The sequence below is a fragment of the Salvelinus alpinus genome, chromosome 18 (genome assembly GCF_045679555.1).
Source record: "Salvelinus alpinus chromosome 18, SLU_Salpinus.1, whole genome shotgun sequence".
Lineage (NCBI taxonomy): Eukaryota > Metazoa > Chordata > Actinopteri > Salmoniformes > Salmonidae > Salvelinus > Salvelinus alpinus.
Genome location: NC_092103.1, coordinates 2,009,127 through 2,221,584, shown reverse-complemented (window position 1 = coordinate 2,221,584; position 212,458 = coordinate 2,009,127). Strand labels below are relative to the sequence as shown.

At 42.0% G+C, this 212,458-nt stretch overlaps 2 protein-coding genes across 11 annotated transcripts; one reads left to right on the top strand and one right to left on the bottom strand.

Moving 5' to 3' along the window:
* Positions 1–21,421: 21,421 nt before the first annotated feature.
* LOC139543497 (kelch-like protein 8) lies at positions 21,422–44,603 on the bottom strand. Its single transcript, XM_071349609.1, has 10 exons — positions 44,499–44,603; positions 34,180–34,408; positions 33,264–33,812; positions 32,819–33,005; positions 32,414–32,557; positions 26,605–26,716; positions 26,299–26,467; positions 23,620–23,779; positions 22,346–22,547; positions 21,422–22,101 (listed from the first exon to the last, which is right to left on the bottom strand). The coding sequence occupies exons 2-10, from the start codon at positions 34,384–34,386 to the stop codon at positions 21,978–21,980; spliced, it is 1,854 nt and encodes a 617-aa protein (XP_071205710.1). The 5' UTR covers positions 34,387–34,408; positions 44,499–44,603; the 3' UTR covers positions 21,422–21,977.
* Positions 44,604–84,849: 40,246 nt separating this feature from the next.
* LOC139544473 (mitogen-activated protein kinase 10-like) lies at positions 84,850–193,630 on the top strand. 10 transcript variants are annotated; one of them, XR_011668880.1, is made up of 15 exons: positions 84,850–85,107; positions 103,118–103,189; positions 115,584–115,753; positions 142,601–142,730; positions 143,266–143,324; positions 145,516–145,654; positions 146,061–146,226; positions 147,512–147,583; positions 155,284–155,466; positions 174,561–174,685; positions 178,991–179,017; positions 180,175–180,238; positions 180,670–180,747; positions 181,878–182,039; positions 188,938–189,077. XR_011668880.1 is itself a non-coding variant. In XM_071351600.1 (14 exons), the coding sequence occupies exons 1-14, from the start codon at positions 85,105–85,107 to the stop codon at positions 189,078–189,080; spliced, it is 1,431 nt and encodes a 476-aa protein (XP_071207701.1). In that variant the 5' UTR covers positions 84,850–85,104; the 3' UTR covers positions 189,081–193,630. The 10 variants fall into 10 exon arrangements, 8 of the variants coding, with proteins under 8 accessions (XP_071207701.1, XP_071207700.1, XP_071207707.1 ...); XR_011668879.1 differs by having other exon boundaries at positions 180,670–180,776; XM_071351600.1 differs by lacking the exons at positions 147,512–147,583; positions 181,878–182,039 and adding an exon at positions 151,449–151,520 and having other exon boundaries at positions 188,938–193,630.
* Positions 193,631–212,458: the final 18,828 nt, after the last annotated feature.

The following is a 212,458-nucleotide window of genomic DNA, read 5'->3' as shown; positions in this document are numbered from 1 at the left end:
ATCAAATAAAATAAAATGTATTGGTCACATACACATTGTTAGCAGATGTTATTGCGAGTGTATCAAAATGCTTGTGCTTCTAGTTCCGACAGTGCAGCAATATCCAACAAGTAATATCTAAGGATTCCACAACAAATACCTAATACACACAAATCTAAGTAAAGGAATATATAGATTTTTATTTTATCAGTTGACTGAAAACATTCTCATTTACAGCAATAACCTGGGGAATAGTTACAGGGGAGATGGATGAGCCAATTGTAAACTAGGGATGATTAGGTGACCATGTTGGTATGAGGGACAGTTTGGGAACTTAGCCAGAACACCAATGTTAACATCCCTACTCTTACGATAAGTGCCATGGGATCGTTAGTGACCACAGTGAGAGGCATTACACCCGTTGAACAACCCATCCAAAAGGCAACACCCTACACAGGGAAATGGGATATTTTTTCTAGACCAGAGGGAAGCATGCCTCCTACTGGCCCTCCAACAGCACTTCCAGCAGTATCTGGTCTCCCATCCAGGAACAAACCTGCTTAGCTTCAGAAGCAAGCCAGCAGTGGGATGCAGAGTGGTGTGCTGCTGGGAATGGATGAAGAATTTCAGAGCGCATAGGCTAAGATGTAATAGATAGTGTAGAATACAGTATATACACAGGAGATGAGTAACGCAATATATGTCAACATTATTAAAGTGGCGTTATTAAAGTGACTAGTGTTCCATTTATTAAAGTGGCCAATTATTTCAAGTCTGTATGTAGGCAGCAGCCTCTCTGTGCTAGTGATGGCTGTTGAACAGTCTGATGGCCTTGAGATAGAAGCTGTTTTTCAGTCTCTCGGTCCCAGCTTTGATGCACCTGTACTGACCTCACCTTCTGGATAGTAGCGGGGTGAACGGGTAGTGGCTCGGGTGGTTGTTGTCGTTGATGATATTTTTGGCCTTCCTGTGACATCGGGTGGTGTAGGTGTCCTGGAGGGTAGGTAGTTTGCCCCCGGTGATGCATTGTTCAGACCGCACCAGCCTCTGGAGAGCCCTGCGTTTGTGGGCGGTGCAGCTGCTGTACCAGGCAGTGATACAGCCCAACAGGATGCTCTCAATTGTGAATCTGTAAAAGTTTGTGAGGGTTTTAGTTGACAAGCCAAATTTCTTCAGCCTCCTGAGGTTGAAGAGGCCCTGTTGCGCCTTCTTCACCACACTGTCTGTGTGGGTGGACCATTTCAGTTTGTCAGTGATGAGTACGCCGAGGAACTTAAAACTTTCCACCTTCTCCACTGCTGTTCCGTCGATGTGATCCCTTTGCTGTTTCCCAAAGTACACAATCATCTCCTTTGTTTTGTTGATGTTGAGTGAGAGGTTATTTGCCTGACACCACGTCACCTCCTCCCTGTAGGCTGTTTCGTCATTGTTGGTAATCAAGCCTACTACTGTTGTGTCATCTGCAAACTTGATGATTGAGTTGGAGGCATGCATGGCCACGCAGTCATGGGTGAACAGGGAGTACAGGAGGGGGCTGAGCATGCACCTTTGTGGGGCCCCAGTGTTGAGGATCAGCGAAGTGGAGATTTTGTTTCCTAACTTCACCACCTGGGGGCTGCCGTCAGGAAGTTTAGGACCCAGTTGCACAGGGCGGGGTTGAGACCCAGGGCCTCAAGCTTAATGATGAGCTTGCAGGGTACTATGGTTTTGAATGCTGAGCTATAGGCAATGAACAGCATTCTTACATAGGTATTTCTCTTATCCAGATGGGATAGGGCAGTGTGCAGTATGGATGGTGATTGCATCGTCTGTGGATCTATTGGGGCGGTAAGCAAATTGAAGTGGGTCTAGGGTGTCAGGTAAGGTAGAGGTGATGTGATCCTTGACTAGTCTCTCAAAGCACTTCAAATCAAATCAAATCAACTTTTATTGGTCACATGCACATGGTTAGTAGATGTTAATGCGAGAGAAGTGAAATGCTAGTGCTTCTAGTTCCTACCGTGCAGTAATATCTAACAAGTAACCTAACAATTTCACAACAACTACCTTATACACACAAGTGTAAAGGAATGACTAAGAATACGTACATATAAATATATGGATGAGCGATGGTCGTGTGGCATAGGCAAGATGCAGTAGATGGTATAGAGTACAGTATATACATATGAGATGAGTAATGTAGGGTACGTAAACATTATATAAAGTGGCATTGTTTAAAGTGACTAGTGAAACATTTATTACATCCAATTTTTTATTATTAAAGTGGCTAGAGATTTTAGTCAGTATGCTGGCAGCAGCCACTCTATGTTAGTGATGGCTGTTGAACAGTCTGATGGCCTTGAGATAGAAGCTGTTTTTCAGTCTCTCAGTCCCAGCTTTGATGCACCTGTACTGTAAGGCTCCCTGCAAACAAACATTGTGACTGAGTAGGACCCAACCACTGAAATTGTAATTCAACTAAGGGGAAGGTCAGGCGCGTCAATCGGGAGAGAAGGAGAGAGGCAGGGACAACGAGAGCGAGATTAATGAGAATCCTCGCTGGGGAAACGCTTGGACCTTTAAATTAGGGCTATTTTCTGGGAATTGTTGGTCGAGGTAAAACTGTTGCCAACAACGCAGGAGACTCGGGTTCATATCTCAGCCTATGCACCGATAGACAAAAATTCATTATGATTGTAATTCAACTACTGATAGGTTTTGCCCGGAAAGATACGGTTGTTAGTGTTTGTTTAAGAGTTTTGTGATAGTTTCCGGTTAATGGTTATTGGTTTGATGGTTTAGGTAACACCAGTGAAATTGAACAGGAAGTTAAGGTATACTATGATTATAATCTGTTTCCATTACATGGAACCATGTTAGGTCGGTAAAGGGGATTGCAGTTTGGGTTAATTTTATTTTGCAAAACAAGCTTGGAGTGCACATTCATTAAGTATAATGAACCATTGAGGAAATTTAAAACTAATGATTGGAGGGAGTACAATGGAATTATCATTATTATTAGGTTTTGTTTGTAGTCAACGTTTGGATTTCTAAATCCGGGTAGTCTGACAAAGTGGTTTTTCTGGGAAAAGGAGTGCTTCATTGTCTTGTCTTTCTTTGGAAATGTTTTCCGGGGCTTGAGGAGATTTCCATTTTCCTAGAGACACGATATCTTAACTTCTCTAGGGTATGTGGGACGGTAGCGTCCCACCTCGTCAACAGCCAGTGAAACTGCAGGGCGCCAAATTCAAAACAACAGAAATCCCTTAATTTAAATTCCTCAAACATACAAGTATTTTACACCATTTTAAAGATACACTTGTTGTAAATCCAGCCAAAGTGTCCGATTTCAAAAAGGTTTTACGACGAAAGCACACCAAACAATTCTGTTAGGTATGAGCCAAGTCACAGAAAAAGACAGCCACTTTTCCAGCCAAAGAGAGCAGTAACAAAAAGCAGAAATAGAGATAAAATTAATCACTAACCTTTGATGATCTTCATCAGATGACACGCATAGGACTTCAGGTTACACAATACATGTATGTTTTGTTCGGTAAAGTTCATATTTATATCCAAAAATCTGAGTTTAGGCGGGACGCTACTGTCTCACTTGGCAAAAAGCCTGAGAAAATGCAGAGCGCCAAATTCTATGAAAATTACTATAAAATCAAACTTTCATTAAATCACACATGAAAGATACCAAATTAAAGCTACACCGGTTGTGAATCCAGCCAATATGTCAGAATTCAAATAGGCTTTTCGGCGAAAGCATACAATGCTATTATCTGAGGATAGCACCATTGTAAACAAAGAGAGATAAGCATATTTCAACCCTGCAGGCGCGACACAAAACGTAGAAATAAAAATATAATTAATACCTTACCTTTGACGAGCTTCTGTTGTTGGCACTCCAATATGTCCCATAAACATCACAAATTGTCACGCCCTGGCCTTAGTTATCTTTGTGGGGGATGTTTGTGTGTTTTTGTCTCGTCTAGGGTGTTTGTATTATCTAGGGGGTGTTTGAAGAGTTCATGGGGTTGTGTTCATTGTAGGTGTTTAAGTAAGTCTATGGTTCTCAATTAGAGACAGCTGTCTATCGTTGTCTCTGATTGGGAGCCATATTTAGGCAGCCATAGTCATTAGGTAGGTTGTGGGTATTTGTCTATGTGTAAGTTGCCAGTGTCTGCACTTATTGTTTGTATAGCTTCACATTCGTCTGTTTGTTGTTTTGATTAGTTTGTATAGTTTTCGTTTTCGTCTTCATTAAAGAAGAATGTATTGTTATCACGCTGCGCCTTGGTCCTCCTCACTTAAATGTTACGACGAACGTGACAGAATCACCCACAAAACTCGGACCAAGCAGCGTGGTAAGCGGCAGCAGCAGCAGGAGCAGCGATCGCAGGACTTATGGAATTGGGAGGAAATTCTGGACAGCGGAGGACCCTGGACACAACCGGGAGAATATCGCTGCCCTCGTGAAGAGCTGGAGGCAGCTAAAGCCGAGAGGCGGTGGTATGAGGAGGCAGCACGGAAGCGAGGCTGGGGGGGGTTAAAAGGGAGTGTGGCGAAGTCAGGTAGGAGACCTGCGCCAACTCCCCGTGCTTACCGTGGAGAGCGAGAGTACGGGCAGACACTGTGTTATGCGGAAGAGCGCACAGTGTCTCCTGTACGTGTGCTTAGCCCGGTGCGGTACATTCCAGCTCCACGTATCGGCCGGGCTAGAATGGGCATCGAGCCAGGTGCCATGAAGCCGGCTCAACGTATCTGGCCTCCAGTACGTCTCCTCGGGCCGGTGTACATGGCAACAGCCTTACGCATGGTGTCCCCGGTTCGCCAGCACAGCCCACAGCCAGGCTATTCCACCTCGCCGCATTGGCCTGGCTACGGGGAGCATTAAACCAGGTAAGGTTGGGCAGGCTCGGTGCTTAAGAGATCCTGTACGCCTTCACGGTCCGGTATATCCGGCGCCACCTCCTCGCCCCAGCCCAGTACCACCAGTGCCTACACCACGCACCAGGCTTCCAGTGCGTCTCCAGAGCCATGTTCCTCCTCCACGCACTCGCCCTGTGGTGCGTGACTCCAGCCCGGTACCACCAGTTCCGGCACCACGCACCAAGCCTCCTTTGCGTCTCCAGAGCCCTGTGCGCCCTGTTGCTGATCCCCGCACTAGCCTTGAGGTGCGTGTCCTTAGCCCGGTACCACCAGTTCCGGCACCAGGCACCAGGCCTACTGTGCGCCTCAGCAGGCCAGAGTCTGCCGTCTGCCCAGCGCCGTCTGCGCTGTCCGTCTGCCCAGCGCCGTTTGAGCTGCCTGCCTGCCCAGCATCATCTGAGCTGGCCGTCTGCCCAGCGCCATCTGAGCTGCCCGTCTGCCCAACACCATCTGAGCTGCCCGTCTGCCCAGCGCCATCTGAGCTGCCCGCCTGCCCAGCGCCATCTGAGCCGCCCGCCTGCCCAGCGCCATCTGAGCCGTCCGTCTGTCCCGAGCCGCCCATCTGTCCCGAGCCGTCAGAGCCGTCCGTCAGTCAGGAGCCGCTAGAGCCGCCCGTCAGTCAGGAGCCGCTAGAGCCGCCCGTCAGTCAGGAGCCGCCAGAGCCGCCAGTCAGTCAGGAGCTGCCAGAGCCGCCCGCCAGTCAGGAGCCGCCAGAGCCGCCCGCCAGTCAGGAGCCGCCAGAGCGGCCGCCAGTCAGGAGCCGCCAGAGCCGCCCGCCAGTCAGGAGCCGCCAGAGCCGGCCGCCAGTCAGGAGCCGCCAGAGCCGCCCGCCAGTCAGGAGCCGCCCGCCAGTCAGGAGCCGCCGGAGCCGACCGCCAGTCAGGAGCTGCCAGAGCCGCCCGCCAGTCATGAGCTGCCCTCCAATCATGAGCTGCCCTCCAGTCATGAGCTGCCCTCCAGTCATGAGCTGCCCTCCAGTCATGAGCTGCCCTCCAGTCCGGAGCTGCCCTCCAGTCCGGAGCTGCCCTCCAGTCCGGAGCTGCCCTCCAGTCCGGAGCTGCCCTTCAGTCCGGAGCTGCCCTTCAGTCCGGAGCTGCCCTTCAGTCCGGAGCTGCCCCTCAGTCCGGAGCTGCCCCTCAGTCCGGAGTTGCCCCTCAGTCCGGAGTTGCCCCTCAGTCCGGAGTTGCCCCTCAGTCCGGAGCTACCACTCAGTCCGGAGCTGCCCCTCCGTCCAGTGGCGCCCTCTACGATGGTCTTCAGTCCGGGACTCGCTGCAAGGGTCCTCGTTCCTGGGAGGCCACCTAAGCGGGTATTGACTATGGTGGAGTGGGGTCCACGTCCCGCACCCGAGCCACCGCCGTAGGAAGGCCCACCCGGACCCTCCCCTTCTGTGTCAGGTTTTGCGGCCGGAGTCCACACCTTTGGGGGGGGGGTACTGTCACGCCCTGGCCTTAGTTATCTTTGTTTTCTTTATTATTTTAGTTAGATCAGGGTGTGACATGGGGGATGTTTGTGTGTTTTTGTCTCGTCTAGGGTGTTTGTATTGTCTAGGGGGTGTTTGTAGAGTTCATGGGGTTGTGTTCATTGTAGATGTTTATGTAAGTCTATGGTTGCCTAGATTGGTTCTCAATTAGAGACAGCTGTCTATCGTTGTCTCTGATTGGGAGCCATATTTAGGCAGCCATAGTCATTAGGTAGGTTGTGGGTGATTGTCTATGTGTAAGTTGCCAGTGTCTGCACTTATTGTTTGTATAGCTTCACGTTCGGCTGTTTGTTGTTTTGATTAGTTTGTATAGTGTTCGTTTCGTTTTCGTCTTCATTAAAGAAGAATGTATTGTTATCACGCTGCGCCTTGGTCCTCCTCACTTAAATGTTACGACGAACGTGACACAAATGGTCCTTTTGTTCGATTAATTCCGTCGATATATATCCAAAATGTCCATTTATTTGGCGCGTTTGATCCTTTTTGGAGGCAGGCCACTCGATTTTGTCTCTGCGTTATATTGGCATCGAACATGTCACCCTCCCTAGGAGAGGGGGTGACCTTGATAATTTATTGTTAAAATGAGAGGCTACGTTGGTAAATTAAATATTTTTGCATCTGAGCTCCTAGAGTGTGCGGCTCTCCTTTATTTTTAAGTTTTCTACTCCGCTAGCCAGCACCTCGCCTAAAAAGGTGTGCGTTTCTTTTTCTTCTAGACGGAGCAGTTGCTGTACCAGGCGGTGATACAGACCGACAGGATGATCTCGATTATGCCTCTGTAAAGGTTTGTGAGGGTTTTCGGTGACAAGCCAAATTTCTTCAGCCTCCTGTGGTTGAAGAGGCGCTGTTGCACCTTCTTCACCACGCTGTCTGTGTGGGTGGACCATTTCAGTTTGTCCGTGATGTGTACGCAGAGGAACTTAAAACTTTCCACATTCTCCACTACTGTCCCGTCAATGTGGATAGGGGGGTGTTTATTCGAAGTTTATTTCGTTCCATCCGTCAAGAGATGATGGACAAAGTTGCTAATTCGACAGAAGAAATGGACATTCTAAAACCAAACAACGATTTATTCTGGACCTGGACTCCTTGCACAACATTCTGATGGAAGATCAGCAAAAGTAAGACAAAATGTATGATGTTATTTCGTATTTCTGTGTAATATGTTGACTCCAACACGGCGGAGAATAGGTGAGCGCTGTCTCACAATAATGTATGTTGTGGTAAAGTTATTTTTAAAAATCTAACACAGCGGTTGCATTAGGAACCAGTGTATCTTTCATTTGCCATACAACAAGTATTTTATGTAAAGTTTATGATGAGTTCTTTGGTTAGATTAGGTGAGTGTCCAAAATATCTCCGGACATTCTGGTGAATTGTTGCTACGTATTCACAATGTATAACCACGATTTGCAGCTCTAAATATGCACATTTTCGAACAAAACAAAAATGTATTGTATAACATGATGTTATAAGACTGTCATCTGATGAAGTTGTTCAAGGTTAGTGATTAATTTTATATCTATTGCTGGTTTTTGCGAAAGCTATGTTGGCGGTGAATAAATGCCTTTGTGTGTTTGGCTATTGTGGTAAGCTAATATAATTCTATATTGTGTTTTCGCTGTAAAACACTTTAAAAAATCAGGAAATATTGGATGGATTCACAAGATGTTTATCTTTCATTTGCTGTACACCATGTATTTTTCATAAATGTTTTATGATGAGTATTTATGTATTTCACGTTGCTCTCTGTAATTATTCTGGCTGCTTTGGTGCTATTTGTGATGGTGGCTGCAATGTAAAACCAGGATTTGTAGCTATAAATATGCACATTTTCGAACAAAACATAAATGTATTGTATAACATGATGTTATAAGACTGTCATCTGATGAAGTTGTTCAAGGTTAGTGATTAATTTTATCTCTATTTGTGGGTTTTGTGAAAGCTACCTATGCGGTGGAAACATGGTGAAAACATGCCGTTGTGTGTTTGGCTATTGTGGTTAGCTAATAGAAATACATATTGTGTTTTTGCTGTAAAACATTTTAAAAATCGGAAATGATGGCTGGATTCACAAGATGTTTATCTTTCATTTGCTGTATTGGACTTGTGATTTCATGAAATTATATGATATCCCTGTCCCGTTAGGCTAGGCTATGCTAGTCAGCTTTTTGATGAGGAGGATCCCGGAACCGGGAGAGAGAAGCGGTAGAGGTTATTTTCCTGACACCACACTCCGAGGGCCCTCACCTCCTCCCTGTAGGCCGTCTCGTCGTTGTTGGTAATCAAGCCTACCACTGTAGTGTCGTCTGCAAACTTGATGATTGAGTTGGAGGCGTGCATGGCCACGCAGTCATGGGTGAACCGGGAGTACATGAGAGGGCTGAGAACGCACCATTGTGGGGCCCCAGTGTTGAGGATCAGCGGTGTGGAGATGTTGTTTCCTACCCTCGCCAGGAACCAGTTGCACAGGGCGGGGTCGAGACCCAGGGTCTCGAGCTTAATGACGAGTTTGGAGGGTACTATGGTGTTAAATGCTAAGCTGTACAACATCGACGAACAGCATTCTTATATAGGTATTCCTCTTCTCCAGATAGATTAGGACAGTGTGCAGTGTGATTGCGATTGCATTGTCTGTGGACCTATTGGGGCGGTAACCAAATTGGAGTGCGTCTAGGGTGTCAGGTAGGGTGGAGGTGATATGATCCTTGATTAGTCTCTCAAAGCACTTCATGATGACAGAAGTGAGTGCTACGGGGCGATAGTCATTTTGCTCAGTTACCTTAGCTTTCTTGGGAACAGGAACAATGGTGGCCCTCTTGAAGCATGTGGGAACAGCAGACTGGGATAGGGATTTATTGAATATGTCCATAAACACACCAGCCAGCTGGTCTGCGCATGCTCTGAGGACGTGGCTAGGGATGCTGTCTGGGTCGGCAGCCTTGCAAGGGTTAACACGTTTAAATGTTTTACTCTTGTTGGCTGCGGTGAAGGAGAGCCCACAGGTTTGGTAGCGGGCCGTGTCAGTGGCACTGTATTGTCCTCAAAGCGCACAAAGAAGTTGTTTAGTTTGTCTGGGAGCAAGACGGTGTCCACGACGGGGCTGGAATTCTTTTTGTAATCCGTGATTGACTGTAGACCCTGCCACATACGTCTCGTGTCTGAGCCGTTGAATTGCGACTCTACTTTGTCTCTATACTGACGCTTAGCTTGTTTGATTGCCTTGCGGAGGGAATAGCTACACTGTTTGTATTCGGTCATGTTTCCGGTCGCCTTGCCATGATTAAAAGCAGTGGTTCGCGCTTTCAGTTTTGCGCTAATGCTGACATCAATCCATGGTTTCTGGTTGGGGAAGGTTTTAATAGTCACCGTGGGTACAATGTCCCCGATGCACTTGCTAATAAACTCGCTCACCGAATCAGCGTATACATCAATGTTGTTGTCTGAGGCTATCCAGTGCATATCCCAGTCCACGTGATCCAAGCAATCTTGAAGCGCGGAATCCAATTGTCGGACCAGCGTTGAACAGACCTGAGAGCACGAGCGTTTCCTGTTTTAGTTGCTGTCTATAGACTGGGAGCAACAAAATGGAATTGTGGTAAGATTTGCCGAAAGGAGTGTGGGGGGGGGGGGCTTTGTATGCGTCGCGGAAATTAGAGTAGCAATGATCCAGAATGCTGCCAGCCCGGATCGCACATTCGATATGCTGATAAAATTTAGGGAGCCTTGTTTTCAGATTAGATTTGTTAAAATCCCCAGCTACAATAAATGCATTCTCATTATATGTGGATTTCACTTTACATAGAGTCCAATGAAGTGCTTTCAGAGCCGTCGAGGTGTCTGCTTGGGGGGGGATATACACGGCTGTGATTATAATCGAAGAGAATTCTCTTGGTAGAAAATGCGGTCGGCATTTGATTGTAAGGAATTCTAGGTCAGGTGAACAAAAGGACTTGAGTGCCTGTATGTTGTTATGATCACACCACGACACGTTCATCACAAGGCATACACCCCCAACCTTCTTCTTACCAGAGAGATGTATGTTTCTGTCGGCACGATGCGTGAAGAAACCGGGTGGCTGTACCGACTCTGATAAGGTATCCCAAGTGAGTCATGTTTCAGTGAAACAGAGAATGTTACAATCTCTGATGTCTCTCTGGAAGGCAACCCTTGCTCGTATTTCGTCTACCTTGTTGTCAAAAGACTGGATATTGGTGAATAGTACACTCGGGAGCGGTGAGCGATGTGCCTGTCTATGGAGCTTGACCAGAAGATCGCTCCGCCTGCCCTTTCTGCGGCACCATTGTTTTGGGTCGCCTACTGGGATCTGGTCCATTGTCTTGGGTGGTGGTCCAAACAGAGGATCCGCTTCGGGAAAGTCGTATTTCTGGTCGTAATGTTAGTAAGTTGACGTTGCTCTTATATCCAACAGTTCTTTCCAGCTGTATGTAATAAGACTTAAGATTTCCTGGGGTAACAGTGTAAGAAATAATACATAATAAAACAAAATACTGCATAGTTTCCTAAGAATGTGAAGCGAGGCAACCATCTCTGTCGGCGCCATGTTATGACAGAAGTGAGTGCTACGGGGCGATAGTCATTTAGTTCAGTTACCTTTGCTTTCTTGGGTACAGGAACAATGGTGGACATCTTGAATCATTTGGGGACAACAGACTGGGATAGGGAGAGATTGAATATGTCCGTAAACACTCCAGCCAGCTGGTCTGAGCATGATCTGAGGGCGCGGCTAGGGATTCCGTCTGGGCCGGCAGTAAACGCGAGGCCTGGCGCATATTGACAAGTTAGCCAACTGAAGTCATGTGCTAACATTTTCTGGTAAACCTAGCTTTAGGTGGCTGGTTGTAACATTATAGCTTGCTATTTAGTAGCCATATCTACGACTAAAAAGAGAAGAGATTTTAGAATCAAAATACAATAGATATCCGATTGTAAAACTTCTTCTATTTTTAGCCATAGATATGGCTAACTGTAGTTGTTCAGCTAACTTAGCTAGACTAGACAGCTAATTTAGCACACTCTAACACAGTAGTATGTCAGCCAGCAATACACAATATGGGATTCAGTAGATAAAGTAAAGTTAGCTAGCTTGCTAGGTGTATTGCAGGAAAAATGACTTACTTAGCCACCATATTTTTCATCTGCCCTCTTGGTGCTGGCATTGGCTGTAGCTGAGCTTCTAGCTTAATCCAACACGTTGTTTCGAATCCTCTTCGCTATAGTCTGGTTGAAACATGTATGGATGAATGTCACCATGTACTGTAGCTATAAAAAATATTCCATCATCGAATTTGTGTTGATAAGAGCATTCACGAGCTATTGCAATCTGGTCAGTTATTTCAGTTTCTTCCAAAGGATTGCGTTGTTAGTGTCCACCTCGCTTTCAAAAAATCCTGCCTTGAGGAAGGGATGGGGCCAGATCCTGAAGCACTGCCCCACATGCATTGTAGTCTTTTAAACTGGGAAAAATGTGTCAGCTTGTATATTTATCAAATCAAATTTTATTTGTCACATACACATGGTTAGCAGATGTTAATGCGAGTGAGGCGAAATGCTTGTGCTTCTAGTTCCGACAATGGAGTATGATCCAACGAGTAATCTAACATAACAATTTCACAACAATTACCTTATACACACAAGTGTAAAGGAATTAATAAGAATATGTACATAAAAAAATATATGAATGAGTGATGGTATAGAACGGCAGTGTCAAGATGCAGTGGATGGTATTGAGTACAGTATATACATATGAGATGAGTAATGTAGGGTATGTAAACCCGTGTGGCTCAGTTGGTAGAGCATGGCGCTTGCAACGCCAGGGTTGTGGGTTCATTCCCCACGGGGGGACCAGGATGAATATGTATGAACTTTCCAATTTGTAAGTCGCTCTGGATAAGAGCGTCTGCTTAATGACTTAAATGTAAATGTAATGTAAACATATACAAGTGGCATTGTTTAAAGTGGCTAGTGATACATTACATCAAGAAGGCAAGATGCAGTAGATGGTATAGAGTACAGCATATACATATGAGATGAGTAATGTAGGGTATGTAAACATTATATGAAGTGGCATTGTTTAAAGTGGCTAGTGATACATTTATTACATCAATATTTTCAATTTAGCAATGAATCCACTGATAGGAACATTACTTAAAGATGTATAATGGCTCTATCGAACAAGGACAACCATATCGACACGCACAAAAACCTATAGTGTGGTCAGTATCACATAAAGTCTTCGCAAAATGCCACAAAGCAGGGCTACATTTATTTTCAGATCACAAATACACCGGAAGACGTCATATTGCGTATCATTCAGTGCCTAGACCTGCCTTCCTCCTGGGCAATTATGTGTGAAACACATCTCACGGACTTACCCAGATTCCCCCAGGGTGAAATTCCCCTCTAACCATTATACCAATCCTACATCAACAAAAGTCTTAATCAACAGTCAGTTTACCATATTCTCATCCTGAATGGTCATTGAGCTCAGAAACTTCAAGAGCCCAATTGCTTGTAAATGAACGCAAAACCACAAACAATTAATTTAAGGTTTTATTTGCTAGACTAAATAAGTTGGAAAATGAAACAATCAATGGATACATTAGTTAGTATAGGCTAAAAGAATACAATACAGTAATTGAGGTGAGACTACACAGGTCAATATAAATGAACTGCTGTACTCAAAACAGCATATACAACAGTACATACATTTACAAAACTTTTGAGGACGAGATGGTCTTATCAATTGAGAAGGAAAGTATGAGGCTCCACCAAAACCACGAAAGTTTAAACACAGAAAAAATGTGATTGACATTCACATACAGTTGAAGTCGGAGGTTTCCATTCACTTAAGATGTTTTTCAACCACTCCACAAATTTCTTGTTAACAAACTATAGTTTTTGGCAAGTTGGTTAGGACATCTACTTTGTGCATGACACAAGTCATTTTTCCAACAATTGTTTACAGACAGATTATTTCACTTATAATTCACTGTATCACAATTCCAGTGGGTCAGAAGTTTACATACACTAAGTTGACTGTGCCTTTAAACAGCTTGGGAAATTCCAGAAAATGATGTCATGGCTTTAGAAGCTTCTGATAGGCTAATTGACATAATTTGAGTCAATTGGAGGTGTACCTGTGGATGTATTTCAAGGCCTACCTTCAAACTCTTTGCTTGACATCATGGGAAAATCAAAAGAAATCAGCCAAGACCTAAGAAAAAAATGTGTAGACCTCCACAAGTCTGGTTCATCCTTGGGAGCAAATTCCAAATGCCTGAATGTACCACGTTCATCTGTACAAACAATAGTACGCAAGTATAAACACCATGGGACCACGCAGCCGTCAAACAGCTCAGGAAGGAGACACGTTCTGTCTCCTAGAGATGAACGTACTTTGATGTGAAAAGTGCAAATCAATTCCAAAACAACAGCAAAGGACCTTGTGAAGATGCTGGAGGAAACAGGCACAACAATATCTATGTACCTATAATAATATCTACCTTATTTCTTAGTGTGTGTTAATGTGGACTTTTTTAGCAGTTGATTGTTTTTATTGCTTTACTGGGAGGCTTATTAGAGGTAGACATGACAGTGATATTTATGTTTGAGCTGCAAGGTGAGCTGCACGCAGTGGACTTTCTAATAGGGCAAACCTCCTCAGTGCTAACTGAATAATTCAGGTTCATAGGTGCATGGTTACTGCATACAATAGCTGTAGGATTGACAGAGGCATTCAAAAGAGTTATAGGGACAAATGATCTTACTTACATTATGACTGCCATTGCCCTGGGACAATGTACATTTGCAGCAGTATTACGACAACTCAGCGACAAAATGGCTGGGATTATCTGAGCAGGGCTTGGGTCACTGATAAATCAGTCTCAACACAGCCTTGAAATACGCGGATAGGGTCCAAGAGCAAAGATGATTTGGATGGACTCCGAGATTCTTGTAGAGCATCTTCTGTTTCCAAAAGGTTTAATCTATAACGTATCTATAAAAGTTACGCCAACAGAGCTACAGAAGTCTTTTAGCCAAGAGTGTAATGCTGGTGGCCTGCTGAATTTTTCACAGCTGCGGCCCAGCGATGGTACTGGGCCTGAAATAATTGGACTCTTTCAGAGCTAGAATCAGTTCTTTAAAATGTAATTTTCAGCAGTTACGTGTAATGCCCTGATCTGTTTCACCTGTCTTAGTGATTGTCTCCACCCACCTCCAGGTGTCACCCGTTTTCCCAGTTAGTCCCTGGGTATTTATTCCGGTGTTCCCTGTTTGTTGCCAGTTCGTCTTGTCAAGTCAACCAGCATGTTTTTCCGTGCGCCTGCTTTATCTGATCTCTCTTTTGCTAGTCCTCCCAGTTTTGACCCTTGCCTGCCATGACTCTGAACCCGCTTGCCTGACCAGACTGCCTGTCCTGACCTCGAGCCTGCCTGCCACTCTGTACCTCCTGGACTCTGACCTTGTTATGATCTTTTGCCAGTCCACGACCATTCTCTTGCCTGCCCCTTGGATTCAAATTAATATCAGAGACTCTAACCATCTGCCTCTCGTGTCTGCATCTGGGTTTCGCCCTGTGCTCTTATACACTGCTCAAAAAAATAAAGGGAACACTAAAATAACACATCCTAGATCTGAATGAATGAAAAATTCTTATTAAATACTTTTTTCTTTACATAGTTGAATGTGCTGACTACAAGATCACACAAATTATCAATGGAAATCAAATTTATCAACCCATGGAGGTCTGGATTTGGAGTCACACTCAAAATTAAAGTGGAAAACCACACTACAGGCTGATCCAACTTTGATGTAATGTCCTTAAAACAAGTCAAAATGAAGCTCAGTAGTGTGTGTGGCCTCCCTACAACGCCTGGGCATGCTCCTGATGAGGTGGCGGATGGTCTCCTGAGGGATCTCCTCCCAGACCTGGACTAAAGCATCCGCCAACTCCTGGACAGTCTGTTGGTGGATGGAGCGAGACATGATGTCCCAGATGTGCTCAATTGGATTCAGGTCTGGGGAACGGGCGGGCCAGTCCATAGCATCAATGCCTTCCTCTTGCAGGAACTGCTGACACACTCCAGCCACATGAGGTCTAGCATTGTCTTGCATTAGAAAGAACCCAGGGCCAACTGCACCAGCTTATGGTCTCACAAGGGGTCTGAGGATCTCATCTCGGTACCTAATGGCCGTCAGGCTACCTCTGGCGAGCACATGGAGGGCTGTGCGGCCCCTCAAAAAAATGCCACCCCACACCATTTTTATTTATTTATTTTATTTTACCGTTATTTTACCAGGTAAGTTGACTGAGAACACGTTCTCATTTGCAGCAACGACCTGGGGAATAGTTACAGGGGAGTGGAGGGGGATGAATGAGACAATTATAAACTGGGGATTATTAGGTGACCATGATGGTTTGAGGGCCAGATTGGGAATTTTAGCCAGGACACCGGGGTTAACACCCCATCTCTTACGATAAGTGCCATGGGATCTTTAATGACCATGACTGACCCACCGCCAAACCGGTCATGCTGGAGGATGTTGCAGGCAGCAGAATGTTCTCCACGGCGTCTCCAGACTCTGTCACGTCTGTCACATGTGCGTGTGAACCTGCTTTCATCTGTGAAGAGCACAGGGCGCCAGTGGCGAATTTGCCAATCTTGGTGTTCTCTGGCAAATGCCAAACGTCCTGCACGATGTTGGGCTGTAAGTACAACCATCACCTGTGGACGTCGGGCCCTCATACCACCCTCATGGAGTCTGTTTCTGACAGTTTGAGCAGACACATGCGGGACAACCCAGCAGCAGGACCGCTACCTTCGCCTTTGTGCAAGGAGGTGCACTGCCAGAGCCCTGCAAAATGACCTCCAACAACCTCCAGAGGGTTGTTGCCCTCCTACGGCCTCCTCCACGTCTCCTGATGTACTGGCCTGTCTCCTGGTAGCGCCTCCATGCTCTGGACACTACGTTGACAGACACAGCAAACCTTTTTGCCACAGCTCGCATTGATGTGCCATCCTGGATGAACTGCACTACCTGAGCCACTTGTGTGGGTTGTAGACTCCGTCTCATGCTACCACTAGAGTGAAAGCACCGCCAGCATTCAAAAGTGACCAAAACATCAGCCAGGAAGCATAGGAACTGAGAAGTGGTCTGTGGTCACCACCTGCAGAATCACTCCTTTTTTGGGGGTGTCTTGCTAATTGCCTATAATTTCCACCTTTTGTCTATTCCATTTGCACAACAGCATGTGAAATTTGTCAATCAGTGTTGCTTCCTAAGTGGACAGTTTGATTTCACAGAAGTGTGATTGACTTGGAGTTACATTGTGTTGTTTAAGTGTTCCCTTTATTTTTTTGAGCAGTGTATCACAGGTACGTACGTAAGTTAGAAATGGGCTTCTTAGAACCTGCGTAAGCAACGTTTTTTATGCTCAGTATCTTTTATGAATCAAACGTAAGTACACCGTCGGAAATGAGCTTACAACTAAGTTCAAGTATAAATCTAAGATTTTTTTTTATAAATGAGGTGCCTGGATCCTAGTGCCTTTGAAAGATTGGGACCCATCCTTTGAAAAGAGCACACAATTCCACCCACAGAACAGTAGCAGATCAACCACCAAAAGCATTTCCAACGCCCCCACCTCGATTGTATTATATACAGTTATAAAGATAAAAATAATTTAATTTAAATTATAATAAATTAATCTTAATTTATTTCCACAAAAAAAAAAAAATATGCGTAATAATGTAGGCAGTTCATGCTAAGGATTGTTACAAGCAATTATTTTGGCAAACTATTGTGATTCATCCTATTTTGTCCATAACATCATTACTCCATAGCAACAGATGTGGAATACACACACACACACACACTCCCCACCCTTCCCCCATAAACAACCACAAGCTCAGATGTTACAGTTGTTCCATTCCTGAGCCTCAACTCAAGAAAGGACTTGATGTGCGAATGCAGTTTGAGTAGCAGTTTGAGAGTCATGCAAGATTTTGCAATAATGTGGATATTTTATTAACCAAAGTCAAGTCCTAGCTGATGGAGCTCTGATATACACCACACACACACTGGTCTCCCGTTGTGACCATTTTCCCAAGCATTTCTGTGCAGTCCTTTGATTATTTTGTGCCATCAGCGCCACAATAATTTGCCCCCTCTCTGATTGTATGACCCCCGCCCCATGGGTTACTGCAGCTAGTGTTGGCAGTACTGCCACTACCTGGGTGTGGGCACCCCACCGGAATTCCCACCGCTAGGTGCAAGGTCGTCAATGTTCTCAATAGCAGCTCTGAGAAATTCCTTGTATATTATGCTCACCAATCCAGGGGCTTTGGATTTGTAAGACTAACCCTGCAAGGCAGGCTCAGAATCTTAAGGGGGCGGTGCTGCTTTAGTGGGTCTCTTACCGCATTTATCTTTCTGTCTAGTCTGTGTTTAGCCTACTTGCAGTAAACCTATAAAACAGATAGTCTTGTCAGTGTATGGGTCACTTATAATGCATTTTTTAAAACATACATTCGTCCTTCCTAACTCAGTTGCTGGATAGGAAGGAAACCACTCAGGTATTTCACCATGAGGCCAATGGAGACTAAAACAGAGTTGAATGGCTTTAATCGCTTAATAGTAAAACACGGCAAAAAACGTGCCATTTTTTAAAACTTTGTCCTGAATACAAAGCGTTATGTTAGGTGCAAATCCAACACAACACATCACTGATGTAATGGGTATGCTTGAGCTAAGCACAGGAAAAGTCTAGAGAAAAACCTTGTTCAGTCTGCTTTCCAACAACACTGGGAGACAAATTCATCATTGACTTACATAAATTAGATATTTCTGTATTTCATTTTCAATAAATGTGCAATATTTTTTTTTAAATCTATACATTGACAGCTTTATTATAGTAATACCAACTAAATGAACAGTAAATTAAGATTCAAGCTGTAAAAAAGGGGAGGAAATGACGAGACAGCATACAGCTGAACCAATAAACAAATGTTCAAAAAAAGCACAATCTTTCACATTCTATGCTATGGTTGGCAAGTCAGTATACACCCCTGGTGTACTGTATGATAAGAGGCAGCATTTACAGTTGAATTGTAGAATACAGCAAACCAAACCAATGGTGCAACAATTCAAAATTGGGGGTACAAGAGCAAATATACCAAACATTAGGAACACCTCCCTAATATTGTGTGCAGCCCCCCCTTTTGGCCTCAGAACAGCCTCAATTCATGGGGGCATAGACTTTACAAAGTGTCGAAAGCGTTCCACAGGGATGATGACCCATGTTGACTAATGCTTCCCACAGTTGTGTCAAGTTCGCTGGATATCCTTTGGGTGGTGGACCAATATTGATACACAGATGAAAAACTTAACAGCATTGCAGTTCTTGACACAAACCGTTGCGCCTGTCCCCATACTACCATACCCTGTTCAAAGGCACAAATCTTTTGTCTTGCCCATTCACTCTCTGAATGGCACACATACACAATCCATGTCTCAAGGCTTGAAAATCCTTAATCTCTACACCGATTGAAGTGGATTTAACAAGTGACATCAATAAGGGTTCATAGCTTTCACCTAGATAAACCTGGTCAGTCTACCATGGAAAGATCAGGTGTTCTAAATGTTTTGTATACATCATCTCTTCAAACATTTGTTTTAAAAATCTAAATCTTCAGTTAATGTTTTGACCAACAGCAGTTTTACAATAAAATCCAGAACTACCTGAAATGCTTTAACATGACCAGGAGGATATACAAGAAAACAAGGGTGAGGAACAAGCTTCAAACTCAAAGCCTCAAAAAAGAGCAGACACTGTCAAAACAGTTTCAAATTGCATCAAAATTGCCATAGGACACAATACTGTATGTTCAAACCCCTGACTAATGCAGGAAAGTAGTGCACAACAATACATTAAAGATACCTGGTAAAGAATAACACCAAAGATACACAGGTTTCATAATACACAACTCCATATATTAAAATATATATTAACCATTTGGCAGATAGAAGATTCATCTTCACACGTCTGAAAGCACACTTGTTTACTGACAGCTCAGCTATCTTCGAGTAGAACACAGAGAGTAGGGGTAGCACTCTGCTAAGACCCCAGACTGTCTGTACAGAGGGGTAGCTCTAGTCCCTCAGCCATTTCAAAAACCTATTTTATTGCAGCACAAGTTAATCTAACTCTGCAAAAGACTTCCATAGTTTTATACATCCCAATGAGACTCAGTCTGTCAGGAATGATTGTTCAAACGCAAAAAGGCTACAGCTAGCTAATGCTAACACTGAAGAGGTTTTAGCATCACTGAGCCTATGCAGATGGAACTGCTAGAAAGCCCCGAAAAAAATAAAAAAAATAAAAATAAAAGCATCGTCTCCTTGGTTTAACTGGAATCAAAAGAATGTCAACTGATTTCTATCCTAAACCCGGTTCTGTTTACTGAGTCTTTACTAAACAGCTCCACAATCCACACTCTCTCACCGTTTTATATGAGAGACTGCTGGGAACCTATGAAGAGCTCTCAGTTTATCTACCAGACGGTGATGAATGTGAAATTGATGTCTTGACTTTTCCACATTTTGTTACGTTACAGCCTTATTGTAAAATGTATGAAATTAATTGATTACCTTAATTTACATTTTAGTCATTTAGCAGACGCTCTTATCCAGAGCGACTTACAGTAGAGTGCATACATTTTTTTTTTTTTTATTACATTTTTTTACATACTGAGACAAGGATATCCCTACCGGCCAAACCCTCCCTAACCCGGACGACGCTATGCCAATTGTGCGTCGCCCCACGGACCTCCCGGTTGCGACAGAGCCTGGGCGCGAACCCAGAGACTCTGGTGACGCAGCTAGCACTGCGATGCAGTGCCCTAGACCACTGCGCCACCCGGGTGGCTAAGGTTAATCTACACACAATACCCCATAATGACAAAGCGAAAACAGGTTTTTAGAAGAAAAAAAAAATAAGTATTCAGACCCTTTGCTATGAGACTTGAAATTGAGCTCAGGTGCATCCTGTTTCCATTGATCATCCTTGAGATGTTTCTACAACTTGATTGGAGTCCACCTGTAGTAAATTAAATTGATTGGACATGATTTGAAAGGCACACACCGGTCTATATAAGGTCCCACAATTGACAGTGCAAGTCAGAGCAAAAACCAAGCCATGAGGTCGAAAGAATTGTCCATGTCGCGGAAAGGACTAGGGGAAGGGTACCAAAACCATTCTGCAGCATTGAAGGTCCCCAAGATCAGTGCCCTCCATCATTCTTAAAAATGGAAGAAGCTTGGAACCACCAAGACTCTTCCTAGAGCTGGCCACCCGGCCAAACTGAGCCATCGTGGGGAGAAGGGCCTTGGTTAGGGAGGTGGTTACTCTGACAGAGCTCCAGAGTCCCTCTGTGGAGATGGTTGTCCTTCTGGAAGGTTCTCCCATCTGTGCAGCACTCCACCAAATCAGGCCTTTACAGTTGAGTGGCCAGACAAAAGCAAGATTTTCGGGTCTGATGAAACCAAGATTGAACTCTTTGGCCTACATGCCAAGCGTCACGTCTGGAGGAAACCTGGCACCATCAGCGGCAGGGACTGGGAGACCAGTCAGGTTCGAGGGAAAGATGAACAGAGCAAAGTACAGAGATCCAGAGTGCTCAGGACCTCAGACTGAGGCGAAGGTTCACCTTCCAACAGGACAACGACCCTAAGCACACAGCCAAGACAACGCAGGAGTGGTTACGGGACAAGTCTCTGAATGTCTTGATGGGCCCAGCCAGAGCCCGGACTTGAACCTGATCGTACCATCTCTGGAGACCTGAAAATAGCTGTGCAGCAACGATCCCCATCCAACCTGATAGAGCTTGAGAGTATCTGCAGAGAATGGGAGAAATGCCCCAAATACAGGTGTGCCAAGAAGATACCCAAGAAGACTCAATGCTGTAATCGCTGCCAAATATGCTTCAATAAAGTACTGAGCAAAGGGTCTGAATACTTATGTAAATGTGATATCTGTTTTTTATTTTTAATACATTTTCAAAAATGGTTTGCTTTGTCATTATGGGGTATGGTGTGTAGCTTGATGAGGGGGGAAAACTATTTAATCACTTTTAGAATAAGGCTGTAATGTAACAAAATGTGTAAAAAGTCAAGTGGTCTGAATACTTTCCGAATGCACTGTAAGTACTAACTTGTTGCTCTTAAAATACAAGCTGATATTCACAAGGCCTGTTTAATATGATGTCTAAAGCTCAACTCTCAGCCATTTTCACTTGATAAAGGTTTTCAACACCTGTAAGTGCCATTTACTGCAATCTAGAGCAAAAAGTTGCCTTATATGATAACAAATAAAGTTAAGTATCTTATTTCTCAAAGTGGCGCAGCTAGTTCACAAGGTGGTGCAGCGCTCCTCTTACATTCTTTGGGGAGAACCCTCCAGTCAGTGCTTAAAGGAACAGCCACTAGTGCTCCTGTTCAGTGACAGTGTGGTTGAGTGCTTGGGTTGGGTTGGTCTTCCCGTGTAGTCGGTCAGTGTGATCAGCTCAGGGATCACAGGTCACATGCAGTCCACCACGTTGCTGGAGCCCTGGCCCACGTCCCTGATCTGGCTGATGTGAGAGGAGCAGACAGCCACTCCTGCGCCGGCCCGACAGTGAGACACCGACCCCACCAGCTCCCATCTGAGGAGACACACAACACAGATCAATATAAAATGTCAACATCAGACTAGCTGCTCCAAAATGTAGAATTTCCTTTCAACTGTAAAAAAACAGGATACTGTAAAAGGTGTCCAGTGTACAGGTGGTGGTGTAGTAGGCCAGAGATACTCTTTTATAAAATGGGCTCGCTTGATTTAGCTGACCCGATACAACCCATCTGTCTCGCCTGAACAGAACCCCTTCCAATCCCCCCTCTCCAGCTCACCTGTTCATGCGGGGGTCAAAGGCTTCCACTGTGTTGAGGTAGATGTTCCCGTTGTGACCTCCAACCGCAAACACGCAACCCATAACCGTGGCCACACCCACTCCGCCCCGGGGCGTGGTCAGCTCAGAGACGTAGTCCCAGCGACTCAGACGGGGGTCAAAACGCTCCACAGAACTCAGCGGGGAGTTGTCATCAAAACCACCTGACAGCGCAGAAAGACAGAATCAAATACTCTAAGTACTCTTGTAAAGCTGGCTCAGTTGGTAAGAGTGTGGTGCTAGAAATGCCAAGGTTGTGGGTTGAATTCACACAGGGATCACAAACATACTACAAATCTATGCACTCACTGTAAATTGCTTTGAAAAACAGAGTCTAAGTCACATATCATCCACAGTGTGATATCTTGTTTAAGTTTATGCAGTCAGTGAAGCTGCAGACTTTCAATAAAGAGCTACTCCATCCACTGAGGTCAATGCATAGACTGAGGTTATCAGTAGCTTTTCCTCCTCCAAACACACCAATGCTGACTCATGCAAACTAGGGTCAGCTAAAAGTCAGGCCAGAGCTCTGAAACAGCCTTAGATGACTCTTCAAATTCAGCAACACAATAAAATTACCCCATCCTTATGGATCGCTTTTAATTAGCAACCAACTTGACAAAACAATAACTTTTCTCCCTCCTGTTTCATGTTTACAAGCCAACAACTATTGTGTGTAGTGGTGTGTGAGTGGGGGGAGGGCATGTGACCCATAGCAATAAGCAGCCAGTGGAATGATGTGACGTATGAGAAGGTGGTTTTGTTTCCAATGATGTGGTGAATCGATATGTGGTCGTTTTACCTACTTTGAATGAATGCATGGATTGTAAGTCACTCTGGATAAGACCATTTGCTAAACAGTAAACATGTCGTCCCCCACAAATTATGCAGCGCCCTCTCAGGCAGATGGGCCAATTAGTGACAATTATTCAACAGGACCAGAGAAATGCTTGTTCAAAGTATGGAATTCCAGTCGATTACTCTAGCGTCCCCCCTTGGGCAACTCAGTGTAATTTTGTAAATGCCAGCTCTCTATGGCATGACGCATTATTCACTCAAGTTACATTAAAAAAATCATTTTATTTTATTATTATTTTTATTTATTTAAAAAATAAATTTAAAAAAAAATCGGGCCAGCTGGTGCCAGATATCACGTGACTAACGTACATACAGAGACAGATCCATAGCCCCCCCCCCCCAAAATGTAAATGCAGTGGTGCTGAGCTGTGTTCTTACCCACTACATAGAGACACCCGTTGAGCTCGCTGACTCCGTTCCCTGCCCGTCTCTGGCCCATCTCCCTGACCTCCGTCCACTTGTTGAGATGTGGGTCAAACCTCTCCACACTGGATAGAGAGGCCACACCGTCGTTACCCCCCACAGCATACACGTGGCTCTGACAGGACAGGAGAGTGTTAACATATAGGTCTAACTCTGACAGGGGAGGAGAGGATTAACCCATTGAGTTCCACCGCGACACCAGTGTGATTTGGACTTCTAAACCCTTTTAAACATTGTGTGTTTGAGCTAGAGACTTTTGGGTTGTACCATTGGATTCATCTATTTCTTCTGCATCCATTAGTATGTGTGATTAACTGGGGCTGAGTCAGAATGGTTTGAGCTACACATTAAAAACGATGTATGAAAAGATGCAAACATGCACATGTAGCTAATGATGCTCACAAGCTACACAAGTCGTTAGACGTTAATGGGTTCTTCTACATAAAAAAATCATAGGAAATCCAAGGACATAGAGTCTAAAATACTGTAACAAGATCACATAGTTGCTGTCAAACTCCACAAACTTGTCACTGACTAGTTGTATATTAATTTCCCACTGAGCAAACAATTTCTGTACCTTCATCTATCAGGGGGGACCTTATTTGTTTATTGACATTGGTCAATCAAACTCATGAATGCAACCGTTTATGTCAACTTGTTTTGTGTTCTACTTGAGCCCTGGTTGTCCTGAAAAGAAAATTGTAAAACTCTTCATTGTGAGGCTAAATACAGTATAAGGGCTGGTGTGATTTGGCATGCAGATAAATGAAAGTCAGATAAATGAAAAGCTGATTTTTGCTGGGGTCTCTGGACTGATAGGGTTAACGGTTATTATGGCCTGTTTTTATGCACAGACTTCAAATCACAAAAAAGCTTGGGGGATAAAATCTCTTAACTCAATGTCAATGATATAAAATGGTTATGAAAGCATCTGAGGATGTCATGTGTGATGAGTGTACGTATAAATGTGATGTAACACCTGGGTCGTGTCAACTAGGCACAAAACAGGGAAGAACTATCTGAATGAAAGACACTTGTTTTCTGCTGCACAATGTTTTGAAAAATGTTGCTATGGTGTGCCCTAATGAATACTTGATCCATAATATACTCAGCAAAAAAAGAAACGTCCTCTCACTGTCAACTGCGTTTATTTTCAGCAAACTTAACATGTGTAAATATTTGTATGAACATAACAAGATTCAACAACTGAGACAAAGTTCCACAGACATGTGACTAACAGAAATGGAATAATGTGTCCCTGGACAAAGGGGGGGTCAAAATCAAAATGAACAGACAGTATCTGGTGTGGCCACCAGCAGCATTAAGTACGGCAGTGCATCTCCTACTCATGGACTGCACCAGATTTGCCAGTTCTTGCTGTGAGATGTTACCATACTCTTCCTGCAAGTTCCCGGATATTTCTGGGGGAAATGGCCCTAGCTCTCACCCTCCGATCCAACAGGTCCCAGACATGCACAATGGGATTGAGATCCGGGCTCCTCACTGGCCATGGCAGAACACTGACATTCCTGTCTTGCAGGAAATCACGCACAGAACGAGCAGTATGGCTGGTGGCATTGTCATGCTGGAGGGTCATGTCAGGATGAGCCTGCCGGAAGGGTACCACGAGGGAGGAGGATGTCTTCCCTGTAATGTGCAGCGTTGAGATTGCCTGCCTGCAATGACAACAAGCTCAGTCCGATGATGCTGTGACACACCGGTCCAGACCATGACAGACCCTCCACCTCCAAATCGATTCCGCTCCAGAGTACAGGCCTCGGTGTAACGCTCATTCTTTCGACGATAAACTCAAATCCAACCATCACTCCTGGTGAGACAAAACCACGAATCACCAGTGAAGAGCACTTTTTGCCAGTCCTGTCAGGTCCAGCAACGGTGGGTTTGTGCCCATAGGCGACGTTGTTGCCGGTGATGTCTGGTGAGGAATTGCCTTTACAACAGGCCTACAAGCCCTCAGTCCAGCCTCTTTCAGCCTATTGGGGACAGTCTGAGCACTGATGGAGGGATTGTGCGTTCCTGGTGTAACTCGGGCAGTTGTTGTTGCCATCCTGTACCTGTCCTGCAGGTGTGATGTTCAGATGTACCGATCCTGTGCAGGTGTTGTGACACGTGGTCTGCCACTGCGAGGACGATCAGCTGTCCGTCCTGTCTCCCTGTAGTGCTGTCTTAGGCATCTCACAGTACGGACATTGCAATTTATTTCCCTGGTCACATCTGCAGTCCTCATGCCCCCTTGCAGCATGCCTAAGGCACGTTCACGCAGATGAGCAGGGACCCTGGGCATCTTTCTTTTGGTGTTTTTCAGAGTCAGTAGAAAGGCCTCTCTAGTGTCCTAAGTGTTCATAACTGTGACCTTAATTGCTTACCGTCTGTAAGCTGTTAGTGTCATCACGACCGTTCCACAGGTGTATGTTCATTCATTGTTTATGGTTCATTGAACCAGCATGAGAAACAATGTTTAAACCCTTTACAATGAAGATCTTTACAGTGAAGTTATTTGGATTTTTATGAATTATCTTTTAAAGTCAGGGTCCTGAAAAAGGGACATTTCTTTTTTTGCTGAGTTTAGTATATGATCAGTCTAGCCAGGTGTTCAGAGTGTCTTGTTCTCACCCCTAAGGCCACAGAGCCCACTCCACCTCTGGGCGTGTTCATGGGAGCCACAGCACTCCAGTGGTCACTCTCGATGTCGTATCTCTCTACATCGTTGAAACAGGAGTTGTCATCTAGACCACCGATGGCGTAGATAGGACCTCCCAGAGCTGCCAAAGCTATGCCTCTTCTTCACACAGCAATGAAAATAGTTCAGTATGAGTGTGAGTATAATTAGGTATATTTTTGCTGTAAAACTACATTTCTATAACAAAATCTCTAACTCATATTAGAGACTAAATTTGCCTTTTGCCAGACATTACATACCTTTTAGTGTTCATGGAAGCTTTCATCATCCACTTGTTGGTGAGAGGATCAAACATCTCCATGTTGCCCAGGTGTTCACTACCATCATGGCCCCCTACTGCATACACTTTACCTGAGGGATGTAATAAATAATGAATTGTTTTATGATCAAAAGCAACTTAGTCATACTTGCATACATTTTACGTACAGGTGGTCCCGGGAAACAAACTCACTATCCTGTTGTTCCAAGCGTCATGCTCTAACTTAGCTACAGAGGACCAAGAGGTTAGGACTACAAGACCCTCTTAACCCGACCATCCATCCATCCATCCATCCATCCATCCATCCATCCATCCATATAAGACTGAACTCAACTGTGCAGGGGAAACAATCCTGACTATGGAAACCTCTATGGTTTAGGATGTAGAATTTATGGTAGGCCTACTGATCACATTTCAGGACAGGTACTGGTCAATGATTATATCTGGAATACAACAAATCCGACTTCCCTGAAAGTGTTTAAGAAAAGCTTATAGTGTGGAATGAAACCAAAGAAGAGCTGTAGATGCTTTTCTCCTGTTTTGTTCATATCCTGAAGCTAGTTTATTTCAAGCTAATAGGCTTTTCAGAGTGGAAGCCAGCTAAACTATCAGTCTCTGTGCTCAGACCATCCCTGGAGATTCTATAATGCACTCCAAACATAATTAAGAAAAGAGACCTACGAGAAAACACACTACTGAACTGAACCAACATGTATCCATCATGTGAAGGCTATTCTCTAGGGATGTGCATCTCGCCATACAAGCACAATTCGATACACATCTAGATACTGTACATGGACTCTGATACAATACAGGAACGATATTTTTAGTTTGAAACCATTCGGTGCAATTTGATTAACGGAACAAATTGATGCGATTCGGTTTGATGAGATGCAAACACATTCCATATTAATATCTGATACTGATGGAGCTCAGGAACTGAGCGGAATCTGTCTGAGCTGACTTCTCTGAGCTTGTGTGCGCTTGTATACTATCCTCGTGGGTATTGGAAATCCCCAAAAGGATACGAAAACAAGGAAGATTCTCCAGGTCCCCACGTGGACAAAGGCTAGGAGGTACAAAGAGGCACTGACAACAAAAACAGGTGGAGTATTAGGAGGGGTTCTGAAAGACACTCACAGGGTTGTTCACTGGAAGTTGACTAGCAACAACAAATGGAACCTAAAAAAACACCCATCGTGAGCACCCACTAAATTTGACTAAGAAGAGGCAGATTAAAAATAAAAACCCACACCAAACTTAAGACAGGAAGCAAACCAAAATGGTGAAGCAAAACTAAAACAGGGAAGATCAGACAAAGGAATGCTTGTCTAGAAATCAAATAGGGGGAGCCAACTAAAGGTCTCTCAAGACAACTGGAGCACTGGGCAAGCCACTCGTGTAAAAAAGAAAAAAGAACTGAAAAATGGTCACATGCGCCAAATACAACAGGTGTAGTAGACCTTACTGTGAAATGCTTACTTAGAGGCCCTTAACCAAGAATGCAGTTCAATAAATATATTTGATAAAATATTTACTAAATAAACTGAAGACTAAAAAAGTTGAATCAAAAAGTAACAAGAAATGTAAATAATAACGAGGCTATATATATATATATATATATATATATAGGGGGTACAGAGTCAATGTGCGGGGGGGGTTCAGGACAGTCACGGTAATTTGAAAAATGACTATGCATTGATAAACAGCGAGTAGCAGCAGTGTAAAAACAAAGGGGGGGGGGGGGTCAATATAGATAGTCCGGGTGGAATTTGATTAGTTGTTCAGCAGTTTTATGGCTTGGGGGTAGAAGCGGTTTACTCAGTAATTTGTTGAATCAACTAGGCAGCAATCACAGGCTCGAGTCGTCTTGGGTATGACGCTACAAGCTTAGCACTCCTGTATTTGTGCAGTTTCTCCCATTCTTCTCTGCAGATCCTCTCAAGCTCTGTCAGGTTGGATGGTGAGCGTCACTGCACAGGCATTTTCAGATATCCAGCTCTGGCTGGGCCACTCAAGGACATTGAGACTTGTCCCGAAGCCACTCCTACGTTGTCTTGGCTGTGTGCTTAGGGTCATTGTCTTGTTGAAAGGTGAACGTTCTCCCCAGTCTGTGTACTTTGCGCTGTTCATCTTATGACTAGTCTCAGCCCCTGCCGCTGAAAAACATCCCCACAACATGCTGCCACCACCATGCTTCACCGTAGAGATGGTGCCAGGTTTCCTCCAGACGTGATGCATGGTATTCATGAAAAAAATAGTTCTATATTGGTTTAATCAGACCAGAGAATCTTGTTTCTCATGGCCTAAGAGTCTTTAGGTGCCTTTTGGCAAACTTCAAGTGGGCTGTCATGTGCCTCTTACTGAGGAGTTGCTTCAGTCTGGCCACTCTACCATAAAAGCCTGATTTGGTGGAGTGCTGCAGAGATAGTTGTCCTTCTGGAAGGTTCTCCCATCTCCACAGAGGAACTTTGGAGCTTTGTCAGAGTGACTATGAGGTTCTTGGTCACCTCTCTGACCGAGGCCCTTCTCCCCCGATTGCTCAGTTTGGCCGGGCGGCCAGCTCTAAGGAAGAGTCTTGGTGGTACCAAACTTCTTCCATTTAAGAATGACGGAGGCCCCTGTGTTCTTGGGGACCTTCAAAGCTGTAGGAATGTTTTGGCGCCCTTCTGCAGATCTGTGCCTCGACCCAATCCTGTCTCGGAGCTCTACGAACAATTTCTTCGAACTCATGAGCTCATTCGAACTCATTTGCTCTGACATGCACTGTCAACTGTGGGACCTTATATAGACAGGTGTGTGCCTTTCCAAATCATGTGCAATCAATTGAATTTACCACAGCTAGACTCCAAACAAGTAGTAGAAATATCAAGGACGATCAATGGAAACAGGATGCACCTGAGCTCAATTTTGAGTCTCATAGCAAAGGGTCTAAATACTTATTTGCATAAGGCATTTGCTTTTATTTTTAAAACATTTGCAAAAAATCTTTCAAATAATTTTTGCTTTGTCATTATGGTGTATTGTGCGTAGATTCAGGGAAAAAATAATGTAATACATTTTAGAATAAAGCTGTAACGTAACAAAATGTGGAAAAAAGCAGTTTGAAAGGCCAGCATCCCAGAGTCACCTCTTCACTGCTGATGTTGAGACTGGTGTTTTGCGGGTACTATTTATAATGGAGCTGCCAGTTGAGGATTTGTGAGGAGCCTGTTTCTCAAACTAGACACTAATGTCCTCTTGCTCAGTTGTGCACCGGGGCCTCCCACTCCTCATTCTATTCTGGTTAGAGCCAGTTTGCACTGTTCTGTGAAGGGAGAAGTACACAGCATTGTACGAGAATTTCAGATTCTTGGCAATTTCTCGCATGGAATAGTCTTCATTTCTCAGAACAAGAATAGACTGACAAGTTTCAGAAGAAAGTTATTTGTTTCTGGCCATTTTGAGACTAATTGAACCCACAAATGATAATGCTCCAGATACTCAACTAGTCTAAAGAAGGCCAGTTTTATTGCTTCTTTAGTCAGAACAACAGTTTTCAGCTGTGCTAACATAATTGCAAAGGGTTTTCTAATGATCAATTTGCCTTTTAAAATTATAAACTTGGATTAGCTAACAACGTGCCATTGGAACACATGAGTGATGGTTGCTGATAACGGGCCTCTGTACGCCTATGTAGATATTACACAAAAAATCTGCTGTTTCCAGCAACAATAGTCATTTACAACATTGGGTTACATCCAACTGTTGTAGCACTTGCTGGAAGACCTTTGACATGAAATTCAAACCTTGGTCCGACTGCACTGCCTGCGGAAGTCCAAACGTTGAAAATAATTTCACCAGGGCCTTAACGATACTGGGAGTCGTGATTTTCCTCAGTGGAATGGCCTCAGGGAAACAAGTGGCAGCACACATAATGGTTAAGAGAAACTGGTTACCCGTCTTGGCTTTGGGCAAAGGACCAACACAATCCACCAGAACCCTGCTGAAAGGTTTGTCAAAAGCAGGAATAGGCTTCAAAGATGCCACCACATAATGACTAACCAGGTGATGCCAATCGGTGCGCCCTAAGTGATAACGAGCCATATGTGCTAAAGTCCAACGTCAAAACATAAATGAAAAACCAAAGCCTGTAACAATAGTAAAACATATGCTGCGCCTGCATGTATGACGCAATAGGGCAGACTGACCATCTACCACTATAAGATGGGCAAGTTGTTTTCGTCCCTCCACTTTTTATCTGAAATCCTCATCACCCACTGATTAACTTGTCATGTAGCAGATAAAACATTTTTGACCTAGTAATATGTCATCAATTATTTTGAGAAATTATCATCTAGAGCCATACTGATATGTTTTTTTTTGGTCTGATACAGCAGGGAAATGAAAAAGTGTGTACTCATTAAGAAAGAAAGAAATTCCACAAATGTACTTTTAACAAGGCACACCTGTTATTTGAAATGCATTCCAGGTGACTACCTCATGAAGCTGGTTGAGAGAATGCCAATTGTTTGCAAAGCTGTCATCAAGGCAAAGGGTGGCTACTTTGAAGAATCTCAAATATATTTTGATTTGTGTAACACTTTTTTGGTTACTACATGATTCCTATATATGTTATTTCTTAGTTTGTCTTCACTATTATTATGCAATGTAGAAAACAGTAAAAAAAAAAAAAATGAATGAGTAGGTGTGTCCAAACTTTTGACTGGTAATAAACAATTTTTATAACAGCTTCGGATTTTACCTCAGTCTCAAAAGCAAATGGTTTTGACCGTTTGGAACTTTACAGAGGAGAGCTGCTGTCTTTTCCCGTTATGACCAGTACAGCTCGCAAAAATTATTGCTGTCCTTGTTATGAAATTACACCTTTACCCTGTTCATGTAAAGAAATACTGTTTAAAGGAGAACTACCGAAAACATTTAATACGGAGAATCTGGAAGTCAAAAAGCCCCAATCAGCATTTAGATGTACAATCAGCAAGATGTGAGATGTGTCCACTCCGGTAGCCTACACAGCATTTTGGTAACAATGACTCAGCAAATTACATGGGTTGTCCCTCAAATAATAAAGCCCATGATTTAATATTACAAACACCTGAATGCTAAAGGTGCCACGCAGATGTAGCCTAAGAATATTTGAAAAAGGGATAGGGTAGGCCTACCTCTCGTTGGCACAAGCAGCTGCATCTCCCGCACTGTGCAAACAGTTGTTATCTGACTTGTAGATCAATGTCATACGCAGTTACATGCATAAAAGTTCAATAAGCTGAAGGAGGACGCATCAATTCAATTCAAAAATAAATATTTTTGGAATAAGGCAGAAAAAAAAGAAGGAGTAAAAAACGTTAATGAACCGGCAATTCGTAACGTTTTAAATCGGTTGTCATTTGGATCGGTTTTGGCTCACGCATACTGATGCACTTGCATCTTAAACATTTGAACTGGGGACCGATGTGTATCGGTGAGTTGCTAAATCCCTACTGTTCTCCCAACGCCATAGACATCGCATCACTGTATCCGTCTAATTAAGGCGTTAGAGCATGGACAATGCCATTGAGGCCATCTCCAATTTTCTTCTTCACAAGTATAATTCATTGGCTGATCCCTCTTGATGACCCAGTTGGAGTCATTTGATCCTCCCTTAACCCATTAGAAGTCCCACACTGTTGACTCCTTCAAAATGGTGAAAGTCCTCAATGGCGCTGCCCATGCTAAAACGGGCTTTTGGCAACTAGAGTCCTATATCCATCTATTCACCATCTCTCCTTTCTCATCCCTCCATCTCTTACCTCCTACAGAAATTACTCCAACATGGCGTCTCCTGCTGTTCATCTCAGGCCCGAAGAACCAACTGTTCTTGCTGATGGAGTAACACTCGATGCTGCGGAACGGGTCACCAGAACCTCCCCGGCCACCAACACAGAACAATACCCCTGAGGAGAGTTGGGGGGCAAAGGTCAGAGCAGGACCAGTGAGAAAAACAACACTGCAATGCCAGCTCAACATATAAATATACACTCAAGAGGAATCAAAAGACCGAAGGTTTTGTTATTTGTCAGGCTCGTAATAAATACAAGTGACATGAAGAATTGCAGGAATTCCAGCTTTTTCTTGATCATTGTTCTGCATTGTACAAGCTCAACCCTATTATGTAGCTGATTGCTTAATAGTTGGACAGGCTACCAGTCTGTTACCTGCAATATGTTTCCTAGGCGTGGTGCGGACTGAATACTCAAAGTCAGGCACCACCTTGTTGCTGAGGTGCAGGTGATAGTTCCTGGCCTCATCCAGCAGATCCCGGCAGCTCAGATTTCCTTTGATCATCTCCTCCTTGGCCACCGTGCCTGTCAGGAAGTCTACTGGGAGCAGGGGGAGGCGCACCTACAGGACACACAGATATATACCACAGAGTTAACATACACTCGGACATAAAACACAGAAGCACCTGCAGGGCAGCCGGGTAATACAGACACAGCACAGATTCAAACACCACACACAGGAGTAGTGGTAATGCAAAAACTCCATAAATAGACAACAAAGTCAATGTACACACAGAAACACATAAGCACCAACAAGCATACCTACATCTGAGAATTCATTAAAATGCAAAGGCTGAGATGTGTGCGACTACTATCTGACCTGAGTCATGATCTGTTCCAGCCAGGCCTCATGGTGCTGGGGGTTGGCCTTCAGCCACTTGACAGCAGCGTTGTAAACCTGTCTCTCAGAGTGGATGTTCAGTTCGCTGGAGGACAGCAGGGTTCTCAGGTGCTGAGGCGACACGCACAGGAAGTCCTCACAGTCCACCACCTCCCGGAAGTGCTCGCAAGCATAACGGTCCGCCATGTCCATCAGGTCGACACGGTTGTGGCTCTCGGCAAAGGTGCGGACAGCCAGGCAGTTGGAGGGGTGGAAGTGTGCCTTCATATACTCACAGCAGGCCCTGGCGACCAGCTCCACCTGCAGAATACAGGCTGCATAGAGAAGAGGCTGCACGTTGTCCACTGTCAGCGTCAGGCGGGAGGAGTAGGCAAAACGCACCAGGTCGTGGATGGCGCCTCCGTCAAAGTCCTTGATCTCTATCAGGTCCTGTTTGGCCTCTGACATCTCGGACAAGAACATGGCCTTGAAGTAAGGGATGACACAGGCCAGCACCAGCTTGTGGCATGGTATCAGCTTGCTTCCCACCTGAACACGGGGAGAACAGAGAGAAAGACAGGGAGAGGGAGGGAGAAAGGACGGAAACAAGTTAATGTCAGCTCAAAGGTTATTAATTCCCTGAGCTATTCATTCCACAAGCTTCAGGTGGTTCAATTGTGCCTTTTAATTTTTTTAAAAAGAGACGAGGGCTTTCACCAACTATTCAACGATTCAAACTAATTTGATTCAATAGGCCTAACTGGTCTCCATTAAACTTCACAAAAACAGACATGAAAAAGGCTTTGTCGTCACACATGACACGTCGGTTTCATGTTTACTTACTCTTCCTGCCATGATATAGCTAACTGAGTATGAAGAGTATTGTGACAACACTATAAAACCATACTCTGCCTACCTTCAGTGTAACATCACAGAGCTCCCCCACTTCGTAGAACTGGCGCAAAGAGTTGTGGAAGTCCTTCCATGCCTCGTGGGCCTCAAAGACAAAAGATCCATCTGGCTCAGAGTCTCTATCAGGCCTGGTGGTGCTCTGAAGCTTCTCCTTCTCCTGTTTGAGCTTATGCTGCTTGGCATGTTCCGGCACCATATCCCCTGGCGCCATCACCGTCTACAGGGAGCCAAACCTAGGAAAGAGAGGTCAAAACGAATGGGAGATAGCATTTTCTTCATATTGTCTCAAACAATAAATCTGTAATTTACATGTTAAAGGACCCATGAGCACTGTCGTGACGTGACTATCATTAATGTGATGAATGCTATTTATCGAATCATTATCTGTTTAATTGTTATTAGATTAAATTAATAATGTAACAATTTAGTAATTTGGGGCACCACGGGAAAAGTTGTTTACTGAGTTACTATCTCCCGACTTAATCTTTAAATTACAGTGGTAGGCTTGATTACCAACAACGACGAGATGGCCTACAGGGAGGAGGTGAGGTCCCTCGGAGTGTGGTGTCAGGAAAATAACCTCACACTCAACGTCAACAAAACAAAGGAGATGATTGTGGACTTCAGGAAACAGCAGAGGGAGCACCCCCCTATCCACACAGACGGGACAGTAGTGGAGAGGGTAGTAAGTTAAGTTCCTTGGCGTACACATCACGGCCAAACTGAACTGGTCCACCCACACAGACAGCGTCAGGAGGCTGAAGAAATTCATCTTGTCACCAAAAGCACTCAAACTTTTACAGATGCACAATCGAGGGCATCCTATCGGGCTGTATCACCGCCTGGTATGGCAACTGCTCCGCACACAACCGTAAGGCTCTCCAGAGAGTAGCGAGGGCTGCACAACGCATCTCCGGGGGCAAACTACCTGCCCTCCAGGACACCTACACCACCCGATGTCACAGGAAGGACATAAAGATCATCAAGGACAACAACCACCCGAGCCACTGCCTGTTCACCCCGCTATCATACAGAAGGAGAGGTCAGTACAGGTGCATCCAAGCAGGGACCGAAAAACAGCTTCTATCCCAAGGCCATCAGACTGTTAAACAGCCACCACTAACATCGAGTGACTGCTGCCAACATACTGACTCAACTCCAGCCACTTTAACAATGTGAAAATTGATGATTTGTTTTTATCACTAGCCACTTTAAACAATGCCACTTCATAAAATGTTTACATACCCTACATTACTCATCTCATATGTATATACTGTACTTATACCATCTACTGCATCTTGCCATCTTGATGTAATACATGTATCACTAGCCACTTTAAACAATGCCACTTTTATATGTTTACATTAGAGGTCGACCGATTAATCGGAATGGCTGATTTCAAGTTTCCATAACAATCGGAAATCGGTATTTTTGGGCGCCGATTTGCCGATTTTTAAAATTATTATTAAAATATATATATATATTTTTATACCTTTATTTAACTAGGCAAGTCAGTTAAGAACACATTCTTATTTTCAATGACAGCCTAGGAACGGTGGGTTAACTGCCTTGTTCAGGGGCAGAATGACAGATTGTCACCTTGTCAGCTCGGGGGATTCAATATTACAACGTTACAGTTAACTAGTCCAACGCAATAACGACCTGCCTCTCTCTCGTTGCACTCCACAAGGAGACTGCCTGTTACACGAATGCAGTAAGCCAAGGTAAGTTGCTAGCTAGCATTAAACTTATCTTATAAAAAACAATCAAACATAACTACACATGGTTTATGATATTACTAGATATTATCTAGCGTGTCCTGCGTTGCATATAAACTGACTGAGCATACAAGTATCTAAGTATCTGACTGAGCGGTGGTAGGCAGAAGCAGGCGCGTAAATATTCATTCAAACAGCACTTTCGTGCGTTTTGCCAGCAGCTCTTCGTTGTGCGTCAAGCATTGCGCTGTTTATGACTTCAAGCCTATCAACTCCCGAGACAAGGCTGGTGTAACCGAAGTGAAATGGCTAGCTAGTTAGCGCGCGCTAATAGCGTTTCAAATGTCACTCGCTCGGAGCCTTCTAGTAGTTGTTCCCCTTGCTCTGCATGGGTAACGCTGCTTCGATGGTGGCTGTTATCGTTGTGTTGCTGGTTCGAGCCCAGGGAGGAGCGAGGAGAGGGACGGAAGCTATACTGTTACACTTGCAATACTAAAGTGCCTATAAGAACATCCAATAGTCAAAGGTTAATGAAATACAAATGGTATAGAGGGAAATAGTCCTATAATAACTACAACCTAAAACTTATTACCTGGGAATATTAAAGACTCATGTTAAAAGGAACCACCAGCTTTCATATGTTCTCATGTTCTGAGCAAGGAACTGAAACGTTAGCTTTCTTACATAGCACTTATAGCACTTTTACTTTCTTCTCCAACACTTTGTTTTTGCATTATTTAAACCAAATTGAACATGTTTCAATATTTACTTACTAAATTGATTTTATTGATGTATTATATTAAGTTAAAATAAAGTGTTCATTCAGTATTGTTGTAATTGTCATTATTACAAATAAATAAATTAAAAAAAACAACAAAACGGCCGACTAATCGGTATCGGCTTTTTTTGGTCCTCCAATAATCGGTATCGGCGTTGAAAAATCATAATCGGTCGACCTCTAGTTTACATACCATACTCATCTCATATGTATATACTGTACTCTATACCATCTACTGCATCTTGCCTATGCCGTTCTGTACCATCACTCATTCATATATTTTAATGTACATATTCTTCATTCCTTTACACGTGTGTATAAGGTAGTTGTTGTGAAATTGTTAGGTTAGATTACTCGTTGGTTATTACTGCATTGTCGGAACTAGAAGCACAAGCATTTCGCTACACTCGCATTAACATCTGCTAACCATATGCATGTGAAAAATAAAATTTGATTTGGTCGAGCCTCACTAGCCAGATGAAGCTAGCTGGCTGCTTAAACGTTAGCATTGGGCATAGAGGGTTAAGTAGCTGGCTGGCCATTTATTTTCATGAACTGAAGTTCAATTTCAATAGGCGAACAATAATACTTACTCACAAGGATTCCTAAATCATTGCTAAGAATAATGAAAATGACTGCAGTTTCTGCTGGTCATTGTTTTCAGGCTGGTTGTATTGGTGCTAGCTAGGTACCAAGCTAAAGCTAGCTACCCCAGAAGTTGAGGTCGAACAAATTATGCTTTATTACCAATCCGGTATTGAAAACACATCGTTTGTGGCCGGTGTGTGCTTGTTTGCAGACTTTTTTGTACAGCTTTGACAGTGCTAATGTTTTTTTTTTGACACGCAAAGATCCAAACGCCGTTCCATAGTATATTAGCTTCACGATATACAGCGGCGACACTATTACCGTGCAACTCCGGTATGGCAACATTTGAAAAATAGCACACTTGGTAGTGTGTACCGGTGCTCAACCAGTCGGCGAAAGCCAACATCATCCACGACAGAGAACGGTTGATTGTCAAGGGCAATGAATTCCATTATCTTGGCTTTAATGGATTTCGCCTTTACGTTGTCTCGCTGAAATGTTCCTACCCTTTCAAATGACTGCTCGACTTGTTGACTGCTCGATCCACACAGCAGACATTGAGGGCAAAGTTAGGAATGCTGTGTTGCACGTGTAGCGCAAAATTTTACGTGGCGTTAATACGTCATGTACCTATAATGGCAGGAAAAAGTATGTGAGCCCTTTAGAATTACCTGGATTTCTGCATAAATTGGTCATCAAACTTGATCTGATCTTCATCTAAGTCACAACAGACAAACATAGTGTGCTTAACTTCTTTGGGGTAGGGGGCAGTATTTTCACGTCCGGATGAAAAGCATGCCCAGAGTAAACGGCCTGCTACAAAGCCATAAAAGCTAGAATATGCATAGTATAGTAGATTTGCATAGAAAACGCTCTGAAGTTTCTAAAACTGTTTGAATGATGTATGTGAGTATAACAGAACTCATATGGCAGGCAAAAACCTGAGAAAAAAATCCAACCAGGAATTGGGAAATCTGAGGTTGGTCGATTTTCAACTCAGCTCCTATTGAAGATACAGTGGGATATTGGTAATAGAGGTCGACCGATTATGATTTTTCAACGCCGATACCGATTATTGGAGGACAAAAAAAGCCGATACTGATTAAATCGGCTGATTTATAAAAATAAAAAAAAGTTATATATATCATACACACACACACACACACACACACACACATTTTTTTGACAATTGCAACAATACTGAATGAACAATGAACACTTTAGTTTCACTTAATATAATACATAAATACACACACACACACACACACACAGCTCTGAAGTGACAATGATACTGAAGAGTCTGCTTAGGAGACAAATACTCTCAACTGTTTGAATAAAAATAGAGTTTAAGTTACCTGTGATGAATGTTGAAAACAAAAACTTTAATTTCTATATGCAGGAAATCCTATTTTAATAATGGGCATGGTAAGAATTGACAACCAAAGTGCGAGTCATAATTCCCATAACACCTTCTAGCAAAATCTGAAAAGCAGTGCCTTCATTTATTCCATAGGATATTTTTTTAGATTCACTTAAAATAAGGTTTGTGTTTCGTGTAGGCTTACACCACCTTGCCAATTTTATAACTGTGTAGATATCTATAGGACAAGGTAACTCTGATCAATATTGGCTAAATATAAGCGAAGATACATTTTTTTGTAGAGTGAATTTATGAAAATGTTGACAAACGTTACCTTATCCTAGTGAGATTTACACGGGTATCAAAACGTCGAGGCGGTTTAAGCCTGCACGAAACATAGACCTTATTTGAAGTAGATCAAGACATTCTCTATGGAAGACATGAACGGTAAAATAACGAAGGAACACCTTTCAAGTTAAGCCAAAAAATAAAATAAATAAAATAGGCAAATCAGCGCCCAAAAATACCGATTTCCGATTGTTATTAAAACTTGAAATCGGACCCGATTATTCGGCCATTCCGATTAATCGGTCGACCTTTAATTGGTAATGTTGCACTTCCTAAGACTTCCACTAGATGTCAACAGTCGTTAGAACCTTGTCTGATGCCTCTACTGTGAAGTGGGGCCGAAGGAGAGAGGAATGAGTAAGGTCTATCATGAACTGAACATGCGCATTCACGTGAGAGCGAGATCTGTTCCATCGCACTTCTGAAGACAAAGGAATACTCCGGTTGGAACATTATTGTAGAATTATGTTAAAAACATCCTAAAGATTGATTCAATACTTCGTTTGTCATGTTTTTACGGACTATAATATTACTTTTTTTAACTTTGTCTGTACTTTCCGCGTGTCCTGAGTTTGGAAAGTGTACTGAACGCTAGAACAACAAGGAGGAATTTGGACAAATGGACATTATCGAACAAAACAAACATTTGTGGAACTGGGATTCCTGGGAGTGCATTCTGATGAAGATAATCAAAGGTAAGTGAATGTTTATAATGTTACTTCTGATTTCTGTTGACTGCATAATATGGCGGCTATATTTGTGTCTTGATTGGGCTCTGAGCGCCGACTCAGATTATTGCATGGGTTGCTTTTTCCGTAAAGCTTTTTTGAAATCTGACACAGCGGTTGCATTAAGGAGAAGTGCATCTAAAATTCCATGCATAACAGTTGTATCTTTTAGTAATGTTTATTATGAGTATTCCTGTAAATTGATGTGGCTCTCTGCAAAATCAAAGGATGTTTTGGAACTTCTGAACATAAGGCGCCAATGTAAACTCTGATTTTTGGATATAAATATGAACTTTACCGAACAAAACATACATGTATTGTGTAACACGAAGTCCTATGAGTGTCATCTGATGAAGATCAAAGGTTTATGATTAATTTTCTCTCTATTTCTGCTTTTTGTTACTGCTCTCTTTGGCTGGAAAAAAGGTTGTGTTATTCTGTGAATATGCACTCACCTAACATAATCGTTTGGTTTGCTTTCGTCGTAAAGCCTTTTTGAAATCTGACACTGTGGCTGGATTTACAACAAGTGTATCTTTAAAATGGTGTAAAATACATGTATGTTTGAGGAATTTTAATTATGGAATTTCTGTTGTTTTGAATTTGGCGCCCTGCAGTTTCACTGGCTGTTGACGAGGTGGGACGCTACCGTCTCACGTACCCTAGAGAGGTTAAACTAATAACACAAATTATATTTTTCTCGTCTATTTTGAATACATCATTTAGACATTCAGAGTGTAGGTTGGAAAAAGTATGTGAACCCCTAGGCTAATGACTTCTCCAAAAGCCTCAACTAACCTGGAGTCCAATCAATGAGACGAGATTGGAGATGTTGGTTAGAGCTGCCTTGCCATATTAAAAAAATTCAAACTCACAAAATTTGATTTTGCTATTCACAAGAAGCATTGCCTGATGTGTACCATGTCTCAAACAAAAGATCTCAGAAGACCTAATTTTAAGAATTGTTGACTTGCATAAAGCTGAAAAGGGTTACAAAAGTATCTCTAAAAGTCTTGATGTTCATCAGTCCACGGTAAGACAAATTGTCTATAAACGGAGAAAGTTCAGCACTGTTGCTACTCTCCCTAGGAGTGGCCGTCCTGCAAAGATGACTGCAAGAGCACAGCGCAGAAAGCTCAATGAGGTTAAGAATCCTAGCATGTCAGCTAAAGACTTACATAAATCTCTGGAACATGCTAACATTTCTGTTGACTAGTCTACATTACGTAAAACACTAAACATGAATGGTGGTCATGGGAGGACACCACGGAAGAAGCCACTGCTGTCCAAAAAAAACATTGCTGCACATCTGAAGTTTGCAAAAGTGCACCTGGATGTTCTACAGCGCTACTGGCAAAGGTTTCCATGGACAGATGAAACTACAGTTGAGTTGTTTGGAAGGAACACAAAACTATATGTGTGGAGAAAAAAAAGGCACAGCACACATCAAAAAGTATGGTGGAGAGAGCATCATGGTTTATTATACGCATATTCTAGCATTTATGGCTGAGTAGCAGGCAGATTAATTTGGGCACGCTTTTCATCCAAAATTCCCAATGCTGCCCCCTACGCTAGAGAAGTTAACTCCACAAAATTATGCAAATTAGAGCAATAAGCATGATGGTATTTAGGTCAACTGGTTTCCTATTAATGAATAAAAAGCATTATTTTGAAATAGTATTTTCTTTCCTCCCAGTACTTTTGGCCGGCAACAGTTTTATTTAAATAGTCCGAAAGCCGGCAAGTTGACGGCTAAATTGTCATCTAACTGACATCCTGGCTGACACCCCATTATTTCTGCAGACATCGTTGAATCTTTAATTGGAAAATGTGGTCACAGAGATTTTACAGAAATTGTGTTACCACATTACCACATTTTGCATTACACAGTTCTTCCAGTAAATGTGTTTTTGTAAAATGTAAATTGTTAAAAGTAGTCCTTGTGCATGGAGTTGGTTTGGTTTGTTGAACTTTGAAATCAATAGTTTTTGTTTGGCATACATTTTAAAAGTGAACAATCTGAGTCTCAGCACAATTCTGTTACTATCGAATTGCCCTATCAGGACAATTCAGAAAGCTTGTGAGAAGGTAGAGGACTTTAGAACAGCACATTTGGCCTACAGCCAGCCAAATGCTCAAGTTGAGTCTGTTCTGTTCTTTCCCTCTTTCCCCCTTTTTCCATTGAGTGCACACTCAATGGAAAAAGAGTTAAGGATAATTCTCACAGGAGGCTCAATGTATGATGACACTGTTGGCAATAGAGAGATGTAGGACAGATGCCATTGGGCCCCAGCCCAGTGTGGAGGTCTCTCTCTCCTGCCAAACAGATATGGCACAGCTAAACAAATGGAGCATCACAAACGAGAACACATTTCCACCCACACTTGACAGATTATGTGGCCCCTAGTGAGCTTTCTAGCGCTGAATAGACTCCATGTGACAACACCCCCCTCCTCAGTATTTTACCGAGCTCTAAAAGGGCAGAAAACATATACTGCAGAGACAATGTGGTCAAAGGGCACCCGAGTGGCAGAGTGGTCTAAGGCACTGCATCTCAGCGCTAAATGTGTCACTACAGACACCCTGGTACGAATCCAGGCTGTATCACAACCGGCCATGATTGGAAGTCCCATAGGGCGGTGCACAATTGGCCCAGCGTCATCCGGGTTTGGCTGGTGTAGGCCATCATTGTAATTAAGTATGCATTCTTAACTGACTTGCCTAGTTATATATATAAAAAATATATATATTTACTTCCTTGACAACTCATCCCATATAAGTCTGTCTAAAAGATATATACTGATAAAACTGTAGGCAATGAGTGTATTGAAAATTACATATAGTACCAGTCAAAAGTTTGGACACCTACTCGTTCAAGGTTTTTTTTTTTTTTTACTATTTTCTACATTATATAATCAAATTCATGGAACCATGTAGTAACCAAAGAAAGTGTATTTTATATTTGAGAGTAGCCATCCTTTGCCTTGATGACAGCTTTGCACACACTTGGGATTCTCTCAACCAGCTTCATGAGGTAGTCACCTAGAATGCATTTCAATTAACAGGTGTGCCCTGTTCAAAGTTAATTTGTGGAATTTCCTTCTTACTGCATTTGAGCCAATCAGGGTGATATACAGAGGATTGATCCATTTGATAAAAAACCAAGTCCATATTATGTCAAGAACAGCTCAAATAAGCAAAGAGAAACAACAAGCCATCAATACTTTAAGACATGAAGGTCAGCCAATCCGGAAAATGTCAAGAACTTTAAGTTTAAGTGCAGTCGCAAAAACCATCAAGCGCTATGATGAAACTGTCTCTCATGAAGAAAACCACTGGAAAGGAAGACCTAGAGTTACCTTTGCTGCAGAGGATAAGTTTATTAGAGTTACCAGCCTCAGATTACAGCCCAAATAAACACTTCAGAGTTCAAGTAAAAGACATCTCAACATCAACTGTTCAGAGGAGACTGCGTGAATGAGGCCTTCATGGTCAAATTGCTGCAAAGAAACCACTACTAAAAGGACACCAATAAGAAGAAATTTGCTTGGGCCAAGAAACACAAGCAATGGACATTAGACAGGTGGAAATCTGTCTAATCTGATTTTTGCTTCCAACCGCTGTGTCTTTGTGAGACACGGAGTAGGTGAACGGATGATTTCTGCAATGTCAGTGATTTATTTAGAATTCAAGGCACACTTAACCAGCATGGCTACCACAGCATTCTGCAGGGATACACCATCCCATCTGGTTTGCACTTAGTGGGACCATAATTTGTTTTTCAACAGGACAATGACCCAGCACACCTCCAGGCTGTGTAAGGGCTATTTTACCAAGAAAGAGAGTGATGAGTGCTGCATCAGATGACCTGGCCTCCACAATCACCCGACCTCAACCCAATTGAGATGGTTTGGGATTAGTTGGACCGCAGAGTGAAAGAAAGCAGCCAACAAAAGCTCAGCATATATGGGAACTCCTTCAAGACTTTTGGAAAAGCATTCCAGGTGAAGCTGGTTGAGAGAATGCCAAGTGTGCCACGCTGTCATCAAGGCAAAGGGTGGCTACTTTGTCCCATTGCCATGTGTTAAAGTTACCCTGACCCATCGAACAATAAATATCTCTCTGAATGAGGTTGAAGACTGAATAATAAAAAAAACAGCACTGTTGTTACAGTATGACCGTATGTTCAGTGACACATGGCCAGAGAGCAATTACAGCATGTCTCAGGGCTTATGGACAAATGGCATTGAGAAGGTAAAGTTGCCATTCTGGACAACCAACAAGCTACACCTTGCTTACTATGCTAGTTAGTCTTTGACAACCAACCAAACCATAGCTAGCCAACTATCCACCTGTTCCATATTTATGTGTTCAACCAAATAAGCTCACCTAGTTATGTTTATTGTTACGCTAGCTAACATGCTAATGCTAGCTAGGTAAATAGGATGCTAGAGCTAACTAGCTAGCAAACGTTACCTTCATTGGCTAGCTAACTTTACAGGTTGCAAGCGTCTAACGTTAGATTTCAGAAAGTCTGCGTCTCTCTTATTTTGCAGTGCAAGTAAGTCCGTAGTAGTATGGGAAACCTAAAATAATAGTTAGCTATTGCCGTATATCTTTGCTAGCTAACAACAAGGAAAGTTGGCTAACGTTAGCTTGCTAGCTGACAATATCCTGAACTTGTTGACATCAAATCACTCATGCAAGATGTGGAGGAAACTAATTAATGTCAACCTTGCTGCGCATTTAATACATGGAAACTTTGAGACAATCTACATGAAGCAAATGCATTTTTTCTGTTACCTCAGCTTGTATAAATCCATGCACACTTCAATCCAATTTCATTTCTTGCAGTGAAGAAATAACCAATTCGATTCGTTTTGGCAAAGATGTTGTAAATTGCAATGCTTTATGGGAGATGTGGTCGACTTCCAGCACAGCGCAGTTGTCATCATATGAAACATGTTGACATTGTAAGTAACAGTAAATAATACATGCGTTATCTATTACTTCAAAAAAGTACATGTTATAAATTAAACAAATACACTGCATTACATTTATTTTTAGTTTGATATTCGGAGTTTGCTCGTCAATACTTATTCTAGGAAGGTCCTAGACAGGGCCGGTCCTGGACGTTCTGCTACCCTAGGCAAGACAAAAATCTGCAAACCCCTACCCCACACAAAATAGAAGTTTCAGGAAATAATGGACAGAGATATAGACATTCTTACCATATTTCTCAATGTCAAACCAGAGTGTCTTTTTTGCAAATAATTACATCTTAGACATCCTAATGAATTTAAGCATGGCACTTTCAAAAGTGAACTTTCCACCCAGACAGAGGCTCTACTGACGCAGAAAAATGTAAGCTTCAACTGCTGGCTACTCGAAAAACACAACAACAGAAGTGCTTCCCTAAAAGCTGCCTGGGTTTAAACAAACATCTTCTCTTTTCAGAAAGAGAAAAGCTCAATTAATAGGGACAGAATAGCAAAGTCATTTCTTTTAATCTCCTCTAATATAATATGCTGCAGCTCAGCTTCAGAATGTCATAGAGGGGAATCAATATATCCCCATATGCATCGGAGTCACGTCTTTCACGGGCATTTTAGAACTTGTTTCTAACATAAGGCATCACGAGTTAAGCATTGTTATAGAACGCTTGATATAAATTGGATACGTTTCATGTATTTATTTCAAAATATACAGACAAAATATATTATTTTTTCCCTTTTTTTAACAACGGGTATGTGATACCTTCACTCAATTCAATCCCTGGTTTTAACCAAACACGCCAAGCCCTTCCCAGACACATAGATATTTATTCAGTGCATGACAAGGTATGGTAGTATTTGGCTATACCGACATCTATGGATAGCATAATTGTGTCTATCAAACAGGTAGGCTTACCACTTATTTTTTGGAATAGGAAGAAATAGGTTCCAATCATATATGTAATTCTATGATTATGCCCATAAAAAATGTTGGTGCACATGTGCACATATAGGAGGTCCCTTACCAGGCAGAAGGGAATTGTACTTGCATCAGAGTTGCAATGTTGCTATCACTATGCAGCCAACTACCTATAGTAGGAAACCGAGCTTCTTATTAATAATATGCCACTTGTTATCAAACATGGCAAGATCTTCATCTTTTCTTTTTATTGGCCAGTCTGAGATATGGCTTTTTCTTTGCAACTCTGCCTAGAAGGCCAGCTTCCCGGAGTCGCCTCTTGAGACTGGTGTTTTGTGGGTACTATTTAATGAAGCTTCCAGTTGAGGACTTGTGAGGCGTCTGTTTCTCAAACTAGACACTCTAATGTCCTCTTGCTCAGTTGTGCACCGGGGCCTCCCACTCCTCTTTCTATTCTGATTAGAGTCAGTTTGCGCTGTTCTGTGAACAGAGTAGTACACAGCGTTGTACGAGATCTTCAGTTTCTTGGCAATTTCTAGCATTGAATAGAATAGACTGACGAGTTTCAGAAAAAAGTTATTTGTTTCTAGCCATTTTGAGCCTGTAATCGAACCCACAAATACTGATGCTCCAGATACTCAACTAGTCTAAAGGCCAGTTTTATTGCTTCTTTAATCAGAACAACAGTTTTCATCTGTGCTAACAGAATTGTGAAAGGGTTTTCTATTGATCAATTAGCCTTTTAAAATGATAAACTTGGATTAGCTAACACAACGTGCCATTGGAACACAGGAATGATGGTAGTTGATAATGGGTCTCTATACGCCTATGTAGATATTCCATAAAAAACCTTCCATTTCCAGCTACAATAGTCATCTACAACATTAACAATGTCTACACTGTATTTCTGATCAATTTGATGTTATTTTAATGGACAAAAATGTTTGCTTTTCTTTCAAAATCAAGGACATTTCTAAGTGACCCAAACTTTTTAACGGTAGCGTATATTTTGTAAATGGCCAGAACAATAATGCATTGGCAGGGAAATTGAATTAAAACCAATATGCAGTGATCATGTATTGGGCCTATAGCCTACTGCACAAACCTCATTGATACAGTACTGTTTTTAATAGGTTAATGTTGCATAGGCTTACGTTTTTTAAGTCTTACAATTAGAAAATCTTAGAGGTAGATGTCAGTTTGCATTTTGACTCAGAAAGTGATCTTGACTCAGAAAAGGTTGGTGACCCCTGTCCTAGATCAGCACTCATACACTACGACACTTTGAGAATATGGGCCCTGATATTTTCTTACCTCTTACCTCTGCCATGGCTCCCTTACGATGACAGCGATGATGAACAAGGCACTGTAGCCTATCAGAGGGAAGATGACTCATAAAATGAATGGAGATGTCTGTATGTCATGAGCCTCGGTAGAGAACAGCCCCTTCAATTCCTACTAACATCAGGAGAAGACTTCCAACCACAGTACCCACCTACAGAGAGCGTGAGATAGACAGATAGGGATGCCAGTAAAGGGTCAGTGTCTGAGGATTTGTAGCATGACAATAACAAGATACTAAAAGTAGACAGATTAGACATACCCCCAAGATCTTCCTTGCTGCTTTGGGCCACTTGTAGTTCACAAAAACACCCAACGCTACAGGGACTACCAAGGTGATCAGAGTGATGCCTAAAAAAAATCTATGTTTATACATAGGCCTACATGGCCTCTAATACATGTTGAATAACATCAGACCAGAAGTATGACTCCAAATGTCCAACATGTTACGTAGCCCTCGTTTCAAGCCCTAATCATAGACTGCTGGTGAACTTTTATTCCATTCCAATGCATTTGAAGATTCTTACAATTTCTGACCTACAGAGTTTATCACACTGCAATCTCCAATGTTAAAAAGTTAAAGAATCAGATGGAAAACGTGAGAGAGAATGAGAGAGAGAGAAAGAGAGAGAAGTAAATAGTGAGTCCGAAGATAGAGAAGATTCAAAACATCAAAGCGGCAAAAAATAATAAAACTGCAATTTATTAAACTGTGAAAGAACCAAAAGGTCATTACCAATATTAAAGTAAGGTATTCTGATGGTGCCTGTCTCCATACAGGAGTGTGTGTAGATGTACAGACCCAGAGGCATCATACCCATACCAAGAACTGTAGAGATTGTCGTCATGGTGATGCTACAGCAATAGACGGCAACAGACAAAACAACAGACAGACGTGTTAGCCTAGCAGGATGACCGGCCCATGACCTTGTAATGGTAGGAGACACGTTCACAGAGAACCAGCAGATCATGGGGTATAAGTGTCAACTCCATCATGTTCTGAATGGAGACCCTGCCATTTTGTTGGTAATGTTTACACTGGACAACTTTAATATGGCCCTCACCGTTTGATTCATTATCCATCAAAATGGCTGTAAATGGCTGGAATCTAATCTACCTTACAAGTCAAACCTATTTTAATAAGCGCCTCTTTTTTATAGCTAAGTAGAGAGCAGAATCATTTATACGGCACTTTATAAAACACAGGCATTTCATACATTCTCATAGATCATCGTAAAATGTTAATGTCCTATAATATGGGTAATATGAGTAAAGGTTTCTAAAGATTGACGCAGATGTGTTGACGTGCAATAAGCTCCTTATTACTGTGTACTTACTATATCATTCTGCTTATATACATACTATTAAAGTCAGTGAGCATTCCTAGGTGTCCATGGAGCTGCCATGGAATCTTATCTCATACAGCTGACATCACATTTACCTTTAGAACAAAGGTTTTGTTGACTGTTGATTTGAGAATCCACAAAAGAAAATCTACGTCCCAAATGGCACCCGCTCTCAACCAACTCTATAAGGCCATAAACCATGAAGAAAATTCTCACCCAGAAGCGGCGCTCCTAGTGGTCGGTGTCTTAAATGCAGGCAAACGTAAATCAGTTTTACCACATTTTTAGCAGCATGTCACATGAGCAATCAGAGAAAAAAAATCCTAGACCACCTTTACTCCACACACAGAGATGCATACAAAGCTCTCCCCCGCCCTCCATTTGGCAAATCTGACCATAATTATATCCTCCGGATTCCTGCATACAAGCAAAAACTAAAGCAGGAAGTACCAGTGACTCGCACAATACGGAAGTGGTCAGATGAGACGGATGCTACACTACAGGACTGTTTTGCTAGCACAGACTGGAATATGTTCCGGGATTCATCCAATGGCATTGAGGAGTACACCACCTTGTGCATTGACGACGTCGACCCCACAGTGACTGTACGTACATATCCCAACCAGAAGCCATGGATGACAGGCAACATCCGCATCAAGCTAAAGGCTAGAGCTGCCGCTTTCAAGGAGCGGGAGACTAATCCGGATGCTTATAGAAATCCCGCAATGCCCTCAAACGAACCATCGAACAAGCAAAGTGCCAATACAGGATTAAGATTGAATCCTACTACACCGGCTCTGACACACGTCGGATGTGGCAGGGTTTGGAAACTATTACGGACTACAAAGGGAAACCCCGACGCGAGCTACCCAGTGACGCGAGCCTATTAGATGCTAAATGCCTTTTATGCTCGCATCGAGGCAAGTAACACTGAAGCATGCAAGAGAGCACCAGCTGTTCTGGATGACTGTAATAACGCTCGTGGTAGCCGATGTGAAAAACAATCTTTGAACGGGTCAACATTCACAAAGCCGCTGGGCCAGACGGATTACCAGGATGTGTACTCAAAGCATGTGCGGACCAACTGTCAAGTGGCATCACTGACATTTTCAACCTCCTTGACCGAGTTTGTAATACCTACATGTTTCAAGAACCACCATAGTCCCTGTGCACAAGTAGCCATGAAGTGCTTTGAAAGGCTGGTCATGGCTCACATCAACAGTATCCTCCCGGACACCCTAGACACACTCCAATTCGCATACCGCCCCAACAGATCCACAGATGACGCAATCTCAATCGCACTCCACACTGCCCTTTTTCCCCTGGACAAAAAGAACACCTATGTGAGAATGCTGTTCATTGACTACAGCTTACAGCGTGATCTGCGTCAGAAATAGAACTGAATTCTATTTTAGCCCTTGGCAACGCAGATGCTCGTTGGCGTGCGCGAGCAGTGTGGGTGCAATAATTGAATAAAATAGATTTCTAAAATGTCTAAACTCGCAAGGGACGCGAGCGGTGTAGTCAGCCTGTAAGTCTGTAACATTACAAGATGTGGAAAAGTCAAGTAGTCTGAATACTTTACAAATGCAGTGTGTATATATATATATATATATATATATATATATACAGTGGGGAGAACAAGTATTTGATACACTGCCGATTTTGCAGGTTTTCCTACTTACAAAGCATGTAGAGGTCTGTAATTTTTATCATAGGTACACTTCAACTGTGAGAGACGGAATCTAAAACAAAAATCCAGAAAATCACATTGTATGATTTTTAAGTAATTAATTTGCATTTTATTGCATGACATAAGTATTTGATACATCAGAAAAGCAGAACTTAATATTTGGTACAGAAACCTTTGTTTGCAATTACAGAGATCATACGTTTCCTGTAGTTCTTGACTAGGTTTGCACACACTGCAGCAGGGATTTTGGCCCACTCCTCCCTACAGATCTTCTCCAGATCCTTCAGGTTTCGGGGCTGTCGCTGGGCAATACGGACTTTCAGCTCCCTCCAAAGATTTTCTATTGGGTTCAGGTCTGGAGACTGGCTAGGCCACTCCAGGACCTTGAGATGCTTCTTACGGAGCCACTCCTTAGTTGCCATGGCTGTGTGCTTCGTGTTGTTGTCATGCTGGAAGACCCAGCCACGACCCATCTTCAATGCTCTTACTGAGGGAAGGAGGTTGTTGGCCAAGATCTCGCGATACATGGCCCCATCCATCCTCCCCTCAATACGGTGCAGTCGTCCTGTCCCCTTTGCAGAAAAGCATCCCCAAAGAATGATGTTTCCACCTCCATGCTTCACGGTTGGGATGGTGTTCTTGGGGTTGTACTCATACTTCTTCTTCCTCCAAACACGGCGAGTGGAGTTAGACCAAAAAGCTCTATTTTTGTCTCATCAGACCACATGACCTTCTCCCATTCCTCCTCTGGATCATCCAGATGGTCATTGGCAAACTTCAGACAGGCCTGGACATGCACTGGCTTAAGCAGGGGGACCTTGCGTGCGCTGCAGGATTTTAATCCATGACGGCGTAGTGTGTTACTAATGGTTTTCTTTGAGACTGTGGTCCCAGCTCTCTTCAGGTCATTGACCAGGTCCTGCCGTGTAGTTCTGGGCTGATCCCTCACCTTCCTCATGATCATTGATGCCCCACGAGGTGAAATCTTGCATGGAGCCCCAGACCGAGGGTGATTGACCGTCATCTTGAACTTCTTCCATTTTCTAATAATTGCGCCAACAGTTGTTTCCTTCTCACCAAGCTGCTTGCCTATTGTCCTGTAGCCCATCCCAGCCTTGTGCAGGTCTACAATTTCATCCCTGATGTCCTTCCACAGCTCTCTGGTCTTGGCCATTGTGGAGAGGTTGGAATCTGTTTGATTGAGTGTGTGGACAGGTGTCTTTTATACAGGTAACGAGTTCAAACAGGTGCAGTTAATACAGGTAATGAGTGGAGAACAGGAGGGCTTCTTAAAGAAAAACTAACAGGTCTGTGAGAGCCGGAATTCTTACTGGTTGGTAGGTGATCAAATACTTATGTCATGCAATAAAATGCAAATTAATTATTTAAAAATCATACAATGTGATTTTCTGGATTTTTGTTTTAGATTCCGTCTCTCACAGTTGAAGTGTACCTATGATAAAAATGACAGACCTCTACATGCTTTGTAAGTAGGAAAACCTGCAAAATCGGCAGTGTATCAAATACTTGTTCTCCCCACTGTATATATGGATGACTGTAACACACACACATATACACACATACAGTTGAAGTCGGAAGTTTACATACACCTTAGCTAAATACATTTAAACTCAGTTTTTCACAATTCCTGACAATTACTCCTCGTAAAATTCCCTGTCTTTGGTCAGTTAGAATCATCACTTTATTTTAAGAATGTGAAAAGTCAGAATAATAGTAGAGAGAATGATTTATTTCAGCTTTTATTTCTTTCAACACATTCCCAGTGGGTCAGAACTTTACATACATTAAATTAGTATTTGGTAGCATTGCCTTTAAATTGTTTAACTTGGGTAAAACGTTTCGGGTAGCCTTCCACTAGCTTCCTACAATAAGTTGGGTGAATTTTGGCCCATTCCTCCTGACAGAGCTGGTGTAACTGAGTCAGGTTTGTAGGCCTCCTTGCTCGCACATGCTTTTTCAGTTCTGCCCACAACTTTTCTATTGGACAGAGGTCAGGGCTTTGTGATGGCCACTCCAATACCTTGACTTTGTTGTCCTTAAGCAATTTTGCCACAACTTTGGAAGTATGCTTGGGGTAATTGTCCATTTGGAAGACCCATTTGCGACCAAGCTTTAACTTCCTGACTGATGTCTTGAGATGTTGCTTCAATATATCCACAATTTTCCATCCTCATGATGCCATCTATTTTGTAAAGCACACCAGTCCCTCCTGCAGCAATGCTTGGTGTTTATACTAGCGTACTATTGTTTGTACAGATGAACGTGGTACCTTCAGACGTTTGGAAATTGCTCCCAAGGATGAACCTGTCACGCCCTGACCATAGAGAGCCTTTTATTCTCTATGTTGGTTAGGTTGGGGTGTGACTAGGGCGCGTCATCTAGGTAATTATATTTCTATGTTGGCCTGGTGTGGTTCCCAATCAGAGGCAGCTGTTTATCGTTGTCTCTGATTGGGGATCATATTTAGGCAGCCATTTCCCCTTTGTGCTTTGTGGGATCTTGACTATGGATAGTTGCCTGTTAGCACTATTGTTAGCGGTTTGTTTTGAGATGTATTGTTTTTTTGTTTTGCTGTGAGTTTCACCTAGTAATAAAATGATGTGGAACCCAGATCACGCTGCGCTTTGGTCCACTCATAACGATCGTGACAGAACCAGACTTTTTTCTGAGGTCTTGGCTGAATTCTTTTGATTTTCCCATGATGTCAAGCAAAGAGGCACTGAGATTGAAGGTAGGCCTTGAAATACATCCACAGGTACATCGCCAATTGACTCAAATTATGTCAAATAGCCTATCAGAAGCTTCTAAAGCCATGACATAATTTTCTGGAATTTTCCAAGCTGTTTAAAGGCACAGTCAACTAGTATATGTAAACTTCTTACCCACTGTAATTGTGATTAAGTGAAAAAATCTGTATGTAAACAATTGTTGGAGAAATGACTTCCATCAAGCACAAAGTAAGTCCTAACCGACTTGCCAAAACTATAGTTTGTTTTATCAAGAAATTTGTGGAGTTGTTGAAAAATTTGTTTTAATGACAACAACCTAAGTGTATGTAAACTTCCGACATCAACTGTACGTGACAATGACCCATTAAAATTGCATGTAGCCAGAATATATTAGACAAATAAATACAAAGGCAAATGTAATTACTTTTGTTTTAAATCTCGATAAACAATCCTAACTAACCAATATTCTCTGACATGTCTATGTATTTTAGTTTATGCTTAATTATTTGTATAATGTTCTTCACATTCAAAGCATTTGTGGTTTTAGTTTCTCTCCTTGTACAAACAATCGAATGGTACTTTCAAGCAACCACAAAAAGCTACAGTTACGGGACAAAGATTTACATCTTAAATCACTTCTCAGCCCAAGTCATTCTAAATAGAGAAAGAAGTTTAGTGCGCAAGCCAAGTCTTCCCAAGGTACTGATATAATCTGTTAGTGGAATTTTAAAAGATTAACTATTCATAAAATATTTTTGGCTTAGTGGCAGGTGTGTGAAATATTTTCAGGTGAACTTCAGTAACTACAATGCTGTCATGAGTTTTTTGAATGAGAACCAGAACCACTGGAAGTTCATTGTGAGTAAAATCCTTTTTCCAAAATTGATTTAGGTACCTTTTGTGAAGGGTTGTGATATGGGTCATTTAATAGTAAAATCATTTAAGGGATCAATACATTTCTATATTGCTTCCCCAGTATCTGCATGAACCATCAGGCCAAGCGTTTTTGGTTGACCCTGCTGGACAGAAAGAGAAGGAGGAATCGGAACATGCTGCATTCAAATTCCGGTCTTAGTTATTCCATTGTACTGGATCTAATACATATTTGATTTTACATACATTCATAAGTGTAATCATTTTTCATGACATACTGTGAAAAACTTGGCTGCTGGCTCTGTCACTTTCAGACATGAGCAGAGCAGATTGAAAGGGGAAGGGTAACTCTTGACTTGAACCACAGGGGTTCTCTGTAAAGAGAGAGTAATCCAAAAGGCACAGACACACCCCTTGACTTTCAATTGGCACCCTTGACCTGGGTATTCTCTCCCAATTGGCTCTGTGGTTCTTAGTCAATGGGAACTCCGTTGCTGGTCATAAAGTTTTTACACAGTCCGGCAGTCTGACTAGTGCCAGAAGTATGAGGAGAGACATCCTCCTTTGTATTTATGGGAACAAATATTTCCTAACACTGGATCCTATTCTTGGACAGTTAGAAGACAATGCTTCAATGCAAAAAAATATTATTTCGAATTACTGTCCATGAGTAACCTCAACCTTGTGGGTGTTTGGGCCAATACAGTGCCAACTCAATTCTACCACTGACTAGTCTCTCATGCCCCTATGAACTGGGACACAGGGCAATGGTTTTTAATCTAAACCAGCCCTTTTTTACTGGAGTACACTAACCCCTAAGTGGGGCTCTTTTCTTGACACACAGTAGCAGTTTACAGATAAGAAATCAAGAAGATCAAAAAGTAGATTGTTGTAAGGGTGTATTACGTCCTGTGCTGGCCCCATTATCATATCCATTCTGGATTCTGAGTGGAAAAATCATAGCAGAAAAATGCCTCTGTATGTGTATACTGTATGTGGGAAATATCTTATGTCCGTCCTACATGTAGTGTTGGTACATGGAATAATCCTCAACGGCATGTATCATAAATTGCTATTGCAAATAGAATTATTATGTTCAACAACTGACATTTTCAGATATTATTTTGACAAACACACTTTAACACATTTTGGTGCTTACAATTCATTCTCTATTGTCATAGATTTGGTGGGCACTGTCATCTGTGATCTTTGTGATATGACTTTCTTTAAGCACGTACTGATGAAACTGTCACTTAATATTTTTTTCTTAAAATCTACAAACGCTCTACATTTATTCACTCTGTGATAGGGTTGGATCCTATACTGTACATATGTACATGAATGTATTGTGTGGTATCCCAGGAGGTCTACCCCGGGGGATGGTAATAGAGGGGAGGTACGTGAGGCGACGTTGGCTCCCTCTGCTGGGAATACGGGAGCTGGGCACCCCGACACGGACAGCTAAGTGGAGGTAATTAGAGGAAAGTAAATAAAAGGAGCACGATGGCACACCGCGGAAGAGAAGGGAGAGAGGCGGACACCAGTTAAACGAGAGAAAGAAGGCTGAGCTAAACCTAAGTTATTTCTTCTATATATTTATTTTCTGTCTTATGTAAAGTTGTTTTTTCTTACTAAAGCCTCCCTGTCTCTGTGTCAATCTCTGCACGCTCAAACCAACACCCCACGCTTTACCACAATAGTTAAAGTGATTGTGCATATATGATAAACAGAGAGTAGCAGCACCGTAAAAGAGGGGTTGGAGGGGGGGAACACAATGCAAATAATCCGGGTAGCCATTTCATTACCTGTTCATGAGTCTTATGGCTTGGGGGTAAAAACTGGCATGGTCTCTGCTTTCTTAAAGTGAGAGAAAGGCAGACAGTGATGGTCCTAAAGCCAACCATTCAATACGCTAAACAGCCGTTGCATTTTAATTGGGATTGGAATGATTTTGGTCAACTTTTTTGGTCTTGTGCTAGGGTGGATTTTGTGTTGGATAAACTTCAATATTTAAGAGACTTACCCAGTGATATTTTGTATGATATTCATGATATAATCTGTGTTTTAGCACTGTAGTGGGATTGCAATTTTCCTAATAATTCCTAGTTATAAAGTTGTCCTATCATTTACTTGCATCATGTCGCAATGGGATTCACAGGATTTTTGTATTCTCAAATCAAATTTGTTTGTCACATGCGCCGAAAACAACAGGTGAAATGCTTTCTTACAAGCCCTTAACTAACCTCCAGACGAGCTTCAATGCCATACAACTCTCCTCCCGTGGCCTCCAACTGCTCTTAAAAGCAAATACAACAAAATGCATGCTATTCAACCGATCACTGCCCGCAATTGCTCGCCCGTCCAGCATCACTACTCTGGACGGCTCTGACTTAGAATACGTGGACAACTACAAATACCTAGGTGTCTGGTTAGACTGTAAACTCTCCTTCCAGAATCACATTAAGCATCTCCAAACCAAAATTAAATCTAGAATCGGCTTCCCATATCGCAACAAAGCATCCTTCACTCATGCTGCCAAACATACCCTCATAAAACTGACCATCCTACGGATCCTCGACTTCGATGATGTCATCTATAAAATAGCCTGCAACACTCTACTCAACAAACTGGATGCAGTCTATCACCAAAGCCCCACACACTACCCACCATTGCGACCTGTACACTCTCATTGGTTGGCCCTCGCTTCATACTCGTCGCCAAACCCACTGGCTACAGGTAATCTACAAGTCTCTGCTAGGTAAAACCCCGCCTTATCTCTTTTATTTATTTATTTTAATTTTACCCCCTTTTCTCCCCAATTTCGTGGTATCCAATTGTTAGTAGTTACTATCTTGTCTCATCGCTACAACTCCCGTACGGGCTCGGGAGAGACGAAGGTCGAAAGCCATGCGTCCTCTGAAACACAACCCAACCTAGCCGCACTGCTTCTTAACACAGCGCACATCCAACCCGGAAGCCAGCCGCACCAATGTGTCGAAGGAAACACCGTGCACCTGGCGACCTTGGTTAGCGTGCACTGCGCCCGGCCCGCCACAGGAGTCGCTGGTGCGTGATGAGACAAGGACATCCCTACTGGCCAAACCCTCCCTAACCCGGACGACGCTAGGCCAATTGTGCGTCGCCCCACGGACCTCCCGGTCGTGGGGCGACGCAAACCCAGAGTCTCTGGTGGCACAGCTAGCGCTGCGATGCAGTGCCCTAGACCACTGCGCCACCCGGGAGGCCCCTGCCCCGCCTTATCTCAGCTCACTGGTCACCATAGCAGCACCCACTCGTAGCACGCTCTCCAGCAGGTATATCTCACTGGTCACCCCCAAAGCCAATTTCTCTTTGGTCGTCTTTCCTTCCAGTTCTCTGCTGCCAATGACTGGAACCAACTGCAAAAATCTCTGAAGCTGGAAACACTTATCTCCCTCACCAGCTTTAAGCACCAGCTGTCAGAGTGTCACGTTCTGACCTTAGTTCTTTTGTTATTTCTTTGTTTTAGTATGGTCAGGGCGTGAGTTGGGTGGGTTATTTATGTTCGTTTTTCTATGTCGGTTTTTGCGTTTGGCCTAGTATGATTCTCAATCAGAGGCAGGTGTCGTTAGTTGTCTCTGATTGAGAATCATACTTAGGTAACCTTTTTCCACCTGTGTTTTGTGGGTGTTTATTTCCTGTGTCTGTGTGTTCCACACAGAACTGTTTCGGTTGATTATTTATTACAGTGTTCGATTGTTTTAACTTCTAATTGGTCCCAATCCCGGATCCGGGAGCACCCCCCACAGTAAAAAAGCTGACTAGCATAGCCTAGCATAGCGTCACAAGTAAATACTAGCATCTAAATATCATTAAATCACAAGTCCAAGACACCAGATGAAAGATACACATCTTGTGAATCCAGCCATCATTTCTGATTTTTAAAATGTTTTACAGGGAAGACACATGTAAATCTATTAGCTAACCACGATAGCAAAAGACACAACTTTTTTTTCCCACCATTTTTTTCCTGCATAGGTAGCTATCACAATTTCGACCAAATAAAGATATAAATAGTCACTAACCAAGAAATAACTTCATCAGATGACAGTCTGATAACATATTTATTGTATAGCATATGTTTTGTTCGAAAAATTTGCATATTTCAGGTATAAATCACAGTTCTACATTGCAGCTGCAATCTGAAATAGCGTCGATGCAGCCAGAATAATTACAGAGACCAACGTCAAATACCTAATTACTCATCATAAATCATTTCTGAAAAATACACAGCGTACAGCAAATGAAAGCCCAACATCTTGTGAATCCAGCCAATATGTCAGATTTTTTAAGTGTTTTACAGCGAAAACACAATATAGCATTAGATTAGCTTACCACAATAGCCAGAAACACAACCGCATTTACCAGCAGCAAAGGTTAGCGATCGTAACAATCCAGCAAAATATATATAATTTGACTAACCTTGATAAACTTCATCAGATGACAGTCCTGTAACATCATATTACACAATGCATATAGGTTTTGTTCGAAAATGTGCATATTTAGCAGCACAAATTGTGGTTATACAATGTGATCAGTAGCAACATTTCAGGCATTCTGGCCAGCGCCATCTTGGAGAGGCACCTAATCTAATCGATAAATAATCGTAAACTTGACTAAAAAATACAGGTTGGACAGCAAATGAAAGATGCATTAGTTATTAATGCAACCGCTGTGTTAGATTTTTAAAATTAACGTTACTAGACATACAGTGTGCGTTACAGTCAGACCAGTGCCGAAATTAATGGCGGACAAATCCTTTTACATTTTTCTGTTACACCCCTGAAAAAGGGTAGAAAGAATCACGATAGTGATACGGAATGTTTACTCATTGAACGTTTAGTGCACAATAACACATTTTACAGAACAACAGATCTACAGGAACGATAGGTTTTGTAGGGTACAAGGCTTATTCAAATCATAACAGTATACACTGTACATCACTGAAACAAATACTGTTTTCAATATAACTGTCAAGCAAAGCTTTAACTCAGTAAACCATAACACAATTCATCAACAGGCAACAAAGTGTTTGAAAAACAACCACACAAATAACGCCGCAAAACATCTTACCAACAGCGCACACGTTCATTCACAATCGACATAAAATGGCAGCTACCTAGCAGTACGAAGCTAGCTGCAACCGAGCACGGCTCACATTACTCTCTGCAAACCCAACCAACTTCCTCAACATGTTACTAAACAAACCTTAAACACTCTTGACATGTTATCAAGTTATTACATTTAAATTACTCTTTTTAATCATCAATAATGTACCTGAAAAAGGGTAGAAAGAATCACGATAGTGATACGGAATGTTTACTCATTGAACGTTTAGTGCAATGAGAAAAAGACCGAGAATTCTCCGTGAACTTGAGTGGAGACCAGAGCAATCGATCTCAGGCTCATAGATTAAGAGCATTTAGTAGATCACAGATTAGCACTTTTATCCACGACAACATAAAGGAATCAACATAACGTTTACACATTCCTCTCACAATTCGTACCCTTTGTATGCTTGACGGATTTTAACAGAATTATATAAATGTTATCAATCTATCAACTAATACTGACTGCATGATCTTCTTAACCTTAGATGTTTTAAGATCCTCACATACTATGAATTTACTAATACTTTTTAATGTATAACAGGCTATTAGTATTTCCTTTAACCTGTCACATTTCCACATAAATACGAATTAAATCATAAATAGCTCTTACTTTTGGACGAGCTTCCATCAGAATCTTGGGCAAGTTGTCCTTTGTCCAAAATAATCGTTGCTCGGTTGTAAAACGTCCTCTTCAACTTTGGAAATAGCAGCTAACGTTAGCTATGTGGCGCAGACATGCCCAAATCTTCAAAACGCAATACTAAGGAAATTCCGAAAATCGCAATATACTCGCATAAACTGATATAACTCGGTTTAAAATAACTTCGTTATGATGTTTCTAAGACCTATATCGAATTAAATCACAGACGGATATATCTAAGGCCGATAACTTGAGCTTTTCCGAACGCCATGCTGAGGTCCTGCTCTGCGCAATGACGAACAATGAAAAGACTGCACCCCCCATGCCATGGCCTTTTATAAGGTCTGAGATCTGCCTAGAAACTCCATTCCAATTCTCATTGGTTACTGACATCCAGGGGAAGGCGCGTGCAGTTCATGTCGACCCATAGGATACATACAGAGTTTTAAACTGATCCTAGAACAGGGTCAACATTTTCAGATTTTGCAGTACCCGTCAGGAATTTCGCTGCCAAACGAGTTCTGTTTCACTCAGAGAAATAATTCAAACGTTTTTAGAAACTAGAGACTGTTTTCTATCCAATAGTAATAATAATATGCATATTGTACGAGCAAGAATTGAGTACGAGGCAGTTTAATTTGGGAACGATAAATGGTAACGTTGAAACAGCACCCCCTATATTGAGAAAAGGTTAATAAAGAGCATGAACACGTACCACGCTGCGCATTGGTCCTCCGATCCTTACTACTCCTCCTCATCTGAGGAGTAGGAAGACAGCCGTTACAGAAATACCCACCAACAAAGGACCAAGCAGCGTGGTAACGGGCAGCAGCAGCGATCGCAGGACTCCTGGACTTGGGAGGAGATTCTGGACGGAGAAGGACCCTGGGCACAGGCTGGAGAATATCTCCGCCCCAAGGCTGAGCTGGAGGCAGCGAAAGCGGAGAGGCGGCGGTATGAGGAGGCAGCAAGGCAGCGCGGCTGGAAGCCCGAGAGGCAGCCCCAAACATTTCTTGTGGGGGGCACACGGGGAGTGTGGCGAAGTCAGGTAGGAGACCTGCGCCAACTCCCCTTGCTTACCGTGGAGAGAGAGGGACCGGGCATGGCACCAGCCCTACGCATGGTGTCCCCGGGTCGCCAGCACAGCCCAGTGCTGGCTATTCCACCTCGCCGCACTGGCCTGGCTACGGGGAGCATTCAGCCAGGTAGGGTTGAGCAGGCTCGGTGCTCGAGACCTCCAGTGAGCCTCCACGGTCCGGTCTATCCGGTGCCTCCTCCACGTACCAGACCTCCGGTGGCAGCCCCACACACAAGGCTGTCTCTCCGTTTCCTTCCTCCAGGTGCTCCCGCTGTCCTGAGCCGCCTGAGTCTCCCTCCTGTGAGGAGGAGGAGGAAGACAGCCGTTACACAGAGCAGCTCACAGATTACCGCACCTGTACATAGCCCATCTATAATTTAGCCCAAACAACTACATCTTCCCCTACTGTATTTATTTATTTAGCTCCTTTGCACCCCATTATTTATATTTCTACTTTGCACATTCTTCCACTGCAAATCTACCATTCCAGTGTTTTACTTGCTATATTGTATTTATCTCGCCATCATGGCCTTTATTTACCTTTACCTCCCTTATCTCACCTCATTTGCTCACATTGTATATAGACTTATTTTTCTACTGTATTATTGACTGTATGTTTTGTTTATTCCATGTGTAACTCTGTGTTGTATGTGTCGAATTGCTATGCTTTATCTTGGCAAGTCGCAGTTGCAAATGAGAACTTGTTCTCAACTAGCCTACCTGGTTAAATAAAGGTGAAATAAAAAAAATACAAAAATTGTTGTCCATGCGAGGAAGTTAGGCTAGCAAGCATTTTAGCTAGGTAGCCTATGACAACAAAAACTAAAAGTGTACTGTATTGTAACGCTCGTCGTTGGAATGAGAAGAGATGTCGGACCAATACGCAGCGTAGTAAGTGTCCATGTTCGGTTTATTAACTGAACACTAAGAAATACCAAAATAACAATGTGAAATACAAAACGAAAACGAAACAGTCCCGTATGGTGAATAACACAGACACAGGAAACAACCACCCACAAAACACAAAGGAAAACAGGCTACATAAATATGGCTCCCAATCAGAGACAACGACTGACACCTGCCTCTGATTGGGAGCCATACTAGGCCAAACACAGAAATAGACAACCTAGACATACAACATAGAATGCCCACCCACATCACACCCTGACCAAACAAAACATAGAAACATACAAAGCAATCTATGGTCAGGGCGTGACAGTACCCCCCCAAAGGTGCGGACTCCGGCTCCCAATCAGAGGCAGGTGTCATTGGGAGCCATATTTAGGTAGCCTGTTTTCCTTTGTGTTTTGTGAGTGGTTGTATCCTGTGTTAGTGTTTTCACCATACGGGACTGTTTCGGGTTGTTTGTACTTTTGTTATTTCGTTCAGTGTTCTGTTTGATTTATTAAATATATCATTATGGACACTTACCACACTGCTCTTTGGTCCTCACCTTCTTCCAACCACGACAAGCGTTACATGTATGACAGTGCCATAGAGCGTTTTGCCAACATGAGAGGGGAGGATGGCATTGGCGTTCAACTAGTCTTAAGTAGGGTGAGTCAACAGTTCTTGTTTTACTTGCGCGCGTACACATACACACAGACAGAAATCAGTACCATGGACAGCCACATGATATTTAAACACATTGAGTGGACTAAATAGTTTTTGTTATCTTTAAGTTTGTTTTTTCTGTATTAAAATAAGCATATAGTGCATTCGGAAAGTATTCAGAATCCTTCCCTTTTTCCACATTTCGTTACAGCCTTAATCTAAAATGGATTAAAAACAATTTTCCTGATCTACACACTACCTCATAATGACAAAGTGAAAGCAGGTTTTTAGAAATGTTTGCTCATTTATTAAAAGAAAAAACAAGTACCTTATTTACATAAGTTTTCAGACATTTTGCTATGAGACTCCAAATTGAGCTCAGGTGCATCCTGTTTCCATTGATCATCCTTGAAACGTTTCTACAACTTGATTGGAGGCCACCTATGCTAAATGCAATTGATTGTACATGATTTGGAAAGGCACACACCGGTCTATATAATGTCTCACAGTTAACAGTGGATTTCAGAGCAAAAACCAAGCCATGAGGTCTTCAGAAAAAGGTGCATGACAGCAGGCTTGGAGTTTGCCAAAAGGCAACTAAAGACTCAAGATCAAGAAACAAGATTCTCTGGTCTGATGAAACCAAGATTGAACTATTTTGCCTGAATGCCAAGTGTCATGTCTAGAGGAAACCTGGAACCATCCCTGCGGTGAAGCATGGTGGTGGCAGCATCATGCTGTGGGGATATTTTTCAGCGGCAGGGACTGGGAGTCTAGTCAGGATTGAGTTAAAGATGAACGGAGCAAAGTACAGCAGGATCCTTGATGAAAACCTGCTCAGGACCTATGACTGGGGGTGAAGGTTCACCTTCCAACAGGACAACGATCCTAAGAACAGAGCCAAGATAACACATTAGTGGCTTCGGGACAAGTCTCTGAATGTACTTGAGTGTCCCAGCCAGAGCCCGGACATAAACCGGATCGAACATCTCTGGAGAGACCTAAAAATAGCTGTGCAGCGACACTCCCCATCCAACCTGACAGAGCTTGAGAGGATCTGCAGAGAAGAATGGGATAAACTCTCCAAATACAGGTGTGCCAAACTTGTAAAGTCATAACCAAGAAGACTTGAGGCTGTAATCACCGCCTAAGGTTCTTCAACAAAGTACTGAGTAAATGGTCTGAATACTTATGTAAATGTGATGTTTCTTTTTTTTTTCTCCTTTTGCAAACATTTATGAAACCCTGTTTTTGCTTTGTCATTATGGGGATTGTGTGTAGATTGAGTGTGGGAAAACAATTTAATACATTTTTGAAAAAGGTTGTAACGTAACAAAATGTGGAAAAAGTCTAGGTGTCAGAGTACTTTCCAAAAGCACCGTATTTGCATATTGCAGAAATTCATTTTTCCGGACACTAGATATAGTCAGCCTAAAGATGTTGGTTAAATTTTGTTAAGACACTCCCAGGATTATATTGTCCAGATCAGATTGTGGATAAATGCTTTTTTTTAAACCTATAAAATAAAATGTTTTTGGTGCATTTTTCTGAAGAAAATTACCTAGAATAAAAAATGTACAACATATCAACAATTCCCTCTTGACAGGTTTTGAGAATATATCTAAGCATAACCACACAACATGTGGTGAATACAGATACTTCTGAAGGTGAGAAATTACATTGAACAAAAATATAAACGCAACGTGGTGAATTTAAACAATTTTACTTCGTTACAGGAAATCAGTCAATTTAAATAATTAAATTAGGCCCTAATCTATGGATTTCACATGACTGGAATACAGATATTCATCTGTTGGTCACAGATATCTTTTATTTTTTTAAGGTAGGGGCTATGGATCAGAACCTGTCAGTATATGGTGTGACCACCATTTGCCTCATGCAGCGCGACACATAGTTGATCAGGCTGTTGATTGTGGACTGTATCGGTTAGGTGCAATAAATCATCGCAGCAACATTTGAAATCTATTGCGATAAGGTTAACCAGTGGAAAACACCAAACTAAATAAAACCTAGGCCTATATTTATGTTTATTTATTTTCCTTTGCCATTTTGTACATTCTCCTTTTTGCACACGGTCTCACACACATGCTAGCTAGTACTGTGATGGTAATTGAATAAACGTGTAGTAACTGACAGGTATGGATGAAGACCGACAATAAAAACCTTCAAACATGTTTAATAAATAGGCCTACATTAATTTCTTTATTTTAATAACTTTATTTTCATGTAGATAAACTTGACCTATTAGCGGGAGCGTTTACTAATGCTTAAAGCAGTTCAAATAAAATACAATTTTAATTGTCACATGCTTCGTAAACAACAGGTGTAGACTAACATGAGTAATAAATACAAAATGAGCAATGGTAGCTTGGCTATTTACATGGGTTACCAGTACTGAGTCGATGTGGAGGGGTACGAGGAAATTGAGGTAGATATGTATACTGAACAAAAATAAAACGCAACATGCAACAGTTTCAAAAATGTTACTTTGTTACAGTTCATATAAGGAAATCACTCAATTTAAATAAATTCACTAGGCCCTAATATATGGATTTTCCATGACTGGGAATACACTTTTTTTTTTTTTTTTAAAGGTAGGGGCGTGGATCAGAAAACCAGTCCGTATCTGGTGTGATACCCATTTGCCACATGCAGTGTGACACTTTCTTTTTTAATTTTTAATTTAACCTTTATTTAACTAGGCAAGTCAGTTAATAAGAATGTGTTCTTATTTAAAATGACAGCCTACAACGGCTAAACTCGGATGACACTGGGCCAATTCTGCGCTGCCCTATGGGACTCCCAAACACATCGAACCAGGCTGTTTCTGGTGACGCCTCAAGCACTGAGATACATGGATTATCTTGGAAAAGGATAAATGCTAACTAACAGGGATATAAACAAATTTGTGCGCACATTTGAGTGAGAAAAGCTTTTTTTGAACATTTCTGTTATTTTATTTCAGCTCATGAAACATGATTCCAACACTTTACATGTTGTGTTTATATTTTTGTTTAGTGTAGGTGGTGTGTCGGAAGAGTCTGACTTTCGGGAAATGGCAGTTAAAGACAGTAACACTGAATTTAGACTACCAAACGCTTATTTAGACCCAATCGCCATCTCTTCAAAGATACTAAATATGGACATACTGTACATCATTATAGTAGTTTCTAATGCTTTATAAAATGGGCTTTAAAATTGTGTAATTTAATCTAGTGAGCTTTGAAATGCCTTCAGAATGTATTCTTACCCATTGACTTATTCCACATTTTGTTGTTACAGCCTGAATTCAAAATTTATTAAAAAAACTAAACAAAACCATACCCATCTACACACAATACTCCATAATGACAAAGTGAAAACATGTTTTTAGTGTTTATGTTAAATACAGAAATCTCCTTTACATAAGTATTCACACCACTGAGCCAACACTTTGTAGATGCACATTTGGCAGCGAATACACCTGGTAGTCTTTCTGGGTCAGTCTCTAAGCTTTCCACACCTGGATTGTACAATATTTAAACATTATTTTCTCAATTCTTCAAGCTCTGTCAATTAGTTGCTGATCATTTTTAGACAACCATTTTCAGGTCTTGCTATAGATTTTCAAATAGATTGAAGTCAAAACTGTAACTCGGCCACTCTGGAACATTCACTGTCTTCTTGGTAAGCAACTTGTGTAGATTTGGCCTTGTGTTTTTGGTTATTGTCCTTTTGAAAGGCGAATTCATATCCCAGTGTCTGGTGGAAAGCAGACTGTAGCAGGTTTTCCTCTAGGATTTTGCCTGCCTAGCTCCATTCAATTTATTTTTATCCTGAAAAACATTATAGTCCATAATAACGATTACAAGCATACACATGACGTGATGCTTGAAAATAACCACTATGCTTGAAAATATGGGGAGTAGTACTCAGTAATGTATTGGTTTGCCCCAAACACAACACTTTATGTTCAGGACAAAAAGTAAATTGCTTTGCAAATTTATTTGCTGTATGCATGTTTTGTAATATTTTTATTCTGAACAGGCTTCCTTCTTTTCACACTGTCCATTAAGTTAGTATTGTGGAGTAACTTCAATGTTGTTCATCTATCCTCAGTTTTCTCCTATCACAGCAATTAATAACCTCTTATGGCTGAGATCGGCTAAGATCCCGTTAACGGGATCGATTTGACAACAGCCAGTGAAAGTGCAGGGCGCCAAATTCAAACAACAGAAATCTCATTATTAAAATTCCTCAAACATACAATATTTCACACCATTTTAAAGATAAACTTGTTGTTAATCCCACCACAGTGTCGATTTCAAAAAGGCTTTCCGACGAAAGCACACCAAATGATTGTTAGGTCAGTACCTAGTCACAGAAAAACAGCCATTTTTCCAGCCAAAGAGAGGAGTCACTAAAAGCAGAAATAGAGATAAAATGAATCACTAACCTTTGATGATCTTCATCAGATGACACTCATAGGACTTCATGTTACACAATACATGTATGTTTTGTTCGATAAAGTTAATATTTATATCCAAAAATCTCAATTTACATTGGCGCGTTATGTTCAGTAATGTTTTGCTTCCAAAACATCCGGTGATTTTGCAGAGAGCCACATCAATTTACAGAAATACTCATCATAAATGTTGATGAAAATACAAGTGTTATGCATGGAACTTTAGATAACCTTCTCCTTAATGCAACCGCTGTGTCAGATTTCAAAAAAGCTTTACCGAAAAAGCACACCATGCAATAATCTGAGTACAGCGCTTAGAGACCAAAACAAGCCATACAGATACCCGCCATGTTGTGGAGTCAACAGAAGTCAGAAATAGCATTATAAATATTCACTTACCTTTGATCTTCATGAGAATGCACTCCCAGGAATCCCAGTTCCACAATAAATGTTTGTTTTGTTCGCTAATGTCAAACGATGTATAGAATCAATCTTTAGGATGTTTTTAACATAAATCTTCAATAATGTTCCAACCGGAGAATTCCTTTGTCTTTAGAATTGCAATGGAACGCAGGTCGCTCTCACGTGAGCACACGTGATCAGTTCATGCCACTCTGGCAGACCCCTGACTCAATCAGCTCTCCTTCCCCCATCCTTCACAGTAGAAGCATCAAACAAGGTTCTAAAGACTGTTGATATCTAGTGGAAGCCTTAGGAAGTGCAATATGACCACATAGACACTGTATATTCGATAGGCAATGACTTGAAAAACTACAAACCTCAGATTTCCCACTTCCTGGTTGGATTTTTTCTCAGGTTTTTGCCTGCCATATGAGTTCTGTTATACTCACAGACATCATTCAAATAGTTGTAGAAACTTCAGAGTGTTTTCTACCCAAATCTACTAATACTACGCATATATTAGCGACTGGGACTGAGTAGCAGGCAGTTTACTCTGGGCACCTTATTCATCCAAGCTACTCAGTACTGCCCCCAGCCATAAGAAGTTTTAAACTCTGTAACTGTTTTAAAGTCACCATTGGCCTCTTGGTGAAATCCCTGAGTGGTTAACTTCCTCTCTGGCAACTGAGTTAGGAAGGACACCTGTATCTTTGTAGTGACTGGGTGAAATTGATACACCATCCAAAGTGTAATTAATAACTTCACCATGCTCAAAGAGTTATTCAATGTCAAATATTTTTTTACCCATCTACCAATAGGTGCCCTTTGCAAGGCACTGGAAACCCTCTCTGGTCTTTGTGGTTGAATCTGTTTGAAATTCACTGCTCGACTGAGGGACCTTACAAACAATTGTGTGTAGGGTTACAGAGATGAGGTAGTCAGATAACTGCTTTGCTACCTGTAGGCTAAGAGTGTTGGACCAGTAACCAAAAGGTCGCTGGTTCGAATCCCTGAGCCAACTAGGTGAAAATTCTGTTGATGTGCCCTTGAGCAAGCCACTTAAGCTGCAAGCCCGAGGCCGGTACACTTATGACAACATCCAGCTCAAGTGCAGGGCGCGAAATTCAAAATCTATTTTTTTTAACTATTTAACTTTCACACATTAACAAGTCCAATACAGCATTTGAAAGATAAACATCTTGTGAATCCAGCCAACATGTCAGATTTTTTAAATGTTTTACAGCGAAAACACCACGTATATTTATGTTAGTTCACCACCAAATACAAAAGAGGACAGACATTTTTCACAGCACAGGTAGCATGCAGGTAGCATGCACAAAGCCAACCTAACTAACCTAGAACCAACCAAACTAACCTAGAAACAACTTCCTCAAATGACAGTCCTATAACATGTTACACAATAAATCTATGTTTTGTTCGAAAAATGTGCATATTTGAGCTATAAATCAGTTTTACATTACTGCTACCATCATAGCTACAGTCAGAAATAGCACGGGAGTAGCCAGAGTAAATACAGACACCAACGTCAACTACCTAATTACTCATCATAAAACATTTCAGAAAAATATATGGTGTATAGCAAATGAAAGACAAAGATCTTGTGAATACAGCCAATATTTCCGATTTTTTAAGTGTTTTACAGCGAAAACACAATATAGCGTTATATTAGCTTACTGCAATAGCTAACACACAACAGCAATGATTCCAGGTAATCGGTAGCGATAGCACAGTTCGACAGATATATGAAATAGCATCCCAAATTGGGTCCTACCTTTGTTGATCTTCCATCAGAATGTTGTACAAGGGGTCCTTTGTCCAGAACCGTCTTTGTTTGGATCCAGAACGAACTATATCCCTCTTGAATTAGCAAGCACACTGGCCATGCGGCGCTAACCTCTCCTTCGTGAACAAATTCATACAACGCATCACGCCTAAAGTCCCGAATAAATTTCAATAATATAATAAAACTATATTGAAAAAACATACTTTAGGATGATATTGTGACATGTATCAAATAAAATCTAAGCCGGAGATTGTATTCGCCCATAACGACGGCTTTCCAGAAGGCGATTCCAGGTCCTACTTCGCGCTTTCGGGAAGAAAAAAAAATGGCGGACCTCTCATTCCAAGATGATGTATTCAATCTCTGAACAAGATAATCAACTCATTTCTGCTCTCACTTCCGCTTGACACCCAGGGGAAGGTGTATGACGTGTATCTATAGTCCTAAGTGACATGCCCATTTATAGACAAGCTCTTGAACAGACACCTCGCTTTCGGAAATCTCACTTCCGGATAGGAAATGGGCTGCAGAAGGAGTTCTGTTTCACTTAGAGAAATAATTCAAACGGTTTTAGAAACTAGAGAGTGTTTTCTATCCAATAGTAATAATAATATGCATATTGTATGAGCAAGAATTGAGTACGAGGCCGTTTGAAATGGGCACCTCTTTCCAGGTTACTCAATACTGCCCCTTCAGCCATAACAGGTTATTAAGAGCGTCTGCTAAATGACTAAAATGTAAAAAATCATGTTAAACACTATTATTGCACACCGAGTGAGTCCATGTGACTTGACTGCTGAACTTATTTAGGCTTGCCACAATGAAGCGGTTGAACACTTTTTGACTCTAATTTTTTGTTTTGTTTTGGTAAATTCAATTATTCCACTTTGACATAATGGGTTATTGAGTATAGGCCATTGAAAAAAAATCGGAATATTATCCATTTTAAATTTAGGAGGTAACACAACAAAATGTGGTAAACGTCAAGGGGTGTGAATACTTTCTGAAGGCACTGCGTCTATTTTAAACTGGATAAAAATGTATTAATGTTGATGACTGTAGAATGATAAACGAAAGAACACAGAAACATCAAAAACATTATGATAATGTCTATTATTTTCAAAAATTAAACAATGTTAATGGAGCAAAATATAAAAAATCTCAATGTAAAGGTAGATTCGAAAATTTCATTCAACCTGGCCTAACTGGGAAATGTATAAATATTGAATTCCAAATGTTTTACAATTCCAATTCATATTAAAACAGTCCAAACAAATTTAATTCATTTCCAATTTCATAACTTGAAAATTGTTGAAATTCAAATTGAATTCAACATAGTCTCCCCTTCATCATAATACGGAGTTTTGCTGGCTTTTTATTCCGGACTACTCAGACAGGCACGAGAGTTTTTAAATTTGTTTGAGCGAATTGTTTGTCGCAGAAAGTTAAGTTTAACAGGCTCAAGTCTATTTCATTAAAACATGTATTGGGTGTATTTACCGACGGCCTGTCACGTTCTGACCTTTATTTCCTTTGTTTTGTCTTTATTTAGTATCGTCAGGGCGTGAGTTGGGGTGTGCAGTCTATGTTTGTATTTCTATGTTTTCCTATTTCTGTGTTTGGCCTGATATGGTTCTCAATCAGAGGCAGGTGTTTTGTGTTGTCTCTGATTGGGAACCATATTTAGGTAGCCTGTTTTGTGTTGGGTTTTGTGGGTGGTTGTCTTCAGTCTTCGTGTGTCTGCACCAGACAGAACTGTTTCGGTTTTTCACATTTGTTGTTTTTGTATTTTGAGTGTTCACTTTTATTAAACAAGATGAACAATTACCACGCTGCACATTTGTCCTCCGATACTTCTAACTTCTCCTCCTCAGACGAGGAGGAAGACGAAAGCCGTTACACGGCCTGTATAGGTCCTTTTTTGTTAGTTTTTTTACTCTGCCTGTAAATCACTGTCTCTGCGACACGTATTGAGCTGCTGTCTTTTCCCATGGAGGCTTCCCCATTGAGGAAAAATCTAACGTTTCATGTGCTGCAGGAGCTGTATTTACTATGCTCTTTTTGGGACAGTGTGGGCCGACCGGATTTCCGATGCAACAATTGTTTACTCATGGAGAACTATAAGGAAGAAGTGGCTACTCTTAGCAAACAGATTAAGAACTTGCACAATCTACTGGGGAAACACCTTCTCCTTCTCTACACCAAAGGATGGATGACGCTCCGATGTGTTGAGTATCACCGCTCCGATGTATTGAGAGTATCACCGCCTACTCAACATTCCTTGACTGAATGGCCAATACCTTCCAGGGACCCCTCTGCAAAGAAGTCTCCCACTCCCATGGAAGCATGTCGCCCGCCGTAAGCCAAATGGAGGGAAGTGGCCTGTGGCGAGTGGTGCTTCTTTAGCATTGGGAAGCCCGACCCAAATCCTGTTGTCAAACAGCTTCACCCTCCTGGCTTTGGAGGTTCCCACACCAACGTCCCCTATCCTGACTCCTTTTTCAAGGGGATTCTGACTCGGATCTGCTGCCCTCGTCCTCTTACCGGATATCAAGGGTGTCTGATGCACCGGCTCCTCTGTCAGCCACAATATTTTGGGGGGGGCTGGCTCGTGGTGCAAAAACTGCTGGACCCCCTCTGCCGTTTCACCAACCATTATCATTGGCAACTCTCAGTTCCCAGGGCAGAAACCCTGTGCTATCCTGAAGCACGAGTAGAGGACATTACTAGGCTGCTTCCTATTGTTCTATGAAAGCTGCTGGGGGCTCACGCTGTCGTAGTCCATGTGGGGTCAAACGACATTAGGAGGGCTAACTCGGAACTGCTGAAACTGGATTTTAAAGAACTTCGGCACCTTTTGGAAACAGAAGATGCTGTACAGGAATGAAGGAGTCTAATCATCTTGGTGCCTGGACCCTGTCCTCTCATTTCAAGGCTGCGTTGAGAAAATGAAATATCAGTGACCCAAGCCCTGCTCAAGTAATCGCTACCATTGTGTTGTTGAGCTGTCATAGTTGCTGCAAATGTACATTTTCCCAGGGGTGTTGGCAGTCATAATGTAAGTAATCTAATTTATGTCCCTCTAAATGCCTTTGTCAAGCCGACAGCCACCGTCAGCAGTAATCATGTGCCTACGAACCTGAGTTATACTGTTAGCAGTGAGACATTTTACCCTAGTAATAAGCCCACTGTGAGCAGATCATCCTGCATGATCAGCTCAAATATAAATATCGCTATCATGTCTACCTCTGATAAGCCTCCCAGTAAAGCAATAAAAACAATCAAGAATCCCAGAAAAGTGCTAAGAATATTCCACATTAACATATTTAGCCTAATAGACATGGTACATGAAATCAATAACTTGCTAGCAACAGAAAGCATTCATATCTGAAACTCACTTAGATAATTCATTTTTATACAGTTGCAGCAATATATGGTTATAACATATACAGAAGCGACAGGAATGCCAATGGAGGAGGTATTGCTGTTTAAGTGCAGAGTCATATTTCTGTAAAGCTTCAAGGATCTCATGTCAAAGGTTCACCTGCCTCACCTAAAGCCTATTCTTGTGGGAAGTTGCTATAGACCAAGAGCTGACAGTCAGTATTTGGATAATATGTGTGAAATACTTGATAATGTATGTGATATCAAGAGGTATATTTTCTGGGTGACCTAAATATTGACTGGCTTTCATCAAGCTGTCCACTCACGAAAAAGCTTCAAACAATCAGTCAACCTACCAGGGTATTTACAAACAGAACAGAAACTAAATTATCCACTTGTATTGATCACATCTTTACTAATGCTGCAGAAATCTGCTCTAAAGCAGTATCCACACCCATCGGATGTAGTGATCATAATATAATAGCCATATCTAGGAAAACCAAAGACTGGACCTAAAATAGTGTGAAAATAATCATACAAGAGGTTTTGCAATGATTCCTATGTTGAAGACGTGAAAAATATTTGTTGGTCTGATGTGTTGACAAGATTAGCAAATTTAGGCATGACATGCAAACAACAAATGCTGAGCCTTCATATTCATGCATAACAGACCAAATAATGAAAGAAAAGCACTATCTTTCAATTCCGCAACGTTACTGTGGAAGAGGTGAAACAATTATTGCTATCTATAAATAAGGACAAACAACCTGGAACCGACAACCTGGAAGGTAAATTACTGAGGTTGATAGCGGAGCGAAATACATTGCACATTCTATTTGCCACATCTTCAATCTAAGGCTAGAAGATGGAGTGTGACCTCAGGTCTGGAGGGAGGCAAAGGTCATTCCGCTGCCCAAAAATAGCAAAGCATCCTTTAACGATTCAACGAAATAAATGTTATTTTACAGAAAACAAGTTAACAGAGTTTCAGTATACTTATCGGGAAGAGCTCTCAACATGCTCGGCACTGACACAAATGACTGATGATTGGCTGAAAGAAGATGATAAGAAGATTGTGGGAGCTGTTTTGTTAGACTTCAGTGCAGCCTTTGATATCATTGATCATAACCTATTGCTGAAAAAACATAGGTGATTTGTGGATTAACATCCTCTGCCTTACCATGGATGGACAATTACCTATTCAATAGAACACAGAGGCTTTTCATCAATGGAAGCCTCTGTAATGCATATTTGCTTGAGTGTGGTGTACTGCAGGGCAGCCGGCTTGGATCATTATTATTTTCTGTGTTTCCTAATGACCTTCCACTGACCTTGAATAAAGCATGTGTCCATGTACACTGACTGAACAGTATATGCATCAGCTGCAGTAAAATAAGCGTCACCGTTAACATAGAGCTCCAGTCAGTTTTAGAATGTGTAACTAGCAATAGGCTGGTATCACAAAAACTAAAAGTACCATTTTTGGGACAAATCCCTCTCTCAACCCTAAACCTCATCTGGATCTATTATTGAATAATCTGGCTATTGTGCAGTTGAATAGCCTAAACTGCTGGGTGCCACCCTAGATAGCAAGCTATCATGGTCAAAATATTTTCTACATTGTAGAATAATAGTGGACAATAAAATGAAATAACACATGTGGAATCATGTAGTAACCAAAAAAGTGTTAAACAAATCCAGAGGCCGGGAAACACACAGTATTAAATAGAGCCATGACTAAATGCCTTCCCAGGTAACTCAAGCTAGCAATAAAACCAGATAAAAAAACTGATAAAAGGGACTGTGAAGAGAGAAATTGATATGCATTTTGTATTGTATTGTTTTTTAACGTTGTATTATGTACAATAGAAGTCGGATGTTTACATACACCTTAGCCAAGTACATTTAAACTAAGTTTTTCACAATTCCTGACATTTAATCCTAGTAAAAATTCCCTGTTTTAGGTCAGTTAGAGTCACCACTTTATTTTATTAAGATTGTGAAATGTCAGAATAATAGTAGAGAATGATTTAAGCTTTCATTTCTTTCATCACATTCCCAGTGGGTCAGAAGTTTAAGTACACTCAATTAGTATTTGGTAGCATTGCCTTTAAATTGTTTAACTTGGGTTAACTTCCACAAACTTCCCACAATAAGTTGGGTGAATTTTGGCCCATTCCTCCTGACAGAGCTGGTGTAACTGAGTCAGGTTTGTAGGCCTCCTTGCTCGCACACGCTTTTTCAGTTCTGTCCACAAATTTTCTATTGGATGAAGCAGCTGTCTTGGAGACCTCAAAACAGTTGATCCACACAGCTAACCCAAAGTGTGCTAAATCGAAACAGAACCGAACACATAAAAAGTGAACCGGTATGGTACTAGGGGTGTAACGATGTACCTATACACATCGGTCCCTGGTTCAAATGCTTTTAAGATACAAGTGCATCGGTCCGAGAGACCACAAATTGATCAAAATGTAGCATACATTGGTCATATAATTGATTCAAACGTTACGAATCGTCAGTTCACTTTCTTTCTACCTTCTGAAAATACCTCATATGTTTTGAGAACTGATGTGTCCTCTCCTTCACTGTCAAAACTAAGAATGTAACTGCGTTGTCACGTTCCTGACCTGTTTTCTCTTGTTTTTGTATGTGTTTAGTTGGTCAGGGCGTGAGTTGGGGTGGGCATTCTATGTGTTGTGTTTCTATGTTGGGTTTAATGTGTTGCCTGAAATGGTTCTCAATTAGAGGCAGGTGTTTGACGTTTCCTCTGATTGAGAACCATATTTAACCTGTTGGGGACCAGGAGGTGCTATTTTCACTTTTGGGGAAAATCGTATGATTTTTAAACGGCCTCGTACTCAATTCTTGCTCGTACAATATGCATATTATTATTACTATTGGATAGAAAACAGTCTCTAGTTTCTAAAAACGTTTGAATTATTTCTCTAAGTGAAACAGAACTCCTTTTACAGACCATTTCCTAACCGGAAGTGAGATTTCCAAAAGCGAACTCTCTCTTCAGGAGCTTGTCTATAAAAGGGCATGTCACTTATGACTGTAGAAACACGTCATACGCCTTCGCCTGGGTGTCATGCGGAAGTGAGAGAAAAAATCAGTTGATTATCTCGACCAGGGACTGAACACAACGTCTTGGACTGAGACGTGCGCACTTTTATTTATTTCCTGGGCGCGAAGTCTGACCTGTACTCGGCTCATTGAAGAACCTTTTTAAAGGTGAATATGATCTCTGGCTTCGATTTTCTTTGATACATGTCACAATATCATCTTAAAGTATGTTTTTTCAATATAGTTTAATTATATTATTGAAATTTATTCTGGACTTTAGACGTGATGCGACGCAAGAATTGGTTCAAGAACGAGAGGCTAGCAATGCTAGCTAATGGTGCTTGCTAATTCTGAGGGAAATCGTTCGTTATGGATCCAAATAAAGTCGGTTCTGAACAAAGGACCCCTTGGAGAACATTCTGATGGAAGATCCACAAAGATAAGGACCCAATTTGGGATGCTTTTTCATATATATCTGTCGAACTGTGCTATGCTACCGTTTGACTAGAAGCAATGCTGCTGTGTGCTAGCTATTGTAGTAAGCTAATATAACGATATATTGTGTTTTCGCTGTAAAACACTTCAAAAATCGGAAATATTGGCTCTGTTCACAAGATCTTATTCTTTCATTAGCTATCCACCATATATTGTTCTGAAATGTTTTATGATGTGTAATTAGTAGTTGACGTTGGTGTCTGTATTTTCTCTGGCTACTGCCGTGCGATTTCTGACTGTAGCTGTGATGGTGGCTATGATGGTAGCAGTAATGTAAAACTGATTTATAGCTAAAATATGCACATTTTTCGAACAAAACATAGATTTATTGTGTAACATGTTATAGGACTGTCATCTGAGGGAGTTTTTTCTAGGTTATTTAGGTTGGTTCTAGGTTGGTTCTAGGTTAGTTAGGTTAGCTACTTGCATGCTACCGTTGCTGTGAAAAACTGTCTGTCTGTCTTTTGTATTTGGTGGTGAACTAACATAAATATATGTGGTGTTTTCGCTGTAAAACACTTCAACAATCGGAAATATTGTCTGTATTCACAAGATTTTTGTCTTTCATTAGCTATCCACCATATATTTGTCTGAAATGTTTTATGATGTGTAATTAGGTAGTTGGTGTCTGTATTTACTCTGGCTACTCCCGTGCGATTTCTGACTGTAGCTATGATGGTAGCAGTAATGTAAAACTGATTTATAGCTAAAATATGCAATTTTTTTGAACAAAACATAGATTTATTGTGTAACATGTTATAGGACTGTCATCTGAGGTAGTTTTTTCTAGGTTATTTAGGTTGGTTCTAGGTTAGTTAGGTTGGCTTGTGCATGCTACCTGCAGCCTACTTGTGCTGTGAAAAATGTCTGTCTGTCTTTTTTTATTTGGTGGTGACCTAACATAAATATATGTGGTGTTTTCCCTGTAAAACATTTAAAAAATCGGACATGTTGGATGGATTGACAAGATGTTTATCTTTCAAATGCTGTATTGGACTTGTTAATGTGTGAAAGTTAAATATTTCAATTTTGTTTTTTGAATTTGCCGCTCTGCCTTTTCAATGGAATGTGGGAGGAGTGCCGCTAGCGGCACCCGTGGCCTCAACAGGTTTAAGGTAGGCTGTTCTCACTGTTTGTTTGTGGGTGATTGTTGCTGTGTCTGTGTTTTGTTGCACCACATGGTACTGTCTCTTTCGTTCATTCGTTTTTCCTGTTCGTGCGTTCTTCGTTTTATGTAGTTCTCATGTTCAGGTCTGTTTAGTTTGTTTTGTTATTTTGTCATTTCTAAAGTGTGCTTCGTCATCGTTATTCTTTTCTCAATTAAATTCATTATGTACTCATCACCCGCTGCGCCTTGGTCCGCTCATTCACCACAAGACAACCGTTACATGCGTTGTGTCATTGATCTGCAAGTCATTTTGCATGCCGAACAAGCCCAGCCAATATCAGTAGCCTAGTCAAACTGCGCAATATCTATCACTGTGCGCTAGGAAGAGTGATTCGCACATTGACCAACAACCTGAGATAAAGACAGTTTCAAGTTGAATATTCGACAATATTCGCTCTTTCAAACCTCAATAGCTTTCACACCACTTGAGCCACAGTCTCCAATAAGTGTCATGATGTTGGAAAAATTGCGCACAACATTGCACAGGTGTTATTTTCACGATTTGGACATTAATTCGTTTTCTAAAGCTAATAAACATGTGGAAATGTTTGCAGCATTTTGTATTCCTAGTTGAATTAGTTAGGGAGCGTAAACAATTTTTTTAATCATTTGAATTTCAATCGCTCCTTGGTCATGTGACCTAATGACTTCAAACAAGGTTCAGAATGTCCACTCAGTGGGCCTACACATTGCACACCCTTTAGTTAGTCAATTTTCATCTTACAAGATTTTACATACATTTTTCTGAATGTAAAATTTCAATACCTCTTTGGTCATGTGACCTACTGACTTCAAACAAGGTTCAGAATGTCCACTCAGTGGGCCTACACATTGCACACCCTTTAGTTTGTTAATTTTCATCTGACACTTTACTATAAATACAAAACATTTTAGTGTTAACTTTCTCTTTATCCCTGGTTGATGTACATTTCAGAGCCTCTTCGGTGTGGATGCATACATTTTCAACAACAAAGACAGCACTTCCAGTTTGTGTTCTTTACTCTGTTGAACTCTTTTGTCTTCATTCCTAGGCACAGCACATATAACTCACGTTGGCATGCAAAACATTTAATCTAAAACAAAACAAAGCGTAACACGTTATAAATAATATCAAATATCAATGCAGTATGACGAATTAGCCATCCTTGTTGTCAAAAGATTATAAACATGTTAAATAAAGTTACTAGTCAGTCTTTGGGCCAAATCCAGGTTCTTTATCAGTGGCACACATGAAGCAGTTGTTGGCTTTGTTGAACTCTGAAATCATAGGCAGGAACTGAACATATCAAATCAAATGTATTTATATAGCCCTTCTTACATCAGCTGATATCTCAAAGTGCTGTACAGAAACTCAGCCTAAAACCCCAAACAGCAAGCAATGCAGGTGTAGAGGCACGGTGGCTAGGAAAAACTTCCTAGAAAGGCCAAAACCTAGGAAGAAACCTAGAGAGGAACCAGGCTATGAGGGGTGGCCAGTCCTCTTCTGGCTGTGCCGGGTGGAGATCATAACAGAACATGGCCAAGATGTTCAAGTGTTCATAAATGACCAGCATGGTCAAATAATAATAATCACAGTAGTTGTCGAGGGTGCAGCAAGTCATCACCTCAGGAGTAAATGTCAGTTCGCTTTTCATAGCCGATCATGCTGTCTCTAGAGAGTTGAAAACAGCAGGTCTGGGACAGGTAGCACGTCCGGTGAACAGGTCAGGTTTCCATAGCCGCAGGCACAACAGTTGAAACTGGAGCAGCAGCACGGCCAGGTGGACTGGGGACAGCAAGGTGTCATCATGCCAGGTAGTCCTGAGGCATGGTCCTAGGGCTCAGGTCCTCCAAGAGAGAGAAAGAAAGAGTGAATTAGAGAGAGCATACTTAAATTCACACAGGACACCGGATAAGACAGGAGAAGTACTCTAGATATAACAAACTGACCCTAGCCCCCCAACACATAAACTACTGCAGCATAAATACTGGAGGCTGAGACAGGAGGGGTCAGGAGACACTGTGGCCCCATCCAATGATACCCCCGGAAAGGGCCAAACAGGAAGGATATAACCCCACCCACTTTGCCAAAGCACAGCCCCCACACCACTAGAGGGATAACTTCAACCACCAACTTACCATCCTGAGACAAGGCCGAGTATAGCCCACAAAGATCTCCGCCACGGCACAACCCAAGGGGGGGCGCCAACCCAGACAGGAAGATCACGTCAGTGACTCAACCCACTCAAGTGACGCACCCCTCCTAGGGACGGCATGAAAGAGCACCAGTAAGCCAGTGACTCAGCCCCTGTAAAAGGGTTAGAGGCAGAGAATCCCAGTGGAGAGGGGAACAGAGACAGCAAGGGCGGTTCGTTGCTCCAGAGCCTTTCCGTTCACCTTCACACTCCTGGGCCAGACTACACTCAATCATATGACCCACTGAAGAGATGAGTCTTCATTAAAGACTTAAAGGTTGAGACCGAGTCTGTGTCTCTCACATAGGTAGGCAGACCATTCCATAAAAATGGAGCTCTATAGGAGAAAGCCCTGCCTCCAGCTGTTTGCTTAGAAATTCTAGGGACAATTAGGAGGCCTAAGTCTTGTGACCGTAGCACACGTGTAGGTATGTACGGCAGGACCAAATCGGAAAGATAGGTAGGAGCTAGCCCATGTAATGCTTTGTAGGTTAGCAGTAAAACCTTGAAATCAGCCCTTGCCTTAAATTAAAGTGATACCCATCCCGGACCCGGGATCCTCCTCATCAAAAAAGCTGAGTAGCATAGCCTAGCCTAATGGGACAGGGATATCATATAATATAATTTTCATGAAATCACAAGTCCAATACAGCAAATGAAAGATAAACATCTTGTGAATACAGCCATCATTTCCGATTTTTAAAATGTTTTACAGCGAAAACACAATATGTATTTATATTAGCTAACCACAATAGCCAAACACACAACCGCATATTTTCACCATGTTTCCACCGCATAGGTAGCTTCACAAAACCGACAAAATAGAGATATAATTAGTCACTAACCAAGAAACAACTTCATCAGATGACAGTCTTATAACGTGTTATACAATACATTTATGTTTTGTTCGAAAATGTGCATATTTGAGGTATAAATCATAGTTTTACATTGCAGCCACCATCAAAAATAGCATCAAAGCAGCCAGAATAATTACAGAGAGCAACGTGAAATACATAAATACTCATCATAAAACATTTATGAAAAATACATGGTGTACAGCAAATGAAAGATAAACATCTTGTGAATCCAGCCAATATTTCCGATTTTTGTTTTTGTTTTACAGCGAAAACACAATATAGAATTATATTAGCTTACCACAATAGCCAAACACACAACCGCATTTATTCACCGCAAAGGTAGCTTTCGCAAAAACCACCAATAAATATAAAATGAATCACTAACCTTTGGACAACTTCATCAGATGACAGTCTTTTAACATCAAGTTATACAATACATTTATGTTTTGTTCGAAAATTTGCATATTTAGAGCTGCAAATCGTGGTTATACATTGTGAATACGTAGCAACATTTTCCCAGAATGTCCGGAGATATTTTGGACACTCACCTAATCTGACCAAAGAACTCATCATAAACTTTACATAAAAATACTTGTTGTATGGCAAATGAAAGATACACTGGTTCTTAATTAATGCAACCGCTGTGTTACATTTTTAAAAATAACTTTACTACAACATACAAAATACATTATTGTGAGACAGCGCTCACATATTCTCCACCCTGTTGGATTCTACATATTCCAGAGAAATACGAAATAACATCATACATTTTTTCTTACTTTTGCTGAGCTTCCATCAGAATGTTGTGCAAGGAGTCCTTGGTCCAGAATAAATCGTTGTTTGGTTTTAGAATGTCCGTTTCTTCTGTCGAATTCGCGCCACAATGCTAGCCAAGGTTGCTAACATTCCCATCCTCTCTTGGCGCAAAGAACGGGAAACCCCAAAAGTCCCAATAAACGTTGAATAAACTGATAACTCGGTTGAAAAAACCTACTTTATGATGTTTTTCTAATATGTATCAAATAAAATCAGAGCCGGAGATATTCGCCGTGTAAACCGAACGCTTTTCAGAAGACAATGTGGAGCTCCTTCGCGCGCCTTGGAAAACTGACAAAATGGCAGACCTGTCACTCCAAAAGCTCTTGTTCGACCTCAGATCAAGCTAGACACCCCATTCCACCTTCCACTGCCTGTTGACATCTAGTGGAAGGCGTATGAAGTGCATGTATATCGATAAATAAAAGCCAGTTGAATAGGCAGGCCCTGAAACAGATCCTCGTTTTCAGATTTTTCACTTCCTGTATGGAAGTTTGCTGCCAAATGAGTTCTGTTTTACTCACAGATATAATTCAAACAGTTTTAGAAACTTGAGAGTGTTTTCTATCCAATAGTAACATTAATATGCATATTGTATGATCTAGAATAGAGTATGAGGCCGTTTAAATTGGGCACGATTTTTTCCAAAGTCAAAACAGCGCCCCCCCTATTGACAAGAATTAACAGGAAGCCAGTGTAGGGAGGCTAGCACTGGAGTAATATGATCAAATTTGGCTGTCCCAACATATGGCTGTCCCACACAACTACATGAAAATAAAGAATTAACATTTACTTAGAATTAAATGTCATTACATAACAGACATTTTTAGTATATCCTCAGCCATTTCTTTTCACAGTTGCTCCATGTGTTTTTGTGAAGGTTCTATATCAATTTTGGAGGAGATGTTGGGAAAGTTCTGTGCAACTTCCTTGGCCATCTACACCAAAAAATAAAAGAGTTTTTGACCTAATTGTCACATAACAGCTAACCATTCATTATTGAAAATATAACTATCAAACCTGCATTACAAAGACCCCGCGGGTGAACGTGTCATGCTGCATGGTGTGAATTATTTCCCCTCCTTTCACTTTGTCCACCCAGTCGTCTTTTCCATGGCAGGATCTTCTCATTTTGAAGTATTCTCTTTTTTATGTAAACATAATGGAATTCTGATTAGTTATAGGCAAATGAATACACAGGCCAAAATTGTATGCTGTTTTCCTTTTCACTATAATCTAGTAGATGTAATTTACTTTATGCCCCATTCTACATACAGCCTAAATTATAGGCACTGAACAATTTACAGGATAATAATAAAAGTAGCATACAGTCGTGGCCAACATTTTTGAGAATGACACAAATATTAATTTTCACAAAGTCTGCTGCCTCAGTTTGTATGATGGCAATTTGCATATACTCCAGAATGTTATGGAAAGTGATCAGACGAATTGCAATTAATTGCAAAGTCCCTCTTTGCCATGCAAATGATCTGAATCCCAAAAAATCATTTCCACTGCATTTCAGCTTTGCCACAAAAGGACCAGCTGACATCATGTCAGTGATTCTCTCGTTAACACAGGTGTGAGTGTTGACGAGGACAAGGCTGGAGATCACTCTGCCATGCTGATTGAGTTCGAATAACAGACTGGAAGCTTCAAAAGGAGGGTGGTGCTTGGAATCATTGTTCTTCCTCTGTCAATCATGGTAACCTGCAAGGAAACACGTGCCGTCATCATTGCTTTGCACAAAAAGGAAGGATATTGCTGCCAGTAAGATTGCACCGAAATCAACCATTTATCATCAAGAACTTCAAGGAGAGCAGCTCAATTGTTGTGAAGAAGGCTTCAGGGCGCCCAAGAAAGTCCAGCACGTGCCAGGACCGTCTCCTAAAGTTGATTCAGCTGCGTGATCAGGGCACCACCAGTACAGAGCTTGCTCAGGAATGGCAGCAGGCAGGTGTGAGTGCATCTGCACGCACAGTGAGGCGAAGACTTTGAAGGATGGCCTGGTGTCAAGAAGGGCAGCAAATAAGCCACTTCTCTCCAGGAAAAACATCAGGGACAGACTGATATTCTGCAAAAGGTACAGGGATCGGACTGCTGAGGACTGGGGTAAAGTCCTTTTCTCTGATGAATCCCCTTTCCGATTGTTTGGGGCATCTGGAAAAAAGCTTGGTGAGCGCTAGGCTTGGTGAGACAAGGTGAGCGCTACCATCAGTCCTGTGTCATGCCAACAGTAAAGTACACCATTCATGTGTGGGGTTATTTCTCAGCCAAGGGAGTGGGCTAACGCACAATTTTGCCTAAGAACACAGCCATGAATAAAGAATGGTACCAACACATCCTCCGAGAGCAACTTCTCCCAACCATCCAGGAACAGTTTGGTGACGAACAATGCCTTTTCCAGCATGATGGAGCACTTTGCCATAAGGCAAAAGTGATAACTAAGTGGCTCGGGGAACAAAATATCGATACTTGGGGTCCATGGCCAGGAAATTCCCCAGACCTTAATCCCATTGAGAACTTGTGGTCAATCCCCAAGAGGCGGGTGGACAAACAAAAACCCACAAATTCTGACAAACTCCAAGCATTGATTATGCAAGAATGGGTGGCCATCAGTCAGGATGTTACCCAGAAGTTAATTGACAGCATGCCAGGGCGGATTGCAGAGGTCTTGAAAATGAAGGGTCAACACTGCAAATATTGACTATTTGCATCAACTTCATGTAATTGTCAATAAAAGCCTTTGACACGTATTAAATGCTTGTGATTATACTTCAGTATTCCATAGTAACATCTGACAAAAATATCTAAAGACACTGAAGCAGCAAACTTTGTGGAAATGAATATATGTGTCATGATGATTTTTTTAAAGGCAGTAAATGAGGCAGGCAATGCTCCGCTGATAGCCAGGTGTAGCAGTGGTAAGGTGTTGGGACTGCTGTTGGGACTCTGCTAGAGGGACAGCTTTATGTAGGCCCTAACAGTTTGTAGGCACTGTTTGTCACTGTTATAGTGCAAATAATATTTAATCAGTTTGGGTTTCTTGCAGTGTCCAAATTATTTTGAACTATGTTCTAGATAATCCGCTCAAGGAAAATTTGGCCCATGGCTGAATTGGGGACCCCAGTTTTATTGTGTGATGCCCATATCCTTATATGTCTCTCAGAAGTATCTATATTATCAACAAAAGCCATTTTAGCATAGCAGTTAAAAATAGCAACGATAAGCACTAACACATCAACTCGTTTTTTTGGAACTCTGATCCTATTCAGTCAGGAAGTAATTTAGCATCAAGGACTTCCTTCCTCAGTTTGGGCCCGGCCACCTGTTTCTAGCTCACTATTTGCCCTCTAGTGGTTTAAAAAAATAATTGCAAGCAGGATGTGATAGTGGAGATGGTGTGTATTTTGCTCAGTGAGGCATACTTCCTTCTTGCATTTGGGTGGAATACCTTTCAGGGACATGTGAATTGTACAGACACAAAGAGGTCATAGGGACTAATTACTATCAGATTTGCAAATGTGTGCTTGTTCAAGGGATCTCAGTGAGATGTGTCTGGTCAATGTTCATTTGGAGGGAAGACAGTAGGCTACATCACCATTGAATATCTCGTGTGCCAGTGTAGGGTGTTGTCTTTCGGATGGGACGTTTAATGGGTGTCCTGACTCTCTGTGGTCACTAAAGATCCCATGGCACTTATTGTAAAAGTAGGGGTCTTAACTCCAGTGTCCTGGCTAAATTCCCAAACTGGCCCTCATACCATCATTGCCACCTAATCATCCTCAGTTTCCAATTGGCTCATTCCTCTCCCCTGTAACTATTCCCCAGGTTGTTGCTGTAAATGAGAATTCAATTTATTCCTTTGAAATAATTATTATGTGTGTGCAATGCATCCTTTAATGTTTATAAACTCAAAAGGGAAAGCTGTGTGTGTGTGTGTGGAATGAATGAGTGAGGCCTATGATATGGCCAGAGGGTGGAATCTTAAGCGCGCCTGCCCGCCTCCCCGCATATCTTGTGCGCACTGGCAGGACGTCGCAGGATCGGAGAGAGGGACGCTCGAGCTTCTCTCCTTCATGCACACCCCTCCCATCCATGCCCAGCTATGCTTTGGGTATGACGTCACATGTGCTCCCTTAGGTTGCCATAGCAACCCTGTTCTTTTTTCTGTCCCTCCTCCTTTCTGGTACGTCCACAATGGTACAGCCAGCATCTTGCAGCATAATGGTTGCAAGACGGTAAACAGGGAGTGATTCAGCATTGCAATCGTAATTTCTAGGCTATACCGCTATTTTTTTCTTCCATCGCTGCATTTTTTCTAGTTATCTCCATGTTCACTTTTATTTTTCTCTGCGTGCTAAGTCGATAAATGTCTCGTCGGAATGTTTTGAACAGAACTGTCAACGGCCTAGGATCGTCGTCAGCTGGCACGGAATGGTAGGTTTGCTCGGTGTGGTGGAACAGTGATGTTGATGCAGCGGGAACCTGCTGAAGGATGGGGTGATGATTATTGATCTGCTCTAAGGTTAATGACGTCGACTAATAGCGTTTCTTTCAGTCTTAGAACGCGACAGTGACAATAACAAACCTATTTTGATTTGACTTGTTCAGTGTTTGTAATAAATATGTGGTCAGTGATGGAATTAATAAGGCGTTGATTTGATATGTTATTGATGCAGGACACAAATGTTGTTGTCCACGAGGATGTTTTTTTCTACCCTCGATTGATGGTCCTGCCTATACATGCACCGACATTTCATAACATCCCTTTCATTATCACTAGGCTGATGTGTTATTATGTAGGCCTATCAGCAATTGAGAATATAATATCAACAATGTTGCAATATAAATATGGCAATACATCAATGAATGGTATATTATTTAGCGTTTATAAGGCATCACGATAGGACTTAAGGCTAGATCTGGGCCTGGCTACTTTTAACTTACATTTGATCAATTTAAACGGTAGACCATTCAGCCAGGACTTTATAGATAGGCCTATGCACCCACTCCCAGATGTCAGCTGCACCTTGTGTGGGCTATGGACGCAATCACCTACAGAATGACTTTGCATCAATGCATCTCAGTTATAAAAGTGCACATTTACAAACTCGTGATTAGTCCAGAAAGATCATGTATGAATGGACCACCTGACATATTATTGCACAATGCATGATGAGATGTGTAAAGGCAGTGCCATATGATATAGAAAGATTGGAGTGTGAAAAACTAGGCTATTTGGGTGAGGAGCAGTAGGCATCATAATGCAGCGAAGAGATTGAATATATTATTGATACAGTAACAGGTGCTTGAAATTTGAACACAGCAAAACACACTGATTGTTTTGGAGTTGTCAATATATGCATGGGAGCTTCTTGCTGAGTTGTGTTATGCTATGTGAATGAGACATTCATCAGTTTTAAGGTGGTCAATATACTGTATAGCCATTAAGTTGTTGTGGTGATCTTAGTACAACGAGAAAAGAAGGTCTCATTTAGAATATGTCAAAATAGTGGCCTTCAACCATTATAGTTTTACAGTACCAGTCAAAAGTTTGGATACCTACTCATTCAAGGGTTTTTATTTATCTTTACTATGTTCTACATTGTAGAATAATAGTGTAGACATCAAAACTATGAAATAACACATATGGAATCATGTTGAAACCAAAAACGTGTTAAACAAATTCTTTGGATTCTTCGAAATAGTCACCCTTTGCCTTGAAGACAGTTTTGCTCTGAACCAGCTTCACCTGGAATGCTTTTTCAACAGTATTGAAGGAGTTCCCACATATGCTGAGCACTTGTTGGCTGCTTTTCCTTTACTCTGCGGTCTAACTCATCCCAAACCATGTCAATTGGGTTGAGGTCGGGTGATTGTGGAGGCCAGGTCATCTGATGCAGCACTCCATCACTCTCCTTGGTCAAATAGCCCTTACACAGCTGGGAGGTATGTTGGGTCATTGTCCTGTTGAAAAACAAATGATAGTCCCAATAAACACAAACCAGATGGGATGGCATATTGCTGCAGAAGGCTGTGGTAGCCATGCTGGTTAAGTGTGCCTTGAATTCTAAATAAATCACTGACAGTGTCACCAGCAAAGCACCCTTACACTATCACACCTCCTCCTCCATGCTTCACAGTGGGAACCACACATGCAGAGATCATCCGTTCACCTACTCTGCGTCTCACAAAGACACAGCGGTTGTAACCAAAAATCTCTCATTTGGACTCAGACCAAAGGACAGATTTCCACGGGTTGAATGTCCATTGCTCATGTTTCTTGGCCCAAGCAAGTCTCTTATTGGTGTCCTTTAGTAGTGGTTTCTTTGCAGCAATTCTACTATGAAGGCCTGATTCATGCAGTCTCCTCTGAACAGTTGATGTTGAGATGTGTCTGTTACTGAATTTATTTGTGCTGCAATCTGAGGTGCAGCTAACTCTCATGAACTTATCCTCCATAGCAGTATGGACTTGGCCCAAATAGAGCTATCTTCTGTATAACACCCCTACCTTATCACAACACAACTGATTGGCTCAAATGTATTAAGAAGGAAAGAAATTCAACAAATTAACATTTAACAAGGCACACCTGTTATTCAAATAATTGAAATGCATTCCAGGTGACTACCTCATGAAGCTGGTTGAGAGAATGCCAAGAGTGTGCAAAGCTGTCATCAAGGCAAAGGGTGGCTACTTTGAAGAATCTCAAATATATTTAACACCTTTTTTGGTTACTACATGATTCCATGTGTTTTTTCGTAGTTTGAACGTCTTCACTATTATTTTTCAATGTAGAAAATAGTAGAAATAAAGAAAAATCCTTGAATGAGTAGGTGTGTCCAAACTTTTGACTGGTACTGTATATGTCATCTATGCCGATGGCAACATGATGACATATTACTAAAACTATGTCTGAAGTAGATGCTGTGCAATGCCAAGAGGCGGCATTATGGCCCAAAATGTGTGTTACTTTACAGCCTATTGCATACGATACTGGTGAATACTGTATAGCTGTTGATCATGGTAAAACGGGAAGATGTGCAATCCAAGAGTAAGCACTAGCCAAAAGGTTGTTACTGAACAGCCCATTGCATGCATACAAGGCTTAAGAGAGAAGGTTTGAAAGACTGTAACCTTGTGGGCTAAATTATTGAACACTATGAATGGGAAGAAGTGCTGCAGGGAGCAACTTAACAATTAATCAATTAATTTATTTGTGTGCTGGTTAGAATGTGCTGCTATCCTCCTAAGAGATAGACTAGACCCAGGTAGGGCTGCGTGCCATATGACACCTTATTCTCTATTTAGTGCACTTTATACGGCAAGCAGATTCAACCTCTTCATCATCAATAGGCTTTTGGTAATTGTTTACAAAGTCTAATTGGAGAGACAATTAGATTAAATATAAATAATACAGTATTTGATTACTTTGTTACGATTCAACTTGTTTGATTTGAAGCATAGGCTATACAAAATCCTCATGTTTATTCTGCTGTTTCAAGTAATGTAATGTGGGCTTAGGTAAAACATATACAATTCATCAACATTGATTTTGAGGTATGCTCCACTTCCCCCCATGGAGTGGTCTCAATGGCAATTTTCAAGCCATTGATAGATAGATTCAATTGAGCATTAAGTGTGGCCATCTTGGTGTAGCCTGCTTTGCTTTTCATTTGTGTCTCTTGGCGTATGATGTAATCCGATGTTATGGAACAAACATCAGTGTGTATTGAAGAAGAGATAATGATGATGACACTGTAGTAGGAAATTCTGATCTGGTCACTAATTAAATGTTGCAATAAGAACAGACATTTTTTGAATGTGTTTTTGTAAATTTGACACCTCAAGAGTTAGAGACAGATGGCAAATTGGCCTTTGATAAATTGTTGTAAATGTGTTTTTCGAAACATAATCATAAAAGTCAAAGGTTAAAAACAAGGAGTCAATGTCTTAACTGCATCCTAAAGTCATTTGTATTTGTATTTATTAAAGATCCCCATTAGCTGTTGCCAAGGCAGCAGCTACTCTTCCTGGGGTCCAAACATTAAAGCACTTACATTACATATAAAACAAAAGATTAAACATTACACCACTACATATCTACAATACACATTTTTTAATACCGCCATAAAACAATATCACAATGTATGCGTATAGCATGTGTTTGTACAAGACATGCCACCAGAGGTCTCTTCACAGTCCCCGTTGTTCCAAAAGGTGTATTTTTAGCTGTTAAAAAATATTATTCTACTGCTTGCATCAGTTACTTGATGTGGAATAGAGTTCCATGTAGTTATGGCTCTATGTAGTACTGTGCACCTCCCATAGTCTGTTCTGGACTTGGAGACTGTGAGAGACCTCTGGTGGCATGTCTTATGGTGTATGCATGAGTGTCTGAGCTGTGTGCAAGTATTTTAAACAGACAGCTTAGTACATTCACCTGTTACAAAAACAAGTAGTGATGAAGTCAGTCTCTCTTCCACTTTGAGCCATGAGAGATTGACATGCATGTCATTAATGTTAGCTCTCCGTGTACTTTTAAGGGCCAGCCGTGCTACCCTGTTCTGAGCCAATTGCAATTTTCCTAAGTCCCTCTTGGTGGCACCTGACCACACTACTGAACAGTAGTCTAGGTGTGACAAAACTAGGGCCTGTAGGACCTGCCTTGTTGATAGTGTTGTTAAGAAGGCAGAGAAGCGCTTTATTATGGACACTTCTCCCCATCTTAGCTACTGTTGTATCAATATGTTTTGACCACCTCAATGTCAATTTCCACATTATTATTACGAGATGTATTTGAGGTTTAGTGACTGATTTGTACCAAATACAATGCTTTTAGTTTTTGAAATATTTAGGAATAAGATATTCTTTGCTACCCATTCCGAAACTAACAGCAGCTCTATGTTAAGTGTTGCAGTCATTTCAGTTGCTGTAGTAGCTGATGTGTATAGTGTTGAGTCATCCGCATACATAGACACACTGGCTTTACTCAAAGATTTAAAAATGTAAGGGGCCTAAACAAATACCCTGGGGAATTCCTGATTCTACCTCGATTATGTTTGAGGCTTCCATTAAAGAACACCCTCTGTGTTCTGTTAGACAAGTAACTCTTTATCCACATTATAGCAGGGGGTGTAAAGCCATAACACATACGTTTTTCCAGCAGCAGACTATGATCGATAATGACTATTGGATACCTATTGGATACCTCGCCCATCATTTAATTTACATTTCAGCCATTTAGCAGACACTCTTAATTCAGAGTGATTTACAAAAGCAATTATGGTTAAGGGCCTTGCCCAAGTGCACTTCGACAGATTTGTCACGTAGTCGGCTCGGGGATTCGAACCAGCTACATTTCAGTTATTGGCCCAATGTCTAAACACATTTTTCAAAGCATCGCTTCATCTATTATTCATTATAATCCGGGTAGCTCGTTCCAATTCCAAAGCCGTGGTATATGAGACAATATACCACAACTATGACGCAAAACTACTTGTTTACTGTTTTAATATCATTGGTAACATGTTGTGGCCAATATATCACACCCCTCAGTTCTTATTTCTTAATTATTATTCTCCTACAGTTTGTAGGTGCCAATGTAGGCTTCTGTCCACTGTGCCACCATATGATGGATGATGCCATTTGTTCTTCATTATGGCAATGTTAGTAGCGACTAGGTGCTCATTACAGCCAGGAATATAATTATGTATCTGGGTAGTAGTGGCGTAGTGAAGCCTGAGGCAGGAAGTGATAATTCCCAAACTAAATACGTCTGGCCTCGCAGACTGGCATCCTCCACTGGGCTCCAGTGAGTTAGATCGCATCATCAGAGATAATACTATTCACTGTCACCTCTCTGAGGAAGCAGAGATGGAGGGCAAACTCTTTAGCGAAGGATGCTGCTGGGCGTTTTCAAACATACACAGAGGAAGAGAGAGAGACTTTTACCCCTCCTGCTATATGTTTCCTGCTATACGTTCTGTCTGTTCTACAAATCAATTGTGGTCAAAATGATTTATTTTTGGACAGTTTTGCATTGATCATCAATACTGAGGTATAATATCACACGTCAGGAGGGTAGTAACTTAGCAATACCTCTAGTAATCAAAACTTAGAGCATCAAGTAACACACTCTAAGCATAATATATGGGAAGGAAATCAGAAATCCACGCACTTCAGTGACATGTTTTCCTTATGCAATAGGCCAGCCTGACATCCATACAGAGCTGTTGTTCGGCAGGATGCCATCCCATCCCAGCCCTCTCAGTGAATGTAGTAGCCTGTAGCTCCAGTTGCAGCGAGCTCCCTGGTCTGAATACCTAGCTTGCATAACGCGGACTCTTGTCAGATGTGGTTGAGGTTTAGAGTTTGTGCCCAGGCTGTCACTCTGTACTTTCATGTGCTATTATTGTGGTTATGAGATCTAAGTTATCTGTTCTGCAGGCTGCGTTATCGCCACTGAAGTTCTTTTTCATGTTTATTCAATTTGCAGGATTTAGAGTTGTTCTTAAATCTGTGTAATAACAGTAACATTGCTGTTATTTAATCATTTTGAAATAGCTCTGTAATTGCAAAGAAATAGAGTGGAGCGACAACATGTGCCATACAAGTTTTTCCTCACCAAAATAACACAATAGTTTGCCGTTTACCATAGCGCCCCTTGCGTTATCACAGGTGACAGTTTTAAAACTCATCACTGCATCCTGTATCAAAAGTTTGGCTGGTCCTCACTTCACTATTCCGTTTTTGTTTACAAAGCTCTACTTTACAAGCTTCCACCTTACCTAACTTCATTGTTGAAGTTTATAAACATGAGTTACCAAACCCATTCACAGGGTTGATTAACTGTTGAGGTTCCTCGTGTTACAGAGTGGAACAGGGAAATCTAAGAGCAGACTCAGACGAGGAGACTAGGATGACGTAACAAAGGTATTTATTGAAACACAGGGGGAAGATGGAGTGCAGGCCAGGGGAAGCTCAGGCAGGTTGCAGGAAACCAGGTGCGGAGGCTGTCTTTTGCAGATTCTGCCATTATGAAGTTGCCGGTAATAGTCATGTAATTTACAATAACGTCTTCGTATCTCAAAGTCATTGTTATGTGGTTAATCAACATTCTATCCAAATCGAAATGAAAATGTATAAAACAAAATTTTTAAACTCAATTGCCATTTCCAACTATATAAAAATAGACTACATATAAAGCCAACAAATAAAATCATTGCATCCTGCAGATAGAAAATATCCTGATAAAAAAATATCCTATGGATCACATTGGCTACACATGCCTGTCTGCAATGAACTTGAAACATTGTATTAACTATCAACAGGTCCAGCCAGAAGCTCTTGCTAGCAAACTTGCAACATTGTATGAAATATTCTGGGCCCTCAGAGTTTCCAGTGAACTCGGGACAGACACAGATGTAGGCTATTTTGGCAAAGGATAAGAGTTCATCAGGTAGACTTATTTTATGACGTTTCCGCTGGATCAGAGCATTATATTTTTCCCTTTCACTCTGAGTGGTTATCGAAAGGGAGAGTTTTGGAAAGATTTTTCAAATACATTGAGGAACTATTGCCATTCTCAATGGATGTTAAAGACTGAATTTGCTTGCTGTTTGAGGTGAAGAAAACATTACTTTGAGAAGCTCCACAGCTCATTAGTGGTGGTGCGATAAGCCAATCATAAATACTATCAGATCCCCAAATGGGCGCATTTATATGCCTACATTTGCGCACAGGCCAGGTAGTCTATAGGCCTACTTCTATGCGTAATCAGGCGCATGGCTTTATTCAACATTGACAGTAGCACTCCAAACGAAAGACAGTGACTAAATTGACAAAACTCGTAAATGAAATAAAATGAAGCAAATCTTGTGTAGCATTGGTTGTGCGCTCTGTAAACAACGTGTCCACTCTGACAATGGGAACGGTAAAAGACTGGAATAATAATAGATTTGAAGTCTGAAGTTTAAATACACTTAGCCTGGAGTCATTAAAACTCATTTTTCAACCACTCCACAAATTCCTTGTTCACAAACTATAGTTTTGGCAAGTCGGTTAGGACATCTACTTTGTGCATGACACAAGTAATTTTCCCAACAATTGTTTACAGACAGATGATTTCACTTATAGTTCACTGTATGACAATTCCAGTGGGTCAGAAGTTTACATACACTAAAATGTGCCTTTAAACAGCTTGGAAAATTCCAGAAAATTATGTCATGGCTTTAGAACCTTCTGATAGGCTAATTTACATAATTTGAGTCAATTGGAGGTGTACCTGTGGATATATTCCAAGGCCTACCTTCAAACTCAGTGCCTCTTTGCCTGCTGTAAGGACTGGGTGTCGGAGTGCGAAGTCAAGCGCAGGAAACAGCAGGTGCAATAACAAATTTTCTTTTAATGAACACTGAGAAACTAGGCCACCCTTCTATACACTGGGTGTTCTCATAAAACAACCCCAGACACGGGGGGGGAACGAAAACAGTCCAGTAACAACGTAGATCGAAACAAACACCACTCTTACCAACTAACAATCCCGCACAAAGAAACGGGCGGGCCGGCTGACTGATAAGCCCAACTAATTACAAACCTAATACAAAACAGGTGTAACCAATAAACACATAAGGAGGGGGAGAAAAGGATCAGTGGCAGCTAATAGGCCGGTGACGACGACCGCCGAGCGCCACCCGAACGGGAAGGAGAGCCTGCCTCGGTCGGAGTCATGACACCTGCCATCATGGGAAAATCAAAAGAAATCAGCCAAGACCTCAGAAAAAAATTGTGGCCCTCCACAAGTCTGGTTCATCCTTGGGAGCAATTTCCAAATGCCTGAAGATACCACGTTCATCTGTTCAAACAAAACTACCCAAGTATAAACACCATGGGACCACGCAGCCACCATACCGCTCAGGAAGGAGATGCGTTCTGTCTCCTAGACATGAGCGTACTTTGGTGCGAAAACTGCAAATCAATCCCAGAACAACAACAAAGGACCTTGTGAAGATGCTGGAGGAAACAGGTACAAAAGTATCTATATCCACAGTAAAAGGAGTTCTATATCGACATAACCTGAAAGGCTGCTCAGCAAGGAAGATGCCACTGCTCCAAAACCGCCATAAAAAAGCCAGACTACAGTTTGCAGTTGCACATGGGGACAAAGATCGTACTTTTTGGAGAAATGTCCTCTGGTCTGATTAAACAAAAATAGAACTGTTTGGCCATAATGACCATCGTTATGTTTGGAGGAAAAAGGGGGAGGCTTGCAAGCTGAAGAACACCATCCCAACCGTGAAGCACAGGGGTGGTAGCATCATGTTGTGGGGGTGCTTTGCTGCAGAAGGGTCTGGTGCACTTCACAAAATAGATGGCATCATGAGGAAATTATGTGGATATATTGAAGCAACATCTCAAGACATCAGTCAGAAAGTTAAAGCTTGGTCGCAAATGGGATGAAAGAAATAAAAGCTGAAATAAATAATTCTCTACTATTATTCTGAAATTTCACGTTCCTGAAATAAAGTGGTGATCCTAACTGACATAAGACAGGGAGTTTTTACTAGGATTAAATGTCAGGAATTGTGAAAATTTTTGTTTAAATGTATTTGGCTAAGGTGTATGTAAACTTCCGACTTCAACTGTATATTGAATGCATTAACAGAAATTACCATAACCAAACAAACATTAAACAGTATATTAGAAATTATAGTTATTAACGGTACATGTAGGCTACTACTGGTTATATATGTAATGGGAAATTGATAGACACTAACAATCAAGGCAAACAATTCACACAATGAAGTTATGAAACATTGAATGTGCACAAATTGGCGTGAGGGAGCGCATTGTGCATTTTATAGAGACTTGCATTGTACATTTTAGACACTCTTCTTCTTGGACTATGCCACCCACACCTTAGCAATGGTTTTTGTCTCAGCCTCTTCACTGAGATGGGTGCGAAAAAAAAGTTTGGTCGACCAACAGCCTATCAACCAAATAATTGACCAGTCAACTAATTGTGGTCAGCCCTAAATGAATTTTATTTAACATTGTATTGATTGCTGTTTTGTTTCATATTCTATTGATTGTTGTATTAATGTGATCAGGGCACCCTTGTGAATAAGACCCCGGTCTCAATGGGTTTTCCCTGAATAAATAAAATGTGAATACAGTAAGGATAGCCACTGTCTGTTGAGAACCAAAGCAATATGCTCCGCAGGGAGCTACAGTTATTAGGTTACATAAATTGATTTGAGCCGATGGAAATACTGGATGGGTTTTTTATTTTCTCTATGCACCCACCCAGCTGACTAATGCTAAGCCAGCCAGGTAGCCATATTGTAGTTGTGTGCGTCCCCAATGGCACCCTATTCCCTATATACAGTGGTTTGTCCTTTAAAACTTGCAGCATACTGCAGCGCAGCTTGCATGGTGCCGCAGAATTCTATGGCACGGTATTTAAGTGTGAACCACTGGTACCATTAATGCTAGTTAATGCTAGTTTGACTACCAGAGGACATCTTTGAGAAGCATTTGATAGCCTTCAATAGTGGCTGTACTATGCAGGCACGCGGGAGACTGGGGTTCAAATACTCAACACTAGTGAGACTCATGTCGCCTATGGTAGGCCTACAGTATATCGAAAAATATGATGTAACTCTCAGCCAATAATTACATATAGAGGATTGGAGGATATTTCTGTAATTCAGTGATATTTATTCCCATAGTAATTTGTTATGGATACGTAACTAAATAAACATGGTCATTTTGAGAGTATTTTTATCATTATTTTATTGACGAAGCATAAAGCTGCCATTATTAGTTACATTGTTTTAGTTTGAACGTGCAGACTTGCACTAAGAACAGAACAGCAGGAACGTTTCCCTAGTCAGCGCCATTATTAGTGCAATACCCCTTAAAGTGTTGCCAGTGTGGCGGGGTGGGGGTCCATCCCCCCTCCCCCTTCCTCCTCCTCCCTTCCCCATGGGCTAGGTCGGTCTTCTGTGCATGGCTCTGTGGCCCATCCCGTTTTCCCTGCCCTCGTGCCTTGAACCTCGCGCGCCTTCAATGGATACAGCTGTTGAACTGTGGCACGCAAAGGCAATCCCATTGTGCGCCACTCGGGAGCCACAATATATATTGATATGACCAATATATATTGTGCTGCTAATAACAGGCTTAATGATATATCTGTGAGAATATCCAATGGGCTTTTATATAATTCTAAATTCATTAATAATAATAACAATAATAACAATCGCTTTGTTTAAAAATAATATTTTGGGGATTATTTAGTTTTCAAATAACGTAAATGAGCGAGAAAAAGACCATTCTTGAACATCGGGTTGTTACTAATTTGTAAATAAAGGCAGTTTGTTTTTAGAATGATTTATTTCTGTTTTTAGAGGGAGATAAACCTACAATCATCTCATTGGTCACCCATTTGAGGGCAGCACAGGTATTGAACCAGCATCTGTAGCAACACAGCTTATTGAACCAGCTATACAGTGTCTTAGACTGTTGTGCCATTCAGGTGCTGTATTTTTTTAAATGTATTTTACCTTTATTTAAGTAGGCAAGTCAGTTAAGAACATATTCTTATTTTCAATGACAGCCTAGGAACAGTGGGTTAACTGCCTTGTTCAGGGGCTGAATGACAGATTTTTACCTTGTCAGCTCGGGGATTCGATCTTGCAACGTTTCGGTTACTAGTCCAACGCTCTAACCACTAGGCTACCTGCCAACCCACATAACGTGACTGGTCGGGAGTGGCCTACAGTACAAAATAATAATAATAATAAATAAGAGCAAAATAATCCTAACAAATAAAATAATAAAAACCTTAGTGCAACAACAGTTTTAGTAAATAATACTGAAGTCGTGCACAATTATCAGTTTATATTTAGGTTTATGTCGCCCAGTTCATTGTCAGTTAGAGACACAGTAGGACCCAAAAACATAATCAATGCTCTAACTCCCCCTTGGGCAATGAAGTGGTGACGCAGGGTACCTTACTAAACCACAAATTACCTCCAAGTCCCGCAGCATAATCGCAAAACTTTTAGTGAAGCAACCACTGTAGTGCACTACTTTTGACCAGGGCCCATAGTGCACTATGTAGGGAATAGGATGCTATTTGGGACGTAGCCATCTCTGCCCAGCCCCTACCCATGATAAGCAGCAGCATAGGGAGAGGGATTATGTGTGTGTATAGTCTCTGCCCAGTCCTCTCCCCATGATAAGCATTACATCTGTAACGGGAGCAATCTTATTAAAGGTTCAAACAGCAAGGCAGTGGCCATCAAAGGATTTAATAGACAGCATTAATCTGGACTGAAAGCCACAGTGAAACTGATCCTGATGTGCACCACCACCTTCATGATATAATATAATATAATACAACGTCTTTATGTGGAACAATGGGCTTGAAATAACTTGAGACATTTTTGCTGTACCTTCTGTCCTCTTGGAGTAGAGGACAGGTTTAATTGCTCAGTGGAATTCAAGTATGCTTTATTGTCCTCATGTGAAGACATTCACAAATGTATGTCACAATTTCTCAAACTACAGGTTCTACATTATAAGTAGCACATTAAACCAGAATGTTTAGCAGTAAAAATATAATATTATTGCAAGTGATTTATTTATGTTCAAAGACTGTGCAGAACTCTGTGCAGGGAACTGCTTGCTCACTGAAGGGATAGATGTTCAAAGTGGGTTGCTCCGGCCCTGGCATCCAGCTTGATTATGTTTCAGGTTGATTTTAAGAATGTGCTAAATAGACTCACTATCCATGTTCATGTTGCAGCCCTCGGGAAAATGCAGCATCAGCAAGTTTCCATTTCCATCCTACACCGCCATCGTTCACACGGACAGAGAGAGGGATATAGAGGAAGAGAGAGAGAGAGTGAAGTGTGTGTGTCTGTGAATAACACAAAAGCTATTCAAGCTGTGTTTTTGCTATTGCTACCTCTTCAAATTCAAATGACCTCTTCAAGGCCTTGAATTGTGTCATGCATTTATTTTTTATATGTAGGATAATTGGTGTCATGGAGAACATGTACATGACCTGTAGACAATGACACTGAAACAAATTATTGGTTGAAGAAAGACTCCATTGTATCTCTTCAATGTATAGCCAAGAATCCTGAAACAAAAGAGAATATGTTGGATTGAGTAGCGCATTCCGTTTGTCAACAATACTTTGACATAAGGCAACAAAGTTGACTGTTTGTTGTGCAAGGCAGTTACTAAAACAATGTAACTTGTTAACCATCTTTCTACCGTGTATAAAGCTGCCCATTTTAAATGTACATGCTCTAGCAATATGAAATATATTATTAGAACAATGATCAAAGTATTGGTAGAGTATAATCATATCAGTTAACCTACCTTGTGTGGTTGTCTGAAGACCCGCTCTGTCTCCTTGTTTAAGTGCTGGTGTGTATTACGCATGAGGCAAATTAGACTACGAGAATATACAAAGTGAATTACTTCATGAATGTGCATTGTGTGACTTAAAGAATACGTTATTTCACAAGTTATTGAAGTGTGTGTGTATGTAAAACTGTTGTTTATGATGTTATATGTCCATGGGAAATTACGCATTTATTTTGGGGCTATCATGATGGAACATTCCTAGCTGAAGGGAGTTCCTGGAAAGAGTACTTAGGTGCTCAGTTGGCTTTTGCCTGGGGGGAGAGCAGGCAACAGGTTGGCTAGAGTAGAGTTAAACCAGAGTTTTGTTATAGAAAATAGAGCTGTTGCCGGAATAGTATATACTGAGAATATCTTTGATTTATTCAAGTCTTTGTCAACTTCCTGTTTGTTATTTTCCATACAAAGTTTTTTGGCCAATTAGTCCTGTTAATATTTGTAAATATGATTTAACATGATATAACATGATTTGACGTAATTTCTTCTGTGGCCAATGACCTTGAGTCTTCTTGGATGGGGACTTCTAATGTAAATCTATGGCAGTACAAACCGTAAATTTTGCGTTGACGTAGTGTCCCTATGAGTGACAGAACACTGAGCCAATCACAGCGCAACTAGATAACAACATTGCTGTGGTGGTGGGGCTCCACAAAGCTTGCTGTTAGCTACGTTTATCCAATGTAAAAAAAACATTTCAAATTGTGCTACATAAGACCGAATCCAGGTGGTGAGTCACAATTGTTCAGCAGTCTTATGGCTTGAGGGTAGAAGCTGTTAAGTAGCCTTTTGGACCTAGAATTGGCGCTCCGGTACCGTTTGCCGTGTGGTAGCAGAGAGAACAGCCTATGACTTGGGTGACTGGTCCTTTCTCTGACACCGCCTAGTAATGAAGTCCTGGATGGCAGGAAGATTGGCCGCAATGATGTACTGGGCCGTACGCACTACCCTCTTTAGCATCTTACGGTCGGATGCCAAGCAGTTGCCATACCAGGTGGTGATGCAACTGGTCAGGATGCTCTTGATGGTGCAGCTGTATAATGTTTTTACCTTTCTAGCGCAGGCGTTCCGCTAGCGGAACCCCTCGACAACACTCCGCTGAAAAGGCAGCGCGGGAAATTCAAAAATATATTTTTTAAATATGTAACTTTCACATATTAACAAGTCCAATACAGCAAATGAAAGATAAACATCTTGTTAATCTACCCATCGTGTCCGATTTCAAAAAGGCTTTACAGCGAAAGCACAACATATGATTATGTTAGTTCAGTGCCAAGTCAAAAAAACACAGCCATTTTTCCAGCCAAAGATAGGAGTCACAAAAAGCAGAAATATAGATAAAATTAATCACAAACCTTTGATCTTCATCAGATGACACTCATAGGACATCATGTTACACAATACATGTATGTTTTGTTCGATAATGTGCATATTTATATCCAAAAATCTCAGTTTACATTGGCGCGTTACGTGCAGTAATGTTTTGATTCCAAAACATCCGGTGTTTTTGCAGATAGCCACAGAAATCCCAGAAATACTCATAATAAACATTGATAAAAGATACAAGTGTTATTCACAGAATTAAAGATAGACTTCTCCTTAAGGATCTTTTCAGTCTCCTGAGGAGGAATAGGCGTTGTCGTGCCCTCTTCACGACTGTCTTAGTGTGTTTGTACCATGATAGTCTGTTGGTGATGTGGACACCTCTCTACTACAGCCCCATTGATGTGAATGTGGGCGTGATCAGCCCTCCTTTTCCTATAGTCCATGATCAGCTCCTTTGTCTTGCTCATGTTGAGGAAGAGGTTGTTGTCCTGGCACCACACTGCCAGGTCTCTGATCTCCTCCCTATCCCTCCTCCCTATTGGCCACGCTGTCGTAGGTGAACAGGGAGTACAGGATGGGGACCGAGCACTCACCACTGAGGGGCCCCTGTGTTGAGGATCAGCGTGGCAGATGTGTTGTTGCCTACCCTTACCACCTGGGGGCGGCCCGTCAGGATGTCATTACCACCTGGGGCCGGCCCGTCAGGATGGTCCAGTTGCAGAGGGAGGTGTTTAGTCCCAGGGTCCTTAGCTTAGTGATGATGTTTGTGGGCACTGTGGTGTTGAACGCTGAGCTGTAGTCAATGAACAGCATTCTCACATAGGTGTTCCTTTTGTCCAGGTGGGAAAGGGCAGTGTGTAGTGCAAGACTGCGCCATCTGTAGATCTGTTGGGGTGGTATGCGAATTGGAGAGGGGGTCTAGGGTTTCCGGGATGATGGTGTTGATGTGAGCCATGACCCGCCTTTGAAAGCACTTATTTTAGGCAGGTTTCCTTCGCGTTCTTGAGCACAGGGACTATGGTTGTCTGCTTAAAACATGTAGGTATTACAGACTCGGTCAGGGAGAGATTGAAAATGTCAGTGAAGACACTTGCCAGTTGGTCCGCGCATGCTCGGAGTACATGCCCTGGTAATCCGTCTGGCCTTGTGAATGTTGACCTGTTTAAAGGTCTTGCTCACATCGGCTACATCGACATTGGATACGGAGAGCGTGATCACAGTTGTCTTGGAACAGCTGGTGCTCTCATGCATGTTTCAGTTTTGCTTGCTTCGACGCGAGCATAAAAGGCATTTAGCCCGTCTGGTAGGCTTGCGTCACTGGACAGCTCGCGGCTGGATTTCCCTTTGTAGTCCGTAATAGTTTGCAAGTCCTGCCACATCCGACAAGCGTCATAGCTGGTGTAGTAGGATTCAATCTTAGTCCTGTTTGACGCTTTGCCTGTTTGATGGTTCATCTGAGGGCACAGCGGGATTTCTTATAAGCGTCCAGATTAGTGTCCCAGTCCTTGAAAGCGGCAGCTCTAGCCTTTAACTCAGTGCGGATGTTGCCTGCTATTCAAGGCTTCTGATTGGAATATGTACTTACGGTCACTCTGGGGACGGTGTTTGAGGTGGTATACTCCTAAATGCCATTGGATGAATCCCGGAACATATTCCAGTCTGTGCAAGCAAAACAGTCCTGTAGCATAGCATCTGTGTCATCTGACCACTTCCCTATTGAGAGAGTCACTGGTACTTCCTGCTTTAGTTTTTGTTTGTAAGCAGGAATCAGGAGGATAGAATTATATGTCTTTGTGCATGGAGTTAAGCTGGTGTAAAGTTTTTTTTCCTCTGGTTGCACATGTGATATGCTGGTAGAAATGAGGTAAAACGGATTTAAGTTTGTCTGCATTAAAGTCCAGATCCATTAGGAGCTTCTGGATGAGCATTTTCTTGTTTGCTTATGGCCTTATACAGCTCGTTTAGTGTGGTCTTAGTGCCAGCATCGGTTTGTGGTGGTAAATAGACAGTTACGAGAAATATAGAGGAAAACTCTCTTGGTAGGTAGTGTGGTCTACAGCTTATCATGAGGTACTCTAACCTCAGAGATATAACCTGTATATATAGCGTAGGGTCCTACTGGGGAGAATAGGATGGCCAGAGATATTCAGGCCAAATAAAGGATCACTACTTTAGTAATATGCTGCCCAATGCTCAACCACTATACTATGTAAGGGATATAGACGTTCTGTAAATTACCTTGGAAATAATAGACGACGCAGTGCTGAGTCCCTTCAGGGAGTTCATTTTTCTAAGGTAATGTACAGAATGGAGGCGTTTATCCCGCGTATACCACAGTTACCATAGAAAACAGCTAACTACATAATGGGTGGACTGGCGGCCATTGCGAGAGTATCCATAAGAGCAAAGCAGGAAGTAAAAGCAGGAAGTAAAAGCAAGTGTACTTATCAATATGTGCTGTGATTTGTTGATTCAACTCAACTGACCTTACTAAAATTACATTCCGTTGCATGAGCCACATCAGTTAACAATTTGAATGAACATTCTACATTACCAGGGAAATTATTGCATCATAATACCAGGCAGCCATTGTGAGTGTACACATGAGTCAAATTGCCAGGGTTTCAGCCCGTTGTATTCATTCTTTTTATATGTCTGCTTCTGCTGCAATTTACTTTCATTTTTTTATGTGTGCTTCTTTGCAGTGTTGCAGGACTTGAGACCGGTCTCAGTCCTGAATCCAGTCTCAACACCACATATTGAGTCCCTAGGTTTTGTCTCAGTGTCAGATTTTTTTTTTTACTCGGTCTCGGACAAGGAGGACTCGTAATTTCTTGCCGAGACCAGCAGAGTGAAAATCTCATAATTATCAGCCCCTAAAAACCGCTTCGCCAGGCCATATGTCCACACTCCTTTCATGACACATGAATATCTTGTTGCCTATTGAAACCTGGGCTTCCTGTTTTACTCGTAAACATTACTGTCCTTTACTTTTGTTGAAAAATATCCAAAAATGTTGTCGTGCTCATCAGAATTTCCTTGATTCGCTGTTAAGGAAGAGTGGGGGACATTGTTTGAAAGTTGCACGCTCACTATTAGTAAGAGGAGACTGGAGGAAGTTGTAACATAATTTGTCTTTTTATCTTTACTGTACATAAATATAAATGCAACATACTACATGATTCCATATGTGTTATTTCATAGTTTTGATGTCTTCACTATTATTCTACAATGTAGAAAATAGTGAAAATAAAGAAAAACCCTTGAATGAGTAGGTGTGTCCAAACGTTTGACTGGTACTGTATGTCTAAAAGGCACATCTGGATTAAGATATAGGATATGGTGCATATCCACAAAACTCAAATTATGCATTGAAAATGGTCTGTATTCTCTAGAATATAAAAAACGTGTCATGTAAAGATATCCCTTTTCACCCAGTGTCTTGACAACTACTATAGTCATTGTCATCCCAAACAACCATACAAGTTGGCTACCGTACACACAGATCAGAGACCAGGCTACACTGCCAGAGTCTAGAAAGACCCCCACTCTCCTCTACCTTCCACAAGTTGTTGCTGTAGAGAATGTGTTCTCAGGCAACCTAACTGGTAAAACAAGGATTAATAAATGAATGGACCGCTAATCTCTAACCTCTCCTATCTCCTCTGTTTGTGTATTGCAGGTATTTATGAGCAGGCATTTCTTCTATTACTGCGGTGAACCAGTCCTAGATGTGAAAATAGCCTTTTGTCAGGTGTGTGTTCCTTACAGGTAAAATAAGGTACAGTATTCATTCACTTCCATTTCCTCATCATTAGTGTTATGTCTGTTTCATAGAGCTGGAAAGAGGGTCAGCACTATTGAGGGACTAGGTCTGCCTTAAAATGGTGGTGGTGAAAGCCTTCTACGGGGCCACCCATGTTATAACAGGCTTTGTGGCAAGTGTACCATCTATCCAAATCAATGGTGTGTTTGTGTCTCATATGATGACCCAACAGGTACTGTAGCCTTGTCCTATACTGTATGTGCTGTAGCTAACTACTTTTTGTTAGCGTTAGTATTAATAAATCAGCGATTCCCAAACCAGGGGTCACGGCCACCTATTGTGAAAATGGGGTCCCGGGAGAATTTCCAAAATCCTGAAGAAAAAATATACATACAAAAAAATATATATATTATAATATCGTCTTTGTATCTAAAAATCATTCTAATGTGGTTAGCCTTAAAAATGTAAATGAGAATTATTCAAATCTTAAAGAGAAATTCAATCAGAGAGCGCCCTTAGATCATGGGAAAAGGCCACACATGGCTAGGCCCGCTATGCTATGAAACCACACACTATTGCAGAGACTTTGACATTACCGGCCGCCAGGGGCGGACTGAAATAATAATTCAGGCCGGGAATTTGACTTAATCCCAGGCCATCCTGTTCACGCAAACCACCAGACCGCTAATTTTGTAGGCTAACCCTATTTGTTGATGTAACGGGTACTAAACTAGTTATACATTTGGCCACTATGTTCATCTGAGAAGAAAGTTATGCACATTAGAAAATACAAACATTTGGGACTGACCAACAAGTAGCCTATCTGAACACTGAGTTTTCAAGGTATGCTATGGCTATGGGTGCACCCTCAAAAACTCACTAGGAATATACCAATCATAGCACATACAAATGTACAAGGCTAGACACACAAAACTATTAGCCTACACTTTTTAAAAAGAGAAGGAGATATACAGAGTTAGCTCAAATGTTCAAATGATTATCTTTATATTCAAGCATCAAGGATATCAAAAGTATCAAAAAACGTCACACACACACACACATTCACTAAACTTGAACATAAGCTACAACAATGTAAGTAAGTATAATACAAAAGTCGAAAAAGCACTCCTCTACAAAACAATGTAGATTACAATGTTCACTCACTGGTGTCCATAAAGCAAACAGCACAAAAATAAACACATCTATACACTGAGTCAATGAAATTGAACATAGGCTACATAACTGCAATCATGCAGTAAGTATAATATGAAAGTCCAAAAAACATGCCTCTGTACAAAAGCTTTAACTCAACAGCAAATTTTCTTTCACCCCATGTCAGCCTGTTAAGGAAGTCATAGCATAGCTACTTCAGAGTAACTAGTAAGTAATTACCACTAGTAAACCAGTAGGCGGCGAAGTAACTCACTGCTCTCTGCCATCTTGTCAATGTCATCTTTGTCAAGTCCCATAAGAACATCCTTCTCTGTTGCCAACAAAAGGAACGCTTCAAGGTTCTCTTGAGTGAGGGAGGTTCTTAGGCGGTTCTTCATGAAATTCAGGGTTGGCTACATAACTGCGGTCCTCTCACTAGCCACCTGAGTGATGGATAGGGTGAGGAGGAACTTGTAGCCCAAACCAATGATGTGATACGCATCCGTGAGCAGATTGTACTGAGAAAGGAGAAGATAGCAGCATATCGGGCAGTTTTTACATGTTGAACAACTTCTGCTCACCAACTCCACACTTTCATCAGGATCCTCAAAGCCTTCTGCTGATTCATCCCTGGTGGTGGCGGCACTGGTGTTGTACTCCTCCAATGCTGACTGTTTCAGTCTTTCCCACTGTTGTGCAAGGCTGATCAGTTCAGCTTGCAATGCCTCAACAGTGGCATGTTCATCAAATTCCAGTAAGCATTTGCTGAGCTCCTTCATGGCTGTCTCACAGCACTGTATTTGCTGCATAAAGGCGGTGAATACTTTCAACAACAGTGTCCAGTACCACATGTGGATCTTGATTTTGTAATACATGTCTGCATTAGCAATGGGCTCGTCTCCTGCCAACTCACCTGATTATCTCTTCTTTTTCTTGTTCTCTTCTCTGGGAGAGCAGTCTGAGCTTTGGCATCACAGTCCTGCTACTCCTCCAGAATGCCATTGGCCCACTCAACAAAGTTGTCTGCTGCCTTCTTCACACCCTCAAAGTCTTGGGCACACTTTCTCAGGTTATCCTCTGTTCCGGTCACCAAGTGCTGTGCTGTTACGATATCCATGCCACTTGTTTGGAAGTATTTAGAGAGAGGGGATGTCTGCTCAAATATCCAGCTGTAAGTATGGTTTCATACTTTAGGAGAGCATCATTGTACCCTTGGGCCTTGCTTCGGAAGGCAGGTTTTATGGTCACATCCTTTTCAATTCTTTCCATAGTGATGACCACATCTGTGTAAAGTGCACGGTCAGACTTTGCAAAGCTTCCAAATACTTTCCTCAAGGCCTCGTCTTTGGCTCACCAGTGTGTTTCACCAATTACGTCAAGCCGTCTGTGTCTCCTGTCCTCACTGGTTTCCTCCCATAGCGTCATGCGCTTGTCGGAATCTCGAACAAACACTGCAATGTCATTCAGTAGTGAGAAAAGGGATTCACTTGCCACAACAACCCCAGTGGTGTCAGTTAGCACAAGTTTGAGGACATGTGAGTGACACCATATGTGTACTTGGTTAGGAGACTCTACTGTGAGCAATGCAGAGAAGCCCCTGTGTTGTCCCTGCATATTATCTGCTCTGTCTGTTGCATTACCAACACACTGTTTGATATCTATGTCCATCTTCTCAAGGGTCTGTTTCACAAGGTCCACTAAGTACTGTTCAGTTGATGACTCACAGTCAATGACCGCAATCAGTCTCTCGTGGACAACATCAGTGACATATCGCAGAACTACTGCACACTGGTCTTTGGATGTTAAATCCTGTGTTTTGTCCATTTGTATTGAGAACATCCCTGCCTTTCTCACTTCAACAGCAATTGTCTGCTGAATCAACATTCTAATGATTCTGATTTTGCTTAACAACAATATAAGCTCAAGAAACTTGCCATGATTGACGGCCATATTTTCCAAGTTATATGCAGCTTCGTGCCCGTGTAGCTAAGCCCACATTTACCAATAACTTTAACTACATCAATCACACGTTTCATGACCTGCCTCCTCTTTCTGACCTGGTCTTGTTGAACTGACATTTGCTTATCACTCAGAAAGGTACAGATGTCTGCTTGCTGGCTCTGTGAAAAAAGGCTTCTGCACTTTCTCTATGGGTCTTGCTTCTCTCATGTTCCTGTACTCTCTGATGGGCATGTTTCCAGGCTTGCATGCCTCCTTTGACAAATGCACTACCACTGGCTGAAGGTTTTGCAAATGCAAGACATACTGAGCAGAAGTGAGTTACTTCATTGTATGTCAGCCATTTTCTGTTTGTGCCGTCTTTGGAGTGGAATACATTGGGAATGACACATTGAGGGGTTTGTTTTGGGTGGTACTGAAAAAATAAGTAAAAATCCTTGGACTGAGGACTGGCAAAATAATAAAATGGATTAACAGTGCTTTTGCTCTCCATTTCTATTTTCCCTGTACTGGGCTCTGAACCTCTCTCTCTCTCTTTCTTTCTCTCTGCACATCTGGTTGCTCTGCAGAATGAGATTAACGTTGTAAATAACCTAAACTTAAACTGTATTACTTGTGCAGTCATCGATTGTATGCCCCCCGATTACAGTCCTACTGATAATCTCATAAATATAGCACATATTAATCTAAAATTATAGCCTTACATGTTTAGGTTTTACCTGGAGGTTCCTGCTCTGAGTCTGACTCTGAACTGACCACCATCTCCAGTTCTGCACGAGCACCTGAAGCTCTAGTGCTGCTGCTCCTTCCTTCTCCATCTTTGCAAAGAAAATACTCTATTATCATATTCACTATCATTAGTGTATCAGTAGGCTACATTAATACAGCTCTGGGAAAAATTAAGAGTGGTCTCTTAATTTGGAGTGGTCTCTTCATTTTTCCCAGAGCTGTATATTATTGTAGTAACTTGTAATGCTGGTACTAATGGTGCTAATTATCTTTGTCATTGCTTGTGCTGTGTCACACAGGCTACTGTGTTATGTTCATGGATGTATTATGGATACGTTACTGTAGCCTGTTTCGCTGTACAGTGTATATGCACTTTCCCTAGCTTATGTGGCATGAGTCATGACCGAATGCTGGTAAGTCCATAGTCTAGGTTTACTATTTTTTACTAGTTGATCGCTATGTTGCACTCATTGCTTTGATATAATTCCTCCACGAAGACATATGACGTGCAAACTGTTTAGCCTACTGGCCGTTGTGTCACTATTATTAGCTAGGCTACTTAGCTAGCCATGCTGGGTGTTGTGTGTGTGTTTTAGCTAGTGTTTTTGACTGACCTGGTCCCTTACTGGCGAACATGGCACTTATTTTGCAACATTTAGCTGCGTCGTGGCAAGGACCTTTCTCTTTTTTATTCTCTCCCTCTCTGCTCCACCTTTCTTTTTCTGACCGTCCATTTCGCTGTGCGACTTGTCTAAAATGTTATCGGTAGAGAAGCAGGTAGACGGTTGCTATGTGCGTCGCGGAGAGACCTGATGTCATTTTTGTCATGCGCACCCTCGTGCTGGGACACTGCAGCGAGAGAGTGAGAGTCGCGACTGATGCATGGATTCTCCGTCAACTCATTCCTGCTTGCTATATTATCGCTGGTCAAGTTGACTATTCACGGCAGGCCAAAGCGACCCTCAGGCCACCGGGAAATGTACCGGTGTTCCCGACTGCCAGTCTGCAATTGATGTGGTGAAACAATGTGTGGGGAAGTAGATGCACAGAAACTCAGATCAATACCTTTGTCAGATAACACTATTAAACAAAGAATGTATGCTATTGCTAGCAATCAAGAGGAAACTCTGACTGAACAACTCAAAAACTCCCCAAATGGACGTTAGCTGTGAGGGCCGAGATGCCCATGCATTGACTTATATTCGCTATACTTTAAGTCGGGAATGCTATTCACAACGACATATTGTTCTGTCTCACGATTCCCGTGCATGCAACGGCACAGGGGATTTTCAGTGTGCTGTGTGGCTATATTGCCCAAAAATTCCATGGGATCGAATGGTGGGCTTTTGCACAGATGGGGCTCCATCTATGGCGGGAGGGCGGGCAGGCCTCTGCACTCTAGTCATGAATGTGTCTCCCTCTGCCATATGGACGCATTGTATGAAAGAGCTGAGCACAGAACTCTGAGATATACTGCAGCAGGTAACTTTGATTGTAATGCACATCCACTGCGCGCCCGCCTATTCGCAGAACTTTGTGAAGATATTGATCAGAGCTTGACAACGTTTTATTTCACACCTTGGTGGTTATCGAGGGGGAGTGTTGGAAAGATTTTTTGCATTGAGAGAAGACCTGTTGTCATTCACAACGGATGCAAAACAATAAATAATAAACCTGGTTGACGTTCTGTGTAATGAAAAAAATATATTTCTCCTTGCCTATGTAACAGATATATTTGAGAAACTGAATGAACTGAACGCAAGCATGCAGGGGAAAAAACATTCTACAGATGAGTGACCGAATCAGTGGATTCAGAGGAAATTATTATTATTGGAGAGAGTCTTTCAAAGCGAAACATGCCAACTTCCCTCGGCTGTGCAAGATTCTAACAGAAAACAGCATCAGTAAGTGTCCCACACGAGTGATGCCTGCTCACCGCCAACGCTTGGAAGAGCACTTTGGGACCTACTTCTCAATCCGTTTGACTGTGATCCTGGCTCAGGTAACATGCTGGTAAGTGAAATCGGACAGCTGATCGAGCTGTCATGTGACCGAATGCATTCACGGGTCTCTACGGGGGAAATTTGGTTCCTGACTCAAAGGGAATAAATACCCTGCCGTCTCCCTCTGAGCATTAATGCCGCTTTCAAAATAACTGGGAACTCGGAAATCTCCGACTTCAGACATCAGTGAATTCAAGACAACTGGGAAATCTAGCTCTGACTAGAAAAATTTGTTTGGAATGGACTTCCATCTTGGAATTCCAACTCTGGAACGACTTTCTGACCTGAAGATCACTGACGTCATGATTTGACCTCTTTTTCAGATTTCCCATTTGTCTTGAAAGTTCCATCAGTGCTCTCATCTGCATTAAAGCCAAATATCGATCCAGGTTGGATATGACAGCAGAGATGAGGTGCACACTGTTGACCACGCCCCCTGACTTTGAGAAGCTCTGACGCGACATGCATCTAGCACACGCATCTCATTAGTGGTGGTGAGATAAAATACATTATGTCACACTAATTTGCAATTGACTGTCATAGCCCCACATTAAAAGTATGTGATGGTGAGTTGAGAAGATCATCAGAAATACTGTTAGAATGTTTTTTAATTGACTGCCATAGCCCCAAATAAAAAAGTTAACATTGGCTGTTAATTATATACTTTTTTTCACATGGTTGGGGTCGTGAGATTTTTCAAATATCAAATGAGGTTGTGAGCCAAAATAGTTTGGGAAGCCCTGTAATAGATTGTTATCATTATAGTTGTCATGTCATCCAACAGTTAGCTACATCACATACAGTATGGGACAATGTTACACTACTGGTGCTAGTGGTGATAATGAACCAATGGAAGATTCTTATGTTAGACTGAAACTGATTGGGGTTGATTATTTGTTATTTGTTGCGATTCTAACCACTGGCATCATATCATAAATGGCGTCCAACTGTGTAAAATATATAGAAAATATAGATCATTTGATCATTTGCAGCATAGTCAACGATGAATGGATGGATACATCTCTGGGATGTAACCTGTAGTTAATAAAAGCTGTCTAGAGCCCCCCACTAACTTCAATAAAATATTGCAATTATATAAAATCTTTATTAATTACGATCAAATTAGCCTTGTCAGTTTAATTGTTTGTCGGCTCTAGGATGAAAAACAGGTCTCTGGATAGAAATGGATTTAATGGACTGACTGTAGATTTTCTTCCCTTGGTCTAGTTCTCTTTAGATATCGCTTGTGACCCAAGTGCCACACTATCTCCTATGTAGTGCACTACTTCTGACTAGGGCCCACAGTGTGCTGTGCATAGAAATATAATTAAAGCACTATATACAGTATCTCGGTAGTGCAAGTTCACAGCTCTCTTATCCAGAATTATGCGGACGTGATTTGTCTTGGAATATAGTTGGATTATGTACGCATCTTTGGACAATCAATTACTAGACTGGACTGGACATGTACTGATATGCACACAGAGTCATGAGTGGGTCCTATGTGGCTCAGTTGGTGAGAGCGTTGCGCTGGCAATACCAAGGCCGTGGGTTCAATTCTTGCAGGGATCACATGGATTTTTTATGGAGTGGAGCAGTCCCACTCCTTTTGTAATTTTGTTACTTTATTGAAGAGATAGTAAAATGTTGGAAAGACAGGGGAGATAGGAGGAACATGAGTCAAAGGGTATTGGGCCGTATTCGAACCCATGCCGACTCTGACATATGTGTGTGCCGGGTCAGCGGCTGGACTACACCGGCCACTGGGATCACATGGAGTAATGCAGACCTACACTGTAGACATACCCACAGCACCATGTTGAATCCCTATCCTGTCCGGTTTATGCTGCCTGCTGGTTATGTCTCCCTGCTAGTTATGTATGATGATACGCCCACTCTCATGCAAGTCCTTTGTCCACAGAATACTGTACTGTATGTTTTGTTTTTATGGTTGTCTGGGAACGTTCATACAGAAAACAAAGGATTGAGGAAATGGAGGGAATAAGAATGTCTTAATATAAATTCAGGAAATTAGACATGCCAACAACAGCAGTCAGTTGTACAGTGCCTTCAGAAAATATTCATACCCCTTGACTTGTTCCATATTTTGTTGTGTAACAGCCTGAATTCAAAATGGATTAAATAAAAAAAATTCTCACCCATCTACACACAATACCACGTACTGACAAAGTGAAAACATGTTTTTAGAAAAGTTTGCAAATGTATTTAAAATGAAATACAGAAATATCTAATATCTTTACATAAGTAATCACAACCCTGAGTCACTACATGTTAGAATTGCCTTTGGCAGCGATAACAGCTGTGAGTCTTTCTGGGTAAATGCCTAAGAGCTTTGCACACCTGGATTGTACAATATTTGCACATGATTCTTAAAAAATCTTCAAGCTCTGTCAAATTGGTTGTTGATCATTGCTACACAACCATTTTCAGGTCTTGCCATAGATTTTCAAAACTGTAACTCGGCATCTTCCAGTGTCTGGTGGAAAGCAGACTGAAACATGTTTTTCTCTATGATTTTGTCTGTGCTCCATTTTTAGTATTTTTTTTATCCTGAAAAACTCCCCAGTCCTTGACAATTACAGGCATACACATAACATGATGCAACCACCTTATGCTTGAAAATATGGAGAGTGGTACGCGGTGATGTGTTGTATTGGATTTGCCCAAAACATAACACTTTGTATTCAGGACAAAAAGTGAATTGCTTTGCCACATTTCTTGCCGTATTATTTTAGTGCCTTGTGGCAAACAGGATGTTTTGGAATATTTTTTATTCTGTACAGGCTTCCTTCTTTTCATTTTGTCAATTAGGCTAGTTTTGTGGAGTAAATACAATGTTGTTGGTCCATCCTAAATGTTCTCCTATCACAGCCATTAAACTCTGTAACTGTTTTAAAGTCACCATTGGCCTCATGGTGAAATCCCTGAGAGGTTTCCTTCCTCTCCGGTGACTGACTTAGGAGCGGCGCCTGTATTTTTGTAGTGACTGGGTGTATTGATACAACATCCAAAGTATATTTAATTACTTCACCATGCTCAAAGGGATATTCAATGTGTGCCCATCTACCAATAGGTGCCCTTCTTTGCGAGGCATTGGAAAACCTCCCTGGACTTTGTGGTTGAATCTGTGTTTGAAATGCAGTGCTCAACTGGGGGACTTTACAGATCATTGTATGTGTGAGGTAGAGAGATGTGGTAGTCATTAAAGCATCAGATTAAACACAATTTATCATGTATAGTTGAAGTCTGAAGTTTACATACACTTATGTTGGAGTCATTAAAACTTGTTTTTTAACCACTCCACAAATTTCTTGTTTAACAAACTATAGTTTTGGCAAGTTTCTACTTTGTGCATGACACAAGTCATTTTTCCAACAATTGTTTACAGACAGATTATTTCACTTATAATTCACTGTATCACAATTCCAGTGGGTCAGAAGTTTACATACACTAAGTTGACTGTGCCTTTAAACAGCTTGGAAAATTCCAGAAAATGATATCATGGCTTTGGAAGTTTCTGATAGGCTAATTTACATCATTTGAGTCAATTGGAGGAGTACCTGTTGATATATTTCAAGGCCTACCTTCAAACTTAGTGCCTCTGCTTGACATCAGGGGAAAATCAAAAGAAATCAGCCAAAATAATTGTAGACCTCCACAAGTTTGGTTCCTCATTGGGAGCAATTTCCAAATGCCTGAAGGTACCACGTTCATCTGTACAAACAATAGTACACAAGTATAAACACCATGGGACCACGCAGCCGCCATACCGCTCAGGAAGGAGATGCGTTCTGTCTCCTAGAGATGAACGTACTTTGGTGTGAAAAGCGCAAATTAATCCCAGGACATCGGCAAAGGACCTTGTGAAGATGCTGAAGGAAACAGGTACAAAAGTATCTATATCCACAGTAAAAGGAGTTCTATATCGACATCACCTGAAAGGCCACACAGCAAGGAAGAAGCCACTGCTCCAAAACCGCCATTAAAAAGCCAGACTACGGTTTGCAACTGCACATGAGGTCAAAGATCGTGCTTTTTGGAAAAATGTCCTCTGGTCTGATGAAACAAAAATAGAACTGTTTGGCCATAATGACCATCGTTATGTTTGGAGGAAAAAGGGGGAGGCTTGCAAGCCGAAGAACACCATCCCAACCGTGAAGCACGGGGGTGGCAGCATCATGTTGTGGGGGTGCTTTGCTGCAGGAGGGACTGGTGCACTTCACAAAATAGATGGCATCATGAGGAAAGACAATTATGTGGATATATTGACATCTCAAGACGGAAGCTTGGGTGCAAATGGGTCTTCCAAATGGACAATGACCACAAGCATACTTCCAAAGTTGTGGAAAAATGGCTTAAGGAAAACAAGTCAAGGTATTGGAGTGGCCATCACAAAGCCATGACCTCAATCCTATAGAAAATGTGGGCAGAACTTAAAAAGCGTGTGCAAGCAAGGAGGCCTACAAACCTGACTCAGTTACACCAACTCTGTCAGGAGGAATGGGCCAAAATTCATCCAACGTATTGTGGGAAGCTTGTGGAACGCTACCTGAAACGTTTGACCCAAGTTAAACAATGTAAAGGCAATGCTACCAAATACTAATTGAGTGTATGTAAACTTCTGACCCACTGGGAATGTGATGAAAGAAATAAAAGCTGAAATAAATCATTCTCTCTATTATTATTCTGACATTCCACATTCTTAAAATAAAGTGGTGATCCTAACTGACCTAAGACAGGGATTTTTACTAGGATGGAATGTCAGGAATTGTGAAAAACTGAGTTTAAATGTATTTGGCTAAGGTGTATGTAAACATCTCACTTATTTAGACTTGCTTTAACAAAGTGGTTGAATACTTATTGACTCAATACAGTTCAGCTTTTATTTTTAATATATTTGTAAAAATGTCGAAAAACATATTTCCGCTTTGACATTTTGGGGTATTGTGTGTAGGCCAGTAAACATTTTGTAAATTCAGGCTGTAAAATCACAAAATGGGGAAAAAAGTAAAGGTGTGTGAATACTTTTTGAAGGCGCTTGATTGATTTGTTTGTATTATGCAGTCTGAATATATAATATATGCCTTTATGTTGCAGACATGTTGTAGTCATCATGATATTAATAAAAAATATATACATTACTTGACCAAAAGTATGTGGACACCTGCTCGTCCAACATCTCATTCCAAAATCACGGGCATTAATATGGAGTTGCTCCCCATTTGTTGCTATAACAGCCTCCACTCTTCTGGGTAGGCTTTCCACTAGATGTTGGTACGCTGCTGCAGGGACTTGCTTCCATTAAGCCACAAGAGCATTAGCGAGGTCGGGCACTGATGTTGGGCGCTTAGGCCTGGCTCGCAGTCGGCATTCCAATTCATCCCAAAGATGTTCAATGGGGTTGAGGTCAGGCCTCTGTGCAGGCCAGTCAAGTTCTTCCACACCGTTCGAGACAAACCATTTCTGTATGGACCTCGCTTTGTGCACGGGGGCCTTACCTAAACTGTTGCCACAAAGTTGGAAGCACATAATTGTCTAGAATGTCATTGTATGCTGTAGCATTAAGATTTCCCTTCACTGGAGCTAAAGGGCTTAGCCTGCACCATGAAAAACAGCCCCAGACCATTATTCCTCCTCCATCAAACTTTATAGTTGGCACTATGCATTTGGGCAGGTAGTGATCTTGCATCCGCCAATCCCAGATTCATCCGTCGGACTGTCAGATGGTGAAGCGTGATTCATCACTCCAGAGAACGCGTTTCCACTGCTCCAGAGTCCAATGGTGGCGAGCTTTACACCACTCCAGCCGACGCATGGCATTGCACATGGTGATCTTAGGCTTGTGTGCGACTACTCGGACATGGAAACCCATTCCATGAAGCTCCTGACAAACAGTTATTGTGCTGACGCTGCTTCCAGAGGCAGTTGGAACTCGGTTGTGAATGTTGCAACCGAGGACAGACGATTTTTACATGCAGCACACTGCGGTCACGTTCGGTGAGCTTGTGCGGGCGGCCTACCACTTTGCGGCTGAGCAAAACAGCACAATAACATCACTTACAGTTGACTGGGGTAGCTCTAGCAGGGCAGAAATTTGACGATCTGACTTGGTGGAAAGGTGGCATCCTATGACGGTGCCTTTTTGGAAGACACTGAGCTCGTCAGTAAGGCCAATGTTTGTCTATGGAGATTGCATGGCTGTGTGCTCATTTTTTTTTACACTTGTCAGCAATGGGTGTGGCTGAAATAGCCGAATCCACAAATTTACTTTTGTATATAGAGTGTATTTGTTGTATTTTTTGAAACTGCACTGTCGGTTAGGGGCTCGTAAGTAAGCACTTCACTGTGTTGTATTCGGCGCATGTGACTAATAACATTTGATTTGATTTGAATGAACGAATAAACGCACAAACAAATGGACGAACAAATTACTTAAATGTAATAATTCAACTGGCGGTAGAGCCAGTCAGAGAGGTGAAAGGGACATCACTGACCTTTGTTTGTTTGTTTTACTGCAGGGTTTTGCTAAACAATTGGATGTGTCATACATTGGCAAGCATTACAACATGAGCAAATGCAAAGTGGACAACCAGTTCTACAGTGTGGAAGTAGGAGATTCCACCTTCACAGTTCTCAAACGTTACCAGAATCTAAAACCCATCGGTTCTGGAGCTCAGGGAATCGTCTGGTGAGTACTGGAATCCTCATTTTACACTCTTTATAGTGTAGTGAATGAAAATGTACATTATAGAGGCAAAACCAACTGTATACCTTAATATTTGGTTGTTGTATAATGTGTTAGTAGATAGAGTTGTGTGGCTGTATGGTCGTTGCATTATAGTCTTTGCAAAGATTTATACTGTGTATCAAGGGGGCACGTGTATTTGTATATGTGTTTGTACAGTATGTGTGAGATTAAAACCGTGAGTTTGAATAATGAAGAGTTATAGAAGAATACCAAATGGATTATTAAAGCTGCAAGCAGCAATGCTGGGGTTCAAGCTGTGGGCTCACTGTGCCACCATCAGGACAAATAGGGCACATCGCCCTAGGATGAGCTACTTCTGTCATTTTACCATGCTTGCCAAATATCAGATCTCAACATCAAACAGATCATGCAATATGCGATTGATGTATTTTGGACCATTTGTATTGATGTTGACTACTTTAAACGTCTTCTTCTCCAGAACCGTTTAACTGAGCAGTACCAAATTTGGTACATAACATCTATGTACCCATGTTTTTGAATGCAGGACTGTAGCTCAAACAATATGGCCGCTATGAGCCAATGAGCTTGCATGAATGTTTTTTCCTGTCCAACAGAGCCACCATGCAGCCAAACTGAACCATACTTTTATTTATTTTTAAATGTATTTCACCTTTATTTAACCAGGTAGGCTAGTTGAGAACAAGTTCTCATTTACAACTGCGACCTGGCCAAGATAAAGCAAAGCAGTTCGACACATACAACAACACATTTGCACATGGAATAAACAAACATACAGTCAATAATACAGTAGAAAAAGTCTATATACAGTGTGTGCAAATGAGGTAGGATAAGGGAAGTAAGGCAATAAATAGGCCATGGTGGCGAAGTAATTACAATATAGCAATTAAACACTGGAATGGTAGATGTGCAGAAGATGAATGTGCAAGTAGAGATACTGGGGTACAAAGGAGCAAGATAAATAAATAAATACAGTATGGGGATGAGGTAGTTGGATAGGCTATTTAAAAATTGGCTATGTACAGGTGCAGTGACCTGTGAGCTGCTCTGACAGCTTGTGCTTAAAAGCTAGTGAGGGAGATATGAGTCTCCAGCTTCAGTGATTTTTGCAGTTCGTTCTAGTCATTGGGGGCAGAGAACTGGAAGGAAAGGCGGCCAAAGGAAGAATTGGCTTTGGGGGTGACCAGTGAGATATACCTGCTGGAGAGCGTTCTACGGGTGGGTGCTGTAATGGTGACCAGTGAGCTGAGATAAGGCAGGGCTTTACCTAGTAGGGTCTTGTAAATGACCTGGAGCCAGTGGGTTTGGCGACAAGTATGAAGCGAGGGCCAGCTAACCAGAGCGTACAGGTCGCAGTGGTGGGTAGTATATGGGGCTCTGATGACAAAACGGATGGCACTGTGATAGACTGCATCCAATTTGTTGAGTAGTGTTATGCAGGTGAATGAGGACCCAAAAGCGACTTAATAGAAACAGAGTCTTTATTCCAGTCTTAAACAAAAACGATACTCCTGGATATTATCTTAGGTAAATCCAAAACAGGAAAACTGAAATCCTCTCGTCAGTAGAGAGGAACGACTGGAGACGCGACCACAGACTGCAGGTCGCTTCGGGAAGGCACAGGCCGTAGCTGACATAGACACCTGCTCACACGCAGCATCTGAAGAAGGCAAAAACACGACAGGGCGGAACAAGGACACAGAACAGCAAACATCAAACAAGGATCCGACAAGGACAGAAGCGGAAAACAGAGGGATAAATAGGGACTCTAATCAGAGGGCAAAATAGGGGACAGGTGTGAAAGATTAAATGAGGTAGTTAGGCGAATGAGGAACAGCTGGGAGCAGGAACGGAACGATAGAGAGAGAGAGCGAGAGAGGGAGAGAGGGAGGGGGAGAGAGAGGGATAGAAAGAGGGAAAGAACCTAATAAGACCAGCAGAGGGAAACGAATAGAAGGGAAGCACAGGGACAAGACATGATAATCAATGACAAAACATGACAGTACCCCCCCACTCACCGAGCGCCTCCTGGCGCACTCGAGGAGGAACCCTGGCGGCAACGGAGGAAATCATCAATCAACGAACGGTCCAGCACGTCCCGAGATGGAACCCAACTCCTCTCCTCAGGACCGTAACCCTCCCAATCCACTAAGTACTGGTGACCACGTCCCCGAGAACGCATGTCCATGATCTTCCGTACCTTGTAAATAGGTGCGCCCTCGACAAGGACGGGGGGGGGGAGGGAAGACGAACGGGGGCGCGAAGAAAAGGCTTGACACAGGAGACATGGAAGACAGGGTGGACGCGACGAAGATGTCGCGGAAGAAGCAGTCGCACAGCGACAGGATTGACGACCTGAGAGACACGGAACGGACCAATGAACCGCGGAGTCAACTTGCGAGAAGCTGTCGTAAGGGGAAGGTTACGAGTGGAAAGCCACACTCTCTGACCGCGACAATACCTAGGACTCTTAATCCTACGTTTATTGGCGGCTCTCACAGTCTGCGCCCTGTAACGGCAAAGTGCAGACCTGACCCTCCTCCAGGTGCGCTCACAACGTTGGACAAAAGCCTGAGCGGAGGGAACGCTGGACTCGGCGAGCTGGGACGAGAACAGAGGAGGCTGGTACCCAAGACTACTCTGAAACGGAGATAGCCCGGTAGCAGACGAAGGAAGCGAGTTGTGAGCGTATTCTGCCCAGGGGAGCTGTTCTGCCCAAGACGCAGGGTTTCGAAAAGAAAGGCTGCGTAATATGCGACCAATCGACTGATTGGCCCTTTCTGCTTGACCGTTAGACTGGGGATGAAACCCGGAAGAGAGACTGACGGAAGCACCAATCAAACGACAGAACTCCCTCCAAAACTGTGACGTGAATTGCGGGCCTCTGTCTGAAACGGCGTCTAACGGGAGGCCATGAATTCTGAACACATTCTCAATGATGATTTGTGCCGTCTCCTTAGCGGAAGGAAGCTTAGCGAGGGGAATGAAATGTGCCGCCTTAGAGAACCTATCGACAACCGTAAGAGTCACAGTCTTCCCCGCAGACGAAGGCAGACCGGTAATAAAGTCTAAGGCGATGTGAGACCATGGTCGAGAAGGAATGGGAAGCGGTCTGAGACGACCGGCAGGAGGAGAGTTACCTGACTTAGTCTGCGCGCAGTCCGAACAAGCAGCCACGAAACGGCGCGTGTCACGCTCCTGAGTAGGCCACCAAAACCGCTGGCGAATAGAAGCAAGCGTACCCCGAACGCCGGGGTGGCCAGCTAACTTGGCAGAGTGAGCCCACTGAAGAACAGCCAGACGAGTAGAGACAGGAACGAACAGAAGGTTACTAGGACAAGCGCGCGGCGACGCAGTGTGAGTGAGTGCTTGCTTTACCTGTCTCTCAATTCCCCAGACAGTCAACCCGACAACACGCCCTTCAGGGAGAATCCCCTCGGGGTCGGTAGAAGCCACAGAAGAACTAAAGAGACGGGATAAGGCATCAGGCTTGGTGTTCTTATTTCCCGGGCGATAAGAAATCACGAACTCGAAACGAGCGAAAAACAACGCCCAACGAGCTTGACGTGCATTAAGTCGTTTGGCAGAACGGATGTACTCAAGGTTCTTATGGTCAGTCCAAACGACAAAAGGGACGGTCGCCCCCTCCAACCACTGTCGCCATTCGCCTATGGCTAAGCGGATGGCGAGCAGTTCGCGGTTACCCACATCATAGTTGCGTTCCGATGGCGACAGGCGATGAGAAAAATAAGCGCAAGGATGGACCTTATCGTCAGAATGGAAGCGCTGGGACAGAATGGCTCCCACGCCCACCTCTGAAGCGTCAACCTCGACAATGAATTGTTTGGTGACGTCAGGAGTAACAAGGATAGGAGCGGATGTAAAACGCTTCTTGAGGAGATCAAAAGCTCCCTGGGCGGAACCGGACCACTTAAAGCACGTCTTGACAGAAGTCAGAGCTGTGAGAGGGGCAGCCACTTGACCGAAATTACGAATGAAACGCCGATAGAAATTTGCGAAACCGAGAAAGCGCTGCAACTCGACACGTGACTTAGGAACGGGCCAATCGCTGACAGCCTGGACCTTAGCGGGATCCATCTGAATGCCTTCAGCGGAAATAACAGAACCGAGAAATGTGACAGAGGAGACATGAAAGGCGCACTTCTCAGCCTTCACGTAGAGACAATTCTCTAAAAGGCGCTGGAGTACACGTCGAACGTGCTGAACATGAATCTCGAGTGACGGTGAAAAAATCAGGATATCGTCAAGGTAAACGAAAATAAAGATGTTCAGCATGTCTCTCAGTACATCATTAACTAATGCCTGAAAGACAGCTGGAGCATTAGCGAGACCGAACGGCAGAACCCGGTATTCAAAATGCCCTAACGGAGTGTTAAACGCCGTTTTCCACTCGTCCCCCTCTCTGATGCGCACGAGATGGTAAGCGTTACGAAGGTCCAACTTAGTAAAGAACCTGGCTCCCTGCAGAATCTCGAAGGCTGACGACATAAGGGGAAGCGGATAACGATTCTTAACCGTTATGTCATTCAGCCCTCGATAATCCACGCAGGGGCGCAGAGTACCGTCCTTCTTCTTAACAAAAAAAACCCCCGCTCCGGCGGGAGAGGAAGAAGGCACCACGGTACCGGCGTCGAGAGAAACAGACAGATAATCCTCGAGAGCCTTACGTTCGGGAGCCGACAGAGAGTATAGTCTACCCCGAGGGGGAGTGGTCCCCGGAAGGAGATCAATACAACAATCATACGACCGGTGAGGAGGAAGAGAGTTGGCTCTGGACCGACTGAAGACCGTGCGCAGATCATGATATTCCTCCGGCACTCCTGTCAAATCACCAGGTTCCTCCTGAGAAGAGGAGACAGAAGAAACAGGAGGGATAGCAGACATTAAACACTTCACATGACAAGAAACGTTCCAGGATAGGATAGAATTACTAGACCAATTAATAGAAGGATTATGACATACTAGCCAGGGATGACCCAAAACAACAGGTGTAAAGGGTGAACGAAAAATCAAAAAGGAAATGGTCTCACTGTGGTTACCAGATACTGTGAGGGTTAAAGGTAGTGTCTCACATCTGATACTGGGGAGAAGACTACCATCTAAGGCGAACATGGGCGTGGGCTTCCCTAACTGTCTGAGAGGAATGTCATGTTTCCGAGCCCATGCTTCGTCCATAAAACAACCCTCAGCCCCAGAGTCTATCAAGGCACTGCAGGAAGCAGCCGAACCGGTCCAGCGTAGATGGACCGACAAGGTAGTACAGGATCTTGATGGAGAGACCTGAGTAGTAGCGCTCACCAGTAGCCCTCCGCTTACTGATGAGCTCTGGCTTTTACTGGACATGACATGACAAAATGTCCAGCAGAACCGCAATAGAGGCAAAGGCGGTTGGTGATTCTCCGTTCCCTCTCCTTAGTCGAGATGCGAATACCTCCCAGCTGCATGGGCTCAGTCTCTGAGCCGGTGGGAGGAGATGGTTGAGATGCGGAGAGGGGGAACACCGTTAACGCGAGCTCTCTTCCACGAGCTCGGTGACGAAGATCTACCCGTCGTTCAATGCGGATGGCGAGTGCAATCAAAGAGTCCACGCTGGAAGGAACCTCCCGGGAGAGAATCTCATCCTTAACCTCAGCGTGGAGTCCCTCCAGAAAACGAGCGAGCAACGCCGGCTCGTTCCAGTCACTGGAGGCAGCAAGAGTGCGAAACTCTATAGAGTAATCCGTTATGGATCGATCACCTTGACATAGGGAAGCCAGGACCCTGGAAGCCTCCTTCCCAAAAACTGAACGATCAAAAACCCGTATCATCTCCTCTTTAAAGTTCTGATAATCGTTAGAACACTCAGCCCTTGCCTCCCAGATAGCTGTGCCCCACTCCCGAGCCCGACCAGTAAGGAGTGATATGACGTAAGCGATCCGAGCTCTCTCTCTTGAGTATGTGTTGGGCTGGAGAGAGAACACAATATCACACTGGGTGAGAAAGGAGCGACACTCAGTGGGCTGCCCAGAGTAACATGGTGGGTTATTAACCCTAGGTTCCGGAGACTCGGAAGACCAGGAAGTAGCTGGTGGCACGAGACGAAGACTCTGAAACTGTCCTGAGAGGTCGGAGACCTGAGCGGCCAGGGTCTCAACGGCATGACGAGCAGCAGACAATTCCTGCTCGTGTCTGCCGAGCATTGCTCCCTGGAACTCGACGGCAGTGTTGCGAGAATCCGTAGTCGCTGGGTCCATTCTTGGTCGGATCCTTCTGTTATGCAGGTGAATGAGGACCCAAAAGCGACTTAATAGAAACAGAGTCTTTATTCCAGTCTTAAACAAAAACGATACTCCTGGATATTATCTTAGGTAAATCCAAAACAGGAAAACTGAAATCCTCTCGTCAGTAGAGAGGAACGACTGGAGACGCGACCACAGACTGCAGGTCGCTTCGGGAAGGCACAGGCCGTAGCTGACATAGACACCTGCTCACACGCAGCATCTGAAGAAGGCAAAAACACGACAGGGCGGAACAAGGACACAGAACAGCAAACATCAAACAAGGATCCGACAAGGACAGAAGCGGAAAACAGAGGGATAAATAGGGACTCTAATCAGAGGGCAAAATAGGGGACAGGTGTGAAAGATTAAATGAGGTAGTTAGGAGAATGAGGAACAGCTGGGAGCAGGAACGGAACGATAGAGAGAGAGAGCGAGAGAGGGATAGAAAGAGGGAAAGAACCTAATAAGACCAGCAGAGGGAAACGAATAGAAGGGAAGCACAGGGACAAGACATGATAATCAATGACAAAACATGACAAGTAGACTGTTGGAGGCTATTTTGTAAACGACATCGCCGAAGTCGAGGATCAGTAGGATGGTCAGTTTTACCAGGGTATGTTTGGCAGCATGAGTGAAGGATGCTTTGTTGCGAAATAGGAAGCCGATTCTAGATTTAATTTTGGATTGGGGATGCTTAATGTGAGTCTGGAAGGAGAGTTTACAGTTTAACCAGACACCTAGGTATTTGTAGTTGTCCACATATTCTAAGTCAGAACCGTCCAGAGTAGTGATGCTGGACGGGCGGGCAGGTACGGGCAGCGATCCGTTGAAAAGCATGCATTTTGTTTTACTTGCATTTAAGAGCAGTTGGAGGCCATGGAAGGAGAGTTGTATTGAAGCTCGTCTGGAGGTTAGTTAACAAAGTGTCCAAAGAAGGGCCAGAAGCATACAGAATAGTGTCGTCTGCGTAGAGGTGGATCAGAGAATCACCAGCAGCAAGAGCGACATCATAGATGTATACACAGAATAAAGTCGGCCTGAGAATTGAACCCTGTGGCACCCCCATAGAGAATGCCAGAGGTCCGGACAACAGGCCCTCAGATTTGACACACTGAGCTCTATCAGAGAAGTAGTTGGTGAACCAATCATTTGAGAAACCAAGGCTGTTGAGTCTGCCGATAAGAATGTGGTGATTGACAGAGTCGAAACCCTTGGCCAGGTCGATGAATACAGCTGCACAGTAGTGTCTCTTATCGATGGCGGTTATGATATCGTTTAGGACCTTGAGCGTGGCTGAGGTGCCACCATGACCAGCTCTGAAACCAGATTGCATAGCAGAGAAGGTACGGTGGGATTCGAAATGGTCGATAATCTGTTTGTTAACGTGGCTTTCGAAGGCCTTAGAAAGGCAGGGTAGGTTGATATAGGTCTGTAGCAGCTTGGGTCTAGAGTGTCTCTCCCTTTGAAGAGGGGGATGACCGCGGCAGCTTTCCAATCTTTGGGAATCTCAGACGATATGAAAGAGAGGTTGAACAGGCTAGTAATAGGGGTTGCAACAATTTCGGCAGATCATTTTATAAAGAGAGGGTCCAGATTGTCTAGCCTGGCTGATTTGTAGGGGTCCAGATTTTGCAGCTCTTCACAGAACATCAGCTATCTGGATTTGGGTGAAGGAGAAATGGGGGAGGCTTGTGTGAGTTGCTGTGGGGGGTGCCAGGTGGAAAGCATGGCCAACCGTAGAAAAATTCTTATTGAAATTCTCAATTATTGTCACGCCCTGGCCTTAGTTATCTTTATTTTCTGTAATCTTTCGGTTAGGTCAGGGTGTGACAGTAGGGATGTTTGTGTATTTGTCTCGTCTAGGGTGGTTGTATGGTATAGGGGGTTTTGGGTAGAGTGTATGGGTTTGTGTTGAGTGTAGGTGTCTAGGTATGTCTATGGTTGCCTGAATGGTTCTCAATCAGAGACAGCTGTCATTCATTGTGTCTGATTGGGAGCCATATTTAAGGCAGCCATAGGCATTAGGCTATTGTGGGTAATTGTCTATGTGTAGTGTTTAGTGTCAGCACTATTTTGTTTGAATAGCTTCACGGTCGTCTGTTTGTTGTTTTTGTTCGTTTGTTTCGTCTGAAGGTACGGCACCTCCGTACCTTCAGGCTCTGATCAGGCCCTACACCCAAACAAGGGCACTGCGTTCATCCACCTCTGGCCTGCTCGCCTCCCTACCTCTGAGGAAGTACAGTTCCCGCTCAGCCCAGTCAAAACTGTTCGCTGCTCTGGCACCCCAATGGTGGAACAAACTCCCTCACGACGCCAGGTCAGCGGAGTCAATCACCACCTTCCGGAGACACCTGAAACCCCACCTCTTTAAGGAATACCTAGGATAGGATAAAGTAATCCTTCTAACCCCCCCCCCTTAAAAGAGTTAGATGCACTATTGTAAAGTGGTTGTTCCACTGGATATCATAAGGTGAATGCACCAATTTGTAAGTCGCTCTGGATAAGAGCGTCTGCTAAATGACTTAAATGTAAATGTAATGTAAATGTCTTTCTAATAAAAGGAAGATGTATTGTTATCACGCTGCGCCTTGGTCCTCTATTCAAAGTTACGACGATCGTGACAGAATTACGCACCAAACAAGGACCAAGCAGCGTGTTAAGCAACAGCAGGAGCAACCTACACAGGATTTATGGCAATGGGAGCAGAGTCTGGACTATACTACGTGGGAGGAGATCGACAGGTGGGCGATCGACCCAGGGAGAATGCCGGAGCCCGCCTGGGATTCTCTGGAGCAGTGTGAGGAGGGATACCGGCGAATGGAGGCAGCACGACGACGCGGTAGGAAGCCTGTGAGTCAGCCAAAAAAATGTATTGGGGGAGGGGGCTAAAGGGGAGTGTGGCGAAGTCAGGTAGGAGACCTGCGCCAACTCCCTATGCTTACCGTGGAGTGCGAGAGTACGGGCAGACACCGTGTTATGCGGTAGAGCGCATGGTGTCTCCTGTACGTGTGCATAGCCCGGTGCGGGTTATTCCACCTCCCCGCACTGGCAGGGCTAGATTGAGTATTGAGCCAGGTGCCATGAAGCCGGCTCAACGCGTCTGGTCTCCAGTGCGTCTCCTCGGGCCGGCATACATGGCACCAGCCTTACGCATGGTGTCCCCGGTTCGCCTACACAGCCCAGTGCGGGTTATTCCACCTCCCCGCACTGGTCAGGCTACGGGGAGCATACAACCAGGTAAGGTTGGGCAGGCTCAGTGCTCAAGGGAGCCAGTACGCCTGCATGGTCCGGTATATCCGGCGCCACCTCTCCGCCCCAGCCCAGTACCACCAGTGCCAACACCACGCACCAGGCGTCCAGTGTGTCTCCAGAGCCCTGTTCCTCCTCCACGCACTCGCCTTATGGTGCGTGTCTCCAGCCCGGTACCACCAGTTCCGGCACCACGCACCAAGCCTCCTGTGCGTCTCCAGAGTCCTGTGCGTCCTGTTGCTGCTCCCCGCACTAGCCTTGAGGTGCGTGTCCTTAGCCCGGTACCTCCAGTTCCGGCACCACGCACCAAGCCTCCTGTGCGTCTCCAGAGTCCTGTGCGTCCTGTTGCTGCTCCCCGCACTAGCCTTGAGGTGCGTGTCCTTAGCCCGGTACCTCCAGTTCCGGTACCACGCACCAGGCCTACTGTGCGCCTCAGCCGGCCAGAGTCTGCCGTCTGCCCAGTGCCGCCTGCACTGTCCGTCTGCCCAGAGCCGTCAGAGCTGCCCGTCTGTCCCGAGCCGTCAGAGCTGCCCGTCTGTCCCGAGCCGTCAGAGCTGCCCGTCTGTCCCGAGCCGTCAGAGCTGCCCGTCTGTCCCGAGCCGTCAGAGCTGCCCGTCTGTCCCGAGCCGTCAGAGCTGCCCGTCTGTCCCGAGCCGTCAGAGCTGCCCGTCTGTCCCGAGCCGTCAGAGCTGCCCGTCTGTCCCGAGCCGTCAGAGCCGCCCGTCTGTCCCGAGCCGTCAGAGCCGCCAGCCAGCCAGGATCTGCCAGAGCCGCCAGCCAGCCAGGATCTGCCAGAGCCGCCAGCCAGCCAGGATCTGCCAGAGCCGCCAGCCAGCCAGGCTCTGCCAGAGCCGCCAGTCAGCCAGGATCTGCCAGAGCCCCCAAAGCGGGTATTAACTATGGTGGAGTGGGGGCCACGTCCCGCACCCGAGCCGCCGCCGTAGGAAGGCCCACCCGGACCCTCCCCTTCTGTGTCAGGTTTTGCGGCCGGAGTCCGCACCTTTGGGGGGGGGGGGGGGGGTACTGTCACGCCCTGGCCTTAGTTATCTTTATTTTCTGTAATATTTTGGTTAGGTCAGGGTGTGTATTTGTCTCGTCTTGGGTGGTTGTATGGTATAGGGGGTTCTGGGTAGAGTGTATGGGTTTGTGTTGAGTGTAGGTGTCTAGGTATGTCTATGGTTGCCTGAATGGTTCTCAATCAGAGACAGCTGTCATTCATTGTGTCTGATTGGGAGCCATATTTAAGGCAGCCATAGGCATTAGGCTATTGTGGGTAATTGTCTATGTGTAGTGTTTAGTGTCAGCACTATTTTGTTTGAATAGCTTCACGGTCGTCTGTTTGTTGTTTTTGTTCGTTTGTTTCGTCTTTCTAATAAAAGGAAGATGTATTGTTATCACGCTGCGCCTTGGTCCTCTATTCAAAGTTACGACGATCGTGACAATTATAGTGGATTTATCGGTGGTGACAGTGTTTTCTAGCCTCAGTGCAGTGGGCAGCTAGGAGGAGGTGCTCTTATTCTCCATGGACTTTACAGTGTCCCAGAACTTTTTTGAGTTTGTGCTACAGGATGCACATTTCTGTTGTAAAAAGCTAGCCATAGCTTTCCTAACTGCCAGTGTGTATTGGTTCCTAACTTCCCTGAAAAGTTGCATATCATGGGGGCTATTCGATGCTAATGCAGAACGCCACAGGATGTTTTTGTGCTAGTCAAGGGCTGTCAGGTCTGGAGAGAACCAAGGGCTATATCTGTTCCTGGTTCTACATTATTTGAATGGTGCATGCTTATTTAAGATGGTGAGGAAGGCACTTTTAAAGAATAACCAGGTATCCTCTACTGACGGGATGAGGTCAATATCCTTCCAGGATACCCGGGCCAGGTCGATTAGAAAGGCCTGCTCGCTGAAGTGTTTAAGGGAGCGTTTGACAGTGATGACGGTGGTCGTTTGACCGCAGACCCATCACGGATGCAGGCAATGAGGCAGTGATCGCTGAGATCTTGGTTGAAAACAGCCAAAGAGTATTTGGAGGGCAAGTTGGTTAGGATGATATCTATGAGGGTGCCCGTGTTTACGGATTTGGTTTCATTGATCATTTGTGTGAGGTTGAGGGCATCAAGCTTAGATTGTAGGATGGCTGGAGGTTAAGCATGTCCCAGTTTAGGTCACCTAGCAGCACGAGCTCTGAAGATAGATGGGGAGCAATCAATTCACATATGGTGTCCAGGGCACAGCTGGGGGCAGAGGGTGGTCTATAGCAAGCGGCAACATTGAGAGACTTGTTTCTGGAAAGGTGTATTTTTAAAAGTAGAAGCTCAAATTGTTTGGGTACAGACCTGGATAGTAAGACAGAACTCTGCAGGCTATAACCCCTTTGGCAGTTATATCTTGTCGGAAAATGTTATAGTTAGGGATAGAAATGTCAGGGTTTTTGGTAGCCAGGATTCAGACATGGCTAGGACATCCGGGTTGGCAGAGTGTGCTAAAGCAGTGAATAAAACAAACTTAGGGAGGAGGCTTCTAATGTTAACATGCATGAAACCAAGGTTTTTACGGTTACAGAAATCAACAAATGAGAGCACCTGGGGAGTAGGAGTGGAGCTAGGCACTGCAGGGCCTGGATTAACCTCTAAATCACCAGAGGAACAGAGGAGGAGTAGGATAAGGGTACGGCTAAAGGCTATCAGAACTGGTCATCTAGTGCGTTCGGAACAGAGAGTAAAAAGTGCAGGTTTCTGGGCGCGATAAAATAGATTCAAGCATAATATACAGACAAAGGTATGGTAGGATATGATTACATTGGAGTAATGATGAGAGAGATATTGTCTCTAGAGACGTTTAAACCAGGTGATGTCACTGCATATGTGGGAGGTGGAACTAAATGGTTGGTTAAGGCATATTGAGCAAGGTTAGAGGATCTACAGTGAAATAAGACAATAATCACTAATCAGAACAGCAATGGAAGAGGCATATTGATATTAGGGAGAGGCATGCGTAGCCGAGTGATCATAGGGATCCAGTGAGTGGTTGGGCTGGCTGGAGACACTGAGATTTAGACAGCTAGCAGGCTAGCAGAAGGGCCTTAGAGGGACGTCACGGCGGAGGAAAGCCTGTTTTAGCCGCCGCGTGCGGTGACGTCGATAGACCAGTCGTAATGGATTAGTAGGGTTCTGAGTAGCAGAGGGGTCCAAGTCCAATTGGCAAAATAGGTATAGTGGCCCAAGAAATTGGCCGATGGATCTATTCAGCTAACAGTCCAATATGCTCTAGACAGCTAGTGGGCCGTGGCTAGCAGGCTAGCAGATGGGCATTCAGGGGACGTCACGACGTAGGGGCCTGTTGGAAAAGATCCCTCGGGCAGATTACGTCGGTAGTCCAGTCGTGATGGATAAGCAGGGCTAGTAGCTAGTGAGCTGGCTAGCTTCTGTTGAGGGATTTCTGTTCCGAGGTAAATAAAAATACTTTAGAAAAAACAGATCTACACCACATTGGGTGAGGCGGGTTGCAGGAGAGTATTTTGAAGTTGAGGTTTAGAAAAATATATAAAAGATATGCGAAGAAAAATTTATAAAACGATATATACTGTACATGGGACACGACAAGACGAAGGACAAAGACGTCTGACTGCTACGCCATCTTGGATACTTTACAGGTTAGCTAGACTCCTATGCCTGAGCATGTGTGCCAAATTCCATCACTGAGTCAAACGGATCACGACAGCTCTGTTAGAGGCTAAGAAACAATAGCCAATACTTCATTTGCTCTTCCTTGGAAAAATTGTTTTCCATTTTGACACTTTGTCAATGTAAATCTTCCCTGGTCTGTCTGTCCACTGGAATCAGGGTATCTGGGCTTTTTTAAAAGTCTGCTTAGTCTTGTGCCTCCGCTAGGGCGACACTGGACAAAACCTCCTGCTGTCTCCCGTGCCCTCCTTTCCAAGGTGATTGTGTACATTTGCAAAAGAGCTGGTAACCATATAGAATTACTAGAGTGGAGTCTAAATCCCTAAGCCTTGGATGGGGAATCACATTCTAGTAATTATATTGCTATGGATGGTACAGAGACAGAGAGGGCCAGTCTAATTCGTCTGGTTCTTTTACAGAGTCACATCACAACAGTATTAACACTGCAAAAACACATAACTCCCTATACGGAAAAAAAATATAGGCTGCAGTACTACAGTACAGCCTTGGACTCTTTGCATACTGTTGTCCTGTCTCCAGACTGCAAATAACAGAGAGAAATGCATATACTGAAATCAACATTATTATGCAGATTCAGGAGATGTTCCCCTGTATAACAAGACTATGTTGTGACCACGAGAGAGGGAGACCTGGGCATGTATTCAAAAGCATCTCAGAGTAGGAGTGCTGATCTAGGATCAGGTCCTCCCTGTCTATATAATCTTATGTATTATGTTCTAAAAGGCAAAACCGATTTTAGATCAGCACTCCTACTCTGAGACTCTTTGTAAATATTCCCCCTTGTTATGCAGGGGAACGTCTCCTGAATCGTATTATAGGGTACAACAGATTGCACTATGGTGTGGTTAAGACTATCCATGGTTGTAATCTTCCCCAGTAATTCAGATCGGTGTATTCCGGCGTATTTTATGACCCACAGCCTGGTCAGAGAGCTTTCAGACAGAGATAGACACCGTCTTAGGACAGATGCATTAGCAGGTTGGGCTAGTGGTGAGAACGTCACCCCATCCCTTACATCACATGGCTCTCAGAGTGATGGCTTTCTAAGGTCCTTATTGGCTCCAAGCTTTCCATGAACATTATGCTTCTGTTTCCATGGCCACACCATCCATCCTGCAGAGTTCGTAGAAAGATATAGCTACAGTATACCTCCCGAGTTCTAACGTTACTCTTTGTTTTATAGACTTTATATTCACCACAAGGTTTCTAGCAATAGTTTTGAATGTCAATATAGAAATGAGGATAAATGAAAGAGATCTTACAAAACTGAGTAAATAGATTATTCCAAGATATAGTACAGAATATTCTCATTCAGTGAATTGTGTATTGCTGTTAGTTTGTATGATGAACACACTGTAATTTATGTTAGGTAGTTCATATGATGAATACTAACGCTGTCAGATACATCTATTATTCCCCTGGAGGCCTGGTGCCAGAATAGTAATGTAATGCTCTGGTTGATTGGAAATAAATTAGCTTTTGCTTCTGCTGTGATGGGATTCTGTTGAGTCAGCATATCGCATACTGCACAGTGTAATATCCTACACATATATACGCACTCACACACACAAACACACGCGCTGTTGTTCCTTCCTATTATGGTGACTTCTGACATTCAGCTGATCATTTGACACAAAGATGCCCTCCTTAGAATTGGCTTCCTGTGACTAATGTTCTTATGATCCCAAGGAACGGTGACAGTACAGTAGGTCATTAAAGATATATTATCTCTGGCTTTAAAGAACCACTGTTGCGCCTTTACTTGGGAGAGGAGGACAGGTGTAGGGGTTTTTGTCAGCTGTTAGGGTAACATTTTTTTTATCGCTTTGGTGCGATCTTCACCAGTATTTTCACAACTCATAGTGCAAAACTCAAAACAGATCATCATAAAGATATTTGTTGCAAAACTCTAAGCACATTTTTTATTCACTAAGTACAACACGCACAATCATACAGTACATTCTTCACCAAATTGAATCAGTGTTTCATTGCAATACATGTTCTTATAAAGTAATTGCCTTTCACAATGCAATGCTGACAACTTTTAATATGGTTCTCTTCTCATTTGTTAAAATACATTTACTATTTTTTAATCTGACTGCTCTTAATTGATCATCGCTAAACCGTTTGGTAAACCTATAGATGGTAAACCGGTTTGTCTACTACAGATTTTGAGAACTACATAATGAAAATGTATGTCTGTAAACTAGAAACATATAAAGTATGATTTACACAGAGTGTACAAGACATCAGGAACACCTTCTTAATATCATGTTTTGACCTCAGAACAGCCTCAATTCGTCGGGGCATGGAAGGTGTCGAAAGCGTTCCACAGGGATACTGGCCCATGTTGACTCCAATGTTTCCCACAGTTGTTTCAAGTTGGCTGGCTGTTCTTTGGGTGGTGGACCATTCTTGATACATTTTGATTAAGATTTCATACTAACGGGAAACTGTTAGTATGAAAAACCCAGCAGCGTTGCAGTTCTTGACACTCAAATTGGTGTGCCTGGCACCTACTACCATACCCCATTCAAAGGCACTTAAAATATTTTGTCTTGCCAATTCACCCACTCATACACAATCCATGTCTCAATTGTCTCAAGGCTTGAAATTCCTTCTTTAATCTGTCTCCTCCCCTTCATTTACAATGATTGAAGTGGATTTAACAAGTGACATCAATAAGGGATCATAGCTTTCACCTGGATTCACCTGGTCAGTCTATGTCATGGAAAGAGCAGGTGTTCTTAATGTTTTGTATACTCAGTGTATACTGTAATGTGCTATTATGATGATGACTATTATGATTTTACTTTACAGTAAATGTTATCTGATGTTGACAAGATCAGAGATGTACTGTATGTAACAAATGCATCCCCTGTACAGTAAACATGTATCCTAAATGAAGTTGGTGGGGTTTACACTTCTTTACTAAAATTGCATTGGCCAATAAATTACTGTAATACCATAATACAATATATTCCATTTACATAGCAAACACTTTTATCCAAAGTGACAACAATGAGTGTGCACATTTTCGTATGTGACCCCAGTGGGAATCGAACCCACAACTCTGGTGTTTCTAGTGCCATACAAACTGAGTCACGTACAGGACCACTACAATACAATACTGTAAAATACAATACATGACGATTACAGTACAGAAAGATGTATCATTGCCATACCCATGAGCGTACCACCCTCATTCAGGCCGTGGATGACACATGCAATGTCATCGTTCCAGACCTGTGTCAGGCTTGGGTTCGCCATGCCAAAAAGGTTTTTCCCTAAGTACATGAACAATGGGCACATTTACTGCGATGTCGATGAGGACCTATGGCCAAATGCTCAAGACAGGCTTAATGCAAACTAGTGCCTGCTAAACATTGTTTCTTTCATTAAACAATACATTTATTTTTGGTATCAATGATTATGAAATGATCACACCTTTGATCAGACATGGGATAGAAATTATGGAAATGTGATGTTCAGTCAATGTTAATGAGTAGTGCAAGTGTATTGCCTAATGTCAAAACAGTGTTATGCACTGTAATATCACATTCAAAGGGTCATTTTATTGGATTAACTGGTTGTTAAAATGTTTTATTTATTTAACTAGGCAAGTCAGTTAAGAACAAATTCTTATTTACAATGACGGCCTACCAAAAGGCAAAAGGCCTCCTGCGGGACGGGGGCTGGGATTAAAAATGAAAAATAAATATAGGACAAAACACACATCACGACAAGAGAGACAACACCACATAAAGAGAGACCTAAGACAACAACATAGCAAGGCAGCAACACATGACAACACAGCATGGTAGCAACACAACATGGTAGCAGCACAAAACATGGTACAAACATTATTGGGCACAGACAACAGCACAAAGGGCAAGAAGGTAGAGACAACAATACATCACGCATAATTGAGTGTTTGAATGAAGAGATTGAGATAAAACTGTCCAGTTTTAGTGTTTGTTGCAGCTCGTTCCAGTCGCTAGCTGCAGCGAACTGAAAAGATGAGCGGCCCTTGGACGTGTGTGCGTTGGGGACCTTTAACAGAATGGGACTGGTAGAACATGTGTTGAATGTGGAGGATGAGGGCTGCAGTGCATATCTCAGATAGGGGGGAGTGAGGCCTAAGAGGGTTTTATAAATAAGCATCAACCACTGTGTCTTGCAACGGGTATACAGAGATGACCAGTTTACAGAGGAGTATAGAGTGCAGTGATGTGTCCTATAAGGAGCATTAGTGGCAAATTTGATGGCCGAATGGTAAAGAACATCCTCGCCGTTCGAGAGCACCCTTACCTGACGATCTATAAATTATGTCTCCGTAATCTAGCAAGGGTAGGATGGTCATCTGAATCAGGGTTAGTTTGGTAGCTGGGGTGAAAGAGGAGCAATTACGATAGAGGAAACCAAGTCTAGATTTAGCTTTAGCCTGCAGCTTTGATATGTGCTGAGAGAAGGACAGTGTACCGTCTAGCCATACTCCGAAGTACTTGTATGAGGTGACTACCTCAAGCTCTAAACCCTCAGAAGTAGTAATCACACCTGTGGGGAAAGGGGCATTCTTCTTACCAAACCACATGACCTTTGTTTTGGAGATGTTCAAAACAAGGTTAAGGGTAGAGAAAGCTTGTTGGACACTAAGAAAGCTTTGTTGTAGAGCATTTAACACAAAATCCGGGAGGGGCCAGCTGAGTATAAGACTGTATCATCTTCATATAAATTTATGAGAGGGCTTCCTACTGCCTGAGCTATGTTGCTGATGTAAATTGAGAAAAGCGTGGGGCCTAGGATTGACCCTTGGAGTACTCCTTTAGTGACAGGCAGTGGCTGAGACATCAGATTTTCTGACTTCATACACTGCACTCTTTGAGAGAGGTAGTTAGCAAACCAGGCCAAAGACCCCTCAGAGACACCAATACTCCTTAGCCAGCCCACAAGAATGTCATGGTCTACCGTATCAAAAGCTTTGGCCAAGTCAATAAAAATAGCAGCACAACATTGCTTAGAATCAAGGGCAATGGTGACATCATTGAGGACCTTTAAGGTTGCAGTGACACATCCATAACCTGAGCGGAAACCAGATTGCATAGCAGAGAGAATACTATAGACATCAAGAAAGCAAGTTTTTCCAACACTTTTGATAAACAGGGCAAAATAGAAATAGGCCTATAACAGTTAGGATTAGCTTGATCTCCCCCTTTAAATAAAGGATGAATCATGGCTGCCTTCCAAGCAATGGGAACTTCCCCAGAAAGGAGAGACATGTTAAAAAGGTCAGAGATAGGCTTGGCGATGATAGGGGCAGCAACCTTAAAGAAGAAAGGGTCTAAACCATCTGACCCAGATGTTTTTTGGGGGTCAAGTTTAAGGAGCTCCTTTAGCACCTCGGACTCAGTGACTGCCTGCAGGGAGGAACTTTCTAGCGGGGCAGGGGAAAAACAGGGAGAAGCATAAGGGATCGTTGCATTAGAAGGGATAGGAGATGAGGAAATGTTGGACGGGCAAGGAGGCATGGCTGAGTCAAATGGGAATCCTGACTTAATGAGGTGGTGATTAAAGAGCTCATCCATGTGCTTCCTGTCTAACAACCACATCATCAAAATTAACTTCTTATGGCTGCAGGGGCAGTATTAAGTAGCTTGGATGAAAGGTGCACAGAGGTGCCCATAGTAAACTGCCGGCTCCTCAGTCCCAGTTGCTAATATATGCATATTATTATTCATATTGGATAGAAAACACTCTGAAGTTTCTATAACTGTTTGAATGATGTCTGTGAGTATACCAGAACACGAGAATATAAACAGGTTCGACCATGATCTTGCAGAGTTTCTCCACCTCAAGAATTGCATTTGGCGAAAGGCTCGGCACACGCATACTCAGGCTCAGGCTCGTGTTCAGGCAAATGAGAAATAAGTGCACTCAAGATATCCGGAAGGCCAAAGTTAGTTACTTTAAGGAGCAGTTCTCTCTCTGTGGGTCTAACCCCAAGAAGTTCTGGAAAACGGTTAAAGACCTGGAGAATAAACCCTCCTCCTCACAACTGCCGATGTCCCTTAAACTTCTTATGGCTGCAATCCCGTTAACGGGATCGATATGACAACAGCCAGTGAAAGTGCAGGGGGCCAAATTCAAACAACAGAAATCTCATAATTAAAATTCCTCAAACATACATGTATCTTATACCATTTTAAAGGTAATCTTGTTGTTAATCCCACCAAAGTGTGGCGAAAGCACCACAAACGATTATGTTAGGTCACCGCCAAGTCACAGAAAAATTCAGCCATTTTTCTAGCCAAAGAGAGGAGTCACAAAAAGCACAAATAGAGATAAAATGAATCACTAACCTTTGATGATCTTCATCAGATGACACTCATAGGACTTCATGTTACACAATACATATATGTTTTGTTCGATAAAGTGCATATTTATATAAAAAAATCTCAGTATACATTGGCGCGTTATGTTCACTAGTTCCAAAAACATCCAGTGATATTGCAGAGAGCTACATCATTTGACAGAAATATAAATATAAAAAAATATCATCATTATAAATGTCGATGAAAATACAATTGTTAGACATGGAAATATAGATACACTTCTCCTTAATGCAACCGCTGTGTCAGATTTTTTAAAAACTTTACTTAAAAAGCAAACCATGCAATAATCTGAGTACAGCTTTCAGACAACAAAGCAGCCAAAAAAGATATCTGCCATATTGGGTAGTCAACAGAAGTCAGAAATAGCATTATAAATATTCACTTATCTTTGATGATCTTCATCAGAATGCACTCCCAGGAATCCCAGTTCCACATTTAATGTTTGATTTAGTTCGATAATGTCCATCATTTATGTCCAAAGAGCTACTTTTGTTAGCACGTTTGGTAAACAAATCCAAAATCATGAAGCGCGGTCCCTAGTTGCAGATGAAATGTCAAAAAGTTCCGTTACTGTCCGTAGAAACATGTCAAATGATGTATGGAATCAATCTTTAGTATGTTTTTAACATAAAACGTCAATAATGTACCAACCGGAGAATTCCTATGTCTGTAGAAAAGCAATGGAACAAGAGCTCTCTCGTGACCGCGCCTCAGAGCCTGTGACAATCTGCCAGACACCTGGCTCAAACAGCCCTTATGAGCCCCCACTTCACAGTAGAATCCTCAAACAAGTTTCTAAAGACGGTTGACATCTAGTGGAAGCCTTAGGAAGTGCAACATAACCCATATCCCACTGTGTATTCAATAGGGGCTGGGTTGAACATCGACCAACCTTAGATTTCACACTTCCTGTTTGGATTTCTTCTCAGGTTTTTGCCTGCCATATGAGTTATGTTATACTCACAGACATCATTCAAACCGTTTTAGAAACTTCAGAGTGTTTTCTATCCAATACTAATAATAATATGCATATATTAGCAACTGAGACTGAGGAGCAGGCCGTTTACTCTGGGCCCCTCTGGGCACCTTTCATCCAAGCTACTCAATACTGCCCCTGCAGCCATAAGAAGTTAACAAACTATAGTTTTGGCAAGTAGCTTAGGATATCTACTTTGTGCATGACATAAGTAATTTTTCCAACAATTGTTTACAGACAGATTATTTCACTTATAATTCACTGTATCACAATTCCAGTGGGTCAGACGTTTATATACACTAAGTTGACTGTGCATTTAAACAGCTTTGAAAATTCCAGAAAATTATGTCATGGCTTTAGAAGCTTTTGATAGGCTAATTGACATAATTTGAGTCAATTGGAGGTGTACCTGTGGATGTATTTCAAGGCCTACCTTCAAACTCAGTGCCTCTTTCCTTGACATCATGGGAAAATCAAAAGAAATCAGCCAAGACCTCAGAAAGAAAATTGTAGACCTCCACAAGTCTGGTTCAGCCTTGGGAGCAATTTCCAAACGCCTGAAGGTACCATGTTCATCTGTACAAACATTAGTAGGCAAGTATAAACACCATGGGATCACGCAGCCGTCATACCACTCAGGAAGGAGACGCGTTCTGTCTCCTAGAGATGAACATACTTTGGTTCGAAAGCGCAAATCAATCCCAGAACAACAGCAAAGGACCTTGTGAAGATGGAGGAAACAGATACAAAAGTGTCTATATCCACAGTAAAACGAGTCCTATATAGACATAACCTGAAAGGCTGTTCAGCAAGGAAGAAGCCCCTGCTCAAAACCACCATAAAAAAGCCAGACCACGGTTTGCAACTGCACATGGGGACAAAGATCATACTTTTTGGAAAAATGCCCTCTGGTCTGATGAAACAAAAATAGAACTGTTTGGCCATAATGACCATCGTTATGTTTGGAGGAAAAAGGGGGAGGCTTGCAAGCCGAAGAACACCATCCCAACCTTGAAGCACGGGGATGGCAGCATCATGTTGTGGGGGTGCTTTGCTGCAGGAGGGACTGGTGCACTTCACAAAATAGATGACATCATGAGGTAGGACAATTATGTGGATATATTGAAGCAACATCTCAAGATTTCAGACAGCAAGTTAAAGATTGGTCGCAAATGAGTCTTTCAAATGGACAATGACCCCAAGCATACTTCCAAAGTTGTGGAAAAATGGCTTAAGGTCAACAAAGTCAAAGTATTGGAGTGGCCATCATAAAGCGCTGTTCTCAATCGTATAGAAAATGTGTGGGCAGAACTGAAAAAGCGTGTGCGAGCAAGGAGGCCTACAAACCTGACTCTGTTACACCAGCTCTGTCAGGAGGAATGGGCCAAAATTCACCCAACGTATTGTGGGAAGCTTGTGGAACGCTACCTGAAACGTTTGACCCAAGTTAAACAATGTAAAGGCAATGATACCAAATACTAATTGAGTGTATGTAAACTTCTGACCCACTGGGAATGTGATGAAAGAAATGAAAGCTGAAAATAAATCATTCTCTCTACTATTATTCTGACATTTCTCATTCTTAAAATAAATTGGTGATCCTAACTGACCTAAGACAGGGAGTTTTTACTAGGATTAAATGTCAGGAATTGTGAAAAACCGAGTTTAAATGTTTTTGGCTAAGGTGTATGTAAACTTCCGACTTCAACTGTATATGGGTGTGTGTGTATGTGTGTGTCACGCCCTGACCATAGAGAGCATTTTTATTCTCTATTTTGGCTAGGTCGGGGTGTGACTAGGGTGGGTAATCTAGTTTTTTTTTATTTCTATGTAGGCCTGATATGGTTTCCAATCAGAAGCAGCTGTTTATCGTTGTCTCTGATTGGGGATCATATTTAGGCAGCCCCACATTTCCCCACTGTGTTTTGTGGGATCTTGTTTATGTGTAGTTGCCTGTGAGCACTCCAGAACGTCACGTTTCGTTTATTCTTTATTGTTTTGTTGTGCACTTCACAAATAAAAAGATGTGGAACCCATATCATGGTGCGCCTTGGTCCGAATGTTATTATGACGATCGTGACAGAAGATCCCAACACAACAGGACCAAGCAGCGTGCCCAGGAGGAGATCTTGGATGGGAAGGGATCCTGGACTTGGAAGGAAATCCTGGCAGGACAGGATCGCCTTCCTTGGCGGCAGATGCAAGGAGAGAAGGGAGGACGGCGACGGCGCCGGGGTTCGCGGCCACAACGGAAGCCCAAAGGACAGCCCCCCCAACAATGTGGGGGTGGGCACACGGGGTGGTTGTCAGAGCCGAGGAGTGAACCAGAGCCAGTCTGGGAGAAGAGGGAGAAATTGGAGGAGAGTGAATGGAGAGAGTCAGAGACCGTCAGCGAGTTGATGGAGAAATTGGAGGAGAGAGAAATGAGAGAGTTGTTGTGTTTGTGTATGAGCCACATTTGTGGCCTGCTGGAGGTCATTTTGCAGGGCTCTGGCAGTGCACCTCCTTGCACAAAGGCGGAGATAGCGGTCCTGCTGCTGGGTTGTTGCCCTCCTACGGCCTCCTCCACGTCTCCTGATGTACTGGCCTGTCTCCTGGTAGCGCCTCCATGCTCTGGACACTACGCTGACAGACACAGCAAACCTTTTTGCCACAGCTCGCATTGATGTGCCATCCTGGATGAACTGCACTACCTGAGCCACTTGTGTGGGTTGTAGACTCCGTCTCATGCTACCACTGGGTGAGAGCACCGCCAGCATTCAAAAGTGACCAAAACATCAGCCAGGAAGCATAGGAACTGAGAAGTGGTCTGTGGTCACCACCTGCAGAATCACTCCTTTTTTGGGTGTGTCTTGCTAATTGCCTATAATTTCCACCTTTTGTCTATTCCATTTGCACAACAGCATGTGAAATTTATTGTCAATCAGTGTTGCTTCCTAAGTGGACAGTTTGATTTCATAGAAGTGTGATTGACTTGGAGTTACATTGTGTTGTTTAAGTGTTCCCTTTATTTTTTTGAGCAGTGTATATATTTACCCCCATAATATATGGAGGATTGGAAATGATGCAGACAATTACATTGATGGAAGCAACAATCTATCCTCAATATTAAAGCTGATCCACCCCCTGAAAAAAAATATTTAAAAAATGGGGGGGGGATTTGTTTTTAACACTTTTACTACATTATTCCGTATCTGTTATTGCATAGTTTGGATGTCTTCACTATTATTCTACAATGTAGAACATAGTAAAAATTAAGAAAAAAGCTTGAAAGAGTACTCTATATTACGTTACAGCCTTATTCTAAACTGGATTAAATTGTTGTTTTTTTCTCATAAATCTACACACAATACCCCATAATGACAAAGCTAAAACAGGTTTTAGAAATTTTTGCAAATGTATAAAAAAATATACAACTGAAATATCACATTTACATAAGCATTCAGACTCATTACTCAGTCCTGTGTTGAATACGCATATTTCTATATGTTACTATCCAAACGTCAGATTAAGACTAATTTCCATTCACACAACTCTCATATCACAGTCACACAACTCTCATATCAGTCACACAACTCTCCTATCGCAGTCACACAGCTCTCATATCACAGTCACACAATGCTATTCCCAAACATACCTCAGCAATTAGTTGTTTTTCAACAATATTTTATGATGAGGACCAGGGGGTGCTGTTTTCACTTTGGGGAAAAATCGTATCCAATTTAAACGGCCTCGTACTCAATTCTTGCTCATACAATATGCATATTATTATTACTATTGGATAGAGAACACTCTCTAGTTTCTAAAACCGTTTGAATTTTGTCTGTGGGTAAAACACAGCTCATTTGGCAGCACACTTTCTGACCAGGAAGTGGAAAGTCTGAAATCGATGCTGTGTTCAAGGGTCTGCCTATAAATGGGCATTTTACGTATGACTATACGTGCACGTCATACACCTTCACCCGGATGTCAAGAGGAAGTGAGAGGAAAAAGGAGTTGATTATCTCTGTCTGACGTTGAATGAGCCCTCTTGGAACAACGTGTCCCCCATTTTCTGTTGTCTGCAACGCGCGTGGAGGGACCTGTTATTGCCTACTGGAAACCTGCCGTTATGGATGAATATGATCTCCGGCTCTGATTTTATTTGATACATCTTACAATATCATCCTAAAGTATGTTTTTTCAATATAGTTTCATTAGATTATTGAACTTTATTCGGGACGTTAGTTGTGTTGCGTTGCTTGACATTGTTGACGTTGGAGAGCATAGTGCTGCATGGCCAGTGTGCTTGCTAATTCAAGAGGGAAAGAGTTCGTTCTGAATCCAAAACAACGACGGTTCTGGACAAAGGACCCATTGTACAACATTCTGATAGAAGATCAGCAAAGGTAGGAACCATTTTGTGATGCTATTTCATATATCTGTCGAACTGTGTACTTGTCGCTTTGCGCTCAGGTTTTGGTTATTCCCTTACCATAACTAAGTCTTATGTCGTAATGAAGATATTTTTAGAATTCTAACACTGCGATTGCATTAAGAACTAATGGATCTATCGTTTCCTATACAACATGTGTTTTTTTGTAATGTTTATGAATAGCTATTTGGTCAGAATAGGTGAGAGTCTAATAGAAATATCCGCACATTCTGGGAAAAAGGTGCTACGTTAGCACGTTATGCTACGTTGCATAACCACGGATTTCAGCTCTAAATATGCACATTTTCGAACAAAACATGAGTGTATGTATAACCTGATGTTATAGGACTGTCATCTGAGGAAGGTTTATGAAGGTTAGTGAAATTTAATATCTTTTGCTGGTTTATTCGCTAACGCTAACGTGCCTATTGCTATCGCTAACGTGCCTTGATGAATGAATGCGGTAGTGTGGTAGGCTATTGTAGTAAGCTAATATAATGCTATATTGTGTTTTCGCTGTAAAACACTTAAAAAATCGGAAATATTGGCTGTATTCACAAGATCTTTGTCTTTCATTTACTATACACCATGTATTTTTCAGAAATGTTTTATGATGAGTATTTCGGTATGTCACGTTGGTGTCTGTAATTATTCTGGCTGCTTTCGGTGCAATTTCTGATTGTAGCCGCAATGTAAACTATGATTTATACCTGAAATATGCACATTTTTCGAACAAAACATAGATTTATTGTATAACATGTTATAAGACTGTCATCTGACTAAGTTGTTTCTTGGTTTCTTTGGTTTGTTCTAGGTTAGTTTGGTTGATTTTGTGCATGATACCTGTGCTGTAAAAAATGTCTGTGCTTTTTTCTATTTGTTGGTGAGCTAACATAAATATATATTGTGTTTTCGCTGTAAAACATTAAAAGAATCGGACATGTCGGCTGGATTCACAAGATGTGTATCTTTCATTAGCTGTATTGGACTTGTTAATGTGTGAAAGTTAAATATTTCAAAAAAAAAAAAATGAATTTCGCGCTCTGGCTTTTCAGTGGAATGTGGGAGGAGTTCCGCTAGCGGAACGGGGGGCTAGAAAGGTTAAGTAAATAAGGTATTTCTGTTTTTTATTAGCAAAAATGTCTAAACCTGTTTTCGCTTTGTTATTATGGGATATTGTGTCTAGATTGCTGAGGATTTTTGTTTCATCCAATTTAGAGTAGGGCTGTAACATAACAAAATGTGGAAAAAGTGAAGGGGTCTGAATAGTTTCCGAAGGCACTGTATATAGTGCACTACTTTTGACCAGGGCCCCAAAGGATATGTCTACACTGGTGGTTCTGGTGGATTTTCTCTGGCATCAAAAGTCTGCATTAATGTCAATCTACAGGTATTCCCTATGTAATTCTAAAATCAGCACAAATGGCTTTAGATGGTTACACCCTTGCCTGGTCCCACATCTGTTTGTGCTGTTTGGCATGACAACTACCATAGAAGTTGGCTATACAGCAGAACCAGATCAGGGACCAGGCTAGTTTACAATCATGGTCAGAACAGACAGAAAGGCCCTGGAAGAGCCCAGGACCCCCGATCTGATCAATAGCAAACCCTTCAATATTTCACAGGACTTCACTTATCATTCTCATTTGTCTGCCATGTGCAGTCTCTGACTCACTTCCTGTTTTGTCATATAGAATCAGAATGACTAGAATGGACAAAGCCCCCCATACGACAGTAAGTTGACTGGTACATTCCTGTGGTTCTAATTCAATGTTTTTGACTGTGTTTTCTGCAGTGCCGGGTATGATGCAGTCCTCGACAGAAACGTGGCCATCAAGAAGCTCAGCAGACCCTTTCAGAACCAGACCCATGCCAAGAGGGCATACAGGGAACTGGTGCTCATGAAATGTGTCAATCACAAAAATGTGAGATACAATGTCATGTCTCTATGGTTAAACAAATAACAAGATGATAGTCTAGCTGGTGTTTTGTGGTCTTTTATTGGCCCATTCTGTGGTGCTGATAGAGTGAGTCCCCTCCCCGTAAAGTGAGTCTGTGACCACAATTGATGCTCTAGAGAGAGAGAGAGAGAGAGAGAGAGAGAGAGAGAGAGAGAGAGAGAGAGAGAGAGAGAGAGAGAGAGAGAGAGAGAGAGAGAGAGAGAGAGAGAGAGAGAGAGAGAGAGAGAGAGAGAGAGAGAGAGAGAGAGAGAGAGAGAGAGAGAGAGAGAGAGAGAGAGAGAGAGAGAGAGAGAGAGAGAGAGAGAGAGAGAGAGAGAGAGAGAGAGAGAGAGAGAGAGAGAGAGAGAGAGAGAGAGAGAGAGACTGTCCCTATATCCAGTTTTCAATATGGCAAAAGAAGTCAGCAATGTGCTGTTATTGTTGTTACTGTAGATGGATTTGGTTAACCTGATACTGAATGTTGACCCAGTTTTTTTTCTCTGTTGTCTTTCTTTTTCAGATCATCAGTTTATTAAATGTTTTCACATCACAGAAATCACTAGAAGACTTTCAGGATGTGTAAGTACAGTAAACAATATTCAGAGGAAAAAGGAATAATCGTGAGATTATATTTACTTTATGTAGGCCAAATACATTTCTAGTTTCATCTTACTTTTAAATCTGATTTCAGATGAGCACGATTATATTATGTACCTTCAAGACTCTTGTTAAATTATTCTCAGTCTGAGAAAATAACCACTAAGAGTGATGTCAGTGAAAGTGATATTAGGGTAGTATAATTTGAAGCCTCGGGCTCTGTCTTTTTGTACTGAATGATTCATGAATATGTTGATTGCTGATACTGCAGTGAATGGAATGCAGTATGCTTGTCTAAGGCAGTGCAAGGAATGGTGTGTCTCTGAGGAATGGAGTTTGTTTTCAATCCAAAACTGCACAAAATTAAACAAAGTATGTGCTTGAAATTAAAAATGTATTACAGCAATTTTAAAAAGTATGGGCTTTTCTATGTACAGTAAAATAATGTTTTACTTCAACATCCGGTGAAATTGCAGAGCGCTAAATTAAAAAATACCAACTTCAAATATTTAACATTCTTCAAAATATACAGTATGTGTTATACATCAACATAAAGCTTAACTTCTTGTTAATCTAGCCGCTGTGTCAGATTTCAAAAAGGCTTTACGGCGAAAGAAAACCAATGCGATTTTCTGAGGACAGCGCCCCGCATACAAACACATGAAAATCATATTTCAACCAGGCAGGTGCGCCACAAAAGTCAGAAATAGCGATATAATTAATGCCTTACCTTTGAAGATCTTCTTCTGTTGGCACTCCAAAATGTCCCAGATCCATCACAAATGGTCCTTTTGTTCGATTATGTCCCAAAAATGTCCCTTTTTTTGGGCGCGTTTGATTCAGAAATACACCGGTTTCAACTCGCCCAACATGCCTACAAAGTATCTAATAAGTTACCTGTAAACTTGGTCCAAACATTTCAAACAACGTTCCAAATCCAACCTCAGGTACCCTAAAATGTAAATAATCGATAAAATTTAAAACGGAATAAACTGTTTCTAATATCAGATAAAAACAACGTGAAGCGCGCTCCAGTTCACGCGCACCAAAACAGTAGAGTCCACCTGGAGTGACACTTACAATGAATAGGACTACTTCTTCATTTCTCAAAAGAAAAACATCGAACAATTTCTAAAGACTGTTGACATCTAGTGGAAGTCATAGGAACTGCAACCAGGTTCCTAACAATAAGGGTATCCCATAGAAAACAATTGGAAAATCCTATGACCTCAATTTGTTTTCCCCTGGATGGTTTGTCCTCGGGGTTTCGCCTGCCATATCAGTTCTGTTATACTCACAGACATTATTTTAACAGTTTTAGAAACTTTAGAGTGTTTTCTATCCAAATCTCCATGCTTATATGCTTATCGTAGCTTCTGGGCCTGAGAAACAGGCAGTTTACTTTGGGCACGCTTTTCATCCAGAGGTGAAAATACTGCCCCCTACCCAAGAGAAGTTTTAAGTATGTACATTTTTGTATGTACAGAAAAGGATAAATACACCTGCCAATTCAGTCAATGGTGTGTGTCAAGGCATTATGATAAAATGACAAGATGCTCAATATGGTAACGAGCACGATGACAGTCATTAATCATTGTAAAACAAAGAGTATGTAAATTCCCATTGATGTTCTGCAGTGTGGTGTCCATTGTGTTGAGAATAGATGTAAAGGGGGAATAAAGGAGGAAGGGAGGAGAATGGGAATCAACTGTATTTTTAAAAATTTAACTAGGAAAGTCATTTAAGAACACATTTTCAACACTGCCTGTTGTGATACAGCCTGGAATCAAACCTGGGTCTGTAGTGACACCTCTAGCACTGAGATGCAGTGCCTTAGACCACTGCGCCACTCGGGAGCCCACATTAGAGTAGGGCCTCTTGGGTTGAAGCATCTCATCTCTTTTATTAGACCTCTGTTCCAGTGAAAGTTATTATACGAGTTATGCTGAAGTGTAGGCTATTAGAACCTCTCCTTGTGTTACCCTGTCTCTCTCTGGTGTTGAGGGTTTTCTGAAGCAAAGATGACAGTGACATTCTGGAGATTATTTTACTACAGCCATATTCTCCATTGAACATGCGTTTTAGTCTTAATCTGTGTCCAGAAAGCCAGTCTCAGCATCAGTGCATTTCCAGTTGTGAAAACATACTATAACTGTATGTATCACCATCCCAGGTACCTGGTGATGGAGCTGATGGATGCCAACCTATGCCAGGTGATTCAGATGGAGCTAGACCATGAGAGAATGTCCTACCTGCTCTACCAGATGCTGTGTGGCATCAAACACCTGCACTCAGCTGGAATTATACACAGGGTGAGAAGGCCTGTGTGTGTGTGAGTGCGTGTGCCTTTACGTGTACTGTACGCGCATGTGTGTAGCATCAAACACTTGCACTCCGCTGGCATCATACACATAGTGAGACGTCCTCCAACCTAGAAATATAATTAATCAAATTTTCCGTCAGGTCTCCAGCAGTAATCCTAGTCTTTGATATTATGTACTAGGATGTTCTGGATATAGTAAACATTACTCATGCTCAACCTTGCACTGCTCATAACCCAGTGGGCAGCGCTGGTGGAAGTTACGTCGTTGCAACCGGTTTTGTCTGTGAAATGCCATCTGTTGACATTTCAAATAAAAATACTGTAGTAGCTAGCATCACCCGTTAAACTTTTACCTCAATAATCCTCATCTCTTTGATGTTGCTTTCCGTTTGAAGGACCTGAAACCTAGCAATATAGTGGTGAAGTCTGATTGTACGCTGAAAATCCTGGACTTTGGCCTGGCCAGGACTGCAGGCACCAGCTTCATGATGACCCCGTACGTGGTGACACGGTACTACAGAGCTCCAGAGGTCATCCTGGGCATGGGGTACAAAGAGAACGGTAAGACAGGTTCGAGAATGTGTTCTGGTGTTCTAACACTGTAACATGCTACTGGTTAGGTGTGTTCTAATACTGTAACATGCACTTGCACTAACAGCCAGGGTTGGGGTCAATTAACACCCATAACTCACTGACACCTCTGGTGACACAGAACACAAGCATATCTTCTTCTTTGTCACCTTATCTATTACTGAAGTGTGTGCCTTGAACACCTAATTTTTTGCACTGTGTTTCGAATCAGAGTACCCTTTTGAAAATGAGATAAAGTTACTTCCGGTAGCTAACTCTAGCCTCCACTGCATGGATTGAGTAAATGAATGCGTAAATAAACCTTTATAGCTCTGTACTCTTTGTGTATTTAACTGGTGACCTTGGTGATTACTGAATAGCTGTATGGTTCACAGCATACCACCCTGCATCCCATTGCGGGCTTGCCTCTGAAGCTAAACAGGGTTGGTACTGGTCGATCCCTGGATGGGAGATCAGATTCTGCTGGAAGTGGTGTTGCCGGGCCAGTAGGAGGCACTCTTTCCTCTGGTAAAAAAAAAAATATGCTGCAGTGATTGGGGACATTGCCCTGTGTAGGGTGCTGTCTTTCGAATGGGATGTTAAACGAGAGTCCTGACTCTCTGTGGTCACTAAAGATCCCATGGCACTTATCGTAAGGGTGTTAACCCTGGTGTCCTGCCTAATTTCCCAATCTGACCATCATGGCCACCTAATCATCCCCAGCTTCCAATTGGCTTATTCATCCTCTCCCCTGTAACTATTTCCCAGGTCGTTGCTGTAAATGAGAATATGTTCTCAGTCAACTTACCTGGTTAAATATAAAACTAGACTAGACGTAGGCAGGGAGAGCAGACCATGGATTTCCTGCCTCCAGCAAAGCCCCTGGAGACTCTAACTGCTTCTCTTTATTAGTGAAATAGTAATTTGTCTGCATGCTACCTCTCTTCTCTCACACTAATTATTTCTCAGTCTGAATAATCAACCGCCACATTCAAATGACTTTGTTTCCGATAGCTCTCTACCGACAAGGGTTCTTTCTCAATTCCTCATTCCTCGATTCCTTGCACCCTCTATCATATCCTCACCTCATTCTCAAAACGCATTGGAGGAGAACTTGAAGGTCCAAGGGGAGGGACCTTGAATCTTCACCTCTAATTCGTTTTGAGAAAGAAGAGAGGAGAAAGGAATCGAGGATAAAGGAACTAAGAAAAAGCCTACGTTTTCTTTTCTAATGCTAACCTCTGACTTATCTCTCACTCTCTCTCTGTACCTGCAGTGGATATATGGTCGGTGGGGTGCATTATGGGAGAAATGGTGCGTCACAAAATCCTGTTCCCTGGCCGGGACTGTATCCTTATTCAGATAATGTAAATAATGGCCGTTGATCTCATTCAAAGAATACGGGTGCCATTTTCCCCTCGCAAAGACAGCTGTGAACACACCGTAACATTTTTAATAAACGGGAGCTCCGATAAAGTACGACCTCACAGAAATTGTTCAAAAAAAGTTACATAAATCGCACTGCAGATTATAATTTCACTCGTTCCGTATATTTACATTGTGTTAGCTTACAGGGAAGGTGTCTTTGTTGTATGAAAATGTTTCAACAAGAGTTGTGCATGTCGTGTTTGCAATCATGTTTGGATTTTACACTGCATGACCAAAAGTATCGCTCGTCGAACATCTCATTCCAAAATCATGGGCATTAATATGGAGTTGGTCCCCTCTTTGCTGCTATAATAGCCGCCTATCTTTTGGAAGGCTTTCCAATAAATGTTGGAACATTGCTGCAGGGACTTGCTTCCATTCAGCCACAAAAGCATTAGTGAGGTCGGGCACTGATGTTGGGCGATTAGGCCTGGCTCGCAGTCGGTGTTCCAATTCATCCCAAAGGTGTTCAATGGGATTGAGGTTAGGGCTCTGTGCAGGCCAGTCAAGTTCTTCCACACCGATCTCGACAAACCGTTTCTGTATGGACCTCGCTTTGTGCACAGGGGCATTGTCATGCTGAAACAAGAAAGGGCCTTCCCCAAACTGTTGCCACAAAGTTGGAAGCACAGAATCGTCTAGATTGTCATTCATTGTATGCTGTAGTGCTAAGATTTCCCGACACTGGAACTAAGGGGCCTAGACTTAACCATGAAAAACAGCCCTAGACCATTATTCCTCCTCCACCAAAATGTACAGTTGGCACTAGGCATTGGTGCAGGTAGCGTTCTCCTGGCATCCGCCAAAATCATATTTGTCCGTCGGACTGCCAGTTGAAGCGTGATTCATCACTCCAGAGAACGCGTTTCCACTGCTCCGTAGTTCAATGGCGGCAAGCTTTGGAACTCGATAGTGAGTGTTGCAACCGGGACAGATTTTACGTGCTATGTGCTTCAGCACTCGGCGGTGCCATTCTGTGAGCTTGTGTGGCCTACCACTTCGCAGCTGAGTTGTTGTTGCTCCTTGATGTTTCCAATTCACAATAACAGCACTTATTGATTAGTCTACTGTACGCCTCTGCTGGCAAAATCGATGCCATAACCAATTGAGTTACAGCTAAGAACAGGTTTTGATGAGTCTTAAATATCACCAGTAGCGCTGCTTGAAATTTGCACATTGGTGCACATTTTTAAGGACACAACAAAAATATTTCCACCCCTCCCTCCACAAGTAAGCTGATGTAAGACAAGTAAATTACCAACCCTGGCGCCTGGCTTTTACAAGTCAAAATTGCCAAAGAGCGTGTGTTAATGGCAGCCGAAAATAGAGCCCTATGACTCTCAGACTCTCTGAAGGTGAATCAAATCAATACGTGGCCTGTACTCCTCTGTTAGGTACAATGGTTTCCGCGCAGCTCTATTGTCTCTAACCAATCTTGCTACTGTACTGGCTGGCTTCATAACACCTCTAATAGCTCAAATAATATATTTAATAATAACATATCACCATTTCAATAATTCACCATAAATTCAGTAACCCCTACAGAATTATTATTATTTTTTCTCTCCAAGTCCTGTTTATATAAATTAATTACTTGAAGTATGTGATGACAAAGCCATGGATCCATCATGGAATGACTAATTATATTTCTATGGGAATCCATCCTGTATTTAACCAATTTTATTTTGGCACCCCTTTGGCAGAATGAGGCATCCCTTACTCTGAATATTTATTGGAATATTTATGGCGCCGTGTGCGTCTGCCTGGAGTGTGTTGTATACATTGTGGGGTTAGACACTGTACACCATGCCCCCCAGGTTACATATCCCAGCATGGCAGGGATGGCCCCCTGGAGCTAATGGGAGAGCAACATGCATGCCGATAATTACTGCTAATTAGCATCCTAGCTTTGAGGGTGTGTGCGTGTGTGTGTGCGTGCGTGCGTGCGTACATCTATCAGGGTGTATGCCAGGACAAAACAAGGATATTTGGTGTCTCTAAAACAATAAGTCATAAGTAATAATCAATCATAAGTATTCATTTATTCACCAACAGTGAATTGAGTTGAACCCCTTCAGAAACTTGTATTCGTGCTGAAGTCCAGAATGCACTGTAAGGCCAATGTGTCATCATCCTAACATGATAGTCAATGCCAATCAAGACGCCAGCAGAGTGAAATCTGGAAGTTACGAGAACCTACAGTCCTCTTCTGCATGATTTGTGCTTTAAGAAAAGCCCTGCAAGGACAGTGTGGCGTTACTCACATACTCTTGCTAGATCAGTGGTCACCAACCTCTTCTGAGTCAAGATCACTTTCGCAGTCAAAAAGCAACATCTATTTATTTTTTATTTTTACATGATTACATTTTTTAACATTAACCTAATAAAAACAGCTCTTTAGGAATGAGGTTTGTGCAGTAGGCCTAATAGATTATTACAGCATATTGGTTATATACCTGGCCTGCCAATATTGTTCTCTCCCGACAATAATATATTTCAAAACTAAAGCTTTGATAACAAAATAGATCAGTTGGTGTAGCACTTGCGAGGCACAGCTGAGCATAAACTGGGAACTAGAAAAAAAACGAGCTCAAATCATGACATCAGTGATCTTCAGGTCAAGAATGTCTGCCGTCTGGATGATCGTTCGAAAACATAATTCCCAGTTCCCAGTTGTCTTAAACGCTCTGAAGGCGGATGTCGGAGATTTCCCAGTTCCCAGTTGTTTTGAACACGGCATTAGTCTCAGCAAAGGGAGAGAGAGAGCAGCAGAGGGTCCGCCTCTCAAGGTCCCTGCTCTCTCCTTCCTTTCCTCTGGTGAGACTGACCAGACAGAGGGGACACCGTCTTCCACCTGGAGAAACTCGAGTTGCACTGCATCCGCATCTGCCTCATGCACAAATACATGTTGTTCCTATGACCAGAGAAAGTAAAATATTCCTCGATATTAAAATAGACAAGACGAGCTGCTAATAATAAAAATGCAGGGCTATCGATACACTTCGCTACTCATTCATTGCAGCGTGAGCGGAAGTAGGGAGAAGCGTGTTTTGTAATAATGATGAATAAAAACAGTGTTCACAGTGCTTAATAAAAACTTTAATGTGGACTCACTCATAAAAACAGCAGCTCTTTGCTGTATTCTTTGACATTCTGTCTCTGGTCATGGTTTTAAAAGTTATGAAATCTCAGGTAGGCTAGTATCAAACTTTGCTGTGGCCAGGGTCTTGGAACCTGTAGGTATAGTGATTTGAGCTATCGGATTGGCCAGCACAGTAGGCACACATTATTTAGCCACAGATCTCCAGGGCAGTAGGCACACTTGATTTAGCTATAGATCTCCCCAGGTAGGCAGAGTTTGTCTTTTAAGACAAATGAAATGGTCCCAAATATGAACACCTCACCTACCCAGTTCGCAACGCTTCTGAATCAGGTGCATCTACCGCCAACAGCGCAAAACACGAATAAAATAAAAAAATTGTGTTGGCTTTTCTAAAGAAATGTTTGGTGATCGACTAGGAATGTCTCGCGATCGACCGGTTGGTGACCACTGCTAGATAATAACTGACAAAGACAGCAGTGTCTTATGTTTAACAGCCATTGTTGTGGTACACAAAACATAACATGTTTGCAATTACATGACAGACAGGACTCACAAAGACGTGGCATTTTTTTGCATGTCTGCGTGCAGTGTGTGGTTGATGGAGTTTGTGTGACATGTGTCATGTATGTATCTGCATGTCATGTATGCTGGGTGACTGGTATGGGACTGTGTCTGGCTGCAGTGGACATCTGGTCTGTGGGCTGCATCTTTGGAGAGGTGATAAGAGGAACAGTGCTGTTCCCAGGCACCGACCGTATCCTTGCCTCGTCTCCTTCTGGTACTGTCATCAACACTATACTGTACACTGCTAGAAGAACCAAATACTGTATAGGGTTAAATGGCTAGTGTCATACATGGCCCTTAAAGCAGTTCTATATAGAACATTTGGAGAAGTATCCTTGCCTCCTTCTGTAGACTGTAACTCGTATCAATACATCGACACATTGGCTGTGCTACTAGTTTACCACAGCTAACTAGCTAGTGATTTCACATCGGCTACACGTACATCATTCTGGCCTTCTTCCAGCCTTTACAATATATCATATATATCTATATGATATATATATTATATATATTATATATTATATATATAATATATCAATATATGCTCTCTCCACTGGCTTCCAGTTGAAGCTCGCATCCGCTACAAGACCATGGTGCTTGCCTACGGAGCTGTGAGGGGAACGGCACCTCCGTACCTTCAGGCTCTGATCAGGCCCTACACCCAAACAAGGGCACTGCGTTCATCCACCTCTGGCCTGCTCGCCTCCCTACCTCTGAGGAAGTACAGTTCCCGCTCAGCCCAGTCAAAACTGTTCGCTGCTCTGGCACCCCAATGGTGGAACAAACTCCCTCACGACGCCAGGTCAGCGGAGTCAATCACCACCTTCCGGAGACACCTGAAACCCCACCTCTTTAAGGAATACCTAGGATAGGATAAAGTAATCCTTCTAACCCCCCCCCCCCCCCCTTAAAAGAGTTAGATGCACTATTGTAAAGTGGTTGTTCCACTGGATATCATAAGGTGAATGCACCAATTTGTAAGTCGCTCTGGATAAGAGCGTCTGCTAAATGACTTAAATGTAAATGTAAAATGTAAATGTAAAATATCAGGTCTGTCATCGAGATGAGCAGTTTGAACACCATCATAAAATCTGAACATTTAGAAAATAGCCTAAATTCATGATGAGGGATACTAATATGTATAAAAAACAAATACTTAATTAAACACAAATTAACATATTTATCTATATGGAACTGTTTTAATTCCAGCAATTTTTTTAAATCAAATTAGACATCTTAACATCCATGTAGAATAATTTTAAGGAATGAAAGCCAAGGCTCCTCTCACTGCATTATGTAGATAGGACTCCTTTTCCTGCATTGTGTAGATGTGATTCCCAAAGTGTGATGTAGACAAAGAGGAAATGAAAATGGCGTTCCAGCAGGATGAGGTCATGTGTTTTTGGATGTCCTGGCTTGCTGGAACTCTCTTTGAACTGGCACCCACCTGTGGGAGATGGAGAGAAAAAAGACATAGACCCCCTCAGCCTGGCCACCCTCACACACAAACACACACACCATCCCTTCCCCCTCTGTTCCTATCCCAAAATAGTGCTAAAATTAAAAACAAGTTTCATGTTTGTTTGCCATTTGTAATAAATGAAATGGAAATCGAGCTCTCCCAATAAAAACAGCATTAAAAACAGCAATCTAACACAAAATCACACCAATTGGCATTTGGAACTTTGTACAGTACCAGTACAATAATCTGCATATTCATAAAGCAATGGTTATAAATTAGAGAACTTGGAGCTGTTTCAATCTGCTATCTGCTAGTTTTAAAACCCACATTAAACACAAATGTGCTTGCGACTTATTTAACCCAGCATTAGGAAACAGTTTAAATAATTTAAAGGGCTAGGAAACCAAAGAGGAAATCATTCCCACCAGTGAAGTGTTGACTCCGCTCACTAGCACTAGCACAATGTCCCGAATGGCACCCTATTCCCTATATTCTCACGCCTGCTCCCGCTTCCCCTCGGGCACTAGGCTGCCCTCCATTACCCACACCTGTCACCATAATTACGCGCATCTGTGCTCATTGGACTCGTTCACGTTGTTGATCTATACATGTCTGTTCCTCAGTTTTGTTCCCCGTGTCAGCATTATTGTCGTAATGTTGTTTTGTTCCCCCTGTCCAGACGCTGTTCTTGTTTTGTTTGAAGTCCGTTTTCCATTAAATGTTCATTTTCTGTACCTGCTTCTCATCTCCAGCGTGTGCCCTTACATATATAGGGGCCCTGGTCAAATGTAGTGCACTATATAGGGAATAGGCTGCCATTTGGAACCCCTTTAAGGCTATGGGAAATGGGGAGGGCTATAACGTAATAACAAAAGCTTTAGTATTAATAGGGTCTTTCTTGAAGCAGACTAAAGCAGTGGAATTACCATTGCAGATGAGATGAGGAGAGGGGGGTGAAGTCTCTGACCAATAGCACATTCAGACAGGACTCTCTATACATTGTTCTGACACGTACATCTGGAGAGTTTTGCGTCAGTATAGAAGGTACTATACTAGTGTTTATTGTCGACAATGTAGATATTCTATTATCTATTTAATTTGTTTATTTGTCATGGACCATGTACAACACACATTGCACAATTGGCAAACTCCATTCCATTGGAAATCCCTCCCTACCAAGTTGACACCTTTTTGCAGGGATTCATAGGATTTACAAGGCCTTGTTCATTTGTGAACCCACTCACAGTCTATACCTCCACTGCACAATATTGTATGATGTTTATCAACATCTGTTTGACTGTCAGAATAGGAAGAAATCTGTTTGTTTACTGCGATTTAACTAATTAAATATGGAGGAGAGAACTTTTTTAATGCAACCGCTGTGTCAGATTTCAAAAAAGCTTTACAGCGAAAGCACACCATGGAATAATCTGAGTACAGCGCTCAGAGACCAAAACAAGCCATACAGATACCCGCCATGTTGTGGAGTCAACAGAAGTCAGAAATAGCATTATAAATAATCACTTACCTTTGATCTTCATCGGAATGCACTCCCAGGAATCCCAGTTCCACAATAAATGTTTGTTTTGTTTGATAAAGTCCATAATTTATGTCCAAATACCTCCTTTTTGTTCGCGCGTTTAGTTCACAAATCCAAATTCACAAGGCGCGAGCACAAAGTCCAGACAAAAAGTCAAAAGAGTTCTATTGCAGTTCGTCAAACATGTCAAACGATGTATAGAATCAATCTTTAGGATGTTTTTATCATAAATCTTGAATAATGTTTCAACCGGACAATTCGTTTGTCTTTAGAAATGAAAAGGAACAGAGCTCGCTCTCACGGCCGCGTGCCCAGAGTAGCTCATGGCCTTCTGCCAGACCCCTTAGTCAAACAGCTCTTATTCTCTCCCCCTTCACGGTAGAAGCCTGAAACAAGGTTCTAAAGACTGTTGACATCTAGTGGAAGCCTTAGGAAGTGCAATCGGACCAAATTTACTCTGTATCTTGAATAGTCAAAGACTTGAAAACGTACAAACCTCAGATTTTTCTCAGGTTTTTGCCTGCCGTATGAGTTCTGTTATACTCACAGACATCATTCAAACAGTTCTGGAAACTTCAGAGTGTTTTCTATCCAAATATACTAATAATATGCATATCTTAGCTTCTGGGCCTGAGTAGCAGGCAGGTTACTTTGGGCACGCTTTTCATCCGAACGTGAAAATAGCACCCCCAGCCATAAGAAGTTAAGAAATGGCAGATTATAGAAAAATTGTCTGTTACTGTTACACTTTGCTCATGTCCCTCCATTTAGTGATATGTCCCAATGTGGCTCTTACGCATCTGCTTGTAGGACTATTGTAGGCCTATGCAATTGTCCCATTCAATTGGTTAGTGCTATATATTAAAGCCTATATGTTTTTTATTTGAGACAGCCAGAGGGCTGTCCTGTCCAGGTTTGTTGTGTGTTTTTCTTAACCCCACCCCCTCTCAGATATCGACCAATGGAATAAGGTGATTGAGCAGCTGGGCACACCCTCACCAGAGTTTATGAAGAAGCTGCAGCCCACTGTCCGTAACTATGTAGAGAACAGACCCAAATACACCGGCCTCACCTTTCCCAAACTCTTCCCCGACTGCCTCTTCCCTGCAGACTCAGAGCACAACAAACTCAAAGGTAAGTGAGACAATAAAGTATTCTATAGCCTAATAATTCTGGTATTTCTAATTCTATGCTTACAGCCCTTAGAGTATGTGTGTGGAGGTTGTGTAGTTTGAGGCAATGTGGCTCGCGAGGGGCCAGCCTAATTTAAGTAATATAGCTTCACTTAAATTGGTTAGATGAATTCAGGCAAATCTCCTGACTTTGATGTTATCCTGTCTAGCCCCGGGGTTCCGCTAGCGGAACTCCTCCCACATTCCACTGAAAAGGCAGAGCGCGAAATTCAAAAAATATTTTTGAGAAATATTTAACTTTCACACATTAACAAGTCCAATACAGCAAATGAAAGATAAACATCTTGTGAATCCAGTCAACATGTCCGATTTTTAAAATGTTTTACAGCGAAAACACCATGTATATTTATGTTAGCTCACCACCAAATACAAAAAAGCACAGACATTTTTCACAGCACAGGTAGCATGCACAAAACCAACCAAACTAACCAAGAACTAACCAAACTAACCAAGAAACAACTTCATCAGATGACAGTCTTATAACATGTTACACAATAAATCTATGTTTTGTTCGAAAAATGTGCATATTTCAGCTATAAATCAGTTTTACATTGCAGCTACCATCACAGCTACCGTCACAAATAGCACCGAAGCAGCCAGAGTAATTATAGAGACCAACGTGAAATACCTAAATACTCATCATAAAACATTTCTGAAAAATGCATGGTGTACAGCAAATGAAAGACAAGCATCTTGTGAATCCAGCCAATTTTACAGCGAAAACACAATATAGCATTATATTAGCTTACTACAATAGCCTACCACACAACCACATTCATTCATTCAAGGCACGTTAGCGATAGCGATAGGCACGTTAGCGATAGCGAATAAACCAGCAAAATATATAAATTTTTTCACTAACCTTCTCAAAATTCATCAGATGACAGTCCTATAACATCATATTACACAATACATATATGGTTTGTTCGAAAATGTGCATATTTAGAGCTGATATCCGTGGTTATACATTCTGAAAACTTAGTCTTTTTCCCAGAATGTCCGGATATTTTTCTGACACTCACCTATTCTGACCAAATAACTATTCATAAACATTACTAAAAAATACATGTTGTATAGGAAATTATATATACACTAGTTCTTAATGCAATCGCCGTGTTAGAATTCTAAAAATAACTTCATTACGACATGCAGCTTACGTTATGGCGAGAGAGCGCCCAAAATCTGGGAGCAAACTAATAGTACACATGTTCGACAGATATATGAAATAACATCATAAATGGGTCCTACTTTTGTTGAGCTTCCATCAGAATGTTGTATAAGGGGTCCTTTGTAGGGAACAATCGTTGTTTGGTTTTAGAATGGCATTTTTCCCTCTCGAATGAGCAAGCAAAACTAGCCAAGTGGCGCTAAGCTCTCCTTCGTCACCAAACGCAAAGAACGCAACACGTCTAAACTCCCGAAAAAATTTCAATAATCTAATAAAACTATATTGAAAAAACATACTTTACGATGATATCTTCACATTTATCAAATAAAATCAAAGCCGGAGATATAAGACGTCTATAACGATTGCTTTTCAGATGCCAATACTGGTGACCTTTATGCGCTTCCTGAACAAACGAATTCTGGGGTCATGTCATTCCAAGCTGTCTCTTTTGACCATAGAAAGAGATTGAGACCCCATTTCACCTCTCACAGCCTATTGACATCTAGTGGAAGGCGTATGAAGTGCATGTATAGTCATAAATCTCAAGAAAAATGATAGGGAGGGCCTGGAACAGAGCCTCGATTTGAGATTTTTCACTTTCTGACAGGAAGTTTGCTGCAAAATGAGTTCTGTTTTACTCACAGATATAATTCAAACGGTTTTAGAAACTTGAGAGTGTTTTCTATCCAATAGTAATAATAATATGCATATTGTACGAGCAAGAATAGAGTACGAGGCCGTTTAACTTTTAGTTGGTCCCAATCCCGGATCCGGGAGCACCCTCATCAGTAAAAAAGCTGACTAGCATAGCCTAGCATAGCGCCACAAGTAAATACTAGCATCTAAATATCATGAAATCACAAGTCCAAGACACCAGATGAAAGATACACATCTTGTGTATCCAGCCATCATTTCTGATTTTTAAAATGTTTTACAGGGAAGACACAATATGTATTTCTATTAGCTAACCACGATAGCAAAAGACCCAACTTTTTTTTCTCCACCATTTTTTTACTGCATAGGTAACTATCACAAATTCGACCAAATAAAGATATAAATAGTCACTAACCAAGAAACAACTTCATCAGATGACAGTCTGATAACATATTTATTGTATAGCATATGTTTTGTTCGAAAAATTTGCATATTTCAGGTATAAATCATAGTTTTACATTGCAGCCACCATCACAACTCTCACCAAAGCAACTAGAATAACTACAGAGAGCAACGTGAATTACCTAAATACTCATCATAAAACATTTATGAAAAATACACAGTGTACAGCAAATGAAAGACAAAGATCTTGTGAATCCAGCCAATATTTCAGATTTTTTAAGTGTTTTACAGCGAAAACACAATTTAGCATTATATTAGCTTACTACAATAGCCAACCACACAGCAGCATTGATTCATGCACGTTAGCGATAGCGACTAAACCAGCAAAAGATATTACATTTTTCACTAACCTTCTCAAAACTTCATCAGATGACAGTCCTATAACATCATATTACACAATACATATATTGTTTGTTCAAAAATGTGCATATTTAGCGGCACAAATCGTGGTTATACAATGAGAATAGTAGCCAAGCTGCAAACAAAATGTCGGGAGAAATCTTGGGAGAGGCACCTAATCTAATCAATAACTAATCATAAACTTGACTAAAAAATACAGGTTGGACAGCAAATGAAAGATACATTAGTTCTTAATGCAACCGCTGTGTTAGATTTTTTAAATTAACGTTACTACGACATACAGCGTGCGTTAAAGCGAGACCGCACCGAAATTAATGGCGGAATAGTAGTTTAACATTTTTCAACAGAACAACGAATTAACATCATAAATAGTTCTTACTATTTGATGAGCTTCCATCAGAATCTTGTGCAAGTTGTCCTTTGTCCAGAAGAATCGTTGCTCGGTTGTAGATTGTCGTCTTCAACTTTGGAATTAGCAGCAATCATTAGCCATGTGACGAAGACGTGTCCAACTCACTATAACGCAGCACAAATGAAATACCGAAAATCGCAATATACTGATATAAACTGATATAACTCGGTTTAAAATAACTACATTATGATGTATTTAACACCTATATCGAATAAAATCAGAGCCGGATATATCTAAAGCCTATAACGAGAGCTTTTCAGAATGCAATCCTGAGGTCTGTCATGCGTCATGGCGAACGTTGAAAAGACTGCATACCCGGTTCCAAGAGCTTTTATACGGCCTCAGAACTACCCAGACACCCCATTCCAATTCTCACTGCTTACTGACATCTAGGGGAAGGCGTATGCAGTGCATGTCGACCCATAGATTACATGCAAATTTATAAACTGACCCTGGAACAGAGCCCCCGATTTGAGATTTTTCAGTTCCTGACAGGAAGTTTGCTGCAAAATGAGTTCTGTTTTACTCACAGATATAATTCAAACGGTTTTAGAAACTAGAGAGTGTTTTCTATCCAATAGTAATAATAATATGCATATTGTACGAGCAGGAATTGAGTACGAGGCAGTTTAATTTGGGAACGAATTTTTACAAATTCGAAATGGCGCCCCCCTATTGAGAAAAGGTTAAATTGGGCACGATTTTTCCCCAAAGTGTAAATAGCGCCCTCTATCCTCAACAGGTTAACCTTTCTAGGACACACGTTCCGCTAGCGGAACCCCCCCACAACATCCCGCTGAAAAGGCAGCGCGGGAAATTCAAAAATATTTTTTTGAAATATGTAACTTTCACACATTAACAAGTCCAATAGAGCAAATGAAAGATAAACATCTTGTTAATCTACCCAACGCGTCCGATTTAAAAAATGCTTTACAGCGAAAACACAACATATGATTACGTTAGATCACCGCCAAGTCCAAAAAACACACAGCCAAAGATAGCAGTTACAAAAAGCAGAAATACCGATCAAATTAATCACTAACCTTTGATGATCTTCATCAGATGACACTCATAGGACATCATGTTACACAATACATGTATTTTTTGTTTGATAATGTGCATATTTATATCCAAAAATCTTAGTTTACATTGGCGCCATGTTCAGAAATGCCTCCAAAATATCGGGAGAAATTGCAGAGAGCCACATCAAATAACAGAAATACTCATCATAAACTTTGATGAAAGATGCATGTTTTACATAGAATTACAGATACACTTGTTCTTAATGCAACCGCTGTGTCAGATTTCAAAAAAACTTTACGGAAAAAGCACACCATGCAATAATCTGAGACGGCGCTCAGATATAAATTAAATTTCTCCGCCATGTTGGAGTCAACAGAAATACGAAATTACATCATAAATATTCCCTTTGATGATCTTCATCAGAATGCACTCCCAGGAATCCTAGTTCCACAATAAATAGTTGTTTTGTTCGATAATGTCAATTATTTATGTCCAAGTAGCTACTTTTGCTAGCGCGTTTAGTACACATTTCCAAACGCTCGTGCATAACGTCGGACGAAAACTTCAAAAAGGTCGAATAAACTTGTCAAACTAAGTAGAGAATCAATCTTCAGGATGTTGTTATCATATTGGCGCAATTATTAGAAAATGGAAGTTCAAGATGACGGTCAATCACCCTCGGTCTGGGGCTCCATGCAAGATCTCACCTCATGGGGCATCAATGATCATGAGGAAGGTGAGGGATCAGCCCAGAACTACACGGCAGGACCTGATCAATGACCTGAACAGAGCTGGGACCACAGTCTCAAAGAACCATTAGTAACACACTACGCCGTCATGGATTAAAATCCTGCAGCGCACGCAAGGTCCCCCTGCTCAAGCCAGCGTATGTCCAGGCCCGTCTGAAGTTTGCCAATGACCATCTGGATGATCCAGAGGAGGAATGGGAGAAGGTCATGTGGTCTGATGAGACAAAAGTAGTGCTTTTTGGTCTAAACTCCACTCGCCGTGTTTGGAGGAAGAAGAAGGATGAGTACAACCCCAAGAACACCATCCCAACCATGAAGCATTGAGGTGGAAACATCATTCTTTGGGGATGCTTTTCTGCAAAGGGGACAGGACGACTGCACCGTATTGAGGGGAGGATGGATGGGGCCATGTATCGCGAGATCTTGGCCAACAACCTCCTTCATTCAGTAAAGGCATTGAAGATGGGTCGTGGCTGGGTCTTCCAACATGACAACGACCCGAAACACACAGCCAGGGCAACTAAGGAGTGGCTCCGTAAGAAGCATCTCAAGGTCCTGGAGTGGCCTAGCCAGTCTCCAGACCTGAACCCAATAGAAAATCTTTGGAGGGAGCTGAAAGTCCGTATTGCCCAGCGACAGCCCCGAAACCTGAAGGATCTGGAGAAGGTCTGTATGGAGGAGTGGGCCAAAATCCCTGCTGCAGTGTGTGCAAACCTGGTCAAGAACTACAGGAAACGTATGATCTCTGTAATTGCAAACAAAGGTTTCTGTACCAAATATTAAGTTCTGCTTTTCTGATGTATCAAATACTTATGTCATGCAATAAAATGCAAATTAATTACTTAAAAATCATACAATGTGATTTTCTGGATTTTTGTTTTAGATTCCGTCTCTCACAGTTGAAGTGTACCTATGATAAAAAATTACAGACCTCTACATGCTTTGTAAGTAGGAAAACCTGCAAAATTGGCAGTGTATCAAATACTTGTTCTCCCCACTGTATATCCAATAACGTTCCAAGCGAAGAATTCCTTCGTGTCTGTAGAAGTTATGGAACGCAAGGCGATATCATGAGGAAAGCGCATGACCAGGAACTGGCATTCTGCCAGACCACTGACTCATTCCCCTCTCATCCGGTCCCACAACACAGCATAAACTTCATTCAACGTTCTACAGACTGTTGACATCTAGTGGAAGGCGTAGGACGTGCAAACAGATCCATATCTTACAGGGATTTGAACAGGCGATGAGTTGAATATCGACCAGCCTCAGAATTTCCACTTCCTGTTTGGAAGTTTGCCAGCCATATGAGTTCTGTTATACTCACAGACATAATTCAAACAGTTTTTAGAAACGTCAGAGTGTTTTCTATCCAATAGTATGCATATATTAGCATCTGGGACAGAGTAGGAGGTAGTTAAATTTGGGCACGCTATTCATCCAAAGTGAAAATGCTGCCCCCTATCCCTAAAAAGTTAATTCTGCTGGGGAAAGCTTTCCTTTTTTAAACTTTAAAATAACTGTCAACCACTTTTATACACTAGAAGGATTGATTTCAAAAGAAACCTGGAGGTCACAAGATTTTACTGATAAGTGGGACCAAATAACACGTCATGAGAGATGTGCCTGATTCCATAGACAAAGGAAATGTGCTCCTGATCGACAGTTATATTACAATCCTCAATATTATTATTTTTGTATTGTTGTATTTTTATTTAATATGCTTTTGTAGTTAGAGTAATTGCTTGTTTGTTTTTGTGTGTCCACCACATTGAGGTATTGGGCTGAAGAGGATGGGGTGTTCTGGGGTAGGCGTGGAGGGTAGTCTGGCGGTCCATGTCAATGGTATTACATAACAATGATTGAAAAAAAATAAGGAAAGAAATACCAAAAAAATGAAGAAAAAAAAGTGTTCTCTTTGCAAAAAAATACATTTTTAAAATATTTGGAATAAAAAATAAAGATTTTAAATAATACAAATAGTTTAGTCCCACAAATGTAAAAAAAAATATGAATTCAGAGGAAGATGTTTTAAACAAGACGTCATGCACTACATTTCCCTCTACATTTCCTGAGAAAAAAAATATAAAAAAAAAATATTCCCAATAAGTATTCCTACAGGAGGCTACCAGAGAATATCCTAGTAGGATATACCCAAGGAAGACAGATTCCCTAAATACAGTATAATTAAATCTGCTGCTCTGGTGTGTTGTTGTTGCCTGGTGCTGCTGTTAAACATTAGCAACATGTATGTTTGGGAAGGAAATTCACAGGAATCACTCTATATTCCTCCTGCTGCCTGCCTGATCTCTGCATATCAGGGGCGAAAATCTAATATGAACTTTGGAGGGGACAATTACATGACATTTTCTCAAGAGCAATTCCTGAGGGGGACACCAAAAGTAGTGCTGTAACACATAGCCTACGTTGTAATATGTTAAATGTATATTGAGGAACCATAATCACTACTACTGGATAATTGATAGGTACAGTAGTTAACTGAAGGGTTGTCCAAACTTGTTCAAATGTTTAAATCATTATAATACTACTACTAATAATAGTTATAGCAGTGTTCAGTCCAGTATGTATGCAGGTATTTGTACTTACAACGAGCAATACCAAGAAAGGCCAATAGGTGGCAATGGTACTGTACACTGTATGTTTTCGTAAATACAATGAACATGGTGTGATCTCGTCTAAAATAATCTCCATTGAGAACCATCACAAAGTTGGTCTCCGTATTGAATTGACCTTTTAATTTGACCTTTTCTGATACATTTATATAGTCATTAAATATGTGCCACTGGCCTGAGTCTACTACAATAGCTTTACAAGAACAAAAAGATACAAATAAGTACAGTTCTAAAAGCAAAATAACTACTTCAATGAATAACCCAAATAAATCAACCAAAATATCCTTCAGTCAGTGTCTCAACTCTTCAAACAGCAGCTATGGACAAGTATGTCACACAAAGTATGCAATTTTAAATAAATTAACATTAAATAAATATTTAGTAAGTGTACTGTCATGTACTAAAAACTACTAAACAAAATAACAAATATCATACTATACACCAGGGGTTCTCAAACAGGAGTCCATGGACCCCTAGGGGCCCCTGGTGTAATTGCAAGGGGTCCTTGAAATAAAAAAGTATAATGAACGTATTCAGTACCACAAGGTTTCCAGTAACTTTACATATAATATAGAGGGGGTGGAGGTCCCTAAGGACCGCTCAAAACCTTGCCTGCCTTGCCTCAAAATATGCAGGGGTTCCAGTACCCCCAAAAAGGTTGAGAACCACTGCTATACACACTACTGAACAAAAGAACCAAACATATGTTTGCGGGTTTCAATGGATCCAACAAATTGCTGGCAGATATTTTCCCTCGTGAGACTGTCCAGCCTGTCTTTATGTACATTACAGACAACTACGCCGTTCAGTCTCTCTTGGCCCATGCTAGCCCGTAGCCAAGTCTTTAACCTGCGGAGTGCACTGAAACTCCTCTCAGCCTCACATGAAGACACTGGCACCACAAACAAAATTCTGATCAGCACCTCAACTTGGTCAAACAACCCCCGCACCTCCACTGGAAGCCTCCTGAGGACCTCTGCTGCCTCTCCACTGCTGCTACAGGGGTATTTGTTGTGAAAGAGAGGGATCTGCACTGAAAGAGAATCTATGTCCACCTCTGGGTACTGATCTAGAGACTCATCCAACTCCCCCGTGAGAAGCGCTCTTTCCAACTTTTGCCCTATATTCTGCCCTATAGTGATCCACTCTTTTTCCAGCAAATCGTCTTGAGTGCGTCTCAATGGATTCAATAGAGTCAATCAATGTTGTTGCTTTCTCATACAGTCAAAGGTAGCTTTCGTAATTTCTCTTGCCCCAGAGAAAGTCTGAGTTTTCTTCTGCAGTGAAATGTTTAGACTGTCAAGCTCTCCAAGAACAGCAGAGGCAAGTGTGAGGCCCAACACAGTCTTGCCTTTGCTGAAGTGCTCGAATAAGCCACTGGCAGTTGAAGCTGTCTTGGATGCAGTTTTTGCCATCTCCTCTAGGCTGCTTAGTACCCGCTCATACTGCCCTAGCACAGCTCTAATAGCAGTATTCCGCACAGTCCACCTTGTTGGACATAGGGGTTTCAGGGTGGTCCGATTTGTATCTTTGGACGTGACAATTGATTCAAACATGCTCTTAAACTTTCCTGACTCGCCATAGAAGACACCTAACTGATGGACCCAAGAAAGGGAATCCCGGATCAGTGGGGAGGCTGAGCAGCCAGCCTGTGTAATCAGATTTACACAGTGTGCTCCACAATGCACATAGAGAGCTAATGGGTGCTGCCTCCTCACAATTGCCTGTGCACCTGTGTATTTTCCTGCCATGTTTGAGGCACCATCGTAACTCTGCCCACGTAAGCCAGACATGGGCAAATTGAGCCTCAACAACACATCAGTTGCCACTTTCGCAATGCCCTCGCCTGTTGTCTCCGACACCCTGTATAGCCCAATAAACTCCTCGTGAGGGACAAGGCCATGGTCAACATAATGCAGACAGACACTCCTGTTCAGTACCAGAGACATCTTGAGTACCATCAACAATTACTGAACATTGTACAATCGGAAGAGACCTAATCTCAGCTGCAATGCCTCGAATGACTGTATTGGCCATGATGTTCAGAACTTCATTCTGTGCTTTGGGGCCTGTGTACATTGTGGTACGCTCTGTTAACCACTTCAGTAAAATGGGATCATCCTCTTCTGCCCTAAGTTTCAAAAGCTGGTATAAATTCCCACTGTCATCCGTGTGGCCTTTAAAGGCTTGTCCCTGTCTTACTACATGCCACACCAAACTAACAATTTTCATCAAGCAATGCCTTGCGTCCTCCTGCTGTTTACCCCACGCGCTGGATAACTGGACACTGATTGGATTTAGCTGGTGTGCTGTTACAGTTACAAAGTGGCGGTGGGTTTGGCAGTTTTGATGTGCTGTGAATTTTTCAATGGCTTTTCTCCAGCTCCTAAATCCTGCACTAATGAAGGCAGCATCTGCTCTTTGGCCAAAAGATGGCTGGCTTGAAAACCCTTGGCAATAGTGAAAACACAACACTCCTTTTATTGATGGATTATAATGTAGCCAGGGGAAATCGCGAAACCATCTCTCTTGAAACGTCAACACTCTGTTGGCAAGAGTTTGCAGTTCTCTAAATTGTGGGTGTGGCTGATATAGTTTTGTGCCATCACTGAGGTAACTGGACAATGCTGTGCCACTGTCCCCTATACTGGTGCTGCTGGCAACAAGGGTGACACCTGGTCCTGCCGTGGCTGTGACATTGTTCTCTGAAGTCTCTCTCCCTGGCTCTTTCCCTTTCACCACCCTCACTGACTCACAGTCTGTCTCCTAGAAAATAAATAAGGTGTTTGCCGTACTCCTAACTACCAGTACCCAAAACTACACAATCACAACAGCAATACCATTGCCTTAAACAAATATTAGTTCAGTCACCAGTTTAAGTTGAGAGTGGGGGTACCCCTGGCATTTTCCAATTATGTCCCTATTTTACAAAAAAAAAAAAGGAGAACCTTTCATAATGTTGCCAAACAAAGACTCAACAAACTTACCTGAGACTCCCTGTCTCTGCCAGTATGTCCCTGCATATCTGTCCCCAACTCTGCTGTCTGTGTGCCATCTGTTGCCTGCTCTGCCTAATGACATCATTGTGAAACATTTCCATTAGCATTTCACTTCTTTCTTATGAGCATTTTATCAACTAGTCTTTGAGATATTAGGCTACTAGGGTTCTTACTTTGCGTTTTGGTGTACTGAAAAGTACTCTGATGTCCGTCTTTCTCTCTTTTTTCTGCCATTTTTCTACCTGGCTAGCTGGCTGGCTGGCTACACACACACAGTGTGTAGGTTATTTACAGTAGGAGATGGGCTTCTATCATCTTATCTTCTATCATTCTATATGTGCTTCGATCTAAAAGGTAGCTAGCAAATGTGAAACGGATTGCAGTGACAAGAGTTGACAGCTGTATGAGTTCCCCATTTACATAACATATGCTGCAATCTTTCGTAATTTTAATATAGTTTGTTTCATATTGGCTGGCTTCCAACAATACCTGAATTTGCAAAGCTAGCGAGCACAAATTCCGTTTCTGTGGTGTTTGCTATAATCTTTGATACCTGGTTAAATAAAGGTGAAATAAAATACATTTTAAAAAGTTCACTAGCGACAATTTAGCTTTTGCAACGAGACCATTAAATATATTTAAGACAATGGTAGAAGAGAGTGTAGTTCTGTTCAGTTTGGACTTCAGTTTATCGCTAACCTTATCACAGGGACTTTGAAGCACTATCAATCAATCAATCAAGTTTATTTTATATAGCCCTTCGTACATCAGCTAATATCTCAAAGTGCTGTACAGAAACCCAGCCTAAAACCCCAAACAGCAAGCAATGCAGGTGTAGAAGCACGGTGGCTAGGAAAAACTCCCTAGAAAGGACAAAACCTAGGAAGAAACCTAGAGAGGAACCAGGCTATGAGGGGTGGCCAGTCCTCTTCTGGCTGTGCCGGGTGGAGATTATAACAGAACATGGCCAAGATGTTCAAATGTTCATAAATGACCAGCATGGTCAAATAATAATCAGGAGTAAATGTCAGTTGGCTTTTCATAGCCGATCATTAAGAGTATCTCTACCGCTCCTGCGGTCTCTAGAGAGTTGAAAACAGCAGGTCTGGGACAGGTAGCACGTCCGGTGGACAGGTCAGGGTTCCATAGCCGCAGGCAGAACAGTTGAAACTGGACCAGCAACAAGGCCAGGTGGACTGGGGACAGCAAGGAGTCATTATGCCCGGTTGTCCTGACGCATGGTCCTAGGGCTCAGGTCCGCCGAGAGAGAGAGAGAATGAGAGAATTAGAGAGAGCATGCTTAAATTCACACAGGACACCGGATAAGACAGGAGAAGTACGCCAGATATAACCAACTGACCCCAGCCCCCCGACACATAAACTACTGCAGCATAAATACTGGAGGCTGAGACAGGAGGGGTCAGGAGACACTGTGGCCCCATCCGATGATACCTCCGGACAGGGTCAATCAGGAAGGATATAACCCCACCCACTTTGCCAAAGCACAGCCCCCGCACCACTAGAGGGATATCTTCAACCACCAACTTACAATCCTGAGACAAGGCCGAGTATAGCCCACAAAGATCTCCACCACAGCAAAAACCAAGGGGGAGCGCCAACCCAGACAGGAAGATCACGTCAGTAACTCAACCCACTCAAGTGACGCACCCCTCCCAGGGACGGCATGAACGAGCACCAGTAAGCCAGTGACTCAGCCCCTGTAATAGGGGCTGAGGCAGAGAATCCCAGTGGAGAGAGGGGAACTGGCCAGGCAGAGACAGGAAGGGCGGTTCGTTGCTCCAGAGCCTTTCCGTTCACCTTCACACTCCTGGGCCAGACTACACTCAATCATATGACCTACTGAAGAGATAAGTCTTCAGTAAAGACTTGAAGGTTGAGACCGAGTCTGCATCTCTCACATGGGTAGGCAGACCATTCCAATAAAAATGGAGCTCTATAGGAGAAAGCCCTGCCTCCAGCTGTTTGCTTAGAAATTCTAGGGACAATTAGGAGGCCTGCGTCTTGTGACCGTAGCGTACGTGTAGGTATGTACAGCAGGACCAACTCGGAAAGATAAGTAGGAGCAAGCCCATGTAACGCTTTATAGGATAACAGTAAAACCTTGAAATCAGCCCTTGCCTTAACAGGCAGCCAGTGTAGGGAAGCTAGCACTTGAGTAATATGATCACATTTCTTGGTTCTAGTCAGGATTCTAGCAGCCGTATTTAGCACTAACTGAAGTTTATTTAGTGCTTTATCCGGGTAGCCGGAAAGTAGAGCATTGCAGTAGTCTAACCTAGAAGTAACAAAAGCATGGATTAATTTTTCTGCATCATTTTTGGACAGAAAGTTTCTGATTTTTGCAATGTTACGTAGATGGAAAAAAGCTGTCCTTGAAACAGTCTTGATATGTTCGTCAAAAGAGAGATCAGGGTCCAGAGTAACGCCGAGGTCCTTCACAGTTTTATTTGAGACGACTTTACAACCATCAAGATTAATTGTCAGATTTAACAGAAGATCTCTTTGTTTCTTGGGACCTAGAACAAGCATCTCTGTTTTTTCTGAGTTTAAAAGTAGAACGTTTTCAGCCATCCACTTCCTTATGTCTGAAACACAGGCTTCTAGCGAGGGCAGTTTTGGGGCTTCACCATGTTTCATTGAAATGTACAGCTGTGTGTCAGCCGCATAGCAGTGAAAGTTAACATTATGTTTTCGAATAACATCCCCAAGAGGTAAAATATATAGTGAAAACAATAGTGGTCCTAAAACGGAACCTTGAGGAACACCGAAATGTACAGTTGATTTGTCAGAGGACAAACCATTCACAGAGACAAACTGATATCTTTCCGACAGATAAGATCTAAACCAGGCCAGAACTTGTAGACCAATTTGGGTTTCCAGTCTCTCCAAAAGAATGTGGTGATCGATGGTATCAAAGGCAGCACTAAGGTCTAGTAGCACGAGGACAGATGCAGAGCCTCGGTCTGACGCCATTAAAAGGTCATTTACCACCTTCACAAGTGCAGTCTCAGTGCTATGATGGGGTCTAAAACCAGACTGAAGCATTTCGTATACATTGTTTGTCTTCAGGAAGGCAGTGAGTTGCTGTGCAACAGCTTTTTCTAAATTTTTTGAGAGGAATGGAAGATTCGATATAGGCCGATAGTTTTTTATATTTTCTGGGTCAAGGTTTGGTTTTTTCAAGAGAGGCTTTATTACTGCCACTTTTAGTGAGTTTGGTACACATCCGGTGGATAGAGAGCCGTTTATTATGTTCAACATAGGAGGGCCAAGCACATGAAGCAGCTCTTTCAGTACTTTAGTTGGAATAGGATCCAGTATGCAGCTTGAAGGTTTAGAGGCCATGATTATTTTCATCATTGTGTCAAGAGATATAGTACTAAAACACTTAAGTGTCTCTCTTGATCCTAGGTCCTGGCAGAGTTGTGCAGACTCAGGACAGCTAAGCTTTGGAGGAATACGCAGATTTAAAGAGGAGTCCGTAATTTGCTTTCTAATGATCATGATCTTTTCCTCAAAGAAGTTCATGAATTTATTACTGCTGAAGTGAAAGCCATCCTCACTTGGGGAATGCTGCTTTTTAGTTAGCTTTGCAACTAAAATTAAGTTGGAAAAGTAGGATGATCGAGCAGAGGGCTCTTCGATACTGCACGGTACTGTCTTTCCAAGCTAGTCGAAAGACTTCCAGTTTGGTGTGGCGCCATTTCCGTTCCAATTTTCTGGAAGCTTGCTTCAGAGCTCGGGTATTTTCTGTATACCAGGGAGCTAGTTTCTTATGACAAATGTTTTTAGTTTTTAGGGGTGCAACTGCATCTAGGGTATTGTGCAAGGTTACATTTGGTTCCTCAGTTAGGTGGTTAACTGATTTTTGTCCTCTGACATCCTTGGGTAGGCAGAAGGAGTCTGGAAGGGCATCAAGGAATCTTTGTGTTGTCTGAGAATTTATAGCACGACTTTTGATGCTCCTTGGTTGGGGTCTGAGCAGATTATTTGTTGCGATTGCAAACGTAATAAAATGGTGGTCCGATAGTCCAGGATTATGAGGAAAAACATTAAGATCTACAACATTTATTCCATGGGACAAAACTAGGTCCAGAGTATGACTGTGGCAGTGAGTAGGTCCAGAGACATGTTGGACAAAACCCACTGAGTCGATGATGGCTCCAAAAGCCTTTTGGAGTGGGTCTGTGGACTTTTCCATATGACTATTAAAATCACAAAAAATTTGAATACTACAGCTGCATGCTGATCTTGGAATAAACTGTCGATAGCAAAGATTCCATCTTTGACGACGCCACATAAATGGAATAGGTACTAGCTAGCTTGATGGTTAATGTTTGCTTTAGTTTGCGTGCTAGCTCTGCAAATTCAGCTAGTGTGTGTGTGAACCCTCCCAACATAAAAAAAACATTGCTATGGCCGATTGACTAGATAAACCTCACGTCAGTTACGTGCATTGAGTGCCTTTCACACAGGAGATACGAACCCTCTTTTACCTTGCCAGCTAAGGAACTGGCAGTGGATCAAACCATTGTGAGGCAAAGGGCAGGGGTCGCAATCTTTTGAAACTTAAAAATGCGCTATTAAGTGTCTATAATCACCATAAGTGCTTTCGTTGTGTATTATTAACATTATTGAAATTACATAGTTATGTTTACAGTGATATATTGAGGGGGACAAATCATATTTTTCCCAGGATGGGGGGGTCGTGTCCCCCCTGTCCCCCCTGGGATTTCCGCCTATGCTGCAGATACATGGCACAGGAAAGGGGCGATAAGAGGAATCACCCACTGAGTCATAGAAGCTGTAATGGACACTGTCACAGCCAGAGACACAGTAGAGATGTAAGGAAGCGTAAGAGTTAGAGCGATTGTATTTGAGAGGGAGTGTGTTAGAGACTGTTTTAGAGCTACTGTGTTACACCAACCGTGTTACAAAAATTATGGTAAATAATTTTTACACTACTTAGAAGAGCAAAGCTGAGCTGTACTGTGCTGGCCTGGTTACGCATCCACGATGGACAAAATTAAAATAACATATCTGAGCCAGCACATTACGGTTCAGGTCAGCACGATAGTGTGAAAAGTGTATGAGAGCATTGTGTACGTAGCTGTCAGTGGAGGCTGGAACTCCCAAATATTGGCTGAATTTACCAAGTAGCTCCAAGTCTGAGAATTAGTTTATTACAGAGAAGGAAATAATGTTAGTTAGGAAACCAATAAACCTACTGAAGCCGTTCATGTTTGAGCCAATCGTTGCCCCAGAACAAATACTTAATTCTCGTAGTAGTAACAACACAGATATGCCGCCTGAAACACCTCAGCTAGAGGGTCTGCGTAACCAAACACAAACAGGTGTGAGTGGGGATGCGTGTGTTGTGCTGTATCACCACCATTTCTCTACAAAATCCCAGCGGATGGTGGCTGTATTACACCCAGTCAGAGGTTCCTGTAAGTCTGTCTGGATGGCAATGTATTTATTGGACGTGTCACTAATCCTTATGAAGGACTTCCTGGCAGAAGAGGATACTCAACCAGTCAGCAGCCGATATGCCAGTTAAATAATTGGTGAAATGTAGCTTGATTATAAATTGTTTAAGGTTAATATCAGTAGTTGATAGGTGCTCAATATATACAATCAGTATCCTATAATGATGTTTATCCCCAGCGCTGTTCAGCGCGATGGTAAGACATTTACCTTTTAGATTAGACGACCGGAGTTCGAATTGCAGACATCATCATGATTCATGAAATCTCATTCTAACCAATAATGGGGCGTGCTCCATTACACAATCATACATTGTGATTTAGTTTCGGTATCAGACTAACTTTTCTTATGATTTAGTTTGCAGAGCATACAAGCTAGCAGTTTATTGCCAGTTCACCCTATGGGTACAAGGGAGAATTGGATTAGGTGTACGGCGTCTCATCCCTGCGAGTGTGTCGTTTCTTCCATAAAGTGCGCATACCCAGAAGCAAAGGCAAAGTTAATTTAGTAAATCTAGCCTGCTGTCATTTTTTTCAAGACAAAGACCTAATGCCTGCGCCTTATGTAAAAATAGTATTTGTTGGCTTGTCCACTATAACAACAGGTTCAAGCGTAACCAGATACACTTGCTTTCAAGATAAAACTACTTTCAACACGCACTAATCCCGTGTCCCTGTTGCTAGAGTAGTGACTTCAACTAGCTTTGGCTGCTATCTATTGGAAAGGAATGGTAACTACACTGGGCAGCTAGTTGGCAGAGTCAAAGTAGACTACAATAATATATGCCATTTGGCAGACGCCTGTATCCAAAGCGAACTGGGTACAGATCATAGAAACAGGATTACAATTTTGATATCATGGTCAGTCCTTGCATCTATACTGTGTTATTGTTTCTACTGCTGATTGCCATTTAAGAAGTTAAGATGCAGATTAAATGCATACCAAAATATGTTACAGACACTTTAAAAATGTCCCATTACTCAGACAGTTAGTGAATACACAGCATCCAGCACAGCAAACAATCAATCACTCAAATGTATTTTACAAAAGCCCTTTTTACATCAAAATAATAAATGTCAATTGGCTTTTCATAGCTGAGTATTCACAGGTTGAGAGAGAGAATCGAAACAGCAGGACTGGGACAAGGTAGCACAACCGTTGATGTGGAAAAACAATTCCACTCCGATGTGTATCTTTGAATTCGCTGTTGAATGGCCTGCTCTTTCTTCATTTTCGGAACACCAGCCCGCTCCCCCAAAGTGATCGATAGTACATCTTGGCTCGCACTGTGATGATTGTGATTCTGAGCTCTCAGGTTCATACAGCGAGTTCTGGTCTTCACTGATCTCACTCTCCATCAGCTCCATATGTGGCCGATAGGGGCAGGACTCGGTTGTATACTGATGGTCGTGAGCGCAATCCTGCTGGGCTCCGAACTCTTTAGTGATGGTGGACCTCTTCTCCACCGCAGCACAGGATCACTCTGGCACCTAGGGGTCAGTTTGGCATGCTGTACTAACCTGCACAGTCTGCTCCAGGATGAAAACATTTTCAGGGATGAAGATGTCTTCCTAAGACAACTCAACCCAAATATATCAGTTGGCATTAACAAGCTTCCTGTCTTGTATGCTTTGTCAACACACACACACACACACACACACACACACACACACACACACACACACACACACACACACACACACACACACACACACACACACACACACACACACACACACACACACACACACACACACACACACACACACACACACACACACACAGAGCAAATACAGGGACATTTATTTTTCAGCAAACATGAACTATGTCAACTTCAGTCTAGCTAAATGAGGTGGAGCTAACAAAACATTCCAAAAACAAATCTGTCAACAAAATGTCTTACAGTACTTGACAATCTGAGGTGGAAGCTATATTAGCTACAGTAACTACCTAATAACAGGGGTAGAAGGAGGAACTGTTGCAATTTTAGTTGCAGTTGAGTTGCTTGCTAACGTTATTTGCTGGGGGGTGTTAGTACACAAAACACTTCAGACGCAATTAGCTAGTTACCTTCAACTAGAGTTGCAACAAAGTTGTCCAGTGTCTAACGCTAGCCTAGTCAACAACAGTCATGACCGGTTAACATTAACGTTACCTCAGGCTCCGTTGCATTGACTCGCATTGACTCCTCCATTCAGTCGCTTTTGCTTGACTCCAAAGTCAGCGATGTTGATGATGGTCGGTCGGTAACCACTATACCATAACCCTCAAAATGTCAAATGTCAAACTCCCGGTTGCTGCATCGAAAGTGCCCTTTATCGCGAAGTCTGCCTCCGCGAAGTGCTGTCTGCAGATCCTTCTAGCTCGAGCTGGCACATTCTTCCTCTTCAGGACATGGAGCCACTTCTTCAAAAGTTGTGGGTCCTTGGCAGAATGGTAGTTTACCAAGGGATTTTTTTTGCTGCCAATTCATACAGCCTGGCGCTATACAGTTCATGTTTGAATTACTACTTGTTGTTGCCATCATCGTTGTCCGCACCTAACCTTACTCTCTTCGATTCACTCTCCGGGCTAAAACTCAATACCACAGACAATTTGCTGATTATTGCCAGTGACGCACTGGCATCAGTCGTTACTATGGCAATTAAAAAAGAGCGCTGACCATAGCACAAATAAACCTTGTTGACGATCAAAATACTGAATACAGAGATGTTTTTTATGTTAAATGCACATGTTTAGTATTAGTGGATTGAATACATCTCTTTGCTTAGATGTACTTCCTAAAGTGTTTCCATTCCCCTTTAAGCCTTGACTGTGGTGCTCTGGAAACAGAGGGAGAATCTTAAAGGTGTCTGAAATGGCACCCTATTCCCTATATCGCATACTACTTTTGATCAGAGCCCTATTCGAATGTAGTGCACTACATAGGGTATAAGGTGCCATTTCAGATGCAGACTGTTTGATACAGTGTGTTATTGCTGATTGATTTTCTTCCTCTCTCATGTCCTTTCCCTTGACTCTGACCCTTGTATGGAACCTGAATCTGCTTCTATTTCTGTCTCCACAGCTAGCCAGGCCAGAGATCTGTTGTCTAAGATGTTGATTATTGATCCAGCCAAGCGGATACAAGTGGACGAAGCCTTACAGCACCCCTACATCAACGTTTGGTACGACCCTGCCGAGGTGGAGGCGGTGAGTTGGAAAAGCAATGAAGGATTTAGAATGACGTCATCCTATGTGGATGAGTCTGTACCCAGCTAGCACATACAGTACCAGTCAAAAGTTTGGACACACCTACTCATTCCAGGATCTTTCATTATTTTTACTATTTTCTACAAAACTATGAACTAACACACATCATGTAGTATCCAAAAAAGTGTTAAACAAATCAAAATATATTTTATATTTGAGATTCTTCAAAGTAGCCACCCTTTGCCTTGATCACAGCTTTGCACACTCTTGGCATTCTCTCAACCAGTTTCATAAGGAATGTTTTTCCAGCAGTTTTGAAGGAGTTCCCACATATGCTGAGCACTTGTTGGCTGCTTTTCCTTCACTCTGCGGTCCAACTCATACCAAACCATCTCAATTGGGTTGAGGTCGGGTGATCGTGGAGGCCAGGTCATCTGATGCAGCACGCCATCACTCGTCTTGGTTAAATAGCCTTTACACAGTGTGTTTTGGGTCATTGGGCTGTTGAAAAACAAATGATAGTCCCGCTAAGCGCAAACCAGATGGGATGGCATATCACTGCCGAATGCTGTGATAGCCATGCTATTTAAGTGTCCTTTAAGTGTCACCAGGAAATCACCCCCACACCATCACACCACCTCCGCCATGCTTCACGGTGGTAACCACACATGCAGAAATCATCTGTTCACATCTGAGGTGCAGTTAACTCTAATGAACTTATCCTCTGCAGCAGAGGTAACTCTGGGTCTTCCTTTCCTGTGGTGGTCCTCATGAGAGCCAGTTTCATCATAGCGCTTAATGGGTTTTGCGACTGCACTTGAAGAAACTTTCAAGGTTCTTGAAATGTTCCTGATTGACTGACCTTCATGTCTTAAAGTAATGATGGGCTGTCATTTCTCTTTGCTTATTTGAGCTGTTCTTGCCATAATATGGACTTGGTCTTTTACCAAATAGGGCTATATTCTGTATACCCCCCCTCCCTTGTCACACCACAACTGATTGGCTCAAATGCATTAAGAAGGAAAGACATTCCACAAATTAACTTATAACTAGGCACACCTGTTAATTTAAATGCATTCTAGGTGACTACCTCATGAAGCTGGCTGAGAGAATGCCAAGAGTGTGAATCTCAAATATTAAATCTATTTTGATTTGTTTAACACTTTTTTGGTTACTACATGATTCCATATGTGTGAGTAGTTGTGTCCAAACTTTTGACTGGTACTGTAATGTTCTGAGAACCATATCTTTCTTAGAGCTTGGTGAAAGCGTGGTTGTATTTTACATACAACCTTCCCACAACTTTCTGGGAATGGTGCAGGATAGTTGTTTGGCTTTGGAAAATTCTCAGCACATTTAAGGAACTTGACAAAAACAAATGTATTTTCTTGGTATTTCATTACTAACAGTTATATAAAAACACTCCGTTTTTAGCATCAGCTAAACTTATTGAAATATTTAATAAAAGTTTTAAGGAAGTTATTCAATTAATAAAACTTCACAGGAAAACAATCAATTAACCAGAGTAAATCGTTCTCAGAACATCCCTGCAACCTAAAAATAAAGGTTCCCAGGAAGTCAAAATGTTCACTTCTGTTTTCAGAACATAAAAAAAAAAAAAAAAATCTGTTTTACCTGTCAAGAAAGGTATGGCTTTGTTCCCATAACCAATGTGAAACCAAAAACATACGTTCCCACAACTTCCAAGGCACCAAATGTGCTAGCTGGGTAGCCAGGATGAGAGTGGCAGCCTTATAGATTATTATATATTTTTTATTTAACCTTCATTTAACTAGGCAAGTCAGTTAAGAACAAATTCTTATTTACAATGATGGCCTACCCCGGGCCAAACCCTAACCCTATTGTGTAATCATAGAAACATGTTCGCACGTTACTGACCATCATGTACTGTAGATGCATCCCAGCAGGCTAAACTGATTGTTTTGCCTGCTGGAATGTGCATGAATCCTCAAATAGGACACATACACACAGTGTCGATACTTTTGGAGAATACACTACAACCTCCTCCAAGGGTTGTGAATGATGGTAGTTGTGTGATAAGGACAGATCTTACTGGAACATAATAGCCATAATAGCAGGCATTTCTTGAGGTCCACTGGTTATGTGCTTATGTATTAAGTATAGTCATTCCCTCTTGAAGACCTTTGTCATTATGAGATGATAGTGAGATTGGGAAAAAGCCATTTGCAGGCTGTCTCTTGCTTGATGAATTCTTTAGATGCAACACACACAAAGTAGGCCTATTTGCCTATGCAAAATGAAATACAGTATGATTGGCTTTCCCTGAACTGTAATACAAAGAAATTATAAGCACATATATATATATGTTCCCAATAGTGAAATGTAGTACAGTGCAATCAAAAAGTATTCAGACCCCTTGACTTTTTCCACATTTTGTTACATTACAGCCTTATTCTAAAATGTATTAAATAGTTTTCCCCCCTCAATCTACACACAATACCCCATAATGACAAAGCAAAAACAGGTTTTGAGATGTTTTTGCAAATGTATTAAATAAAAATTGATATCACATTTACATAAATATTCAGACCCTTTACTCAGTACTTTGTTGAAGCACCTTTGGCAGCGATTACAGCCTCAATTCTTCTTGGGTATGACACTACAACCTTGGCACACCTGTATTTGGGAAGTTTCTCCCATTCTTCTCTGCAGATCCTCTCAAGCTCTGTCAGGTTGGATGGGGTGTCGCTGCACAGCTATTTTCTGGTCTCTCCAGGGATGTTCGATCGGGTTCAAGTCCGGGCTCTGCCTGGGCCATTCACGAACATTCAGAGACTTGTACCGAAGCCACTCCTGTGTTTTCTTGGCTGTGTGCTTAGGGTCGTTGTCCTGTTGGAAGAAGAACTTTTGCCCCAGGCGGAGGTCCTGAGCAGTCTGGATCAGATGTTCATCAAGGATCTCTCTGCACTTTGCTCCGTTCATCTTTCCCTCGATTCTGACTAGTCTCCCAGTCCCTGTCGCTGCTAACCATCCCCACAGCATGATGCTGCCACCACCATGCTTCACTGTAGGGATGGTGCCAGGTTTCCTCCAGAAGTGATGCTTGGGTTTCATCAGACCAGATAATCTTGTTTCTCATGGTCTGAGAGTCCTTTAGGTGCCTTTTGGCAAACCTCAGCCGGGCTGTCATGTGCATTTTACTGAGGAGTGGCTTCCGTCTAGCCACTCTACCATAAAGGCTTGATTGGTGGAGTGCTGCAGAGATGGTTATCCTTCTGGAAGGTTCTCCTTTCTCCACAGAGGCACTCTGGAGCTCTGTCAGTGACCATCGGGTTCTTGGTCACCTCCCTGACTAAGGCCCTTCTCTCCTGATTGCTCAGTTTGGCCGGGCGGCCAACTCTAGGAAGAGTCTTGGTGGTTCCAAAGTTCTTCCATTTAAGAATGATGGAGGCTACTGTGTTCTTCGGGAACCTTCAATGCTGCATAAATGTTTTGTTACCCTTCCCCAGATCTGTCCCTGTCTCGGAGCTCTACGGACAATTCCTTTGACCTCATGGCTTGGTTTTTGCTCTGACATGCACTGTTAACTGTGGGACCTTATATAGACAGGTGTGTGCCTTTCCAAATCATGTCCAATCAATTGATTTTACCACAGTTGGACTCACAGGATGCACCTGAGCACAATTTCGATGCTCATAGCAAAGGGTCTGAATACTTATGTAAATTAGATATTTCTGTTTTTTATTTTTAATACATCAGCAAAAATATCCCAAAACCTGTTTTCGCTTCATCATTATGGGTTATTGTGTTTAGATTGAGGACAATTTAAAAAAAAATCTTTTTTAGAATAAGGTTGTAACAATATAATACTTTCTGAATGCAGTGTATATTAGTTTGGATTTCAGGCTACGACTTATATAAAAATAAGTGTATAAATGCCTCTCAACAAGATCAATTAATAAATTGATCAAGTTTATTGTTACTTCCTTATTTGAGATCGAATCACACTCCTTCACTATAATATCTTTCTTTGAAAATAGGAATATGCGTTTTAAAGTATTATATGACCATGTTAATGTATATACTTAATTTGTAGCATGCCTCATTCTTTTGTTAAAACATACATTTTAGTTTATCATAGCAAATATTACCAAAAAGTGATACCCTACATGATGATGTTAGTTGATGTAGCATATATGATGATGTATAGATGTGATATACAGTATATATATTATATTGGCCATCTATGACATTACAATTTCCCTGAAACCAATGTTGTACTGTTTTTTCCCCCCTCTCTATTGTCATTTCATGCTGATGAAGGCCAGGGATCTCGTCCAAATATCAATGGTAAATAAAAACTGTCCTACCTCAAGAGAAATATATATCATACAACATATAGAGCATTGCAAACATGATATGACCACTGTATAAAACTGTACTACATATATTTTGGGGCGGCTGTCCAAAACCCAATCTTCAGCTCTTTTTCAATGACCTCTTAGAAAAATTCTGCTACCTTTTTGGTTGTAAGTGTACAGTATATAGGACAGCATATAAAAACTGTACAGCATATAGAGCTTTAGAAATATAATATGACCAAAGTTGCACCATCCGAAGAAACCCCTCAGTACATGTTCTATGAGGCACACACATAATGACTGCTAAGGGAATTTATAATGAGTTATATTACATTTTATGGTGCATTATAACACTTCCTTTAAGTTGTTAGAACAACTCTTACAGAGATGATGTGGCAGAATATATATGTGCTGTGTATGTGTGGCTTTCTCCTCACTAATGGAAAGCAATATAGGCTGGCATGCCTATAGGATGTTAGACAACAACATAATCATATGGAAATATGTGAAGGGCCTGGTCTGTAGGCTCTACAAGTTAAATATTATTGTTATTACTACATCCCCAGAGGAGGTGTTGTCCTTCTTCCTGTCAATCATCTAATCATAAAGGAAAACTAGAGTAGATTGTCTTAGTTGTTCAGAGATTCATTGTCATGAAAGAGGCATTGTAAATTGTTGTAAGAAATATCTTCATTTTCTTTCTTTCTTCATCTCAATTCGGTAGCCTATTGTCATCCCAACCCACCTCTGTATCTTACCATTCTTTGTTCTCATCATGATCTCTGTTCTACTTTTACTTGTTCTTTACACTTGTTCTGTGCAGTGAATTGGTTTGGCTGTTCAAACATCTCATGCAACTGATGCTGAGAGTGTATGTTATGTCCCCTCTGCTGATTTACAGAACTCTCATTCATTGTGTGCGTGCGTACGTACGTGCGTGCGGCTACTACATATTTTGTAAAGATGGCTAGTGTTGCACATATTTAGAGCTTGTGCCATTTAATTTATAGTTGAAACTTTAAATTGTATTGTTTAAGGGATCATTTAAATGCTGTCATGATACTGGCAGTTCTTAGATATCACCAATCTCTTAGCCATTTGGAAAACCAGGTTCAGCAAACAGTCAATTTATTTTTCTCCCTCCAGCCTCCTCCTGCTATCTACGACAAACAGCTGGATGAGAGAGAACACTCTATCGATGAATGGAAAGGTAAACATGTCATATTCCTTTATACTTACTAATTCTATTGCTATGGATGCCTCTATTGGAGTATCTCTGAATAAGGTAGGATCCCTGAATAAAGGCTCAATTATTTGTAAGTTGTAACGTTTGTGGTCTCTAGGGAGACAATTCCCAACTTACATTCACTGCTGTTCTCTATTCTCTTGTGTATCTAGTTACCTACTGTAGAAGCTTGTCAACAATTAAGTTTTCCTATCTGTTTTCTATTTGTTTCTGTTTACTAACTTTGTATATTAGCTTTTCCAATGACCTTGTAGCCTTCCCATGGTAATTAGACTTACAACAGACAGCTAGAGCAGAGAATAGATTTCTGTGCTGGTATTTTAACGTTTTTTCCTCCCTTTTTCTTTCTGTCTCTCTCTCTCTCTCTCATGCTCGCTCTCTCTCTCACTTTTCAGAACTAATCTACAAAGAGGTGATGAACTTTGAGGAGAGGACGAAGAACGGGGTGGTGAAGGGACAACCCTCTCCCTCAGGTATTCTCAGTGCATAACCTAGTCCCTCTGTAAGTTGATTTAATAATACTGTATAATCACTGGGTTCTTCTTGTAACAGAGAAATCCATCTGTGCGTTGACCCATGCGTCTTTGTCTCCCATCTTGTTTTCCCAAGACAAATATAATTGATAGGCTTCATAAGTGTTATATCTGTAGGAATTTGTACATGAGTAATTATATCTGTATGTAAAAGTATCCATCTAAACCAGGGGTGGGCAACTCCAGTACTAGAGGGTGTGATTAGTGTCACACTTTTTCTCCATCCCTAGCAAACACAGCTGATTAATCAAATTGCATTCTAAACTGAAGATCATGATTAGGTGATTATTAGAGTCAGGTGTGTTAGCTGGGGCTGGGGCAAAACTGTGACACCAATCAGGCCCTCGGGGACTGGAATTTCCCATCCCTGATCTAAACTGTAGATTTGGTAATTTTTGACCACACTTGCATGTTTTGTGTATGATCAGTGATTCATCTTTATTTGAATGGTATTACCGTATACAATTAAGTGTTTAGAAAGACATATCTGTGACTCCACTCTATATTGAGTAACAGAGCAGTGTTAATGTGTATTGATTAAAAAGGTTGCTATCCACCTACTCTATGCAAAAGATCATGTAGGCTATGTATATGTTTTTTCACATCTGTGTATGCACTGTCACATATCATGATTTAAGGCTGGGGTCCTTGGTCCATACTCTTCTAGAATTCATCTCATTTTCAGTAAAAAATACAATATTGGAGTGTTTACCAAAGCGGCAGCTGCGTGTCATTCACCTGTATGGCCACTGTGGAGCAGTGTGGAATCATGATGGCACAGTATTGGTAACATTATTATGGCGTCCATCCAGAGTCTAGTGTTGCTGAGAGAGGAAAACAACTTGCCTCGGTCGTTCTCTGCAGCAACTTTCTGCAGAGAATGTTTTCGGGATGGCTTGGGATCTACAGACATGCCTGTTAAGGGCTCTTGGACAGTGATTAGGCTAAACTGCTACATTGGGATTGATTTAATACACAGTGCGATACTGTAGCTCTCTCCCTTCACCCCCCCTCTCTTTCTGTCCCTCATCTCTCTACCTCTCCCTCTCTCTGTCTCCCTTCCTCTCTAGAACTCTGCAATTAAGCAGATGGGTATTCCTAGTGCTGAGGAGAGCAGAGGACAGACGCAGTGCAGCTGAAGAGCCCCAGATGGCAATATTTCACAGCAGTAGCAGTACCAGGCTCTTTCAGCACCACTTGGCTCAGGGCTTACATAGATGGATAGCATTAGAGTAAGCATGCTATTCTGTTATTGGATACAATCTATGTGTGAACCATAAATTGTGTTTTGCCTACCTGTTTTATTGGAGGTCAGATGAAATGTCTTCCACTGTCCTTTAATCACCCGCCTCCCACTGCTACAGACACATAAACAGGAGATTAATGGTCTGCCTACATATCACCGCACCATTGGCATGCTCTGGACCGAGAGGGATCGTTTTAGCAAGCCTTAGCAAACTCACTTTTTCTCTTAAAACCTCTCTGGGATATGTGGGACGGTAGCGTCCCACCTGGCCAACATCCAGTGAAAATGCAGAGCGCCAAATTCAAATAAATTACTATAAAAATTTAACTTTCTTGAAATCACACATTCATGATACCGAATTAAAGCTACACTTGTTGTGAATCCAGCCAATGTGTCAGATTTCAAAAATGCTTTACGGCGAAAGCAAACAATGCTATTGTCTGAGGATAGCACCCCTGCTAACAATCACAGACCATCATATTTCAACCCTCCCGGCGCGACACAAAACGCAGAAATAAAGATATAATTCATGCCTTACCTTTGACGAGCTTCTTCTGTTGGCACTCCAATATGTCCCATAAACATCACAAATGGTCCTTTTGTTCGATTAATTCCGTCGATATATATCTAAGATGTCAATTTATTTGGCGCATTTGATCCAGAAAAACACCGGTTCCAACTTCCACAACGTGACTACAAAATATCTCAAAAGTTACCTATAAGCTTTGTCGAAACATTTCAAACTACTTTTGTAATACAACTTTAGGTATATTTTTTTAGGTATATTTTTTTACGTAAATAATCGATAAAATTGAAGACGGGATGATCTGTGTTCAATACCGGAGGAAAACAGGGTGTACAGGGTGCATGCTTTCTGGTCACGCGCCTCTAACAAACAGTACACTTCACTGGAGCCTCATTCTGAACATGGCTACTTCTTCATTTCTCAAAGGAAAAACCTCAACCAATTTCTAAAGACTGTTGACATCCAGTGGAAGCGATAGGAACTGCAGGAAGATCCCTTAGAAATCTGGATTCCCAATGAAATCTCATTGAAAAAAGTGACCTCAAATGTTTTTTTATCTGAATGCTTTGTCCTCAGGGTTTTGCCTGCCAAATAAGTTCTGTTTTAGTCACAGACATGATTCAAACAGTTTTAGAAACTTCAGAGTGTTTTCTATCCAATATTAATAATAATCTGCATATATTAGCTTCTGGGACTGAGTAGGAGGCAGTTTACTCTGGGCACGCTTTTCATCCAAATGTGAAAATGCTGACCCCTATCCTAGAGAAGTTAACTGGCTTGTTACATTTAAATTTAGTCATTAGCAGACAGATACAGAGCGACTTACAGTAGTGTGTGCATACATTTTTCATACTTGTCCCCCATTGGGAATCGAACCCACAACTCTGGTGTTGCAAGTGTCATGATTAACCAAGTGAGCAACACAAGACCAGGTGCAGTAGGTCTTTTGTATCTGGTCATCTTACTAATTCTTTGCTGTCTGATGCTTTGTCAAGGACAAAGACTTGAGGTTTGCTAGCTACCTACGGTAGTTTAACGCCACAGATTCAACAGGAAGCTTAAATGTCTGCTCCGGGAAGATAGGAGCATACAAAGAAATAAAACTGTTCTATCGCTATGGGAGCATAGGGCTTTTACAAGAACCAAACACCTTTTGTGTTCCTACTTGCTTAAATATTTGTATCTTTAGTTTAAAATTCTGCTCTTTAACTTGGTCAGTTTCCCAAACTCGGTCCTGGGGCCCCCATGGGTGCACGTCTTGGTTTTTGCTCCAGCCTACACAGCTGATTCAAATAAACTCATTATCAAGCTTTGATTATTTGAATGAGCTGTGTGGGACACCCTGAACTAGGTGACCCCTCATCTATTTGTTTTCTGCTAATGTTTTTAGACAACCATGTCATAGGGGGCAAGGGGTTACCCATTCTGCCATACCATGTTATGCTGGTGTCAAATCCAGCCCGGGAAAACAGAACGAGCTCAATCAGATTTTAATCTACAAGAAATTATAGATAGGGCTATTTAATTTAACTTCAGAGCAAATGGCTCTATCTAATCCTCTAAAGGAAAGATTAATGATGACCTCTTGAGTTCTGCATATTACAATAAGATGTCTGAACGAGTCATATCAAATTAACCAATTCGTAACCCTGTGGGAGAGGGAAGTAACTTGAGGTAACATTCTTGGTGCGAACAGAAGCCACTGGGGACGAGTACAAAATCTTAATCCAGGAAAGGAATGACGGGCCAAACCCAAATCTCTCTAGTACTGTAAATAGATATTCCCACTCAACCCGGTCGAAAACCTTCTCAGCATAAAGAGAGATGACGACCTCTGGCTGTCGAGTTGAGTGGGCAGAATAAAGAACTTTAAATATCTGCCGCATATTATAGAAAGATTGCCTTCCTGAGATAAATCCGGTTTGGTCAGAGTTAATTATATTAGGCATCACTGTCTTTAAACGGCACGAGAGGACCTTAGTGAGAATTTTATAATCGCAGCACAAAAGGCTTATGGGGCGGTATGAGCCACAGTCTAGGGGGTTCTTGTCCTTTAAAGAAAAATAGAATGGGTCTCCTGGGTAAATGTCTGGGGAAGTTTCTGACTAGAAAGGATTTCATTGTATATTGAGCTGAGCCTAGGGGATAGTTTAGAGGAGAATGCTTTATAAAATTCAATAGGGAAGCCATCAGGCCCAGGAGCTTTACTGCTCTGCATGGACTGGATTGCCAGAGTAGCTTCATCATCACTTATTGAGGCATCCATGTTAGTTTGTTCATCTGTATTGAGACAGGGGATGTCCAGATTGTCTAGAAATGCATGCATACGAGATGTATCAGGAAGAGCCACTGATGAGTATAGAGCAGAGTAGAATTGCTTAAATTGATTGTTGATTTCTTTGGGGTTGGTAGAAGTTAAATCAGCTGCAACACACATTTCAGGTATGGTGCTGCTAGCAGCGGATTGTCCAAGCTGGTGAGATAACAACTTGCCAGCTTTCTCTCCGTGTTCATAAAATGTCTGCCTCGACTTAAACAGAAGCTGCTCCGTTTGTTCAGTGGAAAGATTGTCAAATTCCGATTGGTGTAGCAGTCTCTTTGTAGAGTTCAGGAATCGGAGAAGAGGCATATCTGTTGTCCACATCTAGAATGAGTTGAGATAGCTCCGATAAGCGTTTAGTGCGCTGTTTGTCATACGCTGTGTATGAAATAATTTGGCCCCTTAGATATGCTTTTAACGACTCCCACACAGTAGAGTGAGACACGTCAGGGGTGCAGTTGATCTGTAAAAAGACATCAATGTGAGTTGATATGTATTTTTTAAAGGCACTACAGTATAGTAGTAGTGGGTCAAGTCGCCATGCGCGTTGTGACGCAGTATTGTCCGGAAAGCGGATATCTAGCCGGACAGGGCTATGGTCTGAGAAAACTATGCTGTGATATTGGATATTAGTTACAAAAGGAATAATTATATTGTCCAGCAGGAAAAGGTCAATTGTAGTGTATGAGTGGTGGACTGGCTCCTGCGTCATGGATAAGACAAATTATAGAATTATAGAAATTTGTTGATCACTGCACCTGATTTTGAAATTACATTGTTGGGCTTTGGTCTGGATCTGCCTAGACTTGGATGTTATACACAATTAAAATCTCCACTCTGTATCAAATGATGAGAGTTAAGGTCAGGTAGTGTTGCAAAGCATCATCCCAATTAGGACCATAGAGGTTAGCCAGAACAACCTGTGTGTTAAAATATTTCTCCATCACTATAATATATCTGCCATTAGTATCTGAAATGACTTTGGAGGAGACAAACGGGGTGCCTTTTCTGATAAGGATGGCTGCCCCTCTGGCCTTAGCACCAAAGTTGGAGTGAAATATTTGGTCTATCCATCCTCTCTTTAGTTTATCATTGTTGCGGTCCGGACTTGTGCATACACTCGGCTACGCTTGACCACATGGTTAATTCCTTTTAAGTTCCAGCTGATAAAGCAAGTGGAGCTTAGAGTATGTGAATTAGGCATAGTAATTAGAAATTAATGTTAGTACAATCACATGGCCAGTGTGCTGAAAGGTCAGAGTAACAAAATATAAATTACATTTAAAAAACTGCTAAAAACAACAAAATACCCAGAAGAAAACCTTGGACCCCCATGCTTGGCCTTCCCCCTGTTGGAAGGCTGCATCTACCTCTCCTAGACTAGAGCAAAATACTACCATGTTAAACCGAACCTCAGTAGAGCTCTATCTAGGGTGAACACAATCAAGTTTACACATAGGGAAGGGATTCTGGAGGGAACCACCTCAGTTACCTTATGTATCTTATGCAATATGCATATTTGAAGGATAATAAAAATATATATTAAAAAAAGGAAGCAAATATCCCCCGTGACCAACCCCATCCACTTGGGATGACTTAAAAAATATATTTAAAAAAATGATTGGAAAACAAACCCAGTATAATTCAACATTTGTATGAATGTAACCCTCGGTTAACCTCTAACGAGTCACAAACCCGGATCCGGGAACCCCCCCATCAAAAAAGCTGACTAGCATAGCCTAGCCTAACGCCACAGGGATATCATATAACATAATTTTCATGAAATCACAAGACCAATACAGCAAATGAAAGATAAACATCTTGTGAATCCAGCAATCATTTCCGATTTTTAAAATGTTTTACAGAGAAAACACAATATGTATTTCTATTAGCTAACCACAATAGCAAAAGACTCTACCGCATATTTTCACCATTTCTTTACCGCATAGGTAGCTATCACAAAACCGACCAAATAGAGATATAATTAGTCACTAACCAAGAAACAACTTCATCAGATGACAGTCTTATAACATGTTATACAATAAATCTATATTTTGTTCGAAAATGTGCATATTTGAGGTATAAATCATAGTTTTACATTGCAGCTACCATCAAAAATATCACCAAAGCAGCCAGAATAATTACAGAGAGCAACGTGAAATACCTAAATACTCATCATAAAACATTTATGAAAAATACATGGTGTACAGCAAATGAAAGATAAACATCTTGTGAATCCAGCCAATATTTCCGATTTTTTAAGTGTTTTACAGCGAAAACACAATATAGCATTATATTAGCTTACCACAATAGCCAAACACACAACCGCATTCATTCACCGCAAAGATAGCATTCGCAAAAACCAGCAAAAGATATAAAATTAATCACTAACCTTGACCAACTTCATCAGATGACAGTCTTATAACATCATGTTACACAATACATATATGTTTTGTTCGAAAATGTGCATATTTAGAGGTACAAATCTTGGTTTTACATTGTGAATACGTAGCCAAAATGCACAAAATTCTCCGGAGATATTTTGGACAGTCACCTAATCTAATCAAAGAACTCATCATAAACTTTACTAAAAAAGACATGTTGGACAGCAAATGAAAGATACACTAGTTCTTAATGCAATCGCCGTGTTAGATTTTTAAAAATAACTTTACCATAACAAACAGTTTACTTTATAGCGAGACAGCGCCCGCAAAAAGGAAGGAAAATAGGACTAAACATTTTCCACAGAAATACGAAATAACATCATAAATGGTTCTTACTTTTGCTGAGCTTCCATCAGAATCTTGTACAAGGAGTCCTTTGTCCAGAATAAATCGTTGTTTGGTTTTAGAATGTCCTCTTCTCCTGTCGAATTAGCAACATTAGCTAGCCATGTGGCGCGAACATGCCCAAATTCTCCTGACGCAAAGAAAGGAAAATTCCAAAACTCGCAATAAACGTATGAAGTGCATGTATATCCATAGATTTCAGGCAATTGAATAGGAAGGCCCTGGAACAGAGCCTCGATTTCAGATTTTTCACTTCCTGTCAGGAAGTTTGCTGCAAAATGAGTTCTGTTTTACTCACAGATATAATTCAAACGGTTTTAGAAACTTGAGAGTGTTTTCTATCCAATAGTAGTAATAATATGAATATTGTACGATCTAGAATAGAGTACGAGGCCGTTTAAATTGGGCACGATTTTTTCCAAAGTGGAAATAGCGCCCCCCTATTGACAAGAAGTTTTAAACATCCTAATAAGCCAGAACACCGGCAAACGTTTATTCATCTTAAAAGCATTACTCTCCACTCACCAAACTCTTGCTTACAAGATGAGACTGAAACAGGGCTGCCTATTGAAAGACATTTGCCTCAAATATATTTATATTGTATTCGAAATGGTCTGGCTACTATCCATACTGTGTACCTATAGTGCATTAAAATACTGTACTGTACTGTCCTGTAGCCTAAGCATGTCTGTATATTTGCAGAAATTCATCACCATCTAGTGGTAAAAAGTTGCACATGAATGTCACCCTGGTCTGTAATGTTTCCAAAGACAGGTAGGTAGATAGGGAACCACATCTTTAAACATAAAAGTATTACATTCTTATTATTACACTAATATGATATTATTGTTTTTAAGAAGATAGCCGACAGAGTACCCCAACCTTAACTCGCCTCACCTGTCTGGTGACACACTGTGATGTGTTTGTATGTGGGGTTCTGGGTGTACTATTTGGTTGTGTTGTGACCGAGTGTCCAGTTTCTGTGTGGGGTTATGTGTCACAATAAGGGTTGTGACTGACTGAGACTGTCCAGTAGTGTCTGTGGCAGGGCTGGGGTCAATTCCATAAAAATTCCAGTCAATTCAGAAAGCAAACGGAATTCCAATTCCACATTTTTCTAGTAAATTTGAATTTGAATTTCAGTGTACTTCCTTAATTGACTGGAATTTAAATGGAATTGACCCCAACCCTGGTCTGTGGGGCTCTTAGTTCGTTGTAACCCGGCTGTCTGTTGATTCCCTCAGCACAGGTGCAGCCGTGAACAGCAGTGGTGAGAGCCTCCCTTCCCCCTCCATCAACGATATCTCCTCTATGTCCACCGACCAGACCCTGGCCTCAGACACTGACAGCAGCCTGGAGACCTCCGCAGGACCCCTGGGGTGTTGCAGGTGACTAGCAGCCTGCCTGCGCAAACCAATGTTCTTCAGAAGGTGAAACGCAACAACCAACCAACCCACCGAAACCTGAAAAAGAACAAAGATTATTAAAAAGAAAAAAGTATCATATTAAAGGGATTTTTAAGGAAGCGTATAGAATAATGATTATGAAAGTTAAGCCTGCATTTTCATTCAAAAAGAAACCACAAAAGTATAAGGAAAAAAACTGAAATAATAAATGTATGAACTTCTAGTTACTTTATTTATACACCCCATCCCCCCCAAAATATGGCACCATTAAAAACAAAAACACTGAGACAGTCATGTTTCTGTGAAGTGTAAATTGACTGGCTGCTGGTAACCCAATTTCTTGCAAGCGCCTGTGCTTCAGTCGATGTGGCAAGGTGGGCCCTTTTCATACATTACTGTACAGCAATATATAAACCTCCATTCACTTTCCCCTATGTGACTGTATTGCTATGTTTTAATAACCTCTAGGTTTGGTCCTTTGGTTTGTCTCCTGTGTGGGTGACAGATTGGTGTGTTTTCATGTAATTATTTCCGCAGGGGTTAGTGCTAGTGCTCGACACTGCATAGCACCCCCGCCCTTTGTAAATATGTAATTCTGTACAGCTGTGAGCTAGGCACACAGACAGACAGAGAGTGGGACTGACGGCCAGTACTGGAAGTTCTTCTATAGCACACCTTGCCACATGACATCACCACCTTGACCCCTGACATTTGACCCCTAACCTTTCACCCCTTGCCTTTTAGTCCTGCTGCATGATTACAAAATCTAACACTAATTATATGATAAATTACAACTATAAATACTTTTGTTTATAATACCACTTAACGTAATTGAACTTCTTTTCAACCATAGTGGTGACGAAACCTGTGGATGGGGAGCTTCGGTTGATGATGGATATATAAATATACATACAGTGTGTGATCTTCTGCAGGAGCAGGGCTGAGCAGGTTTGGGTTCAATTCCATTTAAATTCAGTCAATTCTGAAAGTCAACATTTTTCTCATTGAAATGCATTTTTATTTGTTTTATTTTACCTTTATTTAACTAGGCATGTCAGTTAAGAACAAATTCTTATTTTCAATGACGGCCTAGGAACAGTGGGTTAACTGCCTTGTTCAGGGGCAGAACGACAGATTTTTACCTTGTCAGCTCAGAGATTCGATCTTGCAAACTTTCGGTTACTAGTCCAACCACTAGGCTAGGAAAATTGGAATAAGAACTAGAATTGACTGAATTGAAATGTAAATTCACCCCAACCCTGTTGCTGAGCTGGAACCTTAAGTTCTCGTAGTTGGTTTGTGTTTTTGTGAAATGAAATTATATATCTCTTCTGACTGCATCCCTGCACCACTCCACTGGCTGTGGACAGTCCCACCCCAACCAGGGAGGTCACTCACTCTGTTTCTGTGTCACTACTGTGGTGTGAAGGAGAGAAGTTCAGGAGACAGTCGCCTTATATGTATGTTACTGTCGGAAGCACAGAACAGTTTGGGGTGGGTTTACCTCAGTTTAGTTTTGTTCCTCAAATCGCATCCATTTTAATTTACATTGAATGAGTACTCCCTTAATGCCATATTTTGTCAAAAGGGAATCCGATGATATACAAACTACCTATAAAACCAGTAATGTTAAACATAATTTTTGACTGGAAGTTTATTTATTATTGATTTATTTATTATTTTCATAGACTGAATCAGAATAATGGGAAGTGCCTTGTTTGGAATGATGCCGTTTCCTCATCTTAGATATACAGTAATAACAGCGATGCGTGCACTGAAATTAAGCTAAAGATCGACGGACCCCATTACTGAGATGCTCAATTGAGGTATTATTTGAAGTAGAATCTGAAGTTGGTGTCTGTTAGGATTGCAATATTTATGGTAACTTTCCAAAAATTCTGGGTTTTTCCGTAAATCTCAGTTGGAGGATTCCCAGTTGGAAGATTCCCTCACTGCTAATTCCCTTGTCCAACCAGGATTTTCTGGAAAGTTACCAGAAATGTTGAAACCCGAGTGTCTAGCATGTCCTGTTCAATCTGTTTCCGCATGATGTCGCACCCATTGTCTACACATACTGTTGATGCACATAGTCACCACTACTGACCGATGCCCATGTCCTCCCTATTGGAACTATACTACGACCATTACCATGTTATTGTTGCATCTTTGAATAACTAAATAATGTAGAATTTAAACCTACTTTTTAAAACACAATGGACTTGTTATCAAATCGTCATCATCATATAAATGTTCTTCTGACCTATATAGTTACCTAGCAACTGAGCAGAATACCTCCTAATTTGTACGGTTTTGTTTTGTATCTGTAAATGTCTTATTTGATCAGTGTCCTTACATTTCAATAAAAGGGATGAAATAAATCAGTTTTACTTTTGTTTGTATAGTGTATATAAGCATGAGATCCATACGTGGTAGTTTAATCTACTACACTTCTAGATTAAGCACAGTTTACGGAAACATTGGGAGATTGGTTGGGATAGCAGCAATGTTTCCTTGTGTGTACTTGTCTTGTTATTATGACATTCAAATTGTTAAGGCATTCCTGCATGTTTGTTGCAAGCCAGTGCATTAGCAAAAATTTATAACTTTCTTGCTTGCATGGACAATACCATATAAATAGATATGTCATAATTAATAAAAACCTATAGAAGTAATATTGATAGTCACGTTTCAATTAGAATTACACCCTTATTTCTAATGTCTCCATTCTGTAAATAAGTGGGCAAGTACTTGTAAGTACTGTATACAGTACAGCGCAGTCATATACACTTTAAAGAGCTAATAAAGTGCTAAACGGGGGTTCTGATATGTATCCAGGATAAGGCTTCCCGTTCACAGGCTCTAAGAAATGTTTTAGAACGGGGTAGAACTTTAATGTATATAGTATTTTAGATCAATTAACAAAATGTTTCTTACCACTGGTTTATGCTGCCCTACAAAGTCAAAACCCAGTAACTACAAATTTGGCCAAAAATCTTTGATCTGTTGAAATGGCCAGGTATATTATCTGATTTAATGTGGTATTTCGTTTCCTGACACAAGAACAAGCCAGTTGATCAGAATATATCATGGAGTATCAGAAATTGCCATCTGTCTAGACAGAAAACTACTTTGAAGTCAGATTATGCAGTAAACATTTTTTTGTAGATACTGCATTTTGCCTTTGTAGAGTAGTATGGTGGGAATTAGTTCATACTACACACAAATCAGACAGAAGCTTGATGTGCTGTTGTACATTTTCCACTGGATGTTTTTAAATATAACAACCCACACGTTTGTCATTATTATTACTGAAGTGAAGCGGGTCCTTGTTTTGAATGTCTGAATGTCTCACTAATGTCACGCCCTGGCCTTAGTATTCTTTGTTTTCTTTATTATTTTAGTTAGGTCAGGGTGTGACATGGGAAGTTGTGTGTTTTGTCTAGTTTAGGGTGTGTGTATTGTTTAGGTGGTTTTGTATAGTGTATGGGGTTATGTTCAGGAGAGAGGTCTAGGAAAGTCTATGGTTGCCTGGTTTGGTTCTCAATCAGAGACAGCTGGTTATTGTTGTCTCTGATTGGGAGCCATATTTAAGGCAGCCATAGGCTTTAGGTGATTGTGGGTAATTTTCTATGTTGCATGTGTGCACTTAGTTCGGTTTAGCTTCACGATCGTTTGTTTTGTTCATTTTGTAAGTGTTTGTTTTTTCCCTTCATTAAAAGAAGATGTATTTTTCACACGCTGCGTTTTGGTCCTCTCTTCCACGTCAAGACGATCGTGACAACTAACAACTAAAACTGTACAGGGACGATCATTAAATGCAATTTTTTTTATTTGTTGTGAACCTTTTATCCTACGCATACAATAAAAAACATCTTCAAATTTCTTCAGAAAAGTACATGTTCTAATGTGCTCGAAGTGGGCCTATTTTATTCCAACTGCTTCTTTTAGACAGCCAGCACATCAGAATTTACTGTAGGTGTCAGAAATTCATGTAAAGGATGTGGTTTCCTACTACACCTATGACTTCTTCAAATAAATCAGCATTTGTCAGCTGAATTTAATAGGAAAAGGCATGTGGGCAAAGGGCGTTATTTTTAACAATGTTCTCAGATGTTTTGGGCCTTAACTTTGTACACTATGTTATGAGGACCCTCAGGGCAGAGGAGTCAATGTTTAAGTTTAAGTTTAAAAAAAAAACTGTTGTGTGTTCTTGTTGTGTACATTTAACAGTATTGTGGTAGAGTATGTAATTGGAAATATGATGAGGGGTATATACAGTGTATTTGTGTACAGTCACATTAAAACTAGAATTAGACTTGGTTGGGACATTATGGTTGGGGAAGGGGTATCAATACAGAATGATCATTTCTGTAATTAAAGACCCTTCAATATGACATGCATTTGATCTGAAAGTGTTTGTGAAAGACCTACCACACAAAAGCTTTTGGACTAAATTAAATCTTGCCTTTACAGTTAATTAATTGTCCAAAAAATGTATATATGTATGTGATTGAAAATAAACAAACTTTGAACTTGGGAATGAGTATGCTTTTTAAAAATATTTCTTTAAGAGAATGTTTTTATCTGCGTGTGTGTGCACACTATTGTCGTTGGCCTTTCAGTGCTGCCTCCTGTCCATCTCCCAAATCTCCCTTAAACAGGGCAGAGTTGGCATGGCAACAAAGTTTCTCGTTGAGTTTGGTATGTCCCAAATAGCACCCAGTGTTGTTGCGGAGACCTTATCATGAGTCATGACTGCAGTGAAATTCTACATGACCACTGAGTCACGGTGATCTTCTCTTATGCACTCTGGACATGCGTTAGTAGTACCCAACTCGCTAACAATCATCAGGTTGCTAATGGACTGGTGCTCAGGGCTCTATTGTCCGTCTAACCACTCTGACATCATCAAAACAGTATGAAAGAAGTTCAACAACTATCAGGATTTGGCCAGGATTGTTTTGGTCACTAGATGCCCCCATTGCGCCTTTTTTGAACCTTTTGTTTTTCCCTTGGTCTAATTATTATTTGCACCTGTGCCTTATTTCTTTGTAGGTATTTAAACCCTTAGTGTTCCTCAGTTCTTTGCTCAGTGTTTGTATGTTAGCACCCAGCCCCAGCCATGCTGTGAACATATATTTCTCTTGTTGGATTTTCCAGAGGTACTCTGGTTTTGTTCTTGTATATTTTTGATTAGTCTTTTGAGGTTTGTTTTTTCCTGCTGTTCTTACCACTTTGTGGATTTTCATTGTATTATGGAGGATATCCATTTTTTCTCTTGGCTTTACTTTTGACGTTGTGGGTTTATATTTTTTGCCTGAAGATCTTTTACTTTGATTAACCTTTCACGAGCCTCTACCCCGGGTCCGGGATCACCCCCCACCCCCCCCCACACACTGATTAGCATAGCTAGCATAGCTTCACAAGTAGATAGTAGCATCTAAATATCATTAAATCACAAGTCCAAGACACCAGATGAAAGATACAGATCTTGTGAATAAACCCATCATTTCTGTTTTTTAAAATGTTTTACAGGGAAGACACAATATGTAAATCTATTAGCTAACCACGTTAGCAAAAGACACCACTTTTTTTACTCCACCAGTTTTTTACTCCATCAGTAGCTATCACAAATTCGGCCAAATAAAGATATAAATAGCCACTAACCAAGAAAAAACCTCATCAGATGACAGTCTGATAACATATTTATGGTATAGGATAGGTTTTGTTAGAAAAAAGTGCATATTTCAGGTAGAAATCACAGTTTACAATTGCACCGACCATCACAACTCGACTAGAATTACTACAGAGAGCAACGTGTATGACCAATTTACTCATCATAAAACATTTCATAAAAATAGACAAAGCATAGCAATGGAAAGACCCAGATCTTGTGATTTCAGACAATATTTCAGATTTTCTAAGCGTTTTACAGCGAAAACACAATAAATCGATAAGTTAGCATACCACATGTGCAAACGTTACCAGAGCATCGATTCAAGCCAAAGAGAGCTATAACGTAATCATCGCCAAAATATATTAATTTTTTCACTAACCTTCTCAGAATTCTTCCGATGACACTCCTGTAACATCATTTTACAACATACATATAGAGTTTGTTCGAAAATGTGCATATTTAGCCATACAAAACCGTGGTTATACAATGAAAATAGTAGCAAATCAAGCCTCAAAATGTCGGACGTCATCTTTCAGAGTGATCTAGTTTAATCGAAAGCTAATCATATACTTGACTAAAAAATACAGGGTTGACAGGAATCGAAAGACAAATTAGTTCTTAATGCAACCGCTGATTTACATTTCTAAAATTATCCTTACTGTGCAATACAGGGTTCGCCAAGTGAAGCGATAACAAACAAAATGGCGGATTATGCGTTTAAAATATTTTGACAGAACAACGATTTATCATATTAAATATTTCTTACTATGAGGTGATTTTCCATCAGATTCTTGGGCAATGTATCCTTTCTTGGGTCTAATCTTCTTTTGGTCGATAGATGTCCTCTGTCCTTCGAAATGTCCACTAACATCGACCGAGACCCCGAAACGTGCCCAAAGCTTCAAAGTGCACGACAAAGAAATTCCTCAAAATCGCACTAAACGGATATAAATTGCTATAAAACGGTTCAAATTAACTACATTATGATGTTTTTAACAACTATAACGAGTAAAAACATGACCGGAGAAATATTACTGGCTAAACAACCATTTGGAAGGAGGCAAGTCCGATGTCCATCTTGCGTAAGACGCGCGAAGGGAAAGAACGGTACTTCCACGTTTTGTTGTTTTATAGTGGCTCTGATTGCGCAATCGAATCCATTCAAAACGTCATGACGTACTGACACCCAGAGGAAGACGTAGGCAGTGTCGGTTTCTCCATAGCATTTACAGGCACCTTAAAACCGACCCCAGATCAGGGGTCAAAATTTCTGAAATCTGACTCCCTGTCAGGAAAAGTGCTGTAGAAGTAGTTCTGTACTACTCAGAGACAAAATTCCAACGGCTATAGAAACTAGAAAGTGTTTTCTATCCAATAATAACAATAATATTCATATTGTACGATCAAGAATTGAGCACGAGGCAGTTTAATTTGGAGACCAAAAAATGCTAATGCGGAACAGCACCCCCTATAGTTGCAAGAAGTTAAACCACCGTCTCTGTCACGTTCCTGACCTGTTTTCTGTTATTTTTGTATGTGTTAGTCGGTCAGGGCGTGAGTTTGGGTGGGCAGTCTATGTTATGTGTTTCTATGTTGGTTAATGGGTGACCTGATATGGTTCTCAATTAGAGGCAGGTGGTTTACGTTTCCTCTGATTGAGAGCCATATTAAGGTAGGTGGTTTCACATTGTTTGTTGTGGGTGGTTGTCTCCTGTGTCTGTGTTTGTCGCGCCACACGGGACTGTTTCGGTTTGTTTGTCCGTTCGTTCGTTTTGTGTAGTCATTTTTCCTGTTCGTGAGTTCTTCGTTGTATGTAAGTTCTTATGTCCAGGTCTGTCTACATCGTTTATTTGTTTTGTATTTCTCTAGTGTTATTCGTGTTTCGTCTTGTTTAAATAAATATCATGTCATTTCACAACGCTGCGTTTTGGTCAAATCCCTGCTCCTCCTCTTCAGACGAAGAGGAGGAGAACACCCGTTACAGTCTCTAGTACTGCTGTGTCTGCCTCATCTTCTGGGTTCTGCCGACTATTAGTGACTGTTTCTCACACCGGGTCCTGACAACAACAGGTTGAGACTGAGTGGAAAACATGTTTTTTCGTGAATGTTTCAGAACCCAACACAATGAAACAGCAGAAAAACAAACAAATTGGTCTAGCCTAAATTTTGAGAAGCCTAGAAATAGGGAATTTTTATATTTTCATAATTAATAGGCTGACACATTACCTTCAGCAACAGAATATCTCACCATCATGCGTTTCTCATCCCCTCTCTCCATTCCTTTCTCCAGCGGGTCTGTCAACAGTTTAATGAAATATGTTTAGTTGTGAAAACATGTTACTATCGATCTTCCCATACAGATTTCACTTGGTTTCACAAATTAAGCACTGGGTAGCTGCAGGAACAGGGTTGGAGAGCCCATGGCATACAGAGTTTGGTCAGAATATCACCTGTTGCACAGCGAAATAACAGGAGTAGCCCTGACATGAGTGAAAAACGTAATGGTGGGAAAGTGGCCTCCTTTCGCTATTCCAGGGCATATGGATGACGTCTTTTTTGTTCATGCCCATTTCATAATGGGTTATATTAGGGGTTGCTCCCTCTGCTGTTTCCTGAAGTCCACAATCATCTCCTTTGTTTTGTTGACATTGAGGTTATTTTCCTGGCACCACACTCCAAGAGCCCTCAGCCTACAGGGAGGAGGTGGGGGCTCTGGGAGTGTGGTACCAGGAAAATAACCTCTCACTCAATGTCAACAAAACAAAGGAGATGATTGTGGACTTCAGGAAACAGCAGAGGGAGCACCCCCCTATCCACATCAACGGGACAGCAGTGGAGAAGGTGGAAAGCTTCAAGTTGGTCCACCCACACAGTACACCCGCAACAGCGCCTCTTCAACCATAGGAGGCTGAAAAATTGGCTTGGCACCTAAAACCCTCAAACTTTTACAGATGCACAATTGGGAGCATCCTGTCGGGCTGTATCACCGCCTGGTACAGCAACTGCACCCTCCGCAACTGCAGGTCTTTCCAGAGGGTGGTGCGGTCTGCCCAACGCATCACCGGGGGCAAACTACCTTCCCTCCAGGACACCTACAGCACCTGATGTCACAGGAAGGCCAAAAAGATAATCAAGGACAACAACCACCCAAGCCAAGTCAAGTATGACAATTGGGTACTTTTTCAACCACTGTTCAAGACATTTAGCACCCAATACCCAACATTCACTTGGTTGCTTGAAGTAGGAGTGCTTAACTAGGATCTGTTTAGCATTTCTGAGTAGAATGAATAACATTACTTTGACGGGGGGTGGGGGGTACAGATTCCAGTTCAGCATTCTTAGCCTGAGACATTTCATAAATGCGTACAGAGGAGTACTTTTCTACGATCAGCTTTGCCTAGATCATTCTGAATCAGTTGTCTCTGGAATAAGATTATATGGACAGGGGTGGGTTTGAACGTAGATCAGCACTCCTACTAAACACCAGTTGCTGTAACCTAACATTTTATAATCCAATTTCCCTTGCTGTCTAATGTCCTTCTGGAACCCCACCTCAACATTGTTCTGTCAAGGCAACAAAAGCAAGTTGGCATGCTCTTGCAAGGAATTTAACTCACAACCTCTCCTTTAGGAATTCACCACCATAACTACTACTACAACTATTTCTAAACTATCTTAACATGTGGCTTTCTTCAGGGGGACCAAGACTAGGAACACCTTTGAATGGTCTACAAAGCATGCCCCCAGGTAAAAGTTGGCTTTTGCAGACAAGGATTATATTGTTACTCCATGACATAATATGGTATCACAACTCTATTAAAAGGACATTCTCCACAAGGAGTCAATTCATTCCTTTTATTTAATGGGATCTAGCCCCTACCCCCTACCCCCCTACACACCTCAAGTTAGCTATTTCATGCTCACAAAAGGCAACATCAAAAACATTAACATATGAATTACTCTTCTGGGATTTGAATTTGAACTCACAAGCTAATAGTTTGGAGAGCAGGAACCATAACCACTACTCTACCAGAAATATATAGAAAATATGTTGAGGGGAACTTGAAAATGCACACATTAAAAACAACATTTCAGAGGTTGGAGAATGGTGTGGGGGGCTTGTACTTCTTGGACCTATCAACCGTTCCTCAATTTTCTTCTGATGACTACAAGCATAGATTATGCATCTTCAAAACCTACACTATAGGATGGATGTGTTTAGGAATGCTACGAGTGCTATCTCTTGGGGAAAAAAACATGTTTATACCTATGCAGTACCTTTAGAAATATTAATAATAATAATAAACCTTTACTTTAGTAAATTAGTAAAACAATTTTAGTAAAACAATTATGACAGGTGTGTTGTAATAAAAATGAGTGGTGTCCACTGATTAAATGCATTCTTTCTGGAAAACCCAGATATTCACAAAGTGTTTGATGAATGACAGGTTGTTTTTTCATGCAAAATATATTTGGCCTTTAATTAAATACAATTAAGCTGCTTTATTTTCAGGGTTTAGTGAAGGTGGTAAATGTTTTACCCAAGGGGCAAAAATCAAGGGTAGTAAACAGAATGTTAAAACTACACACGGGTTAGGTCAAGTATTTACAAGGTGTCTAGTCATTTCTGGTCGTTAATGTCTAATTGACCACACATAAGTGCAAGTTGAAGTATTGTCAATGCTTCACAGGTGTCTGTAGTCTAGGTGCTCATTATAAGTGCTTGAAATCATAGATTGCCGTGTTCCAGAGCATCAAGACTGTGATCGATCAAGGGTGAATTGTGACTGAATTACTGAGCTACAAATAATATTAAGTAGTTATTTATAAATCAAGGTTAATCTAAATCAGTCTCGACTCGCTTTAAAAGTAATCTGCAATGTGGAACGTGCCTCCAACAATTCATTGACATAGTTGTGACTGGTAAGGTTTATTTGTCATAGCATCATTTTACACAAGACATGCCAAAATTCATATAAAGATAATTTTAATATACATATACCATTGTCATGTCTCATTGTGCCTCCTCCAGACTCCTTCAAAGCCGTCGGCCAGCTCTTTCACATCAACCATCTAACTGAAGTGAAAGGACGTGACCCTCCAATCTAAAGTGTAAGACTTATCTTCACATTTCAAAAGTAGTGTAATGAAAACATTTCACCAAATTATATTTCAGAGTGTCATGTCCCTTAAATGACATTTCTTGAATTTGAAAAATCTGTGGTAAAGGAGGTTATTGGGGGCCTTGAGGCACAAGAGGAATTGAAATAGGATTGCTCTAATGCTAAGTCCATTCCTGTGTTTGGATTGATATTATATGACCCACTGTTGACAAAGTGTTAGAAAAAGGGTTGTTGCAGTCAGTCAGTCATCCATGCTATATGAAATGATAAGGTGATGAACACCGTATGGATGGAGGTCATCCGGAATTTAGTATGTTCAAAGGGTCATTTGTAGTCTTTCTTAATTTGTCGTTTTGAGTGGCCTGTAAATATTTTGACATAATTTGGTCGGATGTCTGTGTAACAAATAACTAATGATGATCATGATTTCAATTCAGTTTAATGACATCAAACACTCACTTCTCCTGAAGGGCGCACATAATATTTTTCACTATTCGCCATAAATGTAAAAGCATTAGATTTGCATATGCATGGGCTAAAACGAGTTTGCACCATATTTCCTCTACATGCAGAGAATTGAAGGGGTGCACTTTGGGAGAACTGAGATGTTTGGTACTAATTACTCCCTCATTGAAGCAATCACTGCTTAGATAGGATTGGGCAGGTCAAACCAAGGGCTCCACTACATGGGTTTAACCCTTCTAGTTATTTATAATCAGTGATTACTTTTAGGGAGGAAGAAAGGAGGGATATATGTAAAGATTGAGCGAGCCACTACTGTCAGCTCGACAACCCAATCGTGTTATTTGCATATAATAGACTTTTGACCTCTGACCTGTATACTGTCTGTAACCATTCCACAGATATCTCGTACAGTGGAAACACTTGAGCCTCTGCGTCATCTGCGTCAGCAATAACTCATCACTCCTGCTCCAGGTAAATTCATTAGCATGAAGTTTGATACCCATATGACCCCACTCAACCCCAGGGGCCAAGTGTCAACATTCAATCTAACCTGGGGCCTTACATATCAAGTGCCTCAGAGTAGAAGTGTTCCTCTCGGATCAGTTTTGCAGTTTACAACTAGAATAAGATTATAGACACATCCTAGATCAGTAATTACTCTGAGATGATTTGTGGATGAAGTCCCAGGTCCCCCCCCCTGTCCATGTTCTGATGTTCATTTGGATCTTAACATGCCTTTTGGGGGCCCTAACTGAGATTTTGTTGGGGTGCTGGCAAAACATTTCTCGCTGGCAAAACATTTCACCTCCCCCCTCCTGACGTTGGAGCAAAATAGACTTTTATAACACATTTCATGCAATTAGACTCATTTTTCCATGGTGCAGTATTTACATTTACATTTACATTTAAGTCATTTAGCAGACGCTCTTATCCAGAGCGACTTACAAGTTGGTGCATTCACTGCAGTATTGCAGGGAATTTCATGCAATTCTACACATTTTGCCAAGACTTATGTTTGTTAACCATATCTGAGTGAGAGTAACTTAACAAAATCGGTATTGGGGCATTATTACTAGAAGTTTAGACAACTGGCTAGACTAATTTACCAATCTAAATGTTTGTAGCTGACATGTGACTCAGTGACTTACACAACTTGTTCTGATAATTATTATATACATTTTTAAGATTGTGTTTTCTATTGTTAGGTATTACTGCATTGTGGGAGCTACAAACAAATGTTTTGTTAGGTATTACTGTCACACCCTGGCCTTAGTTATCTTTGTTTTCATTAGTATTTTAGTTAGGTCAGGGTGTGACATGGGTTAGTATGTGTTTTTGTATTGTCTAGTGTGGTTTGTATGGTTGAGGGGGTTTCATAGAGTAGATGGGGTTGTGTTCAGTGTAGGTGTTTAGAATTGTCTATGGTTGAGTGTAGTTGTTTAGGAAAGTCTATGGTTGCCTGATTTGGTTCTCAATCAGAGACAGCTGGTTATTGTTGTCTCTGATTGGGAGCCATATTTAAGGTAGCCATAGGCTTTAGGTGTTTGTGGGTAATTGTCTATGTAGAACGTTTGTTGCTTGTCTGTGCACTTACGTTATTTAGCTTCACGGTCGTTTGTTGTTTTTTGTTAGTTTGTTAAAGTGTGTCGTGTCGTGTTGTGTTCATTCATCTTCATTAATAAAGTGAAGATGTATCAATATCACGCTGCGCCTTGGTCCGTCTCTCCACACGATCGTGACAGAATTACCCACCAAAGGATCAAGCAGCGTGACAAGCGGCAACAGGAGCAAGGCATCAAGGATTCTTGGACATGGGAGGAGATATTGGATGGAAAGGGACCTTGGGCTCAACCTGGAGAATATCGCCGTCCCAAAGCTGAGCTGGAGGCAGCGAAAGCAGAGAGGCGGCGATATGAGGAGGCAGCACGGAGGCAAGGCTGGAAGCCCGTGAGTACTACCCAAAAATTTCTTGGGGGGGGCTAGGAGGTAGTGGGCCGAGGGCAGGTAGGAGACCTGCGCCCACTTCCCAGGCTAACCGTGGAGAGCGGGAGTACGGGCAGACACCGTGTTACGCAGTAGAGCGCATGGTGTCTCCTGTACGTGTGCATAGCCCAGTGCGGGTTATTCCACCTCCCCGCACTGGTAGGGCTAGATTGAGCATTGAGCCAAGTGCCATGAAGCCGGCTCTACCTATCTGGCCACCAGTGCATCTCCTCGGGCCGGCTTACATGGCACCAGCCTTACGCATGGTGTCCCCGGTTCACCTACATAGCCCGGTGCGGGTTATTCCACCTCCCCGCACTGGTCGGGCGACGGGGAGCATTCAACCAGGTAAGGTTGGGCAGGCTCAATGCTCAAGGGAGCCATTACGCCTGCACGGTCCGGTATTTCCGGCGCCACCTCCCCGCCCCAGTCCAGTTCCACCAGTGCCTACACCACGCACCAGGCTTCCAGTGTGTCTCCAGAGCCCTGTTCCTCCTCCACGCACTCGTCCAATGGTGCGTGTCTCCAGCCCATTACCACCAGTGCCTACGCCACGCACCAAGCCTCCTGTGCGTCTCCAGAGTCCTGTGCATCCTGTTGCTGCTCCCCGCACTAGCCTTGAAGTGCGTGTTCCCAGCCCGGTACCACCAGTGCCGGCACCACGCACTAGGCCTAATGTGCGTCTCCAGGGTCCAGTATGCCCTGTTCCTTCTCCCCGCACTAGCCTTGAGATGCGTGTCCCCAGCCCGGTACCACCAGTTCCGGCACCACGCACCAGGCCTACAGTGCGCCTCATACGGCCAGAGCCATCCGTCTCCCCAGCGCCATCTGAGCCATCCGTCTCCCCAGCGCCATCTGAGCCATCCGTCTCCCCAGCGCCATCTGAGCCGTCCGTCTCCCCAGCGCCATCTGAGCCATCCGTCTCCCCAGCGCCATCTGAGCCATCCGTCTCCCCAGCGCCATCTGAGCCATCCGTCTCCCCAGCGCCATCTGAGCCATCCGTCTCCCCAGCGCCATCTGAGCCATCCGTCTCCCCAGCGCCATCTGAGCCATCCGTCTCCCCAGCGCCATCTGAGCCATCCGTCTGTCCCGAGCCATTAGAGCCGTTCGTCAGTCCCGAGCCGTCAGAGCCGTTCGTCAGTCAGGAGCCGCTAGAGCCGCCAACCAGACAGGATCTGCCAGAGCCGCCAACCAGACAGGATCTGCCAGAGCCGCCAACCAGACAGGATCTGCCAGAGCCGCCAACCAGACAGGATCTGCCAGAGCCGCCAACCAGACAGGATCTGCCAGAGCCGCCAACCAGACAGGATCTGCCAGAGCCGCCAACCAGACAGGATCTGCCAGAGCCGCCAGAGAGCCAGGAGCAGCCAGATCCGTCAGCCAGCCATGAGCAGCCAGATCCGTCAGCCAGCCATGAGCAGCCAGATCCGTCAGCCAGCCATGAGCAGCCAGATCCGTCAGCCAGCCATGAGCAGCCAGATCCGTCAGCCAGCCTCGAGCAGCCAGATCCGTCAGCCAGCCTCGAGCAGCCAGATCCGTCAGCCAGCCATGAGCAGCCAGATCCGTCAGCCAGCCAGGATCCGCCAAAGCCGTCCAGCCAGGATCCGCCAGAGCCGTCCAGCCAGGATCCGCCAGAGCTGTCCAGCCAGGATCCGCCATTTAGTCCGGTGCTGCCCCTTAGTCCGGGGCTGCCCCTTCGTCCGGGGCTGCCCCTTAGTCCGGTGCTGCCCCTTAGTCCGGTGCTGCCCCTTATCCCGGTGCTGCCCCTTATCCCGGTGCTGCCCCTTAGTCCGGTGCTGCCTCTTAGTCCGGTGCTGCCACTAAGTCCGGTGCTGCCCCTGAATCCAGTGGGGTTAAGTTGGAGGGTGGACATTTGGAGGAGGCTACGAAAGCGGGTAGTGACTATGGTGGGGTGGGGACCACGACCAGTACCAGAGCCGCCACCATGGACAGACGCCCACCCAAACCCTCCCATAGACTTTATGCTGGTGCGTCCGGAGTTCGCACCTTAAGGGGGGGGTTATGTCACACCCTGGCCTTAGTTATCTTTGTTTTCATTAGTATTTTAGTTAGGTCAGGGTGTGACATGGGTTAGTATGTGTTTTTGTATTGTCTAGTGTGGTTTGTATGGTTGAGGGGGTTTCATAGAGTAGATGGGGTTGTGTTCAGTGTAGGTGTTTAGAATTGTCTATGGTTGAGTGTAGTTGTTTAGGAAAGTCTATGGTTGCCTGATTTGGTTCTCAATCAGAGACAGCTGGTTATTGTTGTCTCTGATTGGGAGCCATATTTAAGGTAGCCATAGGCTTTAGGTGTTTGTGGGTAATTGTCTATGTAGAACGTTTGTTGCTTGTCTGTGCACTTACGTTATTTAGCTTCATGGTCGTTTGTTGTTTTTTGTTAGTTTGTTAAAGTGTGTCGTGTTGTGTTCATTCATCTTCATTAATAAAGAGAAGATGTATCAATATCACGCTGCGCCTTGGTCCGTCTCTCCACACGATCGTGACAATTACTGTGTATGTGACAAACTTTTATTTGATAACCAACTGCTGTGATTCAGAACCAAATCTCAATTTCACCTTGTGTATTTTACTATTCTAATACAATAGTAAGTGACTGAATTCTTTAGTAAATTCATCCTAATAATGGTAATGGTAGGTGGCCCACTAGCTACTGCTTAAGTCCCTTATACCTGCAGCCCACTGGTTATGAATGATAGCATAATTGCTTAGACATGATTTGGCAAGTCATGTATTTAGAAATGATCACTGATTACAGGAGGGATATGGTTTTATTTTTTCAAAGAATAGAATTCACTTTAAATCCATTTCCTTGACCTTCAATGTCAAACTCTGCATGCAGATGATTTTAATTCAAAATGATGTAATTTAAGTAGAATGTAACAGGTCTCAATTTAATTCTGAATGTACCCCAGTCTGGCTTGGTAAACTATTTGAGACACTAGGGGATATTTTTCCATATAACATTCCATATAGTTAGTTAACTGCCTTGAAAACTTGTCCTAAGTGTGATCTCAATACTTATACCAATGTAATGTTCCTTGTCAGAATGCCAAAGAGAAAGAGGGCTCCAACTTTTGATGACTTTGCCTCAGTTGTTGAAAGGCCTCTCACCAGAGGAAGTTACAGCAGCGAGCTACCATCAGGAAAATTGATTATTTTCTGTGATAGTCATTGAACTGGAAAGGTCTAACACCCTAAGCTATCGCCGTCAACTCTACGACGTGTGGAGTAAGGGAAGGATGGCCAATGCACAACCCCACTCCGTCTCCCAGATTGCCCCATCACCACCCCAGGTCCCCCAATCACTACCCCAGCAAGTATACACCAGCACAAGCAGCTGAAATGATTGAAACAGTTGATCCCGCTAAGGTATCCCACCTTCCACCACTCCACCTCAAGCCTGGAGACATTTTTCTGTTTGCAGGTAGTTCCTCGTCATGTGAGGACTGGAAGGCGGACCAAAAAATATGGATTCAGAAGGGATCCCACAGCCTTCCTCGCCGTTCACCAAAACTAAGGGTGCGGTACTATGCAGGAAAGGAAGCACCAGGGTTCCAAAAAAGGGAGTATGAGTTGATTCACCAGCCTGATACTCCTGTGCTAATTCACTACTTTGGTGAGGAGGCTCACTCCAATGTCCCCCACCCCCACGGCAACAGCCAACAGCAGCAAGCAAGGGATTTCATCCGATCGGCTACCTCAATTATAGATGAAATGTCACGGCGAAAGACTGAAACACCTGGCAAAGTATACTCAGACATGACCAACAACCCACCACCACCCCCAAATGCATCATTCATGCCAGTTTACCAACCTCGCAACTTGGCACAAGTGAAGAACACAATTGGCCGAGCAAGGGACGTCACTGTTTTGGACCGGGACAATTTGGTGGCAACACATATGATGGGTGACATTCTCCCCGGATTTGTCACCCATATGGAGACTCGACCCGCAACCCTTCTGGTAGTGGCAGCACCAGAAATGGTTGAAGAGGCCAAGGCAGTTATTAAAAGCAAACACCAAGGGGCACACATTTTTCACTATGACACCACGTTTTTATGTTTCACCCCTTGTTTTTCATCATGTTGCATTTCAAGAGGCACCTGTCCTTCCCCTTGCATTCCTCATTCACACCACCCGGCACATGGAAAACCACAAACAGTTCTTTCGCACCATCCTTTATTCCTTCCCCAAATATCAACAGCAATCTCTGCACAGACCGTGAGGCGGATATTGAGGAGGCAATCCAGTCTGAGCTGCCGCAAGCCAGGATTGTCAATTCCTGGAACCACATCTCCAACAATCTGAAGCACAAGATGGGGTCAGAGGGTGCTGAAGCTGTGGCCGATTACTAACAGGCCATCAAAGAGCTCTTGGCCATGAAATCAAGGAGTGACTACAAATGCACACTGGAGAGGGTGTGCCTTCACTGGAGCCCTGATTTCATGGCTAATTTCCATCAGTCGCTGTCTGACGCCATGGACGAGAGCGCACAATATGTGCTCAACAGCTTGGGCATCCAGTCAGATGGAATTACCAACAACTGCTCAGAGAGCTTCAATGCTGTCCTCAAGGCATTGGTTGGATGGAAGAAGGTCAGAGTAGATAAATTGGTTTATCTACTCTACCAACTCCAAACCAATGCCTTGAGGGAAGTGCTGCGGGGCTAAGGTAACCTAGGGAATTTCCACCTGACCCCTGAGTGCCATGAGCAATTTTACAGGCGAACGCTCACCACCAGTTTCCCATACCACATGTCAGAGTAAGACATGGTGTCTTTTGCTGAAGGCATCCAATCCTGTGTGGCACCAGAAGAGGTTGTCATGGCAGAAACTGGAGCCAGAGGCCTTGGCCAGGATGATTGTGCAAAAGGATGAATCCTCCTGGTTCCAAGCACCAAATTGTTCCTCTACCAGGGCTTCTCAGACAAGCAGCATGTTGTTACTCTGTTGCCAACGGAGACATGCTCCTGCTCTGCTTCTGACAGTGCCCAGAGGTGTGTCCACCGACTGGCAGCTGTACTGGCCATTGGCGGAAGTGTGGACAGTCCTATGCCAATAAAGCTGAGGACAAGGCATCTGGCCGCAAAACGCTCTGGCCATAAGTGTGCCACCAAGGAGCATGTCCAGACGGGCGCCAAACACCAGGAAGAACAATCGACCGTTCATCAACAGGTCGGTCTTATGTGTTGCTATTTAGTTACATTTCTTATTTGGGTATAGTAAAATGGTAACCATTTTACTAAGCCATGTGGACCAAATGGGTTTTATGTACAGTGGGGAGAACAAGTATTTGATATACTGCCGAATTTGCAGGTTTTCCTACTTACAAAGCATGTAGAGGTCTGTAATTTTTATCATAGGTACACTTCAACTGTGAGAGACGGAATCTAAAACAAAAATCCAGAAAATCACATTGTATGATTTTTAAGTAATTAATTTGCATTTTATTGCATGACATAAGTATTTGATCACCTACCAACCAGTAAGAATTCCGACTCTCACAGACCTGTTAGTTTTTCTTTAAGAAGCCCTCCTGTTCTCCACTCATTACCTGTATTAACTGCACCTGTTTGAACTCATTACCTGTATAAAAGACACCTGTCCACACACTCAATCAAACAGACTCCAACCTCTCCACAATGGCCAAGACCAGAGAGCTGTGTAAGGACATCAGGGTTAACATTGTAGACCTGCACAAGGCTGGGATGGGCTACAGGACAATAGGCAAGCAGCTTGGTGAGAAGGCAACAACTTTTGGCGCAATTATTAGAAAATGGAAGAAGTTCAAGATGACGGTCAATCACCCTCAGTCTGGGGCTCCATGCAAGATCTCACCTCGTGGGGCATCAATGATCATGAGGAAGGTGTGGGATCAGCCCAGAACTACACGGCAGGACCTGGTCAATGACCTGAAGAGAGCTGGGACCACAGTCTCAAAGAAAACCATTAGTAACACACTACGCCGTCATGGATTAAAATCCTGCAGCGCACGCAAGGTCCCCCTGCTCAAGCCAGCGCATGTCCAGGCCCGTCTGAAATTTGCCAATGACCATCTGGATGATCCAGAGGAGGAATGGGAGACGGTCATGTGGTCTGATGAGACAAAAATAGAGCTTTTTGGTCTAAACTCCACTCGTCGTGTTTGGAGGAAGAAGAAGGATGAGTACAACCCCAAGAACACCATCCCAACCGTGAAGCGTGGAGGTGGAAACATTATTCTTTGGGGATGCTTTTCTGCAAAGGGGACAGGACGACTGCACCGTATTGAGGGGAGGATGGATGGGGCCATGTATCGCGAGATCTTGGCCAACAACCTCCTTCCCTCAGAAAGAGCATTGAAGATGGGTCGTGGCTGGGTCTTCCAGCATGGGGTTAAGGTGGTGATGCGCAAGAACACCTTGTCAAAGGTAAAGGCATGTCCGCAGAGTTGCTTTTGTGTCATGTTTCTAAATAAGAGGCTAGAGGGGTCAATGTAGGGAACGCTGCCACCTGCCTGACAAAAGATTGCCTGCCGCACTGTATAAACGTATCTTCACTCCTATTCCTGTAGACCAATCTGGAGCATCACAGTTGCTTGATTGGAGTTTGCAACGTGGGAAACTACCACTGGATACTCTTGGTAAGCTCCACAAGAATGACCATTTTAGTGAGAGATTAGACAGTACCATTCTTGAATATGTTATGTTTGAGGCCATTTTGATATACTGACTTGGAATTACCGCTTGTGTTTAGTATGTCAATCGTAGGACCCACTCTGCCATTGTCCTGGACCCTACTGGTTCCCCTAACGCGGAGAGACATATGAGCGAGAACCTGGTGAAGCACATCAGGTATGGTCAATCCAGTGGTGTAAAAATACCTCAGTAGTTTTTTGGGGTGTCTGTACTTTACATTAATATTTATATTTTTTGACCACTTTTACTTTACTACATTCCTAAAGATATGTAGTTTTTACTCCATACATTTTCCCTGACACCGAAACTACTCGTTACATTTTGAATGCTTAGCAGGACAGAAAAATGGTCCCATTCAGGCACAGAGTGTTGGCGTGTGCTTCTTGCTCTGTAAATGTAAAAAAAATGAAGATCTTGCCTTCTGGTTAGCTTACATAAGGAAATCGAACTGATTTATCCTTGCACTTTTACGTTTGTTTTTAAGTATATTTTACCAATTCAATTTGCCTTTGAAACTTAAGTAAATTTAAAACCAAACACTTTTAGACTTTTACTCAAAGACTATTTTACTGGGTGACTTTCACTTTTACTTCAGTCATTTTCTATGAAGGTATCTTAACTTTTACTCAAATATGACAATTGGATACTGTGGTGGAAATTCTAAATGCTATCAAATGAGGAGAGACACACTTATCACACAAGTCTGAGTTCTACTTAAAATACACTACCGTTCCAAAGTTTGGGGTCACTTAATGTCCTTGTTTTTGAAAGAAAATAAATATCCATTTAAAATAACATCAAATTGATCAGAAATACAGTGTAGACATTGTTAAAGTTGTAAATTACTTTCGTTGCTGGCAACAGCAGATTTTTTATGGAATATCTACATAGGCGTACAGAGGCTCTTTATCAGCAACCATCACTCCTGTGTTCCAATGGCACGTTGTGTTAGCTAATCCAAGTTTATCATTTTAAAAGGCTAATTGATCATTAGAAAACCATTGTATAATTTGATTTACACAACACACTTTGAAGATGCTAAATAAGTTTTATTGTGAAACAAACAAGAAATAAGACAAAAAACTGTAAACTTGAGTGTGCATAACTATTCACCCCCCCAAAGTCAATACTTTGTAGAGCCACCTTTTGCCGCAATTACAGCTGCAAGTCTATTGGGGTATGTCTCTATAAGCTTGGCACATCTTGCTACTGGGATTTTTTCCCATTCTTCAAGGCAAAACTGCTCCAGCTCCTTAAAGTTGGATGGGTTCCACTGGTGGACAGCAATCTTTAAGTCATACCACAGATTCTCAGTTGGATTGAGGTCTGGGCTTTGACTAGGCCATTCCAAGACATTTAAATGTTTCTCCTTAAACCACTCGAGTGTTGCTTTAGCAGTATGCGTAGGGTCATTGTCCTGCTGGAAGGTGAACATCTGTCCCGGTCTCAAATCTCTGGAAGACTGAAGCAGGTTTCCCTCAAGAATTTCCCTGTATTTAGCGCCATCCATCATTCCTTCAATTCTGACCAGTTTCCCAGTCCCTGCCGATGAAAAACATCCCCACAGCATGATGCTGTCACCACCATGCTTCACTGTGGGGATGATGTTCTCGGGGTGATGAGGTGTTGGGTTTGCTCCAGACATAATGTTTTCCTTGATGGCCAAAAACCTAGATTTTAGTCTCATCTGACCAGAGTACCCTCTTCCATATGTTGGGGGGAGTCTTTGGCGAACACCAAACGTGCATGCTTATTTTTTTTCTTTTAGGAATGGCTTTTTTTCTGGACACACTTTCATAAAGCCCAGCTCTGTGGAGTGTACGGCTTAAAGTGGTCCTATGGACAGATACTCAAATCTCCGCTTTGGAGCTTTTCAGCTCCTTCAGGGTTATCTTTGGTATGTTTTTTGCCTTTCTGATTAATGCCCTCCTTGTCTGGTCCGTAAGTTTTGGTGACTGTTTTTTTGTGGTGCCATATTCTTTCCATTTTTTAATAATGGATTTAATGGTGCGCCGTGGGATGTTCAAAGTTTCAGATATTATTTGTCACCCAACCTTGATCCGTAAATCTCAGTTTAGGCGTGTTGCGTTCTTTGCGTTTGGTGACGAAGGAGAGCTTAGCGCCACTTGGCTAGTTTTGCTTGCTCATTCGAGAGGGAAAAATGCCATTCTAAAACCAAATAACGATTGTTCTGGATAAAGGACCCCTTGTACAACATTCTGATGGAAGATCATCAAAAGTAGGACCCATTTATGATGTTATTTCATATATCTGTCGAACATGTTTACTATTACTTTGCGCCCAGATTTTGGGCGATCTCTCGCTATAACGTAAGCTGCATGTCATACTGAAGTTATGTTTAGAATTCTAACACGGCGATTGCATTAAGAACTAGTGTATCTATCATTTCCTATACAACATGTATTTTTTAGTAAAGTTTATGAATAGTTATTTGGTCAGAATAGGTGAGTGTCAGAAACATATACGGTGATTCTGGAAAATAATTGCTACATGGTCACATTGTATAACCACGGATTTCAGCTCTAAATATGCACATTTTCGAACAAACCATATATGTATTGTGTAATATGATGTTATAGGACTGTCATCTGATGAAGTTTATGAAGGTTAGTGAAAAAATTAATATCTTTCGCTGGTTTATTCGCCATCGCTAACGTTGAATTGAATGAATGGGGTTGTGTGGTAGGCTATTGTAGTAAGCTAATATAATACTATATTGTGTTTTCGCTATAAAACACTTAAAGAATCGGAAATATTGGCTGGATTCACAAGATGTTTGTCTTTCATTTGCTGTACACCATGTATTTTTCATAAATGTTTTATGATGAGTATTTAGGTATTTCAATTTGGTCTCTGTAATTGTTCTAGCTGCTTCGGTGCTATTTCCGATTGTAGCTGCAATGTAAAACTATGATTTATACCTCAAATATGCACATTTTTCGAACAAAACATAGATTTATTGTATAACATGTTATAAAACTGTCATCTGATGAAGTTGTTTCTTGGTTAGTTTGGTTGGTTCTTGGTTAGTTTGGTTGGTTTTGTGCATGCTACCTGTGCTGTGAAAAATGTCTGTGCTTTTTTGTATTTGGTGGTGAGCTAACATAAATATACGTGGTGTTTTCGCTGTAAAACATTTAAAAAATCTGACATGTTGGCTGGATTCACAAGATGTTTATCTTTCATTTGTTGTATTGGACTTGTTAATGTGTGAAAGTTAAATATTTAAAAAAATATATATTTTGAATTTCGCGCCCTGCACTTGGACGGGCTGTTGTCATAAGTGTACCGACACCGGCCTGCAGCCATAACAGGTTAAACATATTTTAGACTTTGTTTATGGAAGACTGTATATAACTGTATTTCATGGTTGCAACTTGCTGAAAATTGTCCACAGTG

Excerpts from the sequence above, each read along its gene's own strand:
- LOC139543497 (XM_071349609.1), bottom strand. The coding sequence starts at position 34,386 with ATGGCGCCAGGGGATATGGTGCCGGAACATGCCAAGCAGCATAAGCTC. Across the intron at positions 33,813-34,179 it reads TCTGTGATGTTACACTGAAG|GTGGGAAGCAAGCTGATACC; the intron begins GTAGGCAGAGTA and ends CCCCGTGTTCAG. Across the intron at positions 33,006-33,263 it reads TGGAACAGATCATGACTCAG|GTGCGCCTCCCCCTGCTCCC; the intron begins GTCAGATAGTAG and ends TGTGTCCTGTAG.
- LOC139544473 (XM_071351600.1), top strand. Across the intron at positions 142,731-143,265 it reads AATGTGTCAATCACAAAAAT|ATCATCAGTTTATTAAATGT; the intron begins GTGAGATACAAT and ends TTTCTTTTTCAG. Across the intron at positions 179,018-180,174 it reads ATCTCGTCCAAATATCAATG|CCTCCTCCTGCTATCTACGA; the intron begins GTAAATAAAAAC and ends TTCTCCCTCCAG.